The sequence below is a fragment of the Rhamphochromis sp. 'chilingali' genome (genome assembly GCF_963969265.1).
Source record: "Rhamphochromis sp. 'chilingali' genome assembly, chromosome: 3".
NCBI lineage: Eukaryota > Metazoa > Chordata > Actinopteri > Cichliformes > Cichlidae > Rhamphochromis > Rhamphochromis sp. 'chilingali'.
In genome coordinates this window covers 43158258-43430298 of record NC_137931.1, presented here as the reverse complement: position 1 = coordinate 43430298, position 272041 = coordinate 43158258, and the positions used below count along the sequence as shown (strand labels likewise).

Below are 272041 nucleotides of genomic sequence, written 5' to 3'. Positions count from 1 at the left end.
ATTCTTTCACTGCTGAGAAATATAAAATTGTTTACTTTATAACATAACCCGCCACATAAATGGGAGTACAAAAATGACTGGGAAACTCGCTGTTTTCTCTCACACAAAAGCGCGCCTACACACACACACGCTCGCACACACACACTCCCACACCCTCGGCCTCATATGTGTGGTGGTGAAATGAAAGGAGGGAACAGGAAGGAAGGACAGCCAGCTGCTTCATCTGTCCTCAGGAGTCCACAGGGGAAACAGTCTGGCTGCTGAGCATCCTGACTATCAAACACAGCCTCCTATAATATCCTGCCTGCTCTGTGCACCACACAATCTCTTTAACTAGAATCCTGAAACACTATGTAAAGGCTATATATATGTATGCATCGCTGATTCTTATAATATGCCATATATAGTGCGGGAATCTGGCATTCTTACCGACGCTGCTCTTTATTGAGGGGAAATGTGTGCTGAAATAACGTAGCGTCCCCTTCGTGCCGAGTATTTATTTCACTGAGTCTCATCCTGACAGTGGAGGAATTTAATGGCAGGGCCACTTATATGACAGGTATATAATGCAGATTTATTTTTACTTGCTTGTAACATGGTTGTAACATACATGTAGTCACGCAGAAAAGAGGAAGCACCTGTTTTATCCTATAGGATAAAACAGGTGCAAAACAGGTTTTATCCTATAGGATAAAACAGGTGCAAAACAGGTTTTATCCTATAGGATAAAACAGGTATGCTTTCAGTTGACTATAAATGAGACATTTTGGCTGCTTATTTGTTGCTAATAAACACTACTTAGTTAAACTGACCTCAATATTTAATGAGTTTGGTGCAGACGTCTTTTAAAACTGCTGTTAAAGGCTTGCAAACATCACACTGTAGGGTTACACTGCGTGTGAGTGTAACCAGAAAGCAAAATACAGGTATTTGTAAGAAAAAGACGAGTTGGTAAATGCATGTGTTCTGCCATGAAAGCAATGTATTGTATGCACCATTATAAAAATTCAGCTGTGACCCGGCTTTTAACTTCACACTTTCCTCCAATTTCCTGCTGTTTAATCACTAATTAACTGCCCTTGCTGCCCAGTAGCCTTGTGTCGTAGCATCGCGTTCTATCAGGCTGTTTAAATGCAAACAAATAAGCAGTTTCAACCCCAGCTTCCCAGTGTGAATAATTTTTCAAACGTCAAACTGGTTAAAATTGTTGTCACGGCTCAGTGTTGATCCTTATGTAAAAATCACAGATTTCAATCAGCCGACCACGCAAGCTTGACTCATAAAGGCTGCTATTTGCTTCCTTAGGATATTGATTTCTAAATAAATCAGGCAGACATTTATACACACCTAAAAGCAGCGATCATTGTACATGCATAATCATAATGAATTAACGAGATCAAGTCTCCCAAATTGGAGTCAAAGGCAGGATTTTCCTGTTTCCAGTGATAAGATTGTGGAGTGACTGTTAGGGAGGAGAGCGGCTACATGATGCAACATAAGCTTAGGCCATGTGCGTTTCATCCACTCCTGCTTCCTTTCCAGGTATAATTTAGACACTAATGTGTGGAGTTTATTTTTGTTAGGAAGGAGGTGAAGATATAGAGGCAGCCTAAGGCTGAATCCTGGAAGTCATCTGAGCTTCTTTTTTTTTTTTGCGAGGCACTGTCAGATCCCGATCCAGTCATACAGAAACACTTACCCAGGCAGTTACTGAAATGCTGCCACAGCCCCTGCAGACCCCCTGGGTTTTCAAGGGGACAGAACCCCAGCAAAGAAGCAATAGAGCCTACTGCTGAAATCGCATATTACCACTGAAACTGTGAGGATGCACCGTTCAACGCTGTACTACAAAATAGAGGAAAGATACATGAATATGTTGTCATTTTCAACCCCCAAAATAGTCTCAGTTAGCCAGCTTATAGTGCAGAAGATGCAGTCTGTTTAGGAGGCGGGGCGTTTCTCTGCACCTAGCACCATCGACCACCTATGTAGGTATCACAGGTTTACTGGCATTTCAGTGATACACTCCTGTATACACCTCAGCATACCAGCACGCAAAGATTGATGTGCTTTATGTTCGAGTTGCACAGCTAATCTTTGTGCCACTTTACATTACAGCTTCTTCAACAATTAATGATCCGTCAAATAGACGGTTTCACTCACTGGTTGATTAGAATTCTGGTCTTTGCAGACATTTTGACTCAGCATAGCGGGGAAAGGACTGGTGAAATTAATGATGGCTGAGTTCCAGTAGGAGTTCCAGTAAGTCATTATAGTGACAATCACAGGAACTTCTCCAAGTGAACTGTTAAGACAAACATCTGCCGTGACTGGTTATGAGTAAGGGGAGAGAGGCAGGACAAAGACACACAAGACATTTTTACAGCTAATCTCAAAAGTAGAGAGGGCGTCTGTCTCCCGTTACTTACATCCCATCCTGTAAATCATATAAGATGGGATGCAAGTATCATCTTGTGTTCAAGTCAGTCATTTTTGATGAACAATGAATTGAAGGAACAATAGTATATTGCTTGTGAAATGGTGGCGTGTCACGTTACTGCCAGTATTGCTCTTTTTCGCTCCGGTTCAGTTCAAATACACGACATCCGTTCAAAATGACACTTTTATCGACTGAGACTGTGTCTGTCCAGGTTGTTCTTGTGACTATTTTAGTAAATATTTGTATTCACGTCATCATAATCAAACCGTGAACTTCTAACCTGTGAAGCTTTTTGTCTGCTAAGTACCAATAATGCGTGTAATGCTCACCGTAGTTATGAATCTTAAGCTGCTGGTTAGTTCTGCTGCGATTGTCTTTTTGCTACAGCAAACAAGTATTGGCTCTATCTTATTAACCTCCTGCCTTTCACATTTTCACAGTCTCCCAGACTGCACTGTGCTCTTGTGGGAAACGAGTCTAACACAGCTTCCATCCCACCAACTTATCAATCTGCTTCCAGAATTAAGCATCAATACAAAACAGGTTTCAGTCTGTTCAAAACACATCTCAAGACATACAGCACACTATTGCATCTGTAAGCTTCCCTCTGCCAACAACTCTGAGCTCACAGTTTATGGATGAATTACAAAATATACTGAATATACATGTTGTGCACAGCAGGGGATACAGGCAATAACTACTCAAGCCCCAAAAGTGCTATATCAATGAATACAGAATAACCACGGAGAGCAGCGTAAAGTCCTCACAGCCTCCCTCGCTCCTCCTGGGGATACAGCTAGTATATATATATGATATGATAATGGAAGTGAGATAATGTGATGGTGTGCGTGTGTGCATGCATGTCAGTGTATCCATACAGCCTAAGAGGAGGGAGATGCTACCATCGGAGCAGAAAGAAAGAACGAGGAAGAGAGTGAAAGAAAGAAGCGCAGAGATAAAAAAAAAGCGGTGTGAAATTTAAAGAAATGTGAAAATTAAATTGTAAAAGAACAGAAAAGAGAGAGATGAGGGGAGAAAAAAAATCAAAAGAGGGTAGAAGGAAGGGTAGAAAGGCAAGAGATGACTGTTACAGCTCAATTAATGCCAGGACATGAGATGGCCCTGCCACAGATAATGACAGAGCGTGCGCTGGAGAAAGAGAAAGAGAGAGGCAATAGCAGTGATCTCGACAGGATGTTAGGAGGAAGCTGGAGGGTGGGTGGGGGTGTGTGGAGAGGAAATAAGAGCAGATACTGTTAAATCTATTCATGATTCATTATTTCGTGCTGCAGCTCAAAGCTCCCCTCCCTCTCTTGATGTCTCTGTTTCTCTCTATGTCTCCCTATTTCTGCTCTCCCCCTTTTTTTCTTTCCCATTCCCCCCATTGCTCTCATTTTCATCTCCATCGCTCCCCCTCCCCTCATCTATTCTATGAGGTCTTTATCTGTCTTTTCTGAGGCTCCATCCTTCCTGTTTACCCTCTCCTCTTTCATCCGTTCAATTAATCTCTCTCTCCTATTCTCCTTCTCATCACTGCTCTCACACTTTTTCCAACATCGGCTCTCCCTGCCATTTTTTTAAAGTTTCCCTATCTCCCATACTCTGACAGTCTTTTTCTACGTGCACTTGTACTTTTATGTCTTCAGTCCCCAATTTTATAAATGATCTTACTTTTTCAAACTCTTCCACTCACTTTTATAGCCCTTCTCCCTTTGTAACATCCTCCACAACCTCTCGTTCTGTGCAATGACTGTGTCCACTTTCTTTTCTCTCAAAAATTCTTACATCTTCTCTCTTTTTGATGCCATTTTTACAGTACTTCCCTAATTTTCCGTGCTAGACCACTTTCCCTTCCACCACCTTCTTTTTATTCTATTTCTGTCAAATTGGGCTTCTCTGTTTCCTTTTCTACTCGTGATACCGTGCGTACTCTTTTGCTATCTGCTTCACATTTCCTCTCACGCCGATTCTCCTACATCTTATCCCATCCCTTTTAACCGCCCTCCTTCTTTCTGCACATATGCACTTCTCCTTCCCGCTGCTCAATCATAAATTGTTTCCACCTTTCCTCGCTCTCATATTCTGGCTGCTAGCTCTTCTCGCAGCCTCGTTCGCTGGTTCCTGACACCAGACCGTTTCTTCTTCATTACTTTCTCTCTTTTTCACTCTCATATGCCCCACTCCGGCTCTTTGGTCTCCTCCTGTCATTCTATCTTTTCTTCCCATCTCTCCTTCCACTCCTCCTATTTTCCTCACTCACTTCTCCTTTGGTCTCTCTTTGTCATCCTCCCCACCTATCATCCTCCTCCTCGCCCTCCTCCTCTCTCTTCATCTCTCAGAGGTGCAGCCAGCACCGAGTCCATTTCTTCTTTTTTGGCGACAAAAGCTGACAGTCCAGTTCTGCCTGGCTTTTGCTGCCAGCCACATTTCTTTCTCCCCACTCGCTCTGCCTCTCTTTATCTATTCTCCCTTCCTGCTGAGTAATAGTTTCCCTTTTTGTGATTAACATAAAACTTTCACTGCGTTTCGTTTGGTTTACCCAAAATACATTTAAAAGGGGGGTAGCATTAAATGTCAAGGAAAGCAAAGATAATTGCATTTCAGTGGTTGGCTTTATTTGTTTCAAGTATTATTATTTAAATATTTAATTCACCAGTTGGACTAATAAAAGCTGACATATCATTATATCATTCTCTATCCTACTGTAGTTCGAATTGTTCCTCTATGAAATAAATGGTTGCTAACACAAAACCTTCACAGTACTGCGATCTCTTTCAACTCTAGCCCCCCTTCTTGTTTTTTTTTTTTTCATCTCTTGCAGTCTTCCACTCTTTCTGATCGTTGCTCCTCAGTAGTTGTGCCATGTAGTAGTGTCCACTGTAAGGCTGAGGAAGGGTAGAAAGAAATATGCTAAATTTTGGAAGACTATGCATGTTAGAGCGTACTTGGGAAAGAGACTTAACCTCAAATTGCCCCCAGTGCATCCATTAAACTCTGAGTGTTTGCGTGATAGTGTTAGTTTTATATTTGAAAGCAGAAATTGTGCACTGGAAAAACAGATAATGTATGATAGCAGACCAGAATAATGATTTTTAATGAAGATGTGGAGGCTGGATTTGAATTAGCATGAAGGTGCCTCACAAGCATGTTACATAATGTCTTAAATATCACTAATCTAAGTACGTATCTGATATGCAGACTGTAGGCCTAAAAAAATCTACAAGAAAACAGGAACCAAGCTGATGAACTTTCAGCGAGGTGACGATAGCTTCATTTCTATGTCACAGTTTTAAAAAATGGGCAGTCTCACCTACCTCAAACACTGAATAGGCTGCTGAAGTATAACTGTAGTTTTCAAAAACACTACAACATAAGAGGCAATCCACAACACATCCTTACTTCACCAAAGGAAAGAGACGTATTGTGCTGCACTCTGTTCGCTCACAACGTGATTTAAGAGGAAGTTCTAGTGCAACAACAGAATGCGATGCAGTGTTTTTGATGGATGCTTTACACAAAGATCTCGACTCAAATTAATACAGCTGATTCAGATCAATCGATACATATGCCCCGTTTGCCCCTAAACATGTGTTTTCTCTTAGCTAACGACACCCAGCAGAGGATTTGGAGCACATATGTACACAGTACTCGACATGTGGAGCCATTGTTGGATGTCTTTGCGCTATAATTGCCTTGATGGCTAAATGACACGATGATTACGAGGTTGAAGTGCAGAGGCTTTCATTTAAAGGCGTTTTGGAGATTATTTCAAACAATGAGCTTCCTTCTGAAAGGCTATAACAGGCAGGTTGAGAGCCCATTGTGAAACGTGAAAATAATAAACCCCTCTTGTCTTTTCTTCCATGACAGTGTCTAAGTCAGAGAGCGAGGGAGAGAGTTAGCATGACGCAGATAGATTGATAGATATACAGAGAGGGAGGTGGGGGGAAAATGCAGGCTTCTTAAAGGAAATGTCTTTAAGGTGGATAATCACGGATAATAATTCTATCAACACGGAGAAAAAAACAGCTTTCAGGTCTCAACGTCTGTCCGTCTGCCAAGACATTTATCTCACTGTCTGCACGTCTTTCTACGTGCGGTTTGACTGTTGTTCTCTCCTGTAACGTGACACAGACAGCAAATTAGCAGCAAGTGTGGGAATTCAAGCAGTCACTGGCTCCTGAGAGCACACACTGCTCATTAGACACGTCTTCATACAGGAACACCCAGTCTCAGCAAGGACAAGTGGAAACGCTGCACAATTTACACTACTCTCTACATGGTATTCTTTACAGTGTAGGAGAACCATGGGGAATGATTTTTACACCCTGATCATATCACATGCTGCAGATTATAGCTAATCCTTATTGAGCTAGTGTCACCTGTCTTCAATCTGTCAATACCAGTTTTGTATAACATACATTCATCATTGCTAAGGTCACCGTTTTGTGCCGGTCAGCTGTCTCTCACGAGTAATTATATCTTCTTTCATTTGCACACATTATTCTTTGTTTTGCTTTATAATGATCAAGCAAAACATGCACACAAATACACATTCATAGGTTATCATAATTTTGAGATAACCGATGACTTTTTCATTCATACAGAGATTGCAGCGCTTGCTTTTGATGCATGCACAGGTATATTGAGTATTCCATCAATTTTCCAATGAATCAAGTGATCTCATAAAATACTTTTGTCTTATTCATGAGCGACACTAGTTATTAGTTAGTCAAACAGGAAAAAACGAAGCACTCACTGGTTTTCATTTGAGAAACTGCAATGTGTCCAACATCTGTCCACAAATACTAAACTCTTTCGTTGTATTTAATTGCCATATTAAAATCTTTTTTTAAAGAAAACTTTTTTTAAAAACGCAAAAATAAATAAACAATCACAAGTACAGTGATGTTAAATAGAATAGTTATACATAGGACCGACACAAAGCCATAAAATAAAATACTGACAATATTTATACGTAGAGTTGGTGTATGTTCATGTGTATGTGTTTCCTATATTTTATATTAACTACATGTGCAAAAGTAATGTTACTAAAGCCTTAAAATAAACATGGTGTAGTACACCTCATGCCCCCCTTCAGGCTCACCCCTGCATACTGCAGTGATAGTAGGACCCCTGATATCAGCCTTGTGTGTAAACACTGTGTGTGCAGACAGACACGTTAAACTGTTACACAGTGAGAACTGAGCGCTGCAGAGTCGCGGTTTTAAAGTATCAAAGCAAAACTTTAAGTTATTAAGTTACTCGATGAATCGCTGCAGCTCCAAACTGAAATGTTGGGCAGTGACCTTTACTAAAATTTCAGCCTTTTGAAACAACTTGCTACGTTTGGGCTGATTATTAGTCTTCATAAATGAGGAGGAAAAACTGGGATCACTCCGTCTATGGAGCCTGTCAGTAACCATAGAGCGAAAAATCTTTCAAGGCCACTTTTTACTCATTTACTAGTGACAGAGCAGCTGTGAGGTTCTGAAATTAAACTCCAACATGGCCGTGGAGTATTTGAACTCTTAATCAAATTATTGAACTTTATTAATGCATATTTCACTCCTTCTACTGCAGCCAGTCTGAATCCAGCAGCTGGGTTTTCTATAACCGTGCTGCACCATTATAGTCCTTTGTGGAGTTAAAACACAAGGAAGAGCATAACTAACATCATATGCCTTATAAATGGTACCCAGCTAAATTTTCTTATTCATAACCTATCTACAGAAACACAGCTGGGAGCTACATATATTTAGTTATTGCTTTCATTGCAGTTTTAAAGAGCAATAATAGTAGTAGGAGAAAAAGATAAATGGATAAAAGGTTTCGCTTGGTTTGGGTGTTTTTTGCAAACTGACTCTGACAGTAGGTCAGCTGGATGAGGCTTACTGAAATTTCTACGTGCGACCCCAGCAGGACAAATTTACGTGGACCATCTGCAAAGAGCCCCGAGATAATACAAAAATGTCCGATATCTTCAGTCAGAGTAGCGTCAGCATAATCACTTCACAAACACTTGACTGTAGCTTGCTGTGTGCTTTACTACTCTAGGAAACAGACGGTGCTTGTATTTTAACAACTCTGTACTAAGTAGCAGGCAGAGTTCACCTAATGCTTTAGGGAGAAAGGCTAATCTGCTGTGCAGGCTCTCCATTTACAAGCACACGAATAAACCAAAGCGTGTGCACAAAATCATTTAAAATACGGGAACAAATTAACCAAGATGTGTGAACACACTCCTAACAACAAAATACCCCAATGCCTTCCAAATATATACATTATCAGAATACTAATATCATGCAAAAATTCAGTCAAGAGAAATATTTGTGTGTATTTATATGCAAAGTACATTTTGAAGTGGTGGTGGTATGCATTAACCAGCATTACAACCATACATTTAACCAATAAGTGTCCTATTTGTTTGCATACATAGAGGTCGCAAGAAAATACAGTTTAAACCCAGCCACATTACTCTGTACACATATGAACGGCAACCAAACACACAGCAACAACCTGGAGGTTGGAAGAAATCCAATCATACTACATGCAGAGTTTCTTACCTGCTTGTGCATCTCAATGTTGAGACCGTAGGACATCTCATAGTACTGCGGAGACACACACACAGAGACACACGGAGCTTTGTTAGCATTTTATTCACAGCCCACGTTAACATTCATTCTTACACAAAATCTCCCATTGAACAGCTGTTGCTCGGCACAGCCGCATATGCTGCTGTTTGTCACTGCGGTTTTAACGACAGAAAGAAAACGAGCGCGCCAAAAGACGGAAAAGATGAAGAGCGCACATGGGATGCACAACAAGTGCGTGTCTGTCTACGTGGAGGTAATGAGATATTTTTGTCTCAGTGTTACACGAGCATTTGTATGTGCGCGCGTGTCGTGCGTGTGTCAGGGTTTCTTCCTTTTAACAGTTTGACTATTTGTGCACAGCTGCCAAATGAGCATGACATTATGAGTGTGCTTGTGTGTGTTAACTGCATGTTGTTTTCTCTCACCGTTTGTGTGGATGTTGGTTTTATGCGCACGAACAGCTATGCGTTGTATCCAAATAATAAGACTCTGTGAATGCTTACTGTGAACATATTGTGCTCGGTGTGTGTATAGTCTGTGTGTCAAATACTCTACAGGCACAAAATCTCTTTCCACACCTTGGATTACCATGAAATATCTGTCCGGGTATTTTAAGTAAAAAACATCTGGCAATGCATGGCGTAAATGCACGCACAACACAATGCAACTGGATTGCTACAACCTTGGCCAAACCACATCTGGAAGCTGGTATTGTGAGCACACAGGTGAGGTGTAAATGCAGACAGTGTGGCCACGAGAAAAAAAAAATGAATGTACGCCTTCTTCCTGCTTTTTGCCAATTTCAAAGGCCCTTTTTTAACAGAGAAAAACAGGAGCCCGCAAAGCGTCACTGCTTCCCTTGATGTGGAACACAAGATGTAACGCCTCCAATCAGATGTCATTATCCAGCTAAAAGCTTAAGCTATCGAACTGATTAATGATGGATTCAGCTGACTGTCAATCATTTGCAATATTTTAATGATTAAATAACTTGTGTCTTCTGCATTTATATGCAAATAATTATTGCATCGTTTTACTCCGTTTTCTGGACTAAATGACTTATTATTTAACTAACAGACCGACTACCATAGAAACTATTATCAGCTTTAGCCGTGTTGTGCATAATGTGCACATATCACATCAAAACAAGATCTAAAGAGGTCAATAACACAACATATCAATACCAGCGCATGTCAGGCTCCTGTCCTGAGTGAGTATGTTTTGTGTTCCTTTGTATGTTTGACACAATACCTGCGCCTCTTCTTATTAAATGCCGTGTGCTATCACCACTGCATGTGTTCCCTTCCTAAATATGTCTCTCTCTCCTCTGTGTGTTTCTGTGTGTACATCAGTAATGTTCTGTAATGGTGTTGGCGGCGAGCGGCACACAGACAGCGAGGATCCGTCATGGTGACAAAGGCATCCTCTGCCGGTGGATGAGCAACGCTCTGACTGATGAGAGTGAGACACGGCTCTCTCTCTTCACCCCCACTCTCGGTATTCTCTTGCTCATTTTCACTCGATCGCTCTCTCTTCTCTCCATTTATTCCCCGCCTCATTCAGTCCCTCCCTCTCACTCCAATCTCTATCTTTTAAGGGGTTGTCAGTCCATCTTTTCTCTCATGCTGCTCTCTACTTATTCCCTTCCCTTTTTTTCCTAGCTGTCAGATGTTCTTTCACTCTCCATTTCAGTGTATTTTTCTATTTCCTGTCTCATTTTACTGAACTCTGTATCTTTGCCTTTATCTGTCTCTACCCATGGACTCACCTATCCATCTCGAATTCAAATTACATACTCGGAAAATGTAAAGAAGAATAAGAACAGTGTTTTAAAAAGCAAGCAGTTTTTGCATTACTACAATATATTTACAATATTGCAGGGTTACATACTAGCGTACTGCAAGAATGACTAAAGATCAAAAGCAAAAGGAGGACTTTTGAAGAAGCTCGGTACAGTTTCCCTGGTTTTCCCCTCAGGTAGTGATATGCTGTGGCACATTTTGCTGCTTCGGTGTGTCAGTATTTCCGTCATTAAGCTTTTCGTCTGTGCATGTGTGAAATTCTTGGTATTTTTGCTCTAGTTCAGAAATGAGTGGCCAGTGGCCACCTTTATAAATAAAGAATTTACCTTTTCATTTATATAAAAGTGATTCCATTCCATAAAATATAGCTATTATTTGGGGAAAAGACACCACTGTGAGTTGACAGATCGTCCTTAATCAAGGCATAGAAAATCACATTGGCACATCAGTACAATTTACCCATCAGGGCCTCTAGTGGCTGTATGAATTATTACTGGCTTGCCAGGAACGATGGCAGACACAGGGTGACATCATTACTGTAAAACATCTTAGAAAGAGGTTGAAATGGATTTTTTTTTTTTAAACTGCGGGAGTCGAGATCACCACAAGTCATCTTTGTGCCCCACCACGACCAAACCTGACTCCCTCTGTTGTCACCCTTTTGTCCCGTCTCTCCTTTGTCACCTTCTTCCTCCCTTGCATCCTCTCTCGCTCTCAGCTGCCAAAGCCTTTTCTGTTTTTCTGGCCAATTATCCTTTTCGTTCATTTCTCTGACCTTCTTTCCCTCTCCCCCATTACACTCTTTTATCCCTCCCCCCTTGTTTTATCTATCTGCCGTATCATTTTTGTTTCCGTCCCTTACACTCTCTTAGCCTTTCTTTCCCCCTTTTAGTAATTTCTATCAATCATCCCTCTCCTTTATGTTCTCGCCCCGCTTCATGCTCTCGCGCTCTATTGCCATTTTCTACTTGGCTCCCTTGCTTTGTGTATTTTGTCCGCTCTCGTCCTTGTTGAGTGCTATATCTACATTTTCTCCTTTCTCTCCCTCTGTCGAGCTCACCTCCGCTGTGTATTTAGTTCTCTATTCTTTCCATTTCTGGCCAAAAAAAAGGAAAGAAAGAAAAAGAAGTCATGTGCACAAAAGCAGATGCAATCTTGCGATCTCGTTCACCTGTGAAAATGCAAACAAACTTTGCTGAAAGCAAATGCACACAAACACATGTGAGTAGGTCTTTGCATGAAGGTGTCTCCCTTTCCAGCCCCTCTCAACATAAAGGACATGTGACATCTCTCTTTGTTCTCCCCCTCTCTCCATCTATCCTCAGCTTCTCTCTTCTCCATCATTAGACCTCCCCTCAGCTCATCCCATCGTTTTAACTCGATTCCTGTCTGTCTCTCTTTATTAATTCTCCCTCCATCGCTGCCATCAGCCTCACTACCTGTCATTACTCTTTCCTTCCCTCCTCTCTTACATCTTCCTCTTTTACAAAAAAAAAAGTAGTAATCAACATTTTTCCCATTACACAAATAGCTGAGTGCTACAACTGGGGCTCCTATATTTGAATACAACCTTGCCAGATCACTTCAGCAGCCGACCTTTGCAAGGACACTCCAGTCTGGACTTATACGAAGTAGCTGATTGTACAGTTGTACGTTATGCAAAAGGCAGGGTACCCATGTGCAAACGGCCTACAGTAAAGTGGAAAAAATAAATAAAGACAGCCACAGCTAACGGATTTTAAAAATGAGCCTTTAATGACAGGGAAAGTTCAGAGCTCGATAAACTCTCTCACATTTAAAACTTTGAAATCAAGCTAACCTGCAGCTTTTCCACTGTAGCGGGAGAACTGAGATCAAGAAAAAGTTACAGATAAAACTGGGCAGAAGCAAAATCCTGCAGTGGAACAGCACAAAGCAGAAATCTGTGCAAATAGTATATCTTCCGGGATGAAATGAGGAATTATTGTTGTGCTCATTAAGAGGTCTTTATGTCTTACCACAGGCCCTATGATAAACAATTTAGTTATGTAGGGTCATCTAATGGATTGCTTTTTATATGCATTTATAGCTTTTTAATGTGTATATTTGATCACTCACTATATTGCATGATACAGAATATCACATTTGGTACTTTTCTTATTATGGATACTGATTTTTCCTGTCAGTGTTTTGGCTTTATTTGCATAAATGTATGTGCAGTTGTTTTTGGATCTATGTACTGTATCCCTGTAGGTATCTGTAAGTATCACTATTTGTGCTTTTGGCTGACAGAGGATTTCTGCCCCCTGTGTTCATCGCAGGTTAGGACCGGTTGGTGCTTTAACATCCACATGAAAATCAGACACACTGAGAAAAGCCACAGCCTAAAATTTCTTTTTGCAGTATTACAGGGTATGAGCAACTGTGATTGCTCACATTCTCATTAATATGTTTTTTAGCTTGCATGAGACCAAAAGCAAAACATGTAATAGCTATGTTGGTCCACGGTTTAAAATGTAGTATTTTTATAATAAAGGCAGTTGCCGGGGGCATACTGTAGGGATGAGACTCGTCACTTGAGGAACCAAGCAAAATGAAAAGGTCTATTTTAAACCACACCATGATCTTTTCCTAAATTAGGGTTGTTTTGGTGCCCAAAACTAACAGGAAAGCATAAATTTTTTCAACTTTTTATTGATTTGTAGGAAAAGTGGCTAAAACTTTCAAAACCTGAAGTCTATCTCAGCTACTACAGTGCAAGAGGCGGGGTACACCCTGAACAGATCGTTAACCTGTCGCCAGGCTAGCACAAAGATTCACACATACGGGCAATCTACAACCATCCATTTACCCGATCCCACTAACTGCTCACCACCGTGCTGCCCTATAAGGATATCTGACCCCACAAATAATGCCCTTTGTATCATATTTGATACATGAGTTTCTGAGACCTCTATCTCAGCAACATGATCAATACTTGTTATGGACAAAACTCTTTTTTTTTTGTCTAAAATTAACATTGTTGTTAACAAAAAGTTGCCAAAAACACCCAATGTATCAAATGCGATGTAATAAATATATCATACACAACATGATATAGCAAAAACAAAAATTGTGGATTTTGTTATAAGGGTTAGTAAACATCTCAGTTCCAAAAAAATCTGAATTTTGCAGGGTGTTTGGGTCTTACAGGGTTTCTTTTACTTTTTTCATACTTTGAGTGCACTGTTTAAAATGTTTCTACCACTCCTGGCTCATTAGAAAAGACATGAACGCACGGATTACCTTTAAACATTTTAGGAACGAGTACAGGGGAAGGAAAACCTCCGTAAGCAGCAAATAATTATTCAGTATGGTGTGCATGCCAAATATAAACTACTAGGACTTAAATCTAAGTCAGTATAAAGAAAATAAAACAGGAATTCCCACACATAGAAATCTGCAGGATTTTAAACACCAAGAGATGATAAGAAGCTAAGAGCTGAATGGGACACAAGCCACAAGCCAGCGTATCTTTTAGAGCATCGCTGATTTACACTGGTAACTTGCTCCAAATAGAAATAGGCTCTTTAAACTGTAAAATGACTGGTCCAAAACTTGTCTCAGCCAGGGTTTCCTTTGAAGAGGCACAAAAGAGGAGCCTGAAATGTAGTAACAGTTGTCCAGTGGGAGTTGGCCAGACAGCAGTAAAGTGACTATTGTACTCTTTGTGCGATCTCTGCAGAGCGGCAGCGACAGCACCCTATGGGAGCCTGGTCTGTTGAAGCAGTTAAAAGCTGAGTTTGATTTAAAACGAACGTGATTGGCACTTACAGTACAGACCACTATTAATGTCTTTGTTTTGATAATACTAAAGTCAACCACTTCGCAAATATGTTTAACTATAGTCTGTAGAACTGAAGATGGAAAATTATATCACAACGTCGGACTGCATTGTGCATATGCACTCCAGTAGTAACAGATGCACCACACGGTCCCCTACAGTAGGCGGGGATAACATCTGCACTATGAATGCACAATATGACTAATAACGCTTCTGTCTGAACAGTTGAAATTGTTGTACTACAGTATGTTTTGTCTGTTGTAGTCCTGTTTTTAATAAGTTCATCTCCTCTTAACTGCTTGCCCCTCCAACCTCCAATTACACCCACTGATGCCTGCTCTTCTGCCTTATATAATCCCTCTGTTGTGCCACTGCAATCTCATTCAGCACTCAGTGTAAGATCTATGGTGTATGCAGGCTTTGTGGGCATGTGTGTGTGTGTGTGTCGCACACAGTGCAAGGCACATGCGCTGGATGAGCATGTGTGTTTGTGTATGTGTGTGGTATGTTAAGCCTGGCAGAGGGGCATTAAGCCAACCGGCTGACATCACTTACCAAGAACACCCAGCACTGCCCACCCAGCGAGCAGAGACAGAGAAGTGCGCACGTGTACTGTGGTGTGTGTATTTGTAACAGACAGTGAAGCTTCATCTGAAGATAATGGGAACTGTAAGGACACAAACAGAGAGCTTGGGAAAGTGAGACTAATCTACTTGGGTTATGTATATTTTCTATTTTTAGAACAGACTGAAATTGGCATGAGCACATAGCCACAGAGGCATTCACAGCGCTCTTAGATTAAAGTGAATCCATCGCCAAATGACATTTAATGAGAGCGTCTTATGTGATGCAGACATTGTTATCGGTGTCCATGGCTGCATTAACCTAAATGTGCTCTTGTGCGTTCGCAAAATTATAGACACGCATGCACAAAACATGAAAAACGGACAACACAGGTGCAATCCATTAGCAACACTAACACAAAACAACAAGTTCACCTCGGTAAAAGCGAAATTGTCATCAACCCCCCAAGGTAACGTGAACAATAATACATAATTATTGTTTGCAGAATAGTTTGTGTAACAAACTGGGTTGTTTTTATTTTTTGCTTCATTTTGTTTTGAAGCCAAAATTTGATAAATACTGTATTAACATGCAATTTTATTATCTCGGAATTAAGAGATTGATTTTAGCAGCATAATGTGTGCAAACAAAGAAATCTGCACTCTTTCTAACGGCCATTACACCTCCGATTGTAGCACCGCGGCTTCTCAGTCAGATCCTCTCCTCACTCGTCACGTCCGGTGTCAAAACACCAAGGTGTCGACAGCCAAATTGCTCGGCCCGAGGCTTTGAGCCAGGATTTCGCTAACCCGTAAGTGACTTCACAGTGGCTACATCCATCTTTTATATATATTAGTTTTGGCACAGACTGAGTAAATTTAATAATATTCCATGAAAGTATTTTCTTTGTGAATGGAAAGGCAACTTTGCTTCTAAGATACTGGCTTGATTTAATATGAAAACTGACCTCTACTGGAAGTAAACTGAACAGGAATGAATTAACAGACTGGAGCAAGTTTAATTTAATTAAACACTTAGTTGCATCTGCAAACTATTACTTTTCTACAAATCTGAAGTCTTTTTTATCCTTTCGAAAAGAAAGCAAAATCTTAATTCTTTGACTTGTGTGCAATTTTTCTTTTTTCCTTAAAGTGAAGCTTTTCACCCATACAGCTGAGGAGAATAAAATCTGCGAATCCTTAAAAATGTTTTCAATTCCCAGTGTAGCCAAACATAAAAAGAAGAAGACAAAAACAGAGAGAGAGGGAGAGAGGAAATACTTGTATACTCATGTTGAGTCTACATCTCACTCACTCCATTATCACTCCTTCATTTTCTGCTTGCTTTTCGGCTCATTATGTCAGTTCAGCAGGCGGGTTACTTTAGATAAATGAGGTAGCAGTGTAATTCTTGTTTATCTGATCGAACTGTAACATCCCACTCTTCTGAACACACTTCATATCTAGCATCCATCTCCTGCTAATAACATACGGACTGCACTGTCATCATCGGGGCACAAACAGACAAAAAGCATTCCTGCATTTCTCTCAATGAAATGCTCTCCCTCTCCCTGCTTCTTTCTTCCCTCGCTCTTGTGTTTCCCTCCTCCTTTCCACTCTTCCATTCTTCAGGGAGTGTTTGCTCTTTCGTTCCCCCACTCTGCCCGCCCTCCCTCCCTCCACCCTCATGGTGCTGAGAGAGTGTCAGACAACAGTGCCAGACTCTCTCTCTCTCTTCCCCTCTATCTCCTCTATGCATTCTGCAAAGAACGCTGGCAGACTTTAAAATGAGCTTTAGGAAGTGGGTCTAATCCAAGGTGATTTATCTAAATGGGACATTCATGTGTGTGTGTGTGTGTGTGTGTGTGTGTGTGTGTGTGTGTGTGTGTGTGTGTGTGTGTGTGTGTGTGTGTGTGTGTGTGTGTGAAAAAGCCTTAACAAAAGCATTGTTCACCGATGTCTCTCGGGCGAGCTTGTCTCTTTCATCTGCCCGCCCACGCACACGCACTTGGACACACACACATACCGCCAATGTTAAAACATTTATTAGCACGCTGTGCTAACCCACATCGGAGGTTATGTTAGCAGACGCTGACTTTCTGTTGTGTCCTGTCAGCGGGTGACGACTAAATCAGTCACAGCCGACATCCAGTTTCACTGCAGCTTCTCTTGCAGCCAGTTTCATCAGAGAAAGAGAGTCACAACAACAGCCGGATAACTGACCTTGAATTTCAGGGGTTTCTATCCTTAAACACATGTGTACAGTATGTTCTGCAACAGAGACTCGCTCGGTCTTTATGAATACTCCTATCTTGTTTGTTTACTTCGCTCCAGACAGTTCAGACAGGTTTAAGATTCTTAAAACGGACTCAATCCTTCCCTACATCTGGCCATGCTTAAATCCCTGCCTGGCCAACTCCCACTCGTGGATGGTGGGGCAACATTTAGCTTAGCACGGTCCGATCCCTTTTCGGGTTCTGCCCTGTGCCTTCCTCCTATCACACATCACTTTTATTTTTTTTTTACTTCCAACTGATTCTTCTCATTTCTCTTTTTCTGAACCCTCCTCCATCATCCTCGTGTAGAAAAATCTGCACTTTCTTCCTTTTCTGGGTTTCTCTCCGTCCCTCTCTCTTCAGCAGTGTCCTTGCTCTGTTTTTTCCCCTCCCTCTCTCTCTCTCTCTCTCTCTCTCTGCCAATGCCCTTGTGGCCTCTTTCTCATATTTCTCTTTCATCTCAGTTTTATTCACCCCTTTTTCTATCTATCTCACTGTCCCCATCTCTCTCTCATTGCTTCTATACGCCCTCCTTCCTTTTCTCTACATCCTCCACCGCCCCCCTTTCCTAAGCAGTCTGTGACTGTAATGTTGCTGAAGAGAACACAGTGTGTCATCCTGAATCAGACAGATGAGCTGGGAGTGGAGTAAGAGGCTGAGAGCACTGCATTAATCCACACACACACACACACTAACACACACATAGTCCCTGCCTGAGGGGCTGAACGGACAATGCACACAGATATATACTTGCACACACACACGCACACAAACTAAGACAGAGAAACCATGCACAAACACATCCTCACAATGCTCCAGAAAATGACTGCATGAGACAAAACATGAGCAAAAGCACGAAAAGCCTGATACACACCGTGATTCTAAAAGAAACCCCATTAATGTAAGCTTTCTAGGTAATAAATTATGTAAGAAATGAAATACCAATAGTATTAAATGTTACTTATTTACTACTGTGACCAACCAGTGGGTTTTTTCTATCTCAGTTTTCTTTTAATCGTTTTAAATTGGAAAATTGAGTAGCATGATGTTTCTAAGTTTTGATATTAATGTAATGAATGCCAACTAATCCTTAAAATGCAAACTTCTGCAGTAAAAGCTTTTCAAAAAGTTGCCATAAAACAGCAGGAGGTGTAATGCTAGCCTACAGCCACTAGAGGAGGCTTAGCTTAGTTTTGAAGTTATCTGTTGATACTGTCAGACTTGTTGATCAGTTTCACAAAAAGCAGGTGTGTAACATCAAACAAGGCCTATTGAGGATATAATATGAGTAACCACGTCTTTCACTGTTGCATTATTGTCCACAAAAGCTTAGCATGCACTAAAACAATAAGCTATAATCACTGCTCACGTTATTCTTAGTTACTCCTTGCTCGTACTGGGTTTGACCCTATTTTGCCTTTAAAACGGTCTCAGCTCTTTGTGGCACGGATTCAACAAGATGATGTAAACACTCCTCAGATTTTTGGTACTTATTGACATGATATCATCACACAGCTGCTGTCAGCTGCACATCCACGATGGGAATCTCCTGTTTCACCACATCCCAAAGGTGCTCTACTGGATTGCGATCTGGTTACTGAGGAGGACATTTGAGCGCAGTGAACTCACTGTCATGTTCAAGAAACTGGTTTTGTTTGAGCTTTTTGACAGTAATCCTGCAGGAAGCAGCAATCAGAAGATGGTTACACTTCCCTTTTGGTAATAAAGGCACGGACTTGATCAGTTAGAGTACTCAGCTAAGCTGTGGCACTTAAATGATCCTCAGTTGGTACCAACAGGGACACGGTTAGCTAAAATAAAAATCACCACATCGTTACACTACCAGCGGCAGACTAAACTGTTGATACAAGGCAGCATGGAGCCACGCTTTCATGTTGTTTACACTAATTCTGACCCTACCATTCAAAGAAATCAAGACCTTCTGTTGTCCAGTTTTGGTGAGCCCATGCAAAGTGTACCCTCAGATGCTTTTCTGCATACCTTAGATGTAAAAGGCAGTTATTTGAGTTACTGTTGCCGTATTGTCAGCTCGAAACGCTCATTCTCAACACGGCTTTTTGAGCTGCCACTCACTGGATATTTTCTCTTTTTCAAACCAGTCTCTGTAAACTCCGACACGACTATAAAGCGACATTCAAAGCCACATAAATCAACTTTCTTCCTCATTCTGATGCTCCGTTTGAACTTCAGCAGAACATCTTGACGAGGTCTACATGCTTTAAATGCATCAAGTTGCTGCCGTGTGATTGGCTGATTAGATATCTGCATTAAGAATCGCCTGTGTAAAATTTGTAGTGACTACAGTATTTGCCATGTTCAGTCTAATTTTTAGGCTTCTTGAATTATGAAACGAATGCTTTGGCTTCGAATCCCGAGTCTCCACTTGCTGTTTGACACTTAAGGCACTTTGAATTTTTTAAAATCATCGCTTTATGTTTCAACGGTAGCTTGAAATGATGACAGCTCTATTGTTCGCAGTCCCCTCGTACAGGAAGGGAAAACACAATTATAAAATATAGAATTTCATACCAAGCGCTTCATCCTGCGATTGTTTTTTATCATGAAACGTAATGCTACAATATTTTGTCTCTTGCTAGCAGCATGGCTCTTCATTAACCCTAGACCCCTGCAGCTCCACTGTACCTCACTTACACACATAGACACAAACGCAGTGATGGAGAGGCCACCTAATGTGATTCCCAACTGCGAGCTGTCACCCTCCAGTAGACATGTCTTTTTTAAACTCTATATTAAAGGGGCTGGGCAGTCCACCCCTCTGTAAGAGTTTTGTCTTGTGTTTGACAGTAGAGATGAGAGGAGAGCTGCAGCAAAGGCAATTCTCTGTGCAGAAAAAAAAGGCTTCTGAAGGCATTAACTCCTACAAAGAAAAGAAAATGGAGAAGACGAGGGCAAAACTGACTTAGAACTGACTGTAAAACTTTCAGCCATAAAATCATCATCAAGGAGTTTTTTCCAATCTTAGGCCCACAAGCATCCCACTCTCTTACCCTCATGTTGCCTAGAGCCATGAAGGAAGGAGAGAGAGGAGAGGTTAAAACAAGAGGTTCAACCGTAGGTGACTTTGGAAGTTTTATGACGCAAGAAAACAACTTTATCACTCCTTTCCTTTCAAATTCCTCTGAGCCTCGCGCTCTTTCATCTGTTCTTTGCGAGATCCAACCTCAGGCCACGCTGGGCGAACGCAGCTCTTCAGGTGGAAGTCTCGCTTGCGCACCGTGCGAGCATGTGACCGACATGTCTACGCCCGCTGATTAACCAGGGCTACAATGTAACCTTATTTAAAAATACACAGTGGAATTCCAGGAGAGCAGTGAAATCTGAGAGCCATGAATTATAAATGCAACTGCCGGATAAGAGCAAGACTCCCACAGACACTTAATGTGCACGTCTTGATGTTTGTCTGTGTGTGCGCATGTGTGTGTGTGCACGTTGCCAGTGAGCCGGCCCAGTAGCTTAGCCAACATAAAACATATATCCCATCCAAAGAGCTACAGAGACTCGCTCTGCCAAACATAGAAATATACTACATCCAAACCTGGCTGTGTTATTTTACTGCGGCAACACGCCACAAACAGGAGCAATTTGAGGGGGTTATGGCATCATCTCTTGAAGCGTGAAATGTGTAAAACGTACCCATTGCCAACTATAGAATTAAAGTGGTAAATGTGTGGAAAAAGCATCTCCCCAAAAGTTTAATGCCATAAGGAGAGAGCTAGCAGCACAGTGAAACTTGCACCTTCTGTGTACACACACACACACTACAGCTACTTTCTAACTTCAGTTTATTTTTCGTGTTGATTTGTTTGTGCCTCATTCTCTCAAATAGTTTATTGAACACGGGGCATTTCCAGTCTATTGCTATTAGTCAATTAGTATTTCTCAGCACTATTACCTCCATTTAGCAATTATCATTAGCCTAAAGATGATTAATACAAAGAAATGTGATTTGTAAAACCTGCAATTCCCAACCACACTGTGATTAAACTGAATAAAAGAATTCGTGTTTACAAGAATAAAGGAGTTATTTGTGGTTTTCCACATAAAAAAACTGTCCTTCAAATGTAATTTCGTACACCAGCAGCTCAGTTAACACCTGTTTTCAACATGTCCCAAAGCAAAAATCATAACACCGGTTCATTTGTGATAAATGCACAAATGCTGCAGTTCTGAGAAGTTACCAGAGGAATGGCCGATCAAGCAACGCCACCACATGCTGGGTAAAGACATTATAGCAGGCAAAAAAAGTAATGTAAATACATTTTATAGACCACCACTAGAAAAATTTATATGTGCAAGTTGTTTGATACGAGGTATGCCCCCCCTGGATGTGATACAAGCAGTCACCCATCTGCACATGAACTTCTCAAGTATCCGCATCTGCTGTTGAGGAATTGCTCTGCATTCCTCAGTGAGTGCCGCCTGTAGCTGTACGTTGCATCGTTGCTGCCTCTGATGAACATGTAAGCCCAGCATGTCCCAGGCATGCTCAATAAGATACATATCAGGACTGAAGTCTGGCTACGCAAGCTATTTTGGTACTTTGTGGGTGGGCGCTGTCCTGCTGAAACGACCGCAGAGCAAGATGCTGCTCCGAAAATGGGACAAGTGCAGGTAGAGCCAAGAACAATCAGATCAGAGATGCGAGCACGCAGCAACAGCCCGACCTGGGTTGACTCAATCGTGGCATGATGGCGTGTTGTGCAAACACTATTATTTTCATCTTTTTTGTGGTGTGAGACTATTGGCTTGAGAATGCAGTAAACGGAAACATTTCTGATGTGGTTCGTTCGTGTTCAGGAAACAAATTACCGACTGACTGATTCTAAAACCAAATCAACGGGAACCAAAAAGTACTCACAGAATACTTTTGAGGTTTACTAAAATGGTTTACTAGGAAAGCAATTTAAAACAAAGACTGAAGCGTATTTCAACTTGCATGTCTTTTTTTAACCAGTATACTTTTTTTTAACCGCTCTAAAGTGACTGCCTGTATGAAACAAGCAGCAGGCTTTCTGATGCCGAAGAGACACCCAGACCTCCCACCTTTAGGCACAAAGTATATGTTTCTTAACTGTCATGTCATCTTGAATGTAAAGCTTTTACAGTTTACAAGAACTTACACGCGCTCCAGTTATGTGTAACTACCTTCCTACTTTCCAACCCCTCACCCTGGTATTTAAAGAGCTTAAAACTGATGAATAGTAAAGGCAGGAGCAGTGCAGCATGGTGCGCAGAGCCCCAGCCTGTGGAAACAGGCCTCAGTGTGGATGACAGGCCTAACGAGCTAAATATAGCCTTCTGGGTTATCTCCTCTGTGGGCGCAGCGAGTCCGTTGTTGCTTCACATTATTTACGTGTCTGTGCGTGCACCCTCTCTCTCCTTCTCCATCTCTCTCGCCCTCTCATTTCACGCCCCCCCCCCCCCCCCCCAACCACACACACAAACACATCGCTATCTCTTTCTCTCGCACTCTGTGTTGCATACTCTTTTTCTCTCTCTCCCTTTCTGTCCATTTCATCCCTTCGCAGCATCTTTTTCCTCAGTCTCCATCTTTCCGTCCCCTGGTATCCCTCTTTCTCATTTCTTCTCTCTCATTCCTTTTCAGCTTTTTTTCACACTCTTTCTCTCTCGTCTCTCTCCCTCTCTCTCCCTCTCCTCTTTTATTCTCTTTATCTCTGCCTCCTTTTGTATCCCTTCCTCCCTCAGCAGCTCCCTGTTTTTTTTTCTGTCTGACACTCTCTGAGCCTTTTTTTCTCTCAAGCTATCTTTCCCTTTGAGCCTCTCTTTCTTCTCTCTCTCATTTTCTCTCCCTCTTTCCCTCCCTCTCATTTCTGAGCCATGCCTATGAAGTAGCATTACACTGCGTTAGCCATCCACTACAATACAGTGAGCCCTTGTTCAAATATTATAGCCTGCGGTGCTAACGCTCTGCTATGCTAACCTATATGGGTATGTCATCAGCATCTGCAGCTCCCTGACCTCCTGCAAAAGGCAGCCGTTAAAGCCCCGTGTTTAAACACACAGCAGCGGATACTGTGTGTCATTCCTCCTCCATCCACAGCGGTCACAGAGGTTGTGACATATGATATGCACAAGTTCGATTAAATCCCGCTGACTATTGAAAGACACGGAAATGTATCTGTTCTGGCATGCCGCTGCCCCTATTGTATAAGAAAGGGTGGTGAAGATTTACACTGGGGAAGACGGATGTTTATCTAAGCTTTTTCTTCCCCACAGTAAATGTGTGAAGCTAAAATGGGGAGTGCCTGAATTGCTCAAGTTGTCCACATTGTACTGCACCATATTTATGTGCGCATGCATCTTCTTGATTTTTATAATGAGAAGCACATTAAAAACTTTATAATGAGGTCAGTTTGACAACCTTTCATCTTTAATGCACATGCTTTTGTGTTGTTTGGAATCCTCAATCAGCATTTCGTCATCCAGTTGCTTGAATTTATTGATATGCAGTATGCCATTAATTTAAAGTTTTATAGTGTTTATGCAGCTGCCAGAAAATGCAATAACTTTAAAATGTAATGAAAAGGCTCCCGTATTGGGAGTAAGTGACAAATCATGGAAATACAATTAAGTGAAATCAGAAATTCTGTTATAACTCAATTGTAAATCAGAATAAGTGAATAATAAATAACTTTAATATGAGCTTGCATACCTTTTGCTGAACAGCCACTTAGATTGCAAGCAGCACAGCGGATTTCTGTTCCAGTCGTTTTAAAGATGTCATTATAACCTGAGTGAGCGACCTGAGCAACATGCAAATCTGCTGGTGAAACACTCAGTCTTCTTCTCGTGAAACTAAAATATTTGTTAGACAAAAGAATTGTACAATCAGCGTGTTATCTCAAGACATTTTCACACATGAACTCAAGCCAATTTTGAGATAATGAGGTTGGCTATTTTCCACAGTTGTTCTTTCTCACAGCAGGATATAGCCTGCTTCAGACGCGCTGGCACAACTGGAAGTATTCTGTGTCATTTGGCAGCAGCCTGGATGGTGCGTGCAGGAGGGGAACACTGTACTACTATCTGTGTTATTTGCACATCGGTACAAAATGACATCACGCAGACTCTGGCTCACAGGTTGACTGGCTTACGTCTGATCCAACAGCACGAGGCAGTTGTGCTCTCACGTATCGCCCAGAAATGTTCAGGGTTGCAGTGCATGCGTGAAAACAGTTTCAGTGACTTCAATCACACAATTGTCCAAACATGCTATATTAGCTGAAAGAACTATTAGGAGACACTGGACGGAAGTAAGGGTCACAGCAGTAAGCCACCCAAGTGCAGTGAGCTGAACAATGGCGCATTTTCTTCTTCTTTTACTTTCATTTCCAGTTTGCAGACTAGTTTTCATCTTCCATGCACTCTACAGGTTGTTTTGTTGTGCTTACGACCAAAGCACTTGCATGGAGGTTTTTAGTCTTTTTAGTCTGCCCCAGGGCAGCTGTGGCTACAACTGTAGCTTGCCTCCACCAGTGTGTGAATGTGTGGATGACTGGGTGTGTAAAGCGCTTTGGGGTCCCTAGGGGGGACTAGTAAAAGCGCTATACAAATACAGGCCATTTACCATTTATATGTAGCGCAGTCTCTGCGACTAATTTAACCTAGCGACAGCTAGCAACCCCTAACAACACCTCTCCAGCTGGTCAGGAATTACACTATTTCCTTAGCGATCAGAGGCTGTCAGGCCTTACCAAACTACTGTACGTAATAAGAATAGCAACTGCTAGAGAGTGTTCTTATGCTCTTTTATTTTTTAAAAAAAGGAATTTTGTTTTATTTGGAGAAATGCATGTGTTACAGCATTTGGCATGCACTTGTATCAGGTCCTCGTAAGGACAGAGGAACAAGGTTGTGTGCAAGTATGGATGAATGAACGAGTACCCTGTACATCCTGTGTGTGGGTGGGTGTCTGTGTGGGTGTGGGTGTGTGTTTATCTGCTGATCTCCTGCCTGTCTGTGGCCATCTACATCCATCTGTCTGTCTGCCAGTTTGCCTGTTTAGTGCTCTCTCTCTCTACCTTTCTCTCTCTTTTGTCAGTCTATCTGCCAGTCTGCTTCTCTTCTCTCTCTCTCCCTCTTTATGTCTCTCCATCTGTGTGTCTATCTAGCTTACGGCCCTGATCCTGCCTGCTCTCCCAGGTTTATGAAATGCGAGCAGCTTAGCAGATGGTGCATATCGTATTCTGGTCGGCTCTGTGTGGGTTTTGTACCACAGACGAAGGCTTACGATACATGTGAGCCTTTAGTCACGCAGACACACCGACACGAGGAGCTCAGGCTGTTAGCACACGGGAGAAAACAGAGAAAAAGAAGAGCCAAAGAAAAAGACAATATAAAAGGTCTGAATGAGGAATAAAATATGGCGAGAGATACGGAGGCAGGTATGAGAGAGCGAGATAAACGGCGTGTGAGAAAAACTCTCGATAGCAAAGACTCTATTGTGCAAATGTGCAAGCGTGTTCTGCTGTTATTGATATTTAAGATACTTCCCTCGATATATACCATCTATTTGATTTTAACCCAGCAGACTCCTCTCAGAGAGCCGAGAGCCCTGGTCAGACTAGTCAATTAACATATAGCTTTGGTAAAGATGTGACTGGACTCACCATGATGTAGTGCCTCTGCATCTCAGTCTTCTCACTGGCCAGCTTCTCACACTCCAGCTTCAGGCTGCATGAGGGTGAGAAAAAGCACAAACACATGAATGAAATGGTTTACTTGAATCCAGTGAAATAATTTACACAGGACTCAGGACATAGTTTAGGTTGCTATGCCATACATGCCAAAAAAATACTATTTAAGGTCTAAGGTCTGCTTAAAGTAGCACAGAAAATGTTCACCTTTATAGCAGCAACAGCCAGAAGGGCGTCTCTCATTCTTGACTGCAGTTCACCACAGAAACAACACGTGTGTGGGAAGGTGTCCGATTCGGTGCTACCAAGTGCAACGTTTTTTCAATTCTGCTTAAACTGCACATTTGCTCTGCATTTTTATTATTGTTATCGTTTCTAGACGTGACAGATATTTAGAGTGCGTGGTTTTAAAACGAATCAACAGTGATTAAACGAAGAAAGTTCCAGTGGGTCATTATTATGAAAGGCGTTAGTGATGCTCTTTGATTTTGTAGATATGTGTGTGTTTTGCACAGATCCACCACACCCTGCAGTGAATTACTGTTAATGTATCACAGCAGGCTGTTCAACCTGCCCGCTGAGGTGTGAGAAAGAGGCTTTTATTTTTTAACCTAACTCTTTATCTCTATTAGCTGAGGTCATTTCAGGTCAACCAGCCGTGATAAGCTGATCAGTCACCTCCAGCAGTTAAAAATAAAAGACCTGAATTACCTAACTTTCTTTTTTTATGTTGGAAACTCAGTTATACTGTTGAAAAAAAATGCAGTATTTTAAAATTAGATGTGATATATTTATTTCTTATTAATATGGTGTTAAGGTTGATACGGACAGACACAATGATAGCATATTTCTCCCCAAATTAGTGTAAACGGATGCCTATTAGACTGAAACTTATGTAGAGACAGCTAAAGAGAAAGAATTTGGTATGACAGGCATCCCATATTTCCTTATAAAGATTAAAGGACACATGTGCAGCCATTCTATCTTTATTATTTGAACTGAATTACAATTTGTTGTTTCTATATTAAGACTAGAAGAGCGTTACTGGTTTCAAGCTTCTTCAGGAAGCTTGTTTCGTTTCCCAACAATATTTATGTTTTTAAATAAATTTGTGTATCTGCACGCATGCACAAATGGATTTGTGTAATGTGTTTTGGGTACCTGTGATACTGAGCCTGGAGGAATTGGAATTCCTCCTTGATTCGGTCCAGAGTTTCCAGGACTGTGAACTTGAAAGACTGGCCAGGTTGCAAGGGGACCTGCACAGGGGAGAAAACAGAACAAAGAGTGGTTGAAAAACAGATAGAGAGGTGTGAATGTGTGTGTGCCTGTTCGAGAGCAGACTGTAAGCACTGCTGTAAATGTGCAGGTGCATGTGAACCTGCATACTGGAGTGTGTGCGAGAAACTGTAAGTGTGTTTGTGTGTTTTTGTGTGTGAGGGAGCAATGCACGAGGAGGAAAAAAAGCCAAGATGAAAGTGAGAGGGAAGGTCACTTCCCCTTCCCACACATCATAAAAGCCTTGTCCTCTCTCTCTCTGTTCTCCTCCTCCTCTAATGACTCTGCCTCCTTCTCTCCACTGCCCCCCTATCCTTTCTTCCTCTCCTCTCGCTCTCCCTCGCTTCCACATTAGCATCCTCTTCACTCTGGCAGGCTGCTAATGTATTCCAGCCTACAAAGAGCTGAGAAGGGAGGAAACATCAAATGAATAACTTATAGGGAATCACGGCATCGTCGCTCACCTGCTAAAAGCCAAAGAAGGCCCAACAAAACAAGCATCTCCCAAGGGTCCCCCACCACCAGCCCTCCGTGCCTGTCTAAAACGCTTTCGACAGCAGCCCTGCTTCTCCATAGTCTTCGCAAAGTTTGAGAAACGAGGCCAGTGTTGATGTTTTTCGATGCAGAAGTTGTTTTGTTTGGGGATGGGGCTGGAGTACGCGGAAGAGCACGAGCGTGTTTTTAATGACACTGTCAATCCTCGGAGGACATTTTTATGTAAGAAGACACCAGTTTTTTTTTTCCATTCTTCTCCTACTTCCTCCGAATTTAGACTGATTAATTTTTCTGTATTATGACGCTCACTGCGAGCCTAGCAGACTGGCACCTGGCAGTCTGCTAGGCTCGCACTTCTTATGACCTGTCAGAGTGCAGTCTCACCACTATCCCCTTTAAATTCCTTTGACAAGGACAACTCATCTGCTTCCAGGCTGCAAATAATCCCCGCTGTGACCATGAGCCCCCCCACCAAAGCCAAGAGCATGGCAGTTGAGGACAGAAGCCAGATTCCTGTAGTGTTTGGAGATTAAAGGGGAATTTATGCTTCTGTGTTGTATCTATGCTGCACAAAAACCCAAAAGCCTGTGTTGTAACCCGATGTGCGTCTTGCTATAAAAGTAACAGCACGTCACGTCGTTGCAGCCTGCAGCCACAATTTTTCCCAATCAACTGTAGGAAAACGGATCAACTTGAAGAGAAGCGCCAAGTAGCATTTCGTCAGGGAGACTGCAGAGCAACACAGGCGCGCAGAAGTGTAAACTGAGCTAAGTCTTCCGCTGTCCTACAGGTGCATAACTCAATGCCAACATCTTTTCTGCCTGTATCACAACTATCACACTTGCACTAGGGACAATTTTGAGAGAATCACACATAGCTGCCTATTTCGGACACGTTTGCTTTGTTTGGTTTAGGTGAGCTCTGCTGTACACTAGTGGTAAATGCACCAGAAAATTAGCTCCGTTCTGACATTCTGCAATCTGAAATCACACGGACTTCGTACCAAGGAGGTACCAGCTAATGTCCAGTCAGATTGCATCAAACATTTGCACCTTTGTCAAGTAAGTTTTAAAAGTTCAGGGCTGCACTGCAGGAGCAAAAGGCTAACGGTGGTTATTAAGCAGAGGCTAATACGCCCTTGTTAAAGTTTGTTGATATCATATTTATTTCATAGCTTTCTTTTGGTTGCTTTGGTTATCCAAATCAACTATTGTTTGTCTCTATACCTATCCACGCGTCCTTCTGTGCAGTCATCCATCCAATCAGAATGAGCAGACTGGTGCTGTCGCTATGGCGCAGTTGGGTGGCTATCGGGCAACAGCCACGGCTAAAAGATTGGCGGTTTCAGTGGTGGCTCTTCATTAGTCTAGACAAGCACAATTCAATTAGATTTCAATTAGTCCGACGGTGGAGGTCAAAGACGCGGTGGGTTACCCAGTAATTAATCCGGGGAGCCGAGCTGAGCCCGAGCTTAACTGAACTGAGGCAGGCATGGTGGGGACGTCTAGATGGGTGGACGGACGCAATACACACAAACCCCCAGGGTGTGTGTGTGCGCGCGTATAAGGGAGGGCATAGATGGGATACATGATGGTGTCTGCCAACAGATCCCCACCGACCTTGATTCACACCACAGACACCCAGTGGGGGAGGAGAGGCGGGAGTGTGTGTGTCGGGGGGGGGGGGGGGGGGGGGGGCTTGCAGACCATGATCTGGCACACACACACACACACACACAGCATAAGCTTATTGAAAAACACATAAATAAACATACACTGTGCATGTAGGTTCACAATTTAAGTACACAGTGCCACACAAACGACGCACAAACTCACACAGGGAGGGTAGGGACAGAGGGATGGATTGACTGGGGAGGCGGGGGGGGGGGGGGTCAGAAGAAAGATAGATACTCATCTGACAGACAGAGGGGTGGATGGATTGAGGGATGGAGGGTGTGATAGACTAGTCTGACATTCTTCCAGAGGAATGAAAGAACGAACAGAGAGACAGATGATGAAAAAGTGGTGTGGCTGCTGACTGAGAGAGATAGCCAGCCATTCATCCGTCTGACACTGAGGCGAGGGGAAGAGGACATAGGGAGAGAGAGACACAGACTCAGACCGACCGGGTAAAAGAGAGAGAGATGCTGTGTTTGCTGTAGTCAACACAGCCCGGTCTCTCTACCCTGTCCGTCGGCCTGTGGTAATACTGCTTCTACCATCTGCTGCCATGCACACATGAGCACACAGACAAAGTGCTGCTGGCTCAGCAGCACTAAGTCACATAATAAAGCCCATAGTCACAGATCGGGATTATACAAGAGATCTGCGAGTCACAACCGTTGGTGTCGCCACGGCGTCCTGTGCTGCGCGCTAATGAGAGAGACCTGAATCCTTTCATCTGCTGGACAAAAACTCGAAAAATGTCTTACTTTTGATTTGCCAGTTGCACCTTTTTGAATGAGTTTCAAAGAGCCTGGAGCGATAAAGCTTCTTATGCACGAAAAAGGAAATGAAAAATACAACAAAAAAAAGTTATAAGGTCCCGAGGCAAAAGGAGAAATATTCCACGCTTGCGCTGAGCTCTTTCTGTCAGAATGAAGAGACCAGCATGGGAAGCTGGAATGAAAATAGTTCATGCTTAAATGTAATAACAGGAGACTTAGTGTCTTACTCAAGGACACTTAAGCCAGTAAGAGTAAGATTGAACTTCTGCGAGAGAAGCATCAGCAAGCAATGCTCTATGTACACCAAACAAACACTGTTGTTTGAGTGTATGTGTGAGCCTTCTCTCCTATATTGTGACAGATGGCAGACCAGACTGTTAGGGGTCCAGTAGGGCGTCACGATGAGCCAAAAAACAGCCTAACGCCTCCCATGTTTTTATGTGTGACTGTGTGTGTCTGTGTGCGTGTGTGCATTTCAGAGAGAGCACCATATCATCCAGCATAGGGGATCCTGAAACCCAAAACTGATCCAGTTAATCTAGGAGGTGGAGGTGGAAGAGGGGAGAGGAAGAGAAATAAAGGTCACTTGTGCATAAACACACACACACATGCACCATGTGGGCCAGCAGTCAATCACAATTTGGACGAGCTGGCACGGGTAAGCAGAGAATTAGGAAGGATTATGTATATGGTAGGAAGCGAGGGGAGGGGAGTGGTGGTTGAAGCCTATTTTACCGTGTCACGAGACGGCACGGGGGAGGGACCCACCTGCTGGACGCAACTATTACCTGTCTGTCAACTGATCCACCTGTCAGGAGTTTGACTGCAAGGGCTGTAAGGACATAACGACCCTCAGCCCTGACAGATTTTCTAGGTGAGGCCAAGTTTTGGTGGGCTGGTGTCGTGACTTTCTGAAGGTTGATGTTGACCTCCAGCTTGAACTGGGACACTCTGGAGGTGAGCGAGTAAGAATGAGCAACTCCAATCCGCAGTAAAATTGGTGGATTTGCATGATCTGGACTGGAAACCTGCTGCTTCACGAGTTCCAGGCAGAATCCAGAGGAAGATTGATAGGAGGATCATTGCGGCATCTGCAACGATGCGGATGCTTTAGCGCTCTGTTGATTTACTGGTCAATCTATTTTCCTATCCTCATCTACTGCCATGAGCTGTGGGCATTGACTGAAGAGATACAAGTGGCAGTAATGTGCTTCTTCAGAAATATCATAAAATATTTACAAAGCAGTTTCTTAAATAATTGAAATCCTGCATTGTTTCTATGCCTGCTTATTTCCATCAGGCGCAAACAAACTACCTTGCACCATCATATCAGTCAAAATAAAAGAAAAACCAACTGCGGGACGTGAATCACGCCACCCATGTTTGGTGCCAGCATCAATTTGAGTGTGGATACTACAAACAGAATAAAGACACACATTACTCTGGTGTTTTAATTAATTTAATCATTTCTTAGGTGAAAAACTTAGCATCGTCAAATCTCATGTAGCCTTTACAAACTGTCATTCAGTAAATGTCACTAGTCAATGTCACGGTACACACACGGGCACTCGTTTTTTGTGGGAAAAGTATTAAAGACTGTGAATTTGCGCATGAATACTTTTTCCAACTATTCAATTCACGTCTGTTTTCTGTACTTTTTCAGTTATTTTTTTAAACTGCCAGGTATCAGGTCAGCCTGCGTCTGTGTCAGTCTCTCTGCCTGTCTGTCTTCTGTTCAAGCTGCTGCCTGTTCTTCCAGCACCGATAGCTGCTGCACGAGAGGCAACTGTGAAACAGATTCAGGTCTGGGAATGAAATGATTCTTTCTGTCTGCTTGTCTCCTCCACCTATCTGTTTAGCCCCTGGCACACTTTCCACCATCACATAAGTATTCGCACGGTATAAGCAGGCATGCCTATGCATGGACGCATTCATTCAACCAAAACACCCACAGAACACTTTTCTCTTTTGTTTTTCTTTTTCGTGCCCTTTCGCTTGCCGTTCGGGCTCATTCTTCCCTCCTTCTTCTCTTCTGTCGCTCTTTACTCATCCTTCCTGCTCCCTCTTTTTTCCCCCCTTCCCCTGTGTGTCTGTCTGAGACAAGCAGAGACACATTCAGATAGCACATGAAATAATAATTGGCTGGTGAAATATTTAGGAAAAAAGGCACACGAATAGATGAGAAATGCCAAGTGTGGCAGAGGAGTGTCAGTGCCCCTTGTGCATGTGTGTATATGTGTGTGCGTGTGTGTGCTGTGCGCACGCCTGCATATGTGTGAGCTTGAGTATTTGTGTCTGCTGAAGTGAGCAGTAACATCAGGAACAGCTCCTTGGTTTAGGCTGTGTGTGGATGAAAAGCTAAACATAGAGGCTTAAGTGAAGGATGGTAATGTAACGTACCTACATATCAGCAAGGTTTTTATGAAGCCCTCAGAGTTTCATTTTTGTAAGTCTGTCCCTGCATTTCCACTCAAAAGTATTTATTACTAAGAGAAAAACACTCATCCAACAGTCCCGTTTAGAGGTTCTGGCTCTTTCTTTGTGCTGAGAACTCGGGGACATCTTTTGCTATTAACAGTTATTTGGTTTTTCAAGCCTTTAAAAGCTTAAATCTTAACAAACTAACACTTAAGGAGATGCAGTCCGGACAGTTTAGGGAAAACGGGTTGGGACATTGTCTGAAGCAGTTTTGTCTCACACGTATCACACAGCAGGAGAAAATCCACTTCAGATGCATTCCCCCTACTGGAGACTCTCAGTGTGGTTTAGTCGAAGAAAGCGCCTGAAAGGAGCGTGCAGATTTTTAACCGCAGCATTTTCACAATGGCACAAATCAGCGCAATTGGTCATTACACAGCCTTTGGATTAGGCTGTTTAATGCCGGGGTCTGACTGAGTAGGACATTTGGATTTTCACATACTCCTCCATGAGGTTCAGAAACAGCTACAGTCGGTAAGAATTTGAATCAAGACTGTTTCCGGCTGAGAACCGGCACAAAAATCATCTAATGCATCAGAATTGCATTCTTCAAGCTTGAAATTCCTTTCATCTATCTGGGATATTTTGGTCTTCCATATGAAAAATCATCAGTACTAAAAATTTGGACAGTTTGATATAGTCAAGCTTATTTCTTTTAAACTCTATAAACTTCTGTTAACTCAGGTAACAAAGACTTTGTCCCAGAATTATACACAGACCAATTGCGCTCAAGTGCACAGTCGCTCCCCGGAGGCACATTCTGAGCGAGGAAAAACCCTGACGTGGTACAATAATTATTTCAATTTCATTGTAGTAAAGCTTCAGCTCACTCTGAGATAATAACCCAGCTGGGTGGATGCTAATAAAGAACAAAAAAAATATTTTTTCAGCAATCGAGAGGAGGATCAATTAAAAAAAACTTAACAAAACACAACTGCAAGCTAAATCAAATGCGCTGCTTGTATCAATAAGATCTAATCAATGTCAGTCAGTGTTCCAGTAGCCCGAAAGTGAAATAGACATTGAATCAGCCCGTCAGTCCACTAGTTACCAGTCAGTCAGAAAGCAAGCCAGTTAAAGCTGCAGCTCACCAGTCAGCCGTTAAGCCAGAGGTGGATTACAAATAAGGGAAAGATTGGCAGCTAAATGAGTCTCTGGACTCGATCCAAGCCTCGCTCTGATCATTTCTTTTAATGGCAAAGAAAAGAACACAGAACGCAGGATTTGAGGATGAAAAAAGGCCTGTTTTTAATCAGAGAGGAGCCTTAATCTGGGTGGCTGCTGATGGCTGATCAGGAGTAGCTGCTTGGTTAGTTGTTTGACTTTTTGCTTATCCTGCGGGTCGTCTCACTGCAGCTGTATTGTTGTTGCTTGACTTTTTGCCATTTAGAAGGTTGCCTCTGAAATGCTGAATGAAATTAAATGTAAACAACACAAGGACAATGTCTCGGGAGGAGGCGAGAATGTCATCTGTGGGAGGTTACAGCAATCCTCTGTGCTGTTTACCATACGTAGATGTCATTACAGCCACAAATGTTTGGAAAAAAACAAACTACCCAACACAGCTGGCAAAAAAGAAGAAGAAGAAATGGCAGGGCCAGTGTGTGCATGTGAAAGCAAACGCTGCATATTTGTATGTCTGCAGAACAAACTAACAATTACTTAATTACTGCCAACGCAATGAAGTCATCTCAACTAGTCTGACACACACTCATCAAACGAGTTTAAGTTGCACAGAAACACTTCGGCGTCTCTCGCCTCATTACTGAGTCATACGTACTTTCTGTGGCCGTCTATTGCAATTAGTTTGTCAGTCTGTTCATGGCCACAGGAGAAGCAAGCTCATTTCATACATGCACAGAGATGACTGTACATTTTAAGTTCTGCAACAAACACTTTCCCCTTTACTTGTCTGGAAACTCATTGAAAGGCAAATATTGAACAATTTAATAACTGTAACATCATGATAGATGTGGTTAAATATCTCCAGTATTTTTTTTGCAACCTTTTATTATTACAATTGTGGAAAATTCAACACCTTTCTCTTCCTGGCTCGACCATGCTTTGCTCTTTCTCTTCTAATTGCATATGCTTCTGTCCTCCACACTAGAGTCTTCGCAAATGTGGGATCCAAGGAAGAATTTGTAGCACACACACAGGGAAGCAGCTTAAGGTGAACACACAGCCAAAATGTGTAGATTCTGCACCTTTAAAGAAACGTGCAGAGAGTTTGTGTGGCTGTGAAATACACTGTATATAATGACGTAGAAGATAAGTACGCGTGTATATTTCAGTTTGAGTCTAATCATGATCCCCTCTACAAGCTAGGAGTCCCTGACATCTCTGTTAACCGTGAAAATAAACTGGAAATCTCTCCCTTTTGCCCCTTCTTTCCCTCCCCCTGGCTCACTGGGGTGTGGCAGCCAATCAAGGCCTTGTACATTCACAGCAGCAGTCGAGGTCGAACTGGGACAATATTTATTGTTACTGTTGTTGGCACATACACACACATCCACACACACCGCCACGGCTCTCCTTTTGCACTTCCACTTCCAAATCAAGCACACACACATGCAAAAGTTTGGGGGTTCATATCCACCCTGCAATACTGGCATAGAGCTGTCTGATTGGTCCCAAATTCCATGTGCAGCAAGTAAACAAACGTGAACCATAAAAATAAATAAACAGGAAGAACGAGGGGTTCTTGAGCATTTAACTGATAAATAAAAACTAACAGCATTACAGCCAAGCACATGCATATGGTTACACACAAACGCACGTAAGACAGCACTGAACCTTACACTGGAGAAATGCACACTGAGAAACACACATCTAAGTCAACAAACAAGGCGACACACACTCACACACAGCTAATACAAATATGCGCACACTCGCAAAGCACTAAAAGGAAATAGACACCTAAAAGAAAAAGCACACGCGCTGCAAAACACACATTAAACAGAAACACACCTCGCACAACCCCCCCCCCCCTCTCTCTCACACACACACACACACACACACACACACACACACACACACACACACAGTTCTGATAACGCTTGCCACAAAAATCCAGTGGAACCAATTACAGCTCTGCTCGCCTGGCAAATCAACCCTCAGTTTTTAACCCTTTCCCACCAGAGAACCAGAACAAAGTCTGACTTTTCCAAAAACAATTAAAATGACAACAACAGTAATGATGCAGTTCAAGCCTTGCATCCTCGTTTTATCCATTAATCTGAAGACATCACTTCCAAATAGGCATGGGTCGGAGCATGTCACATTCAAGGCAGCCTGTTGGGAATTAAACCGACATGTCAGACTGAAGAGGAAAAATCACATCATCAATCATGACTTAACCACCACTTTAGATGAAGAAATCAAGTATATTTAAGACATCTTCAGACAAACTTTCAAATAAGTTATGCTTCATAACCTAACTTGGTCGTGACATGAAACCATTCAAAGTTACATTATCAGCTCTTGGTAACGCAGGTTTCACACAGATTTCGTAAACTGTTGTGGTGTGATCAAAAACACACACAGCTCGTACTTTACTTTCACATTCCTTACAGTTTGTCTTCTGATTGCATTTACCAGTGACACTTATCAGCTGTTTGATGCAGTCGACTAGTTTTTGAGGAGAATGTTTGATGGGGATCCGTGTAAAAAGACAGCAACACAGAAGTGTTTCTTTACCACAAACAATTAAGGCAATACAGCGATTACTGTCAGAGATGATCTGACTCGTGCAACTTTCAAGCCTCTTTTAAATGAATGGAAACTAATGTTTGACTGAAAAAAAGGGAAATCTGCCTCTAAACTAGAAACACACTTTTTAAATGTAAGCTCATTCCTAGAAACCTGCTTGATGTTATTGAAGGGAGTATATATTTATACCTATTACAACCTTTTCCCATTCACATAGGCACAATTCAAGTATCTAAACAACAAACTAGTATGAAAACAGGGAAAAATAATAATATTTAGCATTCCTGCATGTGGAAAAGCTGACGGACTGCTAAAAAGCTAAGAGTTCAAATTATAAGTAAGTCTGAACTGAGCACATGTGTATATGCATATGAGCACACTCACACAGTGTCTACAAACACAAGCGCATGAAAACTCAGACAACCACACACATGCGCGCACACACGTAACCGTTCTTTGCACCCTCGCACCTCTCCACAGATCACATTTCACAGCAACACCAGAAATAAAGTTCCTCTGGCAGAGGAGGGCCGCAGAGGAAGAAGCGAGAGAGGAGGAGAAAGACGGGAGAGAGACAGAAAGAGCGAGATGGAGACTATTGATCGGTTGGAGTTGGCTCAATCTGGCATTGAACTTTATCAGAAAGGCAGAGCATCGCAGCAGGAAGCTTTCTGATTCGTCTCTAAAGGAGAGAACAGAGGAATGTTCGCGCTCTATTCTTCTTTCGCATCTCTCATTCATTTTCATTTCTCTTTCCACCCCCAGCCGTGCCTTTTTAAAGAATTCTTTCTAGCCTTTTTTGCCCCCCCTCCTCCTTCTTGGCTCTTACATCTTTCACTTTCTCCATTTGTATTTACTCCTCTGTTTCTTCCAGCGTCTTTTTCTCCCTTCTTTTCCCGCTGCTGCCTTATTAGCATTCTCTCTGTACGTATAATTGATTCCTCATGCCTTCCTCTTGTGGAAATGTCATTCATAATTCTGTGTGATAGCTGGCTGGCTGGTTGGATGGCTGGCTGACTGACTGAGTGGTTGGCTTGCTGGCTGACTGTGAGGCAAAGTGGCCACTGACCCATTTGTAGCAGATACAAAGAGACTGACAACCAAATCTGATTATAGCAACCAGACCAGGGCCCTTGTGAAACGAATGGCCTAAGCCAAACTGAGCCTAAGCTGTCATTCATCCTTCTGTGCTTTTTAGTCTACGTATTTAACCTTTATTTTACCCCGGCAGGTAAATTAACGGCGAATTCTTACTGGTGGTGGAGGGTGAAACTGAAGGAGGGATTTTAAAGAGGTATTAAGGGGAAGTACTTGTGCACTCACGACCTTTCGTAGTTGTAATGGAAATGAATTAAGTAGAATTTAACTATAAATTAAATGGCCTATGTCTATGTGTGTGTGTGTGTGTGTGTGTGTGTGTGTGTGTGTGTGTGTGTGTGTGTGTGTGTGTGTGTTTGCTTAACAACAGAAATGAGCAAATAGACAGCTGATGGTCTTTCACACACACATGCACACACATTAATGCAGCCAGATCTATTCTCACACACACACACACACACACACACTGAAAGGTGCAGATTCAGTTATGTGCCACCTACATTGCCAATTATCAACAAGATCTCAAAGGCACCTGGTTGCAGATGACAGAGGGGTGTGTGTGTGTGTGTGTGTGTGTGTGTGTGTGTGTGTGTGTGTGTGTGTGTGTGTGTGTGTGCATAACAGGGAATCTCTTAGCCCAAACATCCCCCTCCCCTCCCATCACGTCTCACTCCTCATGTTACAGTAAAACTAAGGAGGAGGGACAGAAAAAGACAGACAGAAGGACACAGACACATAAACAAGGTGAGAGTTGAGAAGAGGAGGGACGTAAGGAAAGACCAGCAGGAAATTAAAAAAAGAAAAAAGAAATCAGAAAGACGCAAGATAAGAGACATACTGAAGAAAAAAAAAGTGACAATGCAATCGGAGACATAAAAAGGGAGACAGAGACAGACAGGTAAAAAAGACATAAGGAGGTACATACCGGATGCCTGCCCTGAGGGTACATGATCCCAGGAGAGGAGAGGCTGCCAGTCCGTTTGATGGCCAGGTTAGTCCCCTGGCCCTCCACTCCTCTGCCCTCCACCGGTTACACAGCCACACACACGCACACACAAACCCCCGCACACTCTCACCAGTCAATAAGTCCAGTTCCTGCTCCTTGGCAGGGTTGAACGCAGCAGTCTTTACTCTTCTGTTCTTCTTTGCTTTTTCTCGCGCGCTCTCTCCCTATATATGTATATATATATTTATCTTTTACTGCATATTCCTCTTGACGCACAACTGAAGAAGAAGTCTGTCAATTCCTTCATCCGATAATATCATGACAAAACGGAGCAGCGGACTTTACCTCCTCCTCCTCTCTTGTCCTTTCCACAGTGAAAGTCTCAGTTTCTCCTCCTTAGCGTCTCTCAGCCTTCTCCTCACCCTGTGATCAGTCAGGGTCCACACGTAGTGACATGACACAGAGAATTTCATCCAGACAAGCTCCCCTCTTCCACTTCTCCTACTCTTCGCCCCTCTTCTCCTCCTGCCCCTTCACCCAGCCGTCCAATGGCGAAACACACAAACGTAAACAAACACTCAGCTCGATCAAATAGTCTTCTTCTCTGCTTTTTCCTCCTCTTCGCCCTCTCTGTGACACACTGAAGCCTCTGCCTTGACTGCTGCCGCAGAAAAGAAGGAGGATAAGAAGAAGAAGAAGAAGAAGAAGAGGAAGAAAAAGGAGGAGGAGGAGAAGGAGGAGGGGACGGGAGTGAGAGTGTGTGTGAGAGAGAGAGTGAGAGCTTTGTTTTTAATCTAAATGTGGAAAAAAAATGCAAGAGGAAAGCAGGAAAGAACAGCAGGTCAGTGGAGGATCCAGCGGGCTTTTCAGCAGCAAGCCCTAGACTGTAATATATTGTGCCTGTTGGCTTCAACACAAACACGACAGCCTGCTAAAGCTCCTCTTAAGGTGGAACTGAGTAGATAGAGACACCCAGTCGCACACAGAGGGGCAGCAAGAGAGAGAGGCGAGAGATGGATCTCTTTTCAATTGTGGTCAGACACACAAAGCAATCAGTCATGCACAAAGAGTCGGGCTCAAACTGATATGAATCGAGATTCAAACACACAAAACGCTCGACAGCTATGCGGACAAACTCGATGTGCAGCACCAACCACACACAACAATTACAGTGATAAGTTTATTAGGCAGTTTGCACCTCGCATTAAAATGCGGCATGGACGATGCGACAGCAATCCAATCACACCTATTCGCGCACAAATCCAGGTGTAAACACACTCAGGCTGCGCTGAAGATTGCTACCAATGTGACTCCTCACACCTCAAAGGCCTGAGAAGCACTGCATCCAGGAGTTCAGACCGCATACATTTGCTCCTACAGCCTCTCTAACACAGAAGAGTGCCACGGAAGTACGCACTGTAACGGTAAAGTTATCACGTTTATGTCTAAAGGCTGTGAGCGTGTTTGCAGTAATGATTAAATATGAAAGCACGGGCTGGGATACAAGGATACAACCCAGTGAGGTGTCTCATATTGCTTTCTGGTTCACCTGGAAGAAGGGTGCCACTTGATGCGCATAGTTCGAGGCTATTCACAGGGCTTGGCGTACACTTCATAATGATAAAGTTTTCCAGGGCTACCACACTAAAGGTGCAGACAGCAAGAGCCTTATCATGTTCTACAACGGGCCTAAAACTCTAAACACAACACATACGCCCCTTTTTAAAAATAATCTGCTCAGAACTGTTTTTGGTGGTTCTGAATTCTGATCTATTGTTTCTCCATGGGTTTCTTAAGGTGAACAGAAACTCACAGTATATTATTTAAAAAAAACACGTTGGCATTAAGATTTAGTTTAAAAAACAGACTATTTTTCAGAACTTACACCTTAACGAGAACACTCAGCTGGAATAAACAACTAGACGTGCCACCTGCAGAGACTTCTGAATTAAAATGGATAATTATGGCCACATTTGTCAAAACTTCAGAGCAGGAACGCTACAGTTACGTCCACTTCCCGCCAAAGACGCCATCTAAATCAACACGTCGAGTAACTGGAGGATTACCAGCGTAACGCACCAGAAATATCCAAGCTAGAGCAAGATAAAAATGTCTCCCTGCCTACTTTTGACTCTTGGCTCCAGCGCACCTGTTATTTACAGGACTGCCCAGAATGGACCTGGACCAACTAAGACCTGGTATTTAAAGCCTTTCCACGTACAGTACGACAGTGTGGCCAAGCCGTCTTTTGGCGCAGTTTATAATGAGTTTATCCAGAGCAGCTCTGCCTTTGAACTTGATCAAACAGCCATTAATCCGGCGCTGTAGAATCGGACAGTCGGTCTTGGCATCCGTGGAGGGTTTCCAGTAAGACAGAAACTGCATTGGATAACTAGTGGGTTAGCCAGAGGGTAGCTCCAGAGCTTCAATTAAGGCCACATACAGACATCCTATTATCCAATACAGCCTATTACCACACACTATAGATCCTGGAGTAATCTGCTGTCAGTGCGCTCTGAAATGCATTGTTCTACATTTGTTCAAATGTTTGATTTGTCATTTGACTGAAACTAAGCCAGGCTCTACAGTTAATTTCAGCAGACTATACATTTATGACGGGCAGCTGTGGTGGTGATGAGGCCAGACATTTCTGCTGTTAATTGCAATCTGTTGATTAATGGTGAGAAGCCTGCAAGCTAGTTCAGGCAAGCTGCAATGCATCATGCACACTTACTTCCCTGCCACCTTACGTCATATACAAACACACCATCCGAATTTGGATATTTATCTATTTAAGCTGCAAAATTTACCGTCTCGCCCAACAAAACGCCCATCTGACTTCACCGCCTGCTGTTTAAAACCCCTCCATCACCCCCAGCATCCACCTCTGAGCTCCAGGGGGATTGTACTCGTCACTCCCTAATTTAATATAAAGCATATTTGTGGGGAGTGATGAGCCTTGATGTTACACACCAATCTGTTGTTATGATAAATGAATTATTTCAGTTGTTAGCTGTCTTACTGGAATTGATTTCAGATCATTTTGGAAGGTAACTGATTTCAAATCAACAAAAAAGAAGAAATAGGATCCATTTCATATGTTCTGTCTTTCATTCATCTTAACTCTTCGTGTTTTGTTTCACCAAAAAAAGGGAAATAATTTGATGTCAACTCTTTAAATTTAAAAGTGATAAAATATGTTTCCTACATATTATCCAGCAGTCATTTAAAGGACAGAATAATGGTCGGGGGCAAAAACACAAGGATGCCCCCCAAATACGGGTTAGGGAAAAAAAACATGGGTAGATTAAGTACTGTTGTTATGTTTAGCTAGCTATTCGAAACGCTAGTGCCACTTTATTACTCTAATGAAATTTGTTTTAATTTCTATAGGGTTAAATGGTGTAAATGTCTATTCCCCCGATTGGTTAGCAGTGGTTCCTGGCGGTTGCTGGCTTTAGTTGGAAAAAGTGGTTGCAAAGAATGTGCTGCACTCAAATCCTGCTAGTGATTGCCATGGTTGCCTGTAGTTTTTCATGTTTGTCTGCATATACTCCATAAGTACCATGAAATGTACTATCAATGTATCAAAAAGCCCAACTTTTAATTTCAAGGCAAACAGTCCCCATTTCTGTTGTGCGTTGCTCTTTACAGCTAACAGCTCAGAGAAAAGCTGGACAGTGTTTGCAGACTAGTCTGTGACTAGCATACAAGCAAACAACGAGGTTTTTGCCTATCTGTTCCCCTTCTAGAGCAACAGGTGGATCACTAGAGAAAAATGGGGGGGTGTAACCGGCCTGTGTGACTGGAGCTTTACCAACCATTTTTCCAGTGACTGCCAGCAACCATTCGCAGCCATACTCCTTTTTCCCCTCACGACCAGTCTCTAGGCCTGTGCGACTGACTGACTCCCGCCATGACTGTCACATGTCCAAAATAGCCGACAAGTTAATGTCTTATGGTTAGTGGTCTCATGTCTGTTATATCGCAATACATATGCCTTTCAAAATAAAAGCCCAGATTTTTAAAAAGCATTTCTACCCACTATAATACTGGATGACTTCTACTCTGAAAGTGACCCCTTTCTGCTTACTATTGCTAACTAACCAATGGGAAATAATACAAAATTTAAGCTGTAACATGAACCAAAGATCTGTGTGGAGTTTGCATGTTTTCCCTCCCACAGCCCAAAGACATGCCTGTTAGCTTGCTTGTCTAAATTGGCCATAAGTGTGAATGTGAGTGTGAACAGTTGTCCGTCTCTCTGCGTTAGCTCAGTGATGAAGTGGCGACTTGTCCAGCGTGTGCCCTGCCTCTTGTCTTTTAAAAGTCTGGATAGGCTCCACACCTTCACAACCCTGAATTGAATAACTGGTTAAGAAAATGGATGAATGGACAGAGAACTTGCAGAAGCTCTTATATTTTCAGTGTTTGAAATTGTCCTTACTCTCTCAGTTCATTCTCCATAAATTTACACTTGAAGCATCGAGCAGAGTTTGAGACATAATGGAAATCATGAGTGCAATCAAGCAACAGCAGCCCAAAGGTTAAGAAAGAAGCGCATCACCTTCTTCATCAAATCTACGCATCCGGATTATTCACATCCAAACAATTAATCCGAGCAGGACTAGAGGTGGACAGGTCACCTGAGGAAACTTCTGAGAGAGGGAAGCACAAAACAAAATAAAAAAACTTTTAAGTCTGCTTAAGCTATCATTTAGTGAGGAAACACATTTTTCCCTCTGATTTCCCTCTCTCCTCTTTCTAAATAGCTTTTTTCTTAGCGTTCTCTTTCACACAGACACACACATACTGTCATTCAGTGATGCCCACCACTATTCCCCATGTAGCCCATTGTACTAATCAGCATTATCTAATTTTCTAGAATGGATTATGCAGGTAATTACTCCCCCGACTCCTCACATTGGGTTTAAGAGAGACAGATAGGTAAGCATGCAAACACACAGACAGATGCAGACATCAGTACAGATCGGTTCAAAGCATTTATAGTGCCGACCTGATTTTAACGCAACGCTATATGGGCTAAACTGGTTTATGAGGGTGCACTAGCCCAAAAGGACCAAGTCACATCACAGTACCAAGTCCAGCAGGTCCATCAGTGACATTCATAGAGGCATAATCTGTTAGTGTACAACAACTGATATTATCTGGGATACACAGAGAGCCTACTCATCTCATGTTAGAGCCTTAACTGAATGTCTTCTAACACAGAAAATCACAAGAAAGAAATACTTTTGCCAATTTGAAATGCTGGACTGGTGAAACCCTGGACAACCCACAGTTTCTCTATGGATATCAAACGCATGCGTAGGAGTGTGTTCTGACTGACCTTTGCCTTTGAGTCAGCGCCTTCAGACTGATGCAAAAAGTCACATGATGAGATACAACAATGACACTATGATCTCAGCTTCCAAAGCCCTAAATAGCAGCAACAGATGATTTATACACTGTTTATATGTGTGGTAATCATTTCTAGCAGAGCGAGATCAGGCTCATGTTTATCATGGGATAAACATGGTCCTCTCATGGTCTATAATGGAAAATAACCAGTACTACAACCTAACACTACACAATGAGACAAAAACCTGTCATAGAGTTAGCAACCAAAACTTAGTGCAGCCAACTTAACTATGGTACCTAATGACAGTTAAAATATCGACAAATTAGCAGTGGCGGCATTTTTACACGACGCCTGAACTAAAAATGTCCAGTGGCTGAATACACTGAATACACTTACATTCAAATAAGATCACCTATTAGTTAGGTAACAACACGCCGTAAAGGTGAGGGAAACTCGAGTTTCATGCTAACACATCTCAATTTAGACTGTAGAAAAGGACCGCCCCCCACATCCCTCACACCCCAACACTTCGGTTCCACCTTAAAAGCTCAGCTCTGACTGGGGGCTCTCTCCGCGTTCTGATTGGAGGGAGGGTCTCCCTGTTTTAACCAATTGCCTTCAGGGAACCCCACGTTGGGTCCTGATGTCATGAGGAGAGCGGGCCAATCGTGGTGCAGCTTGGCCATTGAATGGGTGTGGGCGGTGGTGGCGGCGGCGGCGGCGGGGAGGGGGGTAGCCGACGAGTCTGTGGGGATTGTGGGCATTGAAGTTCCAATTATTCTGCGCGCGCGCACAAACACACACGCACCCTGTCAGTCACGCTACATAAATGCTCAGTAAATTCTGCCGTTAATTTCAATCCCGCTATTTCTACTGCACACACACACGGTCTCTCACACAGGATACTGTACACACACACACACACACACACACACACACACACACACACACACACACACACACACACACACACACACACACACACCTCACATGCAGTTAAGTCCAGCACGAAATTAAAGCCTTTTTTTCTTGCTCCTTTATTCCACTTCAAACACTTAAAAATTAAAATAAGTAAACATTCATGTGGAACAACCCTAACCTAAACACATAAAACGAGTCGGATATGACAAACAACCTGCAGCGTCTGGCTTTCATGCCCGATGTGTTTTCCCAGCTCTTTCTGTCTTGCTTTTTGTGTAAAATAATTTCTATATCTTTAAAGATGCAACTCGCACACACATAGTGTATAAACTCACACACACACACACATGATTTTCTAGTTCCGTAGTTACTGCTGTTTGTGGCACGTTCTATACGTCGTTGTATGCAGTGCATGCGTGCAGACACACACACACACACACATACACACACTGAGCTCTTGCGCGCACCTCCAGAGCGATACTGTGCAAATTTGGTGTGTCTCAACAAAACACGCTCCGGCATGATGACTCCCTTCACGGACCACATTTTACAACTCTGCACTGCAGGGTAAAAATAAAAAGCTGCTGAGTGCCATTGTACTCGCTGTCTTGTCTTTAGGTGTGTGGAAGGCTGCATAAAGCTTTATGGACAGGCTACAGAGGAAACTGTCAATGTGTGGCAGTGAAATGCAGTAAAAGGGTCTGTCTGTACCTACTCATTAAAGGGAACACGGATGCTGGAGAACCAAGAGGTCACCAAAGACAGTGATGTTTAGAGGGAAGTACACTCCACACCGCAGTACATTTTCTTTGAATGCGAATCCTTGTCTTTGGCTCGGAGCGCACGTGTGGCTGCGTCACCTGCTGTAGGACGTCAATAGAGCAACTGGCATCTCTGCGTCTTCTGCAGTAGGTTTATACCCACATTGTTTGTCTGGAAACAATCGCTTGCTCTTTAGAAATGTCAAGCACCATAACCATGACATTTATCATTGCTGTTTCAGATTATTAGAAGTGAAATGGAAATCAAACTCCTTTGTAGCTTTGATGAAAGTTCTTTTGTTGTCCATCAGTCTTCTATTCGATTCAGGGTTTAAAGGCGCATATAAACATATACAAAGACGTCCACACCGATGTCCATTTTAGAATTACTGATTTATCAAACTCACAAATACTGGACAAAGTTGGAGGTGTCAGGCAGGAGGCGAAGAGGAAGAAGAAAAACTTCGAACTGTGGCTGCAGAGCCTCATTTAAAAAGCTTGTGCATGTATCTTTTCAGTAGTTTTAGTAATATTAGTTAGTTTTAGTAAGATTTAAAGTGCGTTCTATTTAATTCATTTCTTTGCTTTTTTTGCTGGTCCTTATTCTGCTTTTATGACTGTGAAACTTTACTGTTTTTCTAATCAAACTTCAAGGTATTTGGGTCGGGTCTATCAGATGTTTCAGTTGCAGACTGAACCTAATTGTTGCCAAGGACATGGTGGAGGATCAAGATCAGGAGTAAGTAGACTTTACTTGCTGATGTCAACTATGAGACGCAGCGGTAAAAAAAAAAGTTAACTGAGTTCGTTTCTTCGAATCTTCTATTCAATTCTGATGTTTTCTGTTTTGTTTAAATGATTTCATACACACACACACAGCTGTCAGTCAGGGAAGCGATCTGCAGATCTGCACTGACTAATCTATTCAGTAATAGGAAACGGCACAAGGAGAAACCCTATCCCTGTGATGTGGGAGTCTGGAGAAGCTCTGGTGTGGTTGATGCCGGATAAATAGACGCCTATTCACACACTGGCACACACAAACAGGGGAATGTGCCGACATGCGTTACTAGCAGACCCCTACACACACACACACAGACACACAGTGCGAATAAAACTGCCATGTACATATACCTGCGGTGGGTTACAGGCCCCTGAGTGCCTGCAAACACATGTGATCTCCTGACCTGGTAGTGCAAACATTGGGCTATACTGTGAAAGGATCTGTGCATGTGTGTGAGTGCGTGCTTGTGCGTGTATTGACGTGTTTGGGTGTGACTGTGTATGTTTCTGCAAGATCAGTGTGACTTCCTGGCTGGTTGTGTGGAATATGTGCAGCAACACTCTGTGCCATAATTATCTTCGTCCAACTTATTTCCTGCTCCTTGCTGCAGGAAAGAACTGTGTCACTTCTGTGTGATGTGCATGTGTGCATCTCTATGGGGCAAGATTTGCATTCCGGCACATTAAATCTTAAATGAAACAAAACCACTTTGCCCACTTTTTTAGGAAGTTGTTTTGAAGAACTGTCTAAATTAGCTTCAAATTCAATAGTCAGCTAGGCATGAAGACAGCGTGTATGGAATCGCCAGTCAGATCAGATTATTTCTACCATCATCTTTGCTGTTGCAGAATTCCTTGAGTGCTGTGTCTTTCTCTAATAATATCTCCAGTACACGGATGTTCAGATCAAACGTTTTGCCCGCCTGTAACAGGAGGCAAACTTTGGTTTTTTTTGCATGAAAGCTGGATGCACCGCTTCCTGTACCCTGCACTGCACACTGGTATTGAATTCAGAGGTTCAAAGTTCTCAAACATCGGCATAATTCCCCAGGAACATTAAACTTGTCTGGTTCAGGAAATCTTACTGTGACAAGTTTGCTTCAAAAACAGAAAGGGGAAAAAAAAAAGATGCAGCCAGGAGATAATCTTGTGGTGACTTCAGCTGATCATCACCAACACGTAGCAGTAAAACTGGGTGTGGTCCTACAGTGAATGCAACAGGCCTTAGAGGTCAGTGGTACAATACAATGCAGTTCCTCCAAACAAGACTTAATGCTATCCTTAGTTTGTCTGGTTAATTTTTCATTTACTCAGAAGTCCTTATGTCTCTTAATGGACTGTTCACCTGAAGGTCAGCTCAGCAGGAAACGCGGCAAATATCCAGACGATGGGGATCAGCATCTGGGGACGTGAAAGGACATAAAAGGAGAGGGGACTCCGTGCTTTCCACCTGTGCATCTCAGAAGAAGGGGGAGTCATGACATTTCTACGACCTGTTTCTATATTGTTCGTGTGTGTGATTGGTCACGTCAGGCCACTGACGCACACTCACCACAGGTGGATGCAATAAGTGTAGTAAAAGGTTTGTATCAGCTATCTCCACATCTGATAAGCTGTAATGTGTTTGCAGCATGTTTTTTCCCAAAATATGATGATATAGTATGCATAACTGGTATGTATGCATGTGCATACTGTACACATACTTTCAGCTTTAATTTATTGGAGATTATCTATCGGGATTTCAGGAGCAGGACCACGCCTCCAAACACGCTCCTTCCGGTTGTCATCTATATAGGTTCCCCCAGTTCTGCCAGCTGTTCATTCTCATTTACGTTCCCCACCCTGCCTCCCTCTTCGTTCTCAATTCTTTAGCTTCTTCATTTCTATTTAGTGCATGGGGATCTGCCAGGCCCAGGAGCCATCTCCACTCCCCTTCGAGGCCTTCCCCAAACTGCAGCTCAAGTCATGTCAAAGCATTCACTTTTACCTACTGAAAGCTGTAAAACCTAAAATGAGGACGTGGACCCAGCTAGTGAAAGGGCTTTTAACATTTTTAACATTATCAGTATCTCAAATCTAATTGGACAGTGGACTAATAGTCAGCTTCATGGCCAGGTGAGGCAGATACTCTTATTATTTCAAGACAAGTGATGCAAATAAAAGATTTTGAATTGGTTCAAAGTTTTGAATTTGTATTCTATAGCTTTTCCTTGTCATGTTGAATGTGAGACCTCAAGTGAAGTCAGTTCAACTGGGGAGGCCAGTTCACACCATCCAGCCTGGTCAGGAACACTCTCGGACAGGTAGGGACACCTTCATTACTGTAAATACAGAGAGTTAGACTCAAGATCAGGAAGGTCAGATTAAACTTTGCCAATAAACAGCTGGAACAGTTTTGGAAACTTCGGGCAGATGAAACCAAGACGATCTGAAGCATACGACATCATCTGTCAAACACAGTGGAGCCAGTGTTACAGTGTGTGCACTTAAAGCTGCCAGTAAAATCTGTTCACCAGTGTTTTCTAATGACGTGACTGCAGGATGAATTCTGAAGCGAGCAGGTCTATAATCGCTGCTCATTCGCTCACAGTGCAAAAGCAACTCCAGAGTTTCTCAAGGTAAAGAAACGGGATATTCTTCAGTGGCAAAGTCGGTCACCTGAACCAGCAGATGTTCAGTTACTGAAGATAAAACCGAAGCAGAAAGACCCACAAATAAGCAGCAACTGAAGGTGGCCCAGCAGAGGATCTAAATGGTAAATGGCCTGTATTTGTATAGCGCTCTACTAGTCCCTAAGGACCCCAAAGCGCTTTACATATCCAGTCATCCACCCATTCACACACACATTCACACACTGGTGATGGCAGCTACATTGTAGCCACATACATTGTGGTCTCAAACCCACAAACATCTAGTGATGTTTGTGGGTTTGAGACTTCAAATGATTTTCGTCTAATCTTTACAAAACACCCTTATATCATCATAATCATATTAGTTTTTCCAGTTACCCATGAGCATCTGAAAAATGGGGGACTGTGTAGAAAATGGTTCCTGTAAAAAGTGAATACTAACTTTTTTTGTTAAATCCCTTGAATTAAAGCTGAAAGTCCTCGCTTCATTCACAGGAAACAAGGCAAAGCATTCAGAGGATTTTGTCTGTGGTGATGCACAGAGGAAAAATTACAAAAAATGTTTGATCGTTCAGAAACACGTGGACTACAAACTGGACACCCGGTGAGAACGCTTGTGTTTGTGCTACGAGAGCTGTTACCTATGCAGATGTGTTTGCACAACTCAGTTTGTGTGTGTGCATGTGTGGCATGCGTGTTCACACCCTCCAGGCTGTAGTAGACTGTCCTGGGATCAGACTGCTTTGCGTGAGCCAATTCTGTGACTAATTTGGACTGAGGCAGACTCCAGCAAACAAAATACCTTCTTGTCATCATCTCGCACTCAGACCTGCTTGTGTCTCTCCTGAATGCATATAGCAATATTTACTCTTACTTTTTTAGCCAAGCTGGCAGCGTGGCTCTATGGATGGCAGCACTGCTCTGTCAGCTCTCTCAGCCAGTTTCGTCCAGACTGAAAAAGCCGCTGTGGGTGGATCGTCACTGAATTTTCATACTTGAGGTCCCCAGAGATGAAGCCCTCCGCCTGTGGTGATCCCTTGACTTCTCGTCAAGAGCTGACATTTGTGGTTTGGAGAGAAACTGCTCTACATATTCACAGCTATTTGGTGGATAGCCATGAAATGAGCTCTCAAGTTCCCGTTACAGCTTTAATTCATTCAGTACTTCGTTTTTTTAGGGTTTTTTTTTAATGGTTACTCTCCAAACAAATAGCATTCCTGTTGCCTTTATGTTTTGTGGCGATTAGCTAATGGGGCTTTTAATATATCAAACGCAGCATTGGAACCATTTCAACACCATCACCATGTTAGCATGCCGACGACATTCACAGCTGAGCCAAAGTACGGCTTCACAGAGGTGCTAGCTTGAATGTAGACTGATTATATACACTTGCACAGTCTGAAACAAACACTTGAACAAACACACATAATAGATTAACTTTAAAAAAAAAAGGTTTAATAAAGGCACGTATGTCATTTCAAAGTCAAGGACACAAAAACAGTTCCCCGCCGAGCTAACGCTTCCAGCAGAACGTATTTCATTTGTGCCTCTGCATTTTTCTTTTCTTGATCATTTCCACTGACACCAGGAAAATAAAGTCATGCAGCTCTTTACTTTGTGATAGTTGGTCATTTATCCAGCAGTACAACACAATCGCTGTGTTTTGTTTTCCATCTCGGCATGCTGCTCCATATACATCCTGCATATCAAAGCTTTCCCTCGTCCAACTCTCAGCTCTGCCTCGAATTCTGCATCGTGCCTCATTGGACTGGAAAAATGGTTTGTTGCATTATCGATAATACTAATCAAACAGGAATATCAATACCTCTCCCCGTTGCTCTGTTCTCTTTCCTTCTTTTTGTTCCTTCCTCTCTCACCTCTCTCCTTAAAGATTCTGACAGTAGGATACATTATGTAAGTGTGAAATGTACTGGCAGGGGTTCTTCCGACCAGATGCAGAGTGTTCAAAAACACACAGAGGAAGAGAGAGAGGTGAGATGGACTGAAAGAGAGCAGATGCACGTATGCGTGCGAGGAATGCTGGATCGGGATGTGTGTGCTCGTGTGTGCACGCTTGTGCATGTGTGTGTTGGTCGAGGTGCAGATGGCGAATGTCGGTGTTGAAAAATTCATGATGCCATGTTTGGAGATTCCTGGGGGATATCTTGTTGTTCAACTGGCCTTACAGAGCAGGCATGCACGGCACTCGGTCACGCACACGCAATACACACTGGACCCGTGCATTGCGTGTGTGTGTCTACTCAAAAGACATGGGATCAAAGAAAGAGTTAGAAGTAAGAAACATGGAGAAGCTGAGATACAGAAAGTTAGAAAAGAAAGATCTTTTTGGTATTTGGCTTTTTCTTCTCGCTGGTTTTCTGTTTCATCTATCCCTCGGGGGTTTCTTTGTCACACAAAAGTTCCAAGATCTACTTATCTGTTTCACAAAATTTGCAGAACAATAACATGTTAGCACACTTCTGACAAATATATTCAGATTTCAAACAAACTCTCTTCCCACCAAGTACAAAATAAAGTCAAAAACCTACCGGCACCTCAGATCTGTTGATCTTTTAACGAATCTTGGTTTAATTTCCTCAAGTATACATGAAACAGAGCAGGAATGACGTTTAATATTGCACTACATATTTTAAAGAAAAAAACAACAACAACAGATATGTAGTTATAGTTGTGTCCCACAATACAGAGCCAACCCTCTTTGATACATTCTATACTTTTCCAGTCTTTTCTGACTAGATTAACTATGGTAACCAATGCAACATCATTACTGATATTACCAAAAAGAAGAGATTTTCAAAGCTTTTCTTTCACTTATATAACTATATTTAGCCCCCACTATACAATAATAATTTTGTTTCTGTACATTACCACATTGAATTGTAAATTAAACAAATGTGCAGAATCTCATCTTTAACTCAGTGTATTAAACAAAAAGATTGCATAAAAATGTGAGCAACTACAGCATTTTTTGACACAATCCCTTCATTTCAAGGGCTCAAAAGTATTTGGACAAATCAAATAAGTGAAAATAAAATGTTCATCTCCAATACTTGGTTGAAAACTCTTTGCTGGCAATGACAGCCTGAAGTCTTGAACTCATGGACATCACCAGATGCTGAGTTTGCTCCTTTTCATTACTCTGACAGGCCTCTACTGCGGCAGCTTTCCGTTGCTGTTTGTTTGTGGGCCTTTCTGTCCAAAGTTTAGTCTTCGACAAGTGAAATGCATGCTCAGTTGGGTTAAGATCAGGTGACTCACTTGGCCGTTCAATAATATTCAACTTCTTTGCTTTAATAAACTCCTGGGTTTCTTTGGCTGCATGTTTTGGGTCGTTGTCCATCTGTATTATGAAACACCGCCCAATCGGTTTGACTGCATTTGAGCAGACAGTATGTCTCTGAACACCTCAGAGTTCACTCGGCTGCTTCTGTCCTGTGTCACATCATCAGTAAACACTAGTGTCCCAGCGCCACCTGCAGCCATGCATGCTCAAGCCATCGCACTGCCTCCACCGTGTTTTACAGATGATGTGGCATGCTTTGGATCATGAGCTGTTCCACGACTTCTCCATACTTTTTTCTTGTCATCGTTCTGGTGGAGGTTGATCTTGGTTTCATCTGTCCAAAATGTTTTTCCAGAACTGTGCTGGCTTTTTAAAAAAGATTTTTCAGGGTTTTTTTTTTTGTTTGTTTGTTTGTTTGTTTTTAGCAAAGTCCAATCTAGCCTTTCTATTCTTTAGGCTTATGAATGGCTTGCACCTTGAACCCTTTGTATTTACTTTCATGCAGTCTTCTCTTTACGGTAGACTTGGATATGGATACGTCTACCTCCTGGAGAGTGTTGTTAACTTGGTTGGCTGTTGTGAAGGGGTTTCTCATCACTATGGAAATGATTCTGCGATCATCCACCACTGTTGTCTTCTGTGGATGCCCAGGTCTTTTTGCATTGCTGAGTCTACCACTGCTTTCTGCTTTCTTTCTTTCTCAAACTGCAGATTTTGCCACACCTAATATTGTAGATGGATTTTTTTTTTCTGTTTTCACAGTTTAAGGATGGCTTGTTTCATCTGCATGAAGAGCTCCTTTGACTGCATGTTGTCTGTTCACAGCAAAATATTAAAAATGCAAGCACCACACTTCAAATTAACTCCAGGGCTTTTATCTGCTTAATTGATAATGACATAAAGGAGTAATTGCCCACACCTGCCCATGAGTCAGGTGGTCTCTTGGTCTCTTTAAAAAGAGTGCAGCACGTGTTAAGGAGCTGAAACTCCTAAATCCGTCATTCAAGTTGAATGTAGATACCCTCAAATGAAAGCTGAGAGTCTACACATTATGTCCATGTTTATTATATAACTATAACAGGAATCTGTTTCACTGAACAGGTGAAAAACAAAACTTGTGTCAGTGTCCAAATATATATGGACCTAACTGTAAACAGTACTTCTGTTAGCCTGAGCATTTAATTGTCACATTTATGTCATATTATTTTTAATATCATTATCTGAAAAGTTAAGTGTTACCCAAAATTGATTACCTGAGTATTCAGTTTGAGTGCGACTAAAATCTACTTTTCAGGTTGCAGAGTACTGGTAACAGTGTTGTGCCAAGCAAAGCAAACAAAAGCACACAACAACTAAAATATCTCATAAAAAGTGTATTTTTTGATGAAGTGAGCTGGAGACGTTTTTTATGCCTCTCAATTAAAATGGTTTCAGTTGGAGAAGGCTGATCAGCAATAAATCAGGAATGAGCACCATCTTTAGATAATATTTGGTCCAAAAAAATGAATCAATCATTTTTTGTGTTGTTTGTATGCATGAAAAAAATAAAAGAGGCAGAGGTAGCAATAAAGGTCGAGGGAAGATTGGAGAAAACAAGACGTGTTTTCCTTGCCAATGAACAAAGTGATCCTAACTCCCCATTACACACGTTACTCTGTGGCCGCTCCCTTGACACAGTGTTTGTTGAGTGAGGTGTTCGAGACATTAGCGTGCCAAGATCATTTGTGCAAACAGAGCACTCTGAGCCCAAGTGGAGCGGGTTCGGACTCTGCACTAGGTAATGGAAACTGGCAGCGACCGGCGTGACCAACCCGGAGCCTCACACAGAGCTGAATATGAGCCAGCGTTCTCATTACAGCCCCATTTTCTTCTCTAGTTCTACTTTTTTTAAGGAGCCATCACTGCTTTTGTTTAGAAAGAGTTGTCTTATCAACATGATTCAATAATCCTGATGTCAGTAATATAATCGTATTTGTCTTGATTTCTTAATCGTGAATCTCAGTGGAGGTTTCACTGTTGTTTTACCAGCTTTAAGGTTTATTAATACTGAATCTGTTATTCAGAAATATACACCAGGGAGTGTGCAGGAGAGGTTTTTTTCTCTTATGAATCAATAAAAACTTTATGATAATGCTTGGGGAGGTCTTCTTTCTTTCAGTCTTATTGGGTGAAAGTGAGTATTTCACTCCTTCTACTTGTGATCACAGGAAGACGGTCACTCTTAACAGATAGTGCAGCAGACAGTGTCCTCCTTAAAGAAACAATTACACATCACATAACTGTTCAGCTCATATGCATGCAGTACACTCAATATACCCTCTCTTGCAAGGTTAAAGACCCAGTTCAGTCGTTGTTGCACCGTCATTCGTCTACGTGGTCTGTAAAAGAAACCAAGATCTCAAAATAGACCCTGTGCACGAGAAAATGCTAACTTCCTGGTTTGAGACCGGATGTGGGGTTGTACATTTCCGGTAGCTTTACTTTGCGGTCAATCGCTACGGCGAAGATATCCTCCAAAATCATGTCCAAAACTCGAAAACGGAAAGATCGCGTTAAGTTACAAAGAGCAGAAGGTGGGAACACTCACCACTGTTGTGTCATAAAAAATCTAATGATCAACTTTGACGTTTAAAGAGTTTAGATCGATCAGTTGTTTACATCACTCAACGCAAGCAGAACTGCATCACTGCAGCAGAAGACACATCGTCCACATTCAGAAGCATCTCTGTATAGTGACTGGTCTTATGATTTAAACAGGCAAATGTTCAGCATTCAAACTACAGGTGAAGAATAGTCAAACCAGATGTTTCCCCGTTATGTCGATATCAGCTAGTCAAGTACACACCTACACAGCATGTTAACAAACCGTGAAAAAAGCCACACAAAAAATGAATGGTAACGGTTTCTATACATTAGTATTTATGAGGGTACTATGTTGTGACTTACCTTCAAAATTACAGCGGTCCCTCGCTATAACGCGGTTCACCTTTCACCTCGCTGTTTCTCGGATTTTTTAATGCAAATTTGCGTGCTTATTTTTTTTACGTCACATTGTGTCCTGCGTCCTGATCGCTGCAGACGATCTCCTCCGTCTCTCCTGTACAGTACAGAATCGCTGCATCGATCGCTAGCAGTGTGACTCTGAAGTGCAGTGCTGTATGTCGACAAAACGTTTTGCACCGTCAAAAAATAAAATTGGCTACTTGATTTCACCTATCGCTGGTCATTTTTTGAACATAACACCCGCGATAAACGAGGGATAGCTGAGAAATATAACATTTGAATCCCTTTTCTCTTTTGCTCTGAGGCGCCGGGGAAAAATATCAACAAGTCGATGAACATCATTTACAGATATATTGGGTAAATGCCCAAGACATCTATAGAAATGTAAATCGCCGCTTGATTCATTCATTTGCGTAACTTGTTTTGGACCGTAAACAAGGCGCGAACAGGACACCGGAAACAAAGCTCCCCACAGGAGTTTCCGCACCGGAAGTAGCATATGCTAACGTGCACATAGTCTATTGCAGTGAAAAGAAATTTGCATGAATTTGAAGAAACTATTTTAACTAAATACTTTCAGAGATTTTTTTGTCTTTTGAGAAATATTGCTAAACTCAGGGTTGTGAACTAGAGATATTCGTTCAGCTTTTCTCATCTGTCTAAAGCATCTTTTAATCACCTTCAGTCTGCCCGAAGATGCTGCTGTAAGTCGATTAACTCAGCCTCATATCACTCCACTGCACTGGCTTCAGGTCAGGTTTAGGTTTCAGTTTAAAATCTTGGATGGCTTCACCTTGTAAGCTTTGGTTAGTAAATGCATTTTTCTTACTTTTGCTACATGACATGAAATATTGCTCCTGCTTTGCGGCACCTGCGCCGCATGTCTGCGCACATAATAACACATAAACGAGCTACGTATTTGCACGCAACGTCTTTTGCATGTGCCTAAATGATCATATCTACACACACAAATTTATTTTGAGATATTTTTTGAAACAGAAGCACAACCATGTGTGCACACACAGACAATAAGACACGATGCACGTCCCCGTCGCACACATGAGCACGCGCAAACGGAGCTTGGCACCATGCCCGGGTTATATCATGCTAATTAGGGTCAGACTCTACCAGCAATCCACAGCATTAACCCTGGCCTGAAGTGAGAGTGAAATACACACATTTGCAGAGCCTCACACACAATTCAAGAAGAGTGAGACAAAGCCCTGGCATGCAAACTTACTTCCGAGCATCTGCCATAAAAATTAACCCAGTTTTGTGTTCAGTGATGGGGGGAAGTTAAACAAGGAAATGGCATCTTTGGGAGCTGACAGATATAAAAGTAATGGGATGTGAACACAGGTGGAAGCGTGAGGTTGTCTGAGGTAACACGGGAAACGAGGATACAGTGAAGGCAGGGACGGTGCGAAGGAAAGCGCAGGAGTCAAAGGATGTTGGAGGATTGGAAGGAAGCACCGAGTTGTGCGTTCAGTCTTAAGGCCAAGAGAAGTCTGCTACACTTTTCAGTCAACTGTCAGTGAGGTGAGCTCTACGGATTATCCAGAGTGACGGTGATATTGTTTGTGCGAAGGTGTGTGACTGTTTATTCCAAAGCTCCAAGAGCCAAAAACAATCCTCCGTTTGTGTACATCATGCAAGAATGGAGACAAATAGGAAATTAAAAAACAAAAGTAAACAAATGAAAATATACAGTTAGGCATCACTAATGAAAAGCGGAAAAGTTTATTGTATATATATATATATATATATATATATATATATATATATATATATATATATATATATATATATATATATATATATATATATATATATATATGAGGTGAAGTGAAACTATAAACAAGTTGCTAGAGTTGACATTTCTGTCAGCAACTGGGGCAGAGCAACCTTGTCTGGCCAAATGACACCATCTGGCAGGAAGCTGGGACAACATCAACCAGGGAGTGTGTGTGTGTGTGTACTGAAAAATGCTGCTATGTATGCAAGAGTAGCTGTAGACCAGGAGGAGAGAAAGCTATAGAGTTTAGGTAAAGTACATCTGTGTGTGTGTCTGTTGAGCAGAAAGTGAAGCTGTGTGTCTGGTCAGATGGGTTTCATGCAGCAGTAGCGGGGCATCCACCTAAAATCAAAACAACAAAAACCTGTAATGTGTTCCGCATCGAGCTCTGAAAGGGAAACTAATTCATCAAAACGGATCTCAAAAGAAACGTAAACTCAGGATTTCACTTCCGAAAACTAAACAAAAAAATCCACCCCTGTATTATTACTGTACGTGTTTACTGCAGAGTAAGGCTGTAAAATTTTTTTGCCTCCATCTCATGACACATCGTCCTCAGTGACAGCAGCGTTCCCTCAGAGAGTAAATGTCAGAGTGACATTGAGTGAGCATCAACCCGGTCTGGGCCGTGTGTGTGTGTGTGTGTGCGCGCGACCTACTCCGAGTGTCCCCTGGGACTGGAGCTGGCTGACTGTTCCCAAGCTGTCACCAGACATTGACTCAGGCACCTATACACTCACCATCGACACATCGACTCGATCCATCCATCACATTCAAAAACACACTCGGAGAAACTCTTGAGTTCCACGCCGAATCTAACGATTTCAGCTTCACACTGAAAGCGTTACTTTTCAGATCTCTCCCTTTTTGTTACACCTGGAATTGGATTTGTTTTCAGGAAGTATTTCCCTATCGAACTCTCTATCAGGATACATTTCGTCCTGTTAAGGCTTCAATGATTTCGCTGGCAGCACCGTGCATTCAGGCCACAGCATCGCTGCTGTTTTTCTGTCTGCAGTGCTGAATGATTTCAGGATATGAGAGATGAACCGGCTTCTAACTGGACCACGGGCCCCTTTCTGCCTCCTACATGTGACCACCAATTCTGAGAGTAACTCAGACTTACTTTATGCAGATTGCTTGTTGGATTGTGTGGGGATTTAAAGTGCTTGAAACAACTTCATTCTGTCCATTTTGTCAAACGGTGTCTAAAAGGAAAAAGTGCACCCGACCCTCTTACCGGCCGTATCAAACTGCCTTCTCTGAAAAAGCATTTCTCATTGAAAACTGACAGTTTCAGAAATGTTGAGAGCCTGTTAGAAACAAAAAAGTTGCAGGTGGAGGGAACGTCATGCGCTGTTAGGACAACAAAATGCTTTAATGCTTAAAAAGAGGTCAGAACAACTAACAGTGCGCCCAGCATGCTTTTGAGAAGAGGTGCTACTGGACAGGAAAAGCAGGAAGAAGAAGCAGATGTGGTCATTTACCCCTGATGACAAAATGATTATTTTGTGGTGGACTGAAGATTTGCTCAAAATCGTAAAATAAATAAACAAATATTCAGTGTAATATAAAATAATAGGCTGCACATCTGATTCGTTCGCAGGGGTTGAGGTGGTGATGCACAGTTTTCAGCTTGTATTTGTTTTACTGGCTCCACAAACAGCTCCGGTTAGTCTGAGCGGTCACATCACACATTGTATATAAGCCTGTCAAACTTAGCAGCCACTTAGCCGATGAGAGCAAAAAGTTATAACTGTATTAATAATCACGCAGTAAAAAGTACAAAGGAGAAGCCGGAGCCAAATGCTTCCAAAGTTTAAGCTTTATTCTAAACTCTCATCAAGATGATTTATCTTAATTAAACTAAAATCATAAATATCACTCAGAGTTTTGGGTAGTTTGTCACTCGAAAGGCTTGAAAGTTATACACATTCAAATGAAAGTGCAGGAGCAAAACAAGACCAGGGAAGCTTTCACTTAACACCGATTGTTTGTTTCCAAGCTTCAGAGCAGACCGAACCTTCCCGTCATTTGAAAGACACAGCTGCTGTCAAAGAATAACATCAAACTAATGCCTAAAAATTCAAAATTGTACAAAGATTACACATATAAAACACCATCCTGTCAACAGGAAAGTCTCAAATACTAGCCTCACTATCAAATGCATTGGATTTTCCCTGGGAAAACTATTTGTTCCAAAGCTACATGCTAACTTCTTTCTTAGGATTTTCAGTGAAGTACAACATATTTTATTCTTTGGATGAAAGTTTCTCACCTTTGTCAAAGGTGCGTGGAGAAGAATGTAAAGTTTGAAGAGGGGAAACAGGGCGCAGACCACGGCACCACCAAAATTATTGGGACTGTGTGCAATGAACTTGTGATCCTGTTGCCTTTGAAATGGTTGCTTTGAAGATGGGACCAGGTCTGCAACTACTCACAGTCACTTACTGTCATCGAGGATACTTTGGATAAAAAGCAGGATGAGGTGGAGTCAGTCTACGAGCGAATGGGGTCAAGATGGCAGTTACATGCAATCTGCTCGTAGTAATATGGCAAAAACTGCAAATCTGTAGCCAGTGTTGGGGAGTAACGGAATACATGTATCGCCGTTATGTATTTAAAATACAAAATATGAATAACTGTATTCCGTTACAGTTACCGTTTAAAAAGGTGGTATTCAGAATACAGTTACTTTGCTGAAATAAATGGATTACTCGGCGGTATTTTCCTGTTTCATATGTTCGGCTGTGTTCTCTCTATTTTTGGTTTCCATGCCCCAAACAAAACACGCATTAAGAGGCTCCAATGTCTGTGTCTCAATCTCGCGGCCAATGTCACCCCTACTTGTGGTTCGCATAATGATGTGAAGAAATATTTTTAAAAAATTATTCACAAAAATGATTTAATATGAAGGCAATAGGCAGAGTGTTACAGGCGTAGCCCTAAAGAATGTAGCTTCATGGGCAGTGTAGTCCGTGCTGCAGGGAGAATGGACTGCCGTACCCGTTATGTGTTTGTGAGCGAGGGAGGGAGAAAAAGGAGAGTGGAAAAGTACGAGCTGTCACCGACCAGAAGCGTATGGAAGCCCGTTTCCGCCACTAAAAACAAACAAAAAAAAAACAATTAACCATAACTCGAAATTTCGAGTTATTTTCTTGATATTTCGAGTTACTTTAACTCAAAATTTTGAGTTAGCTCTGCCAGTCAGTAATCTACGTGAATGAGGTCACTTTCTTGTTACCCGGAAGCATATGGCGCAGAGTAACGCCCACTCAAAACCAGATCGCAACAAATTGCCGCCCTCGCGAGTACATTTGCTGATAGTAACGCCGTGTGATTCAGCTAATAACACAAGGACTTCACCTTTTTTGAAGCCACGCTGAAAATACTCAGCAATCTGTGCATTCATGACTGGATGTAATACCGGTAGCTTAGCTGTAGCATTTGTACCTGAGGGCTTCAGCTTCCGGGTAACAAGGAAATGACGTCATCCACGTAGACTACTGATTGGCAGTGCTAACTCGAAATTTCAACTTATTAACTCAAAAATACGTCGAAATTTTGAGTTAATAAGTTGAAATTTCGAGTTATGGATCCTTTTTTTTGTGGTGGAAACGGGCTTCCATAGAAGCGGACTCTGGAAGCATGTAAATATAATAATAACCACTGCAACCAAAAAAAGTGCCTGGCGAGCCCAGTTGTAAGTACGCTCTTAAGACTCGACTGTACGCTGTGTTGGTGTTTTCCTCCGAAACAATAAGTTCCGTTGGAGCAGCCTTTCAACGCCTCTCTCTGTCTCTCGCTAGCAAAGTTGACCCACACAACAAAGTAAAGCTAGTTTTCGGCTACGAGCCCGACATGAACCTGACGTATTAGCCAGAGGCCCCTTTACTACGGTTCGGAGCCGCGGTCCTGTTTTATATACGCGTGAAACTGTTTTCTATACGAGATCGCTGCAAAACGTGCAGCCTTACCTAATGTCCACCTACTGTTACTCATTTATATTAAGATTTAAACATCTAGTCGGTATTGGTATGGCGAGTAACCTTCAGTAAAAGTAACAATTCACACAGCAATAGTACATTCATGTAGTTGTAAAAAGCATGATAATATAATAGGTAATCCAAAGTATTCCGTTACGTTACTCTCATTGAGTAACGTAACGGAATACGTTACATGCCCCAAAATGTATTTTGTATCTGTAATCTGTAGTGGAATACATTTTAAAAAATAACCTTCCCATCACAGTCTGTAGCAATCTAAATTCACACAACCTCACTGAAATTCCTCCACAAATAGTGACGTAGTTTGCTTGCTTACTTTAATATATCAAAGTAACCAGAATACAACCAGTGTTTCGGCTCGTTTCATTCACAGAATATGTTACAGACAAACAAAAATCAATAAACACAACCATTCATACATGTGCAAGGATACAAAACAGCCATTCGCATACCTACAGTTCCATGGAGGCTCCACTGTGGTTTAAAGCCAGTCAATCTCCTGCCCAGTAGAAAACCAGTAGAAAACCTGGGTGGGGTCTTTTTTGGCTCTTAAACAAGAAGGATGTAAGTGAGGGCTGCTGATTAAGCTTTTCCTCTGATGTCACGCACATCCACTACAAGGGACACTTTAAAAGATAAATAAAAATAGAATGAATACATGAATAAATGGCAATGTTTAGCCATGCAGATGCAATTATAGTCTTTTGTATTCAAAATAAAGAAGTACTGTACACAACGCTGCTGGGTGTTTATTTATAGCACCGCTTCAAGGTCTATTCTTTCATCTTTTTTTAAATTTGCGATAATGCTAGTCCTCACGCCACGTTTTTTGTAGTTTTTGTACGATAAATTGTTAAAGTGTTAGCACTGAGAGCAGGTCCAAACGGGGTACACATGGTTTAATTTAAATAAACCGTACAAACGGGGCTAATCTCCCCCAAAACTTGGCGTATCCTTTTCAAAAGTGTATTTTGCAGCCTAATCCCAGGCCTCCCGCTCTCACTCGGATCTGTGTCAGTGTTGTTAAAACTCTGCAGACAGCACTGTACAAATATAGCTGAGTAACTAGGCCTACTGCAAATAGAACAGAACTGAATTTAATCAAATCAACACAGCATGCTCTATGTTCCAACATTCACCCTCTGGCAGCAACCCCCCTCCTGTTTCCTCTTCCTCTCTCGCTCTCTGTCTGCTCTCTGTCTGACTCAGTTTCTCTCTCTCACACAGACAGCGAAACACACACATATGGAAAGTCTCCCTTTACCACATTACCTTATTACTGCACTTACTCCAAAATGGTCACCTTTTCAATTTGTGTCTCTCTGGATATAACTGTTTAATGTAACTGCTCCACTGTATGTGCCAAAACACACAGACGGCACACACTTTTTACCCACATTCGGATACAGACTCCGTCCTCTGCTCCACATAATATATCACCGCTCCCATCAGGTGGGCTAACACAGCCCATGAGTCATCGCGTTAATCATTCTCACTGACCAGTTTTCTGCAGGCTGCAATTATTGGATGATAAATGCCATTTGGTGGTATTGTCAGAAAATTTAGACGACGGGGGCATTAAGTTGAAAACAGAGCAGTAAATGCGACTCTGATGGCTGGCCTGCGTATCTGCAGCGACGGGATAGTTTGTAATGGTTTGTGACAGGCTTGCGACAGTGGTAGCATCTATGTGTGTGCATCTACCGCCTCAATTACGCAGCAGTCAGTCAATCGGACGACCAACCAGCCAGCCAGCCAGGGAGGCAGGCAGGCAGCCGGCCGGGTCCAGACAGGGTGAAGCAGCAGGCTGGTAAGCAGAATGAACCACAGTGGCAGTGCAAACAGACCACAGCCAGACCACATCACAGCCACACAGCATCCTGCCATTTACAGAGCTGCATATGGCTGTGTGCAGGGAGGGAGAGGAAGGAGGAGGGAAGGAAAAGCAGCAAAGAAAAAGACAGAAAGTCATATAAAAAAAAACACAAAGGAAGAAGAGTGATGGCAGGAAGGACAGGTGTGATGGCAGTGTCAAAGGATGAAGGAAGAAAAGTGGAGCAGGAAGGGCAGGAGTAAGAGTCAGGGAGGAAGGACAACAGGAGGAGAGTTAGCAAGAGGAATGAAGTGCTGTTAAGAAGGCAGGAACAGACTGTCAGGGGAGGAAAAACGGAGCAGAAACACAGAGACGAAGGAAGAAGACATTTATAGGGACTAAGAAGCCAGTTTGAGCAATTTTTCCGTCCTCATCCTGTCTGCGTAAAGCCCGCTATATTTACCGACAGCCGAGCAACGTCACCATAGAGAAACAATTTCCCTTAATAACCACCTGCATGCAATCCTTAACGTTATATTGCACAGGTAACCTGAGATAGCGAGCTACAGGAGCGTGTTACCTGGCAGCACACTGACGCTCCCTTTCAGATTCACTCTCACATTCAAAGAGACAAAGATGCTGAAAAATCAAAAATGAGTGGTTTAAATGAGCCTTTCACCGTCACTCATCGCTGTGGATCTGCAGCCAGTTAAATTCCAAGGTGAGAATGTAACTGGATACATTTGTTTCCTTCCTGATGCAACTACAAAGGGATTTTTGTGCCTCCTCCTGGGATCAAACCAGGGATCTTTCACTTTTTAAGACAAATGTAACTATTTTAATTATTTTGTCAAAGAAATGCAATTTAATCCATTTGGTTTCTTTTTGATTACTCTTACATCAAATGTTTTAAAGCATGCAATAAAGCAGAAAGGATATCTAGAGGCGGCAGATGTTTCCTTAAGTAGAGATCACGCATTACTTTGCACAGTTTGTTGGAGCCTTTCTCAGATGTCAGGAGGAAAGTAGTGTGGAATTTCCAGCACTGAAAGGCGTTCTTGTTTGATGATAACACGTGGTCGACTGGCTGCAGGCACGGCAAATTCAAACTAGAGAAGCGATCGTATTTGATGTTTAAAATGTGAGCACAATTTACCAAATGAATGGGCTCTAAGTGAATGGACTAAAGAGAGCTCCAACATTCCTACACTCGTGGCGTTACCTCATATTTGCTTTGGTGACACATGTTGCCCTGAGATGGAAGAGGAAGAAGGATGCCCCCTCCTCCCAGACCTTCACAGATTTTCTTTTAAAAAAAAAAACTCCAACTTTATGACAGGAATTTCAGGTCCCAAATATCTTTATATTTTCTTACATAAATAAATAAATAAATAAATAAATACCACATTAAAATTTTTAGATATAATATTGACATAAACTTTCTCTGAGGACCCAAGTGCAGACTCTCAGGCAGGCAACATTTAACGAAGAGCGAGCCATTTATTCTTCTGAATGTGGTACAAAAGTAAAAGTCCACAAGTGAACCGAAAACAACGACTGCTGGAACATAACAGGAGAAAACTAGAAAACATCCCAGGGCTCGGATTCAGTGAGGAAGAAGAGCAGATGCTGTGATGATGAGATAACAATATATACACAGAGGGGTCATTTAGCAGAGCGTACAGAGCTGGGGAGAGTAATACACCTGTGAACCAAATCACAGCAGACGAGACAAAGGATGGGAACTAAAAGCAAAACACCAGGACCACAAAGACTCAAAGTACAACAGGTAGTGATAACTAAATGGGGACGGCACAGACACACCAAGGAACTCAATATAAGAGACTTGTAACAGGGGGGAGGAACATCAAACTTACAGTGAGAGGAGGAATACAATAAGTAATACAAGCATTACACAATGCTGGGATCTCGTATAATAACTATAAAATTAAAACGTCCAAATAGTCAAACGCAGGGTAAACAATTCCAGGACCACGACACTGTCATTGTGTTAACTTGAACTGCACTCCTGAAACTAATGACAACAGAGATCTAAAATTTTGCATAATTCCCATTAAAACTACCTCTGGAGTCTTTGAATCTATGACTGGGTTAGGGAGGGTAAACATGGTGGAATGACCCACAGCTGGTTTTATTGTTGTGGCTGATCGGTTTACTGCCATGGGATCATTAATATTTACACAAAGATTTACAACAGTCCGCTGAATTAGTGGACTTAAAAATTCCAAGAGTCCAAATGACCAAAAGATAAACAGCGACCTCGGTACAATCTCGTTTCTAGCGTGGATAAATCCTGTGTGGACTGACTTCACTGGTTTTCTAAGTATTGGGATGTTGGCTGGCACAGGTGACAGCGGGAAACACTTCCATCACCGAGGAATCAGCATTCGAGCAATTGAGCAAACCTAATATTTCACAGGCTGACAACCGTGTATTTTTAAGTCATACACATGATCTAAATGGCTGCCAAAGGCCAGATCTGAAAGGGGACAAAAACACTAAAAAAACAAATAAGTTGGCCACGTGAAAAAAGTCTGCAACCTTGATCTCTGTGCAGCGGTGCTGCAGACGAGTCGCATGCATTTTTAATACAAACAACAAAAGAAAAGAAAGAAGAAGAAAAATAGAAAATCAGGTAAATTAGAATTAGGAAGCACGTGTTGCCAGGAATATATTTGTGAAGCACACAAAGGTGCAGAGAGGATCTAACATTAGCATTACTGTGTTTAGGAGACTAACTAGAGGAAGGCAATTATCTTGTCAGTGGCTCTCGCTGCAGTGCTTCCATCTAAGGGATAAACGCAGTAAGAAACAGAGAGAGGGGAGAAATAAATGGTAAAAGAATAGAATAAACAGAGAATACAAGAGGCACAAAACAAAAACCTCTGACAGTTACTAATAGAAGAGAGAAATCGAAGAAGAAAAGCCAAACTGGGAGAAAGATGGTGTTTTTCTCAGGTAGAAAAAGAGAAAGAAGCAGAGCAGGTTTCATGGTGCAAGGAGGAAGCCAGACCGCTATTGTAGCGAGTTAGCCTGAGGTGTTTTCATACTTGAGCTAGCACTGATGGATGGAGGTCGTAAGCGGATGAATTAGTGATGAGGATCAGGATGAAAGTGCTTTCCAGAAACAACAGGCCTGACCAGACAGAGCCGGGACACATGGGACAGGTAGGCCCAGGGTGTGAGGCCGGAGTGATAGACGGGACGGGCTGGCCATGAACCCACGAACTGTCAACACGTATCACACATGCCAGCCGAGCTTCAGTGCAATCTGCAGACCTGTCAGTGTGAGTGTTATCTCATTTTAGTTTTCGTAGTCTTGTTTTTTTTCCTTTTCTTTTCTCATCCGCTCAAAGATTTTCCTCCAAAGTTCACAGCTCAATGCTGGCATTTTAGCAACAATTAACAGTAAATCAAACAAGCTGAGAAATTAGCCAGGCTTTGATGAACTAGATGCACTTGGAGCGTAACAGCACTCCCTTGAAGATAAAAGCAGAAAAGGTGGAAAAGCAAGGAAGCCAAAAAACAGGTAAGACAAAACGGAGGTCAAACAAAGAAAAAGAAAAAAGAAAACCTCTGCATGAGAGTTTCAGGAGGGATGTAATTTATTCATAACACCAAAGACCAAACAGAGCTTATATGAAACATATATTAGTAAAGTTAAGAAAATGTTGTAACGTTAAAGCCACAGTCGTCAAAACCTGTGTTTTATTAAACATGCGTGCGCTTGTGCTGATTTTCTAGTCTGCGTAAACAGGTTTATTCACCTCATCTGCATAGATTTGTATCCATATGATAAATACGGTCTTTTTCCTTGTTCTTCATTATGATCAAAACAGCATAACGTCTTCTGTTTATATCTAAAACGAATGGAACTAAACTTCCTCTCAAACCTCCCGGCAGGCACTCGGGAGACATGCAAATAAGGAAACTTATGTTGGCCTAATATCTGCAAACATTACAAAAGAAGAGTTGGGAAGGCAGAAATATTTGTGATTACACTTGGCCTTCTCTGCAACAAGGAGCTTACTTCAAAAAATAAAACACTTTGAAATGAAATGACAAAAATATACAAACATATATGACTAATTTATGCTGTATACAATAACGTAGAATTATGGCATGTATGTTGCCTTATATGGAGTAGCAGACGTGCATTTTAAACCCCTTTACAGTATGTAATAAGTACAGTAACATTGTAACAGTATAATATTTAAGGCTCCTGTGAGTCTCAGCCTAAACCGCAAACAAACAGCCAAAGGAAACAAGTGAAGTCCGATGTTTGTTTTAGCACATAAATAAATGTAAGATCAGGAATAATTCTGGATCCTGATTAGTTGCATTAACTTTTAGTAACTGTGAAAACAATTTAATCAGACGCCTATAAGCAAACACACAGCGCTGTGCCAAGCCCTCATCACCCATTATAATCAGGGAGCGTACGACTCATCCGGCCTGCTCTCATTCCCAGAGCATCGATTAATGCAGTTTCATCAAACTCACTTAAAGTGTCCCATTCATGCCTTTGACGTGTCTCTGCTACCATGTGATCACATAAGGATGCTCGCAAGGGATTCAAAGTTAAAATAAGTGCATGGAGTACACTGCACATCGAAGCAGAAGAGTTCAAACTGACTCTGACAAATTGCTCCAGGCTTTCATTTCAAGTAGCTTCAATTACTGAAATGCTCTATTTGCAGGACAATTACAGGTACGCTGACATTTGACCACATCACCCCAGCACTGAAGTCACTTCACTGGTTCCCAGGGAACTATAGAAGTACCTCAATGGTTTGGTTCCTCAGTACATTTCTGACTTGCTCACTGTTTACAAGCCTAGAATCAGATCTAAGTGTGCTGAAGGTGCTTTCAGTTACTGCTGACCTGAGGTCAAATACACCTGTGCATTCAAAAAGAGACTCAACACAGATTTACACTTAATAGCTTTGATGTTTCATTTTGCTGTTTTCACTGCCTCAACGTACTGAAATCCTACACAGGTTTACATATAATGAAATGTGCCATTGCTGCTGTGGAGGAGCAACTTAAAACCAAAATAAAATGATGGAGGAAGTGAAAACAAAGGTCCGAATGGGATGCAAACTGCTGCCACTCCAACCCACTAATGTGGTTTTTGATGCAGCATCCAGTGCTGCCGTGGCCGGTGCATCGAGGACCAGAGGACACCTTGTGAGTGACGTGGATGCATCAGAGGCTTTGACTGAATGGCAGCATTTGTTGCAGTAAGATGGGAGCGTGCCGAGTTTGTTTAAATGTCACAGATATCCTGAATACATAAATCTCTACGGTGCACAGAATCAGTCCACTTCAAACCACTGAACCTGATCATAACCACTCTGAGCACTTCCACTGAGATGAAGTGCATTCACAGGTGGAAACGTGGCACCAGGACCTTCATCATTCTGAAACGTTTCACAACGTCTGCACAGTAGCCCCAATTTTCCCAAGCTACTTATGTACACAACGTAAATGTATGAATCTATTTACACGCAGTTTGTGAATGCACAGTAGTCTGCGTGCAGAGTAAGTGTTGTTCTGTTAAAACTGTGAGAAATGCAGACAGACAAAGGCTCGAAGCAAATATAAAAACAGAAGGAGAGCGAGTTGCTGACAAATATGGAAGGCAGAAAAAAGATGGGAAGACAGAAGGTAGAGGAAGAGAAAAAGAAGACCTGGTTTCTCCTCTGGCAGCCAGGAGACAAAGAGGAGGAGGAGCAGCGTGGCAGGCTGCAAATAGAGCTGGAGAGAGGGAGAGGGCACTTGCTAAATGAATTTGGCTTTCAGCGATGGGGAGTCTACTCCACTGCTGCGCCAGTAATGTGTGTGCCTGTGTGTGTGTGTAGGCACATGTGCTTGTATGTTCATATCCTCATATAAACACATGTATGACTGCCAGCAATGGTTTCTGTGTGTGTGTGTGCCTCTGCATGGCTGTCTCTGTGCATCTTAATACGCAAATTGTTCTGCAGATTTGTGTGCAAAAAACATCCGTGTGCGTGTTTGTGCATATCTTTTGGACAGGCGGCTAAATAATGTTCCTAAACTATGGTGTGTCGGAAAAAAACAAGGAGTGTGTGTGTGTGTGTGCACGTTCTACACACACACTGTCACTGGGATTGGAAGTGACAGGCAGGAAGTATCAGAGGCAGCTGGGTAACAGCCCACTAACCACACAGGGGAGGGCTCCACTCTGAACAACACAACCAGTGGGGCCAGAGAGACTACAGAGGGAGATGTGGGGAGGTTTTAGGGGGCAGAGATGAAAATCAAATGGAAAGAGCACAGAGGAGAATTTGTTTTGGGAACAGCTGTTTCGGAGCTTCTTTGCTTTATTTTCAAGAACTAGATGGAAAGAATGACATCGGTGGCAGATAATACCACGAGGACTATCTGACCCCTGGCAGAAGCGTGAGATAATGTTTTGATGAGCGATGGTGGGATTTTCATTCCCTCTAACGTTCGAGGTTGTTTCAGTGATTGCGAGTTAATAAGCGTGCGAGCAACAAATAGAGAAACGACTGTGCAAAGTCAGCAGAGAAGGAACTTCGGGAATGAGTGAAACAGAGAGGGAAGAGGAAAGAAAGAGAGAAAAGAGGGATGGGTTGGATGGATGAAGAGCCGGAAGGAATAAATGGATGGAGATGCACCAGACGCAGGCTGACACAGCAGGGCGCAAGGTTTACAACACTGGACATAACCAGGCACACCGCTCAGTCAATGACTCCCTGAAGTGCAGAACCCATGGACACCACCAAATGCTGCATTTCCTCCCTTGAGGTGTTGTGCCAGGCCTTTAAACATGCAACCACACGGTCTCTCTGCCTTCAGTTTTGTCTTCAGTAAATGCCTCCTTGGCTTGAAATCAGGTGACTAAGTCGGCCATTGAAGAATATCCAGTCTTTCCTTTTTTTCCCAGAGAAGCTGTTAATGTAATTAATTAGTACCCTTGAATTAGAGCTGAAAGTCTGCACTTCAATCTAATCATTTGATTTAACATCTAATGTGATCGTGTACAGAGGCAAGGTTGGGAAAACTGTGCCATTGCCCAAACGCTTATGACCTAAAAGCATCCCAAACAAAAACAAACAAAAACACCAGGCACGCTCAACTGTAGACAAATGCAGTCTAATGTGGGCTTAGCGTGCAATAAAGCCCCACCTGAACCTAATCCATGATGGGATTACATTGCAAAAGTAATGATGTGTTTTGTCCACATACAAAGACAACCAAGAACCAAGTCAAATGTCAGGCAAAAAGAAAATATAATTAAAGTTTCTCTTGCTTGTTTGTTTTGTTCAAGAAATACATGTGAAGATGTTAATTTCATATACAAATACTTTGGTCTGAAAACTGTGAATGTGTCAGTCTGTGAATGTAGCCTGTGGTGGTAATAGTGACTTTAAGCAAGCTACACCCTGCATCTAACATTGGTGAGTAACATCTGCATGCAGTGACTAAACCTGAAATCTTCCTGGAAACGCCCGGTCTGTGCAGAAACACAACAGCTCTTAAATCAGTCACATGCTCAGAAGTGTTTAGTTTTAACAGCAGCCATGCTGAACAAGTCAAACTCCTTGCTGTAAACCTAAAGCACGGATACAGAGCAGTGTAAAAACTCTAATAACAATATTTCTGTGATTATCTTCACAGTAAATCAACAACTGTTAAAAAAAAAAAAAAAGACAGTGTTGACAATTTTATCAACAAAGATTCGAAAAATGTCCAAAGGGGGAAAAAAAGGCCTTGGTTGAAGACGGCAGCCGTTAGGCAGCAGAACAAGAGAGGCGGCTCAGGCAGGAAAAAAGCAGCAGAGATAGATGCTGAGTAATAGAGATAAGGTGAGAGTGGTTATGAGTCAAACACGAGGACGGGGTGAGAGATGAAAGACAAAACTGAAAAAGAGAAGTGAATGAAATGGGGTGAGATGATGAAGAGAATGGAGAATGAGCAAGGAGGAAAGAGGAGGTGAGCAAAGAGAGGAGAGAACAGAGAGCGGAGAGACAAAGGGTTAGAGTAAAATTTGGGTTGTTTTTTTTTTAAGATGAAGATATCAAAGTGAAGAATGAGAGAAAAGGAAAGAAGAGATGAGGAAGGTGAGTAAAGGAGAGGGCAGAGCATGAAGGAGTGAGAGAAAGGTCGTTTGTATCTCGTATGAGTGCATTAAAGTTTGAATAGTCTCTCATCTCTCTTTCTGCATTTGAAAACCAGCCACACACACACACACACACACACACACACACACACACACACACACACACACACACACACACACAGAAAAGATCAGATGCAGCACACACATAAAAGCATGCATGAACTGTGCGTGTGCATGCGTTCGGGAACTGTACAGAGAGAAGACAAGATTAGAAAAGCAGGCCAAGAGATGCTTTCCCAGGATGCATCTCTGGAAGCATCTGTATTAGACCAGGCTGTGTCAACACTCAGCTCCTCCAGCTGAGGCCGCGAGAAAAGGAAGAGAGACACAGAGAAAGGCTGAGAATGAGAGAGAGAGAGAGGGTTTTTGCTTTGTGTGTTTGCTTCTTTCCATTTCCGAGCGTGCCTGACAGACACGCAGACACTGATCACTGAATGCAGTAGAGGGAGGAAAAAGGGGGATGAAGATAAATAGAGGAAAGCTTTGAACGGAGAAAGAGGGGAAATTTTATATATAAAAGAGTCACAAAGTGGCAGGAATGAGTGAGGCAGGGAGGGAAAAAGGAAGGAGAGAGGGAAAAGAATGACTGATGGATGGGCCGGGGATGAATGGATGGAGGGCTAGTGCGGCGGCGGGTTAGAGGATGGAGACACGGCAGACGTGGAGATTGACAGCCTCCTTTCCGGGGAGGGATGAATAAAGTGGCGCAGTTGGGTAGGCGTTGAAGGGGGGGGGGGGGGGGGGGGGGGGGGTGAGTAGTATTGGTGGTGGGGGGGTTGTCAGAGGAAGAGAGAAAAGATGAAGAAAAGAAGTGAGAGACGGAGGAGGGGAGGTAATGAGAGATAGAGTACGTCTCCGTAATCAAGCCATAAAGGAGAGCTGGAGCGAGGGAGCGAGGGGGAAAAGACGAGTGGGCTCTGAATGAGTCAATCATGATTAATCAAGACGCTTCTTGCTCTCCGCCGCTCTCTCCCTCTTTCTTTTTGCTTGCACTCATCATCATCATCATATACACGCGCACACACACGCACACACAGACGCTTGTTTTCCAGTGCAGGCCCTGTGCATTCCCATCAGAACTGCATACAGAGTCGGTGCTTTCATTCAGTTTGCAGGTCCACAGCCGGCATCTTCAAACGTGTCCGTTCCAAACCTGTTGGCTCGTGCAGCTTTGAGTCACGCACGTGGAATGGATTAAAATATAAATGCACATGATCTACAGATTTGACTTTTCCACTCCGACTCTGTCAACAGCATCAAGCTCAACACAAGCAGCAAGTGGGCAGTGACAATACTAACTTACATTTGTGTGCTATATGAAGAGCGGGCACGGATATAAGCAGAGCTCTCAGCTGAATGGTGGAAAGTGCCCGGTGGGAAAAGCGCAAGCAGAGAACTGACGGGCTCTGAGCGCAGCTGTAATGAAACAGGTTCATTTGTTTATGCAGCAGTGAGAGCACCATGTCAGATTTTAACCGTTTTAACAAATAGCAGCAGAAATAAATAATGAGTCTCAGTTATGCTCATTTCCTGCTCCGTGTTTTTATTGATGGATTCTACTGGAGTTGCTTTGTATGACTCACAATTTCCCTTCTATTACATTTTTAAGCCAACTTCTTTCTGATTGGCCGCCGCTTGCAAGCAAAAGGTATAAACAGGAAGTGGGTGGAGCAGTGTGAGCGAGATTCCTATGTTGAGTATATACGCTCTTACTAATATTATACTGGGCTGTGTTTGACTCATGTGCTGCACAAAGCCTGACTTTCAAGATCGGATACCACAATATATATGTGGCAGAATTTAAGGACAAGCATAACAAGTGTGCCTTTAAAAATTCATGTTGGTTACATCTCAGCATCACAACAAATGTGAGCGGCTTTTGTCTGGTTGTGACTCTCTCATTTATACAAAGTATAATGTATCTCAAACCACCCCCAACCCTGCACTCCTAACCCTCCCGCAGCCTCGATACATTGCCGGGCTGGGCACCTTTAAATAAATGTAGCTCAGCGGCCGGCACTGGCCTGCATCGCCAAGCACCATTAACAACAAATAGCAGCATATTGCTGTCCTAGCTCTGAGTCTTTTATGTGTGCTAGTGAGGAGAGGAGCTATAGGGGACCAAAGACTGACTTTCTCCAGCATGGACTGCTAAAATCTTAAAGTTTTTTTTTTTAATGGCATGTTTTGTTTGCTTTTGTCGTCCTGAGATAGCACTGAGGAATATGCTACAATAGGGATCTTTTCATGGGATTTGTTCACATAATATGACACCAACTTTATCCTTTAAAGTGCCACTAATTAAACAACCTAAGTAAGAATGTGGCACTTTTTTTCCAATGGGGTTTAGAAAGGGGAGGGGAGGGGAAGAAATAATAAAAAAAAAACACTGGATGAGAGAGATGCGCGCCTCCTCTGCTGCCTGTGTAGCTTCTTGTGAGGAATGTGTGAATCCTCAGACAGAAAGAGGAAAAAATAGGGCACTTTCATATTTATTTAAGTGTCAGATCCAGAGCCGTCTGCAGGGAGACAGAATAAGAGGAAAGGGAGGAAGAGGGGAGGAAGGGCTGCAACCACAGGAACTCAGAGGGCTCACAAGCCTTCCTCTCCCTCATCTCTGAAAACAAACACACACACACACACACACACACACACACACACACACACACACACACACACACACAGTGAGGAAGGCAACCAGAGGGAGACGGTGACAGGGAGGAAAAAGAGAAAACAGACTGAGGAGGAAATGAGAAAGAAACCAATGTAATTTTGCACAAAGAAAAACAAAAATCCACTGGATGTGCATCCACCTGAATGGACCAGGAGGAGTGGTGAATGCAGCAAACCAAGTTAGGGCTCAAACCTGATAAACAGAGCATCCAAATGGGGATATTGTACAGGCGCCAAGCGGGGTCGTGATCCGCTGCCTTCGAGATGGAACATCAAATCTGGACACACACAGTGCAGAATAGATAAAATCTCATCATTGCAGTCTTAAGAACAGGAAGCTTCCCCTCCTATGTGACACACAAACACAGGAGCGCATGTGAGAATACCTCAGAGCAATTACCTGCCGGGTTCACCTCAGTGGGAAAAGGGCTGGTAAACGTAAATCAACACTTCCTCCTGGTGGATCTGACGTGAACTACAGCCACCCTAGGGCGGTCAGAAGACATCAGGACACGTTTAAATGAATAATTCCGGGTCTGGAAAAAACCTCAAACATCGCTGATGTTAAAACACTGAGTGCTCTCTTATCTAAGCTTTGGAGTTAGACCCTAAAATTTAAAAGATGGGTGATTCACTCGTATGTTGAGTTTTTTAGTGCCACTATAAAGAACATCTGCGCTGGCGTGATGAGTAACAGTTTCTCAAAGACACGCACAAGCTCAAGTTTAAGCTGAAACACTCGAGAGAGATTTGATTAATCTGCACATTAATCAGCCATGCCAGCGTTTGGGTTTTTAATCGGTCTCTCTGAATGGTGGCAAAAGAGCACTTCAGTATCATGAAGTGAAACTGATTTAAAAATATATCACTGGCTCTGCATCTTTCATCCAATTAAAAAAAATAAGTTGCCCATGTTCCAAATAATATGTTACCTTGTGAAGTGTGCTTCATGGGCGTATGCTGTAATTAAAGTAGGATCGAGTGGGATCTATTGGCAGAGATCACAATCGTGATTTTTTTTAGAGCTGAAATTAAAAATTGTTAGGTTTGTGTTACCTTAAAATAAATAAGACTTTCACTGTCACCTGTCTAAAGTGGCATAAATCTAGAAAGGGGGTTTTGGGTTATTCTTATTTTTAGGAGTCAGTGTTGCTAAACCTGCACACTTGGAAAAGCAACGGTATTCACCTGATCACAACGTGCATATTTCCTAATAATCAATCCATCCCTCCATTTGTCCTTATCCAGTCACGAGCCTGAACAGAGATTATCAGACCTCCCTCTCTCAGGCCTCTAGCTCTTTGTGGGGGTACTAAGGTGGTCCCAGGTCAGCCAAGAGAAGAAACATGTCCTGAATCCACCCTAGGGTTCCCCTCACAGTGGGGCATACCTGAAGAACCTCACTTACCCTGCAATAACATTTTCTTTGTAACTTTTTGGGGTGTGAGTGGTGCAGCAGCCAGCCAAGCTAGGGACTGGTTATTGTTAATGTTGATTGCAAATTTTTCAGTTTGCAAGTTCACACTCGAACGCTGAGATAACCGGGAAGCAACGATTCTTCCATCCTGCCAGCAATAAGCAGAAAAAGGACAATAAAATGTTGGAAGCCCACAAGAGCCACTCTTCCCAGTCAGGAGACGGTGTGCATCAAGTCAAAGACGAGCGAGACTTGTTTATGATTTGATTGACTTTATTTGTAAGGCACCAGAAGTCCTTCCTTACTGCAGAACATTTCATTTTATTTATAGTAAATGTTTGCTGTACGTTTTTTTTTTAGAGTTTCTTTTTCGTTTGTTTAAATGAAGCTATGATTTCAGACACAAAACATTTTTTTTTTTGCCAAATTACACACTTTTAGGTTTTACATTATACACAAAATAAGTATTTAAAAAAAGACCTTTACAAAGCTCAAAACGCTTACAATGCTTCACGCTATGAGGGCAAAGAGGCGGCACAGGAGTCAAGGGGAGTGGGTGGGAGGGAGGGAGTGTTAGGGTGGTGGGAGGGGGGAGAAAAGGAAAGGGGGATCAAAGGGTGAAAAGGTCAACATACTGCAGTTTCCCTCCCCCCTGGTGTCACATCAGTTTTGTAACACAATAGCACAAGAATCATCCAGGACAGACAAGAGAAGATGCAGCCATATACACATAAAGCTTTCTATGTATAACTGTATACAGAGGCGAGCACCTCCAACTACTTCAACAAATACATAGAATTTCATTTGTACGTCTAAAACGTCAGCCTTGCAAATCTCCCTCTAGTTCATATCGATTAATATTTAAAAACGAAGAAAAGGGGGGAGGAAAGGAACGACTGCATCGATCACAGAAAGTTTGGATCAAACATTCTTTAAAAAGAAAAAAAAATATGTCTCCACTAGAAAGAAATCAATCTCAGTTCCCCCGCAGACATGCATTGATGTGTGTGTGTGTTCTGCTTTGTCTACACGCTCTGCATTTCACTACAACAAGTACAGTATGTATGCAACTAGATACATACAGTATGCAGCTAGATGGGAGGACGACGTGCCGCGAGCTTAATTCACAAGCAAGGTAGCATGTTAGCTTTAGTTGTAAGAACAGCAACGCATTTCATCTGGTTTAGCATCGACTACGGGATCTGTACAAGTGTTTATACACACCTTGTTTTATGTATTCACATACATACACAACAATGGGGATCATTGAAAGAGTCCTCCAGCAAATGCCATCAACAGTTTATCACCTGAACCTTTAGAAGACGGAGGCTTTTATTCTGAAAGTCCCTCATATGTATTTTCACTTTTGGATATCAAACGTGCACGTTCGCCGATCTCTTTGAAGGGTACTTCTGCAATAAAAATGTGCTTTATCATCAAACCGGAGACCATTCTGAGCTTATTTTCCCCCAAATGAAAGGAGCAGGTTTTTTTTTAAAAATACATATACAGCTCGAGATGGCTACACTCAATGAAGCCATTCAGAGATGAAAAGAGAGGAGGTCAAGACAGGTGTACGTGCTTTTAAGTGTGGTTCGACATTTTCAAAGTATACGTGGTACCTCTCAAATTGCATGTCATCTTTTTGAAAGCAGACATTTCGCCCATTCGCACTTCTGTTGCCTGACAAATCCCCGGGACAGTAAAAAGAAACTCCAATATATCCAAAAAGCAAACAAATTCAACCCAAACATGATGAAGAACGCGATGTAGTCTCTATTCTTTTTTGTTTTTTAACTATAGACAAATTTTCAGTCCTATTTTGCATTTTTTTTGGTGTTATAAATGCGCACTGGGTATAAAAATTGGTCTACTTCCACTATTTATTAATTTGCACTGATACTTTTCACAGCAGAGATTTTGACTTGTACTAACAGGTAGAATATCTGTGTTACTGATATAAATTACAGCTCTGGTCAATTTAAATTTCCCACTAAGCAATGACAGTATGATAGCATGAACAGTACTTAACAGCTCAATGGAAGTCATTAATTCTACTATTTACACCTTACCTTACTGGGACATGTCAAAATGTCTGAAGTGAAAACAACCAAACAAAAGATACTGTCAAACTGGCTCTATACTACTTTACAAATAATAGTCTCCTAACTGACTGAGAATTTGGACTGTAATGCTATCATTATACAAATGTTCTTAATTAAATGCAACATAAGACTTTCAGATGCTTCTAAAAGCGATCACTGATTATTCTCCTTACTAATAACATGAATTCTTGCCATGCTGGTTTAAAAAATAAATAAACAGAAGAGTTTATTAAAGAGCTGCAGATGTGTCTTCATTTCCTGTAAAGACCAATTTTAGATCACAGTAAGGAACTGTATGTAATGCAAAAGACACTCTTTAATTTTAAAAAACAAAAAACAAACAGTATTTGGTGATATTATATTATGCTCCTCTCAGATCACAACCCTATTCCAGGAAGCAGGTTTAGCTAAAATTCAGAGTTTGTTAATCCTGAGAAATCAGATAGGAAATGATCGGATTCAATTCTGATCCGATGGCAGGCCTATGGTACAAACTTTTTTCTACGATTATATAGAGCGGCCCAACATAATTTTAGTTTTATTTATTTAACCTTTATGAGACTCAATATGTCACAAGCGACCTCTGTTTCAGACAGCATCATTAAAAATGGCTGCCTACTCTGACCAGCCTCCATGAAGATACCAACTCAGAGTTGCTGATCTGCTCAGTTTACAGTTAGAGTCTGACTTTAGTAAACCTGGTTCCCAGATTAGTGACCGGCTGGTTGTTGCGTTTGCTGCGTGGCATTCAAATCACGTGTGTTGCAGAGTGCCCTCTGTTGGACAAACTATGCAACGTCAACTACTACATTTTTTGCAGACCCCCACATGGAGCAGAACTTTTTTTTCCCTTAAGAATTTGGTAAAAGATGCAGTGGGTATTTTAATAAAATAATCAACCACAACTTTAAAGCCATCTGCCTAACACTGAGTATGTTACCTTGCACCTCCAAAAAAGCTCCAACAGGTTGGTGCATGGAAACGAGACATCTGGGAATTGTCCTTTGGCGTCTGGCACCAGGACGGTGGTAGTAGATCCTCTGACCGGATAAAGACCTTCAGCAATGTGGCAGAGGTGCCGTTGCTCGTAATAACATCTAAAGGAAAGTCAAACCAGAAGATTCCGCAGCTGAACTTTGTATTGCAATGAGATCATCAATGTTGTGGTGGGCTGGCATAGTTTCGCCCAGCTTCCAGCAGACTCGAGGTCTAATCTGAAAACAACCAAGAGCGTACAGGACCTTTCTGTTTGAAGGGGGTGTTTTTGTTTAGTTTGGATTCATAGCAGCAGCTGTAGAATGCACTTGTGCTTCATTTGTGTGAATTACAGTAATGTAACTATATTCAATCATACTCAGTGCCCCATGTAGGCATTAAATCAACTGTATAATGCAGGATTAATCTGATATGTGAAAGATCTTTATGTGCAGTGAATCGTAGGGTATTTAAAAGTGAATTTACAGAGAGCCCGTGTTTTTGTTTCATGCTAGGATGGAGTCGTTCCATTTAGAGACCAAAATAAACCAAAGCAGACAACTTTTCGAGACCTGCATCACTGCAGTAATTGATGCCACCGGTCTAGTGTCTACTGTGCGTTAAGTTTGCACACTCAGACTGGATAAATAAGCCATTCCCTTTGTGACACAGTCTGCACTCTGTCATTGTCCTTGTTCTGCACAAGCGAGGAGGATGGTTCAAAGACACACGCTGCCCTCTGCTGTCAAACACACAACATGCACTCTTTCTCCCCTCAGTGTCTGCTCTGATATTAGTGCACATTAAAGAGGAAAAAGATGGTGGGAAGGTGTGGACGTGAAGTGGCGTTACTTCTCTTTGCTGCACGTTGTGCTACCTCAGCTCCGTTTAATGATGCCTTTCAGTTACGGTGCTGGGTGGATTTATCCAACGCACCTCACAGGGTCGGGCAAGGATCAAACGTCGGGGGGATTACTTATCAAGGTGGGTCTGTTATCTACTCTGACGGCTCTCAGCATTAAGTCAGATCTAAGATGCTTTTATTTTATATAAAATTAGGATTACTTGCAAAATCTCTAATTTGCCCGGATATGTCTTTTCATAACACCGATTCTCTTTTGAAGGCAGAGGTTTTTGATTAGAAAGTGAGTATAGCTTTTAAGCACGCTTCTGTCTTTAGCCGGGGCATTTTTTAAACAATTCTCTGATCTTTTATCAATCCAACATTTAAACTTTGAGCCCACTTTTATCTTAGAATGAATACACGCGAGGTGAAACACCATGAAATATCAACACTGCTGATTTCGGTGAGACCTTTATGTTGGGAAAATGAAGTTTTTAGGAATCCTGTGTTGCATCTGACAAGTTTTACAGCTTGCCAGCAAATCCAAGTGTTTAACAGTTTTTCTGTTAACACCTACGGAACAGTGCATTCAGTCTGACGGATCAGTCCTGTCTAACAAGGACCTATGAAAGAGGCAGAGGCAAGAGGTGGGAGGAAGACAGGGAGGAAGAGAGAGAGAGGCATGGAGAAGAAAGGAAAACACGGAAACTCAACGGGAATCAGAAGAGAGAGAAAAGCAAGAGGGAGGCAGGAAGAAACTGAAATAGAAAGTAGTCCTGATTTTCTTTTTTTTTAAAAAGGGATAAATGTGGCTTAATCACATGCAAAAAAGAGAGAGAGAGAGAGAGAGAGCACACTTGAAAATACAAGATACATAAGAAAGCGACAGTCTCATGGCTTAAAAAAAAAAAAAAAAAAAAAAAAAAAAAAAGATATAGAAACAACCCAACTATGGTGAATACCAGGATATAAGGTGGTATGTGCCAAAGACCTCCCAATAATGGGGTTGGCTAGGGGGCCGGAAGAGATGAAATTGAAGCCCATGTTAGGTAGTGTCAAAGAGAGGGAGACCTGGGGGAGAGGCTATAGGCCAAGTGGGCTTGAATCTAGGGATTCAGGTCTCTGGATAAAAACAGAGCTGAATAGGGCTGAAACACCATCTAATCAGACTTGTCTCCATCCTCCTCACGGTGGCTGTCGACTCCATCCCGCGATGCTTTCTCCTCCTTGGCCAGCTGGGCTTGAGAGGCCAGCAGGGAAGAGAGGGAGAAGAGACCAGAGGAGGTGGTGACGGCAGGGAGGGTCGGCTGGCTCAGGCTCAGCGGCAGCGGAGTCATGGGCAGGGCCAGGCCCTGAAGCTGAGACAGCTGGTGAGCCTGGAGCTGCTGCTGCATGGAAAAGAATCAGACGCAACTTAGAGACAGTAGGATAGATCAAGCGCACAAATCACTGCAAAACACAGGACAGACCTATTATAGAACCACAGGTCATGTTTAATATATAACCCTTGAGGCACAGCGCTAATAGTTTACAGACAACAGGATAGATGGAACGCACGTATCATAGCACATGCTCAGTAGAAGATACACATAGCTTATTTATAATAGATGCAGTTTTTAAGATGTATAAAAGCCTAAGAAACAAGTGCAGACAAAGAGGTATCTGAGCACAGAACTGGAAAAAACAATATCATGGGATCGACATGCCTTTGATTTTAAAGTACAGAGAGATACATTGTTACTGCCACGCTTCTCTTTTACACACACCCAAAAGTGAGTTCATTTTTACGGCAGCTCCCTCTGACCTCTTATAATCGACACATAACTGCCCCCGCTGATCCTCTAACTTTCTACATGATGCGACTAAAGTCAAAGCAAAAGATGTCTGTGAAGGTTCTCAGTCATCCAGGTCATCGTAGTCGAAGGAGCTTGTAAAGAAAAGCGTCTGGACTTCAAGCGTCTTCAAGCAACTTAAAGAAGTCCAGACGCTTTTCTTTACAAGCTCCTTTGAAAGCAAAAGATCCACCGACAACAGAACGCCCTACCACAAACGCCAACGCAGAGCGCCACCTTCTTTATCACAAGTCGCAGACACAAAGACAAAAGCAACGCACCACCGTGAATCATCTATCACAGTGATGGAGTGGCTGGGCTAGCGAACACTAGACAATAGTGAAATGATGGAGGAGCTAGGATAGCTAACACGAGGCTGATAATGATGAAGCGTAGCTGAAGTAGTTAAAGCTGCCGATATAAAGAATATCTGCGCATAGCAGGCTAACGAGCTGGCCTGGTTTGTACAGATTTGGTATTTTAGCTAGCGAGATAACTGTGCTGTAATTGTTTCAATGGACAGGATTGTGGCTTAATCAAATTTATCCCCTCGATGGGATGGATACCACCACTTTAAAAAGACACAAAAAGTAGTTTACTCGTGATGAAGAGTACTACACACTCCTAAGACGTAAGTGTAGAAGAGATTTTAACCCTAATAATGCCCCGAGGTTATCTCTACTTAAATCTGCACATTTAACATGAAACCTAAACAAAAACATTTCAAGGCATGGAGGCTTTAACAGAAGAATCCAGCATTTCTTTGGAGCTTAGCCACTTCTAGAAAAGTTAATTTCTTATATTCCAACTTTTGGTGCATCAGAAAAAAAAAAGAAAGTCTGTGCTTTAAAAGTTTCTCTTGGACTTCATCAATATAACTCTAAAGAAACCCTTTAAAAATTAATTGTTCCCAGAGCTGCTTAAACAAAACAGTGGGAACAATTATAAATGTTTATTTTACTGTGCAGGCATACATTACCAGCGCTTGAATATAATCATGATTTATGGGTCATTTTAACGTTTTTCATTAGCAACTGGAGCTAATAAATGCTTATTTATTTTTATAATGCTCTGTTTAGGAGGAAACAGATCGGGGCAGGAAACCTTTGAGGTTTAGGGTTTTTCATTTCACACGATATAAAAAAAGCATTAAAAAAACATTTTAGGTTTTTGAGAAAAACCCTGCGATGACACACAAAGGTTTTTATCCTCACAAACAATAAGTCAATAAATGCAAGATGTAAAAGAAAACAATAGAATTGATCGGGTTGGTCAATATTTGCACTTTTTCAGGCAGGGTTAGGGTTGCAACAACGTACCCTTATGATGGAGTTCATCTCCGGGGGGGTGACCTGCTTGGCCCTCTCTATGGCTGCCAGGACCTGCTGCTGGTGCTGGAGATGGTGGGTGGGAGACAGGGGGGAGGCAGGGGGTAAAGACAAGAGGAGGAAAGTGAGAAAGACAAAAGCGAGATAGAAACATGGGGAGGAGAGTTGGGGGGGGGTGGAGAGGTTAGATCAATATCAATAGTCCCAACAGAGACCCGACAACCCTCTCTGGTGTTGCGCCTCCCCCTCTGACCATTTTGCTATTCATCCAGTTACACACACACACACACACACGCCTTGTGTGACACCCGGGAATGGATGGTCGGCTGGTGTGCTGTAATGGGTGGAGGTCAACCCCCTGGTGGGCAGATAAGAGCATGGCTTATCTGAATCGCACAGCCATTTATTACACTGACACAAACACACACATGTATTAAGCAAGAGAAGAGTTGGATGGAGTAGGAGGAGGCAAAGGAGGGAAAAATGGAGGGAAAGAGGGGAGTGAAGGAAGAGGTCAAAAGGGGAGGGGGGAAGGGACAACCGTGAGGATGGGACAGATTGAATATGGCAGAATCGAGGTGGGGGCAGGGTGAAATGGAAATTGAGGTGGAAAGAAACACAGGAAGCAAGTGATGATGAATGATGGGAGGAGAGAAGAGGGATGCTGAGCTTGAGGTCACGGAGGTGGAGAGGTAATGAGGTGGGAATGAGGGTGATCTCATTCCAGGATGTAAGGAATAGTGCTGAGGGTCAGAGGGTTATTGACGGCTCTGTGCCAGAGTGTGCACGCGCTTACCTCCTGAGACAGGTAGGGGAGGACCTGTGCGCAGATCCCATTCAATCTCTTGACTATCTCAGCCTGTTGAAGGAAAGCATAGTGGTTTATAGTATTCCATATTTTTATCACTCCCAACAAACCCAGTGAAAAAATATGTAACTCAAATGGTTATTTTCCATCTTCCCCACCCTGTCAGCATCAAAGCTTAATAATTTTAACCTTAAAAATGGTCATAAATATAAAAAAAACTTTCCACTGTTTCCTAAAAACTGATAGTTGTTGTAATAAACAGGGATAATTGTATATTCAGTGGTTAGAATAGAACGTTGCATGTATGAGTATCTCAAAATAAAACACACTGGGTGTGTTCATAATGAAGTAAGGGGCGGATCTGACTGTGAAATGTAGGCTCAGATCCTGGGTTATTCGCCTTTCTGAATCTTACAATGATCAAAATTTACAAAACGGACTTTATGGTTTATTGAGTTCACCGCAGCGCACAGATTGGGATTAATGACCGGGTTTTATGCTCGATGCTGTTCCAGATGCAACCCTCGCATTTATCCAGGTTTGGAGCATTAGGAGTACACCTCAAACTGCAAAACTACACCACACCACCACTGTTTTATACAGTATGAAATGAGTGACTGAGCCCATAAACTCAGCGGGATAGTGCTTGCAGATTTTTTATTTTTATTTTTAGCCACCACAGGTGTCTCCCCCTGGTGGCCATTAAAGAGAATGGAGGTTTAAGACAGACAACATGGGGGCGCCTACGTCCATATTTATACTGTCTATAGTCAAGAATTAATGGTGCAGGGGACAGAGGGGAAGGATATTCTTACTTTTCTATTAGATTAAGTCACCTAAGTAATGCTCGGTCATGAGGGGATACACTAACAGAAGGAAGCTCATACCAGCTTTGCTTCTGTCTGAGGCTGTTGAGCAACTAAACGTAGGGTGGTGGTGTCTTTAGCACATAGATGTGGATTTGCTGAATGTAAAAAATGTTACTGCACCTCACTGGGTACTAATGCCTGTGAGATCCATGGAGAAGATTTCATGAACGAATGAATGAATAAAGTCAGAGATGATAACATAGAACAACCAAAGCCAGAAGAGGTGAACAAAAACCATGCCAGGGCAAAGTGTCGAGGACAACAACTCTATGGAACAGAAGAATTCAGCATAATAGCCTCAGGCTACACAGATAAAATGTGATAGCAGCTCACGGCTCATTTTAATCTTTTCATGGGATTTAATGACAGCTCAAAATAAAGAGTATCACCACACTTATCCTTTAAACCCTTGTTAAATGTGAATCGTCATTCAGCGAATTTAAGCCACACTCATCAGTATGGGAAACATCTGCTATGACCTTCCCAAACTGGAGCAAATATATCTCACACACATGCACATATATCAGATGTGTCAGAATCCCTTTATTCACCTCATTAATTTAGTTGCTTGTACTTAATACGCTTCTAAAAACACTTGGACGGACACACACACACACACACACACACACACCCACGCACACACAGTAATAATCTCCCATACACGCACGCACACGCCGTGTTCTCTTTCACATCATGCACATTCCCTATCTTTCTCACATGCAGGTCTATTATCACATTTGGTTGGTAATCATCCAATCCATAAGAGATATGCAAAGCAGCAGTAATTGTGTTAGAGCCTAATTCGAGGCGCGATGAGGAGAGAGAGGCTCTTCTAACAGACATTAGGCATGCAGAGCACAGTTCCCATCAAGCGCTTCACTCCTATCTGCTCATCATTACACATACAATCTCCCTGACATCTCTAAAATGTCTCTGCGGGACTCGCTCCACGCTAACTATGGCTCTGCCTCTTTTTCAGTGCCCTTTATTCTGTCTATCTTGTTTTTTTCCAACCCAGCTTTTGTCTATTCTGTTATCCCTGCTCTCCATCACCTTCTCTTCTCCCTCAGATTTTTCGTTCTGAATGCAGCCTCCTCTCTCGTGTCCTCACTTTACATTTCACTCTGCTTCATTCTGGCTTTCCTAAAATGCTATTGGAGCACTTTTCACTGACGAAATTCTGTTTCAAGGAAGTATGGAAGGCAGAGTAAACAAACCTAACGTTACACAGACTTCCTTAGAGTGCACTGGCTTTGTCACTGCGTGGGCTCCCCTATAGTCACAGGGTCTCATGGCAAAATGTGAAATACTGAGATTTTTTTCTCGTTTATGAAAGCAAGCTGTCCTGTTTTTTATAAGCGTGACTTTGAAATATATTTCAATACAAAGAGGAAAAGTAATAGTTTTTATGCCTGCAGCACACACATGATAACATGCTGCAGGTGGCTCTTATCAAAGTGCCATCTGTTGTACTTCAACCCAAACCACGACCTTTTTCAGAACCTAGCTAAATAGTTTTAACACCTAAATCTGCCCTGAGTAGTTTTTTTATCAAGAAGATTTATGATCTAAACTTGTGGTAGCAGGTTTGATTAGCTAAATCTAACCAAGTAGTCCAGATTGTTTAAACCTAATCAAATAGTCTAGATCAGGGGTATCAAACTCCAGGCCTCGAGGGCCGGTGTCCTGCAGGTTTTAGATCTCACCCTGGGTCAACACACCCGAATCAAATGATTAGTTACCAGGTCTCTGGAGAACTTCAAGACATGTTGAGGAGGCCATTTAGCCATTTAAATCAGCTGTGATGGATCAAGGACACATCTAAAACCTGCAGGGACACCGGCCCTCGAGGCCTGGAGTTTGACACTCTTGGTCTAGATTATCTAAACCAGGGGTCCCTAATCCCAGTCCACGAGGGCCGGTGTCCCTGCAGGTTTTAGATCTCACCCTGGGTCAACACACCTGAATCACACGATTAGTTCATTACCAGGCCTCTGGAGAACTTCAAGACATGTTGAGAAGGTCATTTATCCATTTAAATCAGCTGTGATGGATCAAGGACACATCTAAAACCTGCAGGGACACCGGCCCTCGAGGACTGGGATTGGGGACCCCTGGTCTAAACCTAAAAAATGGCCTCTGGTATGAGTGGAAAATGAAGTCAAATTGCCCCTCTGTCCTCTAAATTTATACTTTTTCTCCCTTTAAAAGGTTGAAAATATTATTTTCATGTACACAAATGTGACCAGTTACATGACTAATCAAAAGGACTTTTGCTCCAGTTTCCATATATATCTTCAGTTTGTTATCAGATAAAAAGAATAAAAAAAAAAAAAAAAGTAATGCTCACGAAACGAGGTCAAAATAATTGGCATTTTTGTTTTGAAATTTCCTAAAACTAGGACTGGATAACTGAATCACAGCCTTTTCAGTGTCGCCACTTCTGCTTAACAAAGAGTTTCCACCATGCCGAACACGAACAACTATTCCTGCAGATGCAGCTCACATACAGATGAATATACTCAGAATTGCCTTCATAGTTTGGTTTATGTGATGAGCACAATGAGAACATATATACTATACACAACACAAACAAAACACAAATGCTGTCAGGAAGAGAAAACGAGGAAAAACAGATAAACGATACAGCTTCATTCAACACACTCCCAGTTCGATCCGCAACTCAACCTTGCTTTTCCTCACTAAGACAAAACAGAGATGCAGAGAGCAAAGAGACAGACTGCACAGAGTGGAGAGGCATTTTTTGAATTGAGTAGGACAGAGTGATCAAGAGGGAGCAATTGAATGTGTGAGTGTGAGAGAGAGAAAGAAAGAAAGAAAGAAAAAACAGGGAAACAGACAGAGGAGGAGGAGCAGAGAGGGGAGTGTGGCTCTGCACAATAGGCCTAGACATGAATGCTCCTCGACACTCGTTTCCACACATCCCCTTCAATTTCAACTCTCTAATGGAACTAGCGATTCTCGGCACCCACTCACACTGTGCACAAAGGACGGGCGTGTGCGCACACACAGTAACAGCAGCACACACGAGCAGAGAGACACAAACGTTTATGAACATGCGCTGGTAACATACGCGCACACACAAAAAACGCAGGCACATGCGGTGATGGAGTGACTGGAGGGGCTCAGGAGCGTGCACGCTAACACACCGAAGCTCACGCTGGCTCTACCCACACACTGACATTTCTAAAAGATTGCAGACAGCCAATGGGAAAGTACATGAGCTAATGTACACACACGCACGTACGAAGATTGCTGGGTACACACACAAACACACAACTCCATTTGTGCCTATGAATTTAATCCCTATGAGATAAAGGAGAAAGGTGTGTGCGTTTGCTCAGCATGCATCGCGGTGCCCATCTTGTGCTTCCAACCTCAGAGTTTGTGCGGGTGCATACAAGTGAAGGTCTTTAAATCATGGAAGCTGCTACTTTCATGTGTGTCTCCATTCGTCAAAGCATGCTCCCTTCTTCCAATATGGCTGTCAGCGCACGCCGTCAATCATACGACAGCGTGCGTGTGCGTTTGTGAGTGTGGATGGGCAATACCAGACGAGGTCATCGATAAGGGTTGGCCCCTTGGAGGCCCATCGCTCTCTCCTCCTGCAGGCTGAGCATAAATTACTCCCCCTGCTGCAGCAACACAAACTGATGTATGGACCACTCCCTCACCCACGCCCTGCCTGATTGAGGGCCTTTTTTTCTCCTCCATTTCAAAATACCTTACTAGTTCTTACAGCACCGTTTTCACTGGATGTAAATATAATGCCATTTTGCCAAGACCTACATCCACATGAAATGACTGCGTGATGCTCAAAATTACTAAAAACAACAAAAAAAAATCAACAACAACTGGATTTACACACAGAATTAGGTGACCTCACTCAAATGAGATCCCCAAAGGAAACAGAGATTATGTTTAATAATCACACCAACAGTTCAATAAGCTGTCGGTGCATCACGAGGAATGCACAGCTCCTTTGACACTTTGTATTTTATTCAACTGAATCAATTTTAGACTTCGTCTGCTACAATCCTATGATATTTAGTTGACTAAAACTAAAAGGATTTAGTCCTAATTAGGAATAAAACTAAACGTTTTTTTAATCAAAAGACTATGGCTACAACTAAATCAAAAACTGCTGGGCCAAAGGTGAGGGTAAGAAGGTACATCATAGATGTACTTTCATACTTTATCTTCACCACAACAGCCCAGTACTGCGTCTGCATCACTGTTGACACCGCATTCATCTATCTGTCAGCCTCCTGCTTTCCTCTTCCCTCACTTGTAAACAAGACCCTAAGATATCATCCACTTGAGGTAGCAGCTCGCTCCTGCACCCTGCAGTGGACACGCTGCCCTTTTCTGACTAAGAACCGTGGCTTCGGAGTTTCAGGTGCTAAATTCTCACCCCAGCTGCTTCACACTCGGCTTCCGGAACAAGGTTGATGAGTCCAAAGGAACCACACCATCCGCCAAAAGCAGAGATGAGACTCCTGAGACCATGAACGGAAATCCTAAAAAATCCTTTTTACAAAAATTACTGGACTTATTCTAGTAATGACCATAATTGCCAAACTGAACTTCGTGTTTTAATCAGTGACCTGAAACTAGTGACTGAGCTCATGAACTCATCAGGAAGGTGATCTGATGTCAGACAGCTAGGTAGCCAAGGGCCATTGCCCCATAGACATCTATACTACCAGACATACTTTTGTTAGGAAAGGAGTCGCCCCCTGCTGGCCATTAAAAAAATGCAAGTTTAAAGTACTTCCACATTAGCTTCACTTTCAGATGTTGGCACAAAGTCCATCTTTTATACTGTCTATGGTAAATCTTTGTACCTGTCACTGTTTACTCACCCGTCCCATCAAAAAAAAAAACAAAACACTAAGCTGCTCTCTGAGTATCCATGTCTGTAGCATAATAAGGCTACCACAATACAGCAATGTGGATCTGCCAGTCAAACATCAGTGAGGCACATGCAACAGGTAACTTATGGAGACATTCCCAACCCTGGCAACCAATGCATCTGAGCCAGGTTAAAGAAAAAAAGAACCCTGTAATGAAGTGCATAATTCAAGGTTCAGTAAGTATTAAAAGTCTTTTTATCTGCATTGATGAGGTTAGCCAACTGGCACCTCAAAGTCCAGGAAATTCTCCCAGCTGAATCGTCAGTATGAACAACAAGCAACGATACAGGACAGCGAGTCCTTGAGACATTTTTCAATCACAGAGTACAAAATGACGCTAGATTATTGGTAAATGTATGATTCATCTGTAAATATTAAAACAAATTGCTCTGAAATTACTACAACTTTTATTTGTGGCTCTCGCAGGTTTATCCATAACACGTATAGAGAGAGCACTGCCTGTCAGACAGCTGCTAGCCAGGTTTATAAAATAATTCATTTATGCAGAGGAATGTAGCTACTTCCTGCTGACAGCACAAAAGCATTTTTCACTCAGATTTGGCTTCTTTGGATTTTTTCCTGTAGTATTTAAATCCACATGTCAAAGCTAACTGACAGGAAGAAAAATTCTAAACATTGGTAAAAGCAATAACAAAAAATTAGACTGATAACCCTCGGCAGTAGTTGCATGACGATGGAGACACCTCAGTTTATAGAAGCATGTTAGAAAGGAAGCCTTAAGCAACATAATACACACAGGAGGTACAATAGAAACTTGATAAACATGCATGCCCCTCAGTTTGAATCCATCACATCCTGCAAGCAGAAAAGGCATCCTCCTGTGTTTCAATTTTCTTCACAAAAGCAATCTTCTGTTTATGATCATACAACAGTTTTACATCCTATGTGATGGGAATAAAAGAGCGAACTTTAAGGAGACTAAATACAGACTTACCTGTTTGTGCATCTCAATGTTGAGCCCGTAGGACATCTCATAGTACTACACAAAGAAGAGGAGAAGAAGAAGAAGAAAAAGCTATAAAAACACAGGCACCGAACTGTTGCCAGAAAAATTGTCTGTGCAGGAGCTCCATGCTAACAATTTATCATGCTCAACTGACTGCATGTGACAAATCACGTTTGAAGCTAATGTGCATTTTGATTGCACCACAATCGGAAATCACACAAAAATTCTGTTTCTCAGCTGGAACACTCGAAGCATCTTCAGTTTGCTTCGTTGCTTTTTTCCACCAAAAGCAACGAATGCTAATATGATCATAAAAAACATTATACGGGCCTTCTTAAATCCAAGAGATGATTCCCGAAAGGCATCATTACACTGCAGATTAATAAGAACAAGAATTCACATGGGTACAGTAATCTTGAAACACTGCGGAAGACTTTATTCGCCTTTTCATTTTTGCCTTTGTTTTTAAGTAAACAGCTTAATAACAACCTCCAATGTTCTTTGTTCGATGTTATTTGATGTAAAATGATGAGCTGCTGAAACCGAAGCTACGACGGCACATAAAAATAAACCGATCAACTGATTTGCATAATTAATCTGCCAGTTTGTCATTTTATCCTCCTTCTCATGTACACGCCAGCTCCCTCATACAAATGAAATTTGCATGTATGAACTGCCAGAGAATATAAACAGTTGCTTAATTTAAAGGGCGTACTGAAGTTCTGTTTGTCGCTTACAGCTGTTTGTGTGCAGGATGAGTTTCATTAATCTCTGCAATCATCACACAGCAGCAGGATCCACATGTGTGCGCACGTGGAACAAGAGACGCTGCCTCATTTATTATTTAGAATTATTAATTATCCAGACAAGTCGATGTGATCGGTAACAGTCCCTTTACTTACTTCTACACTTCAGACATGTTCACACACACACATGCAAAGAGAAGACACAAAGAGGAAGAGAGACTGCGAGAGAAAAGGAGAGACAGAAGAGAAACGGCTTCTGTTGTGTGTCTGTGTGTGTGTGTTCAGTGTTAATGAGAGGGCCACCTTCTAGGCGTCAACCCTGTTAATCACCCACTCTGTCTGCAGGGGGACTGGCTCTGTCACTGGAAAACAAACAACACACAGATCTCTCACTCACACACACGTTTTTGTCTCTCGCTTGTTGTCACTCACACACAAACACACACGCACATATGCACGCACACACAGTTGTTTGTGTTCAATTTCACACTGGCTCTCTCTTGTAAGTGAATGCACGTGCACGCACGCACATGCACGCGCACTAAAACATAGCTCCGTAGCTGCTTGTGCCCACGCGGAAGCTCCCTAAAGTAATTACAGCGCTGGGGAAATGGAGGTGCTGCCGCTGGCTGGGGGAGTGGGGCAACCTGATATGCTATTAGAGGAGGAGTGGGGAGGTCGTAGTGGGGATACAAGACTCGGCCTGCTACTGATGGAGTGGAAGTGCGATTGAAAGTGCGCGTATGTGTGTGCGTGGCTGACTGTGTGTGCGTTCGAGTCAGAGTGGGCGAAGGAGGCTGTTTTGGCAATACTGCATTCACAATTCAATTTTACAGGTTTTATTTCAGCTGAATGTGAAGATGGCTGCACAATTACATCAGCATGTATCCAATAAGGGCTGTGCACATATTAAAAAAGACAAATGGTAAGCAAATGGTAACAAACATGTAATTTATCTCAGTTAATCCAATACAGCGGATCTACAGAGGGGTGATAAAGTGAAGGAAATATCTCAACACTTGACCTCTACAAACGAGGAGATCCAGTAATTATTTTGGGGCAGGTGTCCCCTTGGAGGAAAGAGCAACTGCAAATCAATACAAATCCCTTCTGAGGCATCACCTTTATCCTATAATGAAAATTTTCCATACTGATGGGAGTGGTGTCTTGGCAAGTGATGCCAATTCTTCATCAACTCTTTCCCCATAAAAACCTTTTTTCCAAGGGTTGCTCCAGTAAGCTATACAGGCAGAGATCACTCTCACTAACTAACTTTTGATGCACAACCAGTTATTTTGATATAAAGCAGTCATGGGGGAAAGAGTTAAAAAGGTAAAGAATGCTTTAAATAATTAAGAAAATGTGATTCTTTTGGAAAAGCATGATTACTTCCCTCCAGTAGAGATCCAGAGGCTTGTGAAATAAATGCCAAGACACTCCAAAGCTGTTCTGGCAGCACGTGGTAGTCCCACTCCTCACTAAAGCCGTTTTCACATAAAAACTCTGAAACTTTTGGCAGAATCAGGTCAGGGCATCATCTGCTCTCCTTTCTCACATGTATCGATGGTGCAGCGGTTAGCACTGTCACCTCAGAGTAAGACGATCCTGTGTGAAGTTTGCGTGTAAACCCTGTAATGTGCTTCCTCTCAAAGACATCCATGTTAGCTTGACTGCTTTCTTGCATTTGTGCAGAACAATCCTGTGTAAGAGTGATGTGAAAAACTAGTTTAGAGTTTATTGGCTGGACTATTGTAATTCATTATTATCAGGTTGTCCTAAAACATCCTTAAGAAACCTCCAGTTCATTTAAAATGCTGAAGCGAGAGTACTGGCAGGGACTAGGAAGAAGGAGCATATTTCTCCCATATTGGATTTTCTTCATTGTTAAATCCAAAGTCAAATTTTAAATTCTTCTCCTCACATTTTGGATAATCAGTCCCCATCTTATCTTAAAGACCTCATAGTGCCATATCACCCCAATATAGCACTTCAGTCTCAGCCTGCTGGTTTACTTGTGGTTTTGAGGGTACTTATAAGTAGAATGGGAGCCTTCAACTTTCATCACATTTCCTATGATGGCTTATTTCTTCTAAACACACCTCTTATAAATATGTGTTGCACACCACTTTGTATTTAAAGGTGGCTGTCCCTGCCTGAGCTCGCCGGAGGTTTCTTCCATTAAAAGGGTGTTTTTCCTTCCCACTGTCACCAAGTGTCAGCTGATTGTTGGGGTTTTCTCTCTATTGCTGTAGGATCTTTACCTTACAATATGAAACACCTTGAGACGACTTCTGATTTTGCCCTCTCTAAATTAAATTAAACTGAACTGAAATTAAACGTGGCTGCCAGTCTAAAGCACAGCTGGCGAAAGTGATCCATGTTCTCACTTCTGGAAATGAGGCTGCTGCCTGAGTGAAGTGCAGGAAAATGGCACAGATCGGATTTAATCTATAGGGAGAACACATATAATATTGATTAATTTAGATGCAGCAAAGAAGGAGCTGAGGTGGAATTGAATGTGTGAGATGATCAGCTGGGATTGCAGATAAGTTGGCCTACCTGCTAGCCTCAATACTGTGGCTTTTTTAAAACTGTCACAGATCTCTAGACAACATTTTATTTCTTCTTTTAAATCTGTAACAGGGTTGGACGCAAACTATTTATTTATTTGCTGGCTGCCTTTTTTTTTTTTTTTTAAATGTTGTTTTATTTCCCAGACCCAATTACATGTTTATAAAACAACTGGTGCGTTCACTGTTATATATGGTTTTAAACTGCTCAGATTCAAGCAGATTGCACTTTTATGCCCCTCACATTTTATATATGAAGCTTGAGTTTCAAATAAAAATGAAAGACCTTGTAACGAAGAATCAGAACTCCTCAGCAGACTCTGGAAACACTGCAAAGTGCTACTTGTCTGGCATTTTCTCTTAAAAGTGTCCATGTTTCATTCAGCTGCGCATTTCCTGTCTCACTGTTTTCCAGCACGATAGCTATAAGATGCAGGCTGAAGAAAAAGCTGCCTCATATTCTCCTCCTCACTAAAGTTAGACATGTGAGGTTAAGCAGGATTTACGCTCTGTCTGAATTGCATGTCTGATGGTCAGATAGCGTTAGAAACCCCTTTCACCCGCATCCTTCCTGACATTTGATAGTGGGTGACACACACACACACACACACACACACACACACACACACACACACACACACACACACACACACACACACACACTCTCTATCTTTAATGTTCTAAAGCCGACATTCACACCCGCTTCATGCCTTGCAGAGGTGAGAGAGAGAAGCCAGGGATCTTACTCAACTATTTGTTCTATTTTTCCAATGTTTCCCTGGAAAGTCTTATCCCAGTTTTTACATAGTATCACATAACATCACTGCAAAGTTTTAAATGGGGCTTATTTTGCAAAATCAATGCTTCCATGGCTTTTGCAAAATAATTACACCTACCAATAGGGCTGTTTGATATAAACATAAACATTTTACGCTATTGTTTGTTTCGTGGTGTCGCAAAATTCATTGTTTACTGCAATATTTTTTCATTGTTTTGGTCAGTGTAGTGTTTATATTAATTTCTTAAAGTTCTCTCTTTATCTTATATTTTATATAACCACACTACGGACGGACAAGCGCCTGTTTTTATGCGTTGTGGTTAGCAACAACGACGGTAACAGCATCGCGTGTCCGCTTGTTTATGTTCCACATAAACCTTTCACAATAAAGCTCAAGATCCTGTTGAGACTTTTCAAAATAAACTGAATCACGTGAAAGAGCCGATTATTTATGGATGAGAATTAAAAAAGAGCCGCCAGGTGCTAAAAAATAAACCTTAGACTCAAACGTTAGAACAGGCTTTCCCCCGCAGCACGCCGTGTAATAAATACTCACAAAGAAAACAGCGGCCGTTACAACTTATGTCTAAAAATGTATCGTTTCATGCATCAGTTAAAACACTGGACTCCAGCTACACGACGCGCAGCTGGAAACACTTCCCGCAAGTCGAGCTGCCCGAGATTCACAGAATTTACAGAAAATGTTAAAATTTTGTGATTTATATCGTTATCAGGACGATAGAATTCTTATATCGGGATATGAGATTTTGGTCATATCGCACAGCCCTACCTACCAAATAGAGAAAAGATCATTCCCCTCTTGTAACATCAAAATGGGGAAAAGCACCACCTATTACCAAATCTAAGCAAACCAATTTATCAGTTTTGTTTTGGCCAATTTTAGCAGCTTCACCTGAGTAACTTGTTGGCGTCTTCACACGATCCAAAGGCAGGAATGTTAAGTTTCCTGTTGATTCTTGATTCGCCACATGTAAGATAGGGAAGTTCATGTGGTTGCAAACCATCCAGAGTGAACCTTGCCTTTTGACCAGTGTCTGCTGGGACTGGCTCCAGCCCAGTTTTCCCTCCTGGCTGCAGTATTGTTCTGAACGATAGATGCATCAAGTCAGAAGAAGTAGAAGATGTGGAAATGGGAAGCAAAGTTTGCTTCAGAACGTCTGACATCTCTTGATGTGTAATCTGGGAATCTCTGAGCTCCTGCACTGATATATCATTGAAACTGCAGTAAAGACCAACCCACTCGAGTATCCTGAATCAGTGTGTTTCTGTTTTAAGATTTAAGATGTCCAAAGTGCAGCTATCACATTAGAAAAAATGAAAGACAGAAAGCTAAACTTTCTGCTAGCTTTCCTTTCTTGTAGCACCAGTGTTCCCTTGTGCTTATATTCAACATATAAGAAACATATGATCTGGTCTTCTTAACAAATGTAAGAAGCACTCAGTTAATCAATTTTGTGCAGAAGAGTCAAATATACACTCTGATACTATTATATTGCAGACAGAATCTGATAAAGAAAGTCTAGCTTAACAATGGAAGCTGATAACCACTGCTGTGATACCCATTTTCTTAAACTAGAGTTTTAGGGGTTTTCAAGCCTGGCTATGTAATGTAATGTAGCACCAAGCTGCTAACTTGTACCAAAGCTGACTGTTGTTAAGCAAGAAAGGTTCAGTAACTTCAGTAAAAGCAGGAACAACCATCTGTTTAGAAATAGACACAATGCTGGGACATTAAAGACTTACATTATCTTGTTAAAACTTGGTACAATATAGGACTTTGAAGTGGTCCTAAGAGATAATGATCTGTCCCTTAGTCATTTAAAAGCAGGACCACAACATTTAAGGGGATAGAAACTACACAGAACACTCAAACTGAGCTTTGCCTCCATCAGCCTTTGAATTACCCATTGCATGTATGCAGCCTTGTCTGGTTTCTGTCTTTTAAAGTGTCCCTTAAATTGATTTAGCACATGCATCACAGAGTCACTGAGTGAACTGGAGGCAAAGGAGCACTCTTAAAAAGAAAAAAGAGATGCTTTGGTTAACGTTGCCAAAAAACAGAGCAGCTGAAAGTTGTATATCACTTTGTAGTGCCTCACAAGCTGATCAGAAAAATACCAAACCCTAATGAAAACTTTGTGCTGATAATATCAGCCTGCAGGCTACTAAACAGTCTGTAGAACATTTTTCTGACTATAAAAGTCATCATGTCCCTTATTAATTTGTGCAGCTGCGTTTCTTCAAAACATTTACCGTATTTTCACGACCATAAGACGCACTGTGCTAAAAGGCGCAGTCTCAGTTATGTGTGCCATTACTGTATTTAACACACACATAAGGCGCACTGGATCATAGGGCGCATACAAGTACCGTATGCGTATTTAAAAATAAAGCGGGAGCAAACCTGAGTTCGGTACCTTACTCACATTTTTATTACCAGTAATCGTCATCATCAACAACACACAAGCATACAAGTGTGCGTATTTAAAAATAAAGCAGGAGCAAAACAAAGTTTGGTACTCACATTTTTATCATCAATCAAACCCATCGAAGTCCTCATCCTCTGTGTCTGAATTGAACAGCTGCGCTAAATCTTCATCAAACATGCCAGGTTCACTTTCTTCACTGTCAGATTCACTTTCCGTGCCGTGCGGCTCCTCGGAAATGATGCCGGCTTTTGCGAAAGCTCGAACAACAGTGCCAGCAGACATGTTAGCCCAAGCATCTACAATCCATTAGCAAATTGTGGCGTAACTCGCCCGGCGCTGGTTTCCACTCTTGGTTAAACTGTGGTCTCCATCGGTCATCCATCGCTGGATGTGTTTGTCGCCGATGTGTTTGCTGCAGTAGGAGCGGAAGATGGCCAGCTTTTCCTTATAATCCGCTGGAAGTTGCTGCGCTACCGTAGTCCTGGTCCGGATGGAAAAATGGCACCGTTTCATAAAAAGTGAAAGTGAAACTGCTTTTAGCCGAATGGTGACCGTCGAAACGCTTCTCCCGCTCGTTCTTTGCTCGATGATCGCCTTATGTCCGCGGAAACTCAGCTGCGTCTTCTTGACCTGCCGGAGCTTGTTTTCCAGCTTCCTCCACTTGCGAACCATCGATTCATTAATCTTAAATTCTCTCGCCGCTGCTCGATTTCCATGTTCCTCCGCGTAGCTGATGGCCTTCAGTTTAAACTGTGCTTCGTAAGCGTGTCTCTTTGCCATTTTCAGGGTTGTTAAAACAACGATGTCCTGCATAACGCACATACCTGTTCTTTTATACAGGTATGTGCAATAAAGTCAACGCACACACTTCACCCTTTAGCGTTCTCATGGTGTTCTCTACTACGTCCTCCTTACAACACACAGGGCACACTGCGCTATAGGGCGCGCCGCACTTTTTGAAGAAAATCTAAGACTTTTAAGTGCGCCTTATGGTTGTGAAAATACGGTAAATGCTTAAATCAACTATTACCTATAATCTGGATAAATCACTGCAATTACACAAAGAAAAAACACACAAATCAGAATTTGCTGGGTTCTGCAACACACTTTAGTAAGAGTTTCCATTTATTTCTGAAATTCGTGGCATCGGTTTTTCATTAAATCTGTTTTACACGACTGTGCTCTTGTTTCAGTGGGTGTGTGCTTATGTGCACAAGGACGACAATGCCCGAGTGTGTGTGTGTGTGTGTGTGTGTGAAACTGTGTGTACACATGTCTGCCTGAAAGATACACAGAGGAATTGTGTGTTTGTATGTGTCTGCTGCCCTGCTGATGGTGGAGAGAGCAGTGCGGCAGCGCAGATGAGATGAGATTAAAGCCAGTCAGAGGATCAATTAGAGGCAAAACATCAGACGGCTACACAGCTACGGCCAGCAACAATGAGATTAGCCCCGAGGTGGAGCAGAGAGCAGGCAACCACATCTGTGTGTGCATGTTTGTGTGTGGATGTGAATGTGTGGACAGAGACAGAGAGATGGGGGGGAAAAAAGAGGAAATGAAGGGGGCTGGGGAAGGCGAGTAACACATACATTAACTACAGAAGCAAAAGGGAACAAAGCATGAAAAATTCTGGTTTATTTCAGTTCAGGTTTTGTTTTTAGGGAACATGATACCATCATTTCAATCATGTTACGTGTTGAGATTTCAAGTCTAACGGGGCTACAATCAACACCAGTCAGCAACTGGATTTGATTGCACTGCGCACTTTAGGGTTTCACCAACATGTCCTTCAAACTGAACTAAAAGAAAATGTTTTTTCCAGATATGATATCCTAATTTGAAGGATGGCGTTATCTGTCTGTGCCAAAATTGTGCAAATCACGGCTGGAAAAAATTACATTTTACGATCCATTAGCACGGCAAAAGTTTTGTTTGCTCACTTAGTCCAATCTCCTCCTGCTGCAGGCTTCGCGGCTCTGTAATAACATCACCCAACTTCCTTCTTTGTTCGCTGACAGACAACAGCTTTTGTTCCAGCAAACACTAAAGGGACATGTCGCTTGATCATTAAGGCATGCTTTTTCAGGGCATTTGCTGAAACAACTGATGCCGTCCGTTTTCTTCGAAGAAGAATCTAATTAAGGGAGTTGTTAGACTGTTTAGATGAGTTTGGAAAATTAATAATGTAACTGTCAGATTCCCAAACAAAGGAAACATTTTTCAAGAGAAGCACAACGACGGCGTCACTTCTTTGCTAACTGAAATCATTTGCAAGCAATTTTAAGAAAATCTATGAAAATGACTTGCTGTGCAAAAGGGAAGATGATGAAGGGTATGGAGGAGGTAGAGTGAAAATACAAAGAAGTTGCACAACAACCAAAATCTACATTAGTTAAAAACAGTGAAAAGATGGCATTTTGTGTCAACCATCAGCTCTGACGCGCAGCACACACAGCTTAACTCACCATGATATAATGGCGCTGCATCTCTGACTTCTCACTGGCCAACTTGTCACACTCGAGCTTCAAACTGGAGAGAGAGGGAGGGGAGAGGAGGACAGAGTCAGACCTTGTTATTCAGCTCGACAGTCTTCCTTCTAAAAGTGCTGACACCAGGTGACTTCTACCCCCCTTCATCATCATTACCTCCACTTTCACCGGCAGCACTGTCATCACTTTCATCATTGCTTCAACCGCCACCATCATCATCAGCAGCAGCAGCAGCACCACCTCCGTTCTCATCATCCCCCGCCACCATTTTCATCTATATCATCGCTGCCAACTGCATCATCATCATTAGCACCATCATCATCATCATCCTCGCCTTTATTAGTCAGTGGCAGCGTGTTCGCCACACCTGACATGTGTCGATTGACAGGAGGAGGTCAAACTCCCTCTGAACTCCAGAGACGAGCCGAGCCAAAATCTCTGCTCACTAAATCAAAGAAGAGGCAGCGAAGCAAAAAGTCTAAATATAGTGTTGACGCGTTCTCTGCGACCCTTTCCCTGCGACAGCCATTAGCTGTAATCATGTCAGCGTTGATGTCACGCGAGGCGACAGGACAAAGGAGGATGCATCAACAAGTCAGCCTGATTGTCAAATAAAAACGACAGAGGTGGAAAAAAAAGAGCCCCTCTGTGATTTTGATTGAAGCAGCCTTTTATAGCGTGTCAGTCACAGGCGGAATCATCCGATGTGAAGCGTGGGTAAGACTCATCAAAATATGCAGACACACATGCTAGATAGGTTCAGATTTAGGATAAGTCTGTAACCTGTTTGATGGTGTGTGTATATTTATGCAGGGTTGTTCTTCGCAGCTGTCTGCAGGAATGACAGCTCGATTATAGCGAGCGATGGCTCAGTCTTTGCCGCTGTTAGTCTTAACTGGCAGACTGAACACCGTGTTACACACAGGCAATAATGTAAGCTTACTCATACACACAGAATTGTGCTGCTTTTTCTATACTTACTGTAGCTACTGCAGTGTAGACTGCAGCTAGAGCCTCCACCCTTGCCCTGACTTTAAATACAAAAACCACAATATAATGAAAAAGTATTCAAGACTGGTTTGTGATAGGATGCCACCACAAATCCAGTCAAGAAATTTCCATGGTACTAAATATTCTACAGTCAGCCGTTAGAGGTATTATAACAAAGTGAATGCGACTGGGAATGACAGCAACTCAGACATGAAGTGGAAGGTCCATGTAAAGTTACAGAGCGGGGTCAGCAGATGCTGGGCACAGCACAGTGCACAGTGCACGCCAACTTTCTGGAGAGTCAATCGCTACAGACCTCTAAACTTTACGCGGCCTTCAGATTAGCTCAAGAACAGTTCGCAGGGAGTTTCATGGAACGGATTTCCACAGCAGCTGAGGGAATTATGGAAGGGGTTGTATTTCAGGAGGTGGGCTCAACCCCTTAATTAATAAAAGGAACTCTTAATGCTTCAGCATCCCAAGACATTTTGGACAATTTCATGCTTCCAACTTCGTGGGAACAGTTTGGGGATGCCCCTTTATTGTTCCAACGTGGCTGCAGACGAGCGCACAAGGCAAGATCCATGAAGACATGGTTGAGCGAGTTTGGCTTGGAAGAACTTGACTGATCTTCACAGAGTACGAAACCTGATTTGGATGATTTAGAGCAGAGACTGTGAGCCAGGCCTTCTCGCCCAACATCAGTGTCTGACCTCATAAATGCGTTACTGGAAGAATGGTTAAAAAAAAGAAAAGAAATTCCCATAAACGCAATTCTAAACCTTGTGGAAAGCCTTCCCAGAAGAGCAGAAGCTGTTATAGTTCCAAAGGGTGGGCTGACATCATATTAAATCCTATGGATTAAAAAACGGGATGTCACTGAAGTTCATATGCGTGAAAGCAGAAAAGTGAATGCTTTTGGCAATAGGAAAAGCAAGTTTTCACAGTACTATGCAGGGCTGTGAACTCCTTACTGCTTCTATAGGAAGTAGGAGGTTAAGTAGCAGCCAGGTGCTGCTAATCAAAATAAATTTATTAACTCATCAACCAAGAGCTACATCTCAGTCTCCAGAGTCCTCAGATTGAATTTCATGACTGCACAATTGTAAAAAGACTAAACAAATAAGGCTTGATGACAAGGCAAGGAAAGCCACAAACTCAGTGGATGAAACAGGTGCTGAGAAGCTTTCTCAATTCTATGGAATTCACCCAAAGTCCAAGACTCCAAGGATCTTCCAGAAAAAAAACCCAGAAGAGGGAACAAAGATTCATGTCTATACCACTATCCAGGACGTGTGGAGCAGTCATGAATAGTAAGATGCCCTCCTAGAGTGAACTGCAAGGATTGCTGCTAAGCAGTGAGAGTGCCTCAGGCAGCAGAAGACAGAGGTGTTAAGGAAAGGCGAATAAGACCAATGCTGATCCATCCACCATTGGCAGACAGAAGAAAAAACGTGCACCAAAAAACCATCCTACCAGTAGGTACAATTTACAAAAGGCCAGGGTGAACAAAAACAAACACATTGTTCAGATAAAAGCAGCACTGGAAGAGGCCCCTTCAGTCTAGTTCATTAAACACAACCACAATTGCGGAAAAAAACTGCTGACTTGACTCTTATCCAGATGACAATCGTGAATCCCACAGCCACAGAAGGTCATTACTGAAAAGTGGATTTAAGCATGTTAATGGAGAGCTGACTAGAAAGGAAAAGCAAAGCAGAAAAAGAAACAAGGACGGCTGCAACCTTGAGTGGACTGTGAAGGAAAGTTGATTCAAGAACTTGTAAGAGTTTCACAAGGAGTACCTGAGGCGGGTGTCATTGCATCATCAGCCACCACCCACAGAAATGTTCAGGAAAGGAACTTCAACTAGTACATTTCTAATATCAAGCCACTCCTGAACCAGATGCAATGTTGCAAGTTCTTATCTGGGCTAAGGAGAAAAGGAACTGGACAGATCCAATGTATCATTTCATTGGAAATCAAGGTCATAAGGAATAGAAAAAGAGTGCAGAGGCACAGAAAGTAAGGTTGGATTTTGATGTCCAGTGTGATGTTTCCACAGTCTGTGAAAATTTAAGATGCCATGTCATCTGCTGGTGATTGGCTCACTGTGTTTTATCAAATCCAAAGTCAATACAGCCATCTACTAGGAGATTTCAAAGCACTTTATCCTTCCATGTGTTGGCAAACGTTATGAAGATGCTGCTTTTCTTTTTCAGCAGACCTTAGCAACTGCATCCATGCCAAAGCATTTGCTGAACATATTATTAATGGTCAGCAAACATTATTTTGCAGAGGTTTGTGATTGGCTAGCCATGTCCGCTGACCTGAAGCACATTGAAAATCCATTGTCAAGAGGAAAACTAGAAACAATTGATCCAAGAATACAGATGAGATGAAGGCTACTATCAAAGCTTCTATAAAAGTTTGGCAGTGCCACAAGCTGACCACCTCCACGCCAAGCCGCATTAATGCAATAATTTGCAGTAAAGGACCCCCAAGTACTGAGTGTATAAGTGAAATTGAACATTATTCAACTGGATTTCTCATTTTCATGAGCTATAAGAACATAATCATCAAAACTAAAACGTTAAAAAAAAATATATTAAAGTTTACCTTCTGGAATGAAAATTTTTATTTAGTTTTTTTCGCACAATTGTAACTGATGATGGGATATCTGTGTTTGTAAGTAGATAGAAACATCCTCTTCTGTCTTATCTCAGCTCTCACGGTGCTCTCACAGCAGCTGTTCCTAATGTAAACGCTAACAGCCAAACAGTTTACCTTTTTTCCCCCGCTCTGTCTCCTGTGTTTCCTTTTCTGTCTCCCTTCCTTTTATATGTGTATTTTCTGTCACTCTGAACTCTGTTAACAACTCTGTAACCCTGTTACTTCCTGCTTTTTTGTTAATAAGTCACCTTGTGTGTCTTGTGTGCTGGTTTGCCTTACTGTGTTAGCATTTTCCCCTCGTCTGCTCTGCCCTCATTAGATTCACCTGAGTCTTCTTTCCCAATTAGTCTTCTCTGTGTATTTATAGATGGTCTCTTCCTCCTTTACTTGTCAGTTCATCTGAGTTGCTTGGCTGTTTTCCTGTCTGGGTTACTGCCTCTGTCTTTCTCCACGTCTCTGTGTTGTTCTGAAGTTTTAGCTTCTCCTTTTGGCTACTTCTTCGTTCTTCCATTTATTACCTTTAGTTTGACATTTGTCATGCCTGAGGTTTCCTTTTTTTAAAAAAAAAATCCAACCAGCCTCCCAGTATCAGCTTTGAGGTCTTCATATCAGTAACATTTTTAATGCCCTTTATTTTTATTATTTATTTGCCATAATATTTAAACTCATGTAATGATTGGTTCTTGCTGCTGAAAACAAGGATGTCATCTTCGTGCATGACAATGTTTCTCAAGAATCCACACGTGTATAAAACAAGTAAACAGTGACCCGCTTTAAAAGAAAATCCACTCTGCAGCAATAACACTCAACATTTATCGTATCAACCATCCAACTCTTTTTATCGATACGAAGAAATTGAGAACAGTTGCAGCCAAAATGCAACCAAGCAAAATAAAGATGTGCACTTGTTGGCTGCTCCAAGCTAAGGATATCTGGTTATGACTGCTCACACCTTGGTAAGCAACAGATGTCCAACCTGATAACACTGACATGTGTGAAGGTTTTTTTTCTTTGGGCTGGTGATTTTAATCCTTAATCCTGTTTTCGTACGAGCAGCCTCCACTCGCCCAAAATGTTCCCCTTCCCACTTACATAAAACCCTTAGCGCCATCCCTGTGTACATGCGTAGGCTGTATGGTGGGTTGTCATGACAACAGGCGTCCCCGCTGCCAGCCTACCTGGGATTGGCTCCGTGCCTCCTCTGATTGGTGCTCAGCAGCCCCCGGGCCTGCGCCACTGTTCTCAAACGACACTTTGATGGAGTTTTATTGCCGATTCTTCCGCCTCTAAATCGCTCCTGCTGTCATCTTTATTTTGATTTATGTATTCCCTGATCTATTTATGCATGTGAACGAGGGGAGGGGAGAAGAGACGGGGGAAGGAGGGTGGGCTGTCGGGTGGGAAGAAGAAGACAGCGACAGCTACAATGCTCGGTACTATACCCGGGGGAACGCCTGCGGTACATTTGCCTTTTAAAGTCTTCAGCAACAGACACACGCAGCTCAGCAGAATACTACAAAGCCTCGTCTATGGCTCCCAAGCCCCCCCACCCAATCCTAGCTCCCCTCCTGAGTCAATAGGAACTGTATGCATGTTCTGTATGCTCAGACAAAAAAGGCATTCTTTCAACTGCGCCGTGACTCTCTGAAGGGGGTTAAATGGTGCTGCTCACTGTTGTGGGAATTACAAAAACCAAAGTCGAGGAAAAAGACGCACAGGGCATTACTGCAGCTTTAGAATCCCCTACAAACAAAAGCGATCAGACCAGAGCAAGGATTTTACACACAATGTGTTACTCTTTCATCTGCCTTTGCCTGTGTCTGTAACCGGCTGAGGCAAGCCTCTGGAAGGTTCTGGGAGTACAGGTACAGAGGAACAAACCAACCTCCTCAGGAAGGAAGACAGGCTTCAAAGACTCCACTCGCACAAAGAGTGGATTTCTTGATGCAGACCCCGTGGCATCCCTCCTCTTTACAACAGCTATCAAACAGATCAGTGAAGGTCGGAATTTGGAAGCACCTCAGACTTCTGGAGCTGTAGCGGTATTTAAGCAGTAAAGGAAGATCAATAGCCGAGGGTAAACGAGATTGATTTAGGTATGAGTCAATAAAGGCTTCCTTAGTGTGCAGTATGGCAATAGAGCTGAGATACTACTGAAACAAAGGCACACATCTCCATTTTTTTCTTACCACAGAACAGTTCTCTTCGAGTTCACACTGTGCTTGGCTGCAAACATTCATCTTAAAAGTCTAATGATTTTTATTTAAATTCTTGAAGGTATCCTGCAAACAATGATACCATTTGTTGTTTTTTTAAAGTGAAAATACAGACTTAACCCTGGCACTGTTATCATATTTTGTTAATTCTTTGTATTCATCCATCCATCCATTCGCTTCCGCTTATCCTTTTCAGGGTCGCGGGGGGCGCTGGAGCCTATCCCAGCTGTCATGGGGCGAGAGGCGGGGTACACCCTGGACAGGTCGCCAGTCTGTCGCAGGGCCAACACACACAGGGACAGACAACCATTCGCACTCACATTCACTTGCACATTCACACCTAGTGGCAATTTGGATTATCCAATTAACCTATCCCCACAAGCTGCATGTCTTTGGACGGTGGGAGGAAGCCGGAGTACCCGGAGAGAACCCACGCAAACACGGGGAGAACATGCAAACTCCACACAGAAAGACCCCGGCCTGATGGTGGAATTGAACTCAAGACTCTCTTCTTTGTATTCGATTAAATTTAATTAAGAGGACGTGAACCATCAGCAAACCCTCTGTTTGCTACTTCTTTACAATTCCTATAAAATTAATTATCACTATTATTATCTGAATTTATTTAATATTAAGACAGTAAATGTTGTCTGAATATGCTCACAAATATAAACTACTTCGCTGTCCCTGAGTTTTAGCTAGCTGTAGAGTCAGGCAGTTTCCAAGTGTTACTGTTAGTGATTACTGATGTAAAACAAAGTGTTTAAAAAAAGAAAAAAGGACATACATCCGCATTAAAAGCCATTCTGACCAAGAAATGGTAGGTTTTTGTTGCCACAACACAGCTCAGTTTATGTTTAACATACCGGCTACTGGTACACAAACACAGTATGTTCAATAAACAGAAATCCTGAAAATACACATGTACAGCCTGGGGATATATTCCTTATTAAAAAGAGCTGCACTTAACAGGCTGTCATATGTACAGCTTTTCAATTTTGTTTGCATGCAGCAGTGTTTTCACCTGTGGTATTGTGCTTGAAGAAACTGGAACTCATCCTTGATCCTGTCACAGGAATCAGAGGTCGTGAATTTCAGCTGCTGCGATGAGGCCTGCAAAAACATAGAGAGAAAAACGTTAGAGAAGAGCTACTGAGAACCATGTTGAAAGAGGAAACAAAAAAAGCAGGATAGGTGAGTGAAGGCAAGAGAAGCAAGAGACCAACGTGGAGAAATAATTAAAAACACGAACATGAAATCAAATAGTTTTCAATTTGCCACAGTCCAACGAGCAAAGCATTACGAAGAAATTGGTTGCCAAGCATGTTTCCAAGTGCGACGGGCCAAATGAAAACCCCCGAAACTATGTGCATGCTCAAAAACAGAAACATCTAAACTTAACGTTCCTGCCAGCTTTTTAAACCCCTGCAAACGAACTGTTCTCTTACACACCCGCACACAAACCTGACCCACACAGAGATATAATTAGCCATAAATAGATTAAAACACACCCCTACTTAACCTTCAATAGACATAACCCAGACTCAGTCTGTCCTTGGTTTGGCACACACTGCTTCTTTACAGTGCTGAAGCAACCTTATGAGTTATTAGCCAGGGCCGTGATGAAAAACAGCCATGCTGTGAGCCATAACATCCTATTGATTGATGATGCATGAGGTACAATGGTAATACAAAGTGGGTAATGATTATCTTAACATTCCTTTTTGTTATTCCAGCATTCACTTTGAGTGACAGTGAGTAAACATTTAGGCCTGCTTCTTGTATAACTAATGATACTTTTATGAAGATACTTTATAAAAGTATCTTTATGGGGAATTTAAATTCCAATGCTGACGTTATGTGTCTCTCTGCCACACTGTAACAGTACTTGCAGTATTTGTAAATCCCAACAACAGCTGCTTCAAGGCACTTTATATTGTAAGGTAAAGACCCTACAATAAGACAAAAGAGAAAACTCCAGAAATCATATGAACCCCTATGAGCAAACAGTTTGGCGACATGGGAAAGGAAAAACTCCCTTTTAACAGGAAGAAACCTCCAGCAGAACCAGGCTAAAGGAGTGGCAGCCATCTTCCATGACCGGTTCGGGGTGAGTGAATGAAGACAGGACAAAGATATGCTATGGAAGAGTGCCAGAGATAATAATAGCAAATAATAATTAAATGCAGAGCGGTGTATAAACACATTGCGAGTGAAAAAGGTTACTGAAGAAGAAACACTCCATGCTGGACACTCACTGGATTGCCCCAGGACCCTAGATCTATTGCTGCTGGTTCCTACTCTTGAAAGTAGAGTGGGTGCCTGTCTCCAGAATCCAAACCGAAAGCTGGTTCCACAGAAGAGGGGCCTGAGAGGTGAAGGCTCTGTACAATAACCTCAGTTTTATCTGAAGTTAGAATCAGAAAATTTGAGGTCATCCAGGTCTTTATGTCTTTAAGACATTCTTGCCGTTTAACTACTTGGTGTGTTATCGGGCTTCATGGATAAAGCTGGGTGTCATCAGCATAGCAGTGAAAATGTATGCTATGCCTTCTGATGATACTGCCTAAGGGAAGCATGTATAATGTAAACAGAATTTGTCCTAACATGGAACCCTGTGGAACTCCATAATTAACCGTAGTGTGTGAAGAGGACTCTCCATTTACATGAACAAATTGGAGTCTGTTAGATAGACATGATATAAACCACTGTAGCACAGTACTTTTAATAACTACAGCGTGCTCTAATCGCTGTAATAAAATGTGATGATCAACAGTACTGAAAGCTGCACTGAGATCTAGCAGGACAAGCACATAGACGAGTCCGCTGTCAGAGGCAGTAAGAAGATCATTCGTAACCTTCACTAAAAGGTGTTTCAGCCAAGACAGCAAGTACTGTTATGAATAACTACAGAGACTATGTTGTAACTTACCCATATGCTAACAAAACAGGTATGACATAGTAGGGCACAGACACAGGATTTCTGAGAATTTCCCCTGTGCTGTCTTGGAAAGAGGATATTGGAAGCGGATACTTTGAGTGCTGTGGGCAGGGTTTCCATGGGGCAGGCTTGCTCCGACGTGTACTTTGGATGCTCAGTGATGTTGGGATCTGTGCCTTTAACTCTCCTCAAGTCATTCCTGAGGATTCTGGCTGGAAGCGCTGTCTTGTGGGTGCTTCCTTGGTTTCCAAAAAGTTTAAGATGAGTGGTATGTTTCAAGGTAAAAATCACATTAAATTCCACTACTCAGGGTTTCCCTTCAGATGACTTCATTTGAATTTGCTTCAGTCGCTGTTTTTTTATGTTGTAGCCAAAGTCATGTTAAATTAGCATACATAAAATAACACAATGACACTGTCTGTTTGGAGCTAATTTGGAGAATCACCTGACAAGGTTGTTTTTTCACCACATTAATACAAAAAAATAACAGATTTGGTTATGGTGACGAGGACCATTATTTGTGTTTCACTGTTGTCTTTTTTAAGATTCATTTCTGGCATTCTGCCTTTATTGATAGGAAAGCACCGAAAGCAGACAGGAAAGCAGGGAGGGGGGAATGACATACAGGAAATGGTCTGAGGCAGATTCAAACCCAAGCTCCTGCAGCAGCCTTCAGCATAAGCAGTGTCAGCTCATCTCTGAGATATTTTGCCGCCACTGATGCCTTTAAAAAGAATCTTAAAAGTTAATTTCTTGGGAGGCAAAGGTTACATGGGTTGATAATCGTCTTTTAACAGTGAAACAGATAAAAGACAGTAAGGCTACCTATTTAAAAGTTTGTGTTACTTTAAAGTGGTTTAACTCAAAGCCATGTTTTAATGCCCAGAGTGGCCTGTGCATTCACAATTAACCTGCCACACAGAAAAAACAAAAAACAAAAAACAGAGCGTTTTAGATATACTGTGATTCAAATGACAACCATGTCATGTCAAAGACACATTGGGATTTTTAGCAAACAACATCTTTTGCCTAGCCTGGATGTTGCCATTAGCCCTTATTGTAATTCTCTCCACACTACATTCCCCAGGCAGCAGTGGATGCACTGGTTGTGTGTTGGAGCACAGAGAGCATCAAACCCAAATAGGGACAAAATCTCATTATTTCTCAGCAGGCTGCATAATGGGTCATGTGGGGGGGGAGAAAAAAAAAGAAAAAAAGAGACATTTTCCACACTGCGATCGAGCAGTTACAAAAAACCATCAGAATTCTGATTGCCGCACTTACAGGAAGCTAGCCCGACATTGTTAGGAATGACCTGTCGCTTTGTACCCCGCTCACCACGACATGCCGCTCAGTCTCATTTTTAACTGCAAATAGCCTCCTCTGCATTCATAGAACAATAGACTGAGACTATACGAAGCAACAAGATAGATCTGCTCTTACAACCTGAAGCTATTTGATTCACAGGATAAAGTTTTTTTGTTTCTCTTTTTTTGTTAATGGCTCGGTAGCGAGTACTCTACCATGGTTTTAAGTAGGGAAGGCATTCTTTCAGGGTAACAACATTTGGTATCCTGTACATGCATGAAATGCGTTTCGTACTATGGCCGCAAAACATTTGGAAATTCAGAAGCGCTAAGGTCGGAAGAGGCACAGGCACTTAAGACTTTTATTTAGAAAAACATAAAACGTGCAGTCCTGTAAAACTCTGACAGTGACCTCGGCCATTACACATCCAAATGGTACGAGAAGCCCTGACATTATAATTCTGCCTACAGACACAAAAAAAAACCCAATCCCAAACAAACCAGTCTGCTGCTTGGAGACAGAGGCTTTGACTGTAAAGAAGAATAACCTTTTCCATTATCTCTCTAGCCAGTACGGCATGGACCAAGCTCAGCAAACAACAGCTCAGCTATATGGGCCTGTGCCACACAGAGCCTGTGTCAACACAAGGCACTTGGCTAGAGGCAGCCGTGAAGCTCACACTGCACTGTGTGTCCATGCTTGTGTGTCTATGTACAGGTTTCCCCCTGTGCCAGAGGGCAGAGCTGTTGCTCAAGATCAGATTTCCTCAATGTGAACTGTAATATGCAAGCGTTTAACATGCCAAAGAGTCAGCTGCCCCAGGTAGTTGAAGAAGAGAAAAGAAGTGGAGGCAGAAGGAGGAAAAATAAGAAACAGAAAAAGCAAGAAAAGGAGCAAGAACTTTCTAAGGCTACGTCCACACTAATGCGTTTTCAAACGAAAACGCGTCGTTTTCTCTCCGTTTTGGCCTCCCGTTCACACTGAGACGACGTTTTCCTCAAGGAAAAAAATGCAGCGTTTTGGAAACGCTCTCAAAAACGCATTCATTTCAAAATGGAGCTGCCCCGTCGCAGTGTGGACGCTCGAAAACACAGACTTTCTAAAACAATGCCACATTTTAGTCATGTGACCAATTAAACAAAGCTAGTTGAGTGCATTATAAAGCAGTTGTTATGATTGCTCTCAATTTTGACAGCCCTAAAAAAAAAAAAAAAAAGATTAATATCAGTTTGTACATGCTCCAGATAGCTTTTCTTCAAATCCTTTAATTCTCACTCGCTTTCGCGCATGCGCAGGACTGGAACGTAAGCGTTTTCGGTCGTTTCAATGTGGATGCACGCCTCTGTGAAAACGACTTCAAATCTATCCGGGCTAATGTGGACATAGCCTAACAAACACACCATAAAACCAAACACCAAGACTCACAAGGGCCAGATTAGGGCTTTTATGGCAATAACAGCTTTTCTGTCTCACCTTCCCATCACTATCTTGTGAAACAGGTGAGAAATGTTGGATGCAACAGCAAAAGATTCACATTCTATAACAGCCTACCAGCATGAAATAAAAAATAAAAAAAATCAGCTTTTGGCTGCCATAGTTATAACATGTCAATTAATCAACTAAACTGGATAAAGAAACAGCGATGATAGATCTGCGTGACGTATCAGGCAAGATAATGAAAATGTCACATTAAAAAAGTCATTTTTAGTTTAGTACATCACACACAGCACACTGAAGTCGCTGAGGACAAGTGGCTCAGTTTCACCAAAAATGACAAACAAACAGTGTCTGACAAATATTGCTCCTCCACATTTACAGCAGCCACAGCCTGAATGACAACATCTGCAGCCTGCACGAACCTGACGCTTACTAACTTATCTACTTTGACTCCAAATCGCTGATGACATTTTCACATCTGATTGATAACTCTGCTTCTTGAGTAATTATTCTACACTCTCTACTTTCAGCTTGATATTTTTCATTTTATTTCATTTATTTGTGCAGCAATGGCAACACTGTCATTTACCCCAGTGCATCATATGACCCTAAGGGAAAGAGATTTGACTATATTACTTGCAGCGCTGGGTGTAAATATTGTAATCACATTACCTTTTTCAGTAATGCATTACTGTACTAAATTCAGTAATTAATTTTCAGTTACAATTATTAGTAAATTTAGTTACTAATTAGTTAAATGCATTGCAAAGTCTCTTCAGTTTCTCCAGAAATGTAAAAAAAAAAAAACGTCAATCAGCTTATTTCAGTTCATGTGCCTGCAGGAGGAAAAAGGTGGCGTGATCTAAAGCCTTTAAGGCGGGGAGATATAGACTTTACTTTTATTTGTATTGCATAAAAGGACATGGTGATGGTGAAATGCAAACTGTGTCGTATGTAGGAAGGTCGATAGACTGAGTGGTTGGCAGCTGTCAACAAGTGGCTGCATAAGCCAATATAGCTTTAAAAGAAAAAAAATGCTTCACAGTTTTAAATATATTTTAAAACTCTACAGCAAAATCAAACCCTTTTTCTGATAAGACATCCAGCAAAGTACAAGAGCTATGAGCACAGTTCTCACAGTGCTAGTGAGAGATTTTTACCACTCTACAACCAGAGTATGTAGGGCTATCCGAGCGCCATGAAACATACATTGTTAACCATGTTTATTATCTCTTTCTCTGTCAGTGACTAAAACAAGGTGCTCTATGGGGACCTGAGAGCACACAACAGATGGATGCCCATAATGTTAATGAAATACTGCCGTAATATTGTGACACATGCCATCTGCGGTGACAAAAAAAAAGGTGCTTGCATGCTGCGTGAAGTGGATGTGTTTGTCCAAGAGAGAGCTGGGCTAATGCATGTGTGTGTGTGCGCGTGCGTGTGTATCATTTTGTTTGTGTTGCAGAGGGATAGCCTAGACAGCGTAAACGGTTGAGAGGATGTGTGTGTGCACATCTGTGTGTGGGGTGTGATAAGCCTCTATATATGGTGCTTGGCTGCCAGAGGAACAAATATTCACTGCCATGAATCATACACAAGGATAAAACAGCCCACACACACACAAATTTGCATAATACACACACACACACACACACGTGCGCACAGCACCTAAATGTAGGACAATCTCTAATTTGATTCTGCCCTGCTCCTTTGAGACGTAATTAAAGCATTAAAAAGCTTTGTGCGCTGGTGAGGCAATTGAGACAGTCTTCAGAGAATAAATGGGATTCATCGTTTCAGGAAATTGCTGCCCCACCTCCATCCCCCACCCACCAACCCTAAGCACACTCATCGCCCACCCCCGCCCCTCCCCACGCACCCACCCTTCCTGGCCTCATCATCTGGTCCAATCCATGTGAAGTCTACTGTGAACCATAATGTCTATTTTAAATAAGAATCAGGCAAAGGCCGTTTCTGCTCCATGGATCAGTCGACAAAAGCGATGGCAAAGGATGGAGATTACAGAGGGCACTCAGCTTTACGCACACACACATAGATCACACTACAGTGATTAGACACACCAACAATACAAGAATACAGTGGAGCATTTAGACACACCAACAGAGCGGAGACAGCAGCATGTATCCACACACACACACACACAGTGACGCACGCACGCACACAAACACACACACACAATAACAGCAGGATACATTGGAAAACATCCTCCTCAGTATAAATCCTGCCTGAGGGTAGCAGCAGTGTGGGGATTGTATTTCCTGGAGCACTGCCTAACTGTTTACATCTCAGCCGGAGTGTGTTTCTGTGTGTGTGTGTGTGTGTGTGTGTGTGTGTGTGTGTGTGTGTGTGTGTGTGTGTGTGTGTGTGTGTGTGTGTGTGTGTGTTTGCGTGCATGTATGTGTGTGCTGGGGGCAGGGATGAAACCTTGGCATTGTAATCACTCACTAATGACTGGATGTTATCTCACTCCCACTTTTAAATGAATGCAGAAGATCCACACTGACGAACAGTTGGCCTATTTTTCAATGCCAGGATGTGTTTGCTCCATAGCAACAGTCTCAAGGATGCCATTTGAGCCATCCGGCTTTTCTGTCCATCACAGATTCCCACTGCCCATCTGAGTGTGGAGTATAGGCATATTATTATTCTTCAGGCGTGACGTTTTTTTCTACGTGACTGAAAAGAACAAGTGTTTCCATCTGATTTTTTTTTTCTGCTGAAAGCAAAAAAATAAAGAGTATTCTTTTTTTTAGCTGAGTCTGATGGTGAGATTATACATTTTATGGGTAATTTACTGCTGGCAGTATGCATGTGGGCGATGCCCCAGTTCAACTTACTTTCACACCAAGTACAAGTGCTTACATTTAGACATATCTTAATACCAAGGACTCAATAATAATAATGCAGATTTTCAACCATAAAAGTGAGAAGCACCCTAAAAATCCAGTGATAATGTACACCAAATACTCGTCATGAATCTGAATCTGTAGGCTCTGTATGATTCTGAAACCAGCACATATACCTGCCATGTATTTTACTGACTTTATGCAACAGGAATAAGTAAAGACAAATAGATAATACACAGGAAATACAACAATAAAACTCAGTGCTTTTTTTAAAATACAAACACTTCATGACTATAAAACTGATATGCACCACCTGTGTACTACTCTCACACCTGCTACAGCCACGTTCACTGACTGCAGTAGAAATGCGGTGTTGGTGCATCCATTCTGTGCGCTGTCATGATTTAAAATCAATGGGAGATTTCCTCAAGAGCAAAGACGGTGACATAAGTATAACTTCCAGCTGGAAGAGTGTGTGGAGTCAAAGTCTGTAAACTTTCTGGCAGCTTTTATTAAATTTGATGATTTTATACAAGCAGTTTTTATGCACTAGTATTCACTGAAATTTAACTCAATTTAGATAGCATGTCAAACCTGTGTGTACAGCTGCTTTATAATGCTACAGTCACACCAGAGAAAGCAGCAGTCGGAGACCGCAGAACAACAAAAGTATTGCAACGGTGTGAAAAAATAATTTGCAAACGCACCGTCTTTGAAATAGCCGTTTCAAAGATGGAGTCAGTCTATGATTTAATGGGGAGAAGTTGGCAGTTAAGTGCAATCTGTTTGTGATTTTAAAAAAAATCTGCAAACCTGTGGCTTTCAACAGAGAAATTCACATTAACTACTTGCATTTGGAGTCCAGCCAGTAATGCACGGTAGAGCAGGGCGATATGACCAAAAATATTTATCACGATATACATTTGAAAATTTGCGATAACGATATAACTGATGATATAACTGACACTAGACAAAATACTTTACAACTACTCAACTTTATTAGTGCAAAGAAAATCATCAATGTATTTTCACTTAAACGAGCAGCTGTTTTATATGCATTAAAGTTATATAAAAAAAATTAACAGTGCAAATGCAAATTCCTCGCTGACAGTTTAACCAAAAGGCGTTTCCAGTGGAAACTGGCCGACATATCCTCAGCATAACCATGTATAATATCCACAAAACTTAAAAAGAGCTTATACACATACAATACGGTAATATTATGTTGAAGCACAGTGAGGCGCCTGACTACGATAGCCGTAATGCTCCAACAATCCATCAAGCGGTGCGGGTTCGTAGCAAAATCGTACTGAAACATTTGACAGATTTTCGAGCGCCGTGTACATAAAATCGTTTCGAGGTCAGTAAACACAACCAGAGTTCATACATAAGGCACACAGGATTATAAGGGGCACTGTCGATTTTCAGAAAAATCAAAGGATTGATTTTAAGTGTGCCGTATTTTCCAAAAAACACGGTAATAACGACGGCCCACTAGCATGCTCTACCAAAAATAGTGCTTTGTTGTGTATCTGACGGACGAAAGCCAAACCAGTTCCACACCAGTGAAGTTGCAGCATTTTTACAAACCAGTTCTGGTTCATCTGTTTCATTTAACGATCCACTTTCGCCCTTCTCATTCTGCGTCGCCGCCATGTCCGTATGTAAACAAAGGCACTGTGCATGCGCGTTTTACCCATATTCTATCGCGATATTTCATTTTCTTATTGTTGCCCAACATTACACCAGTATTACCGTGAACGGTATGATATAGCCCAGCCCTAATGCACAGAACTGAAACAGAAAGTAAGAAAATCCTCCGCCTTTAGTGATGAAGTTGCTGCAGTATGCCGATTTAACTGCAAAAAACCTTGCTTTTACATAGGAATATAACAGGCTGACAGCCACCTGACCTTATGGCAAAGGCACACATCGCAGATGAGTTTCACTCATCGACTCAGACTGATTCCAACATGTGCTGTAAACAATGTCTGTCTGCATTTATAAATATACATGCAATCCATCGCCCATTTGTCTGAGCACGACTGCAGTCATTCCACTTTCAGCATCATCCCGTCTCTTTGTACTGGTGAAACGAACGCATGGTGTGTGCGTTTATTTGGGCAAACGTTTCAGCAAAAATCCATCCTGACATGATTCACAGAGCCTTTGAGGGCTTAAGCTTTTTGCTAATACACGAGCAGCAAACAAGATCACATCCTCCATCTAAGAATAGCTCCAACCAAACAATTCCATCTAAATATCCCGGATTAGTGTTTGGACTAAAGCATATGAGCCCAGTGATCTGAGAGAGGGACAGGGCTAACTGGCCCACATCCAAGCTCACCCCCAGCCAACTCTGTCTGGGCCAAAAAGAAGCCTCGCTATGTTAGCGGCTAAGTGTGTGTATGTGTATCAGAGAGGAGAGGCTGAGGAATAGGATTGTGTCTTCAGCCGCTCTGGACAGGGGCTTTAGAGCACGGGGAGAGCCTAATCCTGTTTCGGCCAGGAATTTGATTTTGATTATTATCTCTCACAAACCAAGCAGAGGCTTACCCCCATTTCTGCAGCATTATCCCCACAACACACAAGCACACATACACACACACCTCCCTCTTGCAGCCCAACAGATTTGGCCTCGTTAAGACGCCTTAAAGGGGATTATTCTACTTTTATCACTTCGAGAGAAGTGCCCTTGCAAACATAGGCTTGGCATGTCTTACCTTCCCTCCCCATTCTGAACTATCTTGACCCCCCCTGGCAAGGCCAGCCAAGTACACAGTACAAACACATACAAACACGACAGTTATAGCACACTGCCCTGCAAACACAGATGCACCTGTGTACAAAAATATAGTACACTATACCCACACGCACGCAGGCTTGTACACAATAAGACCTAACATAAGGTGGGGGAGGCATAGTGTAACACACACACACACCACAGGAAAAGAGTGCAGAGATTGCAAAGCCAAGGGAAATGGGCAATTTGTCAAAAGTGGGGAAAGTGGTGAGGCCGACAGTACTGTGGGTTTGGAAACCATGGCTGAGATTAAAGCCAGACTCGCAGAAGGGGGGCTTTAAGATTACACCCAGTACGGCTGTGTAGATGATTGATGCCTGCTTGTAAAAACCAAGGTTATTACTTACAACAGCCAAAGGAGGAGAAAAAAAACAGGAACGAAGAAGGGAAGATTAGATAAATTTGCAACAAGTTAACAATGAAAGGAGAAAGCTGGAGCTCTGACATTTGGGCAACACCGGGGGAACTCCAAAGTTCTTTGGCACATATTATTTTCTATCAGAGTATTGTAATTTCAAGTGTATGCTGATGAGCTCTATTTGATTTCATGTTTACGCCAACAGCATGCAAATTAGTTTTTTATAGTAATGGGACCAGGACAGACTGAACAAGGGAGGTTCTCATTGCCCTGCTCTTGAATGAAAAGGCTGTTGGTGGGGATGTGGTAGCATATTGTTTCAGTCATGGCCTTACCGCTGTTAGGCACACAAACAGAACAGCTAATTCTCCTTTGCACATTGGCAGATCTGCGGGCTGTGGCCAGGCAGGGGCAATCAAGCCGCCTCCCGTCGAGCCGCTTTGTTCCAGCCCATCGCACCGTTCTGCTCTGGGGAAGGTTTACCCCACCCACCGCCACCCTCCTTTCTTCCCACCTCCCACACTCTCCTCCTAGGAAGCAACTGCTGAATACTGATGCAGTTCCTCACTACATCCCCCCAACATTAACTCCCACACGAGAAAACCACACACGCACTTTAAGAGGAACTTGCGAAGATGCATGCAAAGACACACACGCACAAAGTCATTACCACATTTTTTTGTGTGGAAACGCACGCACGCACACACAATTTGTACACATGCTAAAAGAGAAGAATGTATACAGACAATAAAAGGACATCCCACGTCAACAAAGCCGTCTATTACTTGTGAATTTGTAACCTTGACATGCAGGCCTCGTCCGTGAAGGCAATGCAGCAGAAATACACGCATGCACACTCAGAAACACACACATCAGTGTCTCCCGCAGGTTTGAGCGAAACCAACAACAGGACATCTGTTTTTGTTTATGGTCACATTCTTTCTGGTAAATTTGCTGTGGTACTTTGTGTAAAGCAAAGCAGCCCGAGCTGACAAAGTGATGCACCGACAACTCAACTGGCAAGTCTCATGCTTCTGCGGATCCTTTAGTTTCTGTATTATAATCATACAGAACCAGAATGTCAATGACGCAGTCCCTCATCTGGCTTGTGATCCATCACAATTCATAGGTTACTGCAATGTGTGAAATACATAAGGAAAGTTTTGTTTTCATTGGTTACCTGTATTGGACTAAGTGACAGTAAGAAAAGACACTGAGAAGCTAAATAGGCTCACAAAATCTGACCAGTACTCCTATAAAATGGAAAAGTGATCGAAAAAAGACAAATATGACCTTGAGCACATTTTGGATAAAGACATTTATCATCATTTTGTGATCAGTGTGTTCAAGTTTCAAGGAGGAATACTGAATCTTGTGAATTGGAGTCAGATAGATGGACAAATAGACAGATAAGAGATGGATAATTGACTCCTCGCCACTAAAGAAGTTTAGGGGAGGAGCTAAAATGAAAATAATTATTATGAAATATATTTTCATTTTAAAATTACAATTATTTTATTTTTTAATGACAGTAACTGTAACACATACAGCACATAACAAGCATTTACGAGCTCTCTCATAAAGGTTTAGCCTTGCTTGTAACTTAAAAATACGCCATTAGTTGTTTATTTCTTTCCTCAGAATCGGTGGATAATCATGTTAATTTCTCTTTATTTATTTATTTATAAAATCACCACAAGGTGAGAGTTTTGTAACTGATTGGCCCAGCAGGGAAGTGCATCATTTATAGAGCGGTGACACGTTTTCAGTCCTCTTGATTCAGTACTTTGTTCAAGCCATATGCTTCTCTGGGGTGCCATAAACTCCAAGGTGCTTGTGCGTTTGTTGTTATACATAATATACTTAAAAAATATTCCTCTTTGCAGACATACTTATGAATCCTTTATCGCATTTAAAAAAAACAAACAACTGCATGGAAACGTCAATAACTTTTTTAAAAGTTCAAACTAACTAATGTACAGTATGCTTTAGCTTTGGCTAAACTGCAGTGGAAACAATATTGATAAAAGCCAAAAGAGGCTGAAACTGACTCAGAGCATAAATCGTGATGTGGGTGAAGAATCTGAATCACCGAACACTACAGCGTCTGCTCAACTGAAGCAGCAGCAAACTAAAATAGCATCGATATTTGTATGATGAGAAAACGCTAACCGTCAACAATTATTACATGAAAAACTATAAACAGTACAGTGATGACGTTTTCAGCACTGTCATTCCACAGCAAGAAGATTTCGACTTTTAATCCAGACTGGGGTTTCGCATGTTCTCCCTTTGCATGCATGGGTTTCCTCTGAGTGCTCAGGTTAAATCCATGTTAGGTTAACTCGTGCTTCTAAAATAGCCAGAAGTGGCAGACAAAGTGCTTTAAGTGTATAGAATGAAGCAATGTGTGAATGTATAAATGTGGGTTGAAGTTGAAAGTGCTTAGAGTGGTCAGCAACTCCAGAAAAGCCCCTATATGCAAGCCAGTCCATTACCATGTTGTTTATAACGTCATCTTTTTCAGTCTCAATTTATCTTAATGCACTCAACTCTTAATATTTTCCCAACAGTAGTGAATTAAAATTTACATTAATCTGCCTTTTCTTCACCCCATTTCACAAAAACATGGTCATATTTTTCTAGTAACTTGTCAAACTGATGACGTGCAAAAGACAACTTATTTATGGAGTCAAACACAAAGAAGGCATACATGCGGGGAACTGCAAGGTAAGGGGTTAAAATGGCAATCATGAACCACAGAACCCCAGTTACCCCTATGCTATCATCAAGGCAAACCCAAATACAAATCAATTAAGTGAAGCCACTGATCTATTAACTTTGTTTGTGCTGTTGATGCCTTTTTGAGCATTTTTAATGCAGCTATATAACTAATAATATAGCTTCTTGTGTAAAGTTCATCCAAGAAGTTTTGGTCAGTGAAATTGTAATTAGATTAATCAGATGTGTCTTTGCATTGCGCCCCTCGGCAGTTCAAACACCATGGACCGATCGTCACTCTTGTTCTACTTCTGGGAATTCTGCTGGAAGTCTGCCTGAAGGGTCCATGTGTATAATTGATACACTGCAGTGCAGTTTCTCAGTCTGTGTGATCATATAAAATTTACAGGAACGCAGACGTGTGCACGGAGCCTCGCACACACAGTATGTGGACAAAATTTATGTCACCCAAGCACACTCTAGCAGGTTTGCAGATACAGAAACTATGACAGGTCTGAAGCACTTTACTTCTTGTGCAAATTAGAGCAGCACCGATTGCAATTTCCTCAGCAAATTATGATTTCTGATTATTTGCTATCTGCCAATTATTCTTATTCTTTCTAAGAACTAAAACTGACAGCCTATACAACACATATACTTTATAACTTCACTAAATAACAGGACATTAAACCTTTCTCTCGGATTCATGCGGCTCCATAATTTTTCTCATAACTGTTTTTATCCTTTGCTCAGACTGAGGCTGTTAGTTTGTGGCTGGCTCAGAGTTCTGGATAGCTCTAGTTTAAGCCACTTTTTCTTTGTTAATTTCTATAAAATGTCCATGTTTAAGTGACTCATTAGGTTTGATGTCACGAACATTTATGCGGTTTTCTCTGCTGTTTACTTTAGTGAAATGTCTGAGTCTTCACTCAGTTCCAAGCTAACAACAAAGTAAGTGGCTTTAAGTGTGTGTCCAACTATTTGCCTGTGCGGCTTTGTGGCATAACACAGACTAGCGCTTTAATGGTCATATGAGCGGAGAGCAGTGGAAACAGACCAATTCTTGTCTCTGGACAGTCAACTGGTGAATCTCTAATCCAAATATAATAATTTCTTGCTCAAAAAAAAAAAAGAACATGGCAAGGCTTCAATATGCACAATACATGAATGACTACATCCATCTATTGTTTTGACTACATAGCATGTTCCCACATCTGATCTACTCTATAGGTGAGCAGAAACGGTTCCTTCTACAACCAAACACATAAATGGGTTGTTGAAGAAAAAGAAACCATGAAAATTATGCTGGCACTGCAGTGTTTTCTCATTTTTAGCTGGGCTTTCTGTGTTTAGAAACAAAGAAGAAAAAGGAACAGACTCAGCTCACTGTCGTCCAATGTGCATTTGCAGAGTTTGGGAAGCCAGCCACCAGCAGGAGGTATAAGTCAGTGTCTGAATCTGTACTCGCATCTTTTCTGCCTACTTGAGTCTAAGTCAGTATGTGTGTATGCTCAACAAGAGAAGGGCTGTACCAATCTACACCCCTCCATTTTAGCCAAACCCCAAAGCACTCTTACAATCATCCACCGTGGCCTTTCACCAAAATCAACATCACCTGTGACCCATGGCCTCTACTCGGCCACTTAAATGAGGGGCCTCCTGCAGGTTGGTGATGTTTGGGTGGGTTGGTAGGTGGGGGGCACATGCAGGGCTGTGTTTGTCATGCTAATCAGCTGGCCTAACCTCAATGACCCAGACATCTGCTGGTCTGCGTGTGTCAAGCCCCACATTCAATTTTTTCCCCAGATACAAAAAGCAGATAAGACCCTTGAGGCTGGTAAGAATGTGTGTGTGTGTGTGTGAGAGAGAGAGAGAGAGAGAGGGGGAGGGGGCTCTTATTGACGTTGAAAGGGAAAAATCCTTTTATTTCTATGCATGTACTAGAGCAATAATTACCAGAAAATAAAGCCAACGTGCATGTTTGTGCGTTTTTATGCTCGCCTCTGTGCACGCACTAATGTCCAGTACCCCCCCCCCTCGCCAATCATCGGACACACATAGTTAAGCTTGTTGCTCTCTCTCATACACACACACAGACACACGTTACTGTGTGTCTGTGTGTGTGCAGCAGAGCAATGGAGCAGGGGCGGGGGGAGTTTGTTTAATGGGCGAGACAGGGGACCATGGGGATTAAGCTCTCCCCAGCTGGAGGCTTTAGAGGAAAGGCTGGGGGCTGTTCTGTTAATTCAAGTGGGCTTAATAATGCCTGTGCACCCTCTGCCCCTGACCCTCCCACCACTACATTAGATCTGGGAGGAAACACATGATAAAGGGAGACAGACAAGAGGAGGTGGAAGTGTGTGTGTGTGTGTGTGTGTGTGTGTGTGTGTGTGTGTGTGTGTGTGTGTGTGTGTGTGTGTGCGCGCGCGCAACCTGTGGCCATCTCTACAGTCGAGCACATGCTCAGGGGACTTGTGAGATTTTGCCTCCCATATTACTTGCGCTACTCTCTGGATTTGGCACCAGGCCTCTCGGTTGCTCCACTTTCACGCCACTGCCAGCTTTGTTGAAGCTGCATTAGGATTAATCAACACCCAAACAATATGGCAAATGCTGTCAACTGGGTCAGGCACTGTGCCACGATCAAATGAGGCTTTTCCCTCTTAAACCAATGAACTGTGCCCGTAACCTGCAACGGGGGATTAAAACGTGCCCACTGACATAAAATGACAAGTGAATCCCCGTTAAACCTCAGAAACCTTAGTCTTCTTTGTTTCTAAAGCCCTTTTCAGACATGGAATATGCAACGTTGCTGGCTGTATCAATATATTAAAGGATTCTGACACTCAGACATGAGGGTTTTTCTTGCATGGAGAAAATCTGGCGCCCTTCCAGCGCCAAATAAAGATCACTAGTGTCAACATGAAAAGAAGCGCAAACAAAAAATATCAATTCAACCGCTGAGCCAGCAGTGCATCAGCTTAAATACAACATCTCTGTCTTACAACAGGAGCAGTCAACTCTGCTCTGTCCACAGCCGCAATATTTTGCACAGGCACTGGATAAGCCAGCTAAGCCGCGTGGTTTTAACAAGACCTGGATTCTCTGCTCAGCGCTCAGCACAAGTTATTGTCCACAGCTGGGTTGTACCAAACTCTCCCACTGGTTCTAACAGTAGAGTCAGAGCCATGCTGCAGCTCTTTGGGCTGGATATCAGAATCAGAATCAGAATACTTTATTGATCCCTGGGGGAAATTATTTTTTGTTACAGTGCTCCATTTTAAACCAACATTAAGACAAGACAGACAATATGCTAACTAAGATATCCTCCTCCATCACTGCCAGCTGAGGAGTGCACGTTCAACTTTCTCGAAAGTTCTATGGAAAAACAATTATTCCGATGCCATAAAGCACCAACTAATAACACAAACACAATGTGAAAGTTAATTGTGTATATTTACTTCTTTTTAACGCTGTAATAAATTATGTGAAAGTTACAGTACAATTTGAAATTTCCAACTTTCCACTATAAACCAAGGAACTTAGAAACCAAAGCGATGAGCACTGTGCCAGATGTTTAAAAACCTTAGAAATGTGTCAGTCCGCTGAGATTACTCCAATTCTTTTTTAACTACAAGTGTAAAATATTTGATTCCTTAGCTGATATATGAACATCAGATAACTCACTGAAGGACATTTTAGACCAGCATCTGCGGGGCTCTTTGACATATGAGTGGGTGGCAATTACATTACAGGGTTACCTTGGCAACTGGAGGTTAAAATGTCCACTAGCAACTAGGGCTGGGCTATATCATACCATTCACGGTAATACCGGTATAATGTTGGGCAACGACAAGAAAATGAAATATGGCGATAGAATATGGGTAAAACACGCATGTGTAGTGCCTTTGTTTTCATACACACATGGCGGAAAAAGCATGGCGGCGACGCAGAATAAGAAGGGCGAAAGTGGATCGTTGAATGAAACAGATGAACCAGAACTGGTTTGCAAAAATGCTGCAACTTCAGTGGGTTTGAACTGGTTTGGCTTTCGTCCGTCAGATACACAACAAAGCACTATTTTTGGTAGCGCATGCTAGTGGGCCGTCGTTATTACCGTGTTTTTTGGAAAATACAGCACACTTAAAATCAATCCTTTGATTTTTCTGAAAATCGACAGAGCCCCTCATAATCCTGTGTGCCTTATGTATGAATTCTGGTTGTGTTTACTGACCTCAAAACGATTTTATGTGGTACACGGCGCTCGAAAATCTGTCAAATGTTTTAGTACGACTTTGCTAAGCTACGAAGCCGCACCGCTTGATGGATTGTCGGAGCATTACGGCTATCGTAGGCAGGAGCCTCGCGGAGTGATACGTACTGTGCTTCAACATAATATTACCGTATTGTGTGTGTATAACCTCTTTTTAAGTTTTGTGGATATTCTACATGGTTGTGCTGAGGATATGTCGGCCAGTTTCCACTGGAAATGCCTTTTGGTTAAACTGTCAGCAAGGAATTTGCATTTGCACTGTTAAATTGTTATATAACTAATGCATATTTAAAAAAAAACAAAAAAACAGCTGCTTGTTTAAGTGAAAATACATAGATTTTTTTTTTTTTTTGCACTAATAAAGTTGTGGAGTTGCAAAGTATTTTGTCTAGTGTCAGTTATATCGTCAGTTATATCGTTATCGCAAATTTTCAAATGTATATCGTGATAAATATTTTTGGTCATATTGCCCTGCTCTACTAGCAACCAATTTTCAACTTACCTTTTTTGGAAAAGCATGATATCTGGGAGTTTTTTCAATCCACATTTAAAACCCTTCCTAGTACAGATTCTGGTGACTATGTAATTCTTCTTCTGCTTGATCTAACCGCTGCTTTTGATAGAGTCGACTATGATATCCTAATAAGTTGTTTACAGCATCTTGTGGCACTTCTTTAGGTCTATTTTCCAACTATTTTCTGTCTCACTGATTCTGATCCCTGCAATGCGGAGTTCCACAGGGCTCAATTTAAGGGCTTCCACTGGGATCCGTTCAAAAAAATTGGAACCTCCTTTCACTGGTATGCTGATGATAGTCAACTCTATCTCCTGCTTTTGTAAGTATTTGGTGGCATCATCGCTTAGATGGCCAGTTAAATTGGTGCACTAGTGAAATCTAGCTTCTTTCATTTAAGGTAATTGGCAATGGTGAAACCTTTCCTCCATAGGCAGAATTTAGACAGTAATAAATGCATTTATTATAGTCTTGGCTCGATTACTGTTACACTAGCTCACCAGTCATCTGACTAGCAATGCCAATTTATACAGAAACAGTGATCTTATTTGTTTTTATTGTATTATAGTTGTTCTTACTTTTGTTGTTTTTGGACTTTTATCATTTTCAACGTAATTACTCACTTTTTCAACAGCATGTTCTATCTGCTGTGGCTGTTTTCAAAGTGCTTCATAGTATAGCAAACAAATGTAATAACCAAGCAGCATGCAATGAACTGGCCTACTCACTTAACAAAAATCATGTATGAATAGCTTAAACGGTAAAATGACCAATAAGCTCACAGCAAGGGATGCACTGACCAAAATTCACAAGAATCTCTATTTTTCCTAAAATATTACTGATAAACTAATGGGTGTTCACCCAAACTGTGCTTAAGGTCAAGGTCGAGTTCAGTGTTTACATATTCGCCAACTGATCGTGTCCCGAGTGGATCCCGGAGGAGACACAAGTCCTTATTGGGTTGCATCAGGAAGGGCATCCAGCGTAAAAACTCTGCCAAATCAAACATGCCGAGCTACCTACTGTGAAGACCCCTTGTGAATAACAGAGCAGCTGAAGATAGCCTCTTCTTTGTCATTGAGGTCACATTTTTTATTCTCACCTAAAACAACTTGTAATTCCAGCAGATATTTCAGAAGCGTTCCTGCAGCAGTTCTCCACTCTGTGCTGCTTTTAACCGAAGCAGTCAAGTTGCACAGAACACTTGAGGAGGGCAGGAAATCAAGCCACAGGAATAGCAAAGAGAATCTAATCAATTTTCAAATTAAAAGACCTTATACAGACTGAACACTGCTTCTGAAATGCTCCCAGTCTGATCTAAAGCCATGCCAAGTATGGAACAAAACTGCTTCCAAGACCCAGCTGCCCGTTGTATTCCCAGCGTCAGACAATATGATAGCGTTTGCTTCAGTGTATATGAAACCTATAAAAAAAATTAGAATCAGTATATTTAAATCTGTAGCTTCAACAAAGGTAGAGTGGACTGAAAATACAATGAAGCAAATAAATTGCACTTAAATGTTTGCTAAAATTGTAATGTTATCGACTTAGCTGATATGGTCCATGGGTTCAGATATCCGTGGAAAGAAGCAACTATCCAAACAGCAAAAAGTACGGAGACGGGAAAATCTGTCACTTGTGTACAATTATGAAACAGCTAAAAGCCTACCGGCCTCTGCAAATATGCCTTTTAGATACACTTTGCATTGAGGAAATGTGCCTCAAGTGTCTCAGTAAAGTCAACAGCTTTAAAAAATACCTAAATATTTTAATAACCATCCCAACCAATAAAAGCTTCCCCTGAAAATCTGACATGAGAGGATTGTTGAATGTGTATGTAACTAAATTTGTTTGCGAGACCCATCAGTTTGCTATATCGCGGTGCCACTTCTCTCATCCGCCAGGTCCTTATCGGTGACACTCATATCTATATGGGTGTCACATATACTTCCCATCCCTGAACCTTTATGACAACAGCAGCAACTGAAGAGAGGATCTGAACAGAGAATGTGTGTGTTTGTACAGTTTATTTATGTGAAAAATCACAGTGGAGGGCGGTGTGTATGTGAAAGGTTAGGCGTGACCGACTGTAGTCGGTTAAGACTGAACCAGCTGCAGCTCCGGTGAAAAGACGTTAAATTCCCAAACCCCACGTCTAATCCTGTGAGTTTGGTCTTAATACTCCAATAAAGCGTAAAGAGCACTCAATTGGATTAGAAAAATAACCTCCTAGATAAGTAGACAGGCAGGAGTGGAGTGGCCCAGCTGCTCTCACCTTGGAAAAGGTGACTGAGGACTCACTCCATCAGGAGGTGACTGGTTTATAACTTCAACCAGAGACGAGAGAAGACCGAAGATGGCATCTCGTCCCAGTAATTACCCAATGTGAGGTGCAGGTTTTAATATTAATAATACAATAAAAACAACTGTCTGACATAAGTACCTTTACTGTACTCTCTGATAAAAGGTTTTCTTTAGGATCCACAGAGATCCACTGGAAGCAAACAAAATGCAGAGGTTGTTATTCACTCAAATGTTAGGAGTATCTGGGAGGATATACACAGTGTTGTGGTAACCAGCACTCTGGCAAAGACAAAGACAAAAGCTACAATAATAACTTTCTCTTCCAGAGATAGTCATGCACAATTAGGAGTGGGCGATATAGCCTCAAAATGACATCACAATTTTTCAATAAAATTTGCGTAAATGACAATGCAAAAAAAAAAAAAGTACCGAACAATGTTTTATTGATGCTTGCAGTAAGTGCAAGTAAACAACTAAGTAAACAAGGTGCTGGCAGCTGCGTTATTGCAGTAGCTCCACAGTGTTGTGGTTTACACAACACACCTTACACAAAAATGTACACCAGTGTTTATATGAATAACTATAATGACTAAATGTTCTTTTCTATCAGGAGACTCAAGTTGCAACACTGCTGGGACTATGCACAGGTGGTACTTGTTTTCTTTTAGACAGCCACTACAAAAATTAGGTAACCTAACAGACTCAATTGACTGTTACACAGAACAAACACTTAACATTAACTTTCAGTATTTTTTTTTAAATGCTACTAAATGTTATGACTTTACAGTTTTTCCTGTTTCTGTACCTGATATCTATCCACTTCTGTCCTCTAATCAAGGTAGACTCAAGTATTCATCTCTATCTGTAAACAAGTTCAACATGTTACTGTCTTCATGGTGAAAGTGACAAATAAAAACTCCCCAGTGTCTCTCACATACACACTTGCAATTTTTCACAGTAAGGAAATAACTAAATTGTAACCAGATGGCACAAAAGTACTTGTATGCAAACGTTGTCAAATTCTAAGCCCATTTGTTCTTACTAAGGAAATTTTCAGAGGTATGAACACAACCTAAAAGAGTTGGTTTTCTGAAGCTTGAAAACATGCAAAACTAGAGGACTGCCAGTAGCTTTTGGACTTAGCGTTCCTGACAGATCTGACCGGCCTGCTCGATGAATTTAATTTAGAACTGCGGGGTGAGGATAAAGATGAAATCACCATGATCAGTTCAGTGAACACATTTAAAGCAAGCAGTCAAGTACGCTGCCACCCTGTGACCCGAGGAAATCCTCATATGCAGGCAGAACTTTAATGTCAACCCATTCTTGCCACTTGACAGTGCACGTTATGAAGAGGAAGTCCAAAACATCTTGTCAGAACAGGAGCAGCGCTACACTGCATTTGAATCCATCGAGCCTCTTGGCAGCTATCGGTTTTCTGTTTGATGCAAGTATTGGTGTAGATTACACTGGCTCTAAAGTTGCGTAACTGTTTAAACTGGATTGCTCTGCTACTAAGAACAAGGTGTTTTCTATGCATTAGGGTTCAATTTAGTACATCTGCAATAAATGCAGGGTTTGGGAATGGATTACGAGGGAAAGGGGGAGTGGTCTCCCAAGCTCATGAGAGCAACCTTGAACTGCAGTTTGTTAGTGAAGCAATAATTCAAATCTGCTTTCTCTCACATGAAATTCAGCAGTTTTAAATACACATAAAGAATAACGGATTTGTGTCCTGTCTAATGTTTGATTTGTAGTACTGTGTTTAATCTACAGGGTAGACCTCAGAGAGCTCCATACGCCATGCTGGACCTGCACTTTCCAAAATATGTAACTACACGTTGTAGCTACACAAACCTCAACAACTGTGAAAGGTCTGTTTGTAACTGAAGCATATTAATTAGCACAAAGACAAACAAAATGTAAGAGGCTGTAATTGTATCTGATTTGGTTATTATGCTAATAAAATGGTTGTAGACAAATAAATTTTTTTCCTCTTGCTTTCATACCTCTGATAAACTCTCTACTTTAGGAGATATTCATAAGGATAAACAGAGACTTATGTATTCTCGGATTTGCAGATGGCATTGAAAATAACATAATTTAGCTGAGGTTTCTTGGGACTCTGTGCTTATGAAGGGTTTCACCGATCTGACAAGCCAGACTGCAACCAGAGGTTCCCAAATCCTTCCATCCTACTTCTGAAGACTCACATCAGTGGCAGCAGCAGCACAGTGCAGCATAATCAGGCTGCCACACAGACTGCCAAAGGGCAAAGCATTCGTGTCAGAAGACATTCTGGTTTCGGCTTCAGCAAACAACCCTTACCCTTTCAACAGTAAGAGAACTAGCGGTGGCAACAAAATGTTGCCAGAGAAAAACAGAGGGCATGATTCATAACAGCAAAGCAAAAGTCTTTTTGCGGTTTGTTGTGTTTACCTGGATCTATCACTCTGTTACTTTCACCTTTGCAGAGGGCAAAAACTGGAGGCCATCAAAAGGTTTCTCATAACACAATGGAGAAGGTTTCCAATGTAATTTTAAGTCACATGTAAGCCCAGAAAGATTGAAAAAAACATACTTATTTAATTTAATTTTCTAGCTAATAGAATCAGGGCTCTAAAGCCATGCAGTGACAGGTGACACAGTTCTGCCAGTCACTAAACATAAATGTTTGACCAAAGGGCTGAGAGTCTTCCTCACTGATGAATGCATGCCCTGGACTAGTATCTGTTACCATGGAAACTTGGAATTTAGGAGAACAGAGATGTGCATTTTCCACTCATAAAAATAAATAAATAAATAAATAAAATAGGAAAAAAAAATCACCCACCTGCATGTAACAGTGCACAGCTCAATTTGCCTAAATGCCTGCTTTTTGGCATTTTGGAGAATGAAACTAAACGGCACAAGGGAGTGAAAGCAGCGTGTGGTTATGAAACGTGACAGCATTCAACTGAGGTTTGATTTGGATGATTTTCAGTGCAATCATCTGGGAGAAAAAAAAAAAGTTTAACAGCTTTTCAATGCAAATATTACAAATACTGCCATGTCGAGTCCACACGTCCTCTACAGAACTAAACGGTGCCAGTTAGAAACCAACACTGTGCTACTGCCCCACAAACACTGCTTCTTCTTACTAAAAAACAAAACAAAAACGCAACTCTGTTTAATTGCAGCCAAGAAACAAGTCACATGCGTAATCTCCTCTCTCCCCGACTCAACCTGCATGCGTAAACACGTAGCAGACAACAGTGCTGAAATGAAAAGCCACTTACTGAGTGCCTTGATTGTGGAAACATCATGTCAGTTCCTTGTTTGTTGCTCTCCTTCCCAAACACGATGTTTATATTTCCCCTTGCGTTGCTCTTTCTTTTGTCCAAAGCTAGCCCAGCCGTACACAGGAGCTGTCCAGCGTTAGCAGGATGACTAGCTAACAGTAGCTAGGGGACTCCCCCCACCCCACCACCTCTTTTAAACAAAATAAATAAATATAAAATTAAGCCGATTATAAGTGATGCACTTTGCGGCCGTTAGAGAGGCAAAAGAGTCTGTGTCCTATCTGGGTTGTCCCGACCCCGTATTTACTGCTTTAGCGTGAGCAGGAAAGCACCATCAGTGCTGGCTAAAGCTAGCTAATTCTTCAAAAGCTGTCAGTCAAAATGATTCATCGCCGTCGTAAGCTTTCCGCTTTAGCGCACGAGCGGCAGCGTCGCGAGCTCAGCGCAGGTAAATTAATAACGCCGTGCGTGCACTAAATGTTTGGATGCAGCCCGCGAGCGGAGCGGAAGGTGAACGCCGACCGTGTTTCGCCTCGTGCCGTTGGCCCCCTTACAGCTCGCGGCTCGCTCCCCGCAGCCGCCACAGGGATGAAAAAAGTGAAGAAGAAATCTCAGAAATAACAAAATGTCTGCGGGTTCGTTTCAAGTTCAATCCCGTTTGGTCCAACGGCAACAATTGAGTCGCGTGAGTGGAGGGAGCGAGAGAGATAGGGGGGATAAAAAATAAATTAAAATCGCCGCTAACGCTGAAACTGCAACGCTGCCCGGCTTGGACTTTAACTCTGTGTTTATCCCCTCTTGAACGGAGGGAGTGCGGGAGGATCGGCAGCGGAGCCAGAAAGTCAGCCCCTTCCCGAAGCTGGTGGGTAGGCAAAGGCGACGCTGCTGGGCTGAACGCCCCACACAGAAACACCACGGATAGATGCGCGGAGAGCAGCTCTACACCCCGCGGATCTACAGCAGCAGGCCCAAGTCTGAGCAAGCAGCGCCTCATGCGGACAGGTCAGCACACACAGGCTCTCCCCACTCACCACTGGAGGTTTGTGTGCCATAGTTTATCGCCAAGAATAACGAGTAATTATTACATTAAAAAAATATAATATTAATACATTAAAAATATATATTTTAAAAATAGGTTTTAGTTGTTAGACAAACATCAGAATCGGTCCGAGAACCACTAATCCAGCCCATCAATGGCTTTGAAACATTTGAATGAGGGAATCAAATTTAGACTTACAGAACTGCCCTATGTCCATTCGCACTACACCAAAGTACACAGACAATAACGTAACTGAAATTTCTTTTTTTTTTTAAACTACTACAGAAACTTTTTTAAAAGTAGGTCCACACTTACAATTCATACATCAAGCAGTCATACTTGACAGAGTTAGAAAAGCTGAGAATTTTAAGTGCTTAAATTGCACTTCTTTTTCTTAAATTAAGATATCTCAGGGATTAAATGTGTAGTTAAACTGCTTTGCACTGACAGAAACAGAAGTTTCACTGGTTCGGCCCACTTAATATCAAAGTAAACGATGTAAAATGGACATCCCTGTTGTAGAGAGCTGAACTGAAGAAATCTTTTATGTGAACTCTCTACTCTACTGGGAGCAAATGACTGTTATTTACCTTTAAATTCGCAGTTATGGGCATAGAACTTAATAGAACCACAGTGAGTGTTTTATACTTTTAAGAGTGAAGTTATGAAAATTCCTTAACTCTACGGTAAGATGCAAAAGTTCTGAATCACCCCTCGTTGCTTCGTTTTGTTAGGAAAAATGGGACAATTCAATAAATGACTGCACCGAAGTGGAAACATGCATGGAAATACCGTATGTGAGGCAAAAACAGTCTGGATGCTTGAAATTCAGTCTGTAGTTTGACCACCTTTGTTCTTCAACAGTGTGAAGCCTCTTTGGCTTTCTTTGAATCACCTTTTAGGGCAAAACACTTATAGCTGTCAAACTGTCATCTTAAAATTCAAACAGTTTATTTGTTTTTGCGTCAGACTGGTGGCAACAAAGTGCTCAAAGATACACTTTAAAACTGATTATTTGCCAAGTTGTCTGTTATGTGTAGACAACTGTGTCTTCAGTTAGGGGCCTTTTGTATGCTTGAATGATTCATAGGTCAGTGTTAAGTGGCATAACAAAACAAAAAATAATATTCCTCTGAAAATGGTCAAGGACAAGACTGAAAAAGCATCCGATGCCTAAAGAAAAAATTTGAAAAACTCTTAGATCAGCTGTAGAAACTGTTCAAGACCACTTTAAAAATTACAATAAAGTCTGGCTCCTTAGAAACAAAATAAGCATCAAGCACCTCGTTCATGTACTTTCCTAATATCAAACCACGCCTGAGCCAGTGACAGCGTCTATACAGCATCTCACCTGGGCTAAAGACAACAAGAACTGTTCAGTTAGCACATTGTCTCTTGGAAAATACAGGCGAGGCTCAGAATCCAAGTGTCTGAAGTCCAGTGAACGTTTTCCAGTCTGATGATTTGAGGTGTCATGCCATCTGCTTGTGTTGGCGCTTGCTGCATTTTACCAAGTCCAAAGTCAACACAGCGTATGACAATATTTTAGAGCACTTTACGGTGATGCTAAATTCCTTTTTTGCAGGACACAGCACCTGCCCGCAGTGCTAAAACCACCACCAAATGGTTTGCTGACCATCTTGTTACTGTACTTGATTGGCCAGCTCACACACCTGACTCAAACCCCACAGAGAGGAGGATAAGAAAAATCTAACTTTGGTTCAGCAACACCTCCGCAGCGGCACATGCTGATCATATCCACTGCATCAATTTGGGGTAACTCACGGTAAATGAGGCTGAACCACATACTGAATGTATATATTTATATGCATTTCACAAGTTGGGATTTCCATACTTCAAAACCCATTTTAGGACGTCTTAATCTCAGATTTAAAAGGCGCTAAAAGTAAAAAATAAATATGTGCGCTGTGTTATCAAAATAGTTTTGTGAAAAGTAGTGTGCGATTACCTTCAAGAGTCAAAATGATTTGTTACCCAGTCACTTGAGCACTTGTTTGTTAATATCCATTTTCACTAAACAGTATCCTACCTTAAGACTGCAGAGAGAGGTCGCTGCTTTCCAAAGGGCAGCAGTATTTATACAACAAATCATTTTCCAATCCATGTGGATAAAATGCATTCAGAAATTACACATGACCTTAAATGGTGGAATCTTCAAGTCACTATTTATAAAAAAAAAAAAAAAAAAAAAAAAAATACTTGAGAATAAAAGTACAGGGATGCAAGAAGAGAGTATAGGAACATATTTTATTCCAATTTAAAACATTTAAAGGAGAAGGCTATGTAAAAATCATCATGTATGAATGAGGTTCAGGCAACAGTGGTTGAAATGAAACATACAAATAGAGAAATATGGCTAAAATACTGTAAATCAATAACCATTAGGACCCTTTTCTCGAGGGCGTTGCATGAATAGAGTATCTCACCCCCCACTCCCTCCCCCAACCTGACAAAACGCATGCAGTTAAAATGACACTTATTTTTAAAAACAGCAGTTCATCATTAATCTTAAATATAGAATAAAACTGTCCTTTTTGTTAATTAATCACACACTTAGTGTTTGCTTTAAAAACTGGACCACGAAATCCACAGGTCCTCTGAATTTTTTCCACAACATTGGCACTTGTTAAGAGTCTGGCTTTACAAAGAAAAGGGGATTGGCACACTCATTGTACAGAATTTACATTTGGTATACTTTAAAACAAAACAAACAAACAAAAAAAAAAAAAATACATTACTTTCAATTTGTACACCACTACACAAAATTTGAATTGTCTGAAAAGAAAAATCATGTCAAGTGGTCCTAAATACGGTGTGTCAACCTTACAAAAGGGGAGAAAAAAAAAAAAAAGATGCAAAGAGCTTTTTAATATCACTATATCCATCCCTGAAACCAGAATGGACCTCAAGCATAAGCAACACCCATCAAAGTGTTCTCTCTCTCTCTCTCTCTCACACACACACACACACACACACACACACACACACACACCTCAGAGTACCAACGAGCGTGCTTGAATGGACAAGTTGCATGAACGCAGGCCCATTGCAGCGGTGTATTTTCAGTGCCTTTGACCCAGGGAAACAATAGACAGTCCAATCAAATAAAGGAGATAAGAGAGAGCGCAGAATGGCAGATGTAAACACGCAGCATATTCAACCACCAAAAACACAATGGCCATTTCAGTACCTTCATTTGGCAAGTTTTTCAATAAATACAATTTAAAAAAAAAAAAAAAAAAGAAAGAAAGAAATGAGGCTCAACATGCAAGCTTCATTTGCAAACTAAAACCACAAGTAAGACTCAATTAAATGCTGCAATAACTTTCACTGCACAGGCCTGGGTCAAGTTAAACAGGTTTTTGAAGCCTTTGCTTAACACAGAATTTGCTTGGCACACCATTTTGTACTGGATTGTCATGTGAGTCTTTGTTAAAATGCATTGTGTGTAGAATGAAGCAAAGTAGATATAAAAGAAAAGGATTATTAAAAATAACCGAACCGGCTTTTCTGACGGCTCTGGTCATTGGTAGTGTAACCATGGGACTCTGTGTTAGCGTAAAAATCCACGTCGTCAGCGAGTGGAAACCGACGCCACCGTGCTGACACCAGAGGCTGAACGCAACCTTTGTTTTGTGTTTTTACCGTCTGCAGGACAGTATTTTCTCAAGGTTGCAAGCCACGGCTCAAGGGAACAGCGTTTCCTGAACGTGCCTTTCTGTGGCATCCAAAAGGCCAGCTTCAGTCAGTCAGCATCACATGGGCAAGTGGGTCAAAAATAAAGGCTTTGAAATGTTTCGTGAAGCACCAAAGATCTGACCCTGCCGCCTCGTTCAATGTGCACTTAAGGTCAAAATATCCCAGCATTCTCTCTCCCCCTCCCGTCCCCATGCAGCCAGTGTCAAAGTCAAGCATGAAAACACTACCAATGAAGAGGCAAATATGTAAAAGCACAGAGGAAAACTTTGCATCGCTGATTTCAGCACATAATTCATAATGGGATCACCTGGGTGATAAGGTCGAATAGAAAAGACACTAAAAACATCCTATTGCAACTTAAGAAACCCAACTTCCTTTAGTTATTCTCTTGAAGGTAAAAAAACAAACAAAAAAAAAAAAAAAAAAAAAAACAGGGGGAGGGCGGGGGGTACCTAAACGGCCACCAGCCGTCTATCAGGCTTCTGTGGACTGCTGCTCTCAAAAGGATGTCAACACGCTCCTGATTCAGGCACCCTCCCGAGGCTAATTAATTGCGCCTTTTGCTCTACACCATTCAGATTCCTTTCATTTCTACCAAAGCTGCTAAGAGTAGCCCTTGTGATGAGAAAGTCATGAAAAATTACCTGAATTACATAGTGAAGACAAAAACAAAAAAGCCACATATCAACTCTCGGCTTAATGGAATATTTAAACTACTATCGGGCAAGACGCACAATATGGGATTGGTACCAAGAGCAAACGCATATCCTTAAAGATTACAAAAAGTACAAGCATCTCTGAACAGTAAATATTTAACCACCAAGTAATTTTTTGTCTGTTTTTCATTTTCCTATTTGCATAAAGCACAAACCTGACACAGAAACCTTTTTTTTTTTCCTTTTTCCTATGTCAAGCACTTCAAAAACAGAACTGCAACAACTAAATATATGAAGTATCATTAGAAACAGAACACTTGACCATAAAATAGTTTGATATTTTACAGCAGTATAAAATCTACTCCCAACTTTGATGTTGAAAAAACAAAACTTGAGCTGAAACTAGGGACAACGTCTCATTTACTATATCAATAACAAATAGATCCAATTGATAAATTAGACATACAAAAAAAAAAAAAAAGAAGAAAAATTTATGATTGTGACAGTTTAATCAAATGTTGGCTGATTAATATGGTAAAAATGAAGGCGATTACAGGAGAGGAAAAAGCCATTTGCATGATCATAACCAAAGTTGTGACTGAAGCAAACTGGCAGCGCAAAAGCTTTATTTCATCCAAAACATGACTGCTGCACCAGTTTAATCTGATGCCATCATTCACACATTGTGCACAAGAAAGTTATCCTCACACAAATAAAAATCACAGTACTGTTACACGTGTGATTGAGACAACATAAAGAAATGCCACACAAAGTGAGGTGTTACGCTGTTAAACATCTGGAACGATCCAACTCGGGAGAAAACCTTCACTTAGTTTTTGGCAAAAACCAGCTCCCAAATATGTTTCTTAGTATCTGAACTAGTTAAGGGATTAAAACGATACTGGCAATGTTACTGTATTTACAGAAAAATGTAGGTGGTTTTAATTTAGCAAAATGATAGAGAATTACAGGGGAGCTGGTGTACAGTACGTAAAATACTGGTAGTGTTGTCTCAGTATAAAATCAGGGGCACTGAATAATAAACAGAACCTGACCACTCCTGAAAGGGTTCCTTTGAGTAGTCGCCGTCGATCGGTTTAATTAGCGAACAACAGAAGAATTAATGACGTTAATATAGATGAAAATATTGAAAGTCAAAAGAGAACATGTAGTCATCTCTGTGTAGCCCTCACTCTGTGTGAGCAGCATGAAAACTTTATTTACATTCAACAGAGCTTCTATGCTCTCATTTAGGGCACGTAACCCCCCAGAAAGAGTTAAAAGAACACATCATGGACAATTCAAGACCCCGGAGAACCAAGTACCTCTCTGCACCCCAGCACTGTCTGATTAATTCGTTACCCTCTGCAGATGAGCAGAGTCCAGTGTGTGCCACCTGGCCTCAAGCCCTCAGGCTGTAGTGTATAGCATGCATGGGTTAAATAACTATGGGAGAGAGCCCTTTGTCCGTAAAAGCTTAGTCTACCGGGAGATGGTCCTCTACCCACACGAGCGCAAGTGAGACTGTAGTGTAGAGAAAGAAAAACGTGAGCCACGGCAAGAGCCGAACGAGGAGCGCCGGAGTAGAGAACAACCTCCCAAGAGGTGACAAATGGAGGGAGTGTTATATCTGAATGTGTTTCATGTGTGATTGTGCAAGACAAGCAGTTAATAAAACCAAAAAAATAAAAACAGAGTCCTTAAAACTGGGCAAAACAGCAACCAAGGGTCTGAGTGAAGAGAGGGCAGAATATGGATAGTGTTGGTCTGGTAAAAGCACAAAGCAATGCTCATCTCTTTATGAGTGCATTTCATGCAGATGTGGACACTGCATTGAGTGTGGGGGCTGTGGGTGTCTTGCTTGCACTCTAACCATCTGTCTTTCCAATTTTCCTTCACACCAGGTTGTATTCTTTGAGGTTGAGCTGCAGGATGGTGTCTTTGACGGCCGCAAAGACGAAACGGATGTTCTCCGTGTCGGTGGCGCACGTGAAATGGGAGTAGATTATCTTGTCACTATCTGGGTTCAAGTCCACAAACATCTTCAAGATGAACTCCCGACCTGCCTGCGCGTCCCGCTGAGGACCTGGAAGGAGGACAGAGTGGTGTAGTTAAATGTATTCGCTATGAATGAGCGAGGAGGAAAGGATTCACTAAAACAAAAATAAAAGACACTTGGGTGACAGGTTGCTCAATAAGAGAGCGATGTGACATTTTACAGGAATATATTAGTTTGTATTGTAGTACAGCATCATGGCCATAAGGTGTCAGTCTACAATAAAAAAAACAACAAAAAAAAACAACTGCAAAAGCAAGGTTCCTATATAAAGTAAAAAAACCTCAAGCGTGCACATCACATCCTTCACTCTTTGAAACACTCTTGTTTACAAGTCAACTCCTTACCATCAAACTCTGGGAAGTAATCAACCAGGTGAGAATACATGATCTTCTCTTCCAGCAGGTCCTTCTTGTTAAGGAACAGGATCACAGAGGAGTTCTGGAACCAGGGATATGTGATGATGGTCCTGAACAGAGCTTTACTCTCCTCCATGCGGTTCTAACAACGAAACAAGGACGTTAAAGAGAGCGATGTGTTCAGAACGCTTCACTTTCAGCTTCACTCGACACTGAAAGCAACCAAATTGTAAAGCAGACCATTTATCCAAAACCTGCAATTATATGGCATTTCTGTTTCTTTCTAATACAGGTCAGTAACGATGACAGTGTAACTTGCAAGTGCTTTTGGCAACAGTGGCTTTGTAATCTGAGATTTTTAGTAGATACACTCATTATTTCAATTGAAAAACAGGTCTCATCTTTAGAGCTAGAGACAGAATATTTACGGTGACCTCTGACCTTCACCAATATTTGAACTTGCTTTGAGTTTAGCAGATGTACTCATGGTATCAACTTGAAAATCCTACATCAATTTGTTTGAGTTCTTGTGCTCAAAATTCAGCGTCCGTGCTGTCCAGCCAACCAGGTGACAACAATACCCTACATCAGTCTTTCATGCCTAAGGAGTAAAAATGCTGCAATGAAATTTTGGTAAAATGCACTAGCCTGACGCATCAACTCAAAAACGGTACTCAGCAGTTTGTATGGCCCTCACATTCTTGTATGCATGCCTGACAACATCGTGGCGACTTGACAGAGTCAGACGGATCGAAACACAATGTCCCAGAGGAGTTCTGTGGGATTCAAAGCAGGCGAGTGTGGGGGCAGGCCAGCGGTATCAAATCCTTCATCTTCCAGGAACTGCCTGCTTAGTCTCTCCACACAGGGCCAGCTACTGTCGTGCACCAGGAGGAACCCAGGAGCCACTTCACCAGCATAGGATCTGACAGTAGGTCCAAAGATTTCATGCTGATACCTAATGGCAGTCGGGGTGCAGATGACTAGACTGCAGAGGTGTGTACACCCCTCTATGGATGTGCCTCCCCAGATCATCTCCCACCACTAAACCAGCCATGCTGATCAATGTTACAGGCAGCATAACGTTCTCCACACTTTCTCAAGATCCTTTCAAATTGGTAATACTGGTGGAAGCACACACACGAAAAATTAGACATCGTCTGGCTCTCTCAGATTAAAAACAAACAAACAAAAAAACAACAACAAAACTTTAAATTTAAAAATCCTTGCCAGCGTTACTCATGCGGGGTCATTCATTACATCATGGCGAGACACGAGACAATCCTGGACAGACTTGATGAAATCAAAGGCAAAGAAAACTCCCGTCAGGCTTGAACTGGTCCACAAGGGTCAAAGTCTCAGTCTTGAGCTTGTCATCACAGCAGGATAATCTCTGCACACTGAAGTCTGCCAAGCTTTGTCTTAGCTGGTAACCTTTCATTAAACGAGTTTAACAATAGCATCATGATTGTCTGGTGTTTGCTATTACCTCTTAGAGTCTGAACATTAAAGGGGGGAAAAATGACTGTAAAAATTAAACCAGATCCGTCTGTCCAGCGAGGTGCCTGAGCTGGCACCATACGCGTGTGCAGTTAAACTGGTAACAGAGCAGCCAGACGACTGGACCCTGCGATACTTGACTTGCAGCAGCTGCTGTACTGATGTACAGCGTCACAGCTGGCAGCTGGGTTTGGTTTATCATATGACCAGGGGCCTGTTCTTCGTACCTCGCTAAGTAAGTTAGCTGGATTAGATTGTTGACGATTTCGCGTGATCCTGGATCAGTCGGTTCCCCGAAGCTCATCCGGGACTTGCTGTCATAGCAACAGAGCCGTAAGCGTAAACCTGCTCGGGAGCAGGTTTACTTTATGTAAACAGGATTAGATCGCGGCCACGCAGGTATGTCCGCTTCATTTATACGAAAGCAACAGCGATAAATAAATAACATCAATGTAACTAAAGATAATGCAGCACTTGATCCTTTTATTGATGTCACACAGATACATACAGGTCATTTCCTAAAAAAGGGAAATGTACTATTAACATTCTATTACATGTATGTGATTATTACAGATGTAATTCATATTTCAGAGTAGCAATTGTAAATTACTTCGTGTAATCAAGATGAGAGACCACGGCTATAAAAGCCAAGGTGGATTTGGGAAGCCTGTCGCAGTCATATCCTGTCCGTTTACGCGAGCAACCCATTGCGGAAGGTGCAAGATTGATAAGGAGAGTCCTCAGAATTCAGCATATATTGCGGGACAGACAGGATCCTTTAGCTCAGCGCGACAGTGTGCTCATTGAGAGATATCGATTTTCCCGTGAGGATATTATTTACTTAACCAACTTGTTGACGAGGGGGTGCAGGACCACCACCTGTCTTTTTTTGCTCTGCCCTTTTCTTGGTTGCTGTTATAAACAAACAGATTATTCCAGGGTCTCTTTCCAAGAGACTAAAAGCAATATAAGTGATAAATATTACCATTCTATAGAATATTCTTATATTTCACTTTTACTTGTTCCCATGTTCTAGTGGGTCCTGTTGTGGCTCTAATGTGAAAGAGGATATAATATAACAATATAATATAATGTAATATAATATTGGATAATATAGTGTAATATAATAAATCTACCCTACCGCCTACTGGTGTTGGCCAGAGGGGCCGATGGCGCGATATGGCAGCCTGGCTTCTGTCAGTCTGCCCCAGGGCAGCTGTGGCTACAACTGTAGCTGCTTCCACCAGTGTGTGAATGTGAGAGTGAATGAATAGTGGCATTGTAAAGCGCTTTGGGTGCCTTGAAAAGCGCTATATAAATCCAATATATTATTATTATTATTATTATTAAATTACTTACGAGTTTAATTTGTCAGCAACTTCCTGCCAGCCCTCTCTCCTTGCTTTTGCAGCCTTTGCAGTGTTCCCTTGCGTTCTGATTAAACTCTGAAACTCCTGAAATCCCTCACTCAGGAGTTCTTGCTCTGCTGCCGAAAAATACCGAGCCGAGCGCGCTCCTTCGACATTTTCGCCGACCAATCAGAGGGTTGCCGATCAATGTTTCTACTATCGATACGTAGCCCCTTTTACGACACCCAGTGATGTCACATTACTGCGTCCAGCTGTACTAATCGTCAACAGCAGGTGTGTTCGGGGAACCGGATTAGCGAGCTCACGGTTAGCGCGATGGTTTGATCTTGGATGTGTCATTTGATCTTGGATGTAGTGAGCGACGTACGAAGAACGGGCCCCTGGTCAGAGAAAGGGTTTGTTGTCAGAGAGGAGCAGAGGGCACACAGAGGCTGATCACATTAGCTTTATTAGCGATAATTCTATCTGAACAGTCAGAAGCCAAAGCTGACGACACGGGCAAAATATCCCTGAAATAAACAGAAGACCTGCGTCCAGTTTGTTGTGAGAGATTTGATAAATTGTGTCTCATTCATGCGGACATACGACGTTAGTCTGATGACCTGCTTAGTGCTCTCTCGAAAGCTTCTTTGATTGCTCCCATGTTCATATGGTGTCACCACAGAAGATGTTTGATTTGATAGTTTTTCTTCTTTTAAACAAAAGATGCCCTTCCTGAAGCTTTGCACATTAGGTAAATGTATTAACCACAACACGATGGAGCCACTACCTACTAAACTTTCTCCAATTCAAAAGGAGTCATTGAATAATTGTTCATTTGCATTGTTACTGCTCAACTATTGCTGTTAAAACAAGCTAACTGGCGCTGCATAGTACAGCTGCAGAGGTGTTTTACTGGAAAGCAGTTGATGAGTGCAGCAGGAGTAAACAAAAAAGTTAAACCTACAGCTGTGAGCTGCAAAAATCTAAATAAATGCACTTGCACTCCATCGTAGACATGCACAGCTGGAGACCCGATGGCTAAAAAGTCATTCTTGTTATACTTAAGGTGCCAGTATACCCTCAGTATTTGTCACTTCATGCACAGTCACAACATCACACAGTCAGGTCTATTTATGCCTGCTATTAAGCCACAGGTGGCTCCAATGTTCTCCTGAACAACAGGTTTCACTACTCGGACAATAACCGCCACATGATATTGGAAGAAGTCAAAACTGGAACCTCACAAAGTCTCATTTTTGTAACATCTCCCTCTGTCTACTCTGACTTTGAGCTTGTCTACCAATATCATTAGAATGGCGGATGGTGGCTTCAACCAAGCTGCGGCAGCGGCCGCAGCGTAACGCCGCAGGTTAGAAAGAGAAATTGCAATTTTCAGCATGCGCAACTCCGTGTTTTCGACGGGGGTAAGCATAAAAGCAGCCTTATGTATGCGCTTGAGGCACACTGCCTAGGGAGCATGTTTATTTAATTAAATAATAACTAATAATTTCTCTGGACGAGTGTGTGCGGGGACAAAAATGGACAGGCACGTGATGTCCACATGAACTCTCGCACTAACTTCTGATGATGAAATTCGCATCACTGGCACCTCAGTGGACTTTAAAGTAAGACTATACGCTCTGCTTACTATTCAAGCACCCCAATAACTTAAGTACACAAACCCGAGCTTGCTCACAATTGCAAAATTCTGGAAATATGTTGATATCAAAACGAACTTTAAAGTTTATTAAGAGCACAGCATCAAACTGTTGTGTGAAATTACAAGTCTCTGTCTCACCTCATTGTCCGACTCCACCAGGACCTGGTCATATTCGCTGAGAGCAACCAAAAACATGATGGAGGTGACGTTCTCAAAGCAGTGGATCCACTTCCTCCTCTCTGACCTCTGACCCCCAACATCCACCATCCTGATTGGAACATGATGGGATGAAGGGCAGAGGGGAAAGAAAAACTTTAATTAGCTGCGAGTCTTTACTGGGTAAAGTTTTCTAACTCACTAAATATTATACTCAGCATCCACTTTAACATTCGTTAAATCTTTGAGCTACTTTAATCAAATAAGACCTGAACCACAGAACGCCAGGGGTACGCATGCCCTGAAAACGTGTTCAGCACATGCGTTACAAATAAATTAAATATTAATATTCAATCCTGAAGTGATTCAGCCAGGAACAAGACACGGATCTGAAGCACGTCAGGACAGAAATACATTTCAGAAAATGGATCTGTGCAAAGAGGATTCTTAATTTGTCATTTTCAGTGGCCAGTCAATAGATTTCAAGGACTGTGTGGTCAGGTGGTTACAACGGAAGCCTATTTCAAAATAAAAATTGTAGTAATGCATTTCAAGCCAAGCAACCCAATATAAAAAGAAATGAATTTGCACTGTCTAATGACAGGGGAAATGTTCCAAGGTGAACCAAAAGAAGCATAGGGAAGTTTATGCACACATACAAACAACACCATCTTCCTCTGAAAAGCGCAATGCAATAGAATCCATGCAGTATAACTAAAGTTGTGCTGCCAATAAGGTGCTAAATGTGAAGGCATATAAGGGAGCACAGAGAGTGGGGAGGAACAAGAATGCAGAATTAGGAAATAATTATTTTAAATAATCAGGAAGGGGAAAAAGTAAGAAGATGGAGGAAATTTCTTTAAGGCTCATCGTGTTGGCTTTAAATCTAAGGTCAGGAGATCTGGATCATGGATTAAAAAGCACTTCTGTTTGGCTCTGGGCTCGTCCAAAAAATAAATAAATAAAAAAATAAAAATCAAGAAAATGAAAATGTAGAAACACCGAAGAACCTTTGGTGCTCGATACAGTGCCGGTCAAAAGTTTGGACACACAAGAATGGGTGGGTGTGTCCAAACTTTTGACCGGCACTGTAAGAATGAAAGTGGGCCAGAAAGTTAAGTCTCAGCTCCATTTAAATAACATATGACACAGTGAAAGTTTGATGAGACAAAGGTGAACTGAGCAAGTCTGCCAGAAGAAATGACGGCATTGATAAATGGGGCCCTCCAAAAGCAAGCCTAAAATAAAACTCCTTTATATTAAATGACCTCCTTTGTTTTCCTCTAGCAAGGATGAGTGACCTACTTAGTTCCATAAGCTCTCCTATGCTGGATATTACTTCAAAAGCCAATTATGATGAAAAAAAAAGAAAAGAAACGGGCCTCATGGAGAGGTCCATCATGAAAGCACTCCTTGTTGCAGCAGCACCCCTGTCAGCTGCAAGTATCCTTGGAGTCCTACGTGCGATTATTGCTTACAGATGCACATGTGAGCACTATGGATGAGTAGTTAGTCCTCCCAAGCAGCAAGTCAGCTTAGAGTCCACCTGGTGACATAACTGTTGCATTGTTGTGTAACGTTGAGGGGCACGCTGCGTCTTCAGTGAGCCTCCTATTCACCCACTGATGAGAGAATTCATCACTTGGACAAAAGCAGACCTCCACACACAGGTGTGAAGAATATAATCACATTTACAACAAACTGAGCTGAGGAACTTGTCTTGCATCAAGTGCGCTGCATGCTCCACTGCAGAAATCACCAAATTAGCAATTTGTTATTGCATTATTCTTCCATTAAAACCTGACATTTATTGCCTCTTCACATGCATTTTTCTTATGCATATATAGATATATTTTTTTAATATGCTTCTTCAATCTCAGCAAAAAACCTGATGTCACTGAGAACATGCAGTGATTCACCATCATCAGCACAGCCAAGCAGAGTAGAGCCTATTGGCTATCTGCAATAGGGCTGCTGGGAACCTCTTCAACACAGCCTCATTGCAAGCAGAGTTATTTCTAGCCTTGCCAAGCGTAGGAGGGGGCTGACATGATGGCTTCCTATCGATTTGCACTCTTCTGTAATCACTTGCGTTTCCTGGGTCCATCAATCTGCTCATCCTTTTTTAACAGGAGGAGGAAGGGAAGCGCTTGTACGTATTGGTGGCAGGTCCTAAGACATTTAGTTTTTATGTCCTGTTTTCCAGGTTCCACGTCAGGACTACAGAGAAACAGAAGAGGACTAAGATGTAAAAATACAGCCTTGGAGCCTGAGACGTTTAAAAAAAAAAAAAAAAAAACAGCTAGAGAAATGTCATTTGTCAGCATTTTTTTCCCTGTGACTCATTTATCTCGAGCCATTTTTATTACAAATTATACTTCATTTAGTTAGGCTTAAATGCTCTCAACAACCAAGTACCCAGTCCCACTACCAGCCAGCCAGTTTGCTACATGCCCGTCTCCCATTTCCTTTCCATCTCCACTCTGAAGTCTTATTTAAATAAAAAGCATTAATAACGTATGCAAAGTTATTGTATGCATACAATCCAGAAATCACAATTTTAAACTGCATACAAACAACTTTTTATTGTTGTTTCTTTGTGTTTAAAATATTCGATTTGAGATTGCGTGCCTTTTACTGTAAAGAAGCTGCAGTAAATGTAAAATGCTTGTCATGGAGGTTAGAGAATGTGACTGTTAACTGAAAGAGGATCTTCAGCACTGGTCTTTCAGTGCATGAGGATTTCTCAAGGAAGTAATGAAACGATGGAGCACATACAGCAAGTGATAGAAACAACGATTTAGAATCAGTCCCGTTCGATGACATCTTCTTGTGATCCTTTACTTTAGACTGCAGATGGAAATCCCGCACTGAATACTTTCACATTTACAATGAGCGAGAGGTCATGGAGAGAAAGCTGTTTAGATGAAGCTCAAATTATCTGCGATTATCCTTGACATGCACCAGAAACTGCACCCTGAAGCAGATCAGTCAGCTGCAGGTGGTCCAGTTGGTTCTGATCACACATTTCCACACATGGATAGTATGAAAGTAGACTGGGATTGCTAATGATATGATAGAAAGTGTACAATTTTTGACTTAATATTAAATGTTGCAAAATAAACTTTACCATAACGACTAAATCTTTAGATCATCAGCTGTAGATATACTAGCAGATCAAGTTTCTGTTGACTTATTAATTGATAATGATATCAGGATAATGCACCGTAGGATAGATCATGGTTATAATCCAACTTTGAGTGCCAACTTACAAATAGAGACAAAACACTTTAACCCAAATTGTGTATACCCAATCCCTTTAAAATCTGTGTCAAGATAATGGATGTCGTCTTCTACCTGAAAATGATGCTTTGCAAGTCGAAAGGGTATTCTATGATCCCAGTGGTTGGGATTCGAACCCTAAGCACATCCTGTTGGGTTGGTAGATAGGACGGGTCAGCAATACGATCCAGATCACTTAGATAGCTAGAGACAAGAAGGACAACAAAAGACAGAGGGAGGAAAGAAAGTGAAGCATACAGCAGATAAAGCATATTCCATCCAAAAGCAAGTGCATCAGTCCAGATGCAACCAAAGATTTCCGAGGGGAAGGTGTGGATGGGGGACATTTCACGCTAGCGCCCCTCCAAATGAAATTGAGCTATATCCTTGATGGCAGCTCTAAAAGACATAATTCTCAGTTTTAACTTTTCGCACTGTCAAAGAGCTCAAAGTGAAGGCTTGTAGGTTTCTAAAAAGATAAGCAGTATCCTCTAAAGTTAAATTAAAAACAAATGTGTGTAAAGTCTTGTAGCTTAAGGCTTAAACTCAAGACTAGTCTTTGAGAGTGTACCATCAGGAATGTGCTGAGCCTTGCTGTGCAACACAGTGTAGATTGAGATAGCGGCATCGACGGTTTCCAACTGGCTGACCAACTTTTCTGCTGCTAGCCAACCAGTAACACCAGCAGGAGCACTAGACACCAGTACCTGAATATAATATTCTCCAGGTTAAATGGGTACTCAATGATGCCGGTGGTGGGCACTCGGACCCGCAGCACATCTTGCTGAGTGGGTACATACCCTGGTGTTGATATTCGTTCTAAATAGTTAAGGTAGCTGCGAAGGGGGAGGGAACATAACAGATGCACATGTATGCACAGAGACACAACTGTCAAGTAAAAGACAACATGCACATGAACAGTGCTTTCATTGTCAAGTTGCTCAACTCATTTTAAAATGGATTCAATAATTCTTTTGTTCTTGTTTTTCTGAGGTGCAGAGCGAAGCATCCAGCATGCTGAGCTCCACCTGGGACCAATGCATACGTTGTTATGCACATTCACGCACCAAAGCACTTAAAGTGCTGGGTAGATGTGCACATGAATGTAACACGATATAAATGCAGTAAATTTAACCTTGCCATTTAATTAAAAAATATATATACCGTAATTGTCGGGCTATAAGCCGCTACTTTTTGCACAAGCTTTGAACCCTGCGGCTTTTAGTCAGGTGCGGCTTTTCTATAGATTGTCCATGATTTTTGTGATATCGTAAGACGATTTGTTTTGTTTGTTCCGCTGTTGTACGGCACTACGTTGCCTGGCGGAAGGATCGGGGTTCAAGAGTGGTATGTTGGTCACATGTCCATCCGCCAGGCAACATAGTGCCGTACAAGTAGCGCGAAAAACAAACTTCAAAGTAGCGCTATGCGTTCAGCGGGAGTCGTGGATGACGAGCGGCGATAAACTTGCGAAAAGCAAGTTGTGCTCAACTCTACCGGTGGATTCTGACAGCGTGGAAAAGTGTGCAAACATCCACGATCACCAACGGATTTCGAAGGGCTGGACTGCTGCATGATGAAGAGGAGGACACCGCCACGGCCCTTCAGAGGGTGTTCGACTGACAATGACAATGAGGATTATCTTTGGTTTTGAAAGTGACAACGAAGGAAAGAAGCTGAGAGTGGATGACGAAGCCATCCTGAGCCTGTTCGTTTCCGACACTGGAGAAGAGGACTTTGGTGGTTTTAGTGCGCAGGAAGATGGTGGTGAATGACTGACTTTTCTTCTTGTTAAAGCCGTGTCACTGCACCTGAGCCTAAAAGGTAGTCTGAATCTATTTTTCTGGTGTGCTGTAGGTTACTGTTATGTACTACATTTGTTACTCATTTATGAAGCACAGCACATGTGCAAATATGTACCCATAACTTGATTTTCAAAATATTAATAAAAGGGGTGTGTCTCCAAACAGCCATCTCTTTCCTGACAATTCGCTTTGTGCATATTCTCTTACATATGATAAGTCAATATTGAAACACCTGCGGCTTTTGGTCAGGTGCGGCTAATGTATGTACAAAACAGGATTTTCCCCTGATTTTAGCTTGTGCGGCTAATATTCAGGTGCGCTTTGTAGTCCGGGAAATACGGTATACACATTTCCCCTTTGTTCCAGTACAGATCTCTCACTTAGATTGTCCAAGCTTAGCGCGCATTTAGAAGATGTTTTCATCCTTTTAAGCATTTAGCTTCAGGTCTGAACCCACGTCCTTATGACCCCATTTGTGTCCACAGGTTTCAGTTCCTACAGTCCAGCATCTTTCTAAAGATGAGTAGCTTTGATCTGGCCGTTGTACCATAAAGGCCTGCGTGGTAAAACACTAAAGTGATGGTTGTACATGTACAAAGAAGCTAGTAAAGATAGTTCTTTGTCCCAGACTCCTCAGTTTGAGCGAGTGGCCCAACTAAGTGACTGGTTTCCAAAGGTTACTTTGCTCTTTGACATTTACAATTTTCTTGATTTTCATTGTCCAGAACTGTACTCTGACAATCATTTCTTACAGGTCTACACAGTTCTTTAAAACTTGAGGCTATTTATAATTAGGAGTTTGCATTTTACAATTATCCAATGAAATGAAGTAGCCACAGGTAGACCCCTGCCATAGCAAATGCTCCAAGTATTCATGCAAATTGACATTTCGGTTTTATTAAGTGTAAAAAAACCTTTTGTTTTGCCCATTTGTGTTGATTCATGTGTAAAAATGAATAGAATCCATATTAAGATGAGTCCGAAACATAAAATATGGAAACCCTGAAAGGGGATGACAAGTTTGTTTCTTAACAAAACACTTACACTATAAATGCATCATGCAAAGCTTCAGTTTCATCCCAATCTTCAACTGTTCAAAGGAGCCACATTTGGCTCAAATAGATTAATGCAGGTTGGAATTGGCTCTATATATATTACTACCGTCATTTATAAACCTGCCAAGAGCTCCTCATGCCATCTGCTGAATTCTGTTCTCTTGCTTCAACCGAATGGATGTCGTCCGTCTGCCCCCCCAATACTTTTGTGTCATTTTTAGAAAACAAAAATATAAATTCTAACATGCATTCTTACACACTGCTTAAACATAAGGCAAATAGTCATTCAGTAAATTATGAAATGTCAGACGTACTACTTGGTCGAGTCAGAGAGCTGGTACTCTCTCCTGCGATCATACGCTTCCTGGATGCCAGGGTCAGCCCACAGCATCTTTATCGCGCTAATGTACGGCTGCTCGAACGATGCAACCTTCTCTACGTCCACGTCACGTACCACCAGGGCATTGTTCTGGAAGAACAAAACAAAAACATACAAAAAGACGTTTAAGCAATGCTTCACAGCATTTCTAATAATTATTTCATATTAAAGTTCATGATTTGAAGTACCTAAACACATGTGGAGTTAACAGACAGGAGAATACTGTGGATTTATTTTCCACCGCTGGAAAACTCTTAAGCCAACACAACACCAAAACCTGAAGTTCGTTAAATGGCCACCTAAGACTGGCACCATAAGTAGGTCCATCCCTACAGGCTTCCATGGTAAAATGCTCAACTTTAAGAATGATATTAGCATGTTTAGAGCCTGGTACAAAAAGCGTTTTGGTTTCAGCCCATTCCTCCTCTCATCACTATACAGAGGTTGAATTTTTTAAACCCATCTGGGTTTTTATAAAGGCTTACAGCATGGCCTATTAAGCAGACACAGATAACTGTAGCTGATCCGTCCACTAGGCTGATCTGAGACACTTAACTGGGCCTCGCCACTTCGTGGCGTTTGTGTGTTCTGGAGCAATTTCAACGCCATTATTTGCCAAATAAATGCAGGATGGAATTAGCTCTTGGATTGTTAGCAATGTTGCTTTACAGCAAAAAGGTTCCCGATTTAAATGGTCTCGCTGGCCTTCTGTGTGGCATTTGCATGTTCTTACTGCGCCTGTATGGCTTTCCTCTGCATGCCCTGGCTTCTTCCCACAGTCCAAAGACATCTTGGCAATGTTCCCTGTAATTTTTTAAGTGTCGGAGCGAACACACAAACTCCCTGAGCGGTCCCTTAGACCACTGTGAGCAACAGCAGACGGATGGATTCGATGCTGGCGTGACCACAGTGCACACAAGTTACATGGTTTATTAAAATGTTGTTTTTACTCACAGGTGGAGAGCGCTTTCCAGCACTTTCCTTAGAAAACACAGTTTTTACCGTTTCTTCCCGCAGTAAATATGAACAACTATAGTAATCAGGAAAAAAAAAACCCAAAACATTGCATATATTTTTTTAATTATAACTGGTTTTACGTGGCCTATCAACACATTTAAAAACTGGTCCACACTTTTTCCATCAATTGTTCCGTCTGTCCTGTTCACATCTCCAGTGGTTGTACACGTTGTCATTAACGTGGCTTCACTCCACATCAGCCGTATATGTGAATCGCATTATTGGCTGGACTATGGGATAAGGTGGCATCGTTATAATCCCATACTGGAGCAGCCAGCCACTTACTGACTAACACTACAAAACAGAATTGTTAATGTATTTATTTTAATTTAAATTCAGGTTAGATTTATTTGTGCGCAACACAGACTTTGTGCGCAGACACCGTCCCAGCAGTGCGCAATTGCGCACGCGCGCAGCTTAGACGGAGCATGTTGGGTTTAGTGTTTATTCTAAATTGGCCGTGGATATGAGATGGAATGTATGACTAACTGTGGCTTGCAGTGTAAAAGCCCTTTGACTGGTCAGTAATACTACAAAAGTGCTATATAAAATACCAGTCCATTTCCAAATAATATGGCTTGCTGTGTGGTAAAACCCCACCCAAGAAGTCTCTGCTGCAGTTTTCCTGAGTGAAAACCTAGTATTTTCTTAGTCATTACTTCTTAGCAGGTATCTGCGTGATGCAGCCACACAGTTTATGGATGCAGCTTGCTAATGAAGCTAGCTAACATTATTGATGACATGGTATGACATACTATAAAATGCCATTTCAAAAAATATATATAAATAAAGAATAAAGCTAACATAGAGGCTTTAACGTCAAAAGGTGTTCACAAACTAATGGGTACATTAACTGTTATACACAATATTTGATGTACACTAAGATCTTCCCACACATGTTCCCAGCAAATTAGCCAGTACAAGTACTTGATGCACCGATGCCATCCAAATGCTATAACAATACATTTCTGCCTCCTAATAATACACACCTTGTTCTGTTCATACTTGAAGGGGATCTTAAGGTTCTCAGTTGCACGGATCATGGCCTGCATCGAGGTGAAGATGTTCTGGTAGACCAGTTTGGTGAAGCCCTTCTTGTCTTCATCTGTATAGCCTGAGCCATGGATTATTCTCATCTGCTTGATGAAAGTGCTCTTTCCACTTTCTCCAGTACCTGGAAAATAGATGGGAGCAGTAAGCAAACTGCTGAAAGCAACTGTTATGAATGGACAAACTGGTGTAAAAGGTATCTTTCAGTGTGCCGTGTGTGCTCTAGGAACAAAAGTTACAGCATCATTATTATTTTCTTGCAAACATTTAACAAAAGAAGAAGAAAAAAAAGAAAAGACAGATTCAAATGAGATAGTCGTTAATTTACACAAATTGAAATCTAGAGGAAGCAACCATTCAAATAAATACAAATATCAACCATAACACATGATTTGTAACCCATCCATGTAACACTTCTGCACTTGCCATTTTATAGTAATGTAGCCTGAAAATGTATTTTTGCCGAGAGCAAACTAAGCAAGAAGTAAAATAAAAGACTTGTGGGTACAAATCAGTTTTCAACAGGTCAACCAAGCATTCCAGAAACTAGTTTAAAAGTAGCCTTTTTTAATATAACTCGTTTCTGTGGCAATAAATTGGTCTGTCTCTGCAGCAGGCTGGCCTCGTCTGTCCACCTACATCTTAGCATTGATGCATGAGGTCAAGAAGAAATGTGCACCATCGTGTCCACAGGCAATAATCCAGACCTCAATGTCAAGCCCTTCTCTGCTTCACCAGTTCAGGGTGTATGTATTTCTGGTGAGATATTTGAGCATTATATAACTCACTGTAAATAACTCTCCAGCTCTAAAAAACAAAGCTTAAACTACATAGAAGTTTCTGGGGTTAATTATGGTCAAGCTATTGTCTTCTTCCCTCCAGTCCAGAAATGTGCAATGTAACAATGCAGTGCAATGGTTGTTTTGGCAGTGGTTCCCAAAAAGGCCCGACTGACCACACGAGGACTGCATGGCTCACCTCAGCTCAACAAAGAGCTGGGTACAGCGAGTTCACTTCTCCAATTTTGTATCACTCATCATGCATATGCACATGTGCATAAACACACAAAAAGACCAAGTCACAGACAAGAAAACCTGCTTGCACATGCAGAGAAGGAACTACACATAACCCCACAGATCCCCCTCTCTCACTCACTCACACACACACTTTAACTTCCCCACAAGACCGTCCACAGCAGGTTCTGTATCTTTATATGGACATATTCTGTGAGCAAACTACCACTCTGGGCTTGGAGTCAGACTGAAAACATCAGGGTTTGTATGCTGCGGACATAACCCAAAGAGTACGATTTAAAAAGACAAGGCAGTTAGCAGCCTAACCGAAACTAACCCTCCAGTATTACCATGCAGCGCTTTCTCCAGCGCAATCGTCTCTTCCACCCCCATTCCACCATCTATTTTCTTCCTCTACAACCCTGATGGAGATCTCCACCGCTCATCTCTCCATCTCACTTCTCCCAGCACTCAAGTCTGAGTCACTGCAGTTTTAGCTGCACACGCTCTATCAGGCCTCTACCTTTCAGTCTCATTTTTGCTTTATCTCAACTAAAGCTGCAACTGATAGCATGTGTTAACCAAGTCTTTAGCTTATAGAATTTTACAGGTTTGTCCACAAGTCTGCTTAACCAGATGTTGTTACAGTTACGATGTGCACAAATCGCGACACTGCATGGTCCGTCTTTATCCTCCTATTCCAAAGGGCTTCAGCTATAAGATATATTGTACATTTCTGAGCTTACGTCATTATAGTTAATTTACAGATTTCTGTAAAGGAAAGCTACAACTCAAGAGAGCAGGCTGTAAGGTGACCTTTATTTTCACAGTACCGGAATATTGTTAGTTTAATAAAACATTCAACTTAAAGCCATAAATGACAAGATCAAATAGAAAGTTTGATAGCTGTTAAAATATTTCAATATGGGGTCAAAGTAGAACTTAACAATTACACTACCATTCAGCACAAGTGGCTGAAGGCAGGCTATGTGTAAAGGCCTACATTGATATTTACAGCTACAATGTTGAATCATAACTGTAGTTGCTGATTAGATAATGGAAAGCACTTTGCGTTTTGAAGCACAGCTCGTATTCCCAAGACATAGTAGCTGAAATGCCTTCCAAGGATGCCGAGAGACAAGTTTTGCTCTCGCTGAATGAAGAGCACAGTCGCGCGTACAGCGAAGGAGTGCCCTGAGCACTGCCTGCCTTCTAACCGGAGATGATCTTTCACTGCAGAAAACAGGTCAGGCAACATTGGAGTTTCCCCTTCAGACAGAGTAAGTCTTTGAGAGAGGGACATAAATAGCAATTGTTAAGACAGCCCTGGAGAGTTCACTCTCCTATTGACTGAAGAGTTGAACAGAAGGGAAGTGTGTTGGTGGGTTGTGAGGGACAGTACTGTACACATTTTCTTTCTTACCTCCTTGGCTTCAGCAATACAGTAAGTTTAAAAGCAACAGCTGAGAAAAGGTGCAGCTATCCTATGAATTTGGTGTGTGTGTTCCAGCGTATTTGCCTTTCCCAAACAGCCAGAGGAGAAAAGCATGTCTTGCAGGCATGATCAGCTTAATTCAACAGTTCCTACTGTTCTCCCGCTTAACTGGAAAACCCAGCCGAAGCGTTTCTCACGGACAAGCAACTGTACACTCACTGGAGCTACTCCTGAGGGGTAATGCTAGTTCCCATGGCAACTCCTACACTGGACCTCTAAATACACGGCTGAAAACAGCAGCTGATAGGCTTCAGTGTGTATTCAGAGAGCCCAGTCAAACATGCAACTTTAAAACATTTTTTCTAATCTTACAGCTAGGGCTTGGCAACGAAATGAAAAAGATAAATGGTGCAAAATAACTTCATTAGAAATGAGACGGTGTGAGTCAATAGAACTCACACCATCCATATTTTAACAGACACCATAAAAACCAAAAGACAATAGTAGCGTTGTGCCAAACCAATCGTGCGGTTGGATTATAGCTGGAGCCACGTTGGGTTAGGTTCTCGCACAGAGTATATGAGGGAGAGCTAGCAGGGCACGTGCTAATGTCTGGGCTACTGCACCATACGCACCAGCACGTTACGGGTGCGACTGAGATCAGTGACAAAATGACCAAAATGTTGAGTAGCCTTACTGAACATAACACACCAATGCACACAGCCCAAGGCTCAAAACACGAGGACAGTGTAGAAAAGAAAAGGAATTCTGCCAGCAAGCACAGTCAAAATGTCAGACTTAAGTAGCGGATTAACGTAGCTCACCCTCGTTACCAATTCTGTCCATATACATTTCTCTCAGACGGCACTTTCCCATCTACACAGAGTGTATAGAGACAGTGTAACACTTAACTACCGCATCGATTTGAGGTCAAGTCACATTGGATTCAGACGAGCCTCACTTCATTGAGACACTACTTCACTTCTAGTGTTTTTAACTTATTTTTTCTTCATCCATTTCCCCCCATTTCGCCATAAGCAGCCCACAGCTTGCTGAATGTCAAGTTTGTTTGTTTCTATCTCTCTCCTTTTTTTTTTCTTTTTTTAAATTTGTGGGGTTCAAATTATTGAAAGTCTATACTATAGAAATGGCAGAGTAGAGCTGTAATATTTTAATTTTGTATTATAATTACACTGAACTGGCCAAAGAATTTGGTTGTACCCATTTCACTGAAGGCTGTGACCGATCTGTCAATTTAACACTGGCCAAATGCCCAAAGATAACGTGATAAAGACATGAAAGACTAAAGCAGGGCGATGACCAAAAATATTTATCACGATATACATTTGAAAATTTGCGATAACGATATAATTCCACAACTTTATTAGTGCAAAAAAAAAAAAAAAAAAAATCAATGTATTTTCACTTAAACAAGCAGCTGTTTTTTTATGTGTATTAAAGTTATATAAAAATGTAACAATGAAAATTCCTTGCTGACATTCTCTGCCATGCTTTTTCTGCCATGTGCGTATGAAAACAAAGGCACTGCGCATGCGCGTTTTACCCATATTCTATCGCTATATTTCATTTTCTTATCGTTGCCCAACATTATACCGGTATTACCGCGAACGGTATAATATGGCCCAGCCCTATGAAAGACCTACCCATCCACTTTTTCATGAAGACTTCGTTGTTGTTTTTTTTAAATGACAAAATGTGAAACAAAATACAAAAACACTTGATCCACATCTGTCCTTTTACAGGCAGTGCATCCTTAGAATTTGAGTTATTAAACAGATAAGTAGACTTCAGCAGGAAAACTGTGTAGAGACTATAAGATTGTGTATTTGCAAGTTGCCCTTTGTTGCTTTCTGCAAAATTTGACTTGCTATATTCTAATAAGGTCCAAAAGTAAAGGTTTTGTATGCAAAAATGAATGCACTGGTGACCTTTAACAATTTTGAAACCCCCAACACAGCAAAACCAGAGTGGAAAAGCCCAGTAACTCACTTTTGATCGTTAACTGAAGCAGAACCATCTCACTCTGCCAACAACATGCTCTAACCAAGGTATTAGTCATTTAGCCAAATAACCATTAACTCACAAGGAACATGAGAGAGGTGGGGGGTGGAGTAGCTACTGATCCATCTTATTTAGTTGAATGCAAGGCTTTACCTTGCATTAACTAACAGCTTTGCATTTAGTCAAAAAGACAAGATGTGCCAAGTGCATGCAGAGTAAATGATTCCTTAAAATTTCTCCGAGCACATCAAAAAGGAAGCTATATCCACTTAAGCTCAGTGCTGGGAAAGACTAAAACGCTGGAGGCTGTAGTTACTGTACAGGAACTGAATGAGTAACTGTCAAGTGGCTGTATTCACCTTGAAGGAATTTAAGAACCTAACCTGATGACCAGTGCAGCCATGTTTTGGCTTTTTCCTCCTGTAGAGTCAAAAGGCAGTCTAGTTAAGGTCACCATTCATTAAAATACAAGAGCAAAAAGTACTCATATTTACTTGAGAATTTATATTTTGTTACCCCATACCTCTTAGGCAAGATTCACACAGATATTGCTTCAATGCTAGACAGTGGTCGGGGATCACTGTTGGTGCGATCATCACACTGACAACATTCATTCATTACATTTAACACAACTAACAGTTAGCATTAGCCAGCTTAATGCCTGTACACTGTAAACAGATTACTCAGTGATCATCTTCAGTTTGAGATTAAACTGCACAGACACCAACACTGTTCCCAGGATATTTTTTATAATGTGGTAGCAGCCATGCTGGAGCAATATGAATAAAACAAAATTCGACTGGCTGACTCGTGCATCGGTGCTTGCAAAGTTGAACTTGGCAGCGCAAAGCAGAGCAACAGATACACAATTCAGTTGGGCAGCACATGACACACTTCATTTAACGTGACCGAAGACTGAAACACCCACAACATTTCAACCATACACCAAGCTTTAATCTGGACAAACTAGGAGAGTTTCTTACATCATGGCTGCACAGAGCACTCACTGGTGAACAAACTATTCAACATCCCTCATATACTGAGGGACGTTTATCCCATCTTTACTCTAAAAAATAAATAAATAAATAATAATAATTAAAGAAAAAAAAATCTCCATGTATGAGTCATTTAGGGCTGCAACGATTCTTCGACACAGTCGATGACGTTGACTATGATTACGCAGAATTTTATTGTTGTGACATCAATTCTCAATGGGTCACTTTTAGGGAGTTTGTGCGTCGCATTGATATCTTGTTTATGTTAGTATAGTAATGTTTGTGTTTCTACGGTAATGTTTGAACAGCAATGTTAATGTTTGCATCTGTACAGTAATGTTTATGTTAGCTTACCTGTCAAACGTCTCAGGGTGATGCTTGCTAAGCTAACACCATTTCAGTTTCATTAGCTGAAATGTGACAGTAAAACATTAAACAGAAGTAGCTAATTAATAACTAATAGTTAATATTAGGTAGTTAATCTGGGTGGGACTAATATATAGTGAATGCTACATCGTTTCCAATTCTGTTTTGTTCTGTTTAACTAGTAGGCATATCAGTGAGTTTGTCCTGAAAAGAGACTCTTGCACCTCTCAAATGGATAAAGTCATGACAGTGAGCATCTTTAGCATGGTTATCAGAAGCTAGGAGCATCATCTCAAAGATGAGAGCGAGCCTCACTTCAGAGGATGTTCACTGTAATCGTGAATTCATGAACTGAATCATCTATAAACTTCTTATTTTGGACTGGGGGGAATAAAAATAAAAAAAAAATAAAAATTCAGCTTTAGTTGAACTTATGGACAGAAGCCATTTTTAGTTTCCTATTTGCACATTATTTTCTCATTTAAAACAATTCTAGCACTTACCCAATATTACTTAATATTTTTATACATTACATTTTTTATTCTGACGGTCCTATTGAGCAATGTTAAAAATACATTTGATATTTTCAAATTCATACACTTCCTGGGTAATTACTGTAATTTGCTGTGGGACGAGAAAACAGGGCAATATTCACAGGTGGGCAGAGTTGAGCCTAAAACAGGAGGTTTGCCCACAGGAAACAGATAAATGTTACTGAAACGATCGAAATAATCTTTAGTTGCAGCCCTACAGTCATAAATGTCAATACTAAAAGAGTGACAAATGGCTAATATTGACCAATATAACTTCCCAACTGAAATATCCAGATGTTTCCCTATAACTTGTTCTGATTGAATGCAGTTAGGTAGACCGTTAAAGGGAGAGTACAGTAGATCCTAAAGTGAACAGGTGCATTGCCCTTGCAGGTGCACATAAAATACTCCGAAGACAAGGCTGCTAATCCTTTCTTAATTAACTTGATTGCACAACTCTGTTGCTTGTGAAGCTCGCACACAAGAATTTCACTCACATGTGCTGTACCAATGTACCTGCACATGTGATGTGACAATAAAAGTGATTTGATTTGATTCTTGAGTTGTGACAGCAATAAATAAAATGTACCAAATCATTTTTACATCTTGAGAATGCATTGCTACAAGTATAAGTTTAACTGAAACACGAGCTGATTCAGAATTTACACAATAAAATACCATTTACCCAACTTTAGCCGGCTGACTTAAGGTGTCACTACAGTATCCGAGTTGCCATAGCTAAAATGGTTCATTTCAAACAATGGATAAACTGAGGCGCTGCATCAAGGATGAGTACAAAATAAATAAGGAATTATCTGAAGTTCATGATGATGCTGCTCGTGTCCAGTCCAGAGCTGATTTTAGCGCCAGTCCAAATCAAACCGATACTGTGGCTCTGTAGTTTTAGATAGCAGCATTGCACAGTGAGTGACAGCAGTGCACCTGGAGTTTTGCACATCTAGAACTCAGAAACCAGTTGTTTGCTTCCACTAACAATAAAAACAAAAAGCAATGTAAGCATGCATATGTTCTGCCTCTGGTGTGTCACATCTCATTAACCACAGGAAAGAAGAAGAAACAACCTTAAATTTTCCTTACACTTTAAAAAAAAAAAAAAAAAAAAAAAAATAGGAAAAATAAATAAACCCACCATGCCCTAGTTAAAAATGCAGACAGACTTGTGGGCACCACATACCAGACACCTGCCAGGCCATTCCTCTAACCAACTGCTAATACATTTACAGCTACATGTGTACTTCAAAGACTGTTCCAGTGACCGTCATTTTTCACATGCCTTCCAAATAAGAGGCTGACTGAAAGGAATGGGTAAGGGGAAAGGGAACCCGAGTCTCCCGTCCTCCGTTTGTAGGGTTGAAATGTGTCTGCATAAAACAAGTGGACTGTAAAAGCACATCAAGATCTTCGCTGAGAGAAAGAATGAGAAAGAGACAGAAAAGGAGAGGGGCAGCAAGCTCAGGATCTCTATTCCAGTTTTGAGAAAATTCCTGGCATACTTTTCCTTCTAAAGGACTTGCATGTCAATTTAATCATTCTGCCTATTTTGGTTCCCATTTAATCAAAACACTTGTTGTACTGGAAGAGCAGCATTTCTCACTAGACAGAGGTTTCGTAGTTCACAATCACTCAAGTAATTGTGATTCGTCTTCAACTTCACTTCCTTCTTCCTAGGCCAAGACTTTGTCAGGAACTTGTCTACAGCAAATTTGTTGCTGTGTAAACATGCAAAAAAAGCTTGCCTTTTTAAGTAGCTGCACAAGCATTACATGTGTGCATAAATACCAAAAGGAACAAGGAGGTAGTTATGTAGAAAGTGCTACCTACAGATATTTACTTAATTCTAGTGATTTCTCAAGAACGTCAGCAAACTGAAACTAGTTCTTTGTGTAAGTGCCACAGCTGCTCATGAAATACAAACCATTCATAACCGTGCCCAACAATGATGTGCTCTATTGAAAATGATCAATATTTTGATTGCTATGTGTCTGACATAATTTAATGGTTCGATAAGGCAGGTAGGCGGGGCCAGAAGGACTGGGCGGTCTTTCACAGGCCTGAATGCCACATAACTGCCCAAACTCCGGGTGTGCCAACATCAGTTTGCTAAACTAACAAAGCTGCCAGACAAACAGTGCAGAACTACTAACACCTACCTGTTGTGTCTTTGAACTACACTGTGAAACTCAAGCTTCCTTCTACCAGGTACAAGAGCTTAGGACTGCATATGTACACATCTGGGGGAAAAAAGCTAAGCAGGATGGCTGATGAAGTACAGGCATAGCAGCACTCATGACATAAAGTGGACTAATAAATCCTTTTACAACAGAACACATGGATCATTGGGTCTATTATGGTCGTCTGTGACGGACTACAGACGCTGCTTACCAAAAGGTCCAGCCTAGAAATGCTTGTTAAAGTAATTATTCAAATTTTACTAAGCAGAGGGCCAGGTAACTGTTGGGTCTATGATATTACACAGCCAAATCTTAGCAGTGTTCTCCCAGCAGATGGGAGCACTCTTCCTTACTTCTATGATGGCAAGATCTAAATAAGATCGTCCAGTGACAGCGATGGAAATCTGCAGTTCTCTCCTGTATTTTGTTGTGTCCAAGTAAACTGGAGCATAGCCATTTGACCGGAGCAATGTGCAACCACTTTCTGCACAGGTGTGTGGACGTTAACCTGCTGGCACAAGCACTGATAATGTTGACAACACTCAGCAAACAAATCGGACATTATGTATGCAAAGTAGGGCAGCGCAATATGGCCAAAAATATTTATCACGATATACATTTGAAAATTTGCGATAAGGCACTGCGCATGCGCGTTTTACCCACATTCTATCGCGATATTTCATTTTCTTATCATTGCCTAACATTATACCGGTATTACCGTGAACTATATAATATGGCCCTGCCCTAACGCAAAGTACGACAGATTCAAGCAAAATTTGAAATACAATTTGATTAAAGAATGTGATCAATGGTTTAAATAGCTTTCAAGTATGGATTTAACCTCATCTACTGGACTGCAGTTTTCACAAAGACACAATCTCTCCAGTGTGTCCTGGGTAGAGTTGCCAGAAAGAAAAACCCTAAGATATTAATACTAAAATGTTCAACAATAGTGATACAAACAGTGCTCTCTTTGCCAGGTGGCACATAATTTTACACGGTACTAGTGGTGCAACGAATCAAAAATCTAATGGTTCGGACCGGATCACGGTTTTAAGTCATGGATCGGATCAATTTTCGGATCAGCAAAAAAGAAAAAAAAAGACAGACAACTTAAGTATGTTTTGCCTATTAAAAACATTCAACTCAAGACTCATTCCACCCAATTATATAAAAACAAATTAAGGTGCAATATAGGGCAGTACAGGGCTTTGTATCTACCACTCCGCTGTGATATAATGAGCGGTCACGCAGCTTTCCGCTGACCTGGAGGTCCACCCGTTTGTAGTTGGGCAACAAAAGATGCCTGGGACAGTTCAGCCATAACTTTTCCTGCTCATATATGCTTGGAACGATCTTGTCACTGAAGTGGACGCGCAACAGGATACCATAGCGTGGCTCAAGCATGTTCATCACAGTTTAAATCCCTTGTTTTGCACAAGGAAATACGGCCTCCTGTCTGCAGCTAAACACCCCAGTAGCTTTTGTAATAGCTTTAGCCCGGTCGGACTGGGCAGCAAAGGGCTGCTTAAATACCGCAAACTCCTCTGCTCCTCCACTTGGATCGCTAGCGCTGACCATAACTATCGCTTGACAGACCTACCACGCGCACCATACACACACTTTTTTTCCTTCTTTTTTGAATCTTCGAATCACGTGCGTGCCGAACCGTGGAGTGGGATCGGTTCGGATTACGGATTAACCGTGATCCGTTGCACCACTACACTGTACCATGGCAGACCTTCCTCTCACCAACAACCAAAACACTCAATGTTCATCACAATGAACACTACTTTAAGAGAAATTTTAAGAGATCAGTAAAGTTCTTATTTCAACAACATTGAAGTAATAAACAGTTTATAAATGTTAACCTGGCCAACACACATAGTTAGCAGGGTAATTGCTAATAGTTACCAATGACCCATTGGCTACATTAGCCACCAGTTATCATTAACGCAGCGGTCGGCAGACTATAGTCATGGATGGAATATCAAACTGTGGCAGCTCAGGATGTGATCAAATGGAAAACTGGGAGGGTTGCTGGCTGTACAGAGCAGCGGGGGAACCATGGCAGAACTGAGTCAAGAGTCCAGAGTGTGAGGAACTAGTCCAAGCAAATAAGGAGTGATATCAGATGGACAAGCGACTGTTTTTACGTGCTGTCGTTAGAAACAGCGACGGTAAACCCAGCATGTGGCTCTGCCGTCCGCTTGTTTATTTTCCACATAAACCTTTCAAAATAAAGCTGAAGATCCTGTTGAGATTTTTCAAAATAAACTGAAATGATGACAAACAGAAGGACCAGTCAAAGAAAATCGAGGACCTTATTTCTAAACGAGGGGCTAGCATGGACATGGTTGGTTATGAAAAGTCTGACACGGACCAGAAAACTGTACTATGCAAATTATGCAGGAAACCGGTCCCCACCTCAGACTCAAACACGACAAACCTCTTCTGCCACCTACGCAAGAATCACGTGAGAGTATGGGGAGAGTTTACGGATGAGAAGCAAAAGAGAGCCGTCAGGTGCTAGAAACAAATAAACCTTAGGCTTTTCCCCGCAGCACGCCATGTAATAAATACAAATAAAGAAAATGGCAGCCATTACAACTTGTGTCTAAAAGTGTATAGTTTCACGCAACGGTCAAAACACGTTACTCCAGGTACACGACGACCAGCTGAAAACACTTCACGCAAGTCAAGTTGCCTGAGATTCACAGAATTTACTGAGAATGTAAAATGTTTGTGATATATATCGCTGTCGGAACGATAAATGTTTAAAATCGGGATATGAGATTTCACTGCATCCCTTCAGTGCAGATCAGTAGAGGCTATACTTCAAATTACTCCCACATAATGAGCTACCTACAACTCAACACCATAGTTGAGGGTGGGAATGTAGATCAACCAGTATCAGGAGCTTTGCTTTCCCAATACGTTCTCCCTTTATGACAACAGAGAAGATAATAATCTGACAATGTGATAATGAGATGAGCAAAGAGACACTTGGCTCAGCATTTTGATCAAAATGCTAATGCACACATGCACCAAGTAAAAATGGCAATGTAAAACTTGGAAAACATAGTTGGGGTTTAGAACTTTTGGTTTTTATTAAAAACAAAAAACAAAACACAAATGAATGCCCTTATAGTCGGCCAAAAGTACATTTCTTAACATTTCATTGTCTCAGCAGTGAATTAAGAAAAGCACTGCAAATTCATCAAAAATTAAAAGAGTAAGTTGCAACCAAAATCATTTACTTTCATCTTAATTCAAAGTTGATAAAAATGAGGTTTACTGCAGTGTGACCACTGCTGTTTACATTTCCACAATTCAAAGACAAACTCAAAACTGATTAACCAGTACGAGTATCTGAATACTCAGCTCCACATACAAGTCCTCGCTGTAACAACTGTCTATATCCTGCTAACAGCTGTGACATGCTGTCAGGGAAGCTGGTTTTATCACAGCTGACTGCCAAGTGCAAGTGAACTGTAAGTAGATCCAAATTCTAGGTGGGTGAATGTTAAAAACAAACAAAAGAATGACTGGTAGTTGATACTGTTATGCCACATTTCCAGAAATTAAGCTGATACGGATGACTTAACCACCATTCAGTACTGCTAGACATACATTTGCAGTATTTGAGAATCCAGGAAGGAAACACTGCCTTCAGCAATGCTATTATGGCTTTGACTATAGCTGATAAACCAGAGGGCATCCCCTACCATGGCCCACAACTGTATAAACACACAGATCTCTCTTTTGGGTCATTTTATCCTGTGTGTGGGTTGTTCATCTGTACTGTCTGCAGTTTTGTTATTTCTACCAAACCCAGCCATGCCAGCCGTTACCTTGGCAGCAGCTAACAGGGATACAAATAAATATGGCTAACAAAGGGCTTATCTGCTTGGCTTACTGTAAGCCTTACTAAGAGAAACCATAATAGGCGTAGGTAGGCTGTATACATGAAACATCCTTGGGTGTTGCCAAAAAACAAATACTCATTAACCCAGATACTACCAACCTGTTTGTGCAGTGCGTGCATTGACAGATGAAGTGTGTGTTCAGTGTATGTGCATACATAAAGTGTCCTGAATCCCATTTCAGGTAAGTGTTCAGGTGAGTATCGGGGCCTTAGCGTTTGAGCGTACAAAATGTGCTTTATTATCCAGGTTTCACTGAATACGATCTCAACACCAAACAACAGCCACAAGCCGTTAAGGACTAGCCGATGAGCTGAGCGTTTTACTGCAGGGTCTACCAATACTAGAAATGTGGTAGCTTGTCATCTTACTCTGAATGTTATGGTTATTATAAAAAAAATGCTTTTATAAGAGTTGTGTTTCCCATGATTTATGCTGATGTGCTACAGTGGGGCACTGTGTGTTTGCAGGAGAGTTGCAGAGCAAACATAGCTGGGATAGTGACAAAACAAGAGGAATGGTTCAAAATACGTTTGCCATTGTTGCCAAAGCAGTCATAAGAACTTTACATAGCCGACGGCAGGGCTTGATTGATCGCATTTTAATACTAATGAAAATTAAAATAAGGATACTTTTTTTGCACTTCTGCTAATAAGCACTGTTTTCTTGTTTTCTAAATGAAGTACATTCATTTTCTTTGCAGCAGCGCATTTTCACCTTTCCCGAAAAGTTCAAGCTCACTTGCCGTTTATGCAACTTGAGCCAACGTGATTAAAAGGAAGCCCTTAGTAAACACGAGCCATCTAAAGGAAGAAAACAGGCTTTCAGTAGGTGAGCTGATAGCATGACCACTAACTAATATGTCTGCAGCCGCTTTGGTCTGACAATCGCTTGGGATTTCTCACGCGGTCCACTTTCTGCAGTGAGCAGCAGTTGGATCACGGTGGTGCTGCTTGCCCTGTGGCTACTCTGAAAGTATGGCCAAGGCATGCAAGTTCAGTGCTGCCTGGGCTTCTTTTTGCCCACATCCACATGTGCAGACTTCCCACAGTTTAGGATGCAGGCTAAGAGCAGGTCAGCATTTCTTTGCAGGACTTGCAAGTTCTAATTATGAATCCGCTCTCTACAGGATGACCCAGTGTCCCATACAATGGCCAACACTTTATTAATTTGCCTTCCCTCTGAATTAGATTTAAAGTAATAGAGAATACCCTATGAAAACTTCAAAAACTGCCTCATCTATAGGTGTATGAATACTCAGCCCCATAATGTTTAATATTCAAGATCACAATATCGATCAAAACAATTGTAATAATTATTGCTGCCTAAGCCAACAGTCACTATAAAAACCCATCACCACAAAGTCCATCAGTAAAAGACATTTTAACCCCAGGAAGTCAGAAACCAACTTATCAAAATATTTCAAAGAGTGTTTAAAGTTAAACACGTAGGATTTATTTTAGAGATAAGCAAACTTTTGACTCCTGTGGTGTTAAAGGATAATTAGGAGCAATAAAAGAAGTTTAGTACAATTTACTGTTGTACTTTATTCCTGTAGCACTATTTATATATTACAACGGTGCAGTAAGACAAAACAGCAGTTCTACATAGATGAATGAGAAGTTATGGGAGCGCCAAGCAAAAAACATGCGTTTATTTCCCACATGCAGAATTTTATCTCTGTGGCTTCCGTATAGTTCTAACTCTTTCAAGGACAGCAGAGTCGGCTGCTGACATACATTAACTAAACTGATGGTTGCTGCTTTTGTCATACAAAAAATTAAATAAAGCCCTGGGCTTATATTAAGCAGGCTACCAAGTGTGTAAGACCATTACAAAAACACTTCAGCAGTATGAAAACGTTTGGTTTTCTATTTCTTAAACACGAACAAAAACGGATGCAAGCAGTTTTGACCGTTTTAAAGACGTTTGCACAATATGAGCAGTATTGCATGAGAAAACAGGTAGGTTTATAGGCAAGTTTTTCAGTCACATGACTCATTTAACCTTGAGTCAACAGTCGATCAACATAAATGCCTGAATGTCTCCAGTTATTGTTTGCACACTGCAGTGATGCATATCCTAAACTGCCTTTTCTTATGTTCACTGCTAAAGGACACTGTTACTTAACCCATCACAACGCAACTCTCTGCTCATGATTTATTGTTATATTTCTGAACGCAACTTCACATTTACTTTCAAATTTAAAATGAAAGGAAAATTATCCACCCTATTACCAATATCTGTCAAAGCTTCGTCATTGTTCGGGAAGCCAATTAATCACAGCCTGTATATCACTTATAATTATCACAAGCATTTGTACTAAAACTCTGTATTCAGTAAGGAGAGCAAACAAACTGTACACATTTAATTACTTGTGACTTTCATTAGCTACAGAGCAGGCAGCGAGCACTCCTCTGACCCTGACTTTTACACCGTGTACTTACAGAAGAAATCAGGCCTGTTGCTGATAAACAGCTGGAATAATTGCCTTTCAATAAAACAGCAACACTAAAAGGCAACAGCCATTTTACCGCTATATCAAACCCAACTTAGGAGAACTATAAGCATACTGTACGATTAACTACTTTTGAGCTTCATATTCAATTTGGCACAAACGTTCAAGCAAAAGCAAGCAAATTCCAAGTGTCACTTTCTTCCTTCTTATAAGTCACAAAAATCCCAAATCTAACAGCAAATCTAAGAGGTTACAAGCCAGTGGAGATAAAAGATCTAAGGGCTATTATACATGCAGTCAAAAACATAATAAAAGCTACACTAAGCATGACAATCTATAAAAGGGATGAAAGAGGTCCATAATAGGCTCCACATGAAGAGAGACAACCAGACGGAGCTAAAACCGACGCTGTAGCTAGATAGCGCTTGGGTCTTTTTCACATAGGCTTAAGTAAACAGGCCATTTCTTGTTCTGAGAGGGCCTCGAGCACAATCAGGCTGCATACAGTAGAAGGCAATGAGTCCGTGTTACCCTAATTAACAGAAATCACCACACTTATTTCATACAATTATTTCTGACCATCTTGTACAAAAAAATATATATATTTTTGAGTAGATACCCAATTACACCATTGCCATTTTGTTTCAGTTGAGCTTATTACACTGGGAGGTGAGGGATTTATGCAGTCTTTATACTGGAAGACAAGCATCTATGAAATTTCATGATGTCTGTGCAATACACAATAATAATCCTTTAATTAGCTCTTTTTCACCATTTTCTGTTTTCCTTCCTCCCAACCCCCATTTACTTCTGGTTACCATGAAGCATCGACTCCAGTAGATCAGAGTGACACAGGTATCAGTTTTAGCATCCGAATATAAAGAGAGGAGGAGAAAAGAAAAAACAATTGTTGGTTCTAGTAGGGCTGCATCTCAGTATTTGATTATTATAGAAAGGCATTTTGCCATGTCCTTTTTAGAACTTGGAAATCTCATCCAAGGTTAGGAACTTGACATTTTTGGGAGCATTAAAAAGAAAAAAGGCACTCAGAATAGTTCTCTACAAGAACATTTGATTAACAAAAAAATTATTTTAAACTGTATAAATTACACACGATCTTTCTTACAATCTAGTCATTTTTGATACCACAAGAAAACAGTTACTTTTTAATCCGCTTATTTTTAGTGTTAGATGCTGATGCGGCGGTTTGTGAGAACACCTTTAGCATCAGGAAGTCAGGATTCAGTCACCTGTGACAAACTACACAGTCTCTCAAATATCCTCTGGCATGTCAATGAATTTGTGCGACTTACTGTGAAGTTTACTTAAACTCTATTTCAGGTTACAACGCAAGACACAAACACCAAATGGCATTCAAAGGCATAATGGCTCTGCTAATCTACCTTTAACGCACACAGACACACACCTGAATAGCATTTCCAGCTCTCTGGAGAGGACTCATTTCCCACAGCAAGCCACCTCAGTGCAGGCCTTTTCTAGACTTAATTAAAATGCAGCCCTTGCTCATCACTGAAGCCACACTTCACTCCGAGGTGTGTGTGCACAGGAACAGGCAGAATCTACTCAGGGACAAAATATTTAGTAGTGGAAGCGTTCCAGTTTCTGACTGTAGTTCAAGTAATACTGGCCATTCACTTTCAAGAGTCTGTGTGAAGGGCAAGAGAGAAGCTCGCTGGCAAGATTTAATTCTCAAATAACCTCCTCCATCATTTACAACCCAGAACTGCTTACATCCACCGACCTTGGCCAGTCTCCTCCCTCTGCTGTCTTATGGGTGGTCTTCTAACAAAAAGAAAATCAGCAGGGGAGACGTTTCTCATGAATCCTTGTGGCCAAAGATGCAAGACTACGGAAGCTTTGAAGAAACACAGTAAAGATTACAGACTGCGGATTTTAATTCAGTCGCTGGTTTAAATTCCTGGGTGAGTGGCTGCTTCCAGCTATTCCACCGTTAGACTAAAAACACAACCTGAACCACACGAGTGCATTTTGCTTTGCATATCACATCACACGCAAATCCTGTGGTGATCGGAGCAATTTAGCTCGAGCAATCGTGGGTGTAGTTTTGCATGCGAAAGCTGTAAAACAACACAATCACACCAGTGGTTTTTCGAGCCAGATGGTTTGTGTGTAGTGTGGGTGCATCCCGAAGCAAAGCAGTGTGAGACAGGAACCTGCAGACTTACCCAGCAGGAGCAGCTTCAGCTCCCTTCTCGCATCTCTCTTGTCTCGTCGGAGCTGCTTCTCGATCTCAGCGTTGATTCGTTTGGACTCCTTCGCCTCCTCACTCAGGCAACAAGCCATCATGGAGTCTAAAGTCATCACCGCATGAGCGGGGGGGAAGAAAGCCCGTTTGAGGAGAGGTGTCGGGCTTACACCTCACACAAAGTACCAGATAAAAAAAAAGAAAGAAGAAGAAGGCCTCCTGTGTGCACAACAGTCCGATCCCAACAGGTTATATCCAGACACTGATAATGGAGCTCGATAGTCTCGTTGCTTGGTGCAGACTCTGGCCTCCCTTGTTGATGGCAAAGCTGCTGTCAAGTGTTAAATATTTGACAGCTTAACGTTAGTCAAAGTCTCCAGTAAAACCTCAGGCTACAGTGACTGTGAGCTCATCAGAAAAAAAGAAACTAAACATGTCTGCAAATATCCCGAGGAACTACCGAGGGTGCGAATAACCATTTTGATTTCATGGACCGGTATTAGTTTATTAACTAGCCTGAAAGCTAAACGCTGCTAACGTTATAACCAAGCTAACAGGTTGAATTTTATCTTCAGCGCACTTTGTTTTCTTGCTTAGCCCAGTCAATTTAAAAATATATAGACATATATATTTTTCTTATACTAAACTACTAACTTCGGTCCCACACACAGCGGGACACAACTGCCTGGCGCGGCCACCACATTTGTCCAATCCCCTCTGCTGGCTGCCCGGCCGAGTGCAAGCCTAGCCGCCCCGAAATCAGCGCTCCAAGTTACGCCCGCGCAGTGACAACGAGCCCCAGTCTGTCCATCCAGAAAGGTTGGTTTACTGCCTCGAGTCCTCCACGAACCGCATGCACCTGTGCCGATCAGAGAAAGTGCGCGCTCAGAGCAGGTATGTCTCGCAGGCGGAGGCACCAAGTAACCAGGATAGGGGGCTAAATGGGAAGGCTAATTGTTAGCTAGCTAGGTTAGCTCAGAGAGCCTTCCCTGGAATTGCAGCCCAAAAAACAGCCAACTCCTACTGACAGAGAATCCTGACTGCATTAAACTAGCGTTCCCCAAAATAAACTCGCAAACACCAAACCCCCCTCCCCAAAGTGCCAAAACGTCTTACTGGCAGTCAAATTGACCCTTGTCCTCCGTGCATTTTATCGCTCCTGGTATTTTTTTTTTTTTTTTTTTCCTTTTCCTGGTGGTGCTGATCGCTCCTCATCACCCACTCCTCAGCTCCGGTGTGGCGCTGTCGATTTCGTCACTTGGGATATAAGTGATTGATAAGAGGAAGAGCGAATCAACACGAGGCGTGTGGGTGTTTCAGGCGGGTCTTTCCAGCACGGTTAACTTCCCAAGTTTGCTTGAGAGGAAAAAGTCATCCTCTTTGGAGGCGTGTCGGAGGAAGCGACTGACATTTGACTGGATGGGCAACGCCCATCTCCTGTCAAAGAGCAGCGCACTCACATACAGCCTGTCTGTGTTGTGCAGTCCACTACAAGAGTTTCACCAGGTCATTTCCGAGACTACTCAAACAACGAGCTGCAGGCAGTGGAAATAAACTAAGCGGCCTTCTATTTAAGTGCAGTAACTGAGTGCTGTGCAGTTTTGAGATGAGCTACTTCTCCTTGCACTTTCGTTCTAAAGCACTTTTCATTAGTACTACTACCTTCCCAATAAGATGTAATATATGCCGCTCACATTCTGTATAACAACCCCCTTTCCCAGCTTGAAACTTTATAATATCTCATTTATCTGATATTTGAAGTTTAACATTTGTGTGATATTGAATGCAAGACTTGCCACTTCCTCCAGCCTATCCCTGGCATCCTCCGCTGTCACACCAACCCTCTGCATGCCCTACTTCATTAGATCCATGAATCTTCACTGTGGTCTTCATCTTTTCCTCCTGCATTACAGCTCCATACTCAGTATTATTATCCAGTATATCCACCATCTTTCCTCTGCACATTTCTCTCTAACTTTGTCTTCCCTTTCAGCCATCCTGCCATCCCTCTGTCACAAATCACCCCTGACACTCATCTCCACCACCTCTCCATTTACCTTCTCTGCACGCTCACCTTTCCACCTGACTCCCTCTCATTCGCGCCCATGTATTCTGTCTTGCTTATCCTGACTTTCATTTGTCTTTTCTCCAGAGCATACCTCCATCTTTCCAGTGTCTCTTCCACCTTCTGCCTACTGTCATTACAGATCATTATTCCATTTGCAAACATCATAGTCCACAAAAACTCCTGCCTGACTCCATCTTTCAACCTGTCCATCACATTGCAAACAAGACACAGTGCAGCTCCTTCTGACGTGACTCATTTCGCTCATAGGCTTCAAAAGGACATATAAACGATTTTGTGAAACCGTCATTTGAAACTTTTTCTTGTTTTTAATGACTTGGAAATTTATTCACTATTTTATCGTTCTGATTTTATTACACTTATACGAAACAGGTCTCTGTTGTAAAGGAGACAATGGGACTCAGTGGGACTACCTGTAAATGAAATCCAAGTTAAATAAAACATCTCCACGCCTGCACAGGTATCTGGACTAAACTTGCTTTGAATGCCTTCCTGTACTTCCTCATTCTACCACCAAGTCTCCCTGTCCCCTTTCCTCTGTCCAGAGGATACAGCAAACCCCTTATTGGCACTTTCCTGCAGCACCACAGCTGTACTTTCCCAAACATCTAGTGACTCTTCCATCCCACTCACAGCTTGTCTCAACTCTTCACTGAACTCTGAATATTCTTAATTGTTCAACTTCCACCATTTAATCCTCCCCTCTCTCTGCACACGCTTCCTCTTCTTGACATCCAGAGTCATCCTGCAGATTACCATCTAAAGCTGCTGAGCTACATTCTCTCCTGCCACCCCCTTTCAGTCTCCTTGCTCTGTCAGACTGTACCTCCCTCCCCTCTCATAGATTACCCTATGCTCCTCCCCCTTCTTAAAGTGCATGTTTACCAGCCATTTCCATCCTGTTTGCAAAATCAGCTGCATGTACTATCATGCCAACAAACAAAGGAAACAAACAAGTCATACAGGAATTATAAAACAAAGTTTCACATATACTTAAGAAAGTGACACATGTACAAGACCAAGTTCAGCAACTTGCACGTCACATACAAATTAACAGAACAAATTGACTCTGAGTCATCGAGTACCAGCTGTGGGAATCTATTCATAATCACATATACACTTTGCTTTTCAAACCCCTGACTCACTGTCGGTATACTTGCCTCTTAGAACGGTTATTAACGTGTTAAGTTTTGTACTTGAGTTTATGAGTGTGAGAGATTAAAAAAAATACTCAAGGTCTTACAAAAAATGGTGACAATATTTTGTCAAAATTAAAGCAAGTAAACAAAACTAATGTTATGAAAGAGTCAAATGTCAAAACACAGGTTTGTTTTCTCATTTTAAAGGCTTATATTCTAATGTTGTCTTATATGTGCTGTTACGACTGATCACAAATAAATTTCAGTTATTGCTAATAATTACAAAACATATGAAAAAGAACTATATTTGAGTGAAATGTGCAATATTTTCCTCTAAAAGTCGTGAAATTGCGACAAAATCTGGGACAATGTAACAGAAATAACCTCATTATTTACTTCGTTGTGAGTTTCACAGGTTTGCATTTCCACAACACAACATGCCCAGTGTGTGACAGATTGTTTTAGCTGGTGTGATTTTGTCCACATCTATATGTTCCATACAGACCAACAATGGAGCAAACTTAAGTAACAGTAAGAATGCCACAACTTAAATTAAAGAGTCAGTTCATTGCAGTAAAGGTGGAGAAGTATTCACATCACATCATTAAACCAGCTCCCTGTTTGGATTCGAGACATAGACACCCTCTCTGCTTTGAAGATTAAGCATAAAACGTATTTGACTAAGCTTACAGTTAGGGCTGGATCAGGTGACCCTAAACCATCCTTTAGTTATGCTGGGACAGGCTCAGGCTGCTGGGGGACTTCCCAGAGGTATGAAAGAGTGCTAGACAAATAAAACTGAGTTGAATTGATATTAAATGAATATAATAATATACTGAATATATTATAATATTACGGTTCTCCTAGTTTGTAACAAAAAAAATAGATGTTAATGAAACGTGTATATATATCTATATATATGAACTTCTAGTTAAACTAACTTTAAATAATAATAGTCAATTATTTAATCTTTTAAATATACCACAGGTGTATAAGATCTTCATTCCAACTTTATCTTAAAATAGATGTCTGGGCTAATAAAGGAAAGCAACTCCAAAATTTTGTGAAATACTCATATGAAGATGGGGAAAAAACAGTTATGCTTGTCTACAATGTAGAGGTTTTGTTGTCAATTAAATCAAGTTTACTTTGATAAATGTATCCCAAAGGGAAACACCTTTGTTTTAGCCATTTTTGTTGTTTCTGTTTCGGGTAATACTGGGTGTGCCGGGATGAGGACACTGAAACAAAGAACAATCCTTCTTCACTGCTTAGAGTCGTCACCTGCTCAGCTGCAACAAGCAATGAGCTGACAGACAATTTTCTAGAGCCAAGTGACATCTTGTGGACATTAGATGTATTTGCAAGAGTCAACAACTTTCAAACTCATTTCACATAACGCAGCAGTATTTTTCATTTCTTCCGACTGTGGGTTCGACATGTTTAACCTCTTTAGACCTTGTTAGGTTTAATCTAACTTTGACAGAGAGAATAAATTAAGAGGCCAATGACACTGAAATCTGAGTCATAGACATTGGGTATGACTACAGATGAGAAGCTATCCCTTAAAAATTCAATAACTATCTTTAACCTGGGTGACTAATTGCATGTTGTGTACGGCAAGCTTCGTGCCGAGAAAGATGGCAAATCTGATGTTCTGATCTAAGACTAAAGAATGAAATGTATGGGATATCAGCACACTCGGTATGCCCAGTATTATCAGGAAAATCTTCAGACGTGACTCATGACATTACAGCTCGACCTGGCCGCCCACATCTTTAATGAGCTGTGCCTCCTGCCAAAATCCTCCACCTACTGAAATTACTACCAACCCTGTTCATTCACTATGAACTCAGTCAGATAATTACAGCTGTTCACCAATTTAGGGTCATTTTCACCAGTAATGCACTGGGTATTTTTTGTTTGTTTGTTTGTTCTTTAAAAAACACATTAAAAATTTTTCCAAGATGATCACATTATTCCACAAAGCCAAAGATACATAAGTCTGGATTCTCTTTATACACGGCATTGCTCTCTCATTGTCCCACACTTGACTGACGGAGCAGAAGAATGAGGAGAAAATAATCACCAACCAAATATTTCAATTAGAAAAGAAAGCAATTATTATTATTCCACTACACAGCTTTTCATTCTGTTATGTGGCACTTAAGTCAACTCTGAATAATAACATTTAAGGTTATTTAACTTAAAATCATTGCTTCATCTCTATTGAGGGTGAATGGTCTGGTACTATAGTGCCTTTCTATTCAGCTGACTGTCTTATTACATAATCACACACACACACACACACACACACACACACACACACACACACACACACACACACACACACACACACACACACACACACACACACACACACACACGAGTAACTAACTTGCCCAAGGATACTTTAGCATGCAGACTGAAGGAGTAAATATGTAGTCCCAGAAATTAGTATATATTTGCACCATCCTTAAAAAAATCTGCATGATGTTCAGTAGGAGTGTAAGACATAATAAATAAAGTATATTAAATATAAAAAATATTCAGTTCAGCTTTATTTCCATAGCGCTAAATCACAACAAGCGTCCCCTTGAAGTGGTTTATACTGCAAGGTAAAAACTTTACAACATTAGAGAGAAAGCCCCAACAATCAGAAAATCCCCCATGAGCAGCACTTGGAGGAAAAACTCCCATTTAGCAAGTAAAGACCTCCAGCAGAACGAGGCTCAGGGAGGGGCGGCCATCTGCCACAGCTGACTGGAGGTGAAGGGAAAGAGAAGAGAAAAAAGGAGAACACAGAAAGACAAAGGACAAAACACAAACTATGGAAGGAAGAAGACAAGAGTTAATGACGTGCAGTGGCAAATAAAATAAAAGTGAATAGAAGGGAGTGGAGATGAAGAGATCGGTGTGCATAATGGGAAGTCTCCTAGCCTGAACCATATGTTTTACCAAAAGGTTTTAAGCCTAATCTTAAAAGTAGAGGGGGTGACTGTCTCTTAAATCCAAACTGGGAGCTGGTTTTACAGAAGAGGAGTCTGATGACAGTTGAAGCCTCAAATACCACAAGTAAGCTTGCAGTCTGAGAGGAAAGTGGCCTGTTAGGATAACCATGAGGTCTTTAAAATATGACAGGACCTAATTATTCAAAAGTTTGTATGTGGATGGATTTAAAACTTCACACTGTATTTTATAGGGAACCAATGAAGATAAGCTTTTTTTAACCCCATAAACAATAATACGCCACGCTGTGTGCAGAGACTCCTGTTTGGAGTGATGTTAACCTGATGAGAAGCTGCCTGCGGTGCTCTATTGTTTCTGGTGTGACACACTGTCTGATAGATGCTGTCAGATTAATCATTGATCATCTCGTGTTTCCCTCAGCAGCCGGTGACATGGGGATAGAGTCTGTGTTACTGCCGCTGCATGTACAACAAACAAGCAAGCACATAAATAATACAGGTTCTACACAAAGTGTTCCATTGTACTAAGAGATCTGGATCCATCTCTGCCAGCAGGTAAACACTACAGATGTCTAAATCCCTGTAACGGGAAGCACGAGGAAGGGTTTTTTTGTTTTGTTTTCCTGTTACTGTCATTCAACGCCCACTTTTTGCGCATGATTCCCCACCGTTTTACCTTTTCCGCTTTCTTTCCTCTTGTGTTCTCTCTCTCTTGTTCCTTGCTCCTCTATTCTGTCTTCCTTTCCTTTTTTTTCTCTCCCTAAATTCTCACTAAACACATCTTTGTTGGCAAAGATTTTAGAGAATTATATAAAGGAAGGGGAATGAAAAGGGGGGGAAAAGCCTACGAAAGGCGTTCTTCAAAACAATATTTGCACCATTATCATCTTAATAAACACACAAATGTCAAGAAGAAGAGCTACAACACAGCCGCACAATACACACAAAAGATGACAAGTATGGCAGGGCTTTGTTTACAGAGTAACACCTCTGTAGAAGTCCAGCCTATTAGAAGCAAATAAAATGCATTACATATATTAAAGCTTTAATTACTTGCTGTAATTGAAAACACACGCACACACATATACACTAAAGACCCCATATTCGCCTCACCTCGTTGCCATGGCAACGTGGGGCTCAGGTGATCTCAATATATGAAACCGTGAAAGCTGGACAAACCGGTTCTGCCAGCTGAGACAAAAGTTGGACATCCAAACAGCAGCCAAGAAGAGGAGTGACAAACCTGCTGCCCTCTTCATCTTTACTCTGAAAAACCTTTGCACGGTGAAAAATCACTGAATCACTGAGCCTTACACGGATTCCTGACGGTTGGAGTACTTTGGGTGTGTGCTTTTGTATTGTACTAGACCTGTAACCATTTTATTACATGTCATAATTTAGATGTTAAATTTTCACAATAATATTCTCGTTTTTTCATAACCTGATAAAAAGAAAATGCTTGGATTTGGTTGTTTTAATGAATGAATTTAATGAAAAGTTCTCTAAATCATTTTGAAATGTAGAAGTGTAAAACAAGCTTTTTTTTTTTAAATATAACATCTGGTTATTAAAAATAAATGAGTAAAAAGTAAAAGTCTGTGAGTCAGTGATTGCCCCCAGCTCAGGTGAAACATGAAGCCGTGGAGCCTCTGCGGTAGCTGAAACTTTATCCGCGGACTCTTTGAAAACAGTCAAAACAGACATGAAAAAGAAGAGCTAACTTCCGGTTATGTATTTTCATAATAATAGCGTCTGCACAACAAGCTCAAAGGTTCTCCTGCAGTTTTAAATAAAAATGTCGAAGAAAAAATAAAAAAAAAGAATTTATTGTTTATAACTGTTAGCCCATTCCTCATCCTGCTTTTCTAAAGTTCTATTTCAGTTTATATATTCAAAAGGGGCAATGCAGTTTAGCATAGTTCCTATATGGAGCATGATAAGGATGTGCTGCCAGAGTTTATAGCCATTGCTTATTTCAAACCCTTGTCCCTTGCTGGGCTTTTAAATCCACATTGCATAGAGAAGATTTACAACTTTCAATTACATGAAACCATACTACACTGTAAAAATAAAATTATAATAAATACACATAAAAGAAATAGAGTAAATAGAGTAAAAATAAAAGAGTAAGAATATCAGTGTGTGGGGTATTTTTCACGCAAAGCATTTTTATGCCTGCATTAAAAGAACATTAAATCAACCTCAGCTGGTGTAATTAAACGATAGGCAAACATTTTTACATTGCACTTCTTTGTTATCACATGCATTGGTTTTTGGAAGCATTTGTCATACTGTGTACTCTGTCACAGGTGTAAATGTCATGCATGATCCAAACTGTGAGGCTCGTGACAAAGTTGTTTACTCTAGAACAATATACCCAAGGAGTGGTCAGTATCAGCAATGAATCAGGTGAAGCAGAGCACAGAATAAGTTTGGCTGTTTTGCCATGTGTGGAGTCAGCATCCCAAGCTCACAATTTCATGGTCATCAGTGTTGTCACCACAACCACAGGTGTTGTGGACAGATGTTTAACATGGGTCCTGATCTTGGAACTGAACGTGAATTATGAACGTGATTTTTGGGATTGCAGCTGGAATGCTGAGCAGCATCCCTAAATCTTAGGTCACTCTGCTCCTCTGGAAAACAACGGCTTGCTCCATGAAGGAGAAGAGAAGGAGTTCAAGTACTTCATGGTACTTTTTATGAGTAACAAAGCGACCATGAAATCCACTGCAAAGTCACTCTACAATACCTTGGACATGATAAGAGAGCCAGGCAAAGGTAAAACTCTTGATATACCAGTCAGCCTACATTCCTGCATTTACCTGTGGTTGTGAAATTTGTCTAATGACCAGAAGTTTCCTTTGCAGGGTGGATGGATTTACTAATCAGGTGAGAAGTTTGGAAATCCAGTGAGGAGCTAAGAATACAAGAATACTTTTTTGTTTTTATTTTTTAACAATAGACACCAATCAATTATTAACTGCAGACATTACATATCATTAAATGCATTAAATGTAGAAAATGTTCAAAGCTGTATTATTATGTATAATGTTAGTGTTATTATTAGTATTAATGCATTAATGTGCAAACATCATTTTTACACTGTACCCAGTGACGATGCATATGTTGTATGCGAAATATCAAAATGTGATGCATCTCAGGAGACCATGGTGGTAATGGTGTTACAAACTCCCAAATATTTCACATATGTAGTTTTTACAGATCTTTCTTCAGTATTAATCACACATAATTGTAACAGCTACAAAACAAATGAATAACACTGGAATCAGTTCAATTCAATTTTATGTATATAGCGCCAAATCACAACAACAGTCTACTTGGGTGACTTTACATTATAAGGTAAAGAACCCCCAACAATCAAATGACCTCCTATGAGAAAGCACTCGACGACAGTCGGAAGGAAAAACTTACTTCTAACAGGAAGAGACCTTTGGCAGACAGACAAAAGAGTCAGACGTTAGCAATAACTAATTATTAAATGCAGAGTAGTGTACTGGTAAAATGAGTGGAAAAAAAAGATGAGTGAAGAAGAAATCACATGCATGAAGCAGGAAAATATAAAAAAAATTCGGGTTTCAATTTAATCTTTCACGTTTGAATGCAACTTGTGACGACATGCTTTTATTTTGTACGTCCAAACCTCTATCTTCCGGCGCTTCTGCCGTCGTTTGCCGCTGTCTTGTGGCGGCGTCGTTCGGGCAGCATTCCAGTCGCGGTGTTTGGAGCGGCTCGGGGAGGCGGCACATTCCTGCGTAGGCGCGGTGGACTTTCCCGAACTGGACGTTGTTCCGTGTGGGCTGGAAAAAAAGGCGTTTAAAGTCAGTGGGAGCTAATGAAGCTGCTGGTGGGCCACGGCAGCTGTTAGCCGCTGTCAGCAGGTGCAGAGCTGAGGGAGGGGGAAAATGGCCCGGGAAAAGAAATCTGAACCTGTACCTGCTCGTCTTCAGGGAGTGTGACAGACTGATTGGAGGTGAGAGATTAATTTTGTTTCTCTTGTAAAAGACGAAAAGGAAAAGTTCTTAGTGACAAAGGTGCTGTAGTGTTTACTCACCGAACTGACCGGCGAGTTTCATAAAGGTGGTTAAATGAAGCGTACATAAAAGTATGAAACACCCTTTAAAGTTAACCTTCGGTCGGCATACTTGCAAATGAAGACCACTGGCGTGTCAGTGAGCAAGTAAAAACCACTGAAGAGCAAACAGACATCAAGCTGCCTAACAGTGAGTTTATTATTGCGGGTGCTTGGCTACTTAATAATGCATTAACAGTTTGATTTCAGTGTTTTTGGCCATGGCCGGCTGCGGGCGGTGGTGCTACAGCACCTGCGTGTGCTGTCTGTCCGAGGAGGAGAAGAACACCATTGCTGTGGACAAAGAGATCAAGAGGATCCTGAAGCAACAGAAGAAGAAGGAGAGGAGGGAGATTAAAATCCTTTTGCTGGGTCAGTAGAGCACCACACACACCTGTTGGTTCATGCAACAAAATAAAACCCCCCACAAAAAACAGGCTAAACAGACATTAAACTGCATTTAAAATTTGACAAGATACCCTAAGGTACACCCTGCATACAAATCAAGACTGTTTGGTGGCCTCTGCACATGAGTGTATAAGCTATGTAAGGCATGTGTCACCATGTGAGTATGTGAAGAATGAACGATGAAAGTAGGGATTGGTTATGCCACCTGAAAACCACCTGTGGCACACGGCCCAGAAACATACAAGCCCAGCTTTGTTTGGGTTTTCTTACAGTTAGTCTGACAAGTTTCGGATTATCTGATTTTAAGATAATTTCACCTTCCTGGCAGAGATACCCTGGGCTGGTGTCATAGGTGAAATATTTACATGATAAATAGTCTAGCTGACAGAAACTCAACTGACAAGTTGATTTTTCAATCGTTTGAATTTGAATATCTCTATGTGCTGACTTTATTTTGTCTTGTTTCTGCAGCTTCTCTGCTGTTTGTTAGACAAAACCAAGTCATTTGAATATATACACTTTTCTTTTTAGTGCTTGTGTCAAACAGCAACCACTATAACACAAAGACCAGAAAGGTTGACACCCTTGTAATTATCAATGCATGATCCTCTTTTCAGATCCATACTTTCATGCTTGTACTTTAATAGAGTCTTAGTCATGGTTCATAATTAACCTAATCTGTAGAGCAGATTGAAGACAGAGCTCACAGGAATTACTTTACATACAATGTCCTCATTATTTGAATCTTTGGTCATATTTAATATAAACGCCCACGATTTTCTAATCAGAAAAATCATTTAAAAGGTCAGCGTTGGGCTTAGGTAGGGTTAGGGTTAGCAAAGCAGTAAAAAGCAGCTGAGGTTGTGGGAATTAGTCCATTGATTTGTATCATCGTGATTTCATATTTTGAATGGGTAGGAACAGACGGCGCCACCCTCACATCTAGATACGCGGGCTTGACAGGTGTAAACAAATTCGAAGAAGTCACTGGGCCGCTGCCAGGTCTCCGTTAAACAGAAAATCAAGTTTATGATGAATCAAAAGATCATAAACAAGAGATCCCTCGCCGGAGAATGCTTGGACGTTCATTTCTCGTAATATACATATACGATTGAAACATGAGGTAGAACATCATAGGTCCACTTTATTGACATATATTGAATAAGTGGGCAGTGCAGTGTTGCAGGAGTTAGCGCTGTCGCTCCATGCTGGGGCCTTTCTGTGTCAAGTTTGCATGTTCTCCTTGTATCTTTGTGGGTTCTCTCTCGGTACTCCCGGGTCCCTCGTGGAGTTCAGAGACATGTGTTTGGTTAACTGGCTGTAGGTCTGCGTCTTTTTTGCATCAGAACCAAAAGAATAACACAAAACCAAATCCAATTTTTCTAAAAATGTCTAATACTGTATTAGTTAATCAACTATCTGTCTCTGCAGCTATGCGTGAACCACAGTATCTTTTATGATAGCTATGCTGCTGCTTTGTGGCACTGTGAAAGAGCAGCAGATACCCAGTAAATAACACACAGTAAATGAGCGTGTCGTTTTTTGGGATGTTTTCAGCAGACTAAGACGATAATGAGACGTGATACACGGGGGCCAGTTTTTCTTACGTCTTGTACAAAAATTTCTGTTTTGCAAAAACTGGACTGTCAGGAAAACATCTTCAGCACGTCTCACACAAACGCTGCTTTATGATTTTCCTTCAAAAGTCGTCTTGATTCCCAGAATAAAAAGTTTCAAGAGTTTCGTTTCCTCTAGCTGACAACTGAATAAAACAAATACATCCAAAGACCACTCACTCTTTCGTCTGAGTGGTTAAGTTAGGATTTCAGGAGCGTTTACTGAAGTCTGTTCAGTCCTCTGCACTCCTTGTCTGAGTGCAGGATGCAGACTTAAAAGATTTAGGCCATAAAAAAGTATAAATGCAATCACAGAGGCAACACAGGAACCATAACAGATACCTGAAAATTAGACAGAGGAAAAGACAGAACTATTTATACACAGAGGGTTGATTACACAGGAAACAGGTGGGAAACAAGGCACAGGTTAGCGCGCTTAGCACAGGTGAGAACAACAAGATATGAGGGGAGGAACAGAAATAAAACTATTAAAAATCAACGCATTCAGCACTAGAATAAAATAAGAACTGAGACTGAAATAATAAAGAAATGAAAAATAGGAATGAAGAACTCAACCAACAGTAATACAAAACACACAGAGCACTAAAACATCAGCGAAAGCAAACAGAACCCTAAAATAATAAACACAACTTAAAACCCTGGGACTGTAACCGTGTGAGAAGCAGCGTAAATCCAGGGCGCTCGTTATGAAATACAGTCACCACACAGAATGATGTGGATACAAAACAATAAAACAAGAGGGGCATAAAATGTTAACAATAAACCGAGGTATAACAGAACATAAATCAACTTTTCCCCCTCTCGTTCGGTGTATCTTTAACAGAGTATCTTTGATTCTAGTCTGCAGAGAAGGTACCTGCAAGCTGTATATCAGGCCTTTTGTGTTTTGAATTGAGTGCTCGTTTTTCAGCTTCCTGTGGAATAAAGTCTCCTCATCACGCTACTTTATAGTTTATATTCACAAAAAAGCTTAAGGTTAACACTTTGATCTCCCTGAGGCTACAGGAGGAACTTACCATAGCCTTGGATGCAAAAGAGAATGATTACGTGTTGTTTTAAAGCTGCTTTTCTGACCACATCTACACCCACATCTATGAGAATATTTTTTTAAACTAGGAGCTTCTGCTTTTGTTTTAAGAGACCATCCCATCCACATGAAACATCCACGCTTTTCAGTGACCCTAAAAAGTTGATTCTGTTCATGTGGACGTAGCTTCTTGAGATTTCTTTACCTGGATGATTGAGCATATGCATCAAGACTTCTTTTCAGTGACCTAAAACATGGTTGTGGACAAAAGGCCAAAAACCGATATAAAAAACTGTTTTCCAAAATACCTGTGTGTGTGTGGGAAGGGCTTAAGGATAGTAGAATATGATGCAAACACCAGCATACCTTTTAAAGATGTTGTGTTAAATGTTTAGTAAGCACAGATATTGCAAAAACACTATGAGAGCCTGCAAAAATATACACATGCAACAGTGATAAAAAACAAAGAAAAAACTTTGTAACTGTAAAAGTGAGACTGACGTTGTGTAAGAGTAGTGCACGTTCCATTAATAAATAACATGTACACTCTAAATCTAAGAACAACATTTGCGTGGAGGTGCAATACAGAAGTATTTGTAGAATCTTATGCCTGACAGGTGTGTTCACCTGTCACAGAACGAGGAGTTATTATGTGGTTTTATATCAGTCTGAGGGAGAAGAGCTCTGCAGCCTTTTTTGTCTGAAAGGTGCTGAAGTATTCTTGGAAATGAACGGGAGTTGTGTTCATGTATGAATGTATGAATTACATTAACTCAGGTAGCACCATCGTCCCATCCTCTTAAATATACTGCTCACAGATAAGTGCTTTAACCTTCTCTCACAATTACAGCGTCTCCATTTTTTTCCATGGGAATGCAGTGCATATCTGGCCATTTTTAAAGCACCGTTATTTTCAGTTAACTCGATCTCATCTTTGCTCTGAGGAAACCTGAATGAAGGATTTCTGCTTTAAATGTAAATTATTAGCTGTTCTGTTTGCTGCCTCAGGGACTGGGGAGAGTGGAAAAACCACCTTCATCCGACAGATGAGGATCATTCACGGACGAGGCTACTCAGAGGAGGAGAGGAAGGCTTTCGCCAAATGCATCTACCAGAATATCTTAACTGCCATGACTGCAATGACAGGAGCGATGGCCACGCTCAGAATTCCCTACTCCAACCCACAGAACGAGGTAGATGCAGCATAAACACACACGGACACACCCAGTTACACATCAACGCTTATTCATAAACACGGGCGCCAGCGCAGGTGTGCAGGCGTCTGACCAGAAGTGCACTCCCAGGATTTGTGGGATTACGCCCACATTGAAGAAGAAGCATGAAACACGCTGACACCAATATACGTGCATAGCGTTCTGCAGCCTATAAATAGCTGGTGGTTTTACTATAAACATGCACAAATCCTTGGTGCAAAGCATCTGTTGAAGGATTAATTACACAGGATGTTAACAAGCTTTGTATTCAATGTTTTTTAAGCATTCATCATGAAATCTCCTCACACTGAGAATCTTGTGCTGTCCTCCAGATTTACGCCAAGAGGCTGGAGGACGTAAGCATAGTACAGGTCACCCAACTGGAACGGGGCCATGTTGACGCAATCCGCCGCCTCTGGGCAGACTCGGGAATACGTGCCTGTTACAGCCGCCGCTGCGAGTACCAACTCCTGGACTCTACAGAGTAGTGAGTAGCTGTGCTTTGCTAGAAGTCAAAGCTGCACCACACCCTCTGTGAGGGCTGGGACGCAGTATCACATGATGAAATGCTGTCACAACAAAGCACCAACAACAATATCAGGATATGGGAAATGATGATAGACGGCAAGTTTGGAAGAAAGTGCACGTCGATATCTGTGGGGAAAAGGGGATAACCATATATAGACAAAACGTAGTGGCCGCCACCTCCTCTTAATCTTTGAATTCAGGTGCTTTTAGCCTCATTGCCACAAGGGCATAAAATCAGGCACCTACGGTAGGCTTGAAGTCAGCCTTTATAAACATTTGTGAAGGAACTGGTCGTTCTTAAGAGCTTACCGAATCCAAGCGTGGTGTTTTAATCCGGTCGTTAAGTGATGACGTGACCAATCCTACTTCCGGGCCTAAAGTAGTCTGCGTTTAATATGGCTTTTGTGTTGTTAACATGTTTAATGTTTTGTATTTTCTTCTATTTGATCTCAAAAAGCTCCTAAAACAGTCAGTGATCACTGTTGACCTCCCTCGGCTTTTATTACCACTAATCGTTTATTTAAGCTCAGTTTTTAAAACCTTAAGATGTAACTACAGCCCAGCCCATGCAGCAGTATATGAATGACTAACCTCGTATTGAGGATGGATTATCTCAGTTGTTCTCCTGGCTGAAGTTTGGTCCTTTTACAGCATCCTGCCATGCGATTACATTTGTTCCTGACCACCGAGAACACTCACGGTAACTTTTATCGAGTGGAAAAAAAGTTAGCTTGTTTATATTATGCTAACATAGCTGTGTCGCTAGCGGTCACGTAGCACATCATTATATAGCAGCTAGCCCAACTTCAGTAACCCTACAAACGTCACTGCTGTTTAGTTTTCTGTCTTCATTTATGCTGGAAGTGATAAGAGAGCTGTACGTTTAAATTTGTTTCCAAAACCCCGCAGTCAGGACATGCTATATTGTATTTAGATTGAAGCTAGCGAGCTAACTCCCTGCTAACTTCTAACTCCGTTAAATGTCATAAATTCCGTTTTCATGGATGCCTGGATGTTAAACACAATTGTTACACCTGGTAGAGCAGAACGCTGATAATTTTATTAAAGATGAAAGACTTTAGACAGTTTTTCAACTCTCAGTAGTGCCACAGTGATCGTTTGATATATGGACCTGCAGCGGAGTTTAGGCCCAGACGCGGCTAGTGACGTCAGACTGAACGACCGGATAGGATGCCACCACTGCAACAAGTCAGTCTGTGAAGTTTTTTCCCTTGTGCATATTCCACGATCCACTGTAAGTGGCAGCGTGGAAGCATTTAGGAACCAGAGCAACTCAGCCATAAAGTCTCAAACCATGTAATGGACAAAAACTGTGTGCCTGGAGCTTCATAGCATGGTTTCAATGGCTGAGCAGGTCCTGTTGGTGTAATGTGTAGGTAGCCTGGTAATTTTGTAACTATTCAGATTTTGTTATCATCATTATTGATCGAGCTGCTAATTTTTTAACATCCCAGAGCCAAGAAAAACACTCAAATCACAAACTAAATAATTCTAACTCATTATTTTAGGCTGTTGTTTGGGGAAAAAAATCCAACTTAAAACAGAAATGGCTACAAAACCTTCAGTTCAAAATGAACAACCTTCATTTCTTTCAACAAGAGACACGGCATGGCATTCAGTCAGTGTGCCGTTGCTTATTATCAGTCTGAAAAAGTCTTAATAAATAAGTAATACATGAAGGTGTAACATCACAGCCGTAAAACAGAGTCGGTGATGCTGATTCTGTTAAAGCTGTTACACAAATGATGCAACAAAAGATGAGCACAACAAACCCGTCATCCGTTGTAGTCATACTAATAACAGCTGTCCTCTTCAGTGAATGTGCTACATTTAGACAGGAAGAGATTAAAGTGCTCCTTCTACGCTGTTTGGGGTTTCCATTTTTGCTGTTTTTTTAACGTTGTCACGATATAATAACATCTTTGGTATTCATTTAAATACCAAAGATGTTATTTGAAGGTTTTTATGTTGGCTAAAACAATGAGTTGAGCAGTCTAAGGAGCTTGGAAAGAAAAGAAAAGCGTCTGGACTTCTTTAAGTTGCTTGAAGACGTTTCACCTCTCATCCGAGAAGCTATTTCAGTTCTCGGATGAGAGGTTAAACGTCTTCAAGCAACTTAAAGGAGTCCAGACGCTTTTCTTTCCAAGCTCCTTAGACTATGATGACCTGGATGACTGAGAACCTTCACGGACAATGTCTCGAGCATTTTTGGATATTTTATCGACCAACTTTTTCCAGTTTGATAAGTTCTAGGATCCCTTCAGATTTATGCCCTAACTGTGTCATTTTTTCCATTTTCCACCTCTGCTTTACTCACTGAAATTGTACGTCGCGCTCACGGAGGAGTCTTCAGGTTTTATAGCTACATCACAAAAACCATTTTAAGCCACAGTGTAGAGCTAACCTCAGACAGGCTTTTTATTATCAATGGGGAAAGACACAGTAGGTGTGAGCCTTACGCTAAAAGTATCTCAAGTGTCACAGAACAAAGTGTGGGCTCAGCCTGCATGTTTTCTCTCTTTTATACTGCTGTTCTGGTCTGTGTTTACCCGGCAGTTCAGTCATCGCGGTGCGTGCTTGATAAGGGACAGGCAGTCAACATTAGCTAATGACAGCTTGTATCAACATGAGCCATAAAGCTGTGGTCTGTACACAGGTTGATGTGGACTTGCTCCATTCCCTTCTTGCATTTTTAATCAGTTTTTTTCTTTTCTGTCATCACCGGTTCACCTGTCATTGCCGGATGCAAAGTAAACAGAGGCAATATGTTTCAGTAGAAATATCCTCTAGTGTGAGAAACAGATTTTTTTTTTTTGCCGTTGTAATATTTTTTCTCTCTTCGGCCCCATCGCGTCTCTCTTTCAGCTACATGAATAATCTGGACCGCATCACCTCCCAGGACTACATCCCCACGGAACAGGACGTGCTGAGAGTTCGATTCCCCACCACGGGCATCCACGACTACTCCTTTACCGTCAATACCATCACACTAAGGTGACCAATCCTCGGATTTCTAACCTCTCACAGGGGCAAATCCAATACCTTCACTATTCACTGCACTGTGAAAAAAATACTATTGACTCTTGCAGAGGCTTTGTCTGCTCACGCCTGCTTGGACGCAATAGGATCGCATTTCTGATTGCCTCTGTGCAGACTTCATGTGGGTTTTATTTTGAAAATGTGTAGGCAGTCAGACTAAGCTTTGACAACAGATCCAAAGCTTATTTCTAAAGGACATTGTGTTCCAACATATTATCTTAAAATAATAACTCTTAAAAGCATTTAAAGTTGACCTAGTAAAAGCCTTTCTTCACTTTCTTTCACATGTATACTGTTACAGAGGGGGAGTGCTGATATTAAACATGGCCAAAGTTTCACTGTGCGTGTACAAGTAATCCCTATAAGCCAAAAGATCACACACTTTGTGTCAGGCAGTTATTTTTACTCTTGAATCTTTATGATGTCACAGAGGGAGGGCATCCTTGGCTTTCAGCACAGCAATCCCAACAAGCAGGTGACCAAAATAAGCTTTATTTAAAACTGTGAATCATGCAGAGCTCTTCTGCTAGACTCTAAGAATACAAATATGGAGCTGGAAATGAAAATAATGATGCACTTTAAACTAAAGAGAAAATACATCTGGATAAATTAATGGCAAAATAAAAAAGTGAATGAAAGGCAAAGAGGCATTTTTGTCCTTTAATAAAGTGCGTCATGTTCTAAGAAGGACATCTCCACTTCACATCGCAGCTTATTAGCACATTACTGATGTGAGGGCACCGTGTAAGCACTGAAATATGGTGGGAAGGGCTTGTTTTTCGTGCATTTGTACATAAGCACATTGGCGTTCACGAAGGTTTTCTTAATTTGTAGTGCATCTTGGGTACAGCTGTAAGTGGTTTGGGAAATGCTCGGAGCAATGGAAGGGAACCTTGAGCTCAGTGACGAGGTGTGGCTGACCCCGTTGCTAGGTGTGACGTAGTTTTTCAAAAGGTGGACACAAAATGGCTAGTTATAAAAAGGCCTGATTAAATAAATTAGTATCCATTAAGACATGCTGTAATAATGAATACTATTTTATGCAGTGAACATCTTTGTTGAATAAATTGGATGCCATACTTCACCTCTCGCAGGGACCTGTTCCAATGTGGATACTTGTTATATTCATTTGCTTCATTTGCTAATTTTAGTACTTAATTGATTTAATATTAACAAAGGAATTAGCTCACATCAAGTACGCAGGGACACAGGAAAACCTGCACGTTAATGAATGCCTCTTGTGTGATTTGCTCGTGCAGGGTTCTGTCATAGTTTTTGCATTTTTCCTAGGTGTGCCAGATGCCTCACTGTCTCGATCACTATCATTGTTGGCATTACAGTGTTACTTTGTTGGGCAGGAGAAGTAAGCACATCCCTGCTCGATCTCGCGTTTGCCGCTTCAGCAGCTCACGGTTATTTGGCAATTTGTCGTTTGTTTGTTCTTTTACACGTTTCCTTCCTCTGATCCTTGATAGGATTGTGGACGTTGGCGGTCAGAAGTCGGAGCGGCGGAAGTGGATCCACTGCTTTGAAAACGTCACCTCCCTCATCTTCCTTGCGTCGCTCAGCGAGTATGACCAAGTCCTGGAGGAGAAAGACACGACTGTAAGAACTCCTGTGACTCTCATTCAGTGTACAGCTGCAGAAAATGAACACAATCATAGGATCTGTGCAGATTTATCTACCGGATAGTTTACCAGCTATTCTAAGGTGCTTGGAATATTTATATGTAGGTGCTCAGCCATCCAGGTAACTGGACTTCTTTAGGTTTGCAAAGATGCTTCACCTCTCATCCCAGGTATTTAAGAGAGGAGTTCCAAGTATTTAGCCTTATGAGGGGTTGTCTTCTGAGGGTTGTTGACCCACGATTGATCATCTGCAACATCACATGAAAAAAAAAGGCGTGGGTTATTACCTTCAATGAGAATGTTGAAGGTTGAAAACACTCGTAGACTTTGCTCCAGCGCACCATGTGACCTATCGAGGTCACCTGAGTCGAGGTGTGATCGGGGGTTGAAGGTCCTGGAAAGGGTTATCGAGGCTGCGTTGTAGGTGGCTGACGGATGGTGTCGCAATGCCGTGTTTCGGTTACCTGAGTCAGAACTTGGGAGTTTGCAACACTCTGTTTTCACTTTAGCTCCTTATATGTTGTAACGTCGCTCTTCTCCTCGGCTGGCTGGTGACCCAACAAAAACACAAGCAACAGTGGCCCACAGACCGGTTGTACCACATGCTTTGTACACTGCCTCCATCCGACATCAGAGCTCACTGCAGGCAGACTTCTGCTCAGCCAAAAAAAACAAAAAAACGGCTTAAGGGTGAAAGCACAGAGAGACCTTGCCCCAACCCATCATGTGACCTATTGTGGTCCCCTGAGGCAAGGTCTGATCGGAGGTTGAAGGGATCTCAAGCCTGCACTGTAGGTGGCAGACACCACCTCAGTTTAAAGATGGCCGTTCACTCTGGACATAGATTGTGCAAAATACACAGCACATGTACATTTACACACTGGGTTGTTTAGCTTATGTTTGGGGGTTTTGTAATTTGTTAATAAAGAACAAAGTATATATATATGTACCAGAGTCATAAATGTGTCTCTCACTACAGTCATTCCATCGTTTCACCAGCAGGTCTCGCTCTTGTACAACAAAGCCTCTCTCTTATCTCCTCTCAGCCTCTGCAGCCCCCTATCGCCTTCTTCTTCCCTCCCATCCTGTCACTGATCCGTTTATCTCTCCCAGACACTTTCTGGTCTGCCATCGCATTTATTAACCTCCACTGTGGTCCATATGCTGCCCATAAACAACCTATTTCCTCTCTTTGAAGGACTGTTTTCTCCCTGCCTCTGTGATAATGCTCTGTGTCCTCCCCAGAACCGCATGCAAGAGAGTCTGGCTCTGTTCTACACCACCATTCACTCCCAGTGGTTCCTCAACACCTCCATCATCCTCTTCCTCAACAAGACTGACATCCTGACTGATAAAATGAAAACATCAGACCTGCAGAAATACTTCCCCGGTTTCACAGGTCAGCTGGTCTTCTGTTTGTTTGCATTTAGGGTGAGGGTGTGTTGTAGTTTTGCTAGCAACTATCGGACAACTGATCAAACAATTTGTAAAAAAAGAAAGAAAAAACCATATTCCAAGTATTTTAGTTGATTTGAAGGCTTTTTGTGAAGATTTGGTCAGACTGTAAGATGTCTGCGAGTGCCTGTGCTGAAGTTGCGGTGGATTTAATAATGGCGGGGAGCACTGAGAGCACCAAGGGTTTGATATTTGTGAATCAGTCCGACACTCAGCCTCAACGTGGAGGTTTCAGACATTCAAATAAGAAATCACAGCAGCATCGAATGCAGACTGAGCCAAGTCAGCAGCCAGATTTCACTGCCATCAACAATTACAATTGCAGCTCATTGTTTGCAAGCGTTTATTCCCATCGCAGCGTGGACACAATCATGTCCGAGACACGAGGGCTGTGATGTTATTTTGCTTCAGCCAATTTGCTTTGAGCATGCAACAATTTCATCACGCCCTTCTACACCTGGCACAAAATGTGTCATTTCCAAAAACGTGTGTGCAAAGTGATTTCATTTTCTAATTCCAAGCTTGAAAGTCTCTCCCTCTGTCGCCCTCACCACGGCCACCAGACATTTTTTGCTCTTCTCTTCTTGCTTTTTTCTTTTCTTTCACTGCTCCTTCCCTTTCTACTTTCTTATCATCTTCTTTCTTTACTTACTTCATTCGTTCCTTCCTTCTTAGCATCTTTGCAGTCTTTCGCATTTCCTTGTTGCTTTCTTTATTCTGTTCCTTCTGTTCTTTCTTCCTTTCTCCCTCCTTTCTCACCATCTTTCTCCTCTTCCTCCCCCTTTCGGATATCTTTACCCTCTTCCTGTCTTCCTTTCTTTCTTCCTTGGCCTCTTCCTTTTTTTTCTCCCATCTTTACCCTCTTCATGCCCCCCTTCCTTATTGCTCACCATCTTTGCCCTCATCCTTGCTTCTTTCCTTCTATCTTTCCGTCCATTCTTCCTACTTCTTCCGTCTCTTCTTCCTTCCTTCCTTCCTTCTTTATGTCTTTCTTGTAGATGAGTCACTTCAGGTACTCTGTGCTTAATGACGAGGTTGCAGCCTTTAACTCTGCTGCTGTTAGAGGCAGTAGGGTGCCCCCCTCACCCCCACACACCTCCGCTCTCTCTCTGTAACCAACGGCAACCACAGACAGATACTGGCCTTCCTGCACCCCCACCTGAATACCCCCAGGTGTACAAGTGTGTGTGTGTGTGGAAGATTGAAATGAGTGACTGAAAGTGAAAATTTGCACATGTGTATGTGCGGTGCACACACTTTGTTTTACCACTAGCATTAGCGAGGTAAAATAATGACTCACACAGGGTCAAGCTCTTTGATGTCAATTTAACCTTAATGACAACTGTGAACAGCTCCTAGCACTGGCTGCTATTTGCCGCTAATGTGGCTGTGTTCCAGTGCAGGCACTGTGTGGTCCTTATTACTGCTACAGTGACTACTTCTGAAGGCTATACCTGTTAATAATCCCTGCAGTCTTCTACTGTTTTTAAAGCTGATTTGAACTTGCAGTGAAATGTTTAGAAATGGTATTATTATCATCAAGAAAGTATTCTAAATGATCGCCGTTTACGGTTTTTCAAATATATTATTTGCAGGGAGGTTTTTTCATCTGCTGATAGAATAAAGTCGAACATAGTGTTAGTTCAGGCAGACCTTGGAGTCAAGCTCTGCATGCCATTGTGATCGCTCTGCTGATATCCTTCTATGCAACTTTAGCCACCTCTAAATTCGAAATTGAAAATGTTTCCCATGTTGATTAATCTAATTTCCATCTCATGCTTAGTGACAAGTAAATCTAAAATTCTCTGATGTCTTTGTTCTTCTCCATCAGTCGGTTTATTCCACCCAAATTCATCTCTTTGTTGTCCACTTCCATCTTTCACCTCCACTTTTCAACAGGCAGGAAACATGACCCCGAAGACGCTATGAAGTTTATCCGCAAGATGTACGAGCAGCAGGCCGTCACCCACAACAACCGGGAGACGTGGAAGACTCTGTACCCCCACTTCACCTGTGCCACGGACACCAACAACATCCGCAGGGTCTTCAGCGACGTGAAGGACACCGTGCTGCTCAAGTCTCTAAGGGACTATGGGATCATCTGAACTTTTACCAGGCAATGAAAGCCAGGAGGAAAGATGGTTCGTGTCTCTTTGTGGACATTTTACTTGTATGAGTGAAAGCCAAAATGGGATTTCTCTTTTCCACATAAAATTCCTTCTAAATTGCAGAAGTCAGAACATCAGGCTTAATATTTTTGTGCCCCTCGTCCTCCTCTCATTCTTCATTTTAATTAAGGCGCAAGTGGAGATTGAAAGCACTTTCCTTTCATCACCACGACTATCACAACTTTACTCTCATCCCCTTCTTCTGTTCAGGAAGTATTTGAAACACATGACGAGGAGCCAGTAAACTCTCTCCTTTCTCTCAGCTTGCAGCTTTTTTGCCCAATTTGATGTTTCTTTTTTTAAGATGAAGAGGCGTTCGGGTCATGCCGCGACTGAATTGATCCATAATTGAAGCGGGAGCAGAGATGCTATGAAGTGCTGTGCCGCCATTAACAGAGTAATGACTTTTACAAGTGGAGATGGGGCCACACACGAATGCAACACCACTGTCACACATTTTAAGGGCTTTATGTGTATCTTCCAGTCCCATTCAGGCACCGTAGAAGCCAATGCACACTCCAACGCAAACTGTAAACACAAAGCGTTACTGTTATGAGCTGTATGGGCAATATGAGTTACGAACTACTGCACTCTTTTTTTTATTAGATGCCCTGAATGTGGGCGATTGTTGTCACAGCGCTGTCCTTCATTGTTTCTGAAAAACATCCGCCGGCGTGCCAAAATCCCTATTGATTACAGTTATCTTTCACTGCCAGTATTTCTTTCATGTTATCTGTATTCAACACATCTGTTCAGCACAGTTGCCATCAAATCTGCAACTGCCACCTGTTGAGTCAGCCGTGACAGCAATATAGACGTACTTTTGACTTTAGTGGCCGTAAGTTGCTCTTAAATGGTAAATGGTCTATATTTGTATAGCGCTTTACTTGGTCCTAAGGACCCCAAAGCGCTTTACACTATACACAATCATCCACCCATTCACACACTGGTGATGGCAAGCTACATGTAGCCACAGCCACCCTGGGGCGCACTGACAGAGGCGAGGCTGCCGGACACTGGCGCCACCGGGCCCTCTGACCAGCACCAGTAGGCAACGGGTGAAGTGTCTCGCCCAAGGACACAACGACCGAGACTGTCGGAGCCGGGGCTCGAACCAGCAACCTTCCGATTACAAGACGAACGCCCAACTCTTGAGCCACGATCGCCCCATCATTTAAATCATTAAATGATATAAATGTGGAAAGAAACTACAGACTATATGTTGGAGTGAATCTGGACTGAAGTAAAAATTGTATAAACTGTATAAACTCCAAAAACCAGATGAAGGAAAGTTTAAAAGTATTGAGGTTTGTTTAGATTCACTTTTTTCAGTTTTTTTTAACTTCTCATCTTCTCTTTTAACTAACAAACTTGCAGTTTTTTAGTCAAACACTAATTAAAGTGTTTTCTGTAAAGCAGTTTCGCGTTGGGAATCCATCTGTCAGAGACTCTAAATCCTGACCGGCTCCTATTGTGCTCTTATGATGCAAAAATAGCCAACTGTTTGCTTAATATTATGCCCAGAGCGTCCAAAAGAATCTGCTAAAGCTGGTTTAGGTACTTAAAGAGGACATCTTGGACTTTGTGATTCAAAAATGCTCCCTCACAAGCTTCGTCGTGCCACTGGCAACAAATTACCTCTACTTGCTGTCGAATTGTTCAGACAAGGCCACAGACATCCATCATTTCTGTGGTTTTTGTTCACTGGGCTTTTGGCAGATGAATGTATTTAAGGAGTTAACATTTTGCGCAAAGAACAGGATGCGAAATGCTATTGTTGTTTTAGCCTCCAGAGCTGCCAGCTGCTGGAAGCTAGCCAGCAAAACAGAGTGGGCTCACTGAGAGGAGGAGCGCTCCAGAGTAAAGACAAAGACCTGAAAAATAAATGTCACGTCCCATGTTAATGTGTATCGTTCGGTTTTTTTTTCAAAAACACAGCAGGAGATAGCTCTCTTAGCTTGACTTTTAAATGTCCAGTTCGCATATGGTAAGCTAGAGAAAAGCAGGTTTCTGTACTTGAAGTTGTCAAACACCAGTTTCTTCCAACTCTGCTCAATATTTCTGTCAACTCCAAACACAATTCATGCTCTGTGTTAAAATCATCACCACTCAGAGAGTTGATTGTTTTGTGAACTTATTTTATAAAGTTAAAGATGGTAAAAGGTAAAAATAAATAAATGAATAAACTCAGCAGGTGATGCCTCATTTTGACAAAACTGTGTGTCAGTGCAAGTCAGCTGGAACCACATTAAGTCCTTTGTTGGCTTTTATGTATTAGCAAAACAACTCTCTGTTTTTATATTTTTGCCTTGTATATTTTTAAAAATTTGGATTTGGGAGAAACTAAAAAAATATTCAGTAATTTCACTACATTAACAGTCAATTTATACAATTTATATAATTTGCATAATTAAAAAATAAAGTATTTTATCCAAGCTGGTAATTCTTGTCTTTGGAGATACTTAATTCTTATAATATGTAATGGTTATTGTGATAGCATGTTGTGGAAACACGATTATTGTGTTTCCACAACATCGTTGTAATCCAAACAGCCGTCCGAAGAAGTTTATCCAACATGCAAGTGCTTTAAACTGCAGTTTCTCTAACAGCCACTTGAGGCTCTAAAAGCGAGTAAATGGTAATAAACCCGACCAATATAGGATCCATTTGAAGTCCAGAAACCAATGGATGACTTCACTACGTCCTTCTTTTATCTACAGTCTGTGAGAATTACTGACACCAAACAAAGCCGTGTGGAAAAGAATATTAAACCAACCTTTTATGATATTAATCGTGTGTTTGAGTTCTGCTCTGTGTGCCTCATTTTATGACGAGTGGAAAATGCCTGTGACTTTAATGACTTTGAAGCTAATATCAGCTCACAGTGGTGGTTCCAGCTGCTTTTTTGTTGACTGTATATAAAGTGTTTTGATCTTGACTCTGCTACATTTTTCAGATGTGGCAGCTATATTTTTACATCTTTGATGATGCCCTCAAAGAAAAGTAATTCTACTGTACATGATAACTTCCGTGTTACTGCTGTATTTTTTTTAAACATTGTTGACCAACAGGATGTAAACTGTGTGTTTGAGCTACTGTGTGTGGTAGGTAACTATTTTTCAGAATTGTGAAACCTCTAATTTGGTGACAGTGAATTATTTTATGTAGAATCTGGTGGAGGAAGTGGACTTTTTTTTATAGTTAATATTAAAAAACCTCTAAACACACATTCCTGTTCTTCCTTCTTTCTTTGGGTCACTATTCACTGTGCAGCAGGCAGGTTTTGCACCCAGTATTAGAGATCGGTGGATCTAAATATCGATAGAATGGATACCAATGATGATATTGGTTTCAGATTGATACTAGCGCAATAGAAACAAAGTATCAACCCTAGGAAACAGGGTTTAAATACACACATTAGGGAAAGCAGACACAGCTGGGGGAAAATGAGACAGCTGAACATAATACTAATGAGACACAAAAGTGATCAAAAGCACACAAAACGAATGAAATAAAACAGGGAAAAAATAAAACATGAAACTGACGAACACTAATGGGGACTTAACAACTAGACACAGGGGAAACCAGCTCATGGACCGACATAACCTATCCAGAAACTGTAACCCCACACAAAATCCAAAACATAATAACATAAAACATAGGATAAAGAACACAAAGCTCAAAATATGGGTTCAAAGACTCAGGATCATGACACTCTTTGACCAGAGTGGACTCATGGACATGAGTAAGGACCCGAATGCAGACACAAAGCTCAGTTACAAAAGGATAGACCAAAAGCCGACATCTAGAAATAAACTACAACAGGTGTAAGAAAATAAACCTTCAAAATAAGACAGAAAGCAACCAAAAGACATGTAACTAATCCTGAAACATGAAGATTAACAATAGCATGACAGCAGAGCTGGGCAGGAGGAACTAGAAACACAGAGAAGCACAAGAGAACCAGCAACTATAACAGGGACCTTCACAGATATGTCCAGAGTGAGCCGCCGTGTCTGTCTGCGTGATGCGTTTTCTCCGTGCAGCGTTGTGAGGCTCTGTCACCAAGACAAATAAGGTCTCACAGGCGTCAATCACACGTCTGCTGTTACCTGCAGAAAAAAACCTGCAGGATTTGCATTGGATTGGCACACACACCGCTCATTTTCACCGAGCAGCGTGTGTGTCTGAGTTTGTGTGTGTCTAAGAAACAGACTGCAAAAATTCCTTTGTGAACACTGGTGTCACATCAACAAAGGACCAAACGTTCACCTGTTGTCCTTCTGAAAATGCAGATTCGACAGCTGACAGTAGATCAGGCTTCACATGGTTAGATCATAGTCGCCTCATCTGTCCATCTGACTGCCACAACCAAAGCAGCTCCTTATTAGTCCGTGACAGCCCGCATCCACAAACATTCAGTCACCATTTCTCCACTAAACTGTACACGCAGCATACATATTTAACAAAAAGGGATACATTGGAGCACATTTAAGAGAAATGTAATTCTAACACACACAAATGGGGATGCACACACAACCTCGCACTGCGCCTGATAATGGCTGTCCAAAGGAGGGTGAGACCGGTGCTGTGGCTCAGGTGACTGTTTCATCCAGACGGCTTGACATTTTCAAGCGTGCGTATGTGAGACGGGCGGGGTAGGCGGGGTATGTCTGGGTGCGCATGTGCTTGTGCATCTGTGTGTCAGTATATCTGCAGACAACCTCTGTGCCTGGCTTTCTGAGAACCAGTTTGAGGAGATTTTGGAGCTAGGGTTAGGATTAAACTAAAGCAGTTTAAACACTTAGTTGTGATGGTAAATAGTGAACCTGTCTGTTAAAAGCACTGCCATTGTGTTAGGGATGAAAATGTTAGGTTCAATTCCATCAGACCTCTAAACCCTAAAAAAGTGAGACACTGAAACCACCGGCACCCTGCATAAAACTGAAAGGCTACTGTGAGAGAAACTGTTATGTGAGTACAGCCTTTCAGGTCGCACAGACTCTCGTAGTTTGAAAACTCCAGGACAGGGGCAAGGGATTCCCAGTGTATGTGAGTGCCCATGTGATGAGCATTTTCAGATGTGTTAGTACAAGAAAACGACTTTCTAAATTAATGTAATAATTTATACAAATATTTAATTGCCAAACGACCAGCACTGTAAAAAGAATAACCCTATTCAAATTAAAAAAAATGATGTCCAGTTGTCACATCCAAAATATTTGGCTTTATAGAATCCAAATTGAGTCACTTGATATGACCTGATACTTTTATGTTGATATAAACAATATTACTAGACTTGACTGAAACTTTAAATTTTGCATTGATCCAAATTGATTTTTTTACATAGAACCATATTTTAATTATTGAACCAAGCTAATATATTGAAATTTAACCAACCTAATGTAAAAAAAAAAAATCTACACATGTATCAATGAAATCAACTTAAATCTCCCTTTCAAATGGGTGTTCTTATAAATTTTGAATGTAGAATACCACTGCAGGCCAACCAAGCAAAATAACCAAGCACACATGCACATGCATGTGCACATACACATGCACACATGCATGCAAACACACTACTGTGCAGTGTTAAGTTCACAATTAAGTTTGCGAATCTTAGAGGTCATCTTGTTAAAGTCAAGCTCCATCATAATCTTTTGAAGAGCCTCAAAGGTGAACCTGAATCCTCGTGGATATTCCATATTAAGAGCATAACAGAGTCCAAAGACCATTGCCACTCCAGCTGCCACCAAGCAGGACAGACGAGATCTGTCCTGCTTGGTGCGCTCGCCAGAACGCATCATTCAATCAGAGCTCCCTGACCTGCTGTCCATCTACACCAAGCGGTGCAAGTCCAAAGCTAGGAAGATTATGATGGACCTCTCCCATCCCAACAATGGACTCTTCTCACTGTTGAGGTCTGGGAAGCACTTCCGCTCCCTTAAGGCCAAAACAGAGAGAATGAGGAGGAGCTTCTTCCCCCAGGCTATTCGGGGCCTGAACCAGGTGTAGGACTGGACTCTCCCAAACACGTCACTATAAGACTGGACTCTCACACACGTCACCACATGCACCACCACACATTTCCTATAATCCTATAATTCCTATAATTTATAATCCTTATCTTTATAATCTCTTCTGCTATTTGCACATTCTTTATTGTAAATTCCTAAGTTAATTTGTAAATTTTTGTAGTAAATTGTAAATATTGTAAAACTTTTCTTCTGTCATTTAATGGTCGGGCATTGTACAGCTACAAGCATTTCACCCCCATGTCATACTGTGTATGGTTGTGTGTGTGTGACAAATAAAATTTGAATTTGAATTTGATTTGAAGTATATGACTCGATTTCATTTACATTCATCAAATCATTTATTGACCCCTCGTGCTGTATGGATGTCCTGAAAGAGACCATTCCTATTAGGATGCTTCATTATAGAAAAAGTCTAAACAAAATAACTTTGTATTGATTTGCAAGGCACCCTTCCCACTCCATTGCATAAAAGGGCTCCTCTCACTGCAGCGATCAAGGGTACAGATTTGCCCTTTGATATATTACCTGTCTATATCTGCCTTCAGTTGCTCCCACAGACATACCACTGCTGCGCTGATCTAACTCCCTGTGTCGGCTTACATGTGCTCGCCTACCTCTGATGCTGAGCGCTGGGTGAGAAGTCCAGCTGCTTGCATCACAGGTGATCTCCTGCGGAGAAGCAGAGCTAAGATGTGTAGTGCTGGCTGTCCAGTGGGCTCTCGTAGGATGGATTTTGCTGCCTGGTTTGTTGCTATGGACTGCTTAGTACTGATAAGGGCTGGTCAAAGCTTCCATTTCCTCAAAGCAGAGACATACCTGCTGTGTACTTGCTGCACACACACACACAGGTGCACGCACAGATTGTCATGCAGCTGCAATCACAGCAATAAACTGCTGAGATCACGGCATAAAATAGCAACTACAATGTAAATAGATGTAGAACACAGTGAAAGCCCAACACAAAAAGCTCTGCAGCAAAGTTTCCAGCATTCAGAAAGGTGCAGTTCGTACCAAACGCCGACTGTCGAAGCTGTAGTTTGTGACGTTGACCTGGACTGCACCGCTGCACATTGTAAGATGTTGCTGTCATTGTGTGCCCATCCTGTTCCTTTACGCTGTGGCGATGGAGACGTGTTTCTCAGCGGCTCTTTTCAAAGCTGTTGCAGCATGAGGGTACAAAGAAAAAAAAAAGGTGCTTATCGGCACAAGAAATGAATCAATTTGCCAGCATGAATCACTACTCGCTTTCCCAAAGCAGATCCAGCGTTTGCAGCAGCAGCTGGCCCTTTGTTGCTTGCTTCTCCCTCACTGTGTGCCGCTTCACACACCCATTGCTCAGCTCTGGGGGAGAAATTTATTGAGTGGATACTGTATGTCAATAAATCCTGCAAGAGCTTAACCTGATCTGAAAAGGAGTATTTGATTGTTTCTCAGAAGTCATTAACAATACTTTTTTTTACTCGGTAATAACGTCCAAAGTAAATTGTCTCTTCACGTGTCAGCGCAGCTAACGGTGCAGCAGCAGAAATGGAAACGACGAGAGAAAAATTATGGCATTTCTGATTGTGAAACGAAAATCTGACAGCAAATAAAACGGAGAAGGAGGAAAATGGCTTTTCTGATGTGCCCTCTGTTCAGGAGCACCTGCGGATTGGACTGCTTCTTGCACATTAATGAGTTTTAAAGAAACTGCTGCGGGGTCCTGGTTTATTAATGTAGAGAAGAGAGCAACACAAAATGTTCCCAATTAAAATGAAGATGAATTGCAGCAGCGGGTGCCTGTTGTGGCTCTCCTTTTCTATCTCTGCCATACAGACAGGTCATTAGGCACTAAAGGCTGCTCTGGTCCCACGGTGGTGAAGCCTGAGCGCATCACATCCCTCTCAGAGAGCTTTACTGTACCACGCTCTGTAGGGTGGACAGGAAGGAAATGTGGACTCTGAAGTAATCAGGGTTTGACGTTGCTGACTTACTTAATAAGCCTAATTCAATTTATGGAGTGTCCTACTGATATTCTGTGTTGTAGTTCTCAGGAAGTGCCATTTTTCTGTTTGGAGTCTCACACGCGTGAAAGAGTAAAGAGGAGTAAAGATTCTGTAAAGTGCTGTTGTAGCATTGTAGCAAGACCATTTACAAACACCCTGTTGTGTTAAGATAATGAGATTTTTGCACCAACTTAATGTTACGTTTGGACTCTTAAGCGTTATATTTTTCCTCATTAAGTGAATTCTAGTCATAACCTTTAACTGCAGGTTTTTAAAAATCTCCTGCTTCCTTTGTCGCCTCCTTCCGGTAACAGAACTCTTTCTTTTGGCAGATAGTTTTTCCACAGTTACCCTGCATTTCAAATACCCAGGGAGACCCAGGATACTGTCCTCCCCATGTTTTGGTTACGCCACCCAGCCTTCATTTTACAGTGTCCTATCTGATGACAGACTGAACTGCACTGGGAATTTGGTGACACACCAAGTGCCAATGGTTTCTCTACTCTACAGGCACCACAATCTGGAGTTAACATTACTTCACAGTGATGAGTCTAAGCAAAAAAGTAGCTTTTTCCCATTCAAACAAACAATCACACACACAAAAAGATCAAATTCTTAAAGCTCAGATCAAGGGTAATGCCCTATAGTACCCTAAGTGTGTCCTTTCATATATCACCTGTCTGTTTCTGTACTGAACTTTCCAGAAAGGCTCAACCTGGTTTGATATTTCTAAATAATTTGGGATTAATAGTTTTCTTTGGACATTAGTTTGTCTGCGTATCTGACCATTTTCAGAGGATTTTTTAAAAAGCCACTTAACACTGACCTATGAATCATTCAAGCATAAAAAGGCACATAACTCAAGGGGTGAACCAGTGTTGTGCCTACACATAAAAGACAACTCAGGAAAGAAATTATTTTTTTTAGCACCATGCAGGACAGACGAGCTCTACAGAGGGTTGTGCGGTCAGCTGAGCGCACCATCCGCTCCGAGCTCCCTGACCTGCACTCAGTCTACAGCAGGCGGTGCTGGACCAAGGCCAGGAAGATCGTGAAGGACCTCTGCCATCCCAACAACGGACCGTTCTCTCTGTTGAGGTCAAGCGATTCCGCTTCCTGAAGACCAACACAGAGACTGAGGAGGAGCTTCTTAAGATAAGATAAGATAAGATAGAACTTTATTAATCCCTCGGGTGGGTTCCTCTGGGAAATTCGACTTCCAAAAAGCACAGCAACGACCGAATATATATATATATATATATAACGGTGGTCCCCGTGGTAATCGGAGCACTAGGTGCGGTGACTCCCAAGCTAGGCGAGTGGCTCCAGCAGATCCCAGGAACAACATCGGAGATCTCTGTCCAGAAGAGCGCAGTCCTGGGAACAGCTAAGATACTGCGCAGGACCCTCAAGCTCCCAGGCCTCTGGTAGAGGACCCGAGCTTGAAGGATAAACCGCCCGCAGGGGCGTGCTGGGTGTTTTTATACACACACACACACACACACACACACACACACACACACACACACACACACACACACACACACACACACACACACACATATATATAAATACAGAGACAAATATAAATAAAATATACAAAGGGGATAAATAGAATAAATAGGAATAAAAAATAAAAATACAAGTGAATTGCACATTTCAAGTATTGAGTCTATTGCACTGTTGACTATTTACAAAAAGTATTGCACAAGGTATTGTACAGTGAGGTGCAGAGGCACTACAGCTTAGTTGTTCCCCCCTCCTTTGTCCTCCTGTTTCCCCTCCCTCTCCCCTCCAGAGAGGAGTTAAACAGTTTGATGGCGTGTGGGACAAAGGAGTTTTTAAGTCTGTTAGTTCTTGTCTTGGGGAGAAGCAACCTGTCACTGAACAGACTCTTCTGATTGTTTATGGCCGTGTGCAGAGGATGCCCAGCATTGTCCATAATGTCCATCAGTTTCTTTAATGTCCTTTTCTCTGCCACTGTCACCAGAGTGTCCAGCTTCATGCCGACCACAGAGCCAGCCTTCCTGATCAGTTTCTCCAGCCTGGATGAGTCCTTCTTTGCTGTGCTGCTCCCCCAGCACACCACAGCATAGAAAAGTACTCCAGCAACCACCGACTGGTAAAACATCCTCAGGAGCTTCCTGCAGATGTTAAAAGACCTCAGCCTCCTGAGGAAGTACAGTCGGCTTTGGGCTTTTTTATACAGGTGCTCTGTGTTGCATGACCAGTCCAGTTTATTGTCCACCCACAGCCCGAGGTACTTGTACTTGTTGACCACCTCCACCTCCTCCCCCTCTATCTGAACCGGCAGTGGACCTTCTCTGGACCTCCCGAAGTCCACAACCAGTTCCTTCTTCCCGCAGGCGATACGGTCTCTCAATCACACCACCACACAGCACATATGGTTCTTACACACACACTGGACATTCTGGACATTGTTTTCACTTCATCACTTAAATCACTTTAAGCATATTTGCACTGCATTTAGGCTGCTGTTATTGTCTATATATATATTTATATTTTCTCATACATTCTTATATATTTCTATACTGTGTATTTGTGTATTTTGTTGTACAGTTATTTTATTTTCAACTTTAATTTATATATTTTATCTTATTCCTTCCCAGTTAAATTTACCCTTCATTCTAATTTGTGTTGTACAGTTATTTCATTTTTAACTTTAAGTTTAATTTAATTTAATTTTATTCCTTCCTAGTTAAATTTACCCTTTTTAATTTTCATTTTTATTTCCTATCTTTTCTTTTTTCTTTAGGTCACGAGCAGTTGTGTAAGCATTTCATTGCATATCGTACTGTGTATGACTGTGTATGTGACAAATAAAATTTGAATTTGGAACGATATCAGTCATGGACTGGCCTCCCCACAGCCCATAGCAGCTTATAAATACATATTTATTCAGATCTTTGTGGCATTTGTTAAAATAAAATCTATTTTGGAAAGTATCCATCACTGAAATTCTGATTAAAATGCCTCAACAGCAACATCTGGAGGTTAGAGGAGTCATAGCCATCTGTGTGATTATGAAGAAGAAAGGAGATCAGCAGGAGTCTCGCCTCATCAGGATCGGGATCTCTTGTTAGTTCAAGGTTCAAGGTTCTTTATTCATTATATGCATAGTTATACAAGTATAACACACTTGGGGGGGAGAACATTATATATTATATACATTAGCTGAATGTGCAGTAGTACATTTACGGTAACTCACTTCAGTTTGTTCATGTTAAAGCTTGTAGCAGATCTAAAGGACTGTTAAACTAAAAGAGTGGATTTCGAAGGAGAGATTCATCAGCGACGGAGCGCTGCCGGGGAAAGGATGGACAGTTTTGCTCTGCTGCCACAGCTGAAGGCCTCACTGCTGGATCCTGTATGGCCAATTGACTGCTTCATGGGCTATAGCATGGAGGGTGCTTTTGTGCTTTTCTCCTGCTGAGTACAGGTCATTTGGCGTTACAAAGTCCAGAGAAGAAGATCTTTATTTCTGCCATGCTCTTAAAACTGTTATTACCACATATTTACTACTGTGCAAACTCTGGTTTTGCTGTATTTCCATGTGTATTTGCACATTTCAATAAATCACTGCAACTAATCCACATTTTCCTTGCAAAATATGTCACGGTTCTGGGTCAGTTTGACCCAGTATTTTGAGTTGTTATGTTAGGTGTGTGTTTTGCATTATGGATTGTTTTCTTACTCTCTTGTAGTGCTTGTGTTGCTGATGGTGATGATGATTATTATTAGAGTTTCATGTTTTAAGGATTTGTTGTCTCGTGTATAGTTTGAGTTCCATGTATTATTTTCTGTCTGCCTCTCAGTGTTGAGTCTGTGTCTTTGTGTAGTGAATCATGTTTCCTGTTTTATTGTGAAGGTCTGTGTCTCATGTGAGTGTGTTCAGTTTTACTGCTCCCCTGTCTCGTTAGCCCTGATCTCTCCTAGCTGTGTCTCCCTTCTGTCTTCCATTCCCTGATTACTTCCCTGTGTATATTAGCCCTGTGTTTGCCCTTGTTCAGTGTCATGTCCTACCCTCAGATTCTGCCTGCGTGTTGCCAGTTCTCATATTTCATTGTTCTGCTCATGTTTGTTCATTGCCAGCAATAAAACTGTAGTTTTCTGTTGAAATTTGGCTTCACGACTCCTGCGTTTGGATCCTCACCTCCGCTTGCCTGCACACAGAGCCCTGACAAAATATAAAGAAATGAGTGATGGCTCAAACTTTTGCATGGTCTTGTACACTGAAACTTTGGCCATGTTTAATAAATATAATAAAAACTTAGAGAAACGGAATGGGTTTTAAATTCTTTAGAAGATGTTATCTGAGGTGTGAGATGAAACAGAATGAAAAACAGTGTTTTTATTCTAAAAGAGCAAAGCCATTTGCAGGTAAGGGAAGAATTTATATAGCACTTATATCAGACATCACAAAGTGCTTTACAAAAGAAAGACGAGGTGCTTTAATAAAACTAACTTTATTCTCCATGAAAGCATCAAAGACATATTTTTGCATCTTCTAAAATGGATCTGAATAGTATTTTTCAAAATCACAAATAATTTGGACAGCACAAACAAAAAGCACTTCACTCCAACAAGAAAACACAAATTAATAAAGTAAATCAACAAGAGGCAGGCCACTGAAACACAGCCTAATACAGAGACGCAAGAAGGCTAGATATTTAAATGAAAGCGCGCGTGGTAGCGAGGTGAATCGGGAACACGGGCCGATCTTTTATCCTTTCTAAGCCTACTAGTCTAAATGTATACTGGAAGCAGACAAAGTGCTTTGAACCTTGAAAATTGTTTAAGAAAAGAAGCCTAAACCTAATGTTTTCCAGACTAAAACATCATAAACGCAATTCCTTTTTGACTCATGAAACTGAAGACATAAATGAAAATTAGTAGCGGTAACGTCAGAGCATTTTTGCTGCACGTTTATTTAAATCATTTTCAGAAGCCAGAAGAGGCAAAAACAGAGAAGTAACACTCAAGAATAAATGTCAGAAAAATCATTTTCACCACTATTTTATACCAAAGACTTTGATATGATAATCTGATATTTAAGTGATTATAGTTTTGTCAGTTGGCCACCAGTTGCTCCTGACAGCTCAAACGTTTCCATTTTATTTTCATGTAATAGACAACAGAGTTCTGCTCTGCTGCTGTGATATCTTTGTGAATCATAAGAGCGCTGTGTGTTTTTTACTTTCTTTGTCTGTCACTCTGCAGGGTGCCACTCTGATCACTTCATCTAATGGAGCACAAGTCAAAAGGGATGGAGGGAAGCAGAGAGAAAGCGAGAGAGATTGCAGAGCATGCTCTTATCTCCCCTGGGGCTTAATCTTACAGCATCGCACACACACTCACACAGAATTATCAATTATGTATACATAGAAATGTATCTAAAGTCTACCTTGCCTCCTCCTTTCACTCCCTTGAAGATATCTAACAGCAAAGTTTCAAAAATGTCTTCTCTTCCAGCTGGCCAGACACTCGGCGAGCAATACACTGTTTACCCCATTATCGTCCCTGACCGCTGACACCAAATCAAATGGAAAAGTACATACACATATATTTGTAGCCGGGGGAGACGCTAGCAAGATATGAGATCGGGTCAGCAGCTTGCCGCTTCTAAATGAAGAGGTTTTTGTCTCTGTGGCCCACTCCTGTCCCTGAGGGAATGCATTGTCTGGTCTGCCCCGGTTTGGAGCTGCAGTTCAGTCTCTAAAATGCTTTAAAAGCTCCTGGTTGTAGTAATCTGAAAGCGTAACACGGTTTTCTCTGAAATGCTGGGGAGATGTGCAAAGTAGGTAGTGTTTGAAAATGTGTGTTTATCATTAGCGGAGGTCATTTTGTTCTCAGACCATTTAATCTGCAAATTCATTATAATTGCAAGATTGCACAAAAACAAAAGCTTCTTCCCTCGAATCAAAGGACATCATGCTTGCTGCCAAAAACACCAGACAACTGACTGCTCACTGTTCCTTACTTCCCCGTTGCTACGCAAGTACGTGGTTTGCATTGCTGGTGTCAGATTTACCATCAACATTATTTTTCTTATACTGGGACTTTATTTTCATGGAAAGGCACACAAAAGCATATTTTCATTACAAGATGGAAACAGCAAGTTGACTAAACCTGACTGCTGCTGAGATGAAGGTGGTTATGGCGCGTAAATGTTATTTGAGCTCCTCTCCAGTGACAGACGTTGATATTCCAACCAGTCTCTGACAGTTATTTTTCATGTTATACTGCCATGAAGCACATCCATAAAACTGTGAATCAAAGATGGCTGCAGTAACTGTTACATCAGCCACGGCTTTGTGATTTTCACTTTTATCGTTAGCAAATGCTAACGTCCATCTAGGAGCGCCACAAGTGGGGGAAGGAAAAAACCCCGTATCTTTAATACTCAGCTATTATTTCTTAACATGAAAAGTGATTTAACTGTATACCCAAGCCTACGAAAAAATATTAATACTTTCCTAAGTCTCCCTACCACCACCAACACCTCCTCTTGCTGATCAGATTATACCTTCTGTCTGGGGGGGATGGGCTAGTTTTCAGACGTGATGCCAGAAAGCATTATCAACAATGTCAAAACTACCCAAACGTGACAGAGGTACAGTGAAGATAATGTGATGAAAAAAGTTGTCTTTTACTTTAGTTATGTCTTTTACTTCAGTGTTGTGTTATCCTGCTAATTTGTTTTTGAATGGTAGTAGCCGTTAGCCTAACATGGTTAGCTAATAAGTCAAGCTAGTTTTAAAATCAGTTAAAGTACAGTAGCATTGGGGGGGGGGGGGGGGAGTTTTAAAGGTTATAAAGGTTATATCACCCACCTTACATTACTTACTGAAATTTATAAAGATTGAATCTATTTAGCAGGTTTTACATTTGTCAATATTTTTTAACCTCTGGTTAGCTAATGTTTGCCCTGCTTGTAGTGAACATGCTATTCCTTTTCCACCTCTTCATGTATCATAATGTTAGCCAAGTTCTGTGTTTATAATGTTAATCTTTATCTCAGTGTTAAAGTGCACATAATGAATATTAATATTAAATTATCGCATTCTTACCGATACAGCAACAATACTGATGAGCTTGTAAACATACATGGCTGGAATGTTCTGGCTTTCCCCCTGGATTCAGATAGGCTGAATTTTATGAATATAGCAGGGTGCACACACATTCATGCAGCTGTTTTAATAATACACTAATAATACACTACACCCTTTTTGGCTCCTACCTCAAAGCACACTGTGTTCTGTTGATCTTATGTGCTGCACAATAATGTTTAATATTTAGTATTTACTGTCATATTCCCATATATCATTGTGATGTTGTTTATTCTATTACTCTTGTTCTCTTCTGCTTGTTTTCTTTTTTCTTTCTCAGCAGGTGATCCAGGTGATTGATATATGCGAATTTTTTTTTCTGCCCGTTCTGTTGGTTTATGTTTTTTGCCCTTCTCCCCCGTCCCTCTTCTCAGCTGTTTCTCTTTCCCTCTTTCTTTCTCCCCTTCTTTCCCCCAGTCAAGTCTGTCCCGTATTCAGTAAGTGTAAATAAAATAAACAATAAAAGGTGAATCAAATGGACCATTACGGCAAGGCTGGGATGGTCAATTTGGTAAAGTAAATCCGTTGGGCATCTTTGTTTGCCTTTAGACAACAATTCTGATGGCAAAAGAGCCAAACGGGACAGGCAAAAAAAAAAATAATAATAATAATAATACACTAATGTACAGTCATTTTCCTTTTACACTCATACCACTGATTTGTCTACACCAGCTGTATTTAACCTCTCCATTTTAGTACGGAGAGAAAGACAAAGACTATGAGGAAGGACAGGACTGTATACACATTAACAACTAACTGGGGTTGGAAACAGGATGGAAACCAGACACAGATGAAAGTAATCAAAGCAATCACAGCAGTAAGAAACAAAAGCCAACAAACCATCGAAGTAAAACAGGGAGTATAACAACAAACACTGGTGAAGCAAGCATAATAAACTCAAGATAGAAACAAACCTAGAAGAACAAAAACTAGAATAACTAAGAATCCAGAACAGGAAAACATAAAACCCAATTATCAAAACCAGGAACTTAGTTTTGGGATGCAAGGGTGGAGCGACAAGTAGGGATGGGATTTTGATTCCATCTTATTGATTCTCACTGAGTTCTCATTGGCTCCGCCTTGAGAGTCACCGCCATCTCTAAGCAACATGTTAATGAGATTACATTTGTGGAAATTAATTGCATGCTGTGTGGTCAAACATTTGTGCATATTAGAGGTATTGCTGACTGTGTAGATGCTTGTAAGGAGCCGAAGTTGAGTTAGTGGTATAATGCAGTTGTTTCTATCTTGAATGCAGTCTGCACTTTACCATCACACTCTTGTCCTTTTGTGTAATAAAAAAAAATCTATATCCACGCTGTTGACTGTGCCACTATTTCCTCTATCGGCACACGAACTGAAATTGGCTTACTGACAATTGTAAGTGGAACTGTGATAAGCGGGATCAATAGGTAGGCAGACTAACGAACCAAGGATTTGAACTGGGAACTGGTTCTTGTAGAGAACTGGTTCTCGACTCCCATCCCTACTGTTAACACAGGATGGTTAACACAGTAATAAAATGTCAGAATTTTATCAAGTAGACATGGGAGTTTAAATGGGGAGTTGGGATTAACATGACTTAGTCTCTAGTGGTCACATAAGGAACTGAGTTTTTGGCCTTTTTCAGCCCCTGAGTGTGGGCGACACCACTGGCTACTGATGGCAATGCTGGACTAGAGCGACAGCGGAGTTCTTTTACTGCACGTTTGCATTTATGCAAATACATTCATGTTTTTTCCACGTCTGACGCACACGTGTGTGATTGAATGTCAAAACTGTTGAGGGTACGTGAAACCTCTCGTTGTGTGAGTTTCGTGCACTCTCCTAGGATCACTGGACTAAATGACTACAGACCCGTGGCTCTGACATCTGTGGTCATGAAGTCATTTGAGCGCCTAGTTCTCTCCCATCTCAAGACCCTCACGGCCCCCCTCCTGGACCCCCTGCAGTTTGCATATAGAGCCAACAGGTCTGTAGACGACGCCATCAACATGGCCCTACACTTCATCCTGCAGCATCTGGACTCCCCAGGAACCTACGCCAGGATCCTGTTTGTGGACTTCAGCTCTGCCTTCAACACCATCCTTCCAGACCATCTCCGAGGCAAGCTTTCCCAGATGAATGTGCCTGATCCCATCTGCCGGTGGATCACTGACTTCCTGACGGACAGGAAGCAGCACGTGAGGCTGGGAAAGAATGTCTCGGACTCCCGGACCATCAGCACCGGCTCCCCTCAGGGCTGTGTTCTTTCTCCTCTGCTCTTCTCCCTGTACACCAACTGCTGCACCTCCACCCACCAGTCTGTCAAGCTAATCAAGTTCGCAGATGACACCACCGTCATTGGGCTCATCTCGGACGGGGACGAGTCTGCCTACAGGAGGGAGGTTGAACGTCTGGTGTCTTGGTGCAGCCACAACAACCTGGTGCTGAATGCCCAGAAGACAGTGGAGATTATTGTGGACTTCAGGAAGCACACAGCCCCACTCCCCCCCATCATCCTGACTGACACCCCCATCACCTCTGTGGACTCATTCCGCTTCCTGGGTACCACCATCACCCAGGACCTGAAGTGGGAGCCCACCATCACCTCCGTCATCAAGAAAGCCCAGCAGAGGATGTACTTCCTGAGGCAGCTGAAGAAATTCAACCTGCCAACACGGACGATGATGCAATTCTACACTGCAATCATCGAGTCCATCCTCACCTCCTCCATCACCGTGTGGTACGCTGGAGCCACTATCAGGGACAAACAGAGACTGCAGCGTGTTGTGCGCTCTGCTGAGAAGGTGATTGGCTGCAGACTCCCATCTCTGCAGGACCTGTACACCTCCAGGACACTGCGGCGTGCAGCCCGGATCTCAGCTGACCCTTCTCACCCTGGACACAGTCTGTTTGACCTGCTCCCCTCAGGCAGGAGGCTCCGGTCCATTCGCACCAGAACCTCTCGCCACAAGAACAGTTTCTTCCCCTCAGCTGTTGGACACATGAACAATAACCATATGACTGTACCCGCCACTAACACATGACCCTACGCTGTGTCACTGCATCATTTCATGTTTGGCACTGATCACCACCTGCACTCATGTATATATCTTTCTACGTAGCACTCATAATTCTTATTCTCATGTATATATCTCATGTATATCTCATGCACATATCTTTCTATCTATCTTTCTTTCTACATAGCACTTTAATTCTTATTGTCTGCACTGAAGCACCGCAGCAATTTCCTAATGTTGTAAACCTCAACATCTGGCAATAAACCCATTCTGATTCTGATTCTGATTCTGAAATGTGATAGAGGTAATTACTGCATTCACCGGTGCTTGTAGATAGCACCTCTCAGGGAGCACTGCACGGCGCTGCTTTCCCTTTCTGTCCTGGACAATTAATAGCTAAGGAGAACAAGACGCTTCTTGAGGGGTTGAAGACTTTAATGGAAAAACTAAGGCTTGCTCTTCACAGATCCTTTTTGCACCTCTGTATTCATAACTTATTAACATGAAAAGCTTGTGCATTTTAAAAAGGATACATACACAAGTAAAGCCGGCAACACCTTGACATTTACACATTTTACTTTCACTATAATCTTTTTCTTTCAGTGTTTTCATAACCTAATTACTTTTCAAACCTTTACGTGTCTGTAATTACTCATAATTTTGCACCAACACAGTTTGCATGCTCTTTGTAGATACATGGCATCGTACTCATTTGTAGTAATTAGCACAATTAAGCCATTGCCATGGGGCTTTTAGCTGATGTTGTGTAACAACAGTTGATTAGGCTTAAGTTCTTCTATTACCAGCCTAAAAGGCACCCAGTACAATAATTTTATACTTTTTATCCTTTGGGAGTTTGAGCCACTGGTCACACGCTTGATGAGAAGAGCCAAGCTGCTCTTTTTGTCTTGAATAGATAGTTTTCTTTCTCATGCGTACTCCTCAGAACTAATAATAAGTATTTTGGGGGGAAGTTTATCACAACTGCACAACTTTTGTGTACTGCTAATCTCCACTTCTCATGTCCCTTCAAAAATCACATTATGCTCATACTTTCAGAGATCCTTTTGGAATTTAAAGTACAAGAGTTTTCCGTTTCCCAAGGGGAAACATTTCTTTTGGACCTTCCCAAATTCCAAAAGTTTCTGGGAAATACAGTTATTTATTTTCTTACTGAGAGCTAAATAAGAAGCTACTTGTTTAATTTGGGAAGCAATTAGTGTTTGAAAACTGGAGAGTACACAGCTGCAGTGTTATGCTGAATCATTAACAGTAGCTCCATCTCAGGGGGGTTTCTTACACTTTAGAGATATCATTAAACTTAGATATTTATGTTTTCTGCATTTGACCTGATAAATGTGCCTTATTTTGCTGAAGGTAGAACATCGGAGAGGAGAAAGAAGTCTTAAGAATTTTTTTATATATTCTGCTCACCTTTTCTTGCCATGACCTTTGTGTCTTTTAAGGCCAATTTGTGGTTACTGAGCCTGTGCTTGGTTATGGTCTGTCTCTGCTTATTATCTCTGACAGTAAGAGAGGCTTTCTGTCAGTTCAAAATATCCATTTATGGCCAGATAACCTTTTAATCTACTTTGACTTTTGCTTTCTTCCCCTTAGTGTTCCACGTTATTTCATTGCATAGCAGTGTTGTTGTGAGACAGTTCAGCGTGTGTGTCGAGGAGGCAGTTAGTCTCACCAGACTCTTTTTAGTTCACGTCCTGGATTTGGAGGTTTTGTTTTATACCCTCCACTATCTCTGTGAGGAAGAGCACAGAAACAAGGAAAGGCTGTTTCTGTGCTGGAAGATTTGACTTTTAAAGCTTTCTGTGTTCCCTTTTAGTGTCCCTTATTTGACCCAAGGGTACCAAACTACATTTGTTTGGCTGTGGAAAGCGTTAGTGCCTTACAGTTGTATCTACTGTTATTTCTGTTTCTGTTTGTTTTGCTTTGTGCGGTGACTTCTAGTCTTGTCATTGCTTTAAGAGTTCCAGGCAATAAGCAGAAATTCCATTAATTCCATTAAAACCACATCTTATAGTTCAGTCAGGATCAGTATAATGAAAAGAAGACTGGATTGACTGGGATCCCCCTGCTCTTCCATTCACATATGTAAAAAGCCATAGAAAGTAAGCAATATCAAAAACATGATGCATGGAAAAGAGCAGGCATCAATGACAACAGATCTGGGTTGGAAGTGGGTTGCAAAGCAGCTTGCAAACTGCATCAGTTATAAATAAATGGTAAATGGCCTGAATTTGTATAGCGCTTTACTAGTCCCTAAGGACCCCAAAGCGCTTTACATATCCAGTCATCCACCCATTCACACACACATTCACACACTGGTGATGGTTATCTTATGAAGCTAAAGCTAAATAGTGCAGCAGGTTTGTGATAAACAAGTGGATGTGTAGAAGGACATCAGCTGAGCCATAAGCTGCTTTGGGCTTGCTGAGTTGGCGCTATGCTCATTTTTTCTCACTTTAGATTTTTCATAAATTTGTGCTAGTAGGCAGATTTTGTTAAACTAAATTAATTGCCGCTTGGTTAGATGAGTGAGTGGCATTTAACTTTTGGCTTGCTCAAAAGAAACTATGGTGATGTGAAGACCAGAATCAGCCAGGCAGCAACATTTGTCCAGGTGAGGAAAGTCTAGATCTGCCAACACACCAACTCGAACATCTGCACTGGGCAAAGTTAAGATTAATGTGTACCAGTGCCCATGACAGATCCTCTCACTCTAATGGGAAGAAAAGACATACCATCATCAGCTTGTGTTGATGTAGCAGACAGACCAACGGCCCATAGTAGACGAGATCTTGGGAAGGAGATGGAGATGGCTTGGACACACCCTGACAAAGTTGGTAACTAATATTATAAGACAATCCCAAAACTGAAACCTAAAGAAAGTGGAGACGACTGGGAAACACCTGGCAGACAAAGCAAGAGGACTGGGATGGGGATGTGTGGTAAGGGAAACTGAGGACAGGCGGTGACGGCAGTCAGTTATCAATGGGTTGTGCTCCGGGACGGGAAAAAGGTCCTAACTGATTAAACTGAATAAACTATTAAAAAAACATTGAGTTGCAGTGATTCTCTAGACTTAATTTGCCACCTCACGTAACTTTACTGTCAGGAGCTTTTCCACTCGCTAGCTGTGAATTCACTGGACTGACATCAGTGCCAATCAGACATTACACAACTTTGGACTATAGTTCTGTCAGCTTAAAAACGTATCAACTACATGCAACATTAATGCTCATCTGCACCTCTGTGAGGTAGTGACTTATGATGTGAATCGGATATTAGGCAAAATAATCAGCAGGCCAAAAAGAGCAAAATGGCAAAATAATAAGAAAGCAAAGTAAGAACCCAGCGAATTAGTCAGTAAGTCAGTTTCTCATTCTCTGTATTATTTCTGTGAGCCAGCCACAGTGTGTGACTGCCTATTTAGCCTAGAAGCTGCCAGAGTTTGCAGGAGTTCTTCGATTCCTTTCTGAGGGGAGTAATGAGAATTCAGGGACAGATGGTGTGTATGCAGTGGCCGATGATGTTTCTACCAGCCTATTCTAACACCTGGGAGCCAGAGAGAGTCTGAGTGCCACACACTTTGGATCCCAGGGTAACAATCTGCCTAAGCATCACATTATTGCACTGTGCTGGGGAACAACGCGTGGCTCCTCATGCAGTCGAAATTAAAATAGATGATTCAAGTCTCCTAAATGTACACCACATGCATAATATACGAAGACCTGAGAGCGTTCATTTTTAATGAGAACCAGCTGTGCAGACTGTTGAACACTTCCCTCAACCATTTAGTTCCACTCTTTTCTGCGTTAGCGTTACCTCTGCCTGCTTTGCTATCTGTTTTGTTTTGATGCGTGTTAAGTTGTGACTTCTGCTGTTTTATTTTCATCTTAACATAGCTTAGAAACTACAGAAAAAATAAGGTTCTGGTCAGAAATGTAAGACTGAAAAAGAAAAGAAAAAAGAAAACCCACACACAGCCTTTGTTCTTGTCCTTTGTCTGGGTCCAGAGCCGCAGGAGGAGGTGGGAATAATGGCGCTTTGGACTGGTGCAACATCACCAGGCAGAGCGGCTGTACAGCACACTAAATGATGCGTCATTATAGCGATTCCATAATGGCGTTGTAATTGGGCCCGGGCGGCATGGCAGCACCGTTTTATGTCAATCATTTCTCTCACTGGCACTCTCTGTCCTTCCTGCCCTCCCTTCCCCCTTTCAGTACCTGTTTATCTCCCTCTCAGTTTTCCCTTCCTTCTGCTCATCTTTCATTTTTGCCGTGCTTTTTGTCTTTTTAGCTCCTCTTTTCCTTGAGATTCATTGAATAACAATAAGCCTGTTGGCTTGTAAGTGGAGGAGGCTGAAGCCAACTATTCTAATCACAGAATCTATATCGGTCATCTCCTGTGATTGCCGGGAAAGGGTTTGTCGGAGATTGAAATATGTGCACAATGGCAATTAAGAAACTTAATTCATACTGGCCAGGCCTCCTACACAGTGTGATGCATACACACTCAGAGGTGAGTCAAAGGCTGCAGTGCTGGGTTTAACAAATGCCTCTGAGCACAGAGTCAAGCTTTTTCTCCTCCATATGTCAGTGCAGAGCATCTCTAGTTATCGGTTTTTCTAAATATTATAGTTTATAAACATTAGATTGGCATGCAGAGGAAATCACTTATGAGATGCTAGTTTTACATAACCAAAACAGTATAAACACTATTGTTGCTTAAATTATGTTCAGTTAAAAGCTTTCATTGGAAATACAAAATGGTCATAAAATGCTGTAACAATATTATCTAATATACCGAGTTAAATGGTTCATTACATCATAACTGGTATTTCTTGAAGTAGGAGTAAGAGCAGAGTTAGTTTGGTAGTTGGCCCATATTTCACATGCAACAATGCAACACCAACATATTTAGTTTGTTTAAAGGACAGAAGCCACTGCAGCACATGGTGCAAATGATAGAGAGGAAGTTTAGTTTGGGTTTTTTTTTTGTACTTTTATGGGTCCCAGAGGTGATTTTATAGCAAGCATGTGTGCTAAATGAAGCCCATAAAAGAATCTCAGTCATTTCTTCAAAGCAGGAAATGTAACACCGATCATTGCTCAATATTAGCTGATACCCAAAGCCAAGCTTTGGGGGACTAAAACGACTAAAATTGGTTAGATTGTTGCTTTCTTAATTATGTAGCATTTGTAATTTAAAGATTTTTAAAGGCCTATAGTTCGTTTGCTGCAGTGTGAATCAGTTGATGAGTTTGTAAATTTGTAGTTTTTCCCCTTTGGTTTACTTTAACACAGAGAAAAACAAAAAAACAACCCAGAGTGATGTTAAAGCTGAATGAATGCTGACCCCAGCCCAGCAGCCAAACCCTGAACCTCAACAGGTAACAGATGGATGAGCAGTGAGGCAGTAGCCGCTGTTTCAACCTCTTCATAGTTCTAAAGTAGAATCAGTGTGAAGATCGCTTTAAAGTCTCTGTGGGATGCTTTTCACCTTTGCTTCGTGCTGTTGGCTTTGCATTCATATCTAAATGCTGAGATCATATGTGTCCTATATGTTTATTTTGTTAATGTCAAGGCCGAGTGGCCGGCGTGTAAAAGTGAACCCAAAAGCAGACTCAATACTTGACTGTTTTGAACTCAAACTAATTTTTATTAAACACAGACATAGTCAATAGTAGAATGGAGAAGGGAGGAAACTTCAGAGGCTGGATCTAGGTTCTAGGTTCTAGGTTCTTTATTATTTGTCACATGCATAGTTATACAAGTATAACACACAGTGAAATGTAGCCTCTACTGTAACAAACGGGAGTGTTATTATTTCCAGTGCAGGAGATAGCAGGTAAGTTTTATAGTAAGGTGAATAAAGAAGGTTGCTTACTTAGCAAACTGGTGAACTAAGGCTATTGATGGAGGGGTGACTCTCCAGAGGCAGTGGCACAGTGAGCAGCGAGTGAAGAAAGATGTCCGACCTTATTTTCCGGGTGGTGGATGGTTACAGTGAGTAGTAGGCAGGTGAGTTTCCAGATTCTCTACAGGAAGTTGAGTGAACCAGCTGGCAGGTAAGGTTCAGGCAGTGAGTTGGACCAGTGTCAGATGAAACCCAGGTAAGTGCAGATGTAAGTAGATAATGATCCAAAGGTGCAGGAAACTGGAGACAAAGAGCATGAGATTAAACAAGGAAACACTTTACAGGCCAATTTACTGCTGCTGTTTAGCTGACGATCTAGCGAAGAGTGGAGTCTGAACTGGTCCTTAAGAGGGCCACGTTGTTTGCGGAGAGAGACCCAGGACTCTGCACGGGGGCGGGACCTGAGCTTCACACCAAGGACGAAAGCATGCATCAGAGCAACACTGACACCCCAGATCATTGACAGTTAAATGGTCCTTATGAGACAGTGTGTTTCAGGTTATTTTTACGGAGAAATGCAGCATAACAAATTACTACCTCCTGGGAGTAATTAAGTAAAGTAGTGCATTAAGTTTAAGAAAAGTGTGCTGTGTAATGACTGCAACACTGATCACAGCAAAGAAATACCTCCAGCATGCACAAACATTTGACCACACAGCGTTCAGTTAATTTGTGTGAATGCAATATCTTTGATATGCTGCTAAGCGATGGAGGTGATTCTCAAAGCAAAGCCAGTGAGAATTGATAAGGAATAAAATTGATTAGTCACATCAATAATGGAATCAGAAGTGCTAAATTCACATCAATTCCCATCAACAGTGAAAACGTTCAGACTGCTTATTGGCCAGTGTGTCTGTTTTGTTCTGGGGTGGGAGCAACAACAAGGTGCTGTGTTCTGGACTAATGGATAACAGGACAAATTCACTTCTAATGTTCATATTTAACTTTATTTTCTGGTAAAACTCTACTGCAACTAGTGTAAACCTGATAGTTGGTTCACATTCTCACCTTAAACAAACCGCTCTGGAGTTTGTTTGGAAGTGGATCGAGACCACCTCTTCCAAAGGTCGTGTGGTTATCCACCTTCACATCTGCACATGTGAACCCACACCAAGGGGGAAAATGAACCAGAGCAGGTGTGAAAACACTCTTAAATATTGGATACAGTTATTGAGCACGGCCAGGTATCTTACCATGAACTTTTTTTATTCATAGATACATATCTTTTTATAAACAGCTGAAAAGAGTAAGTAGAGAAGGTAAAGTTAAAATACTCTTCTTACCAGCATAGCCTATGTTACTTTCTCTCCATCCTCAAAGGGGACCAGTGAACTATCCCGTGTGGATGGTGGAAAGTCTTTTTGCGTCGTTCTCGTTAAGTCAAAAACTAAATGGTGCTTTAGAAAAATATTTCTCCTCGATAGACTAATCTTCATCTGCAGAGGCCTTTAGTTCAGTGGCTGTTGCCATCTTGTAAACAGCTCGCAGATGTTCACTGTAATTTCGACATGCATGGTGGCTCTGCTCCTAAATGTGCTTCCCTCGGAGCAGTGAACTGGATTTTCTGATGGTGCAATTTTCTAAAAGTGCCCACCTGCTTTTTCTTGGTTCTCTCTGGGATTGTGGCTTTTAGTATTTATGTTTAAAGCTAAAAAGTTTAAAGGCAATTACAAAGACCTTAATTAGCTTAATTTCAAACTGAGTGATGACACCTGCAGAGAAATGACACACATTTTTCTGCCATCACATCATTTCCTCTTGATTTGAAGTGCTCAGGTCAACTGAGGTGCTTTCTTACAGCTCTGACCACACCAAACAGTGATAGCACTGGAGTGAAGGGAGTAGGAGCAAACTCTTCAGAGTCCACATGCTGGTGGTGGTGGAGATGAAAATGAAGGCTCGGATGGGGCTCTGAGTGATAAAGTAGAGGCCTTCCCACTGTCACCAAGTAGTTGCTCATTCGTCCATCTGATTTGGCTTTTCTCTCAATTATTGTAGGGTCTTTAGCTTACAGTACCAAGCACCTTGAGGCAACTGTGTTGTGATTTGCTGCCATGTAAATAAAGCTAAATTGAATTGAAATTTGAACCCACGACAATCTTCCTGTAAGGTGATATTGCTAACCGCTGTGTCACACCATTTCAAATTATTTTCTTATAATCTGATGCCCTTCAGTGAGATCTCTCTTTTAAAGCTATGAATGTATCACCAGATGATTAGAGTAAAGGTTTTGCATTAATACATATTCATGCAATTTATAAAGAATCAGTGATCATTTTTCTTGCACCACCTGAAGTAAAAAAAGAAATCCATGATCCCTGCTGTACAGGAGAAATTTAAACATTTCATGCACTAATTCAGTGGTTCTCAGCTTTGAGATATGATGCAGTGTGGCTGCAAAGGCTATAATTACAGAGACAGATGAAGATAAAGGTGATATTACCACTGGAGAAAGTTCACTGCAACTGAGCCCTACCAAAGAGCGTGCGTTCACGGCTGAATTAAAGGGTTGTGACAAATGGGTTGTAACCAGAATGCATCAGCGTGCATGCAGAGTTGGAGGGCCGATTTACATATTGCTCACTAATGGATGTTTAATTAGACGCGGTTGATGAGTCTGACCTTTTCCTTTTGTATGAGAGCTGTAATGACGCTGCTATCACACACTGTTAAAAAAAACATCTTAAAAAACAGTAATATTCAAAATACTACCGTAAAATAACTTTCTCATAAAAATACAGTTATTTTCAGTAATGAAAAATTTAGTTTGTTGCGCTAATTTTACATGGGATTTTGCGTTTTCAAAGTGCTTTTAGACATTAAATTAGGAACATTATAATGTGAGTAAACAATGAAATTACCTATAAGCAAGGTCAATTAATGTGGCAATATGAATAATAATGCTTAAATTTACAGAAATATACAGTTAACAGTTGGGTTAAATCTAAGTGTAGATTGAGCTGGCTTTTGAGTGCGTGTTTGGACATGCAGGTCATTGTGGAACAGACGGGTGATGCAAAGATGTTTGGTTAACCTGTGAGTCTATTGCAAATGCTGTTTCAGGGTAGTGAAACATCTGTGAACATCTACTACTCAAAGGTCTCTTTCTATAACTTGACATGAGCATGAATCAAGGATATTTTTAGAGACAGCCATCTGAAATGCAAATATTAGTTATTTGTTGATTTATCAATCTACAAATCATCTCAACACTCAAGCATTGCTCATTCTTATGTGTTTTAGCTGCAAATGTAAGGAGATCTGATGATTTGATTTGGATTGCATAACTTTAGATTTCACTGTCTCATCATTCTTATGTCTCAATGCATAAAATTGACTGGTGCCGCCTTACCGTTGCAAGAACTCCAAGGTTGCTGCCTGGGCTACTGGATAAGAAATGCTCGTGCAGTAGTAAGACCCAAACATCAAGATAAGTGCGTCGCTGAAGATAGTGATATGGCCATTCACAATTGCCTGGTCCACAGATAACATGAAGTGCTCGGCTAGTAGTTTCCTGTTGTGTACATGAACAAGAGACAAGGGGACAAAAAAACAAGCCCACACATGACGCAAACAACTAACTGCAATGTTACAACTGATGTATATCAATTACATACACTGGCATGCAGTTTGGGCCCTACGGTCAACTACAAGGTGTCCAAACTTTTGCTTTGGGCCTTTTCCTTTTCTGTTTAAAAAAATGTGAAAATGATTTTATTTAAAATTAAATGTCATCTATAACTTTAAGCCATTTGGAGATTATTTCATCTTCTACTTGCTTAACTGTTCACATGAACTGAAATTTTGACCATGGGTGCCCAAACATTTACATTAAAGCACCACAACTGCGACATGTGTAATCTTTTGACATCCGTAAATGTAACACAATACTCACCTTTACAGCTTACTGAATAAATTTGAGAACTCACGCTACTAATCTTCAAATACATGTATGCAATGTACGTTTAAATGTAGTCAAATAATTCGCCTCAGCTGCTTTAGCCCTACTTCCTTTCCACAAAATAGAAGGAAATACTTGGCTTACATGTCCATTACATTTTACAGGGCAAAGCTAGCACAGTGGGCTACTTCTATTTCCTATTTCTCTCACTTCATCACGCAGCACGTCTTGGCACGTGCAGGTGTGTTGCTAGAGTGGAACAGGTCGCCTATTAGCTCTTAAGTTGCATACTTACTTTCACATTAAGACAAATGCATCAGTGGCAGCTGTCATCGTGGGCCCCCTATCAGGTATTAGCGTTGTAGAAACTATCCTTCATAGCTAGGGATTCCATGCCTTTTACCGTCTCAGTAAACTTCGAGCCATAGTGGTTAAGCAATGCCAAGTTGATTCTACTGAGCTGAGTTTGATATACTTTTCTTGCAGCACTGCGTGGATGATCTTTCAATCTGTCTCTTCCACCGCGCTTTCCACAGCCATACCCGCGACCTTGTAGTTGTCAGTTCTAATTCATTGGCTGATGTTTATGGTCATGTGTCCGAACATCCAATGGCATGTCACATTGTTTTCATGACCGCGCCCTCACCCCAGGTGCAATGTATTTTCACAGTCTAACTATGCATATGTACAGAGAAATATATTTGGGTAACAAGGAGATTATGTTTTATTACATTTACAGTGATTTTATGTTATTTTACATGTGAAATCACAGTTGATTCATGTAAATTTGATGATATTGTGGAAGAACAGTGCACTGAGAAAAGGCTACGACCCATGGATTCGCTAAGATATCTACATACATTTACATCACAGACTCAAACTCACAAAACAATTCAAACAATTTTACCAAAATGCAGCTTTGATGGCTGAGCTTAAGCATGAAGATGGAGATGGACTGTTAGTTTTTTAACTGAGACTAAAAAGAGGCGAAAGCGGTCAGTTTGTCTCAGTTAAAAAACAAAGTACATGTATTTTGTAAGCAAAGTTATTCATGCAACTGCTGTTGCTATAGTGGGGACGGGGGTTGAAACCCAAAATATCCAATATCCAGCAGTGGAGATGGAGTACAGCCAGCTATAGCTGGGCTAAAACTCGTCGTCCGCTGATTTCACTCACTTTTCTTCAAGCCCTCTCTTCTTGTTTCTATATAAAACTGAAGCTAACCCTTATGGTTCTGTCCACCCTTAAGGAGCTATAGTTAGATCATCCAACATTTCTGACTGTCAGTGGGGTCTGGAGAATCTCTGCTGATAGGCTTTCAGGAGCCCAGCATGAAGTGCAAGGTGAAATATTTCTAACTCACACAGATTCACCTCCATCCCTGAATGTGTCTTTGCAAACCTTCTGCATGTAATAAGTTATTGTAACAGTTCTGCTTTGTGTTTGGTGTGAACACACCAATAAAGTACACTCGAAAAACAAAAAACAAATAATTTTTGCCTCATGCTTTTCCTGCAAGTTTGACTGCTGAACCAACAAATCAGCTAACGCTCACCACTCATTAAGTACACCTGTTCAGCTGCTGTTTTAATGCAAAAATCTAATAAGACAATCACACAAAGCAAGTCAGTGCATTTAGGCATGTAGGCACAGACAAGACAACCTATTTAAGTTTAAACTGAGCATCACAATGTGGAAAAGTTAACTCCTGAAACTGCTGATCTGAGGGATGTCTCAGCACCTTGTTCAACTGATGTCATGAAGAACGAAGGAAGTTCTGAAATCCGATCCAGAACCAGCAAGGTGGACGTAACTAAACGACTAGTGATTAAATGTATCGTGGAGTGGTACAAATTATTTTTATTAACCAGATTACAATTTTCTTAATGGAATAATTTAATGAAATACACTTTAATGCTGTTGTTGTATTGCAAAGGATCTTCAGCTATATACATGATGGGTGGTTCAGCTGACCTCAGATTATGTGGGGAGGAGAAGGAGTGGAGATATGTTAAAGCGCAAACAGCTTGGGACAGAAAAGACTGCTACAACCACAACACTGAGTCTTTTCAAGCATTTGCAAAAGCCAGATGCTAACAGAAAGCTAACAACACCCCAGGATAATCTTCAAGCTAAATGTAACCAGGTCGAGTCGCAGGCAAACGCTGCTTTTCAGATAATGGGTTACAAAAGAGCAGTGTAGCCTTCATTTCTACCAGTAACTGTTTTTCTACAGTAGAATTGCTGTGAAGTGCACTTTAAGCTGTCTTTTTAACATTGTTGTTAGACTGGTGTTCATACACTGAAAGAAAGCACTTTTGCTCCTCATAAGCGCAGGGCTGTAGCCTGAGGTTCATGCCATTAACTGGTAATTATAAGCATAAGTGATGTAACTTATAGTGTAGCAAGTTACTTTCCTCAGGGAGTAATTAGGAACATAACACAAACTGTGTGTGAGTGAGTCTCCATCCCAGACTCCAACTGAACTTGGATTTTACCACTACCATCACTTTCTCCTTCTTCTTTTGCCCTCTTGTTTGTTTGTGAAATTGATTTTAAAAAGTTTCCAGATAATTATTTATTTTTCACCTAAGCTGAAACCCTTTCAGCCCGCATGTACGTGTTTGTGCCTCGATCTTCACCATGTAGAGCAAATTGTCATCTATTTGTGATGTTAGATTAATTTTGTATGCACTTATGCTACATTAAATATTTGCTTCAAATTCTGTCTGAATATTCCCTTTACCTCACTAATTGACATGCTGTATCTCATTTGCTCACATAAACACAAAGATGTAAACAAAGAGTTGCTGTTTTTTATGGGGACTTTGCTCTATGCTGCGACTGTGTCACAGGATGAAGTGACTTAGAGTCACAAAATGAATCTTACATTTCTGTCGGGGAGCAATAAACAAAATGAAATATGCTAATTAGTGAGCTTTAGAGGTGCTATTTTGCAAAGAAGAGTCAGGCTAGTATTTCCCTTGATTATGTTCAGTTTTTATTGCTCATAAATTAACTTTTTGTATCTGAAGAGCAATTCCTTCAATTTGTGAGTGAGAGGGAAAATGTCTGCAGGAAAATATCAGTGAGAAATTTGGTTTATTTTCCTCCGTCTCTCTCTCTCTCTCTCTCACACACACACACACACACACACACACACACACACACACACACACACACACACACACACACACACACACACACACACACACACAGCCAGAAAAAATGGTGATAGATTTATTGCTAGTTGATAAACTAGCAATAGTTTTCACTGACCACTTCAGTTAGTCACAACTTGATAGTAGCGCGTTGGCCCCTTTGTAGCTTCAGAACTGCTTTAATTCATAAATTCAACAAGTTGCTGGAAACATTCCTCTTTGGTCCATATTTACATGATGGCCTCACACAACTGCTGTAAATTTGTTGGCTGAACATCCATGATGAGACTCTCCTGCTCCACCACATCCCAAAAGTGCTCTATTGGATGGAGATCTTTTGACCGTGGAGGCCTTTTGAGTACAGGGATCTCATTGTCATGTTCAAGAATTCATTTTAAATTATTTGAGTTTTGTGACATGGTGCATTATCCTGCTGGAAGCACGCATCAGAAGATATCTACACTGTGGTCATAAAAGGTTGTGTGCTCAAAAGGGCCCAAAGTGTGCAACAAAAATATCCCGTACACCACATTGACAGACAGAATGGATCCATGCTTACATTTTACCATCTGAAAGTTTCATCAGAGTCTCATCAGACTAGATGATGTTTTTCTAATCTTCTATTGTCTAATTTTGGTAAGCCTGTGTATTATTAGCTGACAGGAATGCCACTGGATGTGATCTGCTGCTGCTGCCATCTGATTCAAGGTTAGACGTGTTATGTATTCAGAGATGCTCTTCTGCTTAGCGTAGTTGTTACAAGTGCTATTCCTATCAGCTTGAGGCAGCCTGGCAATTCTCCTCTCACGTCTGGCATCAACGAGGCCTTTTCACCCAGAGAACTACCATTCACTGGATATTTAATCTTTTTCAGACCATTCTGTGTAATCCATGCTGGGATTTTGTGTGGGGAAACTCCCAGACGAGGAGTTTCTGAAATAGTAGGGCCAGGACACCTGGCACCAACAACCATGCCACGCTCAAAGACACCGAAATCACCTTCCTTGCTCATTTTGATGTTCAGTTTGCTTCAGCGCGTCATTTTGACCATGCTTACATACCTGAATGCACTGAATTGCTGTCATGTCATTGCTGATGAGATATTTGTGTAACAAGGAGATGCATCAAATAAAGTGGCTAATGAGTGCACATGATGCTCAAAAAAATGCATAACTGGAAAACTGTCTAACTGATTAAATTCATGCAAATAACGAAAGACCAGACTAAACCAGACTAATGCCCTCCCAGATTACTACATTAAGCTGGCAGACACGAGACTTCATTTCACCTTTGAGATGTCTACCTCAGTAAAAGCTAGATTAATTTAAGAGGATCACTTCTTTGGCTGGATATACTAATTCCAGTTTGAACCAGCAGAATAGAGGCATGGAGAGCCATGCAGATCAAAACAGATGGAGGGTAAAGAAGGAGAGAGAAATGTTGGGACCAACAGTGAGTCGAGGGGGTTGGGTATTTAAATGCACTCCCGACCTTTCACAACAAGACATTATGGAGCACTTACCCGTGCCAACAATACTGTAATAACATTTTCCAGGCAGCTCTGGGTGACCTGCAGGGATGTGGCCATTGCCCTGTTGTGTGGTGGTGTGTATTTCATGTGAACTTAAATTTACCATCATATAACAAGACAAACTGCTGCCCTGTTTCCAAATAAGGGACACCGTGTAAAATCTAAATCCGGAATGAAATGATTTCAACCCCATGCTTAATGGAAAATTACATATTTCAATGTCAGTCTCATTATTATGTTCATAAAATGCCTCTGTTATTATAACTGTCTCGTCTCTGCAGTCTCGATGTGCATCCCTTGGTTGATAAATTATGACACCGTGGATCCTTTTTACTCTACAAATGCTGGATAATGAGCTCCAGGTCATGTTTCTGCTGCCACTGAATAGCTAGTGTTTTGGGGGTTCAGCTGTCAGCTTGTCTGTGATGCTAAATCTTTCTGCAGCAAAAAGAGAAATCCCAGCCTGAAGCACTGTGCAAATGAACCCAGGGAAGTGTGTGTGAAAAGTAGACGTTTGAGACAAAAAAACGAGACTGAAAGCGCTGGGACTTAACGGTGAAATCGACAAGCAGCCACAGAGGTACCTAGATGCATTGCACAGTCCAGATACCATTCTGGCTCTGACTTTGCCAGAGGCAGAGGGCTTACCGAGTTTACCTGGCAGCGGAGCATCAGATAGGCTCCTCTGTTTTCTGTCATGATCCATATCAGCACTATAACAAACCTCTGCGGGCCAATTAAAGCAGATATCGTGGCTGTGATCGGATCACTGAGCCTTAATGTGACAAGAGCAGACACGTCAAAACGTATTCATGTGTACATTTTTAGATTGAATCGCTACTATACTCTACCATAACTGCATCGAGAGCTGCATGTATGTAAATCCTTTCTAATTATAAATTGTTTTTCTTATAAATTTAGAAGTGCTTTGTTTGCTTCAAACTACAGAGATCCAAAAATGCTCATTTTTAAAAAAAACTGTCACGTGATGTTTAAGGAGTGTTTGGTTGCTGATGATAATGGAGAATGTGCAGTTTTAGCACGAGAGCTGACTTCAAGATTTGATGAATGCAATCGCTGCACCTGCAAAGTTTTGCATCAGTGAACTCAGTTGAGGAAATTCCCCACCACAATTTAAATTTCATCATTTATCTCTGCAGCGTTTGCCTCAGCTTGCATGCTTGTGACTCATCATTCATATGCATGAGCATCACTGAAGCTAAGAGTTTGTTGGAGACGGAGAAGCAACTGGGAGATTTTGGTTAGTTCTGCTTATGAGAAAAATAATTCATGTGAATGAGGTGGTACAGCTGCTGTAAATAAACAGATAATTAACAGGTTATTACCAAAATCATTCTTTGTTTCTGTAATGATTAATCCATTGGTATGAACAAGATTTTTAATTTAAATGATATTTTTAATGCTGAAATAGAATCATTGTTATTCTTGAATTTTCACATTTTTTATTCCGATACCAAATTATCTTGGCATTCCTGAAGTTTTAGTGTTTGAATGTTTTGCCTAATTAACTCACGACTTCTCAGAGAAGTCCAGTTTGGCTAAAAACAGCATAATTTCAGTTTGTAATTTGCTTAATAAATAACATTAAATTTGTAGTTTTAAACAAGTTTTTGTTTAAAACTTGTTTAAAACATTTGTTTTCTTGGTTTTATGACAAGTTATAAACCACTATATGTCCAAGAGTTGCATGCAGGATGTTTTTTGGCTGCAATTTCTTACAAAATGCAGAACTTTTAACACTAATGTAAACATACGGTCCCTCCAGTGACATCGCAAAGCCACTTCCACCTTCAAAATATCCCTTTTTTCTTCATCCCTGTGATGCATTCACAGCATTTGCATGTAAAGTTGAGGTTGTTGTACTTCAGCTTCTACTTAGTGCTTAGTGCATTTTCCTGCTCTGTTTGAAAGATTTTAAATCAGATATTGGCTCTATACATGACGTATCACCTTACGTTTTTGTGAAACATCTTGCAAAACACAATGAAGTTTTGTATTAATCAAACTTTGCATGAAAATACTGTAGGTTGTAACGGCAGTCTGGAGAGGAAGGAGCGGCTAGCAGGTCCAGCGGGCATGTGGTGTGGAGGTTAGCTGGATAACTCAAAGCCAGTCAGTTAAATAGAACAACAGACCTTTATTCGTTGTTAGAAACATAAGACCATGCAGGCCAGGCCCCCACAGCCCTACTCTGTCCGTACATACCTGCGCGGGGATTGGTAGTTGCTGGCGTTAGCCCGTTACAACGGTATGGTTTCTCTCTGACCAGATTGCTCAGATGCAATGGCTGCCGCTGCACTCACAGACACTAGGAGACTCCCCCCAACATACTACAAAAGTATTATTATTAATAATTATTAGTATTTGAAAGATTTTTAATATTTCAGTTGTAAGTTTTACAGTTATCTTCTGATGAACAAGAAAAGCTTGCTGTGTCTTTTCCTTGAGTATATAAAAACAACAGATCCCTGGTCTGCTCTGATTGTTGAAATGTTGATGAGCATTTATTTATATGACCAGATGGGGTCAAATTTAGGTTGGATCAAAAAGATTACACCCACCGTCTAACCGTCAGTATTTTGCCCAAGGACACGGCGACATGCAGATTAAAACACTGACCTTCAAATTAGTAAACGACCCACTCACCCACAGTCACTCTGAACAATCGAGTGTTTCTTAATTTTGATCTGTTGGATATTTGTGGCACATTAGTAACAGGTGATGCAGAAACTCTTGACCAAAAACAGTGACTTTGTTCTCAATTCTAATCGGCTCATTCAGGAAATTTGTGCCAAATTCAAAGAAATTCACTCAACGCATGAATATCACATTCACCACAGTGGGATTAATGGAAGAGCAACCTGAAAACGTAATAATGCCTCTTGTCACCGATGCTGCCGGTGCAAAAACAAAAAACAGATCCATTTGGCATGTCAAATATTTTGCACCTGAATCATTATGTTACAGTAGCATTATATTCTGTGTGTGCTGCTGTTCTCTGAGCTTGTTTAAAATAGCTTTAGGGCAAGCCAACACTTGACGGGTCTTATCCTCACAGTCAGCAGCTGCTTCCCCAAACGAGAATGACATTAGGCTTTTAGTGATAACAAGGTTTCACCCTGCTCTCCTTCATCATCGCAGGTATAATTAGACAGGTAATGGAGAGAAGAGCAGCTCCGGGCTCATCCTTCTTAATCAAAAGAGCCATAAGAATGCAAATACTGACCCTTTGTTGACTCAGATGCCTGAAAGAGTTATCATTTTAACTTTTAAAGTAGGAGAGAGGCACGAGAGCCCAGCAGAGCCACTGGATTCAGATGATGATATGCACTTCTTAATTCACAGGAGGAGGGAAGTTATGAGTCGGTCCAGATGAATAAAACTGGTAATAAAATATGCGGGCATGATGAAACTCCCTCCCTATCATCTTCCATCTACTGCTGCCCACCTCATTCAGAGCCCATCCACCCACTCCTCCCCCTATGGCACTGACTGCCTGTCTTGTCCATTCTCTCAGTCTTCCTCTTTTGTTTTCCTTCAAACTTTCTCTCCTCCTACACTCATCTTTTTCTACCCCTTTGGTTCTTCCTGTCTCAGCTAGTTTTACTTTCCCTCCCATAGATCAGGCAAACAGCGAAGCATGGGGATGCTGTCTCCAGTGAGCAGCACTGGAGCTCAGACCATAAAATGTGGGAAACCTAGACTTAAGAGACTACAGAGCTGAGGAGGACTGAATTAAGGGTTTCCGACCATAATAAAAAGGAATATTTAGACATGAGTACTGAGGATGGACTTCAGGCTGATAGTTTCTGCAACCTTTTGGGGAAACCAAAAAGAGATATTAACAGCAGACTGTGAGAGAAGAAACAGTCATGCTCAGTTGGAGGAAATTAATCTCATCATGGTGATGGTTCCTTATAAAGATCGGCCTCATTTGCTGAATACCATCATCGCGCTTGGTGCATGAACGTGGCCAGGGCACTTTACATAATTAAACAACAACTTGTTCATGTGCCAGAAGACATTTAAAAGGCATTAATTAAACCTCTACAATCAGGGCAAATGAACAATCAACACAATTCAGAAGTCTTGCCAATTTCAGGCTATCGCTGTGAAGGACGGACTTGAGACGCACACCGCTGCGAGACAACACTGACATCAAGAAGGTTATCTAACCAAGGAGCCTCAAATATGCTTTTGGAACAACATTTGTAATATACAGTACTTTGCGAAAGTCTTCAGCTGCCTCGCGGTTTTCTATATTTTGTTGGACCTAATTTTTCTTATAATTTATTGTAATGGAGATCCTTGGCTGCTTTTTCATTCCTTTGCCGTCCAGTCCTTGTACCGGACCATTTTCGTAGACATGTTTTTTAACTTGTTGAGCCACGTAACACTAACATTTGAATCACTGAATCATTCTAGCATAAAAAGTCCCCTAAATGAAGCGGTAAGCTAGCGTTCTCTACATATAACACACAACTAAACCAAGTTTAAATTGTATCTTCAGACACTTTGTTACTAACAGAAAGCAAATCAGTTGCTGTAATTACTGGTGAAAACGTACTTAATCCAATATGAGGTGGACGTACATTTATGCTGTCAGTTCTTGCCTCTGGATTTAGTGTCTGTCAACCCCAAAAGGTAAAGTTTTTAAAAATCCCAAAAGCAATCCCTACATGATCCATAATTGTGAAGTGGAAGGAGTTGTTTTGAGTGTCCAAGCTTGTTGGAATAAAAGTGAAGCTTTTTTACCTGAAGCCGAACCACTTCTAACATTAAATTCTCCTGGATGAAGAGTGTAATGTACAAAAAATAGAAATAGATATGATTACTAAAAAAAATCCAAACCCTAAGCTCAAACTTTCTGTTTCATGCACTTCTAATGGCTCAATGTGTATTTTATATAAACCTGAAAATACATTGAAGCAGTTCACATTAGAAAGCTCAGATTTGGAGTTATTTATAATGCAAGTTTATAGCACTTTTCCCCCCAACATAAAGCAGAAAAAAAAACCACCATTTATATACTAATATCCATGAGATTTACTAGGACATCAGTGTTATGACAAAAAACATTTAAAGGAAGCGTTTAGAGAAAAAAAAATCCTTCCTATGTTGCTAAAGCAGAATCTACAATGTCCTGAATTAATGCCACAAAATTCAACTGGAGGTAAAATGTAAATTTGATAATGCTGAAAAAATTCAAAAGCTAAAATACAAATGTGGCAAAGCTGTGGCCAGTGGGTGGTTCTCACCTGGATCAGCCAGTAGTTTCTTTTTTATTTTATTGTGGTGTGTTCGTCATGTTTTATTGAACAGGCTTGGCTGGGGTAAAAAAGGGGTGTTACTATGTTTAGCTATAAGCTTAACAGCGTTACCGTGGAAACAGTCAACAGTGGGCAAATGAAGGTATGATGTCATTTCAGCATAATACAGATACCCTCCAGCCATGACCCAGTGAGGAAATGGAGATACTGTGTGTGTGTGTGTGTGTGTGTGTGTGTGTGTGTGTGTGTGTGTGTGTGTGTGTGTGTGTGTGTGTGTGTGTGTGTGTGTAGATTACAGGTGAAATTAAAAAGGGGATTGAAAGAAGAGATGGGGTGATAGAGAACGATAATAAAAAAGGAAGGCTAAGGTTGAGAAAGCAGACAGATAAATCTACCTGTGGGAGAAAGAAGCAGAGGGACAAGTATTAGATTCTAATGAAAAATCCGCCTCCAGGTATTCAAAGTGTCTGCAGGAATATCATTTCTCAAGCGAGAGGGAAACTGGTGTATTTCAGGCATAAGCTACCGGTTGCTGTGTAAAATGTTAAGTTTTACTAAGGTGCGTCCTCTTTTAATAACAGCCTGCTGGCAGCAGATAGGACACAAGAAAATAAAGTGATCAAATTAATGTTGCACTTAGTCTTTGGAGAAAAAAGTTATTTTGTAAAGGCTGCTGTGACAAATGTTACCACAATTCTGATTATTTATGGCAATATTTGAAATGGACTTGGGCACTTAAGGAGCTTTTGACTGGTAGTCACAATCTCACACATCATTTAGCCTTTTTATCTATTTCTAATACAAGCTATCTAATACTCACACACACGCACTATGACGGAGGAGCAACTTGGAATTCAGCATCTTGCCCAAAGATACTTTGGAATCCAGGCTCAGAGATGGCTGGCCATCTGCCCCCAGTGGTTGGGTGAGGGAAGGAGGCAGGACAAAGACACAATGAACAATACAAGAGGTCTTGAAGCTCCAAGCTTCCGCCCCTGACTGATGGAGCACCAAACCCTTGTGGCCCCTCCTGTGCACCCACCACACACAGATTTTGAGCTGTGCCTTGTTGGGCCCTCTGGGTACCTATTGGTCCATAACTTATGAGTCAATTATACGGGTTTGGGTACTGAATGACACTGCAGATACAAAAGGCCAAAGGGAGTTTCCAACATGTCTCAGTGCTTTTTATCTAACACCCACACTCCAAGCAACCCTGAGTTCAGTATCTTGCCCAAGGATGCTTCGGCTTGCAGGCTGAAGCAGCCAGGGATCAAACCACCAACCTTTCAATTAGTATATAACCTGGTCTACCTCCTGAGCCAGCGCCACCCAAATGGCATCTGACTAAAATTCCTCTTTGGGGGCGCCTTAACTAGGTAAGAGCTGGAGGAGGTGGTCTGGGAAAGACTGTCCCACAACGTGGACAGAATAAGCATCAAAAAAGCAAGGATTAGATTAGAGATTAGATGAGTGTGGTAGAAGATACGAGACTGCCCAATAGGAAGTTACACCCTGACTGACAGCAAAGCTTATCTCTACATAAGACTATCGCCAGTCCCTGGCAGCAGCCTCACTTCACCTGTAGCAAGTCTGCAGGTGCAAACAGGGGTAAAGAGCGCCCTAAGCAGCAGCAGACTCTCATGCTTTGTTAGACCTGCACAGGTGGCCACAAGGCAAGCAATGCTGTGCCAAAGCCAGTAGCTAACAGCACTAACAGCCACAGAGAACAGTTAATAACCTTTCCACAGGTGTTAATATTACTTTGCCCAGCTTTGTCGACCAAAGATCATGTTTTATTCACGTTGCCTTGAGCTGCACTAATAAACAGCAAGTGAGTTTGAGCTTAGAGAGGGGAACTGTAAAGAAAAGGGATGCATTGACCCTCAGGCTTCTTCGTAAACATTATAGTTAGAATTCAGATCACTGACGAGTTTCTGCAGCTTTGCAACAAACTTCATTCACCACTAACTTTTGTACACCCCCTACCTACCTCATACTGTACCTCCGCGATGCTTTACATAAATGTAGCACTTCACCTGAAAATATGTTGCCTCTGGCAGCAGTTACACTGCCGCTGGGTAAGCATTTCATACTATATAAATGTAATTACTAGGGCACAGGTTTGACCTGGCAATAGAATCTGAAGCAATATAAAAATAATAATAATAATAATAATAATGGATTGCATTTATATAGCGCTTTTCGGCACATTTTTATGGTCTGCTTTACCTTTACCTTTTTATGTCAGTGTATTTAACTACACAGTGGTTTATTCTGTGGATGTGACGTTTAGTTTTTCTTTTTATCTTTTCTATTTCTGTTTCAAAATGTTCTCTATCGTGAATACTATTATTATATGACACTTTTTCAAACCTCCCGAGGTTTTATCAATCAGTGTGTGTGTTGTGTGTAAAAAGAAAAAGAAAAAAGCATCCTTGGCTCACATTATTTTGATAATTGCACTAAATTACTTCTCTCTCGAGCCTACAATGGGGTCAGTTTGAGGTGACGAACACCTCTCGACCGTAGAGTGCAATTCTATTGTGGAGTTGGAGGTCCAATTCTCTACTACATCACGGAGATCAGGCCTGGGTTCACTCCCAAATAAAGTCTACAAAGATCAACATCAAGTCCACTGACACTAAAGGACGAACTATAGGTGGCCTTTTCACATGGGATAAAACAACTGATTTACTCAAATCACAACCAAGAAAGCAGAGCACATAACATCAGACTCACTAAATCACAAATCTGTTAACATGTGCACAGAAGTTCATATCAAACAGTAACGGAAACACTTCAGAGCCATGATTTCTTTCTTATCATTAGGGTGGTTGCAGCTCAGGAGGTAGAGCAGGTCATCTGCTGATCGGAAGGTTGGTAGGCTCCCCCTACTCTGCAAGATATCAGGTCCATTGGAGTGTGAATGTTAGTTAGTAAGCACTTAAAATCATAGAAGAAAGTGAATGAAGCATGTTGCATTAAGCACTTTGAATACTCCAGGAGAGTAGAAGAGAGTCCATTTACCAAATTCACTGCAATCAGAGTTCAAGGTGAAATTTAGAGATCTGAAACAGAAATTCATAAATTACGCCACAAGTAGTGACATAGTTGCTGCAGGATGGTGATTGAACTGGAAAATGATAGAGCAACCATGCTTTGACACTGGGCTATAATATAACCAAGATACAATCAGCTGGCAACCAGATGAGCTGAGTCTGATACTGGAAAGTCACAGACGAGTTGCAATCATCTGCAGAGAGTGACCCCGACTAATTTTAATGTGTGTTTCTAAATTAGACTCAGTTATCTGCAAGCCTTTATCAGTCTGTGCCTGTGTGATGCGACCGCAGTCAGACCATTATCTTGTGGTCATCCAGAGCTTGAGGGTGTTGCACGCTCAACTACTTGCAATCAGTCTCTGACCATGAAAAAACTCAATGCAATCACCGGGCAACTAGTTTTTCTTATTTGCGAGGTTGCCATCCTGCTTTTACTCCAGTGTAAATGAGCCACAATGTGGGGGGACATATCACCATCATACTGTCTCACCTCCTGTCGTCAATGGCAGTGGCAATTTTATGAAAACATGAAGGCACTCTTAAAGAATCCCCCTGCCAGTCTGACCAGAGTCACTACACAGCTCTTCGATGTCGAATAAAAGCGGTTAAAGTAAATGGAAGTAAATGGAGTTGTGGTTAGGAAGAGGACATTTTGAACACTGTCCACTGATAATTAAATCACAGTGACTTTTATTTTCCACAATAACTAGCTAATAACACAAAACCAACTTTCCAGAATTTCTTGAATTTTGCAACTGGGTTTTTTGGAGACTTGGAATGTAAATGTGTCCATCTCTAAAGTACTCCCACTCAACTTCTGTTGTTTAAATGCTAAAGGCTATAAATAAAATACTGACAGTCAACACAAAAAGGTTCAGACACAACTCATTGGTCTTCATACTTAATCTAAAGGATAGAAATAAAATATTGATCCTGTCTCGCTCGTATCAATCCAGTACCAACACCAGCTTTGGTATTCATGCTATCAATATTTGGATCGATCCGCCCACGTCTACTGATTAGAAAACAAGATGCAGGTGAAGCTAATAGACTGGCAGGTGGGAAAAAGACAGGATGTCAAACAAAAGAAGGCACACAAGAAAAATAATCTTCAAAATAAGACAAACTAAATGCAACAGAAAAACCAAGAACATTTCTTTAAACAGAAATTTTATAAATAAGAAAAAGCACAGCATGCTGCCTTAATTGCAAAACAGATACAATCAGTAAACTAAACATTGCTCTGGAATATTGTGTGTGAGTCTGTGTGTGAGAGAGACCCGGCTCGAATTTGAAGTTCTCTTTATTCTTGCCCGACATTCTTTTATCTTCTACATTTGACATGTGAGCTCACCTGGCTGTGTCATTTGTTGTTGTTTGTTCTGGGAGTTTCTCATTTGGTGCTGTAGATAGTGCATCAAGCATACCACGGAGGTCACAAATATATTGAGTAAAACCTTTATTATCTTTGACATACAGTAAACAAGGACTGAAGTGTGTTGTGTACCCTCTTTTCTGACTTTAATAACTGAGGGTAAGGCTGTTCCAGAAATATATCGAGGAAATATATTTTTGTATTTATGTATTGTTGTTATTTTTGCTCAGAAAATCTTTGTTATTGCATTTGTTTAGCCCATTCCCATGAGATGCAGTCACATCCAACTACAAGCAAATATTCACACTACTGCCCAGTGATGCGCCGATAATAGTCCAGTTGTTCATGCTGTTCGTGCACTTGCACTCATTATCACAGCGCTTCTGACGCAATACCCGTGATACACACCCAATCAAGAAGAAATGTCAGCAGGTGGTAGATTTTTCAAGAGATTCGCAGGGAATGAAAAACAGCTTGGCAAAACATCTAAAGACCAAAGACATTGCTGTCCGGGGAGTTTGCTGAAGCTGTGTGAGATGGTTTAACAAAATAAACAGAAATGACCCATGACAGGCAAAAAAACCCCAAAAAAACAACAAACAAATAAACAAAGCTCGTACCCCCTGCAGTGCACTGATAACCACTGGGTAGCTGGTGATAAAACAGGGTGTTGTTGCCTTCTTGGCATGCTGGAGACCAAGTATGAGATTCTCAGCCATCACCACATGGAATCAGCTCTCTTACCAAGCATTCAGCTTCAGTGGAGATACTTGGATCACCCCAGTGTTCTCATCAGTTGAACCACAAGGAAGAAAGGCACACTAGCCAATAAAAAGTGGTTTACATTGTGAATTAAAAACGGTTAGATGGTCCCCTATTAACAAACACTTGGAGACAGGGGGGAGGAAGAACTCCCTTTTAACAGGAAGTGACCTTGACATCTTGAAGATGGGCAGCCCTGTGTGTCATAAGGCCAAACATGCTGTTTAGTATTACAAATTAATTTAATGCACAGAGAATCGGTAGGATCAACAATGTATGATGTGTAGGGTGAGGAAACGTGTGTTTTGTAAGTGCAGAAAGCAACTCAGGAAAACCAAAGGGAGACTAAAAAGATGCAGAGCATGGTGGCAGGCAGGCTGGAGAGCAAAGGGTAGAACGAAGTGCCATCGGGAGCTTTGTAGTCCGGGAACACGTGGCCCAGGTGTTCCCATCTGGCACTCGCCCATCGAGACCCTGAAACACACGCAGAGGATAAATGATCCACTGTGGTGATTCCTTGAAAAATAAACAATGAGTCCAAAATGCTTTGTCATCAGTATGGTTCACTGCATTTTCAAAAACAGCCACACGACATCAGCAGACCTTACCGGAATAGGAGTGCTAAAAATCAACCACTGCTTATGTTGTACTGCTTTGTAAACTAGAACAGAAAGATGGGCAAATGGCAATACAATCCCCATGGTACATCAATGTGAGCAGAGGGTTATGTCCATGAAGGTTATGTGATAACATTATCTGAAATGTCAAGCAACTAAAAGCCAGAGGTATTAAAAATGAAGTTTTTACTCTATTGACCAAAAACATATCAATAGTCAAGTATCAATTTGATATTTTCTCAGTTTGGCATTTTAGAAAACTGATATGACTCTAAAATCAATAAAGTTTCATTAACATTTAAGGTGACACTATAAAGTTGGCTTTTTGAAACAGTACTCATCAGAATCAGGTCCTCAATATTTAATATTTTGTCTTCTTGACATTCATTCTTATAGGTAAATGCTTTTAAATGCTGAATTAACTCTCTGTGAACTTTCACTCTCTCCATAGTAAGAAACTTTTTACACTCTATCATCTAAGTAATTAAACTTATTAGTTGTTTAATTAGTGTTTTGTTTCTCTTGTTGTTTTTAAATATCAAACATTTTCTTTCCATGAACGACTAAACTTTTTTAAATTTTGTTTCCTGGCATCAATTTCCCGAGCACATATTACTTGAAAAACATTGTTCAGTTTGACCATCTGTTGGTTTTGTAACATTTTAATAAATATAGGCTTTAAATGATTTTCAGATCATTGTTGTTGTTGTTGTTGTTTTTAATTACATTTTGGTTTCAGAGCACTCTCTTGGAGATTATCCATCACCCTTAGACATTTGAGACAGTTGCTGCAGCGTGGTGTAGTGTGGCAGAGCAAAAGTGGCAGATTTATTAAGCCGGGTTGCAAAAGAAATCCATACTCCTCCGTCTGTCGGCTTTATAGGAGCACATGGCCCTCAGCCCTGCCGAGAAAAAGCAAACTAAATCTAAAGGTAATTCTCTCATCACTCTGGTAAATCTGCACCCAGAGACCATGACCAGACGCTGCTGGAGGAGAGGGCAAGGACAGGAAAGGAAGAAAAATGTGGAGGTAATGGAAAAGGTGGGGTAGAGATGAGATGTCAAAAAATGGGGTGTAGAAGGTAATGTCACGGTGAAAGCACTGGTGGGTGTTTATAGGTCTCGAAATATTAGCTTCAACAGAGTTCTTCCTATTCGAGAGTGAGAGCTTAATGATGAGATTGATACTCTTACACATAACTCCATGTATACATGGGTATTTCAGCAAATGTATTTGTGCTTATGGGTTGTGGCCTTTCATCCACATGTAAACAGCATTTCAAATCACTGAAAACTCACCTTTGGAAAACGATCAGAGGTGATACATTTACATGTAGACAAACAAAACCCAGATTTTGTTTTGCATTGTCAGTGGTGTTTGCCTTTCTCTCCTTTTTTGACATCAGACATCCATCAGAAGCTTTTTATTGTAGCCTTCTGATGGATATCGCTCAGTATGAGCCTTGATTTAATATGTGTAGCCCTCCTTCTGTGCCTCTTAGTTGAAATGCGCAGTTTGTCTGTGAATCATCCTTGTTGTGGGACGGGAGTGTTCTGCTGAAATAGTCTAAGGTTGTGCAGGACTCTTTGTCTGGGGTTCTTGCAATTTCCTTGGGCTAGGCCATGTTTAGACATTCACTCACACTGTGCACACATTAGTGGTTGTTTTGTTTAGGTACATTAGTTACCATGGTGTTACTGCTCTGTATTTTGGATTAGTTGCATTTGTCTTTTTCAATTTCTTTTATGGTTAGGACACTTGTGAACTACGTAACACCGCAATTGTGCTTCTGTGGTGCATCTATATAGAGCCTATGATGGCGCCAACTCAAGTTGACAGTGCTGCTGACAGCAATATGTCTGCGTTGTTGACTTTGTTGCTACAGCAGAGGTTTCCCAGAAAGGTTTAGAGTGTAGATTTAACACAGAAGTGTAAATGCACTCTTAGGTCCGAGTCGCACAGGCTGAGAGATCCGTTGGTGATCGTGTGGCACCATCCAGTCTCCAGGGCGAGATGTTTGGTGGCTGTCACTCTGAAATTGATCACAAAGGGGGTTCTGCTTCAAAAAATTCACTGTGGTCGTCTGCAATTTGGATGGAAGACACTAACTAACAACCGAGCGATAGTGAACCATGAAAAAGTGCAACGCACACCTGAACGAATGTTCGCCTCCAAAGTAAAAGTTCAAAGTGTCTCACAGCTGAAACCAACAAGATTCAAAAGGTGGCACTTTCACCTTGAAGGTGAATGCTCTCTGTTCCTGGTCTGCATTGAACCTTTTACAGTTTCTTTACCTCTTGGTGGATAGTTGGCAAGTGTTTGCGGACAAGTTGGCATCTTGCATACAAACTACAGGTGACTGCAGCAACCTGCTAGCAATCAAAGTAATTTTTAATCAAAGCAACCACTCACCAATTTTCAAGATATTTTCTGAACCAACTGTTGCATTCTTCAGGCATCGACGAACCCAGAACATGAAGCCATTTGTTTTTGCATGTGTTCATAAATTTGGGGGACATTAAAATCTTCCGGTGTAAACGGGCAAATGCTTGACTAACAGCAACAGACAATTAGACCAGAGAATACCTACTGAAGCCTGAAATAAACATGCCAAACCTGAAATAGAAACAGTGATTAGTTTGTGCAGTGATTCATTTGATTGAGTGCAGACAGGGAAAGACCTTGGGCTCGGATTGCAAGTGCACTGTAAAAATAGATGGCGTTTATCAAAATACATGAAGCCGTGCCATGCTATTGTAATCAAAGAAGAAAAATTAGAAACAGCGAGCTTGCAACAAGCACTCTCATCTCCATCGCATTCAATCCCCAAATGCAGCTGGAGGTCTGATTTCTATCTGTGCCTCTCTCAGCTCTGTGACCGATCAATACATTTAAGCTCCTCTGCTCTCAGCCCGACGTGAATGAACAAATATACTCGGAGCAAGACGACTGCTCGTTTTCCTGATGAAAGTCATGAAATTGTCCCAGCTGGAGGTAGACAGGGTGGAGTCGTCTGTCTCTCTGTCTACTGGGGCACAGTTCATTAAGCCGCATGCTACTTAAGATGAAGATGAATATTTTTAGATCACTTTAAGCTGCAGTAACGACTTTTTAGTGAATACTAACAGAAAATAATTATAAACAGACCACTAAACTGGATTTTGTCTGTTTTAAGCAGCCAGATGTCAGACTGCCAGCATCACCCAGTCCATGTTACCCCTCAGGTGAGGTGTTTAAGGTGTGTCCAATCGGGACATGTTGTGGCTCGAGACAAAGTGGTTTGGACATCTATTATTAGACTCCTGCCCCCACGACCCTGGACAAGGATAAGAGACAGAATGTAAATGAATCAATGGATAATGCGTCTTTTTTTCTTACCATGAAGTTTCTGGCTGTTAGTATGGGCTTTGACTCCCTTTTTCTTTCAGAACTGCCTTAATTTTTTTGTGGCATAGATTCAGCAAGGTGCTGGAAACAGACCGCAAAGGTTTTGGTCCAGATCTCGTAAATAAAGAGTGAGCATATTGTGATATTAAAGAATCCTGTTTAAGATTATTTGACGTTCATTACATTGTGGGTTTTTTTTGCTGTTCTCAGCTGACAGGTGTGACACCTGGTCTGGTCTTCTGCTCCTGCTCTAAAGGCGGCAGGGTTTCCTCCATCGCTGCTCCGAGATTCTGGAAAGTCTTCCCTCGTGTATAAAGTCCTCCTCCTCTTTGGAAATCTTCAAATCGAACTTGAAGAAATATTTTCACAGGGTCTTTGGGTCATTTTGGGTCTACTTCAAGGTTCAACATGTTGCTCTTCTGCATACCTTGATTATAACGAGTAGTTATTTTATTAGCGGGCTAAAATAGAAGTTTGTTGAAACAGAAAAGGAAAAAGTTTCTACCAAAGGTTTTGTACAAACAAATTTGTGCTCTTTAAAAGACGTTTACATCTTTTACGACGCTTGTTTTGTTTCCCCGTCACAATAGAGGGAACAAATATAAAGGAAATAAATAAAGCAAAAGATCTGCTCCTATCAGTCGAAATGTTATTTTAAATGGTAAAAGATGGAAAGTCAGCCCAGAATTTCCCATTAATAGATTCTCCTTTTAAGAAAAATGCCATTATCTAATTCATCACACCCAGAAATTAATCTTCGTATTTGCACTTTTTCCATTAAACAATTAGTGCCTATCAGTCTTTTCCCGGCTTGTGTTCAAAATTATAATTTAATTGGATACCTACATATCCATGCATAGCTGTATGGGATGCCTTTATATTTAAATATTTGTCAAATTTATGTTTTCATAACGATAAGAGCCCCGCTGTTGCTGTTCCTGTGCAAACAGCTTTGCTGATAACAGAAACTTTATTTTACATTTCATGGATGAATGGAAGCTAATTCTCACATGTACCTGTTATGTAACTCTTAGGAAGGATCAATAGAGAGCACCTGTTCACCTACTGATTATTAGCCGCTGGAACAGGCTCAAGCAGCGCTGTATTAAAGAAAAAACTAAGCTTCCTCTGCTTCTTGTGAAGTTACCATGACATTTCCACTTCAGGAACACCCACACAGCGGTGATCATAATTGACTCCTACTGGATGAAACCACGATGAATATGGAGGAGGGATTTTTTTTCTTTCATCCTCTTGACAGGAACCCATTGTGCAACTTGAAAGGAGCAGTGAGCTTAAAACAGTGCCTCTGGAAATCTGTGGGTGACGTCACAGACTTTACACCTATGATGTTTTAAGAGCTGACACAGAAAAGCATGTCACAGATCTCTGAGATGATCTCATGCTTCTCTTTAGGACAAAAGTCAGGTGAGGTTACGAAAGCACTCCAGGTATGCTTTTGGTGGCTTTACTGTAGGATACAGACTGAAAACAGTGTGGGAGTGTTGTTTATGTTACAGCTGTAACACGAGTCCATCCAGTTTCATTAGGTTTAGCTGAATACTGGATCAAGTTTCTAACACTGTCAGTCAGGATTTGAAAACAATCGTGAGCTAAGCTCTAAAGATGCAACGTTCAGGTTCAAAAAGTGTTTTGCATAACTTGCAGTGATCCTGTCAAAAGAGTTATAAGTCCTTTTAAATCCAGACGTCCATTATTCTCCTGCCCTTTCTTGAATGAGTTTACGAAGAAAGCCATGTTTCTGGATATTGGTGGGGGTTTAACTAGAAGTGCACTGACTGCAGTTTCCCAACTAATTTCCAGTTTTTTGACATTGTGACAATCCCGATACTGCTTTATTTTATTACATTTTATTTTTGTAATTAAAGAAATTATTCGACTTTACAATTTCCCCCCAAACTAGTTAAAGGTCCTTCTCTCATTTAAACAACTAAAAATAAAATGCTCTGCTACCAGCAAATAATTAAATGAAAGTGAGTACTTTACACCCACCCACCGTTACGTGACACACTCGCCCGGATCGATTTGAAAACAGCGTTTTTGTCTGAAAACGCTCCGCGTCCACACTAGCGTTTTCTGTTGTTTTCACAGAGTTGTGAGTCCATATTGAAACTGCCAAAAACGCTCACCTTCTAGTACTGTGTATTCCGCTTATTTACTTTCCAGCTCTTTGAAACATCGCAGCAAAATGTTGAGGAAAAGCACAGAGTTTTTTTTAAATGGACTAACAATGCGGTGGAGTTGTTGCTGCGAGGAACATAAAAGTACAAAGTTGCAAAGCGAGTGAGAATTAAAGAATTTGAAGATGTACAAACTGATATTAATCTTTGATAAAGTTGTCACAATTGAGAGTAATCAAAACAACTGCTGTATAATGCCCTCCGCTATCTTAGTTTAATTGGTCACATGACTGCATCTTATGACTAGCATGCGTCATTGTTTTAGAAAGTCTCCGTTTTCGCTGTCCACACTGCGACGCGAAAGCACAGTTTTGAAATGTATGCATTTTCGAGAGCACACCCTCTTGTACACAGAGGGAAACTGCACACAGGAGGGAGACATAGCTGAACCTAATTAACATGATGAGACAGGGAGGACGCAAAACTGAATACACTGACATAAGACACTGACCTTCACAATAAAACAGGAAGCTCAACACACATCCAAAGACACAGACTCAGAGACACGGGCTTTACACAGAGACCTGACTGAACTAGAACAGAGGGAACATGGGAACCAAAACCTAGGAACTAGAAATCTTAGCAGATGACATAAGATAATATTAATTAACACAAAACACTGAGTCAACAGACTCAGGACCATGACAGAAGGTGTGTTGTGACAAACGTTTTCATAGAGGTCCATCTGGGCTTACCTTAGTGAACTTTGTGCCTTTAGTCACAGTGAAAATCATCTACACAAAAACATGTTAGCTTTTGGCTGCGAGTGTGCGCATCACTATCTAGCTGTACCGCTGTGTCTGTGTTAATGCATGGATGAAAAAGACTGTCTCCTGAAGCTGAGTCACAGGTTCAGCCTGAGCACTCTGGTCTGGAAATTGTCCAACTCCAGTCCTTGGCCAGTCGGTGAGTGCATCCCCAGTTTTAACTTTAAGTCCTGGTTTTCCTCCTTCTTCCTTGTGTAGAGAAATTTCCCCAGTTTCTCTGAGTCTTTCGATGACAGCATGTATCGAGGTGATGAAGCCCGCAATTTTTTGCACATTAAACCCTAAGAAGCCATCTTTGTCCACTGTGAGCGACCATCTTTGAACAGAGGCGGTGGTTTACGACACCAACTGTCTGCCATCTATAATCCAGTTTTGAGTTCCTTCCCCAGACGCCTTAACGCCCACTCACATCCTGGGCCATCTGATCTCAGGAATTCACATGATAAGGTGGGGCCAGGTTTCACAATGAGCTCACCCGAAACCCTGGCTGATTGGGACCCACACCCAGTTTCACACCTTGGCTCAGGCGATTAGAGGATGATCAGGGGGTCCTTTTGTCCCTCTGTGGGGGGAAACTCCCACTAGGTTTAAATCTGTGACTCTCCACCATTTGACCTTAGAACTGAAGAAGCTTCTCGGATGAGAGGTGAAACGTCTTCAAGCAACTTAAAGAAGTCCAGACGCTTTTCTTTGCAAGCTCCTTTGACTACGATGACCTGGACGACTGAGAACCTTCACAGAAATTAAACCCTGATCTTAATTTATTGCTAAATTGTTCAACTATTGGTCAGCACCATCTTTCACCGAGTAGTGAACTCTCATATCCCCATACTTACTCCAGAAAGAGTCAGCCTCTCTGGATGCTTGTTTCAACCCCAGCTACTCTATCACCATTGGTAAATTACCTGATAGTCAATCCTTGGGATGAAATCTGATGAGCGATGCTCTTGTTACTTTGCTTAAGCTGTTGTCTTTAAGGAATGCAGCCTTGTGGGTAACCTGTACTGTGGGACGTGAGCTGCTACAGAAAAAAGTGACACGAGTAGCACATCGCAGCAACTACTGTTGAGTGCAGGCACAGATGGATAGTTGTAGTCAGCCTTTCTTTGCAAGATCACGCACACACTCGGGACAATGAAGACAATACCGCGGTCACTGTCACTGGGGGTAAATGTGTCAGAGTTACACTGAAGCACCTGTCCGCCTGATGGAGATAATTTAATCTGGAAGGAACTCCCATCTGTCAACAGACAAGTAGGTGTGCGGTTAAGCTGATGACGACTACATCCTTCTTATAACAGCTCAGAGATGACATGCAACGAGGGAGGAGACGCATAACATCCAGGAAATGGTTGACAATGAGTCTCAGCTGTTTTATTCACCCGTTGTTTCTGTGTCATACTGAGTGGGACAATTTTAAATAAATACTTCTGTCCCTTTGAGTGTTCACAGCACCCGCCTATGCCAGAAGCCTGTGTCTATGTCCATTTTAATGATACATCGTAGGGCTGTTCGATCTAACGATATATATCGGATGATGATATAAAAACGTCTGTTTCATTTTACGCTATCGTTTGTTTCGTGGTGTTGCGCAATAAGCTGTTTACGGCAATATTTTTTCATGGTTTTGACGGTCACTGTAGTGGCTATATTAATTTCTTAAAGTTCTCTCTTTCTCTTATTTTTAATATAACCACACTATCGACGGACAAGCACCTGTTTTTATGCTTTGTCGTTAGCAACAACGACGGTAACACCATCACGTGTCCGCTTGTTTATTTTCCACATAAACCTTTCACAATAAAGCTCAAGATCCTGTTGAGACTTTTCAAAATAAACTGAATCACGTGAAATAGTATGCAGAGTATTTACGGATGAGAAGCAAAAAAGAGCCGTCTGGTGCTAAAAAATAAACCTTAGACTCAAACGTTAGAACAGGCTTTTCCCTGCAGCACGCCGCAAAGAAAACGGCAGCTGTTACAACCTATGTCTAAAAATGTGTAGTTTCATGCATCGGTAAAACACTCGACTCCAGATACACGACGCCCAGCTGGAAACACTTCAGCTGCCCGAGATTCACAGAATTTACAGAAAATGTTACATTTTTGTGATTTATATCGTTATCGGACGATAGATGTTTTATATCGGGATATGAGATTTTGGTCATATCGCACAGCCCTAATACATCGTGTGCATTGTCTGCAGATGATTGTGGTATCTCATCCAAAGAATCTATTCAGCATTGCTCCCTTGTTGGCAGAGGTATGAAAATGCGCAGGAAAATCTGACGTGCATGGCAAACTTCACCGACGATATTTAGGGAGGAATAAACACACATCAGCCTTCGGCCATTTTGATGAACGCATACGCCCCCTAGAGAGCACTAACTTTATTAACAGCCACACAAATGTAAACCACACATCAAACATAAATGAACCATTTGACTGTCTCCATAATTGAGAGCATTTTCTCTTCTTATGTCAACATCCTTCCATTAGGGTCTCTGTCATGGTCACTTTCATGACCTCCGGGCTTATCTTTAGTTACAAGTTAGTTATGAGATCGAGGAGGTATCAGTGCTGATGTATAAGATCTTTTCTTGCTTTTCTGGTGATGTCAGTCACAGTAAATCTCAAAATGAAAACCACTTTGTTTCTTTCCTCCGACTCCTCATTTAAAGCCTTGAGTGAAGCTTTTTGTCTGTCACCATGTTGATTTGTTTAAACCAGGCGTCATGAGTGAGGGGTGAATCTGACTGAGAAACTGAGGAAACTGGATGCTCATATGCAGAGTTGGGTGTAACAGCGTTACAAAGAAACACTTTACTGTAATCACTTTACACTTCTCAGCAACATAGCATTGCTTGCATGTTTTTCCAGTGGCAGAAGAAGATGGATCTCCCGCACACAGACTGCCTGAACCCAGGACGCTCTAGCTGTGCGGCAACAGTATCACTGTGTATCATGTGCAGCTGAAGGCGATGTAGCAGATTTTCTACTTAGCTGTCAATCCTACCTGTAGTGTTTCCTAGTTTTGAGCTTAATGAAATAGTTTTGACTAGAAACACACACCGTCGCTTACCTTCTAAAGTAATGAATATAATGCATTTAAAAACCAACTGAGTGTGAGTCATAACTGCAGCTAGTCTTTAAACACAGTTGTTTAAATTCTACAGTACGCGCAGCACAAGCCACAAAGTGCACAAAGGTGTGTGTCTCTTGTTTTTGCTGTGTTAACAGATCAGCTATTGTTCACTAGCTTGTGTCTATAGTCCCTATCCTTATTTGAACAGCGATAACATCACTAACCTGCGCTGCCATGCCAACCACACAGAACAGTTAAAGCAAACACAATAAAACAACAGTTAACGGCACGCTTCCCAGAAATGTATGCAGACGAGACAGGCGACTGTGGAACAGGCAAAAGGGAAAAGACTGAATGCTGTACAATGGACAAATACCACTCTGTACTCACACTATGCATCTGACACCAACCTCGATGTGCAATGCATCGACTAGTGCTGAGAGTGCCGCTTCCTGCATCTGCAGATACCGCTTATCAATAACAAGTGATTCTGGCAATGCAGTGAAAACAAGTCAGATGCTGAAGAGCCTCTGAAATTGATGTCTGTGTTTTCATTTGTCTGCTTTAATAAAGGTTAAATTCTGTATTTTGATTGCTCACTTTGAATGCACATCATTTAACTGGTAGTTGCGCTCAAGATATAGAGAGGGGGAAGTTCTGATCCAGACTTCTTCTATTAACAACCTCAATCCTCACAGGATGGCAACATTAATTTCTATTTTTGGTGCACGAATTAAACAGATTCACAGCTCTGCCTGAGTAAAGAATGATTGTTGTACAAGAGGTTTGGATAGCAAGTGCTGCCTTTTCATTATTTCTGAGGTACCACGTTAGCTTCAATAACACTGAAGTGCCACACAGGCAGACGTGCAAAAACCACGTAAAGGAGCCTTTCAGGCTGTGTGAAACTGTTAACCTGAAACCAGAAAAGCACTTGAGCTTTTAAAAACTCCCAATATTTTTAAAAAGCACTATACTGAACATAATTTTAGAGACAAACACATTCCCGTGTATCGTCCTGATTGTAAAACAGAGCTTTCTACTTTGTCTGGAACACAGAGTGTTTTAATAAGCACCCTTCTGAGTTTCCATGAAAACCCTCTCTGCAGGAGCTTTCATGTCGATTTAAAAACCCTCCCTTACTTGCTCATTAAATGAGGTGACAGGCAGAATAAGGGGCACCGATCTGACATTTTCTGCATCACAAGTAATTAATAAGGCAATAATGGAAAAAGTATAAGACAATTAATTGTTCCAGCAGCTGACTTCATTCTCACTGCCTTTAGCTCTTCCTGTTTATCTGCATTAAGAGAAAGCAGAGCGAGTGTGCTCTAACAACTCTTTCTGCTAACACCCGCTCACCCTGCAACTAACACTGGATCAGAGGATGTCATGCTCTGTCAACTCCACCTGACAGAAAGGTCATAAAGTTCAATCAAATACTAACAGTAACAAAAACAATTTAATCAAGGGTGAGATGAGTCGTTTATATCGAATGTAGTTAAAAATAACACCGAAACAAGAGACGCTATAGTTTTTGTTTTTTTCTCCATGTTTCTCTGAAGCTGCGCGGTCGACAAACGAATCAACGACTGTGAAGTAAACGGATAAACAAGCTCCTCGTGACATGACTCACAAATTACTCAGGATTCAAGTCAATTACATGAGGCATTATTAAAGCATCTGAAAGTGAATTATCATAATCAAAAAACAAATGGAGACCAGGTTCAGGGGAAATAGACAGAGTAGATAATTATTATTTTAACAAGAAAATTACACACCCTGCAAGCACCGCACTGAAATGGTGCGCCTGATATCCCCATGTTGGTTTTCCTCTACATCACTATATTCATACCCCTCCAGCACCCTCATTGCTACAGACCAATAACACTGTTGTGATGTCATAGCTTGGCTTGTAGGGGTAGACACGTGATGAAGTTGTGGCGGATGAAACACAAAACATTCACCCACATGTAAAGCATGAAACTAAATTCTAATGTTTGGACACTTAATGGGCATTTTCCTATTATACATTTAAATATATAGGTTTAGGCAATTAAAATTACTTGGTGGGTTTTTACAAAAAACCATGTGCGCCTTAGCATATGCTACTTCCGGTGGGGAAACTCCTGTATGGCGCTTCGTTTCCGGCGATTTACATTACTCAAGATGTCTTGGGCATTTACCGAATGTATCTGTAGATGATGTTCATCGACTTGTCGATATTTTTTCCCTCGCACCTCAGAGCAAAAGAGAGAAAGGATTCAAATTTTATATTTCTCAGTATTTGTATACAGTGGTCCCTTGTTTATCGCGGGTGTTGTGTTCGATTTTTGTATGATTTTTGGGTCCATCTTCGCAGTAGCGATTGACCGCAAAATTAAGCTACCGGAAACGTCCAACTCTACATCTAGTCTTAAAACAGGAAGTTAGCATTTTCTTGTGCACAGGGTCTATTGCGGTTTATCTATTAATATCATCATACTGTTGGGTAAATGTCATATCCATTGTCATACCTGGACTGGCCCGGTATGCCCGATGGTGATTTTTCATTTTTATGGGCCGATGATTTTGGGGGGGTTTTTTGTAACGGCATGAACAATGAGATAGTAGAGTTGCCAACGGCTCCTTAAAAAACGGAATTGTCCCTCATTCAGAGAAAATATTACGCGTTTTGTATTGAGGTGAGAAGGAACACAGTTTGTTACGTACTTCAGCTAGAATGGAAAAAGACACAAAGCTGGAGTTATCCTGTCTTTGCTGCACAGCTGCCTCTTCTCCTCTCATCCTCCCCCCTCCCTCTCCTGTTGCTACTTCAATCATGAAACTGATCAATGATCAGCTGATTGGCTTTTCGCCCACTTTGCACCAGAAAGAAGAAACCAGCGGGTGTCGTGCTAAACAACAGCAGCACGTTTAAGCTTGATATAAGGAGACAAGAGGAAGCAAAGCCGACTACACTGACATAGGACACAGACTTTCAAAATAAAACAGGAAACATAAGACGCAGACATGACAATACAAACCTGACAACCTGAATTTACAGACAGAAATACATGAGACTAACCAGAAGACGTAAGTGAAACATAAATAGATTAAACTTGAGGCAACTAAATAATGAACCTAGAACTTAACATTATCTTCAAATTATAACAAAAGAGATCAAAAACCAAATGAAAGCGCTGGGTCATAGACCCCGACCCTGACAAAGACGAGCTTCTCTTGTTCCATGCCTGGTTTTTTCCTGCAAGGTGCAAAATTACCGCGTCAAAAAAATGCCATTTACTCAGTTCCTGTAGCGGTTTTGATCACAACTCCAGTTCTGATTCAGAAGCTCCTCTCCATAAAATGTCCCGAGGACCAGATTACGCTTAAATTGATTATTTTTTTTTGTAAATGCAAAAACCTGTCCTCACTCATCCCTCTCTTCCAGTGCCTGACACCTGTTCATTTGAAAGCTAATTCTCTTTGATTTTATGGAAGCAGCGCGCTGATAAAGCGCCCGGATAACGCTCTGAATCGCACGGCCATCCTGCTCTTTCCCTGCGTCTCTAATTAAGATCCTGGTGCTGCAGCACTAATGTTAATTCACAGGTGTCTGCTGCCTGCCAGTCACCATGGCAACTTCAAGGTATGCCGCCTAATCCGTAAAACACACACACACACACACACACACACACACACACACACACACACACACACACACACACACACACACACACACACACACATCATTTTATTCTTTTCCTCTTATCAGAACTGATTAATCTGGACAGCAAACAATGTTCACGGCAGCACGGGCAACCTGCCGCTGATTTCTCCAGAACAGGAAATCGAGGCTGTCTGTTAAAAGACGGATCTTAAAGTGCATTCTGGATGGCAAATAAACCATTAAGATTTGTTCTTGAAAGAACACTAAAGCCTCTCAGCTGCCTAACTCCCCTGGATGTTTACTCAGGCCATGAAGAGTAGATCAACATAACTGCGAGCGCTAAGAGTCTCAGAACGGGCAGCTTAAAAACCTGCTGATGGCAGATCAATGCCCACACCTTCAAAGGAATTCAGGTTTCACTCGTGGCATTTCTGCACTTCATCTCAAAACACCATCCCTTTCTTTCATCACTCAATAGTCTGCAGTCTTTTATAGCATTTCTACTTCCCCTCTGTGCTCCGTCTCAGTAATAGGCCTCCTGCATATCTGCATATTGTTACATCTGGGAGTGTAACTGCACATGTATTCAGTCTGCAGGTGTTTGGTTTAGTATGAAATTTTAACCGTTCTGGATGCCTTGTGAATTAAATAGAAGCCTACACAAGTTCCAGAGCACTACGGTTTGCTCTTCCAATTCCTGTTTTTACTTTAAGGTCACCTCCTTTGTGTAATGTTTGCACAGGAGTATTATTACAACCTGATGTCTGCGTCTTTCCTGCCTCATTCCAGAAAGGAGAAAGAAGGAGGAGGTGGAGAACACAAAACCAAAAAAGGTTGAAGGTGCTCATTGTCATTATCACATTATCATCACAGTACTTCTGTGTTTTTTGCAAAATATGACAGGTTTGTGGTGAAATGTTAACTTCACAAATTACAGGCACGGCGTGATGGCATGGGATTAAGATTGCAGAAAACCTGATAAGTTACTAGAGATTCCCAGATAAGAGTAGTCCTGTGTGAAGAGCTTTTATCGCCACATCTCCTCTTGTTTTATTTGTGTGCAGCAGACGTTTGGAGAGATTTGAAGTGTGCTTGCAGCAGTCGATAGATGTTTCTGGGTTGGGCACAGTTTGAATTTTACTGTCACAATCTAGTGGTTTCAAGAAAAATAAAATAGAAAAGAAATGCTTATAGAGTGCTGTGCAAAAGTTTTGAGCCACTCCTTTCTTTCTTTTTTTGTTTTCCAGGCTTTCTGGAGCTCTTTTTCTTTGGACATTGGCTGCTTTTTCACTCATTTTAAGTCCAGTCTTTGCACCTGAACATTTTCATTTTTTGTTTCTTACACTACTTAAGACTGACCTGTGAATCATTCAAGTATAAAAGAAAAGCACCATCTGCTGTTCACTGAAGCATCATCTGAAATAATCTCACAGAAGGGTTGCCTGTCAAGGAGTCGTTCTTAAGGAGGGTGTAGCGGTCGCAAGGTAACGTGAAGGGGACCAGACGGCAAAAAATAACTACACGAGCCCTCAGTCGTTTTTCAGAGCTCTGATTATATTTCTCTTACAGGTACACACGGTTTCACACTCTCAGCAGCAACACATCAAAACACAAACAACCCAGCCCCCCAAGATCCCTCCTCCTTAAATAGGCACCGGTCATACCACCACCAATAAAATTTAAACAATTTCCCCCAACACACTCCAGCTACAAATAAACATATACAGTCAAACACTACAGTCATTTTAACACACCTCACATACATCTGACTACAAACAAACCCCAGTTAAATAATACACAAACTAACTAAATCAAACTAAAGATTCACCCCACTCCCACCCTCAGCCCTCATCTGATGGTTTACCCCACTAACAGTGGATAATTAGGGAACTCCTTTCAGGTGAACATCATTAGCCTGTAATCATGGGTGAACTCCATGAATTAGACCTTCAGGAAGTTGACCTCAAAAGAGAGAGAGGACTTCAAAACAAAAACATAACAAAACCAAAACTTCCTGTTAGACATTGCAGGTGTGTGCTTCACCTTAGTGAGCGAGATGCTTCCCAGCACCCTCACACTGGGGAAACTGGGAGAAAAGGCTGGGGTATGGCAAATTACAACTGGACTGAAAATCAGTGGCAATGGGATCAAGTAATGAGTTAAAATTTACACAGAGGAAGTCAGGAGAAAGATACAACAGCCATCTGTAAAATAAGCTGGAGGCTCTGTCACCAGTTTGGGGCCAGTGCTGCTGGGAATCTTGTCAGACTTGATGAAACGCCAAATTGATGGTACCATTCGGTTTTTAATCGACCATATTTTGTGGAAATTGTCTGACTGGCAGTGGCTTCAGTCATCCTAAACTGTCAGGGATCACAGGTCTAGAGACGCTCAGGGTAAGACTCCAAAAGTCACAGTTGATTGTGTTTATTTACTGTGAAATGTACAACACAATATGACCAACAGTAGTGACCGTCCCCTCGAGGCAGGGTTTTCCACAGATCCATTTGATTCGACAGACACAAAACAGCTCACTGCTCTCCAGCGCATGCTTCTCCTGGAGGATCTGTACACAGCGAAAAGGCTGGTGAGCAGTGACATCACAAAGATAGAAGCTGGACTTTACCAACTGCAGCAATTCAATGATTCAGCAAGGACTGAAGGTCTGAGAAGTGGCAACAACAAGTTTGGAGGCAGAGTCCTGCTTCTGCACTAAAACCAAACCCCACACATACAGACACGCATGAGTCAACCGGTGAGGACAGAGGGACTGTGACACAAACTCACTACCATGGTCTGTGGGAGTGTCTGGGAGGTTTTCCACCTATGGCAGCTGGTCCTTCCCTTTTTGCATGGGACCTCCAGCACCTCACCTGCACTTCATCTCCAAGCAATCAGCAGGAGAGCTTCTTAAACCTGTGCAACCTCCTTTCCCTTGCCAGTAACTAGGCTGACCTCCTGAAACTCTTTCTAGTTGTCTTTCTCTGTGTTTCCCTGTGTTCAGAGGTGGTTGCTTCCACGGTTTTAACTCACCTGGATATCTGTTTCATCTCCCTGCCTGCTTGCCTGCCCGTCAGCCTTCCATTAAACCTCGGACTCTTTGGAAATTCCCTGGAACCTCTCCTCCTCAGAGCTTGTAAACCTGGACCTGGATAATCACTCACCAGTAAATGTCTCCTGCAGTAACTCCCTCTCCGTCTGTTTCAGAATCCCTCAGGTTCCTCTGTCTCTCGCTGTGACCACTCCAGTGACCCAGTTTGTTTGGACAATCCTTCCCCCGCTCCAGTAGTTGATTCCCCGTGGCCCTTATTAACCTGACTCTCAACCTGTTAAGCATTTTCTGTTATCAAAATAAACTTTCTTGTAAATAGTTATTTTACGTGTGATGGTGTCTGCATTTTGGTCCATTTTGAACCTTGAGTTCATGACAGGAACACTAACAGGCGTGGATTGGGAACAAAACAAAAGTCACTCAACTTTTACTGTTGCTCAAGAAGCCTGGAGAACTTTCCCAAAGACTGCTTTAAGAAATTATAAGAAAGCTTAAGAGAGTTCAAAGTTCAATTCATTGACTTTTAAGTTCGTTTTAAATATACAAACTTTTTCTTTCCCGTTTTCTGAGTAAACTAGAAACAGTTGAGGAGTGGCTTGAAACCTTTGCACAGTATTGTTTAATTTTTTTTTTTTCGAGAATACTGTGCACATGTAATATCTTTAGAGTAATCAGTTACAGAGCTGGTGTCCCGTTGAAAGCAGACAGCCAATTAAACAGGCGATGAAGCTGAGAGTCTGTATAGACCTGTAGATTTTTCCACAAAGAAAACTGATCTGTTATCTATATACCAATGGAGTAATATGTTATCCATTTCCATTCACAGTAAAGGGCAGCATTTTTCCTTCTGCTTCCACTTTCTCTAACTGTAGCATCACTGCAGCAGCATCATCTATGCAGACACCACACAAAGGCCTGCTGCAGCAGTTCAGCAGGGTGACCATCACACACACACACAGAGGTAGGTGGTGTGACCCTGATATTGTTCTGTGCATTTCCCTTCCAATCATCATTTCCACTGTGTGTCCTACATGCCTTCGCTATCTGGCTTTTTTTCATCATCGTGAATACTTAAGTTTGTCTACATGGGGCGACCGTGGCTCAAGGGGTTGGGAATCGCATCTGTAACCGGAAGGTCGCCGGTTCGATCCCTGGGCTCTCTGTCCTGGTCGTTGTGTCCTTGGGCAAGACACTTTACCCTACTGGTGTTGGCCAGAGGGGCCGATGGTGCGATATGGCAGCCTCGCTTCTGTCAGTCTGCCCCAGGGCAGCTGTGGCTACAACCGTAGCTTGCCTCCACCAGTGTGTGAATGTGAGAGTGAATGAATAGTGGCATTGTAAAGCGCTTTGGGTGCCTTGAAAAGCGCTATATAAATCCAATCCATTATTACTTTTACTCCAGTGTTTAAGTTTCCTGCCTCGACGCGACTGTTTTATCAGCTTAGAATTAAAGCTTTTTAATATGTACTTTGATGGTTAAAGGATATTTACACAGGAAAAGATAAAGAGTAATGTGGTGACCGTGCCATGGGAGGTCAGTGAAATTCAGTGACTTGTAAGAAGTGAGCATATCCAAAGGTAAACTTTTCTAGGCTGTGTTTGCCCAACATTCACTCTGCAGTAAATCACAGGTTGGCAGGTCATTATATATCAACTGTACTGACTTCAGCAACCCTACAAAACCTCCATGGACCCCTAGAAGGAATGCTTTTTATTAAACACCCAGAGAGAAAAGCTAAACCCTCAGCGCTGCCACAGTGTTCACTTTTGCAATCTGAAGGAACATTTGGACTCCAAAAACAGCTTTTACATCAGATTTGAAAAGCAGATGGACTCTATCACACAATTTAAAAAAACAAAAGCTACTTTTTATCTGGATTGCACAATTTTGTCTGTGCAGCAGCTTTTGTCTTTGAATATTCTGTGCAATCAAATGCGCAAAAGGAGCCTCTTATATCTCAGCTTGTGCGGACATGCCCACAGCTTACAGACCGGCCTCAAAGTGTTAATCGGAAAGCTGTCGTTCTACACGGTGAGAAGAAATAGAGGTTTAGAAGAGGACGCATCGTAAAAGGTTGAGGGAACAAGAGTTGCAGAGATGAAACTGTGTAGTGTGCTTTTGTTTATAAGGACATCGCGTCAGGAAGAGGTGAATAATGTGCTGCTTTGTGAGAGAACAAATGCTACAGCACTCCCCTTGATATCACCCTAATATGATGAGAGATTAAGGAGGAAAATAGCCCTCGCCTTGTCTCCAGGGTGTTGATGACTATTTAATGTAACTGCCTTCATTTCCTTCCATCCAGTTCATTGTGTTTTCTTAGTGAAAGGGGAAGCTTCGGCCGTTTTGTTCCCTTAATAAAAATCAATACTGGCTGTCAAAGAGGTGGGCATTTCCTGTCTTTTATGACAAATAAAGGAAGATAAATGCAAACATTGTTTTTCATCACTGCGCCACTTTTATCCCCACAGCGATGTTGGTAAATACAGGAGTGGGATGGATGCAGGAATACTGATTGCGCTTTCTTAAAAGTTGTAGCCCTCAGTCGTCAGATTTCACACATGCACCTTATTAAGTTTCATCATTTTACGAAACCTAAACATCAACATTAAAAATTCCGTCTCCAGCTTCTCAAATGTGAATATTTAGATTTTTTGAAACTTGCATCAGACATTTTCCATTTTAAGAATTATTAATAAAAACACTGATTTATTCTTTTATTTTCTTTATAGATACCAGATGCAAAACCTGCTACTACAAACTAATCACTCACACTGACCGTATGATGGGTTTTCTCTTGTTCTTTTTTTTTTTTTTAAACAATCTTCAGTTCCCTCTCACCTGTGACAAACGCTCCCCGTGTTGCCATGGAAACAGTGACATGGTAGGTTTGGTTTGACAGCACATTTTCTCCAGTTTTCACCCTAACAGAGTGTACAGCTAAAGTGCCTCTTGAGTTCACGGCTGCTGAGCCACAGCGCTTTTGGATCAGGCGATATAACTGCTTCAACCAAGTTTGTTGAGTTAGTTTTTAGAGACCTGTTCTCATTGGCTGCCACTTTTAAATCTAGTTTGAATCAATAAAGGATAAATAAAGAAAAAATGTGCACACACACACACACACACACACACACACACACACACACACACACACACACACACACACACACACACACACACACACACCTATAAACAAGCAGCTAATCAAGACAAAGCAGACTTTTATTACAGATCCACCTACAGTAGTGTTGGTGGATCTGTAATAAAAGTCTGCTTTGTCTTGATTAGCTGCTTGTTTGCTTCCAAGACTTTGTGCCGGTTAAAGAGACGATAAAGGAGCAACGTTAAGGCCAGATTTATTGTGCACACAGTAGCCAACAGTTTGCTCATTCACAGGCCAATCAGGGTAAAGTTTTAAGAGAATCACGGCAACAATCAGTAAGACCTGATAAAGGCTGCGATTTATGATGCAGTGTTACAGCATGATGACTTACATAACAGAAAGATCCTAATAGCTTTTCACTGGCACATGGTCTAAAAAGAAGCATTTAAAAAAAATAACAGACTAATAACCGGGCATTTTACTGGAAGTGAGAACTAAATGATGCTCAGAACATTTTAAAATAGGATACAGTAATGGGTAACCATACAGAAACTTGGGGGAAATGATGTTAACAGGATTGACATTCTGCAGAAAATCACAGGAGCAATATAATGTTTTTCTATGGTAAGATTGCTGTAATTACACATGTGGGAAGTCGTTTTTGACTTTTGTTTTTCCAAACCAGAACGACGATGACGTAGCAGCTCAATCGACTCATCATCCATCACAATTCACAGGTTCCTGTCATGTGAGAAGTGCAGGAAAAACAAGTGTTCTTGTCCTTGGCTGGCTGTATTTCACAAACGGCTCACCGCCACACTGAGATTTAAATAAACACAGCAGCCAAAAACGCCCCATTTAAGTGCTACTATAAGCACTTTTATTAATTATATCAATAAGTAAGAAGTGCAACTTGATTAATAAAATTAGAAAACAAGACGAAAGGTAAAAATGCAGCACTGTGTGAAGCACCATTACGATTCGTTTTATGAATCATTGCATTAATCTGTGTACATGAAAAATAAGCAGCAAGCCCATTAGCACTAGTGTTTAAAACTACATTTCATAGCATACATCTGTGGAACATTCAGCCCCAAGTTATCAGTTAATCAACTATAACAGCTCATGCAAGAGATGCATTTGTTTGGCTTTTGAGGACAAAATGTGATTTTCCAATGGTACATTTACAGCTTGGAGGACCGTGTTGAATCAGCTTCCTTCATTTAACAAGACAAAGAGGCCTACTACACCTGGTGCTTCGTCTGTTATTACCTGAACAACCACTAATCCCAGTACTGCTGAACCTCTTGAAACCTAAGAAATCCCATACACTACATAATGAGAATGAAAATCCCCTGGTAGGTCAAGAAGGCTTATTCAGTTAGAACAAAAGAATCTTGTTCACCACCAGATGGAAATGCGAAAAAGCGTGAAAATATGGGAAATCATCAGCATTGACCGTATTACTGATGTTAGCATAACCGTGATAGAAAGGACCCAATCACACCAACCAACAGGACCACTGCCTCCAGCATCCTGATCAATAAGATCCTGATCAGGACTGTCTAACAGCATGTAAGTGTGTGGCCAAGTGATATTTCAAGCTATCACATCATTTGGTATCTTATGGAGTTCTTTCCTCGTCATTTTGTGCATTTAAAATTGACCAAGAATCTCATATTAGCGACTCTGATGTTGCTCAGTGCTTTAGGAACGAGAATTTGTGAGTTTGAGAGCAAACAAACGCAGTGAGCCTGTAGTGTGATTTAACTTGGGAAACACACGTATAGGCCAGCTGTGTGCAAACTATTCTGTGATGAACTACAACATGTTGCACATCCTGAATGTGTCTCGGTTTTGGAGCTTTAACCCAGTGTTTAGAGTTCATTATTTTGTTGTTGTTGTTGTTTTATGGACCGCTTGTGTCTCAGTTTGGTTCTTTAAAATACTAGTAGCATAGTTATGTCATTATTATAACCTCTTTTTTTAGTCCAGTGTGTTTTCTTTCTGTCCTGTCCCCTTGTCTCGGGTCGCTGTAGTCAGTCTTGTTTCCCCGGTCTGGTTATCTTCATGTCTGAGTCAAGATCACATCTTAGTTTCTGTTCCTGTGTTTCCTGTTTTATTTTGCAAAGTTTCTTGTCGTGGGTGTGTGATGTTCACTTTTACTCGCTCTGTCTCATTGTCCCTCATTTGTTCCTGTCGTGTTTCCCACCTGTTATTCCTTAGCCTCATCACCAGCTGTGTCTCCCCTTCTTCTCTATCACGTCCCTCTTCTGCCTGTGTGCTTCCTCCTTCCATGTCTTTTCTTAGATTATGATTTGTTTTGTTTTTTTTGGCTCCATGACACAGGTCATTTTTGTATTTTATTTCCCCTGAGTGTGCCAGCATTAAAGCTAAAGGTAAAAGGTCTGTTTTCCATGCTCTGCATTTGGGTTCACACTCTGCCTGCCACACAGCGACACACAACAGAGTGGCTGATAAATATTTGTCCTTTACGTTGTACATTCAATATCAGACATAAAGGACATTTTGGAGCAAAGTGTGTTGAGCAGTCGGTCTTGATTACGAGATCAAAAATTACAGCCTTTATTTAAGGTTACTGATTTTGGCACTTTGTCTTAAAATTCTGGGAGTGTCCAGGTATCACTCCCAGAATGAGAACCAGGAGGTGTAAGCATCTCTGCTTAGACTGCTGCACCCAGGAAGTCAAAGACCTTCTCGATGCTCCATCTATCCATCCAGTTAACCAGTCATTCCTCCTAACAGACCCCTCCCTTGTCAGATAAAAGGGCACAAAGCAGTGTGAGAGCCCTTAATACATTCTGCACATATTTGTGCATATGGTCACAGTAGTTTTTCTCATAGTTTTGTCATAATTCTAACAGAGCAGAAACAGGAAGAGTGGGGCAGTTGATGACAACTCGACAGCCTGCAAAAAGGCTTGCAAACAAGCGCTGAGACATAAAAAATGCTTGTAATGGCTATCTTTGTTTCTTCTTGGAGTTCTCTATTTCTCTTATATCTAAAATAAGAGTCTGGATGGACAAGAGGCTGTTTTACGCGTCGGTTTGTGCAACAACGACGGTAAAACCATCGTGTCGCTCCGCCATTCGCTTACTTTATTTCTCACAAAACTTTCACAACAAAAGCACCATATCCTTTTCAGGCTTTTCAAAATAAAACATGTAATAACTATAAATGGCGCTAACATTCCGGCCCCTAATTGTTACTGCTAAGGCATAACAATTACATATTAACACAATAAAGCATCATTTAATATCAACACTCATAATCTAACTGGCTTAACCAAACATTATATGAAACATAAGTCATATGTGTTGAACATATATCTGTTACACATGAGGCTGATATTCAAACTGTTGCCTCCATTTCAAGCAACAAACATAACTTGTCGATAGGCCTCTCCAAAACGCTAGTTTTGGTTTTGACAAACACACGTCTGACAAGTCCATGTGAGTCTGGAACTGTTCTCTCAACCTTTCCCATTAACCAGGAACTTCTTGGTGCACTGTCATCAACTATGAGAACAACATCTCCTGGTCTCAGATTTCTCCTAGTCACTAACCACTTCTGTCTTTCTTGTAGAAGCGGCAAATACTCTTTAGTCCAACGCTTCCAAAAAATGTCTGACAGGTACTGCACCTGTCTCCACCTTTTTTTTGCATACAAGTCCTCTCTTTGAAACAATCCAGGTGGCAGTACTGGCTGCCCTTTAAGAAGAAGTAGATGATTAGGTGTAAGTGCGTCTAAATCATTGGGGTCATTAGACGCTCTTGTTATTGGCCTGCCGTTGACAATTGCTTCAACTTCACATAGCAATGTCCGCAAGCATTCATCATCCAGAGGTTGCTGCTTTAGGATCTGGTTAAGAATTCTTCTAACTGAGCGAATTTGTCTCTCCCAGATTCCTCCAAAATGTGACCCTGCTGGGGGGTTAAATATCCAGGTGATGCCCTTTTGCATGAGCATTTCTGAGATTTTTGAATGATTCCATCCCTTGATTGCTTCACGCATTTCCCTTTCTGCACCCACAAGGTTAGTGCCATTGTCTGATCTCATGACAGACACTTGACCTCGTCTTGCAATAAACCTCCTGAATGCATTTATGCAAGAATCAGTCTCAAGTGAGTGGGCAACTTCTATGTGTATTGCTCTAACAGCAAGACATGTAAACAATACACCATATCGCTTAACTCTGCTGCGCCCATGCTTGACCTCAAAAGGTCCAAAATAGTCTACGCCCACATTTGTGAATGGAGGTTTGTCAGGAATCAGGCGATCTTGTGGCAAGTTTGCCATTCTTTGTTCACCAGGTTTCGCAGATGTCCTTCTACATGTTACACACTTTGACAGGATCTTTCTTATTGCTGAATCTGCCTGTGGAATCCAGAATCTTTCTCTCAGCCTGGATAATATGTAATTCCTTCCTCCATGGCCTGTTTCTTGGTGAATGTGTCTCAGAATCAAAGTAGAAACATGATGACCTTTAGGGAGAATCACTTGATGCTTAACATCGGCTGGTAGTGCAGACTCATGCAACCTACCGCCAACCCTTAAAACTCCATCCTGGACAAAAGGATCCAGCTTCACAATGTGACTGCTCCTTTTAAGCTTGTCACCTTTTTGAAGACTTGCAATTTCTTCTGCGAAGCTTTGATTTTGACAAAACTTAACAATCTCAGTTTCTCCCTTTGCAACATCTGCAGTGGTAAGTGAAGATCCCTTAATACATGTTTTGAACTGCTGCATTTGACCTGCAACCTTTTCAAATTTCCTTTTAGTGCTGTCACAGCCACTTGCTTGTGACATGAGAAGCTTCCGATGCGCACTTAACCTGCCAAGCAGCTGCTTGAACGTAAGTATCCAGGAAACTGCCTTTTTTAGACGGTACCAGTCTGAATAGTGAGAGATCAGTTTGTTCACTGGATTTTCATGTAATTTTGTAACATCCACACTCATTACCTCTTTGACTTCGACATCATTTTTTGGTATTTCTTTAATGTCAGGTGGAATTGGCCAGTTTTTCTTATCTTTTGTCAAAAACTCTGGCCCAGCAATCCAGTTTGAACACTTCATGAATGTCTCTGTGTTCATTCCTCTTGAAGCGTGGTCAGCAGGGTTTAATTCAGAGTTTACATACATCCACTGACTTGGTTTTGTGTTGTCTCTAATAAGTGACACTCTATTTGCTACAAATGTCTTAAATCTGATGTTCTCGCTGGAAATGTACTTCAAAACAGTGCTACTGTCAGACCAAAACACAGATTCTTCTTGTGGCATTTGCAGCTCCTTTCTCATGAGCTTGTCCATTTTTACAGCAACTGCAGCTGCTGTCAACTCCAGACGTGGAATTGTTATCTGCTTCAGAGGAGACACTCTGGACTTGCCCATAATGAATGAGCAGTGAGTTTCTCTTTTCTGGTTTGTGATACGGAGGTAAGTAACGACTCCGTAACCTCTCTCACTGGCATCAGCGAAGTGGTGCAATTGTGTAGATATGACCACTCCAAATCCAGCAGGTTTCAAACACCTGTTGACGGTAAAGCCATGAAGTTTTGAAAGCTCTGAATGCCAAACTTGTGACCTTTGAGCCAGTTCAGCTGGGATTTCCTCATCCCATGAAATCTTCCTGCCACATAGCTCTCGCAGGATGATTTTTGCTGTCAGAATGACAGGAGACAAAAAACCCAATGGGTCATATATTGCACTTACAAATGAGAGGATGCCTCGCCTAGTCTTTGGCACAGGTTTTTCAGTTATCCTGATCTTGAATACATCTGTCTCTGTGCACCAGTTCACTCCTAGGACTCTTTCCTCTGGTAGTGCATCATGTCTCAAATCCAAATCTTTCATCTCTTTTGCTCTTTCCTTTTCAGGAATGGAAGCAAGGACAACTCTGCTGTTGCTCATCCACTTTGTTAAGTGAAATCCTCCACTCTCACACAATGCAGTCAGGTCCCTGACCATAGTACATGCCTCTGTTTCATCTGAAACTGACAGAAGACAATCATCTACATAAAAGTTGTTCAGAACAGCATTAACTGCTGCTAGTGGCATTTTTTCTTTAGCATCTTCTGCTGCCTTTTTTAGTGCATAGTTTGCACAGCTTGGGGAGGATGTTGCCCCAAACAAGTGCACCATCATTTTGTATTCTTGCAGAGGTTCATTCAAGTTCCCATTTGGCCACTAGAGAAAACGCAAAAGATCACTGTCCTCTGGAGGTACTCGCACCTGGTGATACATAGCTTCTATGTCTGACATCAAGGCAATGTGATCCCACCTAAACCTTGTTAGTACCCCAATCAGTGTGTTAGTTAGGTCTGGCCCTTGCAAGAGTTCTTCGTTCAGTGATTTCCCTTGAAAGGATGCTGCACAGTCAAAAACTACACGGAGTTTTCTTTTCTGGGGGTGGTACACCCCATGGTGTGGTATGTACCAAACTCTCTCATTTTCAGGGGTAGTCTTTGTGTTTGGTACCTGAACTGCGTAGCCTTTATTCAGCAAGTCAGACATGAAGCTCTGATACTCCTCGTGAAACTCTGTGTTTCTGATTAATTTTCTTTTCAGATTCTCTGCCCTCTGCATTACTGCACTGCGGTTGTTTGGCATTTTGACAGCTTTGTTTCTCAAAGGAAGACCTATGCGATAATGACCATTAATCCTTTCAACTGTGCCATTGACAGAATCCATAAACATAATGTCTTCTCGTGACATTTCCTGTTTTTCCTCAGAAGCTTTCTCTGGAAAATCATAGTTGAGCTGTTGCATCAAAAGATTCTCAACATTAGTGACAGAGATGCGATTTACTGAAACACTCAGCTCTCTGTCAGAAGGAGTAGAGCAAGAATCTCTCTTGAGAGGGCCATTGATAACCCAACCCAGGACTGTTCGAACAGCATATGGACCGTTATCTTTACTATGAATAATCTCCCATGGTTCCATAGCCTTGTGCACATCACATCCTATCAAAAGTCCAATGTCTGCGTCTGAATGTGGGAACTTGATTTGCCGAAGATGTGGCCACCTTTTTAAATCATCCTGTGTAGGGATGTTCTCTCTAGACACTGGAATGTCTGCATGAGTGTAAATGTCAGGAAGATCTATATAGGTGTTCTCATTTAAACCACACACTTCTAATCCTGACAGGTGGTAACTTGTCACCATCTTTTCTTGTCCCATTGTGCGAAGCATGAATTTTGTCTTCTTACCTTCTACACCCAGTTGTCTCATCAGTTTTTCTGAACAAAACGTGGCTTGGCTCCCATTGTCCATGAATGCATAAGTCTCAATCAACTTATTGCCTTTCTTCAACTTAACCCACACAGGAACGATCGATAACACATGAATGCCTTTTCCGGCCCCCGTGGCTCCACAAATTCTGCCTGAAGTGTGTGTTTCATCACTTGTTGTGGGAATGTCTGAGACATTTCTCTGGATGCAATCGTCTGCCTTACTGTCCTCCTCCTTTGTCCAATGAAGCATACTTGGATGTCTCTTAGAGCAGTACTCACACAATGATCTTTTCTTACAGTCCTTACTCAGATGACCTTGTGTCAGACATGCAAAGCACAGACCCTTTGCTTTAAGGAACTCTAGTCTTTCTTTGTAAGGCTGGTTTCTGACCTTTTGACATTCTGCCAGTGTATGGAGTTTTTCACAGTATATGCATGGTTTCTGGAAGGCATTGCTAGTGTGACAAGAAGCACTTTTGTTAATTTCAGGTGACCTTTCATTTGCAACTTGTGTTACACTTGTAGCAAATGTGCTTCCCCTTTGCCTGGATGATCTAGTCATTCTCACATTTGCAGATGACTTTGCTTTGTCTTCAGCATCCTTAATGTCACCATACAAAGGATCTGCAGCTATTTTTGCTTGTCTGTTTATGAATCTAACCAGATCTGAGAACTTTGCTCTCCTTCCACTTGTTTCTTGAATGTCAAAAGCAGAGACTCTCCACATTTCTCTCATTTTGTATGGCAGTTTAGAGACAATAACTCTGAGGTTCGTGGGGATCTCAATCTCTTGCAGTTGACTGATGTCTTGCATTGCATTGTTACAACCAGTGAGAAACAGTGAATAGCTATGAAGAGCCTTTGCATCATCTGTTTTGATTTGTGGCCAATTGAATGCTCTGTTCATGTAGGCAGTTGCAATTCTCAGTTCATTACCATAATGACAAAACAGCAACTTCCTTGCCTCACTGTAGCCTTGTTGAGGATTCATGTGCTGACAACTTCTTACCAAATCTCTGGGCTCACCTCTGGTGAACTGTTCAAGGTAATATAACCTGTCACTGTCACTGTCAGTTTTGTCATGAATTGTATGGTCAAAGGCTCTTGTAAATGGTATGAACTCAAGTGGATCACCACTAAAGATGGGAATGTCTCTTTGAGGCAAATGTGACAGTCTATGTTGTTTGACTAACATCTCAGTGATATCATTTTGTTTCAACATGACTTCACATAGATTCATTGGAATAACACTGGCATCAGTTTGGTGCAAGTCATCTTCTTGTTTTACACTGTGACTGTTTACCTTTGAATGCCCATCATGTTCACCTTGTACCTTTGGCTCTTGGAAGCTGAAGTGCTTAACAGCTGATTCACACTGTTCCACATCATTTTTACAGCTGTCATATTCACAGTCCTCTAACACTTTTATTTTGGCTGTAGAAGCAGCAATAGCTGTCTCGATCTCAAGCTGTTCTCTTCTTGCTTTTAACTTACATTCTTCAATGTCCAAGGCTTGTCTCTGTTTCAAGGATGCGGCTCGTGCGAGCAGAGCAGCGCGCTCTGCTTCTTCTTTCTGCCGTACAGATGATACCGAAGAAGCTCTGGACGATCTTGATGAGCGGCTACTGACTGAGCTTCTTCCAATGCTGGTACCTGATTTCTTTGCAGTTAGTCTAGCAGTCACTGACACGCTGTCATCTGGGCTCACGTCGTCGTGATGCTGATGTCTTGTTACGATGATCCATTTCTCAACTTCAGTCATAAACGCACTGAACTGCTCCTTTTTTGGGTTGAACCAGAGCATCTGGTCCACATTCCTTTCATCTTCTGGCAACAGCGACAGTACATCATCATTTGCCCGTAAGAATTCTTCATGCAGCTTTGAAAAGTTACTTAAATGTTCATCAACAATGTCAAGGCTTTCATTCTCTTTCATCAGTCCACTAATTTTATTCATTTTTGAAGTTAATTGTGACAGCTTGGACCTTCTTGCGTTTATGTGCCTGCCGAGCTGTTCTTCCAAACCTCTTTCGGTGTACCTTTGCGCCCTCTTATGGCCGGTCCCGCTACTGCAGCTCTGTGCCCTAGGCCTGCAACCTTGCGGGTCTTTATCTGCCATCTCTGCTCCTTTTACACAACTTCTTATTCAACAAGTGTTCATGAAACAAAATGGTCTATGACACAAAGCTGAGGCTTTCGTAGTTAGTGTCATCTTCTTAAGACCAAAAACACTGTCACTGACTTATTTGTAAGAAGTTGTGAATCGCAATTGTTCAGTTTTGACACGACTTGTAGCTTAGCAGCATATCATAGTCCAAAACTTTATCCATGAAAGCTTATTTCTTCTTTTCTTAGATTCTTCATGCATACAGCTCTGTGCACTTAACTGACTTGCTGTATCAAACTTTGCACGATCTCATAGCGATGCAGTCGTCTTGCTCGGGAGCATGATGGTTTTACTTAATGTAATGGCTATCTTTGTTTCTTCTTGGAGTTCTCTATTTCTCTTATATCTAAAATAAGAGTCTGGATGGACAAGAGGCTGTTTTACGCGTCGGTTTGTGCAACAACGACGGTAAAACCATCGTGTCGCTCCGCCATTCGCTTACTTTATTTCTCACAAAACTTTCACAACAAAAGCACCATATCCTTTTCAGGCTTTTCAAAATAAAACATGTAATAACTATAAATGGCGCTAACAATGCTGTTTTCTTTTGCACAGCATAAAACAATGAAACTAAATTTAAATTAAACAAAAGTGTAGCCTGAAATCAAGTCTAACAGTAAAAGAAGCAGTACTTACAGGACGGTGCTTTTGTGTTACCTAACAGCACTGGATCTGTGGCCTTTAGTTTATGTTGCTTGTAGAGCTGGGCGATAGAACGATAACGATATGTATCGCGATATAACTTTTACTCGATAGAGAAATTAAGCTATCGCGATAGACCTCGCCGCTCTTGTCCTCTTAAAAAAAAAAAAAAAAAAAAAAAAAAAGGTCAGCCAATCCAAACTAAGTAGCGCAGAGCCGAACCAATCACAGCCGCAGCGTCACGTCGCGTGACTTGTTACGTGCAGCACAAGTGCCAAGCCGCACATGTGTTTGTTTGGGAAGCAGCCAGCGGGTAATGGAGCCAGCGCGTAATGGAGGAAATGAGTGTGCCGACTAGAAAAATCAACCGAGCGTGACCGAAGAGAAAACAGATGATGGTTCCAACGCCGGAGAGATTGTCGAACGGAAGAGCCATAGAAGTTCCGTAGTGTGAAGGTATTTCGGCTATTTCAAGTCTGACAAAAAACAGAGTAGCATGCACTGTAAATTGTGCCGAAAGCAAGTCTGGAAATACAATAAACTGGTGCATGCGTCACACTGTGCGCCACGTTATTGTTTCGGTGAAATGAATTTCTACAATACTGTTACTGTTAATTCTACTCTCTGCAGTGTTTAAATGCTTACATATACACACAGTTACTGTCCCTCCACACATACGACTCGGTTCTGCTTCTATGCCCCAGCTTTGTTTACTTTTTCCCACCGAGGCTTCTAGACTTCTGATTGGCCAACATTTCTGCACGGTTAGGAATCTAGCGCCACCTGCTGCTTTGGCAAGTTCATAGCAGCGTTTTCCTTCATTTCTGCCTTTATGTGTGGACGGGATTATTTTTTAAAACGAAAACGGAAAATCTCCGTTTTCAAAAATACCCGTGTACGTGTGGACGTAGCCTCAGTCTCTGACTGGAAGCGCTAATTCATCATTCGGCTTTTGTCAGACTAAAGTAACTGTTAAAACTGTTTGAAAAGCTAAGCTATACAACAAGGAGAGATTGAGAATTTCCTTTTAGTTCTCAGTTTATTTGATATTGACAAAAGTTAGTCAGTTTTGTCTGTTATTCTGTAAAACAAACTAAGATTTATTTTTAGAATTAATATTTTGTTTCTAAGTGGAATTGACAAATTAGTCTGTTTCGTTTGTTCTATTTTGAAACTTAAACGCTTTAGCGGCTGCCTTTTGTGTAGTTTGCAATATTTGCCTTTATTTATCTGAAAAAGTCTCATGTTCCTTAAGTACATCTACCCTGTTGAACTTATTATGGGAAATAAATATTTAAATCAAAACAAGCTGCTGATTATTTCACATTTTACTTGTGAGCAACGGCACATTTAAATCTTACAAATATAGTTATTTGGCTTATATCGTGATAGATATCGTTATCGCCTGAAATGAAAAAAACATATCGTGATATGAAAAAATCTCATATCGCCCAGCTCTAATTGCTTGTAACTTTTGTAGGCTTGTGCAGTAATCTGAATCTCCACCGAAACCCTACTGTACATGTGGAAACTGAATCCAAACGAAAAGTTATTTTATCTGCACACAAGCATCTGCAGAACCCAAGGATAGCATGTTGTTCTCATGATACTTTTTTTTGTAATTCACCTGGAAGAGACAAGCATAGTCGTCGCAGTGTCCAGAGGTGAAGGCCATGCATTCAGGCTCATCACTAAATGGGAAAATCTTCCAAAAACCTGTTTAACTGTTGGACATCATGAGAAGTCATTGGCAGAAGAAATTAATGATCCTTTTTAATTGTGGCTCGTTCAAAAGTCCATATATGACAAACCACAAGGAGGAACACAAAACAGGGATCCGTGACAAAAACGAGGAGCACGAGGGATGCTGGGAAAACACAGACCAGACAGAGAAGAGGTTCAACAAACTCTAACCATAAAGTCCGAGTGCTGAGATGAGCCAGTCTGAATTTCCAAGAAGGCTGACCGAAGTTAGTTCAATCAACTCTGAACACCGTCAGCTCGAGTTAAAGCCATCATCGGTAGAGCTCCAATACCACGATCCACCATGGCAACAGGTACATAAAAAGCAGAGCCTCCATTTAATCTAATGGAGCGAGGAATATGAATGTGTGCGCGTTTATCTTTTAAAAAAAATAGTGGCGTGGAGAAAAGAGTCATTTCAGTCCGCTCGGTCATTCACAGTATAAGATTTCCTTATTCTGTCTGTGCTCGTCAGTTCATTAGATAAAGCTGTAATCCTAATTTTACACTCGATTTTTAAATGTAATTATTCAGCTGTAACCTGACAGGGTGACAGAAACTGAAGATAAAATATGGAGAAGCAGATGAGACACGGTTTACTGATGGACCCGTGATATTAGTCAGACCACGTAAACAACATGAAAACACGGATCCATCCTGCCTTGTATCAAAGGTTCAGGCTGCTGGTGGTGTGATGGTGTGGGGGAAACTTTGGGCCTCTTAGTACAAACTGAGCTTCGTTTAAATGCTACGCTCTACCTGAGGATCAAACTGGCTTCTTGCACGATGAGTTCACTACTCAAACGGCCTCCACAGTCACCAGACCTCCATCCGACGCAGCACTTTTGGGATGTGGTCGTGGAACTGGAGATTTACATCACTGCTGTGGAGTCATAAATCTGCAGAAACTGTGTGTTATCATGTTAACATGTTAAAAAGATGAAGAAAAGGGCGCCTGACCCACTGCTGTCGACGTTGCTCTAACAAAGCGTTCAGCGCACAGAAGCTCAAGGAACACGGTTTCATGTTGTTTGGCACTTAAACTACAACATTGTGCAAACAGGTCACAGTGACTTGTGGGGAAATTTATTGCAAAAGAAATTCTGCTATTTGATTTTTATACTAGAATGACACAATTATAATCATTTTTTAAAAAGTGACCAAACATGAATAACCTTTAATCTGTTTAAATGCCAAAAAACTAACAGCTTTGTTTTGACACAACAACAGAAAAAGGCTAAAAGCATTGGAAACAGCAAATGATGCCAAACCGTCCACTAAAAAGAATAATGTATGTACTAAAGCACAAACAAAAAGATTCAAAAAGCTTTGGTGACCCCACAGTGCTCGAATCCAGTATTTAGTTTGATATATCCTTTGAACTGACAGGAAATCGATATTTGGGTATAGAAGTGTAATCGCACATCATGCGCCCCTTCCAGATACAGAAACTACACAAAAGTAGCCAGACAGGCGCAAATTTAAGACTTCACTAAATATTTCATTTTAATGTGGAAATGAAAAACAGAAATACTAAAATCCCCCCCCCCCCCCCCCCCCCCCCCCCACACACACACACACACACACCCACCCATTTCATTCCTTCACTCAAAGAGGGCTCTCCTCTGTGGTTGCCATAGTAATCTCAAAGCCAATAACAGCCCTAACCCTTTCCTCCTTCCAGCGAAGAAAGCCAGAGATGAAAATTGCCCCAATCAAATTTGCCCCAGCAAGCGTAGGTTCTCATTTCTGACGCCATGTCACACCCTGAACCTTGCACCCAATACCAGACCTTTAGCCTGCACTGTGTCTCCGCCATCATACCCCCACCCACCTCCACCCTTATTCAGGAGAGGACAGCATTATAAATCAATTGTGAATAATAACTAGTGGAAATGTGCAATCATAGCTGGCAGAGCTGTTTGCGCTAACTCAATTTCTGAATGAGGTGGTGGAGGAGAGGATACAGAAAGTGCTTACACTTGTGATTCTCCATCAGTCACTCTGACACCAGCTTACATGAGTGGATATGTGTATGTCAGCTTGGTGTGCTGTGGCTTCTGTGAATCTCTCCTTAAATCATGAGCAGATGTTCTAGAGCCGAAAGGAGAGATGCTAAAAATCAGACCTGTGACCACCGAGACGTACCGCTCCACTGATACATGCATGAAGGGATCGACCATTAATTAAACAGTATAAAAGGCGGGCGTAGCCACCATGCGATCACCCACTTATTTTAGACTTTTTGGAAATCACCGTGTTTGTTTTTGAGGTCTGAAGTTGGCTTATATGGATAAAAGGGTGCTAATTTATCAGCAGGCTTCATTAGCAAACTGAATTTATAAACCATATGGGTGCAATAGACAGACACACATGTGCTAATTCGCGCTAAGTAAACATAAAGGCAATTTTAGAATTTCACATACCAAAACCAAACTACAAACATCTGGGATTGTCTGCACCGTACAGCAGGATATAATATTATTCCGAGAATCCATTCAAATGTTCCAAAAGGCGCTGACAGCACAAACACAGTGAGGAGGTTTAGTTCGGTGACTCGAAGCAGCAGATGAGGCCAGCGGACACTAATCGGCTCCAACTGCCTTTGTGAGGACACCTGTGATTATCCAGGTGGATGATTTAGGTAAAAAAACAAATTCACAGATGGCCAAGGCCAAATCTGTTGGTTAAGACTTTTGTACTGGGCTATAAAAAAAGTATTTTAATGCATTTTCATATGGGAGACTATGGAGATTTTCTTTTAACCATATTAACATAAAGAACTAAGTAGAAAACTTTGGTTTTTGAAGGCTCTCAGTTGGTCTAAACCAGGGGTGGGCAATTCCAGGCCTCGTGGGCCAGTGTCCTGCAGGTTTTAGATCTCACCTTGGATCAACACACCTGAATCACATGATTAGTTTGTTACCAGGGGCCCGTTCTTCGTACGTCGCTTACTACATCCAAGATCAAATGACACATCCAAGATCAAATCATCGCGCTAACCGTGAGCTCGCTAATCCGGTTCCCCGAACACACCTGCTGTTGACGATTAGTACAGCTGGACGCAGTAATGTGACATCACTGGGTGTCGTAAAAGGGGCCACGCATCGATAGTAGAAACATTGATCGGCAACCCTCTGATTGGTCGGCGAAAATGTCGAAGGAGTGCGCTCGGCTCGGTATTTTTCGGCAGCAGAGCAAGAACTCTTGAGTGAGGGATTTCAGGAGTTTCAGAGTTTAATCAGAACGCAAGGGAACACTGCAAAGGCTGCAAAAGCAAGGAGCGAGGGCTGGCAGGAAGTTGCTGACAAATTAAACTCGTAAGTAATTTAATAATAACAATAATAATGGAGTGGATTGATATAGCGCTTTTCAAGGCACCCAAAGCGCTTTACAATGCCACTATTCAGTCACTCTCACATTCACACACTGGTGGAGGCAGCTACGGTTGTAGCCACAGCTGCCCTGGGGCAGACTGACAGAAGCCAGGCTGCCATATCGCGCCATCGGCCCCTCTGGCCAACACCAGTAGGCGGTAGGGTAGATTTATTATATTACACTATATTATCCAATATTATATTACATTATATTATAATATGTTATATTTTATCCTCTTTCACATTAGAGCCACGACAGGACCCACTAGAACATGGGAACAGGTAAAAGTGAAATATAAGAATATCCTACAGAATGGTAATATTTATCACTTATATTGCTTTTAGTCTCTTGGAAAGAGACCCTGGAATAATCTGTTTGTTTATAACAGCAACCAAGAAAAGGGCAGAGGAAAAAAAGACAGGTGGTGGTCCTGCACCCCCTCGTCAACAAGTTGGTTAAGTGAATAATACCCTCACGGGAAAATCGATATCTCTCTATGAGCACACTGTCGCGCTGAGCTAAAGGATCCTGTCTGTCCCGCAATATACGCTGAATTCTGAGGACTCTCCTTATCAATCTTGCACCTTCCGCAATGGGTGGCTCGCGTATACGGACAGGACATGGCTGCGACAGACTTCCCAAATCCACCTTCGCTTTTATAGCCGTGGTCTCTCATCTTGATTACACGAAGTAATTTACAATTGCTACTCTGAAATATGAATTACATCTGTAATAATCACATACATGTAATAGAATGTTAATAGTACATTTCCCTTTTTTAGGAAATGACCTGTGTGAAATCAATAAATGGATCAGGTGCTGCATTGTCTTTAGTTACATTGATGTTATTTATTTATGGTGAAACAGTGGTGGAATATCGCTGTTGCTTTCGTATGATGACGCGGACATACCTGCGTGGCCGCGATCTAATCCTGTTTACATAAAGTAAACCTGCTCCCGAGCAGGTTTACGCTTACGGCTCTGTTGCTATGACAGCAAGTCCCGGATGAGCTTCGGGGAACCGACTGATCCAGGATCACGCGAAATCGTCAACAATCTAATCCGGCTAACCTACTTAGCGAGGTACGAAGAACGGGCCCCAGGCCTCTGGAGAACTTCAAGACATGTTGATGAGCTAATTTAGCCATTTAAATCAGCTGTGTTGGTTCAAGGACACATCTAAAACCTGCAGGGACACTGGCCCTCGAGGCCTGGAGTTGCCTACCCCTGGTCTAAACCATAACAAGTATAAAAGACGAATGTAGCTTCTGGATCTTAAAAATGAAGCTGTAGACAAAATGCTCCTTAAACCTACATCTTTTAATGACCAGCAGGGAGTCACTCCTTAGCTCCTGTGCTCGGTGACCTCCGTAAACACGCTCCTTGCTCATCAGGTCCAGCTTAAAAACACCAGCATGGTCACAGTGATAATGCTCAGCTCAAGCATTCACAGGGGACTTTATTAACTGCTGGGTGATGTCACAGTGGCTACATCCTTCTTTTAAACTATGTGTGAGCCAGGCTTGAAATGATACATCAAACTGGTGTTTGTGACCTGAACAGGAGTTTTAGTATCACCACAGTAATAAAAAGCAGAAACCATTAGTCACAGCTCAATTTAAAGGTAACAGTGATAAGAAAATTGAAATCTAATAGGCAAGAGAGAGAGAGAGTAGTTTAGATAGCTGCCATAATCCAGACTTTAGTTTATTTGTCTGTCTGTGCGGTGGAAACACCTCAATCGACAATATTTGCTTGCCACCTCCAGTGTCCAGTTACACTTTTCACACAAACACAACAAGGGTGGCACCTCGACAGGTAGGCAAACAGCTCAAAACAGAGCATGCAATAAACTGAGATGCCTCAGCATTTCACCACTGAGGCCACGGATGTGCTTCTGGGCTTTTCCTTTCATCTTGTATACCTGCCTTAGAAATGCAATGGCAAAAGAGTTTTTAAGAAAACACAAGTGACGGAATAATAAATGACCTACCAGGCAACAGGTTTGCTCTAATCCAGTATTATTCAGGTTGATGGATAATCTTCTTGCAGGTTGTTGTATTTCTATAATGTCTGATCTCCCATAATTATCAGGAGTTAAACTAAAGAAATGCTTCAGTGGCTTTTCTCCATCCTGCACTGTTTGTAAGCCATGTCGGCTAATGTTAGCCATTAGCTAAGCATTGTGTCATAAGGTTGCCAAGTTGGGCGTTTTTTGTTTTGTTTTTTAAATTAGGCAATATAAATTTGCATTTATTTATTTTTTATAAACACTCAGAAATAGCAGTTATATGTCAGTCAAATTATTTAAATGACACGAAGCTAAACAAATTCATTTAAGTTTATTAAAGTACAAACGTTTCATTGCAGCTCTGTGGTAAAGACCTATAACACCTGCACGCTTTTTTCCCCAGTTATGTAACAGACACTTTGATTTACTGTTAATGCTGAAACGTCTCTGCAACTA

The 272041-nt window shown here is 41.5% G+C and overlaps 4 protein-coding genes across 8 annotated transcripts in view; 1 reads left to right on the top strand and 3 right to left on the bottom strand.

Moving 5' to 3' along the window:
- Positions 1–39586, bottom strand: part of tle2b (TLE family member 2, transcriptional corepressor b) — an 83932-nt gene extending 44346 nt beyond the window's left edge. The window contains exons 1-5 of one of the 2 annotated variants that reach the window (XM_080877469.1): positions 38976–39586; positions 38610–38854; positions 27340–27437; positions 26152–26215; positions 9007–9051 (exon numbers count right to left, since the gene is read on the bottom strand). In XM_080877469.1, the coding sequence (XP_080733595.1) occupies positions 9007–9051; positions 26152–26215; positions 27340–27437; positions 38610–38633 (231 nt within the window). In that variant the 5' untranslated portion in view covers positions 38634–38854; positions 38976–39586. Of the gene's footprint in view, positions 1–9006; positions 9052–26151; positions 26216–27339; positions 27438–38609 lie in introns of both variants that reach the window. The other variant, XM_080877470.1, reaches the window with a different exon arrangement.
- A 36288-nt stretch (positions 39587–75874) lies between these two features.
- On the bottom strand, positions 75875–130581 carry tle5 (TLE family member 5, transcriptional modulator). 2 transcript variants are annotated; one of them, XM_080877473.1, is made up of 7 exons: positions 129678–130581; positions 105895–105983; positions 98968–99031; positions 89947–89991; positions 83174–83236; positions 82369–82443; positions 75875–80602 (listed from the first exon to the last, which is right to left on the bottom strand). In XM_080877473.1, exons 1-7 carry the CDS (start codon positions 129702–129704, stop codon positions 80378–80380), a joined length of 588 nt encoding a protein of 195 aa, XP_080733599.1. In that variant the 5' UTR covers positions 129705–130581; the 3' UTR covers positions 75875–80377. The 2 variants fall into 2 exon arrangements, with proteins under 2 accessions (XP_080733599.1, XP_080733598.1); XM_080877472.1 differs by having other exon boundaries at positions 75875–80605; positions 129678–130574.
- A 5004-nt stretch (positions 130582–135585) lies between these two features.
- Positions 135586–169162, bottom strand: LOC308393374 (guanine nucleotide-binding protein G(q) subunit alpha-like). 2 transcript variants are annotated; one of them, XM_080877089.1, is made up of 8 exons: positions 169050–169161; positions 167914–168792; positions 150706–150890; positions 148635–148789; positions 145536–145664; positions 142161–142290; positions 137499–137652; positions 135586–137181 (listed from the first exon to the last, which is right to left on the bottom strand). In XM_080877089.1, the coding sequence occupies exons 2-8, from the start codon at positions 168047–168049 to the stop codon at positions 136991–136993; spliced, it is 1080 nt and encodes a 359-aa protein (XP_080733215.1). In that variant the 5' UTR covers positions 168050–168792; positions 169050–169161; the 3' UTR covers positions 135586–136990. The 2 variants fall into 2 exon arrangements, with proteins under 2 accessions (XP_080733215.1, XP_080733214.1); XM_080877088.1 differs by having other exon boundaries at positions 167914–169162.
- Positions 169163–177828: 8666 nt separating this feature from the next.
- LOC308393804 (guanine nucleotide-binding protein subunit alpha-14-like) lies at positions 177829–194565 on the top strand. 2 transcript variants are annotated; one of them, XM_080877813.1, is made up of 8 exons: positions 177829–178121; positions 178431–178592; positions 182301–182485; positions 182839–182993; positions 185921–186049; positions 187570–187699; positions 188968–189121; positions 191077–194565. In XM_080877813.1, the coding sequence occupies exons 2-8, from the start codon at positions 178442–178444 to the stop codon at positions 191280–191282; spliced, it is 1110 nt and encodes a 369-aa protein (XP_080733939.1). In that variant the 5' UTR covers positions 177829–178121; positions 178431–178441; the 3' UTR covers positions 191283–194565. The 2 variants fall into 2 exon arrangements, with proteins under 2 accessions (XP_080733939.1, XP_080733938.1); XM_080877812.1 differs by having other exon boundaries at positions 178420–178592.
- The last annotated feature ends 77476 nt before the right edge of the window (positions 194566–272041 follow it).

What these genes read in the sequence shown, in the direction of transcription:
- tle5 (XM_080877472.1), bottom strand. Translation starts at nt 129,704, where the DNA reads ATGATGTTTCCACAATCAAGGCACTCA. An exon ending in CTTCAAGCACAATACCACAG is followed by an intron (nt 99,032 to 105,894) that starts GTGAAAACACTG and finishes CTCTCTCTCCAG; the next exon opens with TTTGAAGCTCGAGTGTGACA. An exon ending in ACATTGAGATGCACAAACAG is followed by an intron (nt 83,237 to 89,946) that starts GTAAGTCTGTAT and finishes TTCCTTCAACAG; the next exon opens with GCTGAGATAGTCAAGAGATT.
- LOC308393374 (XM_080877088.1), bottom strand. Translation starts at nt 168,049, where the DNA reads ATGACTTTAGACTCCATGATGGCTTGTTGCCTGAGTGAGGAGGCGAAG. An exon ending in GCTGAAGCTGCTCCTGCTGG is followed by an intron (nt 150,891 to 167,913) that starts GTAAGTCTGCAG and finishes TCTATTTTCCAG; the next exon opens with GTACTGGAGAAAGTGGAAAG. An exon ending in TGGTGGAGTCGGACAATGAG is followed by an intron (nt 137,653 to 142,160) that starts GTGAGACAGAGA and finishes TTTCGTTGTTAG; the next exon opens with AACCGCATGGAGGAGAGTAA.
- LOC308393804 (XM_080877813.1), top strand. Translation starts at nt 178,442, where the DNA reads ATGGCCGGCTGCGGGCGGTGGTGCTACAGCACCTGCGTGTGCTGTCTG. An exon ending in TGGAGGAGAAAGACACGACT is followed by an intron (nt 187,700 to 188,967) that starts GTAAGAACTCCT and finishes TGTCCTCCCCAG; the next exon opens with AACCGCATGCAAGAGAGTCT. An exon ending in ATACTTCCCCGGTTTCACAG is followed by an intron (nt 189,122 to 191,076) that starts GTCAGCTGGTCT and finishes ACTTTTCAACAG; the next exon opens with GCAGGAAACATGACCCCGAA.